General features: G+C 38.6%; 6 protein-coding genes and 2 long non-coding RNA genes across 10 annotated transcripts in view; 3 read left to right on the top strand and 5 right to left on the bottom strand.

Annotated features, from left to right (window-relative positions):
- SYT9 (synaptotagmin 9) overlaps positions 1-2,907 on the top strand; it is a 67,338-nt gene extending 64,431 nt beyond the window's left edge. Inside the window, exons 7-8 of one of the 3 annotated variants that reach the window (XM_027651206.1) lie at positions 85-241; positions 1,280-1,391. In XM_027651206.1, the coding sequence (XP_027507007.1) occupies positions 85-192 (108 nt within the window). In that variant the 3' untranslated portion in view covers positions 193-241; positions 1,280-1,391. Of the gene's footprint in view, positions 1-84 lie in introns of all 3 variants that reach the window. The other 2 variants (XM_027651207.1, XM_027651205.1) reach the window with 2 other exon arrangements.
- The window catches only part of LOC113950867, a 227,975-nt gene extending 139,159 nt beyond the window's left edge, over positions 1-88,816 (bottom strand). Inside the window, exon 1 of the long non-coding RNA XR_003528920.1 lies at positions 88,763-88,816. This is a non-coding gene — a long non-coding RNA (uncharacterized LOC113950867). The remainder of the gene's footprint in view (positions 1-88,762) is intronic.
- On the top strand, positions 74,587-82,790 carry OLFML1 (olfactomedin like 1). The gene is made up of 3 exons (XM_027651209.1): positions 74,587-75,104; positions 77,120-77,408; positions 80,560-82,790. The coding sequence occupies exons 1-3, from the start codon at positions 74,979-74,981 to the stop codon at positions 81,336-81,338; spliced, it is 1,194 nt and encodes a 397-aa protein (XP_027507010.1). The 5' UTR covers positions 74,587-74,978; the 3' UTR covers positions 81,339-82,790.
- Positions 88,817-111,492: 22,676 nt separating the features above from the next.
- On the bottom strand, positions 111,493-129,161 carry LOC113950810. Its single transcript, XR_003528891.1, has 4 exons — positions 129,121-129,161; positions 117,034-117,104; positions 115,371-115,432; positions 111,493-111,625 (listed from the first exon to the last, which is right to left on the bottom strand). It is a non-coding gene; the product is annotated as an uncharacterized LOC113950810 (long non-coding RNA).
- PPFIBP2 (PPFIA binding protein 2) lies at positions 114,668-198,704 on the top strand. The gene is made up of 30 exons (XM_027651043.1): positions 114,668-114,696; positions 118,146-118,240; positions 131,158-131,372; positions 153,058-153,147; positions 157,432-157,545; positions 166,084-166,215; positions 171,825-172,004; positions 173,467-173,559; positions 176,060-176,168; positions 177,644-177,676; positions 179,365-179,426; positions 181,649-181,724; positions 183,161-183,258; positions 183,447-183,511; positions 183,770-183,838; positions 184,233-184,293; positions 185,970-186,011; positions 187,916-188,054; positions 189,670-189,702; positions 190,278-190,416; positions 191,061-191,189; positions 191,776-191,926; positions 192,111-192,222; positions 192,709-192,797; positions 193,694-193,816; positions 194,471-194,593; positions 195,383-195,571; positions 195,945-196,115; positions 197,701-197,766; positions 198,433-198,704. Exons 2-30 carry the CDS (start codon positions 118,174-118,176, stop codon positions 198,502-198,504), a joined length of 3,042 nt encoding a protein of 1,013 aa, XP_027506844.1. The 5' UTR covers positions 114,668-114,696; positions 118,146-118,173; the 3' UTR covers positions 198,505-198,704.
- LOC113950808 (NADH-cytochrome b5 reductase 2) lies at positions 190,135-209,765 on the bottom strand. Its single transcript, XM_027651042.1, has 10 exons — positions 209,706-209,765; positions 209,471-209,617; positions 208,886-208,958; positions 207,256-207,362; positions 206,123-206,252; positions 204,716-204,799; positions 204,108-204,193; positions 203,204-203,303; positions 201,285-201,482; positions 190,135-190,407 (listed from the first exon to the last, which is right to left on the bottom strand). Exons 1-9 carry the CDS (start codon positions 209,718-209,720, stop codon positions 201,310-201,312), a joined length of 915 nt encoding a protein of 304 aa, XP_027506843.1. The 5' UTR covers positions 209,721-209,765; the 3' UTR covers positions 190,135-190,407; positions 201,285-201,309.
- A 4,119-nt stretch (positions 209,766-213,884) lies between these two features.
- On the bottom strand, positions 213,885-241,170 carry OVCH2 (ovochymase 2). Its single transcript, XM_027651080.1, is given in 23 exon segments — positions 213,885-213,907; positions 214,339-214,507; positions 214,807-214,956; positions 215,256-215,453; positions 216,016-216,085; positions 216,328-216,470; positions 216,472-216,518; positions 217,163-217,220; positions 217,222-217,256; positions 217,673-217,804; positions 218,570-218,663; positions 219,062-219,182; positions 219,184-219,190; positions 219,996-220,136; positions 220,594-220,727; positions 220,837-220,927; positions 222,310-222,333; positions 223,840-224,035; positions 224,988-225,086; positions 225,088-225,140; positions 225,516-225,611; positions 225,839-225,891; positions 241,148-241,170. Coding segments are annotated over 23 exon segments (2,157 nt in total).
- A 5,611-nt stretch (positions 241,171-246,781) lies between these two features.
- FAR1 (fatty acyl-CoA reductase 1) lies at positions 246,782-272,188 on the bottom strand. The gene is made up of 11 exons (XM_027651112.1): positions 271,994-272,188; positions 268,078-268,253; positions 265,956-266,135; positions 264,113-264,290; positions 263,094-263,138; positions 262,856-262,974; positions 262,301-262,368; positions 260,681-260,852; positions 253,937-254,066; positions 251,768-251,895; positions 246,782-249,756 (listed from the first exon to the last, which is right to left on the bottom strand). The coding sequence occupies exons 1-11, from the start codon at positions 272,180-272,182 to the stop codon at positions 249,594-249,596; spliced, it is 1,548 nt and encodes a 515-aa protein (XP_027506913.1). The 5' UTR covers positions 272,183-272,188; the 3' UTR covers positions 246,782-249,593.
- Positions 272,189-283,188: the final 11,000 nt, after the last annotated feature.

The raw sequence follows: 283,188 nt of genomic DNA on the forward strand, positions 1-283,188 counted from the left end.
TGATAAGAAGCGACACAATCAGAAAAGCTTTTCAAGGTTCCTATGGTTTTTTTTGTTTTGTTTTGTTTTGTTTTTTGTCTTTAGGGCCCTATTCAGCAGGAATGTTATGCAGGTCTTCTGCGCTTGGATGGCTGCCGAAGAGGCTTCCTCACCCTTTTAACCTATTCAGCAGAAATTTGGCATTCCTGTTGAACTCTTTCTTAGCCATATCCTCAGGGGCTATTCCACAGAGTCCAGTGGGGTAAAGATGTCCTTTTAATCCCTCTGTCTAATCCTCTCCCCAATACAGGGAACACTAATCCTGATTCATGAGACACAAAAATTCATCAGAGATCTAACTAAATTGCTTCCTAAGAGTTACCATGACTTACTTCTATTGTTGTTCTCACTGCCTAAAGTCAGGCAGTAATCCCAGTCAAAAGAAACTATCATGTTGATGAACAGCCACAGTGTTATCCCCAATGCTGAAGGGCAGGAAAGACCGTAGTATCCCTATCAAGCCAAGAATGATGCTGTAAGCACCTCATACGTGGAGGCAGCCTCTCTGAGTGTACTTTATGCATCAGAGTGAGGCCGTGTTACCAGAGGTGCGACTGAAGATTTACCTGCCTGGTTGTGAGCGCTGACCCCAGGCGGTTCCATAAATGATTTTCAGGCAGTAGGAAGATGCTACAAACTGGGAAGAATGCCACAGTCTCGCCCTGTGTCCATAAGCAATTGCATTTACCGGTGCCTGGGGACCATGGCGGCACAGTTTCAGCAGAGTCACAGTGGGAAGGCACCGTCCCTTGGCACAGCACGGGGGCTGCCAACGTGCAACTGTCTGTGAAAGAAGATGGAGCAAAGTGGGGAAGCTCTGCCTGTGTGTTTGTGCCCTCAGTGACAAGCTAGATGTGAGCTGAAGTGCCATGCCTGAAATGCCAACCTGGGCATTTGGGAGCTGGGTTTGGAAAACACTTCACCAAGCTTCCAGCTGTAGCCAAGCATTGATAGGAATGGCTTGAAACAGCACACAAGGAGTAGTTACGCAGTAGTTCCTGCCCAGAATAGGAGAAGTGTCTCTTATCAAAAGCTGTGTACATCCTTATATCCAACGTTTCTTCCCTCTTTGATAAATTTCATTGCAGCCAGAGCCCACAATTAGGTTTTGACAGTTCTTCCCTTTTTACAGGCATCCTGTTCTTTTCATACATGCCTGGCTAACTTCTTTAGATTTCATTACTGTGGATTGCTTTTCATGTCACTGAGCTAAACAGAGACATATTTTTTTCCTTCCCAGGAATCAAGTGGGGGAGGGTGTCCAGCGCATCCAGGCTGTGCAGAGAAATATATACACAGCATATCATTTTGGTTCCTGAATCAGGATTAGACTCAGCGAGAGCTTCTGGAACCTCTGTGGCCACAGCCATAGGACCCTGAATATTTGCTGAATAGGACCCTCAGTCTTCTACTGTGTGAAGAGCTATTGGTTTCAAGTAGCGTAATGTTATCCACTTGTAGCATTAATTCTCCAGCTGACACTATTGCTACTGATAGATTATTTGTATGGTCGTAAGCATTACCCAAATTCAAGTCATCATTTCTGTTCATTAGAATAACCCAGGTTTTACAAGCAAAATGATAGCAATGGAAACCAACAAGTATGGGAAGCAGCAACAAACAGAGTCCTTGTAATTGCAAAAAAGGTGCAGTATTGTGAATGGATAGCTTTCTAAATAATTTTTTTCAAGAATGGTTGTCATCAGACATTTATTTGTTGATGACAAGTTGCGTCCTCAGTCTCAGTTGGTGCCTCCTTTCACCTACGTGAAAACAAATTAATATGGTTGCTTGAAGAAATCCTTCAAATCTGAAAAACTGTAAAAAAAGTTCTGTTGGGTGCGAACAAGATGCATATGGTATTTGTAATGACAGTATGTTCTTTCAGAAAGAAGATAACCATCTGTATAACATGGAGGTTGTTAGTGCTCAACCTTTGTAGATGATGTTCCAGTCAATGTTTCTTAGTTGTGTCCACAAAATGTTGGAAGCATGTCACAGGCAGCAATGCTTGATCATACAAACAAGCACACACACGTGTGTGCCTGGGCACAAACACACCCTATGTCGTTTTAAAATGCTGTTCCAAATACGTAGTGCCTGTGAAGACTTCCTTTACTATTTGTGGTAGAATTAGCAGGGCTATTTTACATGATGGTATATTGTAAATTCTGACCAATTCTGACCATTAAAAGAAAATAAATCAAAGCACTGGACTCTTTCACGCAATAAAATCTATGCCCCAAAACCAGAGACCCTGAGATAATTTTTTTCCACTTATTTAGCCATGCATGGAGTTCTCTCTTCCTCCAAATTTTTCTAGAGAGAATTTGATTCAAGTTTTTACATAAGATTTTCTGTTTAAAAAATGCAAATGCAAAGTATGGGTATTTTATATGATACAGTTGTCTGCTATTTACTTACAGATAGGGAGCCCTGGTCTTTAAATATAGTTCAGATAAGTTTATGTGCACACACATTGCCTCATGTCTTGTATGTGTTGAATGGTCACCAAGTGTTTTGGATTTGCAACTTTGCTGACAGAAATATGCATGCACAGATTGAAGAAATATTTAAAATTCTTCCCCCAAATCTGAAAAATTAGTTTTATAACCTATCAATGAGGATCTTTCAGAAAATAAGGATTGCTAGTGGGTAAAGCACAGCTTGGCACTTGCAGGAAATCTTGGATCTGTTGTGTGTGCTGCAGCTATAAAGCAGAAGCCCTGTAAATACAGTGGTTTTCAAAAAGTCTCGTGCCATCCTGTGGAGAATACCGTGGGCAAGGGTGCTTCTGGCAAACTGAACACTTCAAAACCTGCCCAAGCACAGTTTCAGATGAGTAACAACTGGGCATTTAAAAAAAAATAAAAATACAGACATGAAGTTGCCACAGCAAAATTATTTTACTGCGCTTTCAGCTGAAGCTTTGTATCAGCAGGCCAGTGGTGCGATCCATTGTGCATATCTGCTCCTGCATGATCCTCACCTCAGGCAAAATCGTGCACTCTTTACCCAGGCTCATGTGCCAGGAGTCAATATGGGGAGATGGGCATGAGCAAAGGAGGAAGAGCTCTTGCTTTGGGGTGGACAAATCTTTATACACACACCCCTGCCTGCAACGCAGAGCCGGCAGCTTTGCCACTGCAACATTAGCAAAAGAGAGTTCTATGAAAACACCTGCACAGCAGTGCAGGAGCCTTTCTAGGATTTGTCCCTAGCAATTCAAAGGGGCATCAACCAAAAAGTGGTATCATTATAGTTGCCAGTGGGTTGGGGTTCTTTTATTTTATTACCATACTCAGTTTATTTAATACTCAAGGGTCTGGCATCAAAAGAATTATTTTGAATGCAGTTCTACCAAAAAACAAGAAAGAAATCTCTGTGGCAGTGAGCATTTTAAGTGGAATCCAGCATACCTCAAAGGCTTAGGGATGAGGAAAGCCCCCTAAATTCATTATATTCTCCTAATTTTTGCTGTCTCATGACTTGCAAAGTGTTACTCAGGCTGTGGCATTACTATGTGCTTTTTACAAATATCTGCCTTATCATAGTAGTGCATCTATGGAATGATAGCTATTTTCTATATTTGGATACTTCACTATTCACCCTTATACTCAACCAATGATATTCTCTAGACCTGAAATATTTTCATGTTCTGGTCTGCCAGTAGACTGCTGCTGTCTTTAGAGTGTATTATAATAATACAACAGCCACTGGAAGAAATAGAGGATAGTTACACTGGAAACTCAGAGAAAACTATGGTCCCTATACTCTTCAGTCTTTCTTTTCTGAACTCTGATTCTCAGAGGTAAATTAGTAGTAGACTCGCAAGAATTATTTCAAAGCTAAAACCCTCATTTGTTTTCTTATTTGCTGTGAATGCATAATTAGGTTGTATGAAATGTATCTTAACCTTGAAACAGAAGAGGAAATCCCTTAGAAGTGCATCTCAGTGGGATTTTAATCCCATTTCACTCATTTTAACAACGTGCTATCAAATTTTAGTTTTTAACTTCTAGTTTTCCATAACAAGCCACCATGTCAGATGTTGTTTTATGAAAAAGCAGCAAGTGGCAATGGAAAAGCCTTCCAAGTTACTGACACTGAGGCCAAGTACAATGGGCAGTTGTGTGATATTCCCATGAAAAGACTCTCCCAGCACAACTTTTCTGCAGTTGAGTGCTGAAATATTTCTTTGTCTGTTTCCACTGAAATCACAAGACATTAAAAGCATTCCTGCTCTCTTTAGTTTTACGAAAAGTAATCCTGGCAGCGGTGGGGAGTACCAGAACAGAAAGCCAACATGTAGTATAAAAGACCCAGTGCTCAAACTGTTCTTACCAGCCATTGCACACCTCAGCTTTCTGTGCCAGCAGATCCACAAAACATCAAAGCAGTACATGTGAGCAACTTGTTTCTTAGAAGTCCAGTTTTACTACCGGTGTGGAAAACTCCTGGTTCAGTCCAAAATGAAACAGCAAAGGGCAACGCAAAAGCATGAAAAAGAAGAGGTTATTTTAGTCCACCCTTCTTGGTTTGAGAGGGTGGTTGTTAAGGGGGTTTTTGGTTGTTTTTGTTCTTTGGTTTGGCTTGGTTTCCTTTGTGTGTTTTTAAACAAGCACCCAAAGTCAGAGACATAAAGAGACATGTTTACATGCTTATCGCCTGGACACGTTCAAGCACTGTGGGGAAATATCTGCAATCAAAAAAAAAAAAGTTGCTGCAAACTCCCTTTCAGTTTAAAAGTAGCAAACGATAAACGGGGACTGGGAAATTTAGTTGAAAAATCTGGTTTACCCAGGTAGAAATCGATCTGAAATTACTGTTGATGCATTTTGTTTGAACAGAAGTAAAAACAATTAGATCAGGTGACTCCATCTGAAGTGTCATCAATTAAATGCTTTTTTCCCTGTAGAACAGTGCATTGTAATGTGATTACATCTCAGTATCAAGTGAGAAAACAATGGCTTTCTTATCTAGAAGAAAAAACCATGTAGAGAAAGTAATCCACAATACTGTAGAACTTAATAGAAGCCCCCTGTGCCGGGACAGACTTTGCAACAGCATCGCCTTGGATCTTGTTGCAGTTAGTGGCAAGCCTCTCTTGCAGCCATAATTCTGTCCTGAAGTGACAATCTTGCAGTAGGTGAACCCAGCTGTGCGAGGTGTGAGTTGTGTTTTCGTGGCACTGCACGTTCAAGGCTGAGTAGTTTCAACAGTCGTGTTTACAGCTTAATTTCTAATGGAGTGGGTTGGGCAAGGAACTACAGCTGGAAGTTCTCCAGGGTGCTCCAGTTCTCTGAGAGGACCTCCATCTCCTTGAAGGTCCGTAAGGTGCACTAATCCAGACGGCAGTGGAGGGCACCACCCAGGAAAGGTTTCGTCTGCGCGCCGAAGGCAGCACACGTGGCACAGAGGGGAAGATGACCCGAGGACTTGTAAGCATCTGGGCTGTTCATTTGTTCCTTTGTTTTGTCTGGGGTTTTTAGTTCCTCCTTCTTTTGCTCAGACGTAGACATTGTAAAACTGGAATGTTTGACTCAGTTGCATGCTGGCCAGCTGTCATTTTTAATACCCATTGCAAAGGTGCGTGAAGAGAGATGTGTTGTTTTGGTATACTTTTGGTTTTAATAACACATGAACATTGTACTATACTTTATTATTTCCTGTTCAATAAATAGTCCTGGTATCTCTATGTTTCATGTCTAATTTTGGAGAGTAGAGCCATACCTGTATCAAGGCTCTCTCAATTAGGTGGGCATTTTGTTTGTTTAGTAGAAATAATGCATGATTCCTTTCGCAGTGATGGTTTGAGGGACAAAAAAAAAAAAAATCTTAATTTTGTAATACGTATTACAATCTTCTCAACACAAGTAAAAATGTACTGTGATTTATTTATATAAATCTAGTCTGAACAAATAAGTTTTGATCTTAATAAAAACTCTGTAAGAAATTGTGCAATTGTAATTTATTACTATTTTGTATTTAATATATTAAAGTTCAGTTCATTATTGAGAAAACCAACAATCACTTTGGAAATGTTTTTGCTCAGTTTTTCTCAATAGCTGTTGTGTTTTGATAAAATAAATGAGGCCAGAGAGACAAAGCTGTTAGCATGGCAGTTACTTTACAGCACTTGAACACAATTGGGGGTTTGGATACTGAAACTTCCTCTTGTTTCATCCCATGTCCACAATTGTCATTACAGAAAGATTATTTGACATATCAAATATGAATGTCATATATGCTTAATATTAAGAAAAAAACCCAAGCAGCTACAGGAGTGCTTCTATCAAGTAACAGTGTGTTAAATTATCAAAATCACTATTTAGCATGGCATACTGACAAAATTAGCAGTCCTCCTGTCAACAGGTGACATGTAACTCCAGGATATTCCCAGAGGTCCCCTGGCAGAGCCCAGAAACAAATGGAAGAGAGCACAGATGTATCTGGTATGATTACACAAACTGCACCTAGAAAGGCAACACTCTTGTCTCCTCTTTCCTTGTCTTTTTTTTTTCACACCAACTGAAATTACATATCCATCAGCAAGGGTTCTACATGTGCCTGACTTCTAATTAAGTAAGAGTCTCTCTGTCTCTGTGGGGATAAGCTCATTCTTTCCTCATTTGGAAGATCTATCCTGCTTGCACATACCACAGTAATAAAGGGCTGCTGACATGTAACGTATGGCATAAAACAATATTTCATGCAACTAAGAAAGAATTTAATTTAGTTCTTTTCTCTTCTTGGGATTATTTGATATCACAGGCATGTGGTAAAAGAATGAGAACAGGCCTGTAGTTCTGAAGTTGGTGTTGTCGTTAATAATGGTAACACCTTTGGGGCCTGGGTAGACTCCTGCTTTTCCTTATTCCATACAGGTACCTGTGAATGATGCTCCATGCTGAGGTAACAAGAGAGACTGAAGATTAACTAAGCACACAACTGCTGGCATTTTGTCCCTGGCAATGAATGTAGTGCTAATTATGCCTCTCTGTCCCATAACCCACTATAAAATACACTCCAGAAGAAGAGGTGTATGAACTTCAAAATTGTTTTTAATGTCTTTCAAAAGTACTGGTTTGTGTGTCTCTATTTCTTTGTTAATAAGCAAGGAAAAGCCTCTTCCCCTGTCAAAACAGGCCCACACATCTCTCCTTTCAAGACATTTTTCCAGCAGAATCATCCTTTAAGTATTTATATGTAGCCTACAGACTTGAAAAAAGCTCCATTAAGACCGGGACAGGTGAAAGACTGATTGCAACAATCTGTTAATGACTGAAAGCCAGAAGCCAAAGGTTGAGAATCCTCACTGAAAAAGCCCGATCAATAGCAAATAAGACATCCCACGTAGCACTCAACCTAGAAGCCTAGTAATCCTGCCCAGCTAATCAGCTCTGAGATGAAAATAAAGGGAGATACCTTGTTAGTGACAAGCTTTACTAGCTGCTGACTGAGACTTTCCCAGGGGGAATGCCTAGTGAGGACATGCTACAAAGTCTAAAAAGCGCCTGGAGTGACAGGAGTGGGAGTGCAGAGTGATGTCCCTGAAGAGCTGAGGACATGGGCTGTTACAGTAAGAAATCAGTAACTCAGAAAGGAGCAGAGGCACAGAACAGGGCTGACTAAAGACAGGATCACGTTGGCAAACTTTGTGACTCCAAAAGTAACTTTTCCAAGACAAGAAATCACATAGTGGTTTGTACTGTGGACTAATTCCATTCACTTCTGACAATTTTGTCACTGACTGAGTGCTAACAGAGGTTTCTAATATAAGCAACATGTGTTTTTGTCTCCCTTTTTGGTATTCTAATATTACCATTTAAACAGCATCAAACAATTCTCTGGGTATACTTATGCATTTATCATTTCCATATTAATTAACCACACGCTTCAGTTTGGTCCACCACACCATCCAAAAGGTCATGGCCTTTAACCACTTAATAACTTGCCAAATAGCATTGAGTGAATTTATGTTGCAATACAAGCACACATGGGAAAATCTGTAAATGTTCCATAACACAAGTGCCTGAACAGTCTGGTTCGAAGAGCTTGACTAAATCTGCTTTAATATTAAAGAACCATTTGGATATGTCAGAAATGTCAGTAAGTTAACTAGTGTTAGATTCTTAGTCCAAAGGAAAAACTGTCAATAAAAACATATTTTTTAGGGAAACCATTCTTAATAATAAATTCTATACTGAACCTTTAAAAAGTTTTGTAATTTTAAGTTTAGCAGACAGTGTTCTGTTTTGAGAATGTTACTGTAATCATATCATTCATATCCTGGGAACTATAAAAATATAGTTTACTACATTAAAAAAAAACCTACTAAATAACATTTGATTAATAGTCACATATCTTAAAAAAAATTCCAAACTCATCAATCAGTTCTTATATCTTAGTGTAACTCAGTTCCAAATATTTACTGTTCCAGTAAAAATGCCTCTTCTATCTGCCAGAAAACAACCTTTGATACTGTTATTTCCTCCCTTCAAAACCTCAGCTCTCCAAACATGATGGCATTTTACTTTCAGTTCAAAGTTTTAATATAGACCATGTTTCGGGAAAAGGACATTAAGCACGCAAAAAGTCTTTGCTAAGCCTGGCCCTAGTCCCCTCTCTTCAGTTTTCCTTGAGGAATCTCACCAGCTTTTAACTTGGGCAGACCATGCAGCAACATACATAATTGTGAAGTTCAAATAACCCTTTAAAATATATTCTGCTTAATTTTGAATTCCATTACTGAACTCTTACAAAGAAATAAAATTTTAAATCTAATGGAAAAGGAACTTGGGAGCTACAGGAACAGCAAACATCTGTGAGTCGGCACCAATTAGAAATACAGGTACAATTTTGGTCAATTAATAAAATAAGGTTAGGCCATCATAAATGGTAAAAGAGTGCCTGAGTGGTGCTATGCATTAGAGGTAGCAGAAACCTACTGTACACCTGGAATGGTGATTATAATCTGCTCAGTACGACACAGTTCCAGCAATAATAATTAGGAACAAACATTTTACTCCATGAATGGATTTCTTGTTACTGGTAGCAGGAGTGAAAGGTTTTCTATCATATTTCCCCAAATGAATTAATTTCTTGCATCTTTATCCAGATGTTTGTAAATGTCCCCAGACTTCTCTTTCTACAGTACTTAAACTACTTGAAAAGTTAAAATGGATTGAACCAGAAGAAGGAATTCTCAGTATGACTGGAGCTGTATCTCCTCTCAGTAAAAAAAGGACAGGAAGCTACTTCCTCCTACTCTCACTTTAAAGCCACCTTAAATTAAAATTCATTGTTCCAAACACTGCCAAATAATAGGCTGAGCTTACTCAAAAACAATTCCTTCCTTTCATGGGGAGTATCTTTAAATTTGGGTGTGGGGCTCTGCTGAATTTTTTTTTCATTTCTTCCCATCTGCCTGGGAACTGGAGTGCCATTCTCTCCCACTCCCTTTTCTGCCCTCATCCTGCTAAGGCAAGACAGCACATTTGAGCTAAACCTCCGGAAGTTCTGCAGCTCTTCAGACAAAATCTAAGACATTTTGGTTTGGAAATTCCATTGCAAGTAGAAATAACATCTAAGTTGCATCTAGATATATGCCTGATAGATTTTCATTTTATTTGTCTCCTGGTTTTACTTTTCACTTCTGGTATCTGCCTTTTCTTCTCCTCCTCAAAACCTTTCCCTCATCATCTTTCCCTCAGTGATTTTTACTAGACAGATGTGTTCAACTGTTCCCATTCTTCATATATAAGAAAACTTTCACAAATATGTTGGTTTTTCCTGTGGTTTTCCCACTGAGCCCGGGTCCAATAGGCAAGGGTGGTAATGAGCTGTTTCAACCTTCACTCACATTTCATCTGTTATTCACCTCACAGCAATAACATTTGCATTAGAAAAATCATGTACTTTGTCTTCAGGTAGTAGACCAAAGGTGCAGGGACATAAGGGCTGCTGCAGAATGTCAGAACATGGTGGAATAAATATGCTCCCAGATTGCAATTTAATGGTTTAATAGTAATGGCCAGGCCTGAAACACTTTTGATGAACACTGCAAAATCCGAAGTGGCAGCAAATCACAAAATCAATGGCTACTCATGTCTGTTCCTAAAGACATCAAAGATTTGATGTCTTTAGAAGTTTGGATAAGCACCTTAATAAAATGTTTGAGGCCATAACACAGCCTGAGATGTCAACATTCTGACTCTTGTCCAAAATAATGTTCAGCAACACAGAAAACAAATGGACAAGCAAGAGAACTGTGTTTGCAAAAGGAGTTACCATAGAATTCAGGGCAACAGACACAATACACTATCCAACTGTCCAAATAACAACAATTAATTGAGAAACACCTTCTAGAAGTTTTATATAAACCAAAGGTAAAGCAAACTCTAATGTTACTGTCCTTAAGAGAAAGGACCTCTAAGGAAAGGAGATTTAGATTTATTGCTCTATATTAATTTCCTTTCCCCTTTGACACCTTTTAGGAACTGTTTCAAAAAGGATAATTACATGTGACAAAGCAAAAAAAAAAAAGTAAATCATTATTTGTTTTGGTTGCCTGAGTCAAAACCACATTTCAGGGTGTAGGACGAGTCAGCAGCACTTCAACGTGCAAGGAATGCAAAACATCCAGTGTTTAGTGGTGATGATTGCTCACTACTCACAGGAGTAAAATATTTCATGTTTCTCAGAGGCAGAGTATGACATTATCTTGTTCCAAAATTGCATTATGTGTCTTATCCAGACTCTCCTAACATCCTGTTACAGGAATGGCTTTCACAGTTTGTTAACAAGCCTCAATTTTTATCAGCATATTTGGTTTGCCTGTCAAGGTGCTGGCAGTGGAGTGGCAACAGGAGTGGCTTTTGTGAAAAGCTGTCAGAAGTTTCCCCCATGTCCCACAGAGCCAGTGCCAGCTGGCTCCGGGATGGACCCACCACTGCCCAAGGCTGAGCCAATCAGAGATGGTAGTAATGCCTCTGGGATAATAGATTGAAGAAGGGAAAAAAAGTTATTGTGCAGAAGTAATCATATCCAGGGAAGAGAGGTGTGGGAATATGGGAGAGGACCAGCCCTGTAGACACCCAGGTCAGTGAGGAAGGAAGGGGAGGAGGTGCTCCAGATGCCAGAGCTGAGGTTCCCCTGCAGCCCGTGGTGCAGCCCATGGTGAGGCAGCCGTGCCCCTGCACACCATGGAGATCCCACGGGGAGCAGAAAACCACCTGCAGCCCGTGGAAGAGCCAATGCTGGAGCAGGTGGATGCCCAAAGGAGGCTGTGACCCCATGGGAAGCCCACACTGGAGCAGGCTCATGGTAGGATTTGTGGAACTATGGAGATTGTGACCCCATGGGGGACCCACACTGGAGCAGTTGGTTCCTGAAGGACATCACCTGTGGAAAGAGACTCATGCAGGAGCAGTTCACAAAGAACTGTACCCTGTGGGAAGGCTTCACATTGCAGAAGTTCATAAGCTGTCTCCTGTGGGAGGATCACCATGCTGGAGTAGGAGAAGGACTCCTCTGCCCAAGGAGCAGCAGCGAAAACTTGAGATGAAGGGACTGTAACTTCCATTCCATCTCCCTGCACCGCTGGGTGGGGAACAGGTGGAGAACTGGGAATAAAGCTAAACCCAGGAAGGAGGAAAGAGTGGGGGGAAGGTGTTTTTAAAGCTTTGTTTTACTTCTCATTATCCTACTCTGATTTTGACTATGAATAAATTAAACTAATATCTTTAAGTTGGATCTGTTTTCCCTGTGACCATAATTGGCGAGTGACACCTCCCTGTCCTTGTCTCATGAACCTTTAGTTATATTTTCTCTCCCTTGCATAGTTGAGGAGGTGAGTGATAGAGTGGCTTTGGTGAGTGCCTGGCCTGCAGTCAGGGTCAAATCACCACAATCAGGAAACAATTCATCATAACTTTTCCAATGGCCCAACACTGACACTCTGTGATTTCTATGCAACACAGTCTGCAAATGAAATGTGAGATTTTTGACCCAGAAGGTTGAACACAAAACTTTAAAAAAAAAAAATTCCACCAAAACCAGTCATGCTCCATGACAGTGAACCCAGATAGAAAATGTTGTAATAATATATACAGTACTCATACAGCAATTCATGTGTGATACCACATTACCTCAATTTAATTCATCTTTCTGCCTTAAGTGTTCCAACAGTGGTTTTGTGTTTGTTTTGAATTTCAGAATAAGTACCAAGGGTGTGCTGTAGACTGTGCCTAAAATAGCATCTGGTTTGTAATTACTGTCTGGGACCTGAATTACAAAAATCTGCCGCTCCATGAAGAGACATAATTATTGAAAAGATCTTTTATGCGTGGTTTGTCGGCATGCTCAACCATCAATTAAATCATTACCACCTAATCCTGCTCATAAATAGAATTTCACAGTTTCCCAAATTCCTGAACCTACAAAAAATTTTTTTCCAAGTGAAAAATTACCACATTTGTTGAATGACTAAAGAAAAGCATACTTCTATGGAGATCAGGGCTGCAAGCAGAGCCTTTTATCTCTTTTCTTAATGAAAGGATATACAATTGCCAAATTGTTAATTGATGGGTAAAATCATCTTGTTTATCCACTGCAGGTAGGTGGGATAAAGGCCAATTCATCCCAAACTATGTGCAATGTTGTTTTTTAGGGTTCCAGCCAAATCCCAGCTGCATCTACCTTCACAACTTCAGTGTGGCAGCACAGCCTTTATACTCCAGAATTTTGCCTAGACTTTGCAATTTCTACCTTCACTAATTTCTACAACCAGACACGCACATCTGACACTCATAAAACTTTTGAGCCCAATCCTTCCTTCTGATATGCTTAACAAGGCAACAGGACAGTAGAGGGGTAGCAGAAATACACATTATCTTAGTGCTGCTAAGGGCTGTGAGTCAGGCAAACTTGAAGGACTCGTATATATTTCAAGAACCCAAAAAATATGCTTGATGTCTCCATGATCTTCTTCCACCTACTGACACAATTTCTTTGCCAAGTATGACAGCTCTAAAACAGCATTTTGCCAGGGATGCTCTACAGGGAGCCAGTGGAGAACTGAATGTTCTGTGTTGGGGAACTTGTGGAAAGAAAACAGCAGAGTAGAGTGATGTGCCTTTAAAATCTTCATAACGTTATCAGTGCCTTGAAGATGATGGACAAGCTGTGTGATACCTCTTTTTTCCAGTGTTTTCCCTTATGCTGCAATGTCTCTGACACAAAGATTTCTTTTTCTCCAATGGAATGACTTCTTCAGCTCTCTACTGATGGCTGAAGGAAGATATCTATTACCCAACTTCCCTCAGTGTCAATGACTCCAAATTTGCTTCAATTCAATGGTGGCAAGAAAGCTGTCAAAAAACTCAACTATGCAGACATTTTATTAATTCAATTAACATAAACTTAGCTTCTTTGTTTGCTTATCAACAGCCTGAAAAAGAGCCTGGGAAGTCAGCTGGCCAGATAGTCTGAGTTTTCAGCTGTACAACCCCTGTTGTATAGCTCAGGGAGAAGAATAAAAAGGACAGCATTGCTCAAGTCACTAAATTTCTGTTGTCTGTGACCTGGGGAAACTGCTTTATTGTCACAAAGCTTCCTCAACAGAAACCAGGGCCTACATATCTATCTTTAAAAAAATGTTATTCTGATCCATTCTACAGCTTACATCAAATGCTCTCCTGCAACCTGCAGAGACACTTGAAAAACAACAGCAATGTGAACAGAAATCAGGCAGAGATTTACTTCAAAAAGCAGCATCTAACTAATGCTCACTTACTATGTATAGCCTGGCCCATGCTAAAAAGCATTGACAATTCCATTTACAGCTGTGTCCTCTATTAGTAAGAGATCAAAAAGCTTCAGGACCATTTCAAACTTCCTGTTAGCATTATTATTATTATTATTATTCCATGCTTGTGGCAGGGTATTTCTGAGAGGCCTACCACGTTAGGCATGGATAAAAAACAATGCCCCATTTCCAGTAAGTACCAACAATAGAGACCTCAGGGCTTTGCAGTATTTCCTTTGGTCTATCTTAACTATTAATCACAACCTTTATTTGCTAGATAATCCTATAAATAAATTCTCTTTAATGTTATATTTTTTAATCAAGTTGGCCATTAATACATTTCCAACATCTTGCTGTCGTGAGTGATGGACATCACTCCTGATTATGTAAAGGATACTGAACAAATCCAGTCAAGGAAGGTGACCTTCTTCCATCATGAATTCTCATGTCATTCACTGTGTCTCTGAAAAAAAAAGCCCTGTAGTACATCTCAGAAAGATAAAGGTTTGTGTTTCACTGAACTGGATGAATGAAGTCCAGCATCACTTTAGATAAATGAATGCAATCTGATATGAGTATTGTGCCTTCAGTCCCTGACATTTTCTTTTGTACTACCTACTCTGGGCATTCTTTTTCTATGCCATGATTTCTGTTCTGGAAATACAAGCATTTCCTTTAAGCTGATAAAATGAAAAGCACAGGACATATCCTGGGAAATATTAAGAAAAATACTGTGTAGATCTATTTCTCATCTCCAAAATAATCTTACTTCATTCATCCTTTTACAAGTAATTTCCTCCTTCCTCTGCCTCTCTGCAATTCCTTTGGCTGCACATACTTAGGAGGTTTTCCCTGGGTATTTGTATTTTTCATTAGAGGCGTATTTCTCCTACAGACACACATAATTTATTCAAAATGTCTTCTCTAGAAAAATGTATTTCAAAGGATTAACAATTTTTTTTATCTTCTCAGCAAGAAGTATAACTGTCCTTGTTCCTGCCTAATGCATCAGAAAAGCTGCTCCAGAATAGCACCTTTACAGGATGAATTTTGCATGCCTCATTCATACAAATGTAAATATTCATACAAATTCATATGAACGTGTTTGAAGCTCTAAGCCTTAAACATAACCAGGGAAATGAAGATCAATGAGAGATCATTTCCAAGTGGCACAGCTGTGAGTCCGTTTTTAGTGTTTCCTATCACTGAAACTGGACATTAGCTGTAATTCTATAAGTTTAGCTCCAGATCCAAGCCTATCCATAAAAGTTCTTAGGTATTTATACCAAACCCAGAGCCTTTGCTGCCTCACAGGTGTGAGCTGACATCCACAGCTTCAACTGGAATCCCATAAGATGGTTTTGCTTCTGTCAGGATGATGGAGTGGAGAGGGCACCAGCAATGGAACAAAAATACTGGCTTTTATTCCTTCATTTATGATATCAGTATCCACAAGTCTTAGGCATCAACCTATGTCTCAATTTCCCTGTTTGTAAATCAGGGATAAATATTTATGTCTATAAAAGGTGTGTAAATGGCAAGGGCCAGAGTATTTGAATTGCAGTTTATTTTATAATTAATAAAATGCTATTTTTGCTTTATTAATCTAAATTACTCCTGAAACAAATTCAGAGAAAATTGAGATAGATTCTTAATAACCCATCATTATGCGTTCCCAATTGTAAATCAGCCACCATTAAATTTCAAAAAAAAACCTTTTGAAAAGGGAACATTTACAAAACACAATAAACATCACTTAAGAAGTTCTAGACTTCAAAACTTTGTACAAGTGTGATCATCCAAATTACTGACAATGTCAAAGAACGGTACTAAAAGAAATCTTAAAAGTACTTGTAAATTTATAAAATTAAATGTAAGGTTTTATTAAAGAATTTTTGTCATTTTGTATTATTTCCTACATTATCTCTTAAGATTTGATAAAAGAACTGCCAGTGCACAGTCAGGAACCTCCTAGACTGTTTCCTCTCTGCTGTGTTTCTAGCAGACATCTGGTAAGTTGAAGTCCCTCACAAGAACAAGGGCCAACAGTGAAGAGCTTCTCCCAGATGCTTACAGAGTATTTTGTCTGCCCCTTCATCCTGCTTGGGTGACTCCCACCATGGGATCTGTCTTTTCGGCCTTCCCCCGATTCTTACCCATAAACACCCAACCCTGTCATCACCATCATTAAGATCTAGACAATCAAAACACTCTCTACTGACTTCAAACCTATCAGCTGCCACCTCCCAAAAGAGTACAAAGTCATTAACTAACATGCTGGTTCTGTATTTGGTTCATTGTTTTCTTCATATAAAATATAACTGGATATCCAGGTCTTCTTCAGGCACTGATACTCCACATAAAGTTTTGGTAAGTCACTTAAAACCTCGACATCTCACAGATCTAATTCTTTTGCAAATCTCACAGGAATGTATTAATAGAGAAAAAATATTCAAAACTGCAGCTTTGGATTTAGGCACCTAAATTCCACCCAAATGCCTATTTCATGCCTTTAAATCCATTCTGATTATTCATGACACAAAATATCACATTTTTTTCATCACTCTTACACGTTCAGAATTTTTCCTCAAAACCAAGGTAGAATCAAGACACTGGATGAGTATCTCAGCTTTCACTTAGTTTCTGAGAAGCTATCTAATGAAATACGAGTGTTCCCCATGAGAGAGTAAATTAACCCTTCCATATTAGTTACTTTTAGACTTCAAAAGATTTTCATGTGATCTTCAAGTAACCTGTGATTTTTGAATTTGTGTCTGTCTAGTAAACTTTTTTTTCTGTTTGCATAGTTTCTGGTGGGTGTGGAGCTCACATGGCAGATTCCATGGGGCTCTTGGGCTGTGCTGTAACCAACAACTGTTGCTGTTTCCCAATTGTAGTGAACAATTCCTGTTATAGATTTACACTGTTTCAGAGCACTGAGCTTGCATGATACAGTCCTTCATTTTACATATAATTCAACATATGAAGGCATTAGTATTGTCCCTTGGTGACTCATTAAAATATTTTAGTCAAGTTTTAGTGCCTTCGTCATGTAAACAATGACTGCACAATGCTATTTCATTTAAAAAACCAAACCAAACCAAAAACAAAACAAACAAACAAAAACCCAACAAAAAACCCAAACAAAAACCCAAAAACACTCCCCCAAAACAGTAAACAAAAAACCAAACCCAAACAACAAAAATCCAAATAACACATCCTTTAAAATAGGCTCTAAATTCTTGAAAGAATAACCTGTTTTACCCTCTTTAAACTCAGGCACAACCAGCTTTCTGGCCTATTCTTGCACTTAACAGCGCTACTGGGAGTGTTGCCTTTGACTACAGTGAGGAAAAACAATACCTAGCTTAACATATGCTTCACTTTATAAGATACTAAGTCAACAAGTTGCTTAACATGGTGTATAACTGTTCATTTGTTTTTATACATAAAATACAAGGACCAGAACACATGGGGCAGACAGAGCTATGACATTAACAAAAGACCGCAGTGCTTCTTTTTTGTTCAGTATTAAAAAACCTAAATCCTTGTTTAAGGATATTCTTAACTTGTGTAAGACATCCTTTTTGGAGGATATGTTATGCTCATGGGTGCCAGAATAGAAGTCAAATGACAGGATGGTAGCAAAGGAAAATATTAATAATCTCTGTCAGATCCATTTTGAACAACAGGCAATTCCTGCTACCACACAACTTTCATCATTCAACATATATGTTAGAATGAGAGATGGTTTGGGTTGGAAGGGTCATCTAGATTGTCTATTCCCAACCCCCTGCCATGGGCAGGGACACCTCCCACTGGACCAGGTTGTTCAGAGCCCTATCCAGAGTCTGGCCTTGAAACACTTTCAGGGATGGGGCAGCCACAGCTTCTCTGGGCATCCTGTTCCAGTGCCTCACCACCCTCACAGCAAAGAATTCCTTCCTAATATCCAATCTATTCCTACCTTCTTACAGTTTAAAGACATGCCCCCTTGTCCTATCATTACATGTCCTTCTAAAAAGTCCCTCTCCATTTTTCTTGTAGCCCCTTTAGGCTGTTCAAAGCTCTCCCTGGAGCTTTCTCTTCTCCAGGCTGAACAGCCCCAAGTCTCTCTATTCTGTTACCTCAGCCCATCCGAGACTGGAATGACAGTGTTCGACAAGGAATTATTAACTTTCCAAGGAGTTTAGCAAATGTGCAATCTAATGAAAACAGCTCTGTTATTAATGAGAAGTCATTTTACAATTAACTCTGCAGTCCTATGCAAGTTGTACTACAGAACCTTCTTGTCCATTTATCCAGTGATAACATATTATTTTGCCCATATCCTGCCAAGCCAGTACACAGACACCACTGAAGGAACAGTAATTAATACTGTTAATGACTCCCCTTACTAGCCCTGTTCTCTCATTACAAAACCCCTTATCTTGACCTTTCTGCATCAGAAGTCCCCAGGTGAGGACGCTGAGAATTTTCTCTATCAGAATTTTTTTTAGAGCAAAATTAACAGGTTTTACTGATTCAGCATGCTTCCCTTTTTGGTGCCTAGCTGGGAATACATTTAGGGAAAGAGATTAATGTCATTTACAGCAAGGGCTTAGAACAAGTCCCTTTGTGACAGCAGAATGTAGACATTCAAGTTTACTCATTACTTCTGAAAATCTCATCCCATCTGAGTGCAACAAATTCAGGGGCGTGATTCTAAACAGCTCCCATTGCTCTAGACATTATACATCTATCGATCTGTCTGCCTATATTATTTATACACAGTATTTATTTGATATATTTCCCAGTATTCCAGAGATCATGAGTAAAAATATACAAGTGTTGAACTCCTGCAACACGCCGTAATAAATACACCCCCAGCTTTTAGCCTTGTTTATTTTTACAAGGTTTTGCTATTAAGGGATTTTATTTTGTTCCCGTGTGCTTTCTCCTCACATCAAATTCAGAATGGTCTTCTCGCTTATCTTATCTTTTCCACATAACTGACAGTCTTTTTAAGTTTGAATAACATTATCAGAGTAGTAATCAGTGTTCTGCTGAAACTACAGGGATTCAATAGATACTCTTAAATCACATTACTCAGAAGCTCCTGCCCACAATTTGGGATAAATGGCTGTGTTTGAGGAAAGAATATATCATGTTAATCATGGCTGTGATTCTTCATCAGAAAAGTTTTACTTCAAATAATAAATCAGAAAGCAAAGCAGCAAGAGAGCCGGAAAGAAAAAAAAGGAGACAACACTAAGAGAGTTGGAGAAGAGAGGAGAATGTGATGGGAAAAAATGAGACAGGACTAGAATTAAAGGCAATGATGTAGAAAAAAATCCTGACAGCTTTAATGGGTTGTCAAAGAAGATTTGCAAAGGCTCCAAAACAAATTAAACAAAAGAAGGAGAGCCATATAAATATATATAGAAATGAAAATGGAGCAAAGTATCTCATCTCTTATTTCAGGATGTCAAAATTAAGCCACTCTACCTAATAAACTAAAATTGGCGTTCATGAAATTCTGCTTTAGTTTATGACATCTGCAGCCTGTATTATTTCTAAAGATTAACCTGCACCAAAATCTCCAATCTGTTTCTCCCTTAGCTTCTGTAGTCCCTGATGCTAAGAAACGATAATAATGTTACCCTTTCCATCCTTCTTGGATTCAATCAAGTTGATCAACTACTCAGTTTAACTACACTACAAACAATAAATGTGTGTGCACGTGAGTGCACAGGCACGTGTGGCTTCTTCTTATGCTGGTGAACAGGAGTAGATTTTCTTAATATTCTCAGTTTAATCAATATATCTACAATACCAAAGAAGAACGTTTCAGAAGTGAAAAATTCAAGTTGTGAATTAAGGACTGTACTTGGTCCTTAAACCCTGACCTACATTGGGATATTGTGGCGCCATTAAAGGGATGTGGGATCTTCTGATACTCTCATCCTCAGGCATATTAGGTGAAATATGCTTTTTACTAAAGAGAAGAAAGGATAATATCTACTTTTGTGTGCCTCTGTGGTACAGAGTAACCAACCCCAGGTGGGTTTAAATGAGCAGATATTTGTAACTAACAAAAAAACAGTACAAGTTATTTTTCATTACCTTTCTAGGGAAACTTAGACTCAAAAGACATGATCAGATGAAGTTTAAATGGGAATTAATATATGTACTCAGTGACTGATGTCGTGCTAAAAATCTTTCAATATTAGCCCTGTATGTATATATGTACTCACACACACACTCAAAATTGGGAAAAAATGTACCAGCATAACTCTTTTTCCACTGTAATTGTCACCTGTGAAAAGTCCTAAAAATACATCCATGAAAAGCAATCTGTTTCTCTGTGTTCTGTGTTTTCTTCCCTCTCTCTTTTTTTTCATTGATGTCTTTTTATGTAAATTAGATTTTTTTCTTACGAATTAATCTCTTGCTACTGCTCCTTCCCCATCTTTGGTTGAGACCCCTGTGTTACCTGGTACTTCTGCACCCATGAATTGTATGGGATAGTGGCAACAATACAGAAGGTCCATCAGGGTTTCTGTTTCCAAGCTGACATCCAGATGTTACCACATAACTACATTTCTTCCATAAACTTCCCCTTATGCCTCATCGTGACAAGTCTTTTTACTTTGAGGTTATTAATGGCAATCATACAAATTATCATTTTAATACATGGACAAAAGTAATGGAAAACTAATAAAATTACGAAGAAAAGAAACTGTGACCCTTTGCTCTCCATTCTTTGCCTTTTTCTGTTCACATCTTTCACAACTCTCCCACAATTACTGCCTGAAATTTTAGTGTGGCATTGATAATGCAATATAGCACCAGTCAATACAGTTAGGTAAATACTGCATGTGAGATCTAGTATTTGTATATTTTTGGCAGAAAAAATGTCTTTGCTTGTGTTCAAGCTCTGTAAAAAAAGTGAAAGAGTACCTACTAATGTTAGACATTACTGACACCATGCTTTTGTGTTTTGTTTCTTTTTTAAGCTGACTTTGAGACCTTTAACTGTTAAGGCCACCTTGGGCTCTGGGCAAGTTATAGAAAGACCTCTAGACCATAAATATTATCAAATGAGCATTAATTAACTGTTTCTTTGAATAAGTTTTGGCTTAGGAAAAAAAGGAGATTATATTCATATTTAGGAAAATTTGGATTTATTCGGTATCTCTAATTCAAATCCCATCACTTTATATTTAGGTTACTGGTCAATGGTCATTCCTCCTAGTGCACTGCATACCTACATTTTAGTTGGTATCTAAATTAATTTGAAACATCCTACCTGATACAAATATTACTTAAGAAAAATAGATTTCCATCAATTATTCAATTTCTATTCATTTCAAATTCAAGCTAGAGGGCTCAACACAAGGTAAGAGCCATGCTTGAAATGCTTACTGAATTCAGTATTTCTGTTTCTGAGACAGGACTTTCACCAGAGGAGTCAAAATTGCTATTAGAAGAGGATTATACATTCTTGCATGCTTCTCATTTTCACTTCTTTTTTATACAGTTTCTTTTTTTTTTCTTTTTGGAAATATCCTCTGGAATATAAGGGACAAACCCCTGCACCTCTATACATGTAGAATCCATTAGGGTTGCTAAAAGTGTCTAAAATGGATATTACTATTAGTTCTGAAAGCAGATTCTCTATTGTCATCTTGTACCATAGAAGTACTGAGAACACCCCAGAAAGCAGAGAGATTTTTTCTGCCAGGTTTCCTGTCTGCAGAGATGAGTCTTTTGGAGGTATGTATTTAGTATTATGGCTTTTGCAGTTACACATCTGACAAAGAGTGTGCAACTCCCGTGTTCTTTTTGGGCTGCTTTAGGAGGCACAAAAGCCCCTAAAGCAGATCATGCTTTATATTTTTGATAAAAACAAAAGCTGAAGCCTTGGCTCTGAATGCTCCTCATCTAAAGGCAGACTTCAGAGATGTAGATGTCAAATATAAGAAATGTCTTTTGTAATAAGTAAGGCATATGAACAAATCACTATTAGATTAAATAAATCATCCAAGAGTCTCGAGTAGGGACTGTTATTATATATTTGTAATATTTCTAGAACATTAGAGCTCTTGTCTTCGGTGATATTCAATGTAAACAGCAAGTAAATACCACCAAGGCTGCTGCTACTAGGTTTTGGAGACAGCAATGCCTTTATGAAGGGTATGCTTTCACTCTACAGCATGTTCTTGCTTATTACTGCTATTGGGAAAAACAAATCAAAAAGACTACAATAAACATGTTTCAAGCCAATACTTTTCTCTCCTACCAACTGTTAACAACCAGTTTGTGTTCAGATTCACGGCAATGTACACGTTTATAACCGTGCTATTTGTGCAAATAAAAACCACAAGCAAGTTGTTTACCTGCTTTAATGGAAGGAACTAAATGCCTGAATCAATTGGCATTTAGGCATACACAATGCATGTCTAGTTCTGCTTTCCAATATAATTCTCTGGGACTAGAACAGGAGGCTGGAATTTCTCATTAGTACAAGCTAGAATATAGACTGGCAGTTTGTTATTATCAAGCTGCCACTGGTAAATGAATTATTACTATTGCACAGTAGGGGCAAGAGTGTTGTTCGTATATTTTCCATAAAAACCAATTACAGATTCTTTATAGATGTGATCATTACTGGATGATTGCTCTGGTCCAACAATTTATACTTTCTAAACTGCCTGGGAACTGATTTTTCTATATACGTAGCTGAAGTGTGTTATTTTTGGTCAAGGTCATACAGCAGTTTTGCTCTTGCTTGACTTATTAAAGATTAATTGAAACAATAGAAAATGTTTTAAAAATATTCCTTACTGATGCATCTAAACACACCACAATAGCTTCAGGATTAGTCATCATCATGCAGGTCTCATATTTCTCAAGGAGAGGGTGAAGAACCAGAATGGGACACTGAGAGGACAAACTTCAATTCCATAAATCATCTAAATAAGTGCTTACTTTTAAGTCTGTCATTAAGTGGAATTTTACTCACACAAGCTTCAAACTCCAATGTTTGAAGGTAAATAAACCCTCTCAGTAAAGTAAGAATTTTGTAAAAATAAATTTCTACCTGATTGAAAAGTATCATAAATCTGTAGAAATGGGTTTGGAGGGGACCCCAACAGATTAAATAGATCTGTTAACCATCCTCAACAGATGGTTAACCACAAGATGTTAACCACAAGAGAACCAACCATATCCAAAACATCCTTGATAGATATTTGCCCAGAACTGCTCACAGGTCTCACTATCACTGTTTCCCCAGACTCAGTGGAATCCTGCTGTGAGCTCCAGCACCTTTACAAGACTAGGAGTCACTCAGTTAACCCTCTTCATTCAGTTCACTCTCCTTTCCAGAAGACCATACACAGAAGAGAAAATCCTTTCCAGTCACTTTAAGTTCACACAGTATGAGCTACGCTGGCACAGATTTTAGCTGTAAGGTAAAAGTACAGGTAGTAACAGCTGGCCAAAAGCTCTCCAACCAGGTCTTTGTCACATATGAAGAAACAAAACTAGGTAGCCCTAGCAGAAATACTGTGCTGACAAAAACAAGCAGGAAGCCAGAAGTGAAACTGCTGAGTAGGTCTCTGGAATGATTGCAAGTACAAGAGCTGTGCAGGGGACTGAAATGGCCACAAAGTCTTGGTATCATTAACATAAATAAACACTAATGGGCAAGAACTGATGATGGTAAAATTTTTCCAGAAAGCACATTGGTTAATATTCACTATGAGTGAAAAGCTTTGAGCTATAATTCATCTCTTTTCGAAAAAATGCAGATGTTGCAGTGTTTGAGAAAAGCAAATCATTAATACTACCTGTAGATGCAGGAGCAGAGTTACAGAGGTGAAATGAGTTGTTTGCAGTCATCTGGAGAGTTCATTTGAAAGGCAAATACACACCCTAGGTGTTTGTCTCCTGGATATGCCAGTCTGAGCATCAGAGAGAGCTTTTGCAGGCTCCTATTCAGTCCCAGTAACTTGGGTTCAGTTTCAGTGTATTCATCCTAATTCTGCATCCATTTATAGTCAGTGAAATATCCGAGTACCAATCATATGATATGGACTGAGAAAAAACCAAAAAAATCCGGTTTGTCATGCTCAGATTTGGTATCCATGTCAATCAATATCACAGCTGTGACACCTCTGCTAAATTAACACCAAACTTGCACACCAACTAAGGGCAGTTAGACTCTGCTGAATTGCCACTGCAGTAATGTAAGAGAAGGAGACTTCACTTTCTTTGTTATCAAAGAAGTATTTTGCAATGCAAAAATAAAATTTAATGACCACTTGATCATAAAAATCTAGTTGAGATTAGAAATCAAAACTGTAATATCCATGGTAGGGAAAACACTGCAAAAGGAAAAGCTGCTGACTATTAAAATTCTACAGCATTAGGTTTTCCTTATACCTGACAACATGTGAAGTATGATGCATAAACACCTTCCTAAATAAAAAAGTAAAGAACAGTTGCCATGGAGACATCATGCATTCCCTTGGGGCTCAAGGAAACACAATTAGCCTACAGGGTGGTTTTCAAACACTTTAATTTGAACCTTTTGGATTTTCAGCAATGTAGTGATCCGATGAAATAATTTCTTGTGCTGCTTGTATTTTTTCAGTCAATATATATTACTGTGTGTCCAAAATAATGATTATGGAGGAATAGCTTTCATTCTTTGCTTTATAGAAGGGAAACCTTCAGCTTTGACTTTTAACACTAGAATAAAAAATAAAACTAATCATCTAATTGGCACAGGAATCTCCTTTTTTCTCTTTAAACCTTTCTGGTTTTGCAATCATACAAATTAATTTTTGTTTTACATAGAGAGGAAAGAAAAAGTAGCCAAAAAAAAATTATTTCCAGTCTGTGAATCACAGTTCACAATCCTTGTTCAACAGGATGCAACAAAGGGCAACAGAAAAACATGAGTTCTGTAAAAGTGTCATAGAATCATAGAACCAACTGGATTGGAAAAGACCTCTGAAATCATCAAGTCCAGCCCTTGTCTGTAAATTCCATGTGCTAAAGACTTTAATCTTTGGAAATGTGATCAACTTTCACTGTTCTAAAACTTACTGACTTTGGTTCTTTTAAAATCAGATAGGAGTAGATGATTTCCAACCTCTATGACCCTGTGATTTTATTCATGTAAATAATTTGATACCATGTCACCTGCACCCAAATTCAGTAAGTTCACAAGAACACATACACATAAGAGGAAGCAAATAATAGAAAGTGAGTTTAAACCAGTACTCATTAAGAAGTTGCATTGTCAGACTAACCTGGAAAGCTGCGGATGTGCTTTTCTCAGGTCTTCTCACAACTGCAAATCTAACACACCTGTGCTAAAATCCTGTGCAGTTTTCAACATCTGACACAATTCTCCCCTCCACCATCTTGATTGTGTCACATCTTCTGTTAAATTCTTGTCCCTTACTCTGGCCAATGTAAGGTGTATAAAAGGACTATAATTCTCGGAGCTCAGGATCTGACTGGAGAGGACTGTGTCAGCACAAGGGCTAAGAATATTTCTGAGGTGCACAGGAGGGCTGGCACCTTGCAGGGCCTTCACACATGAAGGTGCAGTTGAGTAAGAGGAGGATAAAGGTGCTATAGAGATAACAGCACTAGCTCTAGGACTGCTGAAGAGAGTTACCTTAACTTATACCACAAACTGAGCAAATGTCCTAAGGACACTGGGAAATTGTACATGGAGACCAGTGGGCCAGATTGTCAGGCATCACATTATTTGAAACTGAGTCAGGGAGAGAGAGTTTATAGTCTCTGGGACTTTGGAGAATGCCAGACTGGTCTTGTCAAGGTTGTTTTGTTTTGGCTGTGGGCTGGCAATGAAAAGCTGTCCCTGGTCCCATCCCCTCACAGCTCTGCCATTCATAATTTACTGCTTTAGAAGAAGGGGATTTTTTAAGCACAGGACATTTGGTCTGAATAGCATTAATAAGGCACAAGAGAAGCAGCTCTGTAGAGCAAAGGCTGCTGCCAAGGACCTGACACCTATAATCTTTGACAGCCATTTGAATTTTGTTTTCATAACATGTTTAGTAGATATATGCAGGGTTTAGACTCCCTTTGCACCCAAATATCATCATGTAAACAGTAACATATCCCATTCTTGTCATAAAGTGATATAACGTGTAGAATTATATTCAAATGTATTCCCATCTATTTCCCATTTTTGCAGAGGTTTCTGACATAGACAGCAACTTAAACACCAGCTAACAAACTAGTAATTAATTTTAAAGTCTGATCAATTAAACTATCTGTAAAATATTAGGTACAAAAGAACTGCACAACTGGCAAAGCATTAATAGGATTTGAGAAAGCAGCACTATACTGAATATAAGTGAAAGATTTGATGGTATAAACTAACAAAAGTTAGAGCAGAAAAATATAAACAGCAGTAATGCTCCTGTGTTGAAAGGGCAATAGAATTAAACATCCTGCTCTATTATTTTATTAATACTATGTTCATTTAAAGCATCTTATAAATGGTCTTCTTTAGGATAGATTTTGTCAGTTTTGCAGAAAACCATTTGAAAAATACACATTAAAAGTGACTGAACACTGGTACCCATTGAAACACAAAACTATCCTAGACTACCTTTGTATTTTCATTATAGGAAAGTAAACAGGTGCAAAACAAGCACTAAAATCTTAGGTGAATCTCACATGATTTTAAATTACATCTTTAAATATGGCAGCTCAGCCTTGATTGTTGTCTTACAGTGGCTCTCTGAGTGCTGATTTCAGCCTTCCACAGATGATGCCTATGAACTTAGCTCTTGCTAAGTGTCCAGCACCAGAGAGCAGATATTCATATCTGCACTGAGGTCACAGCAGAATCATATTCTCCACTTGCAAGTGAAAGGCGTGCAATCAAAAAGGACCACCATAAATGGATTTGAATTAAGACATTTGCTTCTATTTAAACTTCCAGTGAAGAAAACAGTAGTTTTTCTTGGCTATAATCCCAAGTCAGCTCTCATTAGAAAAGAGTAATCAATGACTTGTGGAGAGGAGTATATTTCCATCAGATAAACACACTGTTTCTGATCTGACACCATTCTCTGCTTGATTATAGAGACTGAAGCTGAATTTTGAATTTCTGAAGTCTTCTATGCCTTCTATCTGTGCATCTTTCCTTCATTAACAGGTGCATGGAAGTAATTCTAATAACTTTTTAACCTACATCTCTGTGTCGAGGGGTAGATCTAATGACATATTATTATTAGCAAGGTCTTTGGAAAGAATATATGCTTCCAAATAGAAACCTCAAGAGATTAATCACTCAGGCTAAAAGCTGCTATGTGCTTTTAACACTCCAGATGAAATGAGCCGTACCTGATTGTTAGATCTACCAAAATAATCTTTGTATTTCTAATAATTTACACCTTCCTTTAATCCTCTGAACCTATTTCTCAAAGGAAGCCAATTAACTTCAATACATTTTTGCCTCTCATTTCATATAAATAAAAGAAACACATATTTCTTGGTAAGTTTTCAATGTAATAGCAACTCCATCTCGTTTTCCTCCTTCTTTTCTTTAAAACAAGCTAGTAGGTCATACTGGAGACTAAAGCTCCGTTTTGAATATGCAAAGAACAGGTCTCCAGAAGTAATCCTGATTAGGAGGAATACAGATAAAATTTCTATTTGTGCATTGGAAAAATGCCACGTAAAAAAAAATGTTTTGAGGTCCTTTGCAGAAAAACAGCACTAATTTTACTATAATTAATTTTGAAGCACAACTATAATCTCAGAAGATGAATAGTAGTGGCGCCACACATTTTGTTTGTTTAGGAGTAAAAATTATTAAAAAAATAGAAAATAATTAACCACATACTTTAGGGTGTGTGTTACTTAATGATAAAACAATCTGTCTTTACTCTGTGCTGCTGTGACTAACTCATTTCTGGCACCTCAAATAGCTGCTTATAATTGCACTGAATTGTAGCATTCAATGCTGACAATCCCAATCATGCCAAAGTCTGCAATGTAAAGATTATTCTACTCATTAACAGAAGCTGAAAAAAGTCTCAGTAAGGTAGAAAATAGTTAATAAATAGCTCAGGAATCCAAAAGAGTAGAGGTTTACGAAAAATTCACTAAAGAGTAAAAATATGCCTCATTATGATCACTACTTGCTTATTCCCTGTCCTACCAGATATTTCACTCTTTGGGAGGAAAGCTCTGATCAAAACAAATTTTCTCAGTGAAAGCCCAGTACCTTGACACCGAAGCTATAAACCAGCACATTTGCCATCATAAAGGAAACACATTTCTTGAATTATAATTCATGAAAGATACTAAACAGATATGCTGGAACAAAACTGTGACTTTAACATCGTGAGCAGCAATTTGGATGTCCTCTTTAGCAGAAGTGTCATCTTGTCTAAACTGTGTTCCAAGAAAAATTTTATCCAACATTTTAAAATACACTTTTTCATCTCTTAGCAGTTAGACAAGAGAGCTGTCTTCCTCCTTGGTCTGTTGGACTCATAAGATTTTTTTTTGCTCTACAAGAGAATTTCAAGTGCAGGACATTTTAAAAAAGACTTCCTGAAAACATTGCAGTGGTCCTATAAGAAGGTTTCATGAGGTGGAATGTGGAAAGATAAGGTCTTTCTTATATTAATCATTTCACTGCCACACCTACAACCACTCAACCACGTAGTTCTGTAACATATGAAAGCATATTAACATATTAGCATATTAACATATATTAAATATGTATTCAAGTTATTTTCTACTCTTTAGAAAAATCAACAAAGGCATAACAAGAGGAGAAAGAGGAAGTTAACTGGAAAATATTAAGAGTTCTATATTAAGACTGTAATTTCAGTGGGTGATCCAGTCATATTGTACGATTTAAAAACCATATTTTCTACTTTTATATCAACATTTTTCTTCAGAGAAAGAAAACTGTCCTTCCCAGTTTAAAAGACATTCTCTAACTCTACCAAAATTTCACATATGCGTGAAAATTTGACTCTGAGACAGATTATTTGCTACATTCAAACCATAGAATATTAAATTCTGGAATATGACAATACATGAGTTTTACGTTATCAGTTAAAGCAATTTTTAAAGAATATAATTAAAATTCTTTTACATTTACAATTTACTACTACTTGACCATATTTTTGATAAAACAGAACACTGTGTGTCTGATAGTACTAGAATGTGAATTTAAATGTATTTTGAATCCTTTTTAAGATGATCCCAAATTTACATCTGTGAAATTTTGAAATGACGATTTGTGAGTCCAAACAGAAAATAAAGGGCAAAGAGAACATAGAAAGCAAGTATTAAATAAAATTAATTTCACAAAATGACATTCTGATTGAAATGAAATAAAAACCAAACCCTGCAATTTCTAGCAGTAATTAATTTTTGAGTACAGGCAAGTTCCTACAATATAGCAATAATAACCATATAAAGAGCAGTCCTTTTTCACCTATCAAATGTGTTCCTTGTTAATAAATTAAGCATATGGCACTTCTTGATTTTTTTTAATGATTCTTTGATTCTCTTAAGCTATTCTTTCAGTAGGATCACATGGAATTTTTTAAACAGAACCTAAATTTCAAGGACGATGCTGAATCATGGGATGTAGGAGAACCTGTTCTCTGTATAAGCATCTGTATGTGCAAGTAACAATATTATCAAAGAATAGGCAGAGTTGGGAGGCAAATATTCAGGTTTTTCCTCTTCTACAGACTGGCTAATAACCAGTAACCTTGAGCAATGTGTCTTTACTGAGCAAGACATCACACAGCACAGAAAGCCCACGAGTAACTACGTCCCGCATCCATCAGGCCTCTCGCTGTTCTCAGTGCTACGGACACACAGTTTATTCCTGTGCTGCAAATCTTCACTGCAGCATCTCAGCCAAAAATAGAAGCACTAATAATGGTGTGAACAAAGTGCAAAACAGCACAGGAGGACTTTTGTGAGTCTGTGAAAGATCTGAAACAGAAAGTGTAATAGGTGTGTCCTAATCAGTTCAGTAATCCCTACTGAAGAAAACCAACAGCCTAAAAGAACTACCACGAATTTCCTCTAAGGTGACTGCTTAGGAAATACCAGGTGTAGTTCCCTGACCTTAAACTGAACTAGGCATTCTGACCACATACTGTGGGGATTGTTAAAAATGTGCTGAGATGAATGAGAGTCTTGCAGCACTTGGAAGTTCCAGTTTAACATGTCAAGTGGCAAACAGCTAAGCATGGACAAAAAGCTGAATTATTTAAGCGCTGTGCCTATCAAACAACATATGTACAAAGAGTTTCCTTTGCATACAAAGATCTGTAGAATATTACCTTGTCATAGGGTTGCCCTGACCATGACAAAGCAGGTCTCTATGATTTTAACATGCCAGGACTGCTTGGGTAGGAACAAACTGGCAGCATACACTACCATAAGTGTCTGTCCTGTGGGAGCATTGTCATCAGCTGCAGATGCTTTTGAAATTTATGTTTCTATACTCTTTCAAAAAAATATGTTCTATTAACAGACAATGCTAATGGAATGAATTAAAGGTAAAGCCTCAAAATACACTTAAACCCAAGATATTGTGTATAATGAGTTGCAAAGAATTGCAAGTAAAAATTTCATGGAAAAATAACATAGATAAGAAACAAAACCTGCTGCATTTTTTGAAACAAGCACACACTGTGATTCAGGGAGTTCAATGGTACCTCCAGCTCTTCCATAGTCCCCAGGTTGAGCACCTGCTTATCAGAAACCTAAAATTGGCATGTGAAAGCACGTTGGATATGTACTAACATTCCTTCAATTTAATTTATTTTACATTGTCAGACAAGTGAAACCTGAGAACAGATTTTAGAATATAACAAGCCACAGTTTTGAGTGACAGTCTTTAGAACAAGAAAAAAAATTGTGTTCTCTCCTAAAGGTTACCCATTGTTTGACTGTCACCAACAGAAGTTTAACAACAGAGAAATTTCCTGAACTAGGGCACCAGCTATGCCACTATCCTAATTTGGCTAAGCAATGATTGTCAGAGAAGTACAAACAAAAAACGCACCAAACTGAATCTTCAAAATAAGTTTGTTAATTAAAAAACGGTGCAAGAAATAGACAAAAGCATAAAAAAATTACTGTATAGCCTGCTGACTTACCAACAGGCCTGATCTTAAATCATCCAAAGCTGATTGCTAGCCTTGGTGATAGATAATGCAAAAGATGAGAAGGTTGCTAAGAAATTGCTCCATAGCATGTAGATAAAGAGCTCTGTTTACTAATTCTTCATTAGAGGCCTCCTCAAAAAAATTATTCCTGTGTGTTCCTGCTGAAGTTCAAGTTGCTTGATGATGCATCGACCATGGTCCCTGGAAGAAACACGGGAATTTGCATGCTCTGTGGGAACTTAGCACATCAGTGAGAAAATCCTGTTCTGAAAACGTTAATCTTTCGCCTTGAATGACAGTCATACTTCTAAGCTATCGTCTGCAAACCAGCTTACTGGCATTCATAGTTCTCTTTAGGTTTGTCACAACAGGCTGCCAGCTGTGAAGGGCTTGCACATCCCTCTTCTGATTGATTCTTCACACACTCACTGTCTCTTCATAGAACAACGTATTTGTAACAGATTTAGCTGACCCCAGGTTCCAGCTCCATCCCAGGGTATTCTCTGAAGGACACACACACCATCACAGAGCTTGCTTGCTGCTTCTATTATTATTATATTATTAGTCACATTATATAAAATCTTCTTGAAGTATATCAAATATACAAGTCAGAAAAAAAAAGAAAAAACTTGCAACAGGATAGAAATCTTGTTGGTTTGGGCTTTTTCCCTGAAATATGTAATGGTATTATACTGGTAATCATTAGAACTCTTCTGAAAGTGGATTCAACATTCTAAATAATGAATAGAGGCATCTCAGCCACTATACCTAAGATTGATTTGTTAGCTCAGACCTTTTTAAAAATACTCCTTTACCTACAAGAATTACCATTCTAGTAAATATTTTTATATATTTTATTGAAATGTTATGCTTTGAATAAAAAGCATTGGAGAAAGTTGCAATCTAAGTTATCGCTTTTATGTGATGTCAAGGTACTTTATTTCAATAATATACTTTCTTCAGAAAGAGTAAAAAGGCTTGACTTTATTTTGTTCCTGTAATAATCTATTCAAAAGATTTTCTGAGTGCAATAAAAGTATACAACTGTAATTATGTTGCCATATTCTAAACAATATTATAACATCTGGTGTGAAACACAAAATACTTGTATAAGAGAGGACCAAGAACAGTGGAGGGAGAGCTTTGTGCTTTTCCAGTGTGTATGTTGACTTCACACTATGGTAATTGTAGTTATATACAAGTACTGGAGGAAGTAACAAAGACACAGTGGGTCATAGCCATAAAATTATAGTTTTTCCAGACCACAGACAGACAGAAATATGTGATGAATCATTAGGGATTTGATCTATAGCCTCCTTTACTGTTTCAGACATGAACCTTCCTTCTGCATGTAGTTCAGTCAGAGAGAAGGCAACAGCAGGACATGACAAGTTTTGCTGTGTGAGGCAAACATTTCTGAATTAAAAGAAAGCTCTCAAACCTGTCTGAGAACAATGGGATTCTCCCAGCCCAAAGAAACCCTCAAAGGATACAAAAATGGCAGGAGAAAGTTCATTGCAATAATTTCTACCCTCCTAGTACAGTAAGAATTTAAGAACAGAGTAAAGTACTTGGAGCCAGGAATTCAGCAAACACTGATGGTTCTCTCTAAACCAATACTTTGGAGATTGTGGTTAAGGACACCTTTAATTCCAGCTCATGTTAACCAGGTGCTGCTGATTTCAGTCTTCAAAAAAGTTCTGAGATCTCCTCAGAAAAACACAGATAATCCCAAAGCCTACTTCCTTTTCTTCCAGATGCAGTTTAAGTTGTCTTAAGCTTTGCCGCAGATTAAGTACTTATATATACGATTAGACCTTTCAATCTCTCCTCAAATTTCTTTGTCCTTAATACTTTCCTTGCAAGTTATATTGCTATTCTCTCAGTGTGATTGTGCAGTCTTATTGAAATGTGTGCCTCAAAGAGCAATTTAGCCCAATCTACCTTTTTACACTGCTATATTAAAAAGTTTTAGTCCCTCATCTGCAATTTAATCATACCCATACCATTTAAAAAGACAGGAATTCTATGCCTCTGCTATGCCAGTCTTTTTTATGCTGTAATCCCTGCTGATATTTTAGAAATTAATCTCCCCTGGGCTGATGGAATGTGAAAGAAAAACACAGTTATCTCCAACTATCTGTGCAGAAAATATTAACGTTATTACTCTTCCATACATTCATTTGTCTTGCAAACAAAAGACAACAAGACTTTATCTCGGTACTGCAATATTAATCATACTTCAGTTATTTGATTCAATTTAATGCAAAGCATTCCAAATCATCTCTGGATACTGAGATTTAACATGACATTAAATTACTGCTAATCATGACTGCTTTGAAGCAGAAGCTTTCTCCTTCCATCATTTAGTGTGGTTCTAAGAGAAGAAGGACATATATAGTCCAATTTTTCTAGCACAGACTAAGTCCAGTTAATAGATTTCTCCTCACATTCAGCAGAGCAGGCAGGGAAGACTGACAAATTTCCAGTTATACAGAAAGTCCACTATATGATGAGGATTTCAGTCAGCATTGCCATGTCTTGGGCTGGACAACCCTTTCTCTCCATCTGTTCCCTGAAGGAAGGAATGCTCAAGCCATGGATGTCTGCACAAGGAGGTTTTCCTCATCCCTTTCCCCCTTCTAACTCATTTTGAAGGATAAGGAGCCTAACGAGACTGCCAAGCCACACGTCACTTTTTCTTCATTTGAAAGGAGGTATCAGGCAAAGGAACAGCAAAAAACATTGTGTCCCAAGTACTACAGGCAAACTGAACATAACTGGGGAAAGACAAAACCAAAACCCCTAAACCCCTACAAGCTAATGTAAAGATAATCAGAATCCCTGGGTGTAACATTCTGAAGTGTTTGATTTAAAACCATGCTTATGAAATAACTCAGTCTCTCTCCCGAACATGGATTTCCTCTCCTGGTTAAAAATTTAGGAAAAGTAATGCATTTTTTTTCTTAAATCAAATATGATCTTTTAAATCTAAAACACATAATTTCTACATTAAATAACTTTTATATCCCAAAGAACATGAACAAGACGTTATGAGTAATGAAATGGCCTAAAGCAACCAGATAAAGGATGCATGAGAAATGTATTGCTTCCCTCAAAAATGCTGCAAATTTTATTTGTATCTAGAGCTCTTTCACAGAGAAAATTTATTCCCTGCAGTGATATTTTTTTCCCCATCAGAAGTTATCAACTGAATTTTAAGTGCTTCATGTAATGGATATTCCATCACTTTCCATGAGAAGTTGCTCCACAATCTAATAGCTGAAGATCCAGAAAATCCACCCAAGAATGCTCTCTACTTAGTGCTTGTTCATATAACCTAGTAATTATCCTTTTTCTGAAGTTTAATCCTCAAATGAACTTATATCTGGCCTCAGTCCTGCTAGGGGGTGGAAACAAACCTTAAAAAGATGACAGGATGTGACAGGCAACATATTTCTTTTCACAGAGAAATATTGTATGAATTATTAATCTGACCCAGAAAAGATCATAATCAAAGACTAACAGGGGCCCCTTGAGCGCTGTTAGTGAATAATTCCACCCTCTGAACCTTGAAAGCGTAGGGAATTGATATATGACTGAGCAGAGCAATAAAGCCAAAGTGTATGTCACTGATAGAAATTTTAAAGGAGAGTTGTAACCATCTACTGTAGAGTTACTTATAAATCAGAGTGTATTTTCAATTATTCCTCTATTAGCATTTCTTTGAAAAAACAAAGGGAGATACTTATACTCACTTAAAAAAAACTAGTGAGCAATTCCATAATTTTGAGGAGTAGGGAACTCAAAGAAAGTGTACCAGCAGAATGTAAAATTTATTTCTGAATTACACAATAAGTCCTTTAGAAGGCAGTTACAGCCATGTAAAAGAAAGACACCAAGAGGATCTTAACTTTATTCAGTGCTGAATACCATCAACACTGTGGACACCGTCAGGGTGGAAACTGCTGAGTCATGGCTTTGAGTGAGTTAAAAACTAAGAAGAAAGGTAACCAAAGATTTTCAAGCATATTCAGCAGCTGTAGTAAATTTACCTCTACATATGTCTGCTACAAAAATAAAATATGAAAATACGAGTTACTATCATATTTCTATTGCTCCTGGAAAACAGATATCTTTGATTACTATCTTTATGAAATAGTCAGAGAAATTACCTAAACTAATCCTGAGTTTTTGGTCTCGCTCAGCTGACCTTAACATGGCAGATCCTGCTAATACAGGACAATGAAAAATGTATGAAGTTCTACTGATTGCATGTACAAGTAGGTAAAAGAAAGGAAAAGCAGGACACCAGATTCTAGGCCTTACAATGCTTGGTAGATTTTCAGCACATGTATTAAAGGAATTATTTCATCAGCTGCCTAAATGCAGGACATACTATCTAAAGCACCTCGGACAGAGAGAAACAAACAAAACAAAAAACCTCTTTATCTACTTTCTTCAGACTATTACCATTATTACACCTGACCTATATCAGTACAGAGCAGGGCTGATGATGCCTTGAAGTGCATTTGCTCAAAGCATACACGAGTTGCCAGCTGCCTGCTCATCCGAACATGAACAGCCAGTATCATGGAAAACATTTTGAAAACTGTTGCCAAAGGAACGTGTTTACACTACATCTCATCTGAGAAAGTCATGTAAGGCCAATGTCTTATCCCAGCAGGCCTAAGATCTACGAAATTGTCTAAAGTTCTAATGAAATGGAAAACCTCTGCTGGTTTCTCCTGCTCCCATGGGATACACACAGAGCATAACACTTACAGAACCCCCAGGCTAGCTCAGTCTGATACACATTACTATTATTACTTATACAACAGATATAGGATTAATTATTTACAATACATATTTAGTCAGGTACACATTCTCTTATCTTTAAAATAACTTTCCCATTTAATTAGTTTCTCATTGTTTTCAACCACAGGCTTCCTCATAACCAGATTTTGAAGAGCAAATTTTGCTCTGTAAGTTCAACAACAAAAAGCAGAGGTATGTATGTAACAAGCCTGAAGCCCTCATTGTCCAGAGGATGGAAAAATCTTATGAGCCTTTAGGTGAATAAAACACAAATTACTAGTGAAAATTTCAGAGCAGACAGCAGTTTCGAGTCAGCCAAAACTTAGGCACTTCAGTATGTGTTGCGTTAATATGAAACTTTTTTTTTGTGTATCTAAATCGTCCCCATATTACATATGGTTTCAATCTGGAATGTATCAGAGGGTATACTTAAATAATCCTTATTACAGTAGTTTCTGAGCACTTCACAACCCTTTATGGTTCTCATTTTCTAACTTTCACAGAGGGGAAGGGGCTCAAAGGTACAGAAACTTAGTAGACTGCAAGTACCTCACTGTCTTCTTGAAAGGGGTTTTTCCACTGCAATTCAGACCTATAGCACTAAAAATTTGCAGCACACCAGGTGTGAAGCATACATATGAGCACGGCTTTTATTTCCTTGTCCTAATCACTTTTTCATTAATTGTATCAGAAATCTTTAGAGGACAGGATACATGAACAGATGTACATGGTGACTGCTTTTTGGATATTTTTAATTTACTTGCCTCAGGCTGTCACCAACGTTTTTGTTGTTTTGATTGCTCAGGAATGCTCTGTGCAAACACAAAGACTGAATCTGGAAGGTGCTGACTGGTCCTCATCCAACCCATCACAAAAGTGCCAGCAGGTCTTCATACAGTCTGCTGTTACAACATGTTTGCTCAGCTGGCACAAAAATGTTTAGCATCTTACAAGATTCATCCCCCATGTTTAACATTTCTGTATGGCTACTCATTTCTGGTGCAGAAGTCTCTATCTGGTAGGAAGTGAAAACTAACCTAGATGAGACACCAACCTGAACATACCTGGCACACTGTTCCTGTGCAAACTCCCCTTCCCAGGCCCTGCACGGTCTCTCTGACAGTCACTGCTGTTTACTAGAGTTATTTTTAAATGCTGAAAATTAGAGTTCCAGTCCCAGGCACTGATTTTCTAAACACAAAGCTTCTGAAAGAGTTCTGTGTAGAACTAACTCTCAACCATGTTATGAGATTTATACCCCAAAATCTTTCTAACGTGAAAGGAAATAATTTTTAAAGGATTCTGCAGCAGATTATATATAGACAGAGACAACACAGTAACAAATGCAAATTAAACATTTGGAGGAATATTCTTTGCAGAGGTTTTGAAATTCTAATATAACTGTCCTTCTAGCACATTTAGACAGGGGCAACAATCACCAAGCTAAAAATCATTGCTTTTGATTGCAACAGCTTCAATAGCAGTTGTAAAGCTGAATGTCCCAGCATCTTTATAGTCTCCAAAATACTCAGAGGCCATATGAATTCCATGATTATGTAAACCATTCTTTACACTGGGAATCAAAATCATCTGGGCACTTGTCCCTGAGGTATCTAAGTTCCAGTTGAATACAAGAAGCATTACAGGCAAGGCAAGGGAATTGGCTACGTTGGCTTCATAATCCAAGTGTTAAACACTTTTGGATCCTACTTTATTATTCCAGATATTAAACATTACTTTGTAACACAGGCTCCCCTCAGCTACTTCTACAGCTCTGGTGGAGCTTAACCTGGCTCTGGGAGAGGTCTGCAATCACAGTTACAGCTGCCTCGGGCCTCACAGGCACATGTGGAACAAGATCCTCAGTATTCTCTGAAGGTGCACAGGCTCAAACTCCCAAAAGGCCGTCTGTCATGCCTCCCTAATCAAGGCTGTCACGTTCCATCTCATCTCAAGAAGGTCTTTAGAAGCCACTATTTGTTAGCTTTTCTGCAAAATACTCAGAAACCACATTGAACCCCAGACCTCGTTTCCTGTACCCAATTCCAAATTCAATTTCCCTTAGCTTTGCCCAGATGGACACCTGCAGAAACATAGCTGTTCCTAAGCTTTTTCCTTCCACAACCTTTGGGAGAAAAGGCTTACATTCTCTTACTATCACTTTCAGTGATCAGCTAATTGATTTTAGGAGCAGTTCCTCTAATAGCAATCTGCTACCAATCTCTTCCAGGGCATCAAAGAAACCCAGAGTGACTGAATAGTCCCATAATTTAATTACCTGTTTTCTGCAGCACAGAGCCAAACACAAGCAGAGGTAATACTGCTGTTCACTTTCCTCCAGTCACCCACAAAAACAACCTTATCAGTTTTTAAGTGTTTGCAGCAGCACACCTGCTCTTGCACTCATTGCCCCAGAAGGCCCCATATGGCCAGAACAGTTTGTCAGCAATGCCAACCTCTGCTCTGGTCGTGTTCTGCACAGGCTCCTGCCGAGCCACTGTGAACTTTACAGAGATTGACACAAAATTTGCCAACACACACCTTTTCCTTGTGAGATAATGTGAAAACAAATACACTGACACATGGAGCATGGCAAAGATCTGCGGTTAGAGAGGCAGGTGAATGTTGGGTAAGTCAGCTGGAAAAGTGGGTTTGAGGTAAAAAGCCCATGGGAAGAAGCTTGTTAGCTTGTCTGTCAGTTTTTGCTCTTAATCTACATGTTCTTTGGTTTCCTCTTTATCTCACCAGAACAGAGATAACAGAGTTATGCAGGGGAAGACAACGAATTAACAGTTCTGAAAATGCTGAGATCATCATCTTGCAGAATATTATTCTGATATCTCAATTTTCCACAGAAACTCATTACTGAGAACATATTTACAAGATAATTACTCATCATCGAGACATATTATAATGAATGGGGTAAATAGCTGTGGCCACTAAAGAAGCAAAATAATGTGGACTGCTCATTTCTAATAGATCTTCAGTGAACAAAATTCAGCCAGCAAAAAAAGATAAATAATCACTAAATTAGCAAGAGTTTATAAAAATTACCTGATTATGCAATATTCTATTATTTTCTGCTGATGAATTTTTAAATGGAAAACATTTTCTCACATCCCTGCCACAAATGCAGATATTTTTTTTGTGCCCAGAGGCAGGTTATCTCAAGGGATGTAGAGAGGAAGAGACTAACTCACATGGGTACATGCTCATTGATTTTTCACAGAACCCTTTAATTTTGGCCTCTTTCTTTTGGTGCTCTCAGTAACAGTAGAATGCAGCCTGCAATTGTTCCAAATTTTCTGTTTATTGCAAACATGAGCTTTAATGCAGTCTCCCCAATTACTTCATAGCACCATCCTTGGCATTAAAATTAGTTGAATTTAACTCCTGAATACAAACCTGTGTGGTTGGTTTTGGTTTGCATGCTGAAAAACAATGCACAGAAAGAAGGTGCATGGATATATGAATACTGTGAGGTCATCAAGAATTTCAGAGATGAAGCTGCTCAGCTCTAATTTTTATACAGCTGATGTGACAACACCTTGGCCTTCAACCTATTCATTAGTCCCCCAAAATCTGTGAATTTCTAACTCAAATATTTGGTCAGACTCTGCTGTCACGGCCTCTCTGACTCTGAAATCCCTGGGATTTTCTGTGCCAAGATTTTTACAGCTAGCAGCATTTCTGGTCCTTGACCTGTATAATCTCTTCTGTCTTTTTTTATAATATACACTTAAGACCCAAAAAGCACCTCATCACTTACGACAGTGTTGAGAACAGCTAGAACAGGAAATCATTAAATACATTTCTGTACTTACTGGTGAACAGAACTTAAGACATTCATTTCTGCCTCAGATGAAAGTCATTAAGAACCTTTCTAACTTTTTAATTTACATTCATTTCAATTAATTTTATTTTGAATTCTTAGTGCTCTTCTGTTGTTCAGGTTTTTTTATGACAGAAGTGAAATAATGCTGTGGTGGAATCTAGTGGTGATGGAAGGCATATTAACTGCAGTTGATACTGGACACTCTACAAGAAAGAAAAACCAGTGGCAGATTATGCCACATGGGACAAGGCAGTGCCTTGATAATACACCTCAAGGTACATGCTGTATGCATATTTGATAGCAGTTTATTTATCTAATTATGTTTTAGTTTTAACATTTAAAACATTCAATCTAATGGTTCAAGTTCAGTAGTATGATCAGGTGGAAGAAATTTTATATTGGTAAGTGGTAGAAAAAGATTCTTCCAGACTGTTAGAAAGCCTCTCTGCTTCATATCTGAGCAGATGTGCCAAATTGTATCATACGGACAAAACATAGGATCATATCCTGCTGTAGGAATTCTCAATATATACTAAGTCACCAAAATTATTCTTTTTGGGTCTATCAGTCACAAAATGAGAGCAGTAACTCTTCAGACCCAAAGAAAGAGCATTTGACTGCTATTTTCTGATCACATGTCTCAGGAAGCCAGGAGCCATTTTAGTCTTTCCCACTGAAACTCAGTCCCACAGAAAAACACTTGTCCTGCCTCACAGAAATCCAGATCTATCCAAACTGCATGTGTTCATCAGAACTTCTGACACTGGCACTCAGGCACACATTCCTTTCTCCATGGTCCTCAAGGATGATGCCCTTTCAAAAAAAGAAAAAAAGAAAGGAAGACAACTCTGGCTTTTGTGACAGAAAACAGGCTCTAGTACAAAGACTTCTAATGAATCAACCTCCCTGACTGGGGAAGAAATATATTCTCTTCTGCTGCTAAACTGTGCCCTCCTGGAGCCATTACAGACTGTGAATGGCACAGTTAACACATGACACTTCCATACAACTGCACAACATGTACTTTCCAGAATGAGAATGAGTAAACCATTGCTCAGAAAAAATAATGAATGTAGCACACAGAACTTTCTCTGCAACTACCCAATTGTTATGGGACTTTTTATTGAAAAAAACAAAAACAAAAACAAAAACAAAACCAAAAACAAACAACAAAAAAAACAAACCCCAAAAAAACCAAACAAACAAAAAAACAACCAAAAAATCAAGGCACTGCTGCACCTCAGGATGTTAGCAATGAACCTTTCCAAAGTCAAATGTACAAAGAGAGCAAATGAGAAATTAAAAGAAAAAAAAAGGGGAAATCAGGGGTGCTCAGCCCTTGTTGAGTTGTACTTAAAACACTACAAAATCAGTTGACTACAACACAGTGCTAACACAAATACAGTCTTAAGAGACATAAATATAGATAATTATATAAATTTGCAATTGCCATAAATTGGATGGGGGGAAAAAACTGATGTGGGAAGGAATCATAATGTGATTTATTAAGATTCATTAAAAAAAAAGGAGAAGTAGAGTTTAATGCCTTTGTGGAATAGTTCTCCTAAAAGCTCACAGAAAAATTATTCGCTAAAGAGACTGTGGAGTTTATGTGGGAGAGGAATTAAATTAGGGAAGTCACTTGCAGAAACTTGCAGAAGTGCACTAAATTGCTGCACTTTAAAATAAATATCTCAAATACCATTTTAGCTACATCATTCAGACTCATGATTCTAACTTACTCTGGAAGTCTCAGTGGGATGTTGGAAGTACATAAGACCATAGATGCTCAGAGCTGTGAAATTCTCTATGTATTTTTAGAGGAAGTACTGAAAACCATAAAAGAATTCATGGCACCATATATTTTAGTCTGCCTCGATCTCTGCTTACTGAATAACACTAAAGTTTTTACTGGTTCTATCCTGAAAAAACATCGACATCCTACTAGCTGTAATACCATCTTTAATGACTGAAACAATGACACAAACTTCACCACTGCAAAAAAGACATAATTACATTCACTCAGTTCAAAATCCAAAAAGCAGAATCCTCATACTTTTCATCTAAAAGTATTTTGAGTTGTTTTGGCATTACAGTGTGTCATGGTTTAACCCCAGCCAAGGACCACAGAGCTGCTGTTCACTTCCCGCCACTGGGACGGGGGAGAGGATCAGAAGAGTAAAAGTGAGTTAATTCATGGATTGGGATAATGACAGTTTCACAGATAAAGCAAAAGAAGGAGTTCATTCCCCACTTCCCATGGGCAGGCACGTGTTCAGCCATCTCCAGGGGAGAAAGGCCTCATCATGTGTAACAGCCACTTGGGAAGACAAACACCATCATTCCAAATGTCTCCCCTTTCCTTCTCTTCTCCTCCTTCCCCCAGCTTTGCATGTTGAGGATGCTGCCATCTGGTACGGAACATACCTTGGATCAGCTGGGATCAACTGTCCTAGCCATGTCTCTTCCCAGCAGTTCTCAGTACAGCTGGGTTTAATTATTTTGTAGAATCATAGAATGGTTTGGGTTGGAAGGGACCTTAAAGATTCCAACACCCCTGGCATTGGCAAGGACACCTTCTGTTAGACCAGGATGCTCAAAGCCCCATCCAGCCTGGCCTTGAAGGCCTTCCAGGCATGGAGCATCCACAAGTGGATGCCATAAAGACACGAGCAAAAAAGTAGGTTTGGTAAAGGACTTTGAAAGTAGGTTTTAGTCAGCCTGGTGGGTTATTTTCCAAGAACTACCATAAACACAAAATAATTATGAACATCTCTAAAAATGCTGAAAGTACTGCTCACCAGCACTGTACACAGCTATTTTAAGCAGAGTCAAATGCAAAAGCAATCTCTGTATTAGAGTCAATGAGAAATCTGAACCTAGGTCTCAGAAATTAGTTTTGAATCAGCAGCTTTTTTAAAAAAAGCCAGAAGCTGACAAGTACTTAATGCTTTACACTGATAAAAAAAAAAAAAAAGAAAAAGACAATGGGAATCCCTTGCACGAAATTCTAGCTTCAGCCATGAGAATGTGAAGTGTGTTTGACAGTATTTCACAAAGGATTTGTCAAAAAACCCCAAAACTTGCCTTTCACTCCAAACAAACCTTTTCTCAAAATCAGTCAACACGTTCTAATGAGACAAAGTAGAATTGCAAGGATTACTAGGACAGGACCATAACTCAAGATAATACAGATAAATTGGATAAATCATATGAAATCAGTAACGTGACATTCTGTGAAGATAACTACAAATGATTGTGGAATTGTTAACACTTGATGCTCCAAAGTTGAGCTAAAATCTCACTCAGCTGTCTCAAGTTTTACTTTTGAAAAATCAAGATATAATTATTTTGCTACTCTTTCAGAAAATTAAAGTTCACAGTCAGCTACAAATGCTTCCAGCTAGAACTAGAACTGTGGAAAGAAACCTTGAAGGTCCATTTATTTTACCCCCAAAGAAACTTTACAACCTGCATGTTTTATGTTTGTTCAGTGTTTATTTCTGGAATATGCCCTAGTTTGTCTCAGCAAGTCATAGTCTGAAAAACTAATTTCTCTTCTTTTTCAACAATAAGCACAAAGCATGTCCTGATCTAGTTTCTATTCTGTCTAAATACATGGATTTTTTCATCTGGGTTCAATAGTGTCAACCTACAACTCCCTTGCCTTTTCTTAAAATCATTAAGATTTGGTGGATACTCAAACATTTTTTTGATGAATGAGCTATAAAATGTAATGTATGTTAATCAAACACAAAATCAAATAAAAATTCATTATTTACTCAGCAGCATATAAGAGACTGTAAATGAGTGAAACATACTGAAAGATTCAGCACACGAATTTTTCCGTTGTGACAAATGCTCTCTCTGAACTTGATGATGATTTTACCTTATATAAAGTCTTTTTATTTCCCCCATTCAAGTCCCTTTTATTCAACACTACAGAAGGAATTATGTTCTGCTTGGTTTTCAGTCAGCCTGAGGGATTTTTGAAGATCATAACTGCTGAGATTATTAATCGGACAACACTATTTACAACATGAACACTGAACTGTTCCACTGCTGTGGCACAACAATTACTGGAAATCTGAAGCAGTGTGACAGATTTCTATTGCACTGCAAAGCCTTACTTAGTAATGCTTCTATGGAGATTGCTTCTTAGACAGAGAATATTGCAAAACTATGTTTTCCCTCTGCAAAATTGAATAATCGCATTCCAAAATCCACACACAGGCTCAGCCACACCCAGTTACTCTTCCTATATATTATTGGGCTAAAGAATACAGTGGCATGCACACAGTAATGTGTTGTATGGTATAAAACAGGATAGTGTCTGTGTAATCTTCTCTGCTACCTGTTCTCTTTCGACCAGCAGTGAAATTGTGCATTTTCCAGTTTAAGCAAAATTAATCCCATCATGTACCTTCAAAACTCTCATTGAAACTTTCTCTTACTGCAATGCTTACAACAGCATGGCTGAGCTTAGACCTGTTTTGGCCAGTACTTATCAAATAATTCAGAGCTACCCTATCAGGACTTTGTGCCTCCTGTCTGTTTACCTGAGCTTTAACTATCCCAGAAGCTCCACAAAAACAAGGGCTACAATACTGTACCATTTAGAGAGAACCATATGCATCATTTCATGACTGCAATTGCAAAACATTCATGGGTCCACACGTCCTGCCAGGACCCTGCTCCAGCACAGGCTTCCCATGGGGTGACAGCCTCCATTGAGCATCCACCTGCTCTGGTGTGGGATCCTCCATGGGCTGCAGGTGGGTCTCTGATACCCCTTGTACCTCTGTGGACTTCAGGGGCACAGCTGCCTCACCATGGTCTGCACGGGAATCTCAGCTCCTGAGCATGGAACACCTCTTCCTCCTCCTCCTCCTCCTGCACTGACCAGGGTGTCTGCAGGGCTGCTCCTCTCTTATTCTCACTCCTCCCTTTGGCTACAACTGTACAGGTTTTTTTCCCCTTTCTTAAATCTGTTGCCTTGGGGGTGCTACCACCATCACTGATGGGCTCAGCCTTGGCCAGTGGTGAGTCCGCCTCAGAGCAGCCTAGCATTGGCTCCATCAGGGGGAAGCTTCTGGCAGGTTGTCTAAGTTTTACTTGGCTCCCTGCCAAGTCCCAAACCCAACACCAAAAAGCCTCCAGCACAGTGCTAAGGAAAAAAAAACATGAAAGGCCCAAACTAGCCAAACTTATATGAAAATAAATGTATTTATGTTATATACAGCTATATACAGTTGAAATGCCATGCACAACTCTAAGGAAAAAGGGAAAGGGAAGGGGGAAGGAAAAGGGAACAAAAAAACGATATAAAATGTACACGACCAATAACCCAAGATCTAGCAACTAAAGAATTAGCAGAAGAATATCTTACTACTCTCCTTGGGACAACAGAAATCACGCTGGAATGACCGCTGGCACCCTCCGCCTCCCAAGGTCGACAAGGCCTCAGCAGGCCTCACTCCCCAACACGGCAGATCTGACAGCAGGGAACCCGCTCCTCTAGAGCCACCAGAAGAGAAGACTGAAGGCCTCTTCTCCTTTCTTCTTATACCCCTGGCTTACATAAAAATTGTAGGGAACACCAGGTAAATCTGGCCACTTCCTCCGTTACAAACTGGTCACCAAGGAAAGCCTAGACTAAAATTACCACACAGGTGCTCACAGTTGCCACACCTGTAGCCCTTCTGCTACCAAAACCTTGCCATATAAACACAATACGACTTGAAAAATAATCTCAAAATGTTGGTACCTTGAGCATTCGCATCTTGCTTTATTTCTTGTGGTAGCTTAGGCTTTGACTTGCTATTTCTGTCTTGAACGTACTATTTGGTAATACAAAGCCACGGAAAAAAATTTTGTTCCCTAATACGAAGTTTCCTTGCCTCCTTGTTTCTATATTTCTTCCTTACAATAACTTAAGATTTCAGAAGTGGCAATAGCAGGAACAGGTGATTATTATTTCGAGTAGGGACTTAGGACCAGGAAGAGACAAATTCCAAAGAATCCAAAAAAAGTTGATAGCTTTGCAATTGAATGAAAAGACTGGCTCCTTTCAGTGAAATCAGTGTTCCTTCTGGTACCAACAACTGTCCTTTACTTCATGCACAATACCATTAGAGGGCAATTTGGAACTTCTGGAAGTGTGATGGTGAACAATTTTATTAGAACTTGTTGCCTACAGAGTAGCACAGTCATAAGAACACCCCCCACCCCCAAATTACCCTCATTATCCTTCAGTGTTCATTCAAACTGTTACCTCCTAGAGAAGACACTGGGCTTGCATGTGAGCTCTAAGCAATTCTAAGAAAATATTGATGCCAGAGATTTTATGACCAACAAGACTAAAAAGAGTAATTTACATAAGTAGTTTAATAATGTTGAAAACTCTGCTGATGTCATTCTAGCTTCAAAGAAAATGAACTGTGACCACTGGAGGTATTGAGCAGATCTAACTACTAAGAGTTTCGTGGGTCTTGGGCTCTAAGTTGGTCAAGATTCAAACCAGGGTGAATTCAGAGGCTGTGGCAGTCATCATGAAAACATCACAGGCACAGACAAAGTGTGGAAAGTCCAAAAGCACAAAGATGAGGCCACAGTGTTTATAATGTGCATGAAGCCCTGACCTGGAGGAACCAAAATAGCACTGCTAATATGTAGCTTACAAAAAAGCTAGAATCACTAATTAGAAGAGAGTTGCAGAGCATATTTGAAGTAATAACCTGAAAGAGAATAGCCAATATGGATTTCAAAGGGAAAATTTTTCTCCACAAAGATGGTTATAAAAGGTTATGAAGCTGATTATGGCAGCTCATTCAAACCGTTTGATATTCAAAAGGCATTTGATGACACATCTCCTGCTGAAAGCCATAGAAAAAATAAATTTGGGTCACTTAGAAGGAAATATCCTATGGTGAGCACTAATTGCATTCATCTTTTATTTATACATGGAAACCTCATAAAACATTCCCTACCCCAGTGACATCCAACTACTTTCCAGACTGAGCTATATTTAGGACTCTGCTCCACTCCCTGGAGAGGGAGGTTCTGCCACACTCTAGGATCTGGCTCACTAAAAAGCCTAAAATTCTAAGAGCAGAGGGACTCACTGGTTGTTGCTATAAAATTGTAAATTAGTGGAGTTTCACCTTACCTAACCCACTGCATCTTTCTATCAACTCTTGCCTGACAGAAAATAACATTTTTTGTGATGACACAGACTTTTTATTCTGACTTCACAAGAGCAGGGTCACGTTTCAGAACCTGGAAGTCTGCACATAGTTGTGTACATGCTGATAATGTGCTTCAAGTCACGAGTTATCATCATCAATTACCATTCCAATGACTCCATCCTTGTGCAGTGTGCACCCTACCTAAGCAGTATTGGCACAATTCCAGTCATTCCCACGTCATTCCCCCTCACAGACATTGGTTTAAGCAGATGCAACCTCTGTTTCTGTCTTGTTCTTTCAAAAGTCCAGCTTTTGCTGCTTCCCTGCAATGTCTGTTTTTTTCATCAGACCATTAATATCTTTCTGGATTTGTCATTTTACTAAAGATCAATGCAACAGAAAATCATAGAAAAATTTTCTTCTTTTTTTTTTTCAGCAAATTATAAGCAGGAAAGATTGTTTCTGATCTGTCTAGTTACAGGCACTCACATATTGTAGCTATATACATAAGTACCTTAATTTATGGAGATTATAATAAGGTCTGCAATCCCAACTGTCTTCACTGTGAGTTCTGGATAATAAGCAATTTTTCTTAGCAATAAAAGAGAGTTAAGGAGATTGTGGAAATCTCAGGAACACAGATATCTTAGCCCAAGTCTGTTTTACATTTACCATCCTCATACTCTGGTATGAGGAAATACTCTGGAAATAGAGAAATGTCATTAGTTTATTCAAGAAAAAAAGTTTAAAGATAAGTGTATGAAAATTTATTATGTAAATCCATTAACTAAAACTGTATTCCCTTCTCAAGTTAATGCATTTTTTTCACAGATAGTTAAATTAGAAAGAGGAAAACTGAGTAAATTGCACTTAAAAAAGCCTAATACAAAACATGTGTACGTTCTCTCAACTGCAACTAATATTCTATCTCTTATAAATGAAAATCTATGATTTTTTCCTCATCTATTATTACACTTACTGGTAAAGCCAAAGATGTAAAAAAAAAAAAAAAAGAAAAGAAGAAAGGGGGAGTTAGTAACATTTTTAAAAATTCACAGTATTGAAAAAGATCACACACACACACACATCTAACTACCTAACTAGCTGTCATTGAAATCAACAGGGGAATATTGTATGTTTGTACTGGCAGATACTGTACTTCCTGTCTGCATAACTGTGTTTGTCTAGGTCATTTCTTACAAATATAAATATATATACCTATTATTACCACGTCTCTTAATAGAGCACTCCAGTTCAGGGCTGAGCACTCAAGTCCTATCTGGCTACTGTGGGAGTCAAGGGTAATCCACACTTTGAAAGAACTTTAGACACTAAAACTTGAGGACTTTTTCTAAGCAATTTCAGAGAAAATGAGTTTTTATTTGCACACAAATGAATTTTTGAGTGGTTTCAGCAAAGACCATACAGCTGCTGTATGTTAACACTGAAACATTTAATTTTGGCGTTTTTAAACCAAAGGCCTTGACTTTTCGTTTTGAAATGAAAATTTGAAACTGAATTCCATCACACTTAATTTTAAAAAGAAAAAGAGACTGCAAACCCTTTAAGTAGGTCTTTGTTTTGCTAGTAAGTTCATGTGCATAAGCCTGTTGGTTTTCCCTCAGGCCACCTGGCACAGAATGGTTCATGACACACTATTAAAGTCTCTTCCCTGCCAACACAGGCTGCTTTCAGATGGCATATTGGGAAGGCTTCTCACCACACTGACACCTGCATCATGCCTAGGCTCCTGTTTGTGAAAGTGGCAGTGAGTTCAGGCCAAAATTGGGCAGGAGACCTTTTTAAAAGTGTGTCAATACAGATAGTAATGCTCTGATAACACCAATGTCCCCTGGCACTGTTTAGTTTGCAAGAATCAACATATCCTGAATGTTCTTGAGCTGAAAAACTAGTTCTTTGTAGAAAAATAACCTGTACCTTGCACGCCAAGACCAGGTATTCTATACATATTTAAGTACTGCTAACATGAAACAGCAGTTGCACAGGAAACAAAAGCTTTAGTCAGTTTTGGACTTAAGTGGCCTAGTAGCTTCATTTTAAACATCCTGTCTCATGATGAAGGCTTGAAAAAGGGAGAATGGCAACACAGCAGTTCTCCTACCTCATTTCCTCACCTGCTATTCCTAACAGGTTTATTACAGTACTTTTTAAAAAAATGAAAAAGCAATCAGAATAGAGCATCAAAATTGTTGTACCAACTCTGTTAGTGCTAATCATTGTATTTTTATATCTTTTCAATGGAGTCAAAGACAAGGCATGAATGGCTCTGATGGCAGTGCTAGTGATCTTGAGCCTCAGGTCTGATAGCCTAGGAATGATGTCCTAAAGCTGAGCTAAGCCTGGTTTTAAACTGTAGAAACATTTTCTTGCTCACTGAAGGTCAGAAATATTGTAGCTAGCATTTAGCCCCCCCCCCCCCCCAAAAGCTGAGAATGTTGCTCGTGCCTGCTCTAAGAAAGAATGGCTGCTGCTTCTTAATTTTGGCTACCTATAAACCTGGCTGTGAAGGTGGGATCCAGCTGCACACTTTTAGGTATTTCAGCATTAACACCAATGCACTGAGCTCTATGAAATATCATCACAACTGATGAAATGCTAGTTTACTTCTACCTTTGCAAAAGGCAAATACAAGATCTCCAAACAATACTTAGGTCTGACTGTTATAGCCACTTGTGGTAGCAGATAAAACAGCTCATTAAAGGGCTGAATCAAGACCATTCAACAAATTTCAGCTTAGACACTTTGATTTTCCATGCTCGTGGACTAGAAGGCTGTCCAGTAAGACGCTGTACCATGATCAGTAAGTGATGAAGTTCCTCATGTGACTTCAACATATAAATGCTTTAGAGGCCTTGTTGTTCTATTAAACATCTAAGACTTTTGAAACAAAATATTTGAGCACCATGCAACCTTGATAATTTTTTTCCCAACACAGTGCTATGAAATGTAAAAGTCATCTTACCTTCTACACCACAGAATCCCAAAATAACTAGAGTCAATGAAAGAGGGGTTCTTCCAGAAGGTGACTGAGAGCAGCTAAGCAAGGCTTTTGCTGTGAAATTACCACTGGAGAAGCCTCTCTCTTTACAAAAATTGCAGGCCTCCAGAGACTGCTAAAGTTAAATTCTTTAGTCAAAATTAGCCTTTCTGAATACCCTCAAGTCTGTCTTCTCCTCTAAAATGTATAAAGAGTACTTTGCTATTTCACAGCAGTGCTTCAAGGATGAACAGATTATAAAGATTACACCAAGGGAGGGTTCAAAGGCAGGATCCTCTATCAGAGTGAAAAAAAAAGTTGTGCTCAAATATTACAGTTCTGTGGATACAGCTAATCAGATGTCTCCCGGATTTGTCTAATTCCCACAAGAGGTCAGTGACAGTGTTCTCCAGTCTTGTCCAAAACTCCAATTACTGGACTATTCTTTCTTGTTCCACGTGAAGGAAAGGTTCTGCACAGTAGCAGCACAGAAACTGGGGTGCCTAATGTGCAGCACTTCAACAAAACAGCTGGTAATCCAACTGCAACCTGCAATACATAACAACTCACAAATTGTGTATGACTTGAAACTGGAAATAAAACATAAGAAAGTTCATGGGGTAAATAACAGAAAAGATAATAGAGAGATTTTTGCCTTCATAAATACCCAAGCAACCCATTGATATTATTTAACCTTCAGTTGAATTTTACTCTCAACAATTAAATCTTAGTGGTTTTTTTTAATTAAGCTTTCTCTTTGCTCATTAAATGAGGTAAAAAATTATTTAATTTAACGAAGTTCATCTTGGCATAGCAAAGGATTTTTTCCATGCTAATAGCCCTAATCTTCCATCTCTTTAGAAATGATTTTTGCTTTTTACTGTTTTCTGTTGAGCTTTTTAAAAGCACCAATTTCAAACCCTTGCCTTCTGCAATCATCTTTATGCATATATTACACACTGCATATACACAGTAGGATCACCTCATCCACAAACTCTGAACATTTTGAAAGGTTTCAGTATCATAATTGGAGCCCTAAGGGCCTGCAGGATAAAGTCAGCCTGCCCCTCAATGGGACAGGTAGAGAAAAGAATCTCCTGGCTCAATGTGGTGCATTCAGGATTTGGTGAATGGTCTTGATCCCAGGATCCTCATTCAGTAAGCAGGCAATTATTGCTGTGCTATGTGGACTGCATCAAGGAATTAGGTGAATCAGGCATCACTGGGTTAGAAGCTTCCTGGGAAACCTGCCAACAATCACTTCCTGAAAGACTTTTTCTTACCCAGTTCTTTCACTCTGACATGTCTTGTAATTGCTGTTCTATGACCCTGTTCAGTTTTCTGCATCAACTGGGATGATATTACCATAACAACAAGCCTCTATCTAATGAGACCAATTATTCAAAGGTTATTTCTTGCCTTGTGACAAATCATAGGCCGTCACTGCTTCCTTTTTCTCCAGTGACAGAATATCGAGAGTGACTTCAAAGTTTCCTCATCTTGGGAAGTTTCCTGTAAACACTAAAGTGTGTCCATAAAAGGCAGAGGCACAGTGCTCTGTTCCAGCAGAGAACAAAGGAAGAACTTCTGCTTGCCCTACTGAAAAAGTCAACTACAACTCATTATGATACAGAACCAAATGACAGAACCAACAGAGTAAGCCAAGTGAAACCTCATTTAATTCTGAAACAATTTACAGCCTTGTCAATACTAGATATCAAAGATTTTAAAGAGATGTGCCATAACAAAGCATCCCCAGCCCTGATGTGTTTCCTGCTTTAGTATCTGACTGCGATGCACACAAGGATTTGTGAAAGGTGACGAAAGGTTAAAATAAAATGATATGCCAAAATCATGAGAAAGCCAGTGTCCAAACTGAGATGACAATGTAAATTCCTTGGGTTTATACTGACTCCTGTCTCTTGCAGCCTGTTTCTTCCTGCTGGAAAGGATGTGCATGCTCTCTGGGGTACAAAGCTCACATCTAATGACAAAGGAAGATATTTAAGATTTATTAGCTGGCTTGCTAGATATGTCAATATACTGGTAGTGATTTGACTGATATGACTGTGCCTGAGAGAAGGACCCTAGAGAAAATGTGGCTTTGGGCTGTTCCCATCTCAGTCTCCCAGCACCCTCCAAACTGCTGTGCTTGTCTCTTCATGCTCAATACACCCTGTAAAGACCAACTACAGTGTCATGTGCTGCATTAACTTGCTTCAACTGTAGCAAAGCTGAGAAGGGATGTGAAATAACAAAAGACAAATAATAAATTGTGTAAATGGTGTCATCACAGAAAATGAATTAAATGAAACTTCATGTAACTAAATTTCATTTCCATTTATACTGAAGTAAGGGCTCTGAAAAGAGACACACAAAAATATCTGCAGAAGAACGGAAGAGGCTTACTGAAAGAGGATTAGTAAATAGCAGTAGAGTAATTTTGGCTTGGTTGTCTCAATCTTTAATCATAAAACAGATTTTTTTTTTTTATGCTCATGCTGAAATTCACAAAAAGCTTTTATCCCGAACAATTTCACTGCCAGAATCACTCAGCATTCAACTATGCATTTCATTGGGCTTTCCTGAAGTCACACTTCCCTTCACATTTCCACAAAAGTAACAATGCAGGTATTTCTGGGTTAGTAAATTGGTCCTATGTTGTTGTAGATGGACACCTGAACAATCTCACCCCATACAGCCAAAAGACAGACAGATAAGCTCCTTGATACACTCTGTCCCCTGGGCTTTACCTGTCCTCTGATCTTTATATATGTTTCCTTCCCATGGAAAGCAAGAAATGGAGGAAAGGGAAAGCTGGTTTGTGCTTGAGTCTTGTCTTAACAGGGAGTCATGTAAATACCTAGACCCAAAAATCAAAAACAGCATTAGAAAGTCTATTACCTACACAAATTAATTAACACTCTGTTGGGTCTTGGCTAAAGAAAACACTTATGGATCTGTCTAAATCCTATTCAGATGGAACAAAGTATATATTTAAACACGTGATCCAACTTTATAAATTCAGTGAGTCCTAGGTATATATACCCATATGTTTTCCTGGAGAGAGATGCTTTCTTGCATCAGATTTTTTTGTGTGTTTAAGTGCATTTTGTAATAGCTGTGTACATCTAAAATACACAAACATTTCATATTGTGAGGATAAGGGGGACAAGCTTACTATTCTCATAGCAAAATAAATTAATTTAACTGGACTGTACAGGAATTTAAAGTCAAGTGTGTTCCATAAATCATTAGGGTACCAAAGACAAGAGAACGCAGAAACTCATGTGATCAGGGTGGTATAGCATTTTTGGCAAAGAAAGAGTATGAAAATGCATAATATTCAGTTACTAATAATGTTCCTAGAACTTTGCATGAAATTTTGGTCCCAATCATGTAATTGAAAGTTTTGCTGCAAAATTTAGTGAGTCCAGATTTGGCTTTCCTTGTTTCCTTTCTTCTCCTCTTTAATCTCACCAGTTAAGCAGAAAGATAAATATTAATATCTATAATACCTTGGTCCTATGGACTTCAAAGAAATAACTATATGTATTGAAGTTTTGCTGCAGGGTTTATTATTTTTTAAAATAATAATGAATAAATTTCTGAAGTGTAAAAATAAAACTATTTAAGCATACAACAATATTGCCCATTTAGCCTGATAAATATTCCAGAGTAGAGATTATATATATTCCAGTGACATAGATTTTAATTTAAAAAAAAAATTTAAAAAGTAAACCCTTTGGTATGAAATAATGAAAACTGTAGCTTCATACAGTATATTTTATCTAAGATTGAACTTCATCACAAGCATGTAACATGTTTGACCTTTAAAAAATCAACCTATAAATACTAATTGGAGTAAGCTGTATAGACAGGTGTGTCAGGCTATGATTAAAGTTATCTTCCCCACCATATCCTGATCTCTCATTTCAGATTTTGATATTCTGGGTGATATGCTCTAATCCATCCTCAAATGTGACAGTGGCATGTTTCTAAGTTTGAAATACTGCAGACCCAGATGATAAATAAATCAACATTATTTAATCAGAATGATGAGCATGAAACGATCTGCCCTGTCCTGTCCTATCAACTATCAGACTTATACAGCATTTGTCAAAGAGATTCTGTGATTTATATGAGAAAAAAATGCTAGAAACCTGAAACCATTAAATATTAAACAGAGTAGGGGTAGGATTAGTTCTTTCTGCATAAAAAATGCCTTTTTATTGTGTCCTAACAAACTCTAACAACCCTGCTATAACCAGGTCATGATTTGAGTTGGTTCATGAATATTAGTGTCCAAAGTCCTAGTCACATATCAAAACTGACTTCATGTCATTTCTGTTTTGTTCAGTTGTTAGATGTTGTGATTTAAGGTCTACTTGTGGCGGAAAAAACCAAACTAAACCAAAAACAAACAAAATACCCAAAACCAACACACCCCCCCAAAAAAAAACCCAATGAAAAAACTACAAAAAAAACCAAAAAAAAAAAACAAACCACAACAGAATATATTTTTCTTTTTACCCTCATTCTACTGTTAGCAAGTTACTCAGTAAAAGTAACAGAGCAACCATGGCACTCATTTTGTTAAGCTTTTAGAAAGATAATGAAAAAAAATATGAAAAAAGTTTACACTAGAACACGGGAATCTGGAGGAAAATGGTTATGGTTTGTGGTCTAAAAAACACTATTATATGTTTTCCTGGTTACATTAGCTTTGCATAAATATAATGCTATATTCTGGCCAAATATTTGCACTTCTAATTTCTTCCAGTACTTCATTCAGTGTATCTTCTTTCCCTTTGGAGATTTAAGACATTATTTTTCCTTTTTCTCATTTTCTCTGTGCCTTGCTGCTGCACTGCAATTAGGTACAACAGTTCATACCAGTTTTATACCTCCTTTTACACTGCCTTAGACATGGAATCTCTACAAAAGATACGGTGGTGTCACCATTCCAGTGAACTACATTTCTGCTCCTTGGTGAAAAACAATTAAGAAAAATCAAAACAATTTCTTCTTATCACAGTTATGTTGTCACTGGTACCCAAATGACACACTTTTGCTTGCAGTTTATTGTATTCCCTAGAAGTCCACACACAGAAGATCCTAAAAGAGAACACCCTGAAGAAAAAATTAGATTTTCACAACTCCACGTTTGAAAATGCTAAGAATAATTTCACATTTTCGTCAAATGGCAACGCAGGTGATGCAATGTTGTTGATACTCAGTGATTCCTAAAAAAAAAAAATTGCCAAATATCCCACCTTAGTGTCTAAGTGAAAATCAATGCAAATTTCTTGAAGTTTTTCAATAACCCATACAAGTTTTTTCCTCACAGGTATTTGTGTACATCTATATCTGCTTTTTTTTACACTTTCTTGTTCTTTTCTGAACAAAAATCAGTGTTGATGGGGTTTTATTCCATGAGAAAAAAAATAGGTGCTATAAATAACTATAACAGCTACAACTAAAGAGCCACTTTTTTTTTTCAAGTGGTAATGTTTGCTTCATGATAATCTAACAATGGAATAAAGATAAAGTTTGTGGGAAGAGATAATATCTTTTATTAGACCTATTAGAACAGTTATAAAAATGGGTGAGCATTGCATGATAGCTTGTTTATTTTTCCAAATGTATCAGCTACTGTAATACCTTCCCCTGCAAGATTTCCATCTCAATTAATGGTTTCGTTAGCAGTGATGATTTCATCAGTTTGGCACCTGTCTGTTCTATCCATTGCCAATGAACTCTCTCTAGACTGTAAGGAAAGACTCTGGGCCCTGAAGCAACCATTTAAACAGATCTGTCATTTTTGTTTCTATGGAAACATACATCTGGCAGCTTTCCCAAGCTAATAGCCAAGTTAGCCACTCAGTCATGTTCTTTTATTTTGATATCTTCCTCTTAACCATCATAAGATATTTTGCTCTCATGTTTGTCTGTTTTGGAGAAATTATGTTAAAGCCACTATTTGTCCATTAGTTGTGATTGGCATCGGTTTAACACTGATTGAGTTAGCAGATTTCTTTCTGGTTGACAGCCACAGTTCATCACATAAACCCCACACAATACAGTTCCTGCCCTCTTATCTCACTCAGCCTGTTAAAACCCCATTCATTTTGCTACCTTAGTTGTCAAAGTTCCTCTATGACATTGAAACTTTGTAATTTTTAATTTTTAATAACTGCAGGCTCTCCATTTTCAATTTTAAGTGCTCCAGATCTTTTTGATTAATGAACATTTTATCTACCTTCTACACAAGCGTATTCTCCAGACAACACCTATCCCAACAGTCAGAGCAGTTTCTGAATGTGCTTCAAGGAACAAAGTACATCCATTTATGTACTGTTTGTCTGAAAATTTACAACAATATTTCTCTAATTTTCCTGCAGTCTACGGTTGATAATGTGTCAAAAGAGATATTTTATTACTTATTTTCAGACCCAATGTTTCCATTTCTTAAACACAGCCTTCAAATCATCTGATCTTCTAATTCCAATTACTTTATTTTCTGCATGACTGACCATAGGAGGCTTACCATGAATTTACCTGTCCAGACCCTTCAGACAACACATTGACGAACAGGAGTTCTAAAATTAGAGCTGGTTTGAAACTCTTTCAAATAAAATTCAGCTAACAGAACAGTCCTTGTTACCTTCAGTAACAGATGAATGCTGCTCTCCTGCTTTTATCAACCTGAAGAACCTCCTATCAACCTGGCTTTATAATAGGGCGAAGTGGGAAGAGACTCTCATCATACAAATCCTCTGATCCTATTGTCACTCAGCAGAGGAATCTAAGAAAGGCTTTTCCTTCAAGATAGTTCTACCTTTCTACTGCTCTGGTTTTTATCTTTTTTTCAGAATCTTTTGCAGTTTTAAAATTCTGTCAGCAACACAGAAATATTTCCTTCATCAGAAAGTGTACAGTGCCCATAAGAAACAACCTTCATCCTATGGATCTTAGATTCTTCTGCATGAAACATTAAAAATAATGAGCATAATCCCTTATATAGCTCTTCCTAACCATATATTCTTTCCACACTTCCCCAAAATGAATAATTAAAACAGTAGCCTGGATTCACCTCTAAAATTCAAAGTATTTTTCTTCTGTTTCAGCAGAGAGAAAGACGGGCTTCCTTGACTCACTCACCTGCAGCTCATTACAAAGGCCTTTGTGTCTACAAAAAATCCATTCATATAACATTGATATGATGGAACAAATTCCATCATATCAGCAGTGATGAGAGTGCAAAAGGAGTGTCTTAAATATTTTAGATCTTCTGTGCAATACCTACAGCTTCTCTCTCTGATGTACATCAGAAAGTGCTTCAGAGCTCCTTAAACAAAATCTTCTAACTTGGTTTGATTAATTAGTGCAGTCAGAATGCTCCTACAAGTCTAGTATTATAACTTAATTGATTGCCTAATGTTTCTTTTGCCTTGGGAAATTTGATTAATGGTCTTCAAGTCAAACATCTGGTCATATACAGAAGCAACCACTCCTCTAATGGAGTATACAGATCATAAGGTGCCAGGATCAGTGCAGATAATGTACACACAGCACACCCTGCTGCTGTTGTGCCTGTTGTTCCAGCACACAGTACCCATTTTAGGTGATTTTCAGACGAATATCTTTCTGTGCTTGACGCAGGCAATCAATCCTGTTCTTGGTTGCACATGTAAATTAGTGTAACATCCAACTGGTATCAGACAAAATATCGAGACATTCAATTTTGCCTTTTCAGAGCTTGTACTAACTGTTCCTTCAAACGACCACAAGAAACAAACAACAGAACCACATTCTTCAAGCTTGGCTGATCCTAGCCTTCTCTTAAGGATTTTCTGTCTCTACCATCCTGGTTTCTTTTTCTTCAGCCAGCCATGCCACCTCTATTATTTTTGTATAGGGGGAAAAAATAGTGAATTATCACAGTACGTCAGCAAAAATCCCTCTGCAACATTATACGAGGCCCTACTGCTTCTGCAGAGAATGATTTGGATGACCCTGAGTGCCCACACAGGGCAATTCCACCCAACCATCTGTTACCAAAGGCACAGCCCACTCACACAGGTGCACCTGGGAGCCAGCCCATTTTACAGCTCCAGCTAAACAAGAGCCATTTCTATTTGGTGCATGCCCAAGGTAAGCAGTAGGTTACTCAGCTCAGCCTGAAAAATCACACAGAAAATTCCTCGGCAATATTCTGGTAGAACATTGTTAAGGGTGTGCAGAAAGATTTCCCCAAAAGAGTTAGCACCACTCACCATGGGAAAGTCTTGCTCAAGACAGCGTCCAGAACACTTTCAGTCTCTCAAAAGCAGTTTCCACCACCAGGTCTAATTCCTATGATTTTGAAACACTTCCAGAAGGCCACTTAAATGCTCAGCCTTTTTGCCAAGGAAGTACATTACTGGAAACCCAGATACTAGAAATCTAAGAAAATAAAATTTTAAAATTTTGTGGGTTTATTTGAACTCTGGCATCTTTGACAACGTGCCTTAAATTAGGAATTCGGGTTTTATATTCTAGTTGTTCAAATGGGATTTGAAGGTCAAGTTGAGCCAGCAAGTTGAGGGTGGGGATTCTGCCCTACTCCCCTCTGGTGAGACCCCACCTGCAGTGCTGCATCCAGCTCTAGAGTCCCCAGTACAGGAAGGAACATCAGCCTGTTGGAGTCCAGAGGAGGCCACCAAGGTGATCAGAGGGATGGAGCACCTCTCCTGTGAGGAAAGGCTGAGAGAACTGGGATTGTTCAGCCTGGAAAAGAGAAGGCTTTGAAGCCTCCCAGTACCTGGAGGGAGCCCACAAAAAGATGAAGAGGGACTTTTTAGTGTATTGACAGGACAAGGAGGAATGGATTCAAACCAAGAGTACATTAAACATGAGGGAAAAAAATTCCTTTTTGTGAGGGTGGTGAGAGACCGGACCAGGTTGCCCAGAGAAGTTGTGAATGCCCCATCCCTGAGAGTGTTCGAGGCCAGGTTCGATGGGGCTTTGACCAACCTGGTCCAGTGGAAGGTGTCCCTAACCATGGCAGGGGGGTTGGAACGAGATGATTAAGGTCACTTCCAACAAAGGCCACTCTATGATTCTTTTTGCCAAGGAATTGTAGTACTAAAAAAATCCGAGAATATAAGATTATAAAATTTTGTTTTATTATTTGAACTCTGGCATCTTTGACAAAGTGCCTTAAATTAGGATTTTGGTTTTTATAATCTAGTTTTTAAAATGAGATTTGAGGGTAAAGTCCTGGGCACTGAGTTCCACTTTAAAACCCAAGGTGATTTTAATAAATATCTCAGTCACTACAACTTGCTCCTAATACCTCGAGATTCTTGCGAAAAAATGAAAGACTTTTCAAACTCAGAGAAAGATGAATTAAAACCAAAATAAATTCTCCCCCTACATGTAATTGTATATTGTTCACCATTAATGTTCATAAAATATTTTGAGATCCCTGGCTATAAGCAAGACACGTGGTGCACTTATGTACAGTCTATTGTGCTTATTAAATACCATGTGAGATTCTGAGAAAACAATCTGCTTTGAAGCACATTGTTATGCATTTACCTTCTGAAGGAATTGGTTGCATTTGCAAACATATAATAGTGAAAAGAATAGAAACCAAAGATCAGTACTTCACTTAGTAGCATCAATATGTTTGTATCTTTTCCAGGCCAGACACTGAAAAGAGGTATTGTTTGCTTAATGAGTGGTTACTTATGCCCCCTTGGTACAAACATTTAATGATTTATAGTAATGCATTTCTAAAACACTCCTTCAGACAGATTTGTGGGAGCTATTCTGGGTACAGGAAGGCACCTTCATCTTCTGAGACTGCAAATCTCAAAAGGTAGTCAACAAATGATAAAGATAAGGTCATATTTTGGAATCAAGACAAAATGAAGAGTAAAAGGTATTGCCTAAGGTAATGGCTGTTGAGCTATTTAGAGTGCTTTCAATTGACAGTACCCATTTTTTATCCTCCTAACTTGAAGAAGCCAAATGACAAAATACCCATTTGAGGTAGTCAGTGAGAAATCATGTCTGAAGCACTCACGACAGAAAATTTCAGTGTTTACTTGTGTCCAAATTAGTTTGAAGGACATCTGAGAGGTAAATGATCATCAAGATCTATCCCATAATGTATATTGTACTCCGATTTATCAGTGGCATTCCCTGAACAATGAAAGAAAAGAGAAAATAGTTTGGAGATATGTGGTAACCCTTTAAAAAGCAAGAGAAGAAAGTTGCTGTTCCTTCTGGCTTAAGAGCAGAAGGATATTTGTTTAGCAATCTAAATTCCTGTGTGGGACCACTTTGATATAGCAGGTCAGTCAAACTGACAGCCAAAAGAGCCCTTAGGACAACCCAGCTTGGCTCATCCCTGTCCCAAAGGAGGAAAGGTAGCAGCAAGGCCAGGCAGAAGGTGTAGTGGCAGCCCATGAACGAGCAGTCAGACCCAGGAGGTCACAGTGCTGCACGTGCCCTGAGCCCAGAGCAAGGTCCAGCACCACAATTAGGATGGGCCATGCTGGAGGATGGCACAAAGATTGCTGCAACAACCAGCTGTGCAGCAAAGCCAAAGCAAAGCCATGACAAAGAAAAGCAATTAGGCATTCAGCCCCGAGAAAGCAAATATGGTCTTATATCCATCTTCCCCAATAATACATTAACACGAGAGGCTGAAAAATAGTGCAAAAAATTATTGCATTTCTATAACTCTGGTAACTTCCTGCCAAAGTCCTTCACTATTTGGTTATTGTATCACTGATTCCATTCCGTACATTCCATCCAGTGCCGTTAACTACATTTAAATTCATGTGATATAAAAATCTTGGTATTCCTCATTTCAGCCATTAATGGACTAATGTTATAAATATTGTGATAAATGAAAGCAAATAATTAAATTCTCTCTCTGTCTTCAGGGACATCACACCTAATACCTTGATAGACTTCTATGTTATTTCACTGTAAAGGCCATTACTAAAACAACAAACTGTACATAATATAAAACTGGAGCTACTGAATGCCTTTTCAATTTCCTGCTGGTAATTTTTATTGTCAAAACACCACATAATACAGCCTTCACTGAACAGCAGCAGAATGTAGCTTTTAGCTGGAGTTGTTGAAATTGTGTTTAGCAAAGGGTGAGTAGTAAATTATTCTGCTTATTTATTATTCAGATTAAGCCTTCCAGAAACATTTCCTATTCTATCAATTAATAATTTGAAAAGTACTCAATGCAGAAAGCTGTGAAGAGACAGCTTTTTTGAATTTGATTATTTTGTGTGCAGAATGCAAAAATAAATTTGCAAAAGTACACATTTATTTGCTAAGAAGTAAACAAGTAGCCTTCCTACTCATCACTTCTGCTGTGCAGCTTCTCCAGCTATTCCTGCTTTGTCCTGTCTACCAACTCTTCACAGAAGCCAGACTAAAAATAATCTAAATACTAACATGTAGTGGATTGCCTAATGTATCAAATTCTGTCCATCTTACTTTATACTTCTCCACAATCTGGCTGCAATATTTGTGCAAAAGCTGACAAATTAACTAACGTTGTTGCAACTACAGCAGCCTAAGGACATAAGTCAGGCAAGATTTAGTGGGACACCTGATACCTTTTATTAAATCAAGTGGTGCAGGTAGAAAAAAAGACAAGTAAGCTTTCAAAGACAAGTAAGCTTACTTCTAATTTGGTTAGTGTGCCTGCACATATATGCACACAGGCCAAGGACACAGAGTTTAAAATCCACAGAACACAGATCTAGTCCTTGTGTTCGAATTGTACAGTAAAATTCATGTATTTCACAAATCTCTGAGATGGCAGGGCTACATCAGATGGATAATAATCGGTTCTGGGAGAACTGAGATTCTTTAGCCCCCATAGGCAGCACTGAGAATTAAAAGCCACAATCTGTCCAGCTCGCTTTGTTTGCCAGTTGCAATTAAATAGACCTTTGCAATTTATATTTTCTCCACAATATTTTGCATACAATTAAGGCTCTTTTAAAATGAATTTATCAAAACATGTTTATCTTCTATTTATACTAAGGCAGGTTTTCCATTTATTTTAATACCCAAGAGTTCACGCTCAAGACTGATGTTCGAGATTATAACAAACTGTTTGAAAATTGTAAACTGGCAGACATTCCTGACATTAAGACAGATGCACCAGGAGTACACTCTGCTCACTATTTTCTGACAGTATAAAAGGTACATTAACTTATAAATAAAAGATTTAACCATGCTTGCAATTGCAAAATTTATGACTGCTCCTGCAAGCATGTGTGGTCCAGTGGTATTCAACTCCCTGAACCAATCTTTTACAAAAGCACAATAAGCTTCCTTCAGGCAAGAGATCTGGAATTTTTTTTTTTTATTTATGAGCATATACTTAATATTACAAACAGCTCTGAAAGTGAAGAAAAAGGAAATCAGAACATGACAAGCATCAGGATATTCCAAAATAGATAAGTGTAAATTTAAAGAAGAGGCTTTTAAAATTCAATTGGAAAATCGCTCTGCAGTAGATACTATGCAGAAAATGTGCTGCTTTTGGATAAAAAAAATACACTTTAGTAGGTTGGCATAATGATACAGTTTATAGCCATCAACACACTTTCCCATAGCATTTCTAGGTCCATTGTCATGAGCCTGTTATGTGAATACACAAGCAAGTGAATGATGTAAACTTGGGCACGTTTGCACAGGTTCCTTAACTTGGTTCTCAAGATACTACAGGACTGGGGAAAGTGCAACAGGGGAGCAGCACACACATCAAAGCAGTCCCAGCTGAACTGCATCACCTAAAAAGGTTGAACACAAGCCAAAAGGAAAATAAAACGGGAAAAAAAGTGCCAGATGGGAATGTTTGCAAACTTTAGACAGTTCTTTACTTAAAAATACAATTCCATGCAAAGATTGCTTACCCTAAGGCTCTAAATCCAGCACAAACTCTCTGCTTGCTGTTCTATATTAAACCACTTTGTGACATTTTTTTCCACATCCATGGAAACTGTTCAAACCAGAGATCGATCACTTTGTACGTATATTTATGATATAGAACCATATTTTATGAATAACTAATCCCCAATTAACTCTTGCAATCTGCAATGTTATGCTTAAAACAGAAGAATTCCATTGTCACGTCATGCTTGGCTATGACCTCAGCTATGAGGCTGCAGAAGTTGCCCCCTCCCACAACGCTGCTCTAAGCGAATCCCGTCTGATACGAGCAAGAGCAGCTCTACAGCAGCCAACCATCATCACCCATATGTCAAAATCTGGAAAAAAAGAGTCATTTACAGCTACAGTATCAAGGATACTGGTGCAGAGAATGGAAGTATATCATAATAATCATTTAGTTGTGGAAACTGTGTTTCTCATTGAGCATAAATTAGCGCTTGCTACCTGGAGGAATCGATCACTCCAGTTGTTTCGGAGTAAATTAAGATTTCTGTCTAAGAATAAGTCTGTGCAAAAGTCCTTCTGGGCAAACTGATTTTTTCCACGTGCGTTTTCCGTTTTGCCTATATTCAGTTAGATTACAGAGGACTGGAAATTTCTCATGGGATGGTGTTCACTGAAAAAAGGTAATTGGAGTAGCACAGCTTGTGAAGCTTCGGAGCAGCAAGAATAAAGGCAAATGTTCTGCTTGTATCGCTAGCGTTGTAAAATCCTTGCATGGCCTTTAAAGTTTATTAGCCCAGTTGTAGACAGAAAAACTGGGTAATTAGGTAGGTAAAAAAGACTCTCAAGCGTACAATTGCATTCCCAGTAACTACTATGGAAACGAGTCCTGTAATAGCACTCTGTGGTCTGTGGCATCTTTCATCCAAGGTGTATTTCAACTACCATGTTTATGGCTGAAATGCACTAACTGTGAAAAACACAACTGCCTAATAATCTCAAGAAACCACGTAATGTTTAGAGGGAGAAAGGGAAATGGGTTTAAACTCATTTCAGTCAATGGCAACTTCAAGAAGAAAGAAATTATCAAGAGCTCATTTTTACCAGACCATCCAGCTGGAGCCACTCTCCATGCTACAAAGCATGGAGTAGGATCTGTAATTATCACTTATTAGTCAACTAGTGCTATCCAAGAGCTCTCTCTTTCGATGTCATACCATCCCCTAATATGAGTCATACAATCCCCTGCCACAAACAATTCAAGATGGTTTATGGATGTGTATATCCCCATTTAAAGTAACTGTGGTCATCCACAGTCTTAGTTAGCCTGGATTTTAGACCAGGTTTCTACCCTAACTCACAGCCACCTTGGTAGATATGTTTAGTGCACTGAATGGCTTCACAACAGTTTACTCAGGAGAGAGGCAGCATGACAAACTCAACAAAAGTCCAAGTTTCTATGCAATAAATGGGATTTAAGAGGCAGGGCTTTTAGTTCCTGCCCCTAGGTGATCTCAGAAACTGTTCCTGTTTACATTTCAGTCAGGTTAGCTTAATTTGTGGATGGTTTCAATCCCTTTGTATGGTGGAGTAGAACAAAAATGAAACAATGAAATCCATTACCAGTAGCAACTGAGGCCAGGATACGAGAGGTCCGGTGCCTCTTACCTCCCTCCTGAGAAAAATACTTGCCCATCCTAAACTGAAACAGCTGCTGAAGGTCAGGACCATTGCTGGGCCAAAGCTTAGATCTCACAGTTGGGTCACACATGAAACACAGGCAATCACTAACAACTTGTCCTGTGGCTGTATATTCAAGAATTTGCTGTAATCCTGTTTAACTGCTGACAGCCGCTGGATCACATTCCTATTTCTCTACACTTGGCAGAATTATCTGCATGCATTACAATATACAGAGGGCACAGGTTTGACCATCTGGCCGTAGATGTCAAACTGAGACATTTTCCAGTGGCAGCATCTGGTTATTCCACAAAAAGCAGTGTGTTTGCAGCTTTGGGCCTGTTATATGGTAGGGCTACAGATGCATTATGTAGGCTGACATCTTCTTGCATTTCTTTCTTTTGAGTCACCTTTAACTCTCTAGTGTTTTCTTTGTTTGTAAGACTGTGGACATCTTATTTGTTTCATAAAGGTTTAATAAGGAGCTAAAGCTTATCCCATATATTTCTCCATCTGTGCTATATCACATTCATCCACCTGATACTTGAGCCAAAACTATTATATAGAGATGGTTTCTGAAGCACTTAGCACTAGAAGGAAGGGCTTGTTAGCTTCCAACAGGTTTTTATGGCAACAATTCCCATACCAACATCGCTTTCTGGTTGGTCCAAGGGGTGTCCTGTCTGGATAATAGGTATAAATACTTCAGACACATGGAGAAAACTGGGGTCAAACATGATTCAGTTGTTTTGAAAGGGAAAGCTGTTCACAGAACTTTCATTACGTGAAAAAAAAAAAGAGTAAAGAAGAGAAAGAATAACAAATTAGGGAGAGAAGCCAGCTAAAGATGATGATTCCTGTTCCCTACACAAAACATACACAAGCAGGAAATGTGCATGAAGGCAGGAAAAGGCAGCCTGAGAGGCTAATCTATAATTAACGTCCTCAGCTGTGTGACAGCAATGGCCCTTAGGAGCTAAGAACAATCCATGTAGCAAATGGTAGTAACACACAAGGATATCATTCAGACAGATTACAAAGCTGTCTGTACCTTCTAATACCTGGAACATGTCAGACATGGAGCTGTAACGTTTCCTTAGGAGAAAGTTCCAATAAAAGAATGAAGCCTAGAATTAAAGATTGAAGTCTCTTTCTGTGAAGCCTCCTTCTGTAAATTCTCTGCAGAAACATGCCATAGGATTTTTTTCCTACACCCTGGGCCATTTCATCTGGTGTGACAATAATAAATGACAGATGTACTTTAGAGTTTGAAGGACTAGGAACTAGATTGTAATGAAAACCAGGAAGAAAGTCATAAAAAATAAGCTAGTGGTCAAATTTGATGTGTCACTTTTATGCCATGTGAGGGAGCATCATCTTTTTAAATCACCTTTCAGGCAGACATACGTAGATAACTTTGTCAAAGGATCTGAGAGAATGTACGGAACACCTGTACATGTATTAACACTAATACAGCCCATAATTCATGTATTAACACTAACAGACACAAATCCTCTGCCTAACTCTGCCAAGGCAGCAGAGCATTTAAGAATGACTGCACTGATTGCTTACATGGGACTATTCTCAAATTCAACCCAACTGTGTTCATGGGCCCGGTACAACAACAATTCCACAGAGACTGTACAATATTTCTGCCAGAGGCAGAAGTGCACAGAGCAGAGAGTGAGTCTGTGGTAGAACATCTGAATGTGGTACTCACGTGTCATGTGTAGGAAAAGGGAATAATATCTCACTATTATACCAGCAGGCCTAAAAGATGCAGTAGTGTGCTGGCTCCCAAGTGTCAGGGATAAATATCTCCCATTGGAGGACTACGCTGATTTAAGTGCAGAAAAGATATCCCTTATGTACAGATGCTGCTTGTCCTCTGTTGCAGAGAATCACAGCAGGAATTTTATGTTTGAACATATGGACGAGTTAGTCATGCCCTATCTACTCAGAGAAACAAACACAGCCAGGTTGGATAGCTTGCAGGGCAGAACAGCTTTTCCTTTTTTTTTTCTCCTGTAACCCAGTAAAAGGCCACAATGGTGGCACTGACTTTCTATTTTAATCAGTTAACAGAAACAGTTTCTGATTGTCTGGCCAACTGAGGGCTAGAGAGATGGAAAATTTTACCACCTATTCTGTATTACTCAATGGATTCCATCCTTTTCAGCTTTCCTCCTAAGAGAAGTGTTCTGTTTTCTTCCTAAGAAAGGACTCTATAGGTTACATATTTTTACAACAAGGCTGAAATGTTTTCAGCAGAAACGCACATATCAAACCATACAAATTCAGTGTGCATTGAGCCCTGACAGGTCAAAGGGAACAGATTGAATCCACTTGATACAGTACTGCAGAATGTACACTGAGCACAGAAATGTGACTTTTTTCCTGAACTGAGATAATTAATTTTGGTGATGCAACAAAGCTTGAGGAATGGATTCAGTATAACAGTGATAGCACTGCTAAACAACAGGCTGACTTCTAAAGAATTAAAGTAATATTTATCTATTATTCATGACAGCTTAACATGTTTATGTCCTTTCCAGTCAGCATAGTGCATCTGCTTTATTATTCATTATAAACCAGCATTAGGACCACTTCATCTGATGCACTGACTTTCAAATCTGATAGCTCTAACCTTAAAGAGAGCATACAGGCCACAAAATCCATTTCTTGCATATGTGTCATGCTTAGAGTTCACTCTCTGTTGGTTTGGAAGATACTCTTTCTAATCTAAAGTCTTTCGTGAATGTCTTATTTTTTATTCACTTTCAGAGATTGGGTGCAGCATAATATAAAGCATATATTAAATGAAAATTTGAAAATGTCTTGACGTGATGGAGCTTTGAAAAGTGTCAATTTGAAAAGCTGTACAGCTGACTGCTCTGCAGATCCAGTGGATAGACCCTCTCCTGACCTGGAGCTTGTTTGTTAAAAGATTTCTGTGAATTAATGCCTCAAAAAAACATGCTCTCTTGTTATGTGCTTATTCTGTACTCATTAGCTCATATCCCCCTGCTTTGCACTGTAATTACTAAGTTTATTATGCTTAGATTCGCTGGCATGCATCGAAGATAATTTTGAGATCATAAATTGGTTGGCAGAAGTAAAAGTTAGAAATAAAAAAGACTGAAGTGATGAAATTCATTTTTCAGGCCAGACTAGAGAGAAACAGAAATCTATACCTGTGGATCTACATTTAAAGTCAGAGTATGTCTCTTTGGCTCAATTCCTGAATGCAGCTGTTAATTTTGAATTCATCCAGAGAAGTATTCTCGAAGAGTGTAAAAATTTAACCAATTTTTCCAGAAGTAGAAATCTCAAGAGTCCTCTGTAGAAACCTGAGAACACAGCAGGCCTCATTAATCTTACCTTCAGACCAGGATTCAGCTGATAGCAAGTAGATATAAATAGCAAGAAACATAATAACAGATATTTTCTTCTTTAATCATATTCTGATCTTTCTTTAAAAATTTATTAAAAAGTACCCCTTGTTTTTCAGCATGTCTCTTGAGTTCAGGCTGAGCCCCCTTCCTTTACAGGACTCATTTTTATTGGTAATGTGAAAAAAACAGCACAACGAATTTCAACCATCCTCATCAACTCCTGCATAGCCCCTTCAGGGCCTTTTCTGTCCTAGTTCCCCCAGTTCACAGACATTTTCCTATCTTTTAGGGTTTGGGTAGATTTAATTAGACACTTGCTAGCACAACTCCATTCTATTCAGCTCAAGTTTCTGTTATCGTAACTATCACCATAATCTCTGAACATGTCATCAGCAACCACTTCGAAATTTAATGCAAGATCAGAGTTTTAGTTTTAAACAACAGAACTGCAGAGTCCTGAATTCACTGCTTTAGTCTCAGAGCACATCACCCTGTTACAAACTCTCTTCATGTGTGTCAATGTCCTGTAAACAAATGTGTTATTCATAATCACTAAATGTATTTCTTCCATCAGTTAGTAGCATTTAGTCATCTCAAAGGGAAAGTCACTTGGTAAGTTTTAACAGCTTTCCTAGGTATATACAGATCCCTTCTTGGTTCTTTGCAACATGTAGTACACAGGTTATGAACCTGTCTCTTCATTGCAGCATTAAACGAAATAGTACTGAAATATGATGAAATGTTATCACATCAGTGTCTACTATCCCAAAAGATAAAAAGAAACAGAACACAAAACCAACACAAATTAACAATTTAAAAAAGGGAAAATATATCATCCTAGGCATTTAAAACATAAAAAATCTCAGGTTTTCAGAAGTCATGCCTCACAACTAAAACGCCCGTTTCAAAAGTCAACATAACCAAAATACTGCAACTGGCATTCTCAACTGAACTGAGTTGGGCAATTGTCACAATCATTTCCTGTAAATACTCTGCATTTAAAATGATATCACTTTTACTACTGTACTCCTGTGACCAGGTTTAACGAACATGAACATTCAAGCAAAACAAATTTTAGTGACAATATTCATGAGCAGATCTCACACTTGAAAACAAGCCAAAAGCAGCAAAAATTTTAATGCTGGCTTATATTGAATTGTGCAATTCAAAGTTTGTTTAGTGTTAGGGTTATACAAATTTAAGCTTCAAGGTACAGGGAATTGTCTTTGATCAACAGAACGTGATTCTGAGCTTGGCAACAAACAGACCATTCAAAATTGATTTTTATGACAGACTATTTCATGATCTGTGTCCAGATGAAGTGCAGTGGATTATTTCAATACTTAAAGGAGGGCTTACAAGAAAGATGGGAACAGGCTTATTAGTAGGGCCTGTTGCAATAGGACAAGGGGTAATGGTTTTAAACTAAAAGAGGATAGATTCAGACCAGATATATGAAAGAAACTTTCTACAAAGGGTGTGACGGAACCCTGCAATAGGTTGCCCAGAGAGGTGGTAGATGTCCTATCCCTGGAAATATTCAAGGCTAGGCTGGATGGGGCTCTGAGCAACCTGCTCTGTCTGAAGATGCCCCTGCTCACTGCAAGGGGGTTGTATTAGGTGACTTCTAAAGGTTCCTTCCAAACCAAACCATTCTATGATTCTATGATTTAACTATCTCCATCTGTAAATCTGCACAAAAAAAATGCGGATTTATTTTGCCTTTATGGTTATTAGAGCCAGACCTGATGAGATGATTCATTTTTCCTGCAGGTACCGGGCATTCCGAGCTCTTACTGATTCCCAGTGTGCAGTTTTGGTCACCACAATATTAGAAAGGTATTAAGCTCTTAGAGAGTGTCCAGAGGAGGGCAATGAAGACGGTGAAGGGCCTTGAGGGGAAGCCATATGAGGAGTGGTTGAGGGCACTCGGTGTGTTCAGCCTGGAGGAGGCTGAGGGGAGACCTCACTGCAGTTACAACTTCCCCGTGAGGGGAAGAGGAGGGGCAGGCGCTGATCTCTGCTCTGTGGTGACCTGTGTCTGGACCTGATGGAACGGCTTGAAGTTGTGTCAGGGGAGGTTTAGGTCGGATATTAGAAACAGGTTATTCCCCCAGAGGGTGGCTGGGCACTGAACAGGCTCCCCAGGGAAGTGGGCACAACACCAAGCCTGAAAAAGTTCAAGAAGCATTTAGACAAGAGTCTCAGGCACATGGTGTGACTCCTGTGCAGGACATGATCCTTATGGGTTCCTATGTGCATGATCCTTGTGGGTCCCTTCCCACTCTGATATTCTGTGATTCTGTGGTGTTTTGGGTCACGCAGACCCCCAATGCTTGTGAGCTTGGCCCTGCAGCAGCACAGTGCCAAAGCCTGCAAACAGCTGGCCTACCAACAGTTTTCCATTCATCCCTCTCCCTGTCATTTTGCACCACCTGAACCATCCTTCCTTTTGCATTACTTCTCGTACAGAGGGTTTGGAAATGGTGTGTTTCAGTCAAACTTGCCTCTCAATTCTAAGAACTTGAGAGCCGCCTAGTGGAGGCCTCCGCCCGGATGCCAGAATTCAGCCCAAACTTCTTACCACAGTGCATTTTATTCCTTATTGGTATCACTCCCAACTCTGTCACTACATAAGGACTTCAACTGGATTTCGTATGTTTGTCTTTTTTACAGAAATGTGAATCACTTTCTAAGATAAAGCACTGGAAGTGGTTTAAAAAAAAGCAGAATTGGAATTAAGTGCTTATTTCCTGCTATGACAAAAATCTTTTCTAACCTCACAGATCTCAGCATCAGACTAGTGGCCAGTACTAACAAGGAACTTAATTCTGTAGATGCAAGTGTGAAAAAAATTAGAATATACACAACTAGACAATGATACATTCCATATTATTAATATAAAACAGTCTGATTCCCCAGCATCAAAAGCTACGAAAGTAGGCAACCGTAAACTAAACAAAACTGCAATCACAAACAAAATCTCATTCTTTCAGATAGATATCTTTTTCCTCTTCTTTGCCTATAACACATTTCATTAATGACCATGAGATGCAAAACTGCAAGGCACACACGCACTGGTGTATCACTGATGCATCAGGCTGAGCAGCAATTATTCTAATGCAGGTGTGTATAAAATCAGTAATGTAGAAAGTTCTAAATCAGACCATGACTCTGATGTTCCCTTTTCATCTATTATTGCTTTGCATGTAATTAAAGTTGAAAAACATAATTAACCTTGTTTTAAGCCAATCTGGAATTCAGGAGCAAAATCTGATGTATATGTATATGCGTATTACCTGGATCTAAGCAACAGGAGTGGGGATTTCCTACCTTCTTTTAGGGTTGTAATAACACAGGGCACAGTATCAGAACAGCATCCATTGCCCAGTAAAAGCCAAAGAAGAAAGGTGAGGGTGCTTGGTAGTCAGGGATGTTCCCAAAGCTCAGAAAGAAGTGTCCATGTGGGTTTACAGAGCACACTGGGAATCTATTACAGCCACGGAGAGAACCAGCAGTGACACAGTGGGGTTTACGTGTTATGGCTTTGATGGTACAACACTCACAGCTCATGATTCCTGCGAGGAACTCAGATATGCCTACAAGAAACCAGAGTGGGACTGGAGGCAAGTCAAAGAACTGAGGAAAACCTGGAACAAGAAGCTCTGGTAGTAATGTGGAAGAGCTGGAGATCTGTGACAAATCAGAGAGGCCCATCTCAGACAAGGCAAGGAAGTGCCTTGAACAGTACTCTTGACATCTCCATGGCTGAGGCTCTTATCTCATGATAGATGAGATTTCTCCATCATTAGTGTGATGGAGAAGTAGTTTCTGTGAAGAGGTAAAAACTTACAGCTTACACACATTCTACTTGACAGTAACATGTTTTGCAGGCATCATAGAGGGCCACATATTGCTGCAAAGAGCCTGATTTATTGTGGCACTGCTCTAGTTTTACCAACTGAAATACCAGAAAGGAACTGACTTTAAAAAAAAACACAAACAAGAAGACATAGAATGCAATCATATGAGTGAAATAATATCTTAAAGAAATACTGTTTTTTTACCCAAATCTAGTATTCACTCTGAACTGATTTCAATATCACTTTTAAAGCACAGAAAACTCCATTCAGCATCTGAAATCAAAACCACAAACACAGATGAGGAGCTGAAAATGCCTAATTTTCCATTTGGAAATCTCTAACACCTGTCAAAATAGACACCAAATGGTAAAAAGGTGGAATAAGAGCACAAAAGAAGCAACACGGTCAAGAAAAGAATACCATCTTACCCAGAGAGAAGACAAGAGCAGTGAAAAGGCATATGCACTTACATCAACACACTTGTTTTCTTTTAGAGGTTTGAGAGGTCTGTCAAATGGAGCTAGCAGTGGTCACAAGGAGAAGTGTTCCTTGAGTTAAGAACAAACTTTCTTTAATGCTAGTGTGCAACATACTGTGCACTGAGACCAATGTCTTCCCAGGCATGCCAAGAAATCCTGCTTTAAATCAGTATCAAATATATATGTATACACACACACATCACACAAATATATATATCATATATATACATAATATGTGGCTGGAAAAAAAAAGTCACATTTCTGTACATATCTAGGCAGAACAGAACTGGAATAACAAACAAAGAAAAATAAAAAGAGAAAAAACAAACAAACAAAACAAAACCCCAACAAACAAAACTGAAAGAAAAAAAACACACAAAAGGAAAATCCCCCAAAAAGCTCAGTTCTGTACCAGATGCTATAACATGCCTTCCTGGAATGGTGCATTTTTCATGGAACGTCATTACCATTTACCGTGAGATCATGGTTTAATAAGCATGGGAATCCCTCATTAAGAGAAATGCTTGGAAGCTTCTGGTCTTTGAACTGCTGGCAATTCTAAGCAATGATTGAGCAACTTTACAAAATCCAGTTCCATATACAGCACGCTTAAGCTTATCCAGGGTGTTTAGCATTTCAAGATATTTTGCCTTGTAGGTAATTTTCTCTGTCTTAAGATGAAGGAAAGAAATTACAGATCTATACCTTGACTTTTAAGCATGCTTTCTTGAAAGTAAGTTTGAAATATTTTGCTTAGAGTATGTTATTTGTTTGGGTGTCTGGAATCAAACAGAAATAAGGTTGTCCTGAAACTCATAAATGGTATTGTTCATCTAGTCAAGTCTTTAATTATAAAAAATTCACACAAACCTCTAATACCCTTTCTAAGGAAAAACTTTCAGTATGGAGCTCTGCTATGACTAATACTCTGACCTACTCTAATAAATTCTCCAAAGAGACTACTGTCTTATTTTAGATGTCAATCTAGACCACAGAGTGCAATTAAAAAGAATATTAAAAGCCATGGAGTTGCTACCTCGTATTACCTTCAGATAGGGCTTGCAGTCACAGCTTAAATCAAGCATGTTCCTAAGCGCAGGCAAACTGTGACAGATTTTGTTTTACACAGGTATGATTCTTTCCTCCACTAAATGAAGACATTAACCTATTAAATTCTACAGTCTTCATCTCCTCATCACTGCCTTAGATTGTTGGGATAAACACACTAACCTCAGAGAACACTGAAGGATTTCAGGTTCACCTATGAGGTTAGGAAAGGGATCCTTTTTCTGTGTCGTTCTTCCCCAGTGTCGTAGCTGATTATCTTGTGGAAAAGCAGCACATGAGGTCAAGATGTTCCACAGTACATAATCAAGGAAGACTACACACTTCCTAGGGTGTCTGTTTTCAGCACAAGGATCCAAGCAGGCAAGCTTTCTGCCCTCCCAGGCAGGAGCTCTGAAGTAAAGGGAAATGACACTGGAGCAGAGGACCAAGTATTAGCCTCTCTGTGCACCACTGACTTTGCCTGTAAACAGGAACTGGCAAATTGTGAACACCTCTGAGGATAAAAGAAAACTAAAACACCAAATACTTATCTGTGCACTTTTGTGAAACTTGCCTGCAAAGCACAAACAAGCACCGTGCAACGATCAAGCACGTGGAGGTGAAAATCTGCCTGCTGTGACACACTTGCCTGAATTCTGCCATGAAACAAAGGTTTGCACACAAGGCAGCCAGAAAGAAAAAGAAAACTCTGTAAATGTGAGGAGAGAAAAAAAACGTAGAAAAAGAAAAATGGGGGGGAGGGAAATTGAAGAGGTGGAGAATTCTGAGAAATGGAAATGTCCAGTTTGGCTTCAGATACAAAGGGAGCTTTCTAACCTCCTAACACATGGTTTCCTAGCAAATACAGTGTTAGCATAGCCATGGATATTTCCAGACAAGGAATTCAGTCATAAAAATTATGAAGTCAAATAAATAAGTATTGTCTGAAATGCAATAGACTCATGTAAGTCAATTATAATTCAGTTTTAAGCCATCCTAAGAAGAATTATTGTTCGAAAAGGAGAGCTCTATCATGGATTTAACTAAATTGATACAGAACTCTGTTAAGGATATTGATTGTAGCTGGAAAAGTACTGGCAAGTGAAGAGAAAAATGAGGGGTTTTTTAAATAATTTTATCTACGGTTTTCAGTCCTGTTGTAAGTAGGCTGGAAGTGAAAACAATTGCTACAGACATTAAGCATCAGATCTCCCTGTGAAAGGATGACCCGTGCTCTGCTGACTATGAATCTATGCTGACTTACACCAAGCACACACTGCACAGTGCTGGTCACACGGGAAAGCAGATGGGAGGAGAAAAGAGGAAAAATAAATTACTTTTATTTGTATTTAATAAAATTTGGCCCACAGGTTTTCTGTGACTCAGTACTGAACATCTGGGATTGATCACAGGATCACAGACCGAGAAGCAGTCATCTGGCTTCTAGAAATAAACACATTCAGTCCCTCTTCCACAACATTATTTTCTTAATGATAAAATGCAACGGCCATTTTAAGTCTTTTCAATACTTGCAGCCACAATGCTTTTAACTTTTTAGGATTTTTTAGTGTTATTTTTTCACATTAGGGCATCAGAACGTTAAATTTCATTTGATCTTAGACTGGCAGCATTTGGGACTGCCCTCCACACACACACGCAATTAATTCACTGCTATTCTGCTTCAAAATTTTATGGTACAATGGGAGTCTCGCAAGTCCAACTTTTGTTAGTTCCCTTCCTCACGAGCACCCTGGGAGCAGCGCAGTACCTGGTGCAGGATGCGGCGCTGATGAACTACATGGACCGGCGTTTCCTCTCCCTGGAGGTATGTGCTGCTACCTGCATCCTTCTGCAACTCTGCCTGCCTGCAAAGAGCTTTGAACACGTGTGAATGCTCTCCTGTGTGTGTGGACACAGAACAGTCTGTATGATATACAATACCAGGATGATACATTTCCAGCTTTTTCAAATAAATAAGTAAAACTGTAGCTAAACCTTGAACTATAATGATTCCTACTTGCCATGTCATTTATTGCAGGATATAATTTCATAATGTTGTATTTTCATTCTGTTATCATGTGTATGTTTTGTTTTACAACACCAATGAATTTAGCTAAAAATGAAAATGTTTATATAGTACTGCCACAGTTCATCCTAGGGAATAGTATAAACATATTGTCAGCAGTAGAAGTGCTGTCAAGTGTTAACGAGGAGTTAGAAGTTTATCAGGTATTTTTTCTATGTACAGATAAACTACTGTTCCAGGTGGGTTTAAGACACATTTATGTAAACTAGAAGTGTATCTTGACTTTAAATAATCCCCTTACAGTTAGGAGACTGAAATAAGTACTTCCTTTCAATTAATTATATATATGTACCAGTTCTTGCTTCTTTTTCTGCAGTAAAAATACTACCAGTACTGCAAAATACCTCTTCAGTATTGGTGTGCTATAATCATGTATTATTTATCTTAAATGATTAACATGTTCTTGGCTCCTGGCCTGCACTGGCAGACTTTTAGAGAAGTTCTAACTTGCCTTGTCTCATGTCCCTTTTTGTGCAAAACTCTCACTGGTCTAAACTTCACAACACAGAAAGAACTGAAGGATTATTCTGACATTCTGTTCCCATTGTGCAGAGTGAGATTTAAATTTTCTTAGCCATTATAGAGATAACTTCACATGGTAATTCCTGTTCTTTTTGGCACCTACTAAATATTATGCAACTCCACCTGTGGCATTTGGTGCAAGGGGCACCAAACAAAGAACAGCACAAAGGGTGAGGCAGGCACTGAAGGCAGCACTTGAAAACATTTAAAATAAAGTCCTTGTAGAAAGTCATTAAAGAGCTTCCTGGGGACTTACAGTCATGTATAAACGGGGGAGGGAGGGAGGCACTAAGCAAACAAACCACCACCACCAAGTTTGCATGGAACATGTGCAAACTACACTAATCATTTGGGAAACTCGGATATACCCTACTCAAACACCACCTTAAAACCAAAATACCTGAAATCTGTGTGTGAAGCACCAAACCAGAACACAAAATCTAGCAGTTAGATCTGCTATGGTTGTGTGTTTGGGCTCAAAGATTGGCTCAAATTCCTCATTTTCCGAAAGTGGCAGCTGGGCTACTGTTTTCAGGACACCTATGATCTTTATAGAAGCAGCTGCATTGCAACAGAGAAATCACATTCCTCACCACCGAAAACATTACTAATTTGAATTTAGGTGAAAAGAAATATGTTAAGGTTTGGTTTTGGTTTTTAAATATAACCAATTATTTGACACAGAGAAGAACCCCAAACAAACGAAAAACAAAACAAAAAAAAATCAACTAAAACTTCCTCAAATATAGCACACCGGTATTTTCATTTTCCCTTTTAAATGGATGTAAAATAGCTCCACTAGATTCTGCCTTGGTCAGAAGAGGTGTATTTTTGTGAAACGTTCCTGTTGATAGATCTGCAGAAAACTTTGAGACTGCTTCACCAGTGGTCCTACAGGAGGAATTCCAAAGATTCTGGAAAGCAAGTCATGATAGGTTATGTACCATTAAGTACCTCTGGCTGTTTCCACCGGAGAACTTTCCCTTCTTTAAGCAGCAAAACAAAGTATCTGGCTGTCAGTAGACACATCAAGGCAAAAAATGTGGCTTTTTGTCCAGACCTTGTACCAGTCTCACATGTCCTCTTCACACAGATAGCCACTGGTTTGAAACAGATGGGGGGGGCAGGACTGCACAGGAGAGAACAGCATGGGTTTTTTTTAAAGTGATCATGAATGATGTTGTAATGTATACAGAATATCCATGTATTTTCTTCCTGTGTTCCAACTTAAGAAGAGGCTGGAAAAATGCAACCAAGACATACTGGATTACGTGGACGAATTCCGAGACTTTTCAAAGATGGCACTGTCGCGCCTGGCGGGACTGAACTCTTATAAGGCTGAGGTTAAAAGTGAAGTACAGAATTTGCTCACAAGAATTGAACGAGCACAAAGGGACATTGACTATTTTGGATCTGTCACAGATTCTAACCCATGCATAGAAGTGCACGAAGACCTGGTGAAACAGCAGCTGCTTGAAGAGGCAGAAGGAAAAAAGAAACTTAAACTCATGCTTAATGCAAGTAAGAACAGTTTGCTTTTCAGAATGAGCCAGTACCTTAACCAATGTGTGAATGCTGATAGAGGGATAACAGATTTCCATTACCTATGTGGATACCACAGATAATTGCAAGGGGGTTTGGCTGTGAAAATATTACACTTATAAAAACTATGTATATGCAAAAAAGGTATGGGAGAGGGAGGGAAGAAAGGACAAGTCAAACATTTATTTTGCAGATATCCTAACTGCATATCAAATTAATTCTTTGGATATCAAATTAATTCTTTGGAAGCTGCTTTTTATTATAAAGTAATGTAAAATCCTCTGAAGATATGCATTTCTGAGTACTGCAGCTATAATAAGGAATTAATGGTGGCCTTTGTTTTCTGGAGTGGGCAAGGGTCAAAACCTCAACTCAAAAGTGAGTTAATAAACACTTCATTCACAATTTGCATCTGGTTTACTGTCTTCCTCTGTTACTCTTTCTCTCTCTCTCCCCTCCTAGGTACTTTATCAGGAGAGCACTCTGGCTTAGCCATAAGCAAAGCTCAGTTCTGATTTGAAAATTAAATGTTAGGGTACTTAGCATGAAGCATATATATACATATATATATATATATACATACATATATACGCATACACACACACACATACAATATATACTTTAAAAAAATTAAATTTATAAGTATTTTTACCTTAAAAAGTTGAGTTATAAATGTAAATTATGTATTGTAGACATGTTTAAAAGTAGTCTGTTTTCTTTTCATAGAAGTAAGAAATGAAAAATAAACAATAAGACATATTAACTGTTATTTTTTTAAAAAGACAGGTGAAAGACCTCTAGCATCATCAATTATATAATTCCACTAAGTTCAATAGAATTAGACTGACTGAATTTTACGAATAAATTTACAATTTCTTCCTTGAACTTTTCTAGCAAAACAGTATTAAGGCAGATGGTTACAAAAGCAATCACCTATTCTGTTTCTAAGCTCTAATCATACACCACAACTGAGTGCTTTGACTATCAATATTTGTTTTCCATATACAGAACTTTTCAACACTAAGTATTTTTTTAGAGAGGCAAAAAAACTGGGGAATTTTTAAACTGACTGTGTTTTTAGGACACTTTGAAAATTATAGCTTTCTGAGGGTTTAAGGGGGAGAAAATTACTTTCCATTTTCCCTTGCTGGAAATTGTTGTGGTAGTTCTTAGTGACTTTACTTTCAACTTTTATTTTACTGTCAATACTAGTCAGAAGCTTTTCCCATTGAAGTCGATGGCAAAACTAATCCCTGTCTAGATTTTACAGCGCTTGGAAAAAGTAGGAAGACCCTCAACTCTTAGCAAATAGCATCTCTGCTTCTATGCCACCATATCTTATCCAGAATCTATGATTATTTTTGCTGAGTCACTCCAAAACTCAGGCAGAAAAGTGCTTTTTAAGTCCAGCTATGCTACTGGTTTTTGTTCAAGTTCACACAGCCTTGAAAACAACGATGTAGAATCACAGTTTTTACATGCAATAGCCAATATCTCATCCTGCTTTGGGTGGGAAATGCAAAATTATCTTCTGCAGATTTTGGGGTGTGATAATAGTGGGCTTTGAAGGTATCATTACCAAAATTTTTCCACATTCTCTGCAAACTTCTTGCTTACTGTGAATGTCTCGATTTCTCCGTCTCCCTCCAAGCTGTTATAAAAACCAAGAGGGAGTTAAAAATTTTCTCTCGAGAGACACTCCATAGATTTGTGATAGTAACCTGGTTATTTCTCCTGCAGAGGAAGATGCTGCTGATGCTGGTTAGGTATTTTGATTCAGCAGCTTTAAGTTTCTACAATCTGTCTAATCAAGAAACGTTACTTTTGAGAAAGCTATTATGTCTTGTTCAGAGATGGTGCTTCTAGAGTGAGAACTTCCAAAAACACAGCCCCCTCCCCCCAAAAAAACTCCATGCTGTAGCAGTAACATCCAAATTCTTTGATTAGAGGGTATCAGTACACACAAATGACATAAAGATTGCTTTCTACAGGCAACTGGAATCTTGCCACTGACTTCAATAGGTTCATATCAGGCCAAATAAGGGAGGCTGGTTTTGCTTTCTCTATTTCATCTGCTGCCAGAACTTCCTGCCTTAGAGCTTTGTTTGTTCTGTTTACTGAAATGGCTGCACTTCACTGAGAGCAATTCTTTAAACTTCAAATACTGTGCCTTGTAATTTATGGGTGCCTTTGGTAAACAAGCTTGTTAATATGTTTTGCAATAGAGTTTTTGCTGAAAAGGATGGTGCTTGATAAAGATCTTAGCGTCTAAATGCCTGAGTCTTCACAAGCTTGATGCTTTTTGGTTTTAAACTTCTATGCAGAGTGCATACAAAATGCAATGAAGCCAAAATTATGACTGGATCTCTGTGATGCCAATTTTAACCCTATAGTGAGGTAAACAACTATGCAATCCCACCAGCCATGCCCCTGGCATAAGAATTGATAACACAGACACCATACCAGTTCTTTAAAGAATGTATGCACATTCCTGGTTTTGTGATCTATGCATTTGTTCTAGTTCTTTTGTGCTGCAGGTGTTGGGAAGGGGAATGGGAAGATAGCCCAGTGTTTTGGATTCCTGTTATGCTGATCTATTTTTATTTGTCTTTATATTACAAATGCATAAAAAGTGGCTAAGTGAGGATAAGAGAAGTCCTGAAAGAAAAATACTATACATGTGGCATATTAGGAAAATGGATTTTGATTTATACGCCTTCAATAGGACATAAATTTGATTATTTTTACTGCGTTAACCGAGATCAGAAGTCAGTTCTCTGAAGTAAAAAATTATAACCCTGTAAAAGAACTGACAAGAATAATCACAGAATTAGTAACTGTGCTCTTGTCTCCTCTCAGGTACACAAATGGAATCCCTTTTGGATAACACTGGTCCAATAGAACAAAGCCCAACACACTATGGGTAGCTGAAGACACAGTTTTCTTAGCAGGAATATCTCATATAAAACTATCTTCAGCACTATTTATCATAGCCACACTGCTGGCATCTACTGATACATCGACCCTCATCTTAGAGTAGAATTGAAAGGAAATTAAGGATTTCAAAGAAAGGCAACTAGAAAATTCACAGATATCCTAATTTTCTTCTCCTTTGGGTGTTTCCTTGCAGGTTGTGACCACATGCTTGCAGGTATAAAGTCCCTAAAGGTAGTTAAGAAGACTGGAGATAAGCATGGCTCTTGGATGAAAGATCCTGGCAAAAAGCATACGAAGATTTATTTATTAAATGGTTCTGTAAATAATGTTATTTTTGAATTTGCAAATATAATGACATTCATGGAAAACAATCAGACACTGAGTGCTCGCAGAGTCACATTGCCATTTCCCTGGGAAGGAACTGGCCACGTCATATATCGGGGTTTCCTGTTCTATCATAGATATGGTTCCTTAAATGAGATTATTAAATTCAATATACAGAGCAGAAAAGTAGCTGACCAAATGCTGCTGCCAGGGGCTGGAAGGATTCCTGCCTATCAGCTTTCCCCACACACAAAAATAGATCTTGCCATTGATGAGCAAGGGCTCTGGGCAATCCATGCAGAGCCAGAGACTGGAGGAAATATTGTCATTACTAAAATCAACCACATAACCATGGCAGTGGAGCACACCTGGGACACACCCTGCAACAGCAAGGATGCTGAAGCAGCTTTCATGGCATGCAACACACTCTACGTTGTCTACAACTCTCGTAGCGGAGGTACCTCTCGCATACGATGTGTTTATGATGTTTTGGATGCTGTAAACACCTATGAAATCCCAGTACTGCATTTCCCAAGACGTCAGGGGAGCCATTCCACTATACATTACAACCCCAAAGAAAAGCAACTCTTCGCTTGGGGTGATGGATCCCAGATCATTTACAAGCTTCGCACACAGCAGAAAGTTTAGAATCTTTAGCAACTTTTCAAATAGACTTAAAAGCTGCCAGTCCCACATCCACATGATCATTAACATGTATTAAAATTACATTATGCCCATCTCTTACAACTTTCACCTCTTTCACATAACTTTAGGCTTATATACCCCAGTGATCTTAAACTAATGTCCAATGACGAATATGTAAAGTCCCCATTATTATAAATTACATGATGACTAAATACTACATGTGGACAACCCATACACAGACGTGCTAGTCCTAAAGAGTAAGGAATAACAATCCATCTCTGACATGTTCTCTTCCTCTCAAAATTATGTATTCTGCTTCAGTGTTATGGAAATCAAATCAGAAGTCCTTCCTGCCCAATACACACTATCTGACAATCTCCACCACTCTGAAGGTCGGTTTAGAAAGCCTTCTGGTAAGCAATATAAAATCACATGCTTCCAGAGAAATTATCTGTAAGTTTTAACTGCAGAGGTTTATTACATCACAAAGTATAAGAGTACAGACCCTCACAAACATGGTTTATATTTAACATTTAACTCTCGTATATCACATCAAGTTTATTCTTAATCATCAAACTTCTAGAGTTTTTCCATTACATTTCCACATTTTTCTTATCCATATAGCTGTACAGTCCACATTTGAACCTGACCATACATTAGCTGCAGCTAAATATTCACTCTTATCAGCTTCAAGTTGCCACTTTTCAATATTTTTTTAGTGCATAACTGCTTGTGTGTCAGAAGGAATGTTCCTAGATTATCCTGTTCTGTATCAAACACTATTTTTTTAAATGTTCTACATGTCACTCTTTGTTTCCCTTCTCATTAGTCCCTTTCAGCATCTAGTTGTGAGGCATTTCCCAATGCTTCAAATCTCTTCCACTGGTCATAGCAGAATCTTTCTCATCCTGTCCTCCAGCTCCAGGAAAATACCTGTTCAAAAAGGTGGCCCTGATGAGCACAATGGTGCAAGAGAGGGTATGTCATTGTTCAGTCCTGCATTAGTGAGTAACAGATAAACTCCAGGTAAATACAAATACACTTTTGTTTCAAAACCCAAACTGACTTTTAGTGTGAAATACAGGTACTGGCTGTAGTTTTGAGTTGTTGTGTTTTTTTAATTTTAATGACATCTGTATTTCTGTTTAATAACAAACAAGCAAAAAAAAAACCCTAGAGAAAAAATAAACACAAAAAATAAAGTCTCCCCCAAAACCCACAAAAAGTGGTGCTTGAATAGCAATCCACAGCTGTTCCTACAGAAAGCCCATTTTGTTCTTTACACTGAAAGAGCTGTTGTTCTGCCTAAAAATAGCCACAACAGAACAGCCAAACATCAGAGAATAATTTTGAAAAGGACTTCCAGAATTCAACTAAGAGTATATAGACTCCTGAGCTGCAATAATGATACTCTGCTTTTAGAAAAAAAAACTGTAACATTCTAAGCAGCCTTAATGATTAGAGCATTACTTCTGTGTTACAGAAGCCATAGGAAAGCACAATTAAAGACATCTCAGGCTGAAAGTAAGGTGAGTTGGCACTGGTTTCCTGTGTGACCATGGGCTAAAGGCAGGCTTGACTATTTGGCCTTTTATTCCTCATCTGTAAAAATAAAAACACCTAAATACAAAATGGTATTAGCCACCTTTGGAAGGCTTTGAGATCCTTTACTGCAAGAAGATGTGCAATTTGCTTTATTTAAGAAATAAAAGCTTTTGATGCAAACGTGGATTGAGTCTGTTCTTTAGAAAAGGCATTCTTGGGATGTGCCATGTGCCACGTGCCACACTATTACACAACAGAGAAAGCCTATCTTACTGTTTTACATAGAGCTTTCAATGAGCCATCCTCAAAAGTTCAAACAGGATCTTCTCTGAACCTTGCTGCCTGGGAAATCCAAGCTTCATAATAAATTTAAAGCACCCTGTGCCTGACAGTGGCCAAGACTTCCCACTGGTAGGAGATGGAGACACAGCCACCTTGCACAAGGTCTCCCAGCACTCCATAAAAGAATTGCTCATTGCCAAGGCCCTCCTTCCCCATCACCTGGTCCTGTCCCTGGAGTGTGAGGAGATTCCATCTCCTCTGCATGGAGCCCCAAGGAAGAGGGGAGCAGAGGGGTTAGAATCCTTAGAGCCACTGTGCCAGACTACACAAGGAGTCGGTTGCAGGCCACTGAAGGAGTTCCTTGGGACCTGGAGGTGGGGGCGGTTCTTTTGAGTCTGAGGCTCACTCTGGCTCTGTTTTATAGTTTTGAGGATGAACTTTCACATTGATTTTGTTTTTCTAAATCCCCATGGATATTTTTAGTATTCTTCTCTAACTCAAAATATGATCCAATCTCCACACTCATCTGTGAGTCTCCACCACGTGCATTTCACCATGGCTATGACAAAGAACAACTTATAACACTTCAGTCTTGCTCACACTCTTCCTGGAGCACAACACAGATTAGGTTACTGGTCCTACAGCATGAAATAAGCTGGGAAATGGGCTGTGGGTTGTGGTAGCAACTGAATTTTGCAGACTGGAGTGACAACAGTATCTTGGGCTTACAGCAGCAATGACACAGTTGAGAGAGTCATGTGTGTGAATACACTCTGTGCTGCTGATCAATTCACATTCAGGTAAGAAAAAGACAGCATGCTTTCTCCTCCAACTTTTTGATAATCTCATAAATATATATGATCTCATTAATTTTCATAACTGATAGCACACAAGCAGATATTTTTGAGGAAGGCAGAAGAGGCATTTGGTTAACTCCTGGATGAAAAAGGGTAAAAATGAGGACTGCCTGTTCAGAAATGGAAAAGAAAGAGTCACGAATATCTGAACTGAATAATCTTCTCCAGCATAGCAGTCTCCAAAAAGCAAGGACAAAGCACTGTTGCAAAGCAGTACTAAGCCGTGACAAGACTGCATGAAAGAGGGCACTGACTCCCAGTTCAGGTAGATGATATGATTGTTACCATGGGAATGAAATTGGTACAAGGAGATGAACACAAAGAAGTCTTCATCAGGAACAAAAAACACAAATGAGTTTATGACCTCTAACTTCACCATCTAGATAACATCCATTACTGCCCTTGTCCTCTCACAGTGTGCCTTCTCCATGTGCTCATTTCATCTGAACCACTGGCTTTTTGCTTTTTCAGAGCTGCATTTTCATGTTCTGACTCGACAGACAGGTCCCTCTTGTGTTGGCTCTTTTGCTTTGCTGCAGCTCTCAGGGCAGAATCCAGTGCTCTGCGCTATGACAGCGGGATCATCATCCTCCTAACAACAGCAGCACTCCTCGATGCTTTGGTTGCAATAAAGGTCCCTCACCTCTTCACTGATACCAAAGTCACCTTGTCCTTTCCAGCATTAAATCATGACTGACTCCTCCGCAGAAAGCTGGTTCACGTCAGATAATCTACAAGGATTATGTCCTGTTTGCACTTGAAACAATCAGAATTATCACAGACAGAAAGGTTTGCAGCCTTCTCTGATTTGTTGACACCTGTGTGATGAATTTAAGCTTTCTAAAAACACTGTGCTTGCTTAGTTTTTTGTGGATGCCAAGGATCTGTGGACTGTATGTTAAAAGCAACTTGCCAGTACAGCAGAGCTTGATGCTGGGAGCATGGTGTAAATTATGTCAGTGTAACTGGGTTTATTTCTACAGTGCCCATCAAAGATAAGCTTGATCCTCAGAAAATATTCTTCCTTTCTCTTCTTTTCTATCTGCCTGGATCTGGAGGACATGAGCCTGTTTTAGCATTCATGCAAGCAGACATCATATAAGAAAACCCCCACACTAAATATTTATTACAGATGGGTTTACCACTAAGCAGTGCAAATATTACATGCCTACTGTCATCCTGCTCTGTAGCAGTGCATTTTTTTCCCCACATGCTGTCTCCCACCCCTTGTGCCAGAGTCACCAGTCAGAGGACACAGTTGCAGAGACAGTGCATGGAAGCTCAGCAAAGAAACTGCAGAACCGAAATCATTAAGATGCAGCTCCCCTAATACTGAAGAAATAGCTCCTCCTGAAGGCAAAAATCTAGACCTGTGACTTTTTAAGTTATTTGAACTTTTTGTGGTTTTGCATTGCATATAAGAAAATAATATTTTATTATACTTGCACCGTATTGAGCCCTAAGCCCAGAAATAAAGAACGTACAGAATCACAGAGTTGATTAAGATGGAGAAGACCTCTGACATCAAGTCCAACCTTTGAGTGAACACTGCCTTGTCAACTAGACCATGGCACTAGGTGCCACATCCAGCCTTTCCTTAAACACCTTCAGGGTTGGTGACTCCACCACTTCCCTGGGCAGCTTGATAACCCTTTCTGTGAAAAAATTCCCCCTGATGTCCAGTCTGAACCTCCCCTGGTGCAGTTTCTCTGTCCCTTCTCTGGACACACTCCAGCACCTCAATGTCCTTCCTGAACTGAGGGGCTCAGAACTGGACATGGGACTCGAGGTGTGGCCTCACCAGTGCCAAGTACAGAAGGACAATCACTTCCCTGGTCCTGATGGACACGCTATTCCTGATACAAGCCATGTGCCATTGGCCTTCTTGGACACCTGGGGACACTGCTGGCTCATGTTCAGCTGCTGTCAACCAGCATCTCTGTGTCCTTTTCCATCACACAACTTTCCAGTCACTCATCCCCAAGCCTGTAGCAAACGCATGATCCCAGTGCAGGAACCAGCACTTCTCCTTAGAGACCTTTCCTATTAAACATGCCATAAGTTCTGTGACATCATTACTGTAACTACACAGGGTATTTAGAAAAACAAACTATTGCTAATAGTAGCTGATATTTTAAGGGATAAGACTAAACAACTGACTATGCACAAGAATTAGCAAATCATACGGGGAGTTTCCCTAAAAAACAAGATCAATTTAGAAACATACCTCTCACCGTGGGTTATGGTAAAACAGGTATAAAAAAGACAATATTGAAGTTTTTTTCCATTCTGTTCATATCTTATAAGTATAAAAATTTTCTCTTGTGATTGAAATGAACAGTTAATTTCAATTAAAAAATCTTGTGCTCACTGACATGAGAATAAAGTCATCTGGAGGTTGCATACAAAGCATAAAGGGGATGTGCACACACACCCATTATGGTAGGATTCTCAGTATTAGGAGGAGGTTTAATTTATGACTCAACATTTTCCAATGTTATATGTGCAAATATACATGTTGTGCACACACACACACACACATATATATGTATTTATAAAGCCTTAAAAGTTTTCTGTTGGTGATATCTGGGTGTTACTCAGTTTTTTCAGCTGTTCACACTGACAGCATAAACCCCGGGTTTAATTTGTCTTGGAATTTATTATTGCAAAAAAAAAAATCTCTGAAATGCTCCCTATGTGAGTGTCGTATTTATTACAGATAACCATCTGCCTTTTCTTTTTATTTTGAGCTGACTTCTCAGTGGGACTGACCCCATGCAGTGAGTCAGTGCCCACTCCATGATTACAAGACTGAGGCTTTTCTTTTTGCTCTTTGAACTGTTTCTTAAGAGTAGAGGAACAAGGGAAAAAAATATCTGTAGAAAATGTTTTGTTATTTGATAGACCTTTAGGAATATCTCAAAAAGTAAATACTTCTAAAATGGCTAATTTTTGGGAGTTCTAAGTAGTCTCTGAACTGATTTTGTATTTCCCAATACTGCCTTCATCCAACTAATGACAGTCTGAAAGATCCAGCATTTGGGAGCAGTGGTAGAAATACCCACTTTAGGACATGTTGGGCCTGTAAAGGAAAATACATCTTCGTTTCTGACTAGTTTACTTAAACTTCTAGAAGTAGAAAATGTGTTACATTAGTGTTTCTGTCCCAATAAAATGAAAAACAATTTAGTTCAGGTTAGTTTTTTATTCCCAGAGCAAACATTCTAAATCATTACTTTGCTTTTATATAATAAATCCATTATATACATCAGAATTTGGGGATGTTATGGCCTAGATTTCCTTTAAATTAGATGAGAAGAAGAAAATATCAAAATTGACAAAAAATGTCTTAATCTTGAGAGTTGGTCTTTTTTTTTTTCATAATGCCTGTGATAAGTTATGTTTGTCTGTACACAGGACTCTCTTGACCTGTCTGGAGTAGTCAGATATCTTATTTCTATTCAGACCTATATGGAAGTTTATCTAAACTTGCAAGAATGTGAGTATATAAAGTAATTTTTTAAAACAAATCTTTGGCATTCTGGAGTAAACACATTTATTTACTAGTATGTGCAACAACGAATTTCTGTATTTTCAAGATTTACACTGTGTATGCCACAGCGGTTCCAGTGGTTGTCATAAAGAATATACAGAAATATTAAACTTAATTTGTTTGAAGCAACTGTGATTTTCCCTACACAAAGTAATACCTACACAGAGTACGGAGGTTATTTAACATAAGGAGTTTCCAATGTTGTTTTAACTGTATTTTTACCTTAAACACTAATATGATTTCCAAACAAAACCATAGCCACAGAAAGTGACACTATCAATCCTAACTTTACTAGACCTGTCGTCATTTTTAGCCTGTAAGTTTTCACAAACTGTGAGCTCAAAGACTTGGAATTGCTACACTCTGAGGAACTTACTCACTCTCATGAAGAGGACAGTGAAATCTCTAATGAACACAGGCTATGCAGAGGCCCAGTTTGCTGCCTTTGGTCCCTACTATCAAAGCATTATATCCAATTCCTGCTACCTCAGTGCTGTTTTCTGTGTGCTAAACCAATTCTTTAGAAGTTTAGCTGTCATCAAAGACTCAACTTTTGGCCTACCCCTTTCTAACAAAATTCATCTGAAAAACGGTCAGAAAAAAATACAATAAAATTCCATAAGGACAAGAGCAAAGACTACCCTTGGGCAGGAATGGTTTTCACAATTACAAAAAAGTTCCCAAGTTTCAAATATGTAAAAAGCTCTTATCACTGATGCTGAGAAATAATTCAAACTGCAGTCAGGTTAGACATCACAAAGTTCTCTCACTACAAGGCTACTGAGCCTTGGTACAGACCTTTTCATCTCAGAAATTTTCAGTGACAGGAGACTCGCAATATCCACTGTCAGGAACAATATTGGTTTGAGCAACCTTGAATTTTGGCAGGCGATAGATCACAAGAGCAGTTACCTGCAGAGAGGAGGAGTGGTCTCTGGGGCCCTATCTAAGCCATCCTGGTAAGTTAACTGAGAAAAATGAACATATTGTCAGGTGTCTATTTTTTCTCTAGGAATCAGTGGCCCTCCAGAAAATTGGTGAAGCTCCAAAGCTGACAAAAATCACTTGAATAGACCAGCTTTTCTGTATTTGCATATGGGACACTCAGTCTGCGTGGGCTGATGTTGCATTCATTTGATTTGAAATATGATTGGCAATCGTTGAAAAATAGATCATTTTATTATCCTTACCTGGGTTCTCTTGTCCCATGTTTGTGATAAATGAGGTTAAAAACAGTATTTTAATTAGGATGTCCAAGTAAAGATCATTTAAATAGAGAACTGTTGCACCTGATTGTTCTGTGACCTCAAAGTTAATCATTATTTTCTTATTCTTAATTGGCTGAAAAAGGAAAGAATCAAAGATATGAACACTAGCTGCTAATGTAATGAATTAGATCCTAAACTTCTTACACATTTATCTGTTATCCAAATACTATTTTATAAGTAATCATCTTACAGTATTTTTAGGAGCAGCACTGATCTTATATTTTGTACTTTTTTCTCTGATCCCATGTAATACCTGCAACTTTCTGTAGTCATTAACACCCAGAAAGAATTAAGTGCTTTGGGGAGTTTTTAAATATAGGGGTTTTGTCAGACTATTTAGTTTAAACAACACATATAACCAATTATTTTTTCTTTTAAATGCCCAGTCTTAAACTACTTGCATTATTACTGTCGATTTACTTCAACTGAGGATTAGAAGATAGTGCCAACATAATTTCCTGTGTATATACTCAATTTAAAATCAATACTGTCCCATACAGAAGGATGGCTCTCCCTGTAAGAACTGCAAAGATTTAGTTTGGCTTTATGCTCACACTGTATTTTTCCAAAAGCAATTTTAATGTGTCTGCAAGATGCATACTGCTTTAATGCCAGCTTTCCAGTGCCACATGTACAGTTGGTAAAAACAGCTTTGACAGAAAAGATTCAAAACCTGGTTTAAACCCTTAGCTCTTCTTTATACAAAAGCAAAAAAAAAAAAAAATAAATCTGAAATCAGGTATTTCGGTCCCAGAGGCAATCACCTCTGAAGTCTGTGCAGAACATGTATCACCATGGAAAATGTTATGTCCTATCAGTATCTCAAAAAAAATTTATTTCAGTAATCTTTCTAGCAAAAGCAATTTTGGTGAATGCTATGAATTTTTTGTCTGCTCCCCCATTTCAGAAGCTAGCAAGTACATCCAGAAAAAATGCATTTCCTATTCAACTGTTTGGCCATAAAATGCAAACATAAACTTTCAGGATTAATAACAGTAGTAAAGTCAATATGTATTGTTTTAAGTTTACAGAACTTGCATGCAGACAAACTGGAAAAACCTCCAGGCTACTCCGAATCCTTTCCCCCTCCCCATAGTATTGGTATCATAAGCAAAATAACATATTCCCATTCTTGCTGCACATTTGGTACCACTACATTTCTAGTCAGTCTTGTCAACAAATATTTTCTTACTAAATTTCAAAGAAATATCATTAATTCCCCAACCATAAATTGTATGATATAGAATTACAGAATCATTAAAGTTGCAAAAGGCCTCCAAGATCAAGTCCAATCGTCAACTGAACACCATCCTGTCAACTAAAATATAGCATTAAGTGCCACATCTACTCATTTCTTGAACACCCCCAGGGATGGTGGCTCCACAACTGTCTTGGACAGCCCATTCCAATGCTTAACGACTCTTTTGGTGAGGCAATGTTTCCTAATATCCAAACTGAACCTCCCCTGGTGCAACCTGAGGCCACTGCCCCTTGTCCTGTCGATAGCTGCCTGGTAGAGAGTTGTAGAGGTCTCTCTGAGCACCCTCTTCTCCAGGCTAAACAACCTCAGCTCCCTCAGCTGCTCCTCATTGTGGTCCAGACCCTTCACCATCTCCGTGCCTCCCCTCAATGTCTTTCTCACAGTGAGCAGCCCAGAACTTTAAATACACACTTTGAATAAATCTATTTTCCTTATCAAACTTATACCAAAAGGTGAAATGTTTGTTATACTAACTAATAGGTACGAAGGATGTACATTTTTTTTTCTAAGAAATTCAAAATATGTTGGTAATGGTCAGAAACTTGTATGTTTATGTTTTGACAAGCACAAGTGCATATACATAAGCAGGAATAAAAAAAGGTACACAAGTGTACAAATACAAACCAATCCATATGAGCCTTTATAGTTTTCTAGGTGAAATCAAAACCCTATAACCATGTATCTTAAGCTTATTTCATAACAGCACCATCTTTTTTTTGAAGAGCAGAAGAGATGTAATTTTTTAAAATGAAAACATTTGAGTTCTCGCCACCCACCACCATCCAGCTACTTCTGCAACATAAACCTCCAAAGATTTATCAGTCAGAGCACAGCACTGAAATCCAGGTGGCACAATTAAGTTGCAGTTTATCTTACTATACATGATTTTATTGGCTCCCTCTAATGGAATTATAGGGCAAGGAAGGTGCTGATTATCATATCCATAAGCAAAATTTTGGTGAATTATTTATATTAACATTTGCTGTCATTATATTTGTCTGATACTACTCACAACATTAAATTAACTTCAACACTGTAAGTATTCATATCCATAAACATCACTTCCAATTTCACCCTTGTTTGTGTCTATGCTAAAAGAATTTGTTTGGCTGTTTGGTGAGGAAATACAACATCACATGACCGACTAACCAGAAAAACAATAAGGAATGCTCATAAACAAGGTATGAATACTTTTTGAAAAGGAATGTGCTATGTACACAGAAAGAGAATCCTGGTATCTGACAATGTGCAAGCACGACAAAGAACTAAATTCATATCCTTATTCGTTCCATTCCTTCAGGGAAACAAATATTTAATCTGTGTACAGTTGCACTGAATAAAGTCAGTGTTCTAGTTTCTCTGTGAGTGGTGAACTAGGCTTTAAGACCAAAGGAGTTTTTTAAAGGAGCCTGAAAGAAGTGAACCTTTTCCTGAATATATCAGCTAAAAAGAGATCTTAACAGCAGGAATAAATAATTTACAATATCAAAAAGTGAAACATTTCTCAGGCTGAATCTACGAGATACAATTCAGGTCTGGATGCAGAAAGCTACTGTCTTAAGCTACAGTAATGACAGAAATGCAGCCATTATCACACCAGCAGGTTTTTTATACTGGGGTGCTTCTTTTAACTTGACATAAATTCACATTTAGGAAAACAATTAGGACCATAAATTATAAATATGTAAAAAAAAAAAATCTAGTTCCATATCAAGATAGAGCACTTCTAAAACAAATCAGAGTCACAATAAAGATGACTGACCATAGTTCTTTCCTATTCAGAGAGGATTTTTTGGGAGATAGAATCTCCTAACTATTTATTAACATAGCAAGTCAAAGACAGTTCACATTAAGGAGACATAGAGAACAAAACAGTGTTATGATAACACACAGTAACATATACATTTTAAATATAAGTTTGAATCTGTATGACATAATTAAACCACAAATTACCTGAAAGGGCTTGCTAACTCCCCAGGTGTCAAAATTCAGTGTTCATAAACAACTTCTTCTATGACTAATCCTCTTTTTGTTTGAACTAACAGAAACTACAGCAAGGCACAGAAGGTAAGTTTTAGTTTTCAAACAGAGACAAGTTCATTTAGAGGCTTATATAGCTGCAATCAGTGTGAAATCACAACAGGATTCTGAGGTCATTGGCAGGTTTTTCTCAGAATCAACCAAAACTCCTGCAGCTGTGGCACTGTGATCAAGCTAAAAACCACCTTTCTCATGCTGGTACTTAACTTGATTCCCTACCAGCTCCAGTCCCAAGGTGCATGAAGGCTGTATACCTTCTACCCACGAGTTTTAGACCAGTTCACCTCCCGTTACGGGATGGGGGCAGAATGCATGATTCATAAGGAACACGTCTCTGATTTCCTAACTGGAAATGTGTTCATAGGGAGCTCACAGAGAAGACTTTGGTTTTGATTTGTCTGCTTCCAACCAACAGAAACATATGCTGAGACTTTCATTTGTGATAAGATCCATTCATCTATGCAGAGACCATAAAGTGCACAAGACATGTATCTAAATTTAAGCGAAGAGGGTAAGGTGGTCTGTTTTGGCCATGCCAGAGAAAGAAGAATTTTAAAGTGGCTGACATTATTTATAGTCCCTCACTAATGCTTTCAAATTTACATAAAATCTGCCATAAATTCCAATCTTCATCATCTTAAATTGACTCTCTTTCTCGATAATGAGCTTTAAATTTATAGGCCATACACTGGAAAACTAACACTTCTGTAGTCAGGTTTTGTGGTATGAGACTTTAGATCACTACGCTGGTTAATTTAAAAAATAAAAACACGTTAGGATATATTTCTCTGGTTACTTCTGAAATCTAATGAAAGTACAGTGACCAGTATGTGGGCAGTCATCTGCAAAACAGGCTTAGACCTCAAAGGTAGGGTAGAGAAAGGAGACATTTTAGCCTCTAAAAAAAGCAAACAATCAAAAACAAAACAAAAAACTTTAAGAGTGGAGAAAAGTTGAAAACCAGCAGTCTGCTGAATTAACAAAATAAGTCTTACATGCTAGATCAAGTTTCAGAAAAACACAAAGTTTATCTCTGAAGGTAGAGAGGGGAAAAAAGGAAATGGGGAAATAGATAAAATTTAGATTACAGAAAGAGTCAAGAAGGATTCTTTGACAGGAAACCTGTATTGTGTAAAAACAAGCTACATGTCCCCAGGGAACCTGTAAACCTGGGAGCTCCTGTTGATTTGTCAATCACAGTCAATTACTCATAATTTCCAGGCCATGTATGCTACAGTACACTCATGTAGGTGATCAGCTACTGGGTCCAAGGTAAGCATTAGAGATAGGGACCTGCTGCTTTATCTCTTGTTGGGTTGGCTTTATGGGCTGGGTTTTTTGGTTGGTTGGTTTTTTTTCTAACAGACCTTTGTGACTGCTTGCAGACTGACCTTAAGATAATTTTAAGATGTGTATCAGCAGAGACTCAGCTACGCAGTTGCCCACTCTTCTTTAATCTCCACAGAAGGTATCATTTATCCTCTATGAAGTCACATCTCAGCAGACATCAGAAAACACCAAAAGACAGCTGATCAGTAAACAAATCAAGAGCTCAGGCATGTGACCGAGTTCCTGCGTATCAGCTGAGTCACAGTGACTGACCTTGTCTGCTCTGGCTAATGTCAAGCTCAGATGAAAGTGGCTTAAGCTAATCTTCCCTGCCTGAGAGCTGTGACAAGTCACACACCACAGCTCATTTCTGCAGCTAAGCAAGTACAGTGTGTTTTGTTCATCAGACTAACTGAATTGTAACACCAAACCACATCATCCAGAGCTGCCCAAGGTCTGCCTCTAGAGTAGAGGTGAAGGCATGACTTACTGTGTCTATATGTATGATTGTGAGAAAAAGAACTGTGTGACAGCAACCGTCCCAATCACAGACAGAAGTAACCAAGAACACTGTCTGGAAAAAAGAGTGGACAGAGACCCCTGCCTCCTGCCTCAAAGCTTGCAGGTAAGATGAACTTGGAATTTTTCTGCTGCTACATTCTTTCCTATGTTTGAAGGTACGGGATTTCATGTGGTTTTTTTTTAAATAAGACCTATCTTATCAAAAAAAGAAAAAGTCTTAGTTGAATCAAACCCAAATGCTGGCCGGAAGAGTTCATGAAGAGATAATAGAACAATGGATATCTTCTCAGTCAAGAAATTGCTTAATAACATCTTATATAATTCACAATACTTTCTAGCATGTTTTTCTTTTTTTAACCCCATAACTTCTTAATGCAAAAAATTAGACAACTGTCAAATCCCCTAAAGTCGTGAGTTCAGTCTAACTGAAACAAGTCCCACGACTCCACATTGCCTCACCAAAGTAGGTGGAATAGCAGCTTATATGGGACTGCATTCTCTACATACATTCATGCAGTGATGTACAGTATAAGCTCTATTTTCCAAGCTACAATTAGAAGGCCTTTGCCTGATGGTGAGAGCAAATGAAACATTATAAACAGCTGTGTCTGCCTGAGGAGATATCAGCTGTCCTCCATTAGCTTTTAATTTATGGTAGGCTTGCTACCCCCAAAATTTATAAAATGCCTCAACACATGGAGGTAGTGTTTCCCTGGGGGCCAAAAAAGGCTCATTCTAAAAACTCTTAGATCTCTTGTGTGTGATTTAAAATCTGAACACGAGATGGCGCTAAGTCCTTGTAGCACCACCGCCTAAATTTGGATCGTTACACCTGGCTCAGGTGTAATTCCCATCGGTTACACGCAAATGTAACCAGATCAATGGCTTGCTTAAATGTCTTTTAAAACGCTGAACAAAAGTAACAATGCGTTCCTGAAAACCTTTTTAAAGAATTGCATGTGCTCATGAAAGCTTCTGGGATACAAAGAGAAGACTGGGGGTGGGGGGGAACCGCTCAACAAATATAGTGCGCTCTAACAAAACTATCTATATGTTAAGGATTTTTTTTTTTAAGTGTGTTTCATCTGTCCTGGTAAGAAATACCAGAAAAGAAGACTCTTACATCATGTGTTCTACTGCAGAACAGACAATGCTTTAAACGGTGACAGAGGAAAAGAAAAAGTAGTAAGTTCCATTTTAGTGTCACGTAGCTGTAGCTATCCAACCAGATTTCAAAAAAATTTCAATTGCACTTTTATAGAGAGGCCAAATTTCTTTATTTAAACTCTCATCTTGAATATTTCAAATTAACTCTACCAAATAACAACAGGTGGGGAAAAAAATAACACACACAAAAAAAAAACACACTAAAAAAAGAGCACATCACGTATGCTAGAAAAAGTTTTGAAGGGTGAGAGAAGGTTGTGCACCTTACCAGAGGAAATTGGTGACATGACTGGCCACAAATCTCTATTAAAGATAAGGCAGGCTATGCTTTCTAACGAGACATAATGGATTAGCTGTACTGAGTTAATGGGGGAGGATTCTTCAATACATTATTTCCTATCTACAGCTGATTTAACCACGTTTACATGATAAGCAATCTCTGAGCATTTAAGTGGATTGCTTTTTTTTCCCCACAAACAAGAGATCACACAGTACTGCAGCTTTCACAGTCCTGCATCAAAGTATTTATTCATTGTTTTAATGCTGGTGCTTCAAAGCCTGCACAGACTATGAGGACTGTGATTTGAGGAAAGCAATGAAACCATACTCTGACTAATCTTTGTTGTAGTCTTTTTGAAACAAAGCTTTTGATAAAGAAGGAAGTGAGGTCTCAGGTATCTCTTATGAGAATTTTTGAATGAATTGATAGTAAAATATCAGAGTGGTTGGGACTGAATTTAGACTACATTAGTTGCAGCTAATTTACTCTGTTTTATAAACAGGGAAATTAAAGCTTTATAAAAACCTTTCAGCAAATAAACCAGCAATTTGGAACGTACTGCAAACTGATGTATCAAAACATAGATGTTTTTTCCTGCCTTATAGCCACAAGTTTCTATCTAGGGAGCACAGTCACTTAGAGCCCTCATCTAAGTGTCTGTTTTGGCCCTTACCCTTCAGGGACTATGAGCCATTTTGCCACTTTTCTGCATAATCCAGTAATGGCCCAAATAGCACTAGGAAAGAACCACCAAATGCATAAGTCTAAGCACCAATCAGGCACACTTGCAGGATCAGGAATATGCCCTGAACTGAAACACAGGATTTCCCAGCATTGTCAAAATGACCATAACGTGACACTGAGGAAGAGAAACTCAGACAGTTCTGCTCAGTAAGTTTTAACAACATAAAATTAACCCTGGTCTTTATATCTAGTTAAGATAAACTGCTATAGAGCAACACGTGGGATCTTACAGACAGCTTTGCACCGTCTTTTGAGATGGAAGAAATGAAGATGGTCAATAAAGCAATGTCCAGCAGCGTTCTCTTTTGGGGTTCCTGACTTCTTTTTTTTTCTTAGGTCTTTTCCGAGAAGGATGATTCTGTTCTCACTGAATAAACTTCATTGTTATATAAGGGAGGCAAAGACTTAACACAATGCCAGCTTTGTGACAGTCATGAGTCTGCACCACTGCAACAGGGAAACAAACCACTCTTATTGAAGGGGGGACTTCTGGAATGGTAATTAGCCAAGAGGGCAGGACAGCTGAGGGAGTGCTTCTGAAACCCGCTACACTGAGAGAGAGATGCAGAATTAATTAACTTTTTACAATGATATTAAACAGGATAGACAGGAACAAAAAGCTTAAGGGAGCCCAAAATTAGGATTCTCTCTGCTTTCCAGTGATGCAATAATATAATGTCAAGAAATACAAAAACAGAACTGTAAAATGATGGCACATGAACAATGAAGCAGTAGCAGGACAGTGTTTTGTGTTCTGTGTTTGGCTTGTGCTGTTCAGCCTCTCTCTGCTTCTGCCTGTGCTTCCCAAGGGAGTGGTAGTAATTGCAGAGCCTCTCCATTCCAGGCCCTTCCCCTTCACAGCACCAGGGCAAGGCCATGCTCACCTTCCCGTGCACTGGCTGACGCTGCTTCTCCCAGCCCAGCACTGGGGTACAGCATGTACCAGCAGGGTTTTGGCTATTCCAGGTCAGGAATAAACAAGAAAGGAGGTAACAACCCTACATGATCATAACAGAGAAAATTAATGTCCTAGATACTGCTTCTATCACATGGAAAGTTGCCCAGACATCTGTCCTAGACCTCCAGTGAGGTGAGGAAAAGGAGGGGAAACCAGGCTGGTGTTGAAAAGATGCTCAGCTTTGCCTAGATTTTTCTAAATTCCACTGACTCTTTCCTAAATGGTTTATGGATACTGCAACAAGCAGTGCTATATCATTTTTGGTATATAATTTTTGGTATCAGCATTATCAGATGCAAATGTTATCAACCACTGTAATTTGCACCACTCCTCTTCAAGACCCATGTAAAATGACTACCTCAAAGCTGGGAGGAAAGACAAGAAAAATTCAAAAGCTGAATTAATACACAGCCTGTGGATTCTTGCCAGTTTTTAATTATTCTTCGGCATGTTCAGAGATGTTTCAAAGGCGTTCACTTCCCATTCTCTCCCTCTTACACCTTGGGCATGTTTTCTCTGTACGTGAGGTCCAGTTCCTTATCTGGAATATCTGGTGTGTGATTCACAGTTTTGGTGTTGCGTGGAAGTTTAAAACACAACTGAAATAATAGATAATTCTTCCCAAGGTCAGAGAGTGCATCAGTTGGTAACAGGGAACGAGATGTTTCAACATTCCAGAGACACTGGAAGCTTATGTCAGGCAAAAAGAGATTCTAAAGTTCAGGTGGATTGTTATAAGTAATAAAATTACATTAAAACATCGTGCATACTAAACATGCTTAGACTATTTAGGTGAAAGCATCATCATAGAAGGAAGACAGCAAACTGTGCTTATTAAATACAACCACTCCACACACAGTGAAAAGTGTGTGCTAATTACATTGTGACTCCCAACTCTTTGCCTCACTTTCTGCTAAATGGTTAAATTTGTTTTGCCAACTCACTGGAAAAATGACATCATCAGAAGTACTTGGCACACACATATGCTGTGAAAGAGCTGTGTCAGTGTTGCACAGGTGGGATGACCTGTTTGGTCACCAGAAACCCTTATCAGATGTTGGATCAGTAAAGCACTCAGTGACCAGCAAACTCCCAAGGACTAAAACTTGCAGCACTTTCCACATTTCTAGAAGTAATCCCGGAATCTCTAGAGGCACAAGAAAATCCTACACTTTTTGAGCGTGAGTTTTTGTTTAATGTTTGCTTCCTTGGAGACTTCCTCTACCAGAGATTTTTGCCATCATAAACAGAACACCGGAGAATGTTTTTTAAACAGGAGTCAACAGGAATATGATATGAAACGCTTTTACTAATATAAATGACCAATGCTATTGTTTTATTAGTAGAATTAAAGTAGATAAGAAGTGCTTTAAGTATAGAAATACTTGATTTTTAAATCTCTGAAGAAAGAGTGTATTGTTTTTCTCTTTTAAAATATAATGTTTTTGTTAACCTAGACAATCCCTGGTATGCAGGAATGCGGGAATACGTGTCGAAAAACGGGCCGGGTAGCGTGTTTTAGTTAATAAACTAAATGTACTTTTAGTCAATAGTTCTTCTTCCAGCAATAACGACACGAAGAATAAAACTCAGAAACCGATGGCAAATTTTCCAAACCCTCGGTTGGGTCCGCGCAGAAATTCCCTGGAGCACCTGCCCGCGAGGGGGGGCGGGAGCGCCGGGCGCTGTCACGTGGGGGCGGCCCCGAGCGGAGCCGGGTCGGGATCAGGACCAGGGTCGGGAGGGATCGAGAGGGGTTGCGAGGGAGGGTTCGGGCGCTCCCCGGGCGTCCCCTGGCGCGAGGAGGCGGTGGCGAGCGATCCCGGCTGTCCCAGCTCTCCCGGCTATCCCGGCTCCCGGCGGTCCCGGCGCGGCGCTGCGGAGGCGGCGGAGGCACCGTCGGGCAGGAGCAGGAGCAGGTCAGCGGGGCGCTTTGCTCGGTGTGTAAACGGGGGGACCGGACCTGTTGCTTCTCCCTCCTCTGCCCTGCCGCGGGAGTTCAGCGCTCCCCACCGCCGGGAGGGGTTTTTAAACAGACGCGGCTCCTGTAAGTGAAATATTTATTCTCGCAGCTCCGAAACTTGAGTTCGGCTGGCGGTTCAGTAAAATACACCGCTCTGCTGGCATGGAACGGTCGGTTCGGTGCTGTCGGTAATGACATCCAGCTGCGGCCAAGTTCTCTGAAGTGGAAGCGAGGTGTTCTCCGCCCCCGCCGCCCCCAGTCTGTATTTGACAATTGACTGAAAAAAAAAAAAAGAGGTATGTGGGTCGTCTGGGTCGTTGCAGTGGGGAAATAAGATCGTTCAAAGGATATTCGGAAAAGAACAGCTGGAAGATGAAAGTGGCTGTTTTAAACTTTAGTGGGTGTTTTAGCACTGCAGAGATAAGGGAGGTAGGAGTGTGAGGAGATGTCAAAGGATCTCCCGTCCCATCGGCCAGCACTCATGTTATCGTGCTGCTATGATAAAAATACTTCCCCCTTAAACATTTGCAAGAAGGATAAGGAATTACACCCATTTGTGTATCATCAGTTGCTCAGTTTTGCATGGGGCAGAATAAGATGCTAAGTAACAATTTGGCATGTCAGTAACTGCACTGTACATAAGTGCAGTGCAACATGTGCTTTTGAAGATTTGCATGTACAGCACACTGTATTTCCACAGTCATCAAGGTCCTTTGCAATTTCAGATTTTTAATTTTAAGGTTTCGGCAGGAGGGGGGATACTGAGGAGCACTTTGCTCTTGTTTCTTGTTGTTTTGGGATTTTTCAAACAGGAATATGTGACCAGGTGCATGAAGGACTTCATTCTGAAACTTGTGTGGAAATGTGGAAAGAGTAGATGGGAGAGTAAAGAAAGCAGAATTTCAGCTTTCCAAGTTTATTGATTTACTTTGCTTGTGTTCCTGATTTTTACTTGGGTCTGCTGTATGAACCTGTCTAAAACCAATGAATCTTTATGCTTCTTTCTGTCTTCCTAATGGGAAAATGCTGGGAGTAGAACTCAGTGTACTAGGAGAGTGAAAGGACAAATTGGGACAAAACAAAGTATATATGTGTTGGACTTAAATGGTATGGATTTTCTGTCCACTTGCTCATAGTTCCAGCTGGAAGCAATTATAAGGGCCTCTTGAACCTGAAGGAAACCCAGTGTCAATTAGAGCAGAGACAGAACTCAAAAGAACCTTAGCTTCATCTTGAGAACAAGTATAGCTTGATACCAGAATGTGAGAAAAAAAAAATATGTAAAAAAAATGCAATTTGTAATATATAAAATAATCTCAAGTCCCCAGTAACAAGACTTGAGCTGAGGGATAGTTCAAGACTAGTCTTACCACTGAGTGCTGAGGTATCTGCTGTAGAGACATATGACACACCTGTAACTGTTTCAAACTAATCTTAGCATCACTTTAGAAAACTTAAATGCTTTATTTACCTAAGCCAGCTAGTAATCAAGTGTCTTGGCAAAACATATAGCAGTTTATCTGTCATTCATCTGGGACTCTGCCCTATGGAAGGCCCAAATTAAAGGGAGGGGGCAGAAACTTTTTAATCTGTGTGACTGAAGTGTGGTAGGAATTGGGCTGGGAGCATTGTTCCCTGATTCCATGTTCCCTTGCTGCTTTCATCTGCTGTCCCAGAAAGTAGAGGAATTAGAGGAATGGTGGCAGAGGGCACTGCTGCTACCATCTTGATTTCACTCCAGCAACCTTATCCATGTGAGGACTCTGCTATAAGCAGGCAGGACAGGAAGGAAATAGGGAAGAAATAAGATGAGATAATAAGCGCTGTCCTCCCCTCGCCCCTGCTGTATCTGATCTCACTTCTTCTGTCTTCACATGGGACCAGCAGTGTGGACAAGTGATCAGGGTGGGTGTGTATGTAAACAGAGGGAGAATATATTGGTGTAGGCATAGACTAGAGAAGTGCTTTCTGGGCTCTTGAATCAATTCTCCCAGTTTCCTGTCCTGCCTGTTACACCGAGTCTCTTGGTTTCTCTGGACTGACTGTTCAGGCTCTAAGGCAGCATAATGTGACTTCATGTGGAAGAGTGTGTTTGAGTAGAGGATGGAAAGAGAACAGATGGAAGAGAGTAAGTGGAGACCTTAAGAATCACCTCCCCTGAACACTTTGATAGGGTCAGCAGACAGGCAGGAAAGGCAGGGGGACAATGTCCTCTGAGTGCAAAAGATGGGAAAATGAAACAGAACAGAAGTTACTGAGCCACCTCTTTGTTTTTCCATGTGCAGCCCTGCTTCTAGCCCTCATTTACCTAACTTGTTTCCTGTTTGCCTCTTTCTGGTCTCTCTCTTCAAAACAAACAAACTCCCACAAAACCTTATAAAGCACTTGCACACTGCTTTCACTCTTATTAGGCTACTCAGAGGCAGACAAGAAACTTAGCTCATTTTCCCCACAGCTAAGGATTTGTTTAAGCTCAAACAGCCTTGACCTGGTAAGATTAGCAAAAGATTACCTCATGTAGGTAAAACAGAGCCTCAGCGGGGCTTTGCTTATTAGCAAAAAATCCACTGTCCTCCAGTTCCCCTCCCCCCAAAAAAGATACTTACAGGAATAGGATGAAACCATCTCCTTGCTTTAGAAGTCTATAATATGATGATTTAGTGTTTATCAAAGCAGAGAATTATGGATAAGGAAATGTGTTTTGTGATAATGATCACTCAGTATAGGTGCAAACATGTCAGCATTGAACAAGCAGTACAAAGAAAGGCTTTTCTGTGTTTTCCAGAAATATCCAGTAGTGTAGAAATAGTAATACAACAGATGACATCGTTTAGGGCAGTAGTTTAGAACCTTCAGAAGTCACTTTTCTGTCAGTCAAGTGGCATCATTCAGTCTTTGGAGATGTTTATTGTCTATTTGCCACCTCATCATCAGAGATCCTTTCAACTTCTTGAAATTTTCTTAAGCTGCTGAAAAAAGTTTAGCAGCAATGGCTGCCCCAGGAGGCACACTTGATCACTTACCAGACTTCAGTTCATAGCTATGAAATAACTTTGCTTCAGTAACTTGACCCCTGGAAAACTAAGAAAGTTTGAGCCCTGAATTATTTTGAGTTCTCTAAATTTTCCCCAGTTTGCTTTTGTCTGTTCAGTACCATCAACTCACCTGCTACTTTGTAGATCTGAAGAAACTGAGACTCCCACCCTTGGACAATCTCTTCTTTATCTTTGTCTAAGCACCAGCTCTGAGGTGATAACGTCTTTGATAAACTCTGACAGCTTGAATTTCTTCCTGTCACACCTTTACAGTTTTTACATAGCTCTCTTTTAAATAGATACACATTAAGTAACAAAGTAAAGGTGCTTTTTATTTTTTTTTAGCTAGATGCCTCTGCCTATAAGTTTTAGCATGATGTTTTTATTTCAAGTCTCTGTGACCTTCAACATTACTTTTGTTTCCCTACATCTTCGTGTGTTTATTTGCTATAAAACCATTTCCCAATAGCTCTTAATTGGTAATTCACTGATGTAGAGAACAAAGTTAAATTGCAAAGATAATTTCTTTCTGAAATAAATATAAAAAGTAAACCCTGATGGCACTGTTGCCAGTTTAGGTCAGTTTGTGTTTATACTGTGCAGCTACCGAGTTACAGTGTAGGCATTTAAAGGACTGTAAGCACGACCTGGATTTTAAACTCTAATTTGATAACCTGTAAAGCAAGATTTTTATGAATATTCTGTAGCTTGCTAGTATTTCTGGAAGACCTGTGACCCAAAGTTGCTGAGGGCAAAAAGCTGTATATTTTCATACTGATCAAAAAGGAAAATTTATCTTCGCATCCATAAGACAGGACATTATTCCTCTGTCAGATTACCACCAAACAAATGGGTAACCATTAGTGGTTTTCTCAACTTCGTGAATGTGATGCATAAAATATATTCTTATATTTATTTCATGTCCACATAAAAATGTATGTTTATCGATTTAGCCGAGCTTTCCAGGTAAAACCTGAAGTAACTGAAGATAAAAGTTGAGAACTGAATACAGGGAAAACCAGAGCATTTTTTAGAGGGGGAAAAAGATAAGAAAGCTGATGGTGACCAGATAGCATGTGGCAGACAGCATTCCTTGAATGCTAAAAGATGTATCTGACTTCCAAAAAGTTGCAATGGCAGATTGTGAACTGGTGATTGTATGGGAAGTCTTTTGCGTATCACCAAAGAACATGGTACTAAGCTGATGATGGTTTCCTGAAGCAGATATGAATTTGGACAGAACAGATCAGCAGGCCTGATTGTCCTTCAGCAAAATCTTGAATTAAAGTAGAGGGATGAAATAAGACTGAATGACCAAAGTCAGTTCATACTGATGGAAGACAAAGGTCCAAAGCCTGCCTCTGCTGACTGTGCGTCTTGTTTTCATTAGAGCAACATAACATGAATGAATATTCATAGAGAATGATTCACTTGTTGGTTAGGTCCTCATACTCCTTGAGATCAACAGATTGTGTGCCAGTTAAAGTAATTACTGAAGATAAATCTAAGCTGTTGCATTCTAATCTGGATTTTCAGCATTTACAGTATGGGAACTGCTGTTTTCCTTTATCTTCTTCTGGAAACAGGTTTGGTTAGTCTCCCCATTCAGAGGTGACTTAGCTGGTGATTGCCTTCTTATTTCTGTCTCTACTGCTCATGCAAAAAAGTAATTTTGTTTCCAGTTTGCCCTATTTTCGACCCAAAGTTTATTTCAGAAGTCTTAGTTGGACAGGGGAACATATTCAAGTGTTTCTTGAATATAGTGAATCATATTTTTATTCCACAGTACAGTGCAGATGGAAGCATCTGCTGTAATAACACACAATCAGAACATCTTATTCTAATGACATTGCAGTAAGATTTATGAATGTGTTTCTGTGATGGCGGTAAACTAATGCACATAATCCAGTCAGCTCTTAAACAGAAGTATTCTGATGTTTCACTGCAGAGGAAAAACATTCTCTAGCAATGACCTTGAGGAGGAAAATTTGATATTTTAGATAGGAAACAAGCACAAACCATCCCAGGGAGCAAAGGTTTTGCCTTTCTCCTGGTGTTTGCTGTTTGCAGTATTAGACAGGGAATGTATTAAGATCTTCTTGAAAAAGACTTTTTCGTATTTTACTTACAATGTTCTATCATTCTGTAGCTCATATGAAATTTCTGTTAGATCATCTTTGATGTCAATGCCTTGGTGACATTCTGGCCAATGTTAACCCAAGAATGGAATGGTGATTTCCTAGGAATGGAAGTAGATGATCTGAAGACGTGCCTTCCAACCGCAACTATTCTGTGACTCAATTATTCTGTGATAACATTCCCTGCATAAAAAAAAAACTGTTTCAAATAGGTTTAAGTCCAGGCCTCTTACCTAAAGTTTAGTATTAATTCTGTTTCTTTCCTTCTTGTGGAAAACCTCTTTTTTCAATTTTTTATGCCCAAGGTAAGGTATGAAGTTGTGCTTTGGTTTATTTGTGATTGTAACCTCCTATGTGCTTTGCAGTGAGGGTACAAGTGCTGTAAACTCTTTTGCAGAACATTCTTGAATAACTGTTTCAAGAATGCAAGAAGAACAAATCTTAAAATTCGGAGGTTACTTACATGGACCAGAAACACAGACTGGTTGTAAAATAAGAATGAAAGTAAGATATGTGACTCTCTTAAAAATGTACTCATTACATCTGAAAAAAAAAGTCAAAATTAGTGAGTATTTTCTTTTCTCGAGAGTAGTCTTCTGTAACTAAAAGTGTATGTACAAAATACTTTGGTGTTAGTACAGATAATGCTAACCTGGAAATCTCAGTCATAAACATTATAAATGATTAGTTAACTATTTCTTGAATTAAAATGTTCTTCAATTTAGAAAGCTGAATGAATCCAAAGTAGTAATTTTACCTGAAACTCTGAAGTGCAGTTTGTAGTCTGATCTAGCAAACTTCACATATAGAAAAGCAAAATCATATTAGAAACTTTTGTTACTAGAAGAAAGGAGAGTTGTTAAAAAAAGCTTTTGTACAAGGAAAAGATCTGGTCTGGCCTGCTTTTGCAGAGCATACAGTAGTGCTGTGAGAAGTACTTAATAGCCCACAGTAGTTACTCAACCATACTTTGTCCAGTGCATGCAACATTTCATAATAGTTGTAAATTAGGCTAAGGATTAAGAAACTGTTTCAGGAAGTGTGGTCCAAATCTCTTTTGCTTTGATTGCCTTCTCCATTTTAATTGGGAAATTTGGTAGAATCTTCAGTTTCCTTTGTAGATTGTGAAGTGCAGCTGGTTCTCATTTCACATAAACCACTGGCTAAAGAGGGACTTCGGAAGACTGCATTTTTATATATATATTTTTTTTTAACATGGGGAGAGGAGTTTGTGTTCAGAGTAAATGATTTGTTATAAATACTCCAGAGTGAATTTAGCTTGGATTCACCAGTCATTTGTAGTTTTTATTTAATCAGAGCTGCTGATTATCCAGGTCTAATTACGAATGGGACTAGCAGCTGCTCATTTCCTTTGGAAACCCAGATTTGGGTACTTAGAAGAAGAGCTTCCAAATTAGTTGAGACTGATAAAAGTGCCATGCTAGGCAGCTTGCCGAGGCAGTATGCTCATAAATATAATTTTACTGTAAATGTGTTTTATTTGCTTTCCTTAACTAACAGAGTAAACAGTACTGTTTGCAGCACAGTACAGTCATGAAGCAGAACAATCCCTTATCAGTAAGGACTAATAGAGAAGAAGAAATTTCTTCATGACAGAACAGTCTTTTAGTGTTTGTCAATATGGCCATATTTTTCTTTTCAAGTAGGAAAGGACTGGATCTTTATTATTTTGGAATTAGTAAAACTGTCTTGTATATTTCCACTTGGAGTTTTGGAAAACCGCTGAAACACAGGGGACTAAATGTCTTATATAATAAGTAGCAAATCAAATTTTCCTTACAAATTTAGTATGAAAGGATAAAGAGGTCATGATTACTGGTATGGAAGCAGATTTTAGTCCATTTTCTGGAAAATTAAATAAACTAAAAAAACTGATAATAAATTCTGAAGAGAAAATCAACTTCCTGCAATGGATAGTAATTTGGATAGTCTTTTTTCTAATTTTTTTAAAATTTTGATTTTGATGCAGTGTCACTTGGCCCCAAATTGCAAGAAACTTGTGAGATGCTTTTCATCCAGACAAATCAGCTGGTAGCTGTTAGGGATTAAAGGACTTTGCAAGTCACTAGCCTGAAATAATTCCATGTTGTGGTTGTTTTACTAAAAGGTCCAATAAAGGCGTTGTTATCAAACAGTAAAATACATGATTAAGTTACCTCAGGAAACTCCATAGGTTTGGTCACAATCAGACCAAATATGAGTAGGAGGACTTTCAAACAGTTCCAAGACTCAGTTGCTCTGAGTCTTAACATGAAATACTCTGAAGTAAAACAGGATGTGTAAAAGCCTGACACTCAGTATGCCCTCAGGTGTCATTGCTGGTTTTGACAGTGTGTTTTACAGCTTCTGGCCTTGCTATAATGACATTTGGGCCCCTTAAAGTAATATAAGAATTCTGTTTCTATCCCAGTACAAAGGTCCATTTATTTCAGAACCAGTAAAAATCTGACTAACTTTATAACAATATACTGCTTCAGGTGCTTCTATACTGTAGCACTTGCAGTAACAACTTCAATTTTTCTTTTTATTTCAATAATATGAAAGAGTTTTACTTTGGACTGGAAGTAACACATAGTAGCATCAATTTTAGGCTACAGTTTTATTTTTTGGCAGATACTTTTGGGTCATTGCTTATGTTCAAGTAGTCAAAATACTTATCTAGAAAGGAATCTAAAGAAATCCTATGTATGTTCATTATGATAGCTTAACTTTTCTGTTTTTCATGCCATAATGGGGATTCACTATTAAAAGAAACAAAAGGGATCCTTTATATATACCCCAGTGATGAATTATGCTGACAGCATCCTGAACTTCAAATTATAAATATGTATATAAAACCTAGAAGAATACCGAGGTTATGAATAAGTCTGCTTCTAGGTTCAATTCTTGCATTCAGTTCATGTTGAGAAAGGCATTTTTTAATTTGGAAAACTTCCAAAAGCTTTCTGCATCAAGTGTGGAAAAACTGTAAGCTAAACTGACTGAACTGGAATATGGTAGCTTTAGAGACTCATATGGGGAACCAGTTTTACTGAGCAATTAGTCTCTATCTGGAAATGACACATAATTTTAAAGTTTTGCAAATTCAAATAGGCATTCTGAGGTGTGGAACTGTGGCTGTGATTTTTTCTTATCTCTTTCCCAGTCCTTCATATCATGTATAATTTATAAGGAGAAATATATATATATGTTGATTTTGCTTACCCTTGATAACGTGATTTGACATGGAAACTTACTCATTTTACATTTTTATAGAACTGATAATAAATGCCTTGAAATGGTTGGCAGAAATGGCATGATGGGCTTTGTGGGTGGTAAGAACTTGAGAACACCTACCATGGTTGGTACTAAAAGGTGCTATATATAACAGTAGAGTTTGAGGATCTCTTTTGCATCCTTTGCCATTGGATGTATCTACTATATGGAAGCAGCATGCTGAGCACTTCAGAACTCTTTTAAGTGTATGAAAAGTTTTTACCAGATACTCAAAACTGGGTATACAATTACCTTATTTTTTTTAATTACCTAACCTGCTTGTTTCAGTTGTGGTGATGGAACCAAAACAATAACAGTGCACATAGATGAATGTGAAATAAAAAAACTGAGCCCTTGAGTGGGTTTTCAGTGAGGTGATTCTGTTTAAGATCCTTTGCTAGGTAAACATGTGTTTCAGTGAGCAAATACAGCTCCTCTATAGAATAGGTCATTGAGGAGACCTATATATCTTGTCACACATTCATTGTGGGCTGCATTCATTGTGTGTTCCCTCTAAAGTCAGCTTCTGGTTTCAGTGCATGCTTGATCTGTCTCTAGGCATCTTGGTATTCGTTTTTCTTCTAGGATCCACTGGAAGAACAAGGATGAAGGACAGTGAATTATTCTTGCCACCTGTAATAATGTTTCTTCAACTGGGAGATATTACAAGTTTCTCTCACTTATTGGAATCTTAAAAGTATTAAATGTTGCTCTTGGATATCGAGTTACTGTTCTGTCTGTCTTGCAGCATTACCTCTCTGTATAACGCTTTTTTAAAAAGTTATGAAATTATGTAACTCCACTAACTATGGAAAGTAAGTATGGGAGGAGACTATATCATCCTCTGATTTAGAATTTGGCTGTGGCACAGTATTTGGTACAGCTACTTCCTTAGTGTTGGCTAGTTCTGCAAGTAGTTCTGAATAATGGAGGAGCAAAATCAATAAGATTTATCATTTTAGATCAAGTTTTAACTTGACATGAAGAATTGTTGCCTTTTGGTTATGATGTCCAGATGTTAAAAAGATAAATTATTCATCAGTAGAATTGTCTTGTTAAAATTTAGGGCTTGCCATGGTTCAGTGATCTCAGGCCTAGGGATCTGAGCTTGGGAAGAAGGATGTGCTACTGATAGTGGACACAAAAAATACAGAATTTACAAGCCACAAAGACTTTCATCAGAACTCCCAAGATAAGGAAGAAACTTACAAAGCCAACCCAGCAATTGTGCTGAAATCAGCTCCGGCTGGGTAAAAGGTAATTTTGGCAGGGAGAGATCAGGACCACCGGTTCACAGACCATGACCCAAGAAACCCAGTGACTCAAAAGAAGAGAAGGAATGTGGAATCATTAACCAATAGAAGATAGAACCCTCATTATTAAAAGGACTAGGTGACTTGTAGCCCATGAACATTAATGCCTCTGTTTGCTAAGATGTATGAATAGTGAAAAGTTTTGGTACTCGTTGTGCTGGCTTTGTGGATTTGGCACCCAACATCCCTTTCTACACAGAACTGTGAATAAATCAGATGTCTCAACTCTGTGTGTAGATTGGCCTCTTGCACACAGGGTGAAAGAACCTATTTCGGCACAACAGTTATACCTATTCCTTAGGCAGAGAAAGAGGAAAACCTTGAAGATGGCCTTTTAGAAAGACATTTTCATTAATCTTCAGAAAGCAATCAGTATAAGAATGTTTTGTTTATAAGCCCATGCGTTAAACTGACACAGCTGTTAAAATTTATATTTTCATTGATATGTTGAGTAATGTGGTGCTTTCACAGTGATCCACTTGTTGTTCCTAGTTTAATGCTTTTAATCCAAGCAGATTGAATTTTGTTGAATTTGCTGTTTCTAGAAGAAGTATATTTTTCTTCTCTTTGTTTCCCACAGACACTTTCCTCAAAATAGCTACTGAAGCTTCCAGTTTATACAGAAGTACTTGATATTGTCAGTTCCTGTTAGTATGAATTCAGCATATTTGTATTCACAATGCAGGATGGGTAATATTAAACCAGTCTAGTGATGTTTCCAGTTATTTATAAATTGCTGCATAGAATGTTTCAAAGAGGGAAAAATACTGATATAAAAATATACTTTACAAAGTCAAAAAGTTGTCTTTACAGTATTCATTTTTAAGCCTTATGTCTGAAGCTGAGTTTAGACTTTACAAAAGCCTTCACATCGTATTTGTAAAGTTGATACTGAACTTTATAATCTGAGTAACCCAAGAGCAGACCATTTCATAATAAGAAATAATTACAAGAAATGTCTCTCTTCATTGTGTCTAGGTGGAATTGTTTCTCTGTGCAGTCTAACCTAGAATGCAGTTTTGTGGTTTTGTTTGTCTTTTTTTTTTTGTAATGTCATAGCATTCACTGAAAAATTATAGAAAAATTCTTTGAAGAGAAATGAGATAAATCTTCAACACCTGTGAAACATTGTAGTTCCTATCCAGTCTGTGTTTCATAAAGTCTTGGGCTTACTGGTTATTGGAAAAGAGCAGGAGACTGATCACTGTGTAGCTTGTGTTGCACTGAACATCACTGGAGACAAAGCACTAGGCCAGACAGGCTTTTGGTCTGAACGAGCATGACTGTTCTTATGGTGTTGTAAGAGTTCCAAAAATACAGAGCTGTTTCTGCCTCTGAGTCATGTGAAGTTGATGGATACCTGTCTTGATTACATTGCAGGCAATAATAAATGAGAGGTCGAGGCACTAGGACCAAGGACAGCATGGGCTCTGTAGACCATGCCAACTGGCTGAGGAGTGTTTGCTCTTTGTTGGCAAAGCAGCTGATTTTTACAGTGATCCTCTGTGTACATCAAGGAACTGAAGAAATGGAGAAGATTTGAAAATTGGACCTCCTTACATTTCTTTGAGATATCAGATCTTCTGACCTTACGTTGGCACTGGCTTCCTTCAATGAAGCATCTTGCCTTTTCAGACTAATATTCCAAAAGGTACTTGCAGAATTTAGTGCAAAATCTGTTTCACAGAGCTTATGTACACTTCTATATCCCTAGTGGGATTTATACATGTGTACTTAGATTAATAAACTAAGTTAGTAGTAGTGCTTGTTCTGCTGAGTTGTTTCTGAATCATAGAAGTTGGAAGGGACCTCAAAAATAATCTAGTTCCAGTTCCCTGCCAGGGTCAGGGACACTTTTCATTAGACCAGGTTGCTCAGAGCCCTATGCATCCTGGCCTTGAACACTTCCAGGGTTGGGACATCCACTACTTCTCTGGTCAACCCATTCCAGTGCCTCACCACCCTCACAGTAAAGAATTTCTTCCTAGTATCTAATATAAACCTACTGTCTTTCAGTCTGAATCCATTCCCCCTTGTCCTGTCACTACATGCTCTTGTAAAATGTCTCTCCCCATCTTCCTTGTCAGCTCCCTTCATGTACTGGAAGGCTGCAATTAGGTCTCCCCAAAGCTTCTCTTTCCCAGGCTGACCAACCCCAATTCTCTCAGCCTTTCCTCATAGGAGAGGTGCTCCTTCCCTCTAATCAACTTATTTCCATTTACACAACTTACTGAAATGCACAAAGCCAAATAAAAATTGGACAGTAGGATTTTCCATAAGGAACTGACCTGATCCAGTTGTCCTGGCCAGACTTTACCTCAGAGAGTTTTGAAAAAAGCCCAAGAACAATTTATGAACCATAAGAAATATTATTCCTAATTCTCAAGGTTTAGAGTGTTCTTTCCAGCAGTATAGCTTGTCTAATTTTGTATGATTTCGATAGAGGATAGCTTTGAAAACTTCTGCTAATAATTTATATCTGATGTCTCTTAATTTCTGTCAAGGGGTTTGTCCTCTGCTTTACTGCAGGGCAAAGAGTTAATTTGTGCATGAATTCTGTGTTTACTTTTATTATAACTTCTCACCTTTCAATTTTCTAGAGCATGAATTTACTTTCATGGGGCGAGGGTGGGGGGAAGGTGTGGTGTGTGCAGCTTCCCAGGCATTGGATCTGGAGTTAAGTAGCTTCAAAGATCTAGTTGAAATGCTGACCTTCATGGAAGAAAATTTGAAGCTGTGACCTTGAGACCGGTGAATACCTGAGACTGGAAAAAAAAAGAGATAAACATAGTTTATTTTAAATGTCAGAATTTTGAGGATCCAACTCTTTCTAATTCTAAAACTCTTAGAACTAAATGCAAACTGTAATACAAAATCTGACTTTTGTTTACCATTCACATTTGTGTTTATTTTAAAAGCAGAAATGTTCACATTTTGCTTCAGAAACTTTCATGTATTTTACCAGGTAATGCTTTGTTCAGCAGAAGTTTAAATCCAAAGCATTTATTCATTGTGGGGTTGTTGTTTTTTTTTTTTTTTTTAATTTGAACTAGTTAGCACTTGGAAGTAGTTAGATGAGTATTGAACTAAAATAATTAGGGTATTTTTTCACCTAATACAGTAACAAATAATGAATGAAGATTTGCAAAGTTGGAAGCTGTAACATTTTCCTTTATATCATGTATAACACCGAAAACTTAAAATATCTGATCATTTAAAATTAAATTAAGAAGGATTTTATTAAGCTTTTATGAACAATGCTTAAAACAACACTGAAGGAATGCAGGGTTCTCAGTTACTAGAACTGTTATAGAGAGGAGCTGAAGGAAGCTCACTTTGCACATGCCATTCTGTCAATGTCAGCTTTTATATGTAAGGATGAGACTTTGTACAAACATGAGTAATGAAATTTGGGTATGGTACCAATAGTAACTGTAACTCAATATCCATGAGTCCTGTGGAGGAGCTGCTGTGAGGTGATTTGTGTTCTTAAAAGCATCATAAAGTATCAGTCAGATTTAGCATTTTTTAAAGGGTGCTTTCTCTTTTCCTTCTCCCGAATTTCAGACTTGTATTAGCAAACTTAATGGGTTTATTTTTGAAAAGAAATGTTCAGCTTTGCCTTTGGTACTTCATAGTGCAGTAAATTTAACTACATTCAGTTCCCTTTGTATCTTAAATCAAATTATTTAGCATAATATGTTTAGAAGCATCATAGTTCTTAGTGCTTGTCACTAACTTTTATCAGTAGCGCACAAAGGTGGTGGTTTTACAGTGCCAGGGTAATACCCAGCTGCCTGTATAAGCCACTTTAGCTTATTAAGTTAACTGGTTTTCATCATGGAGGTATTGCACTGTGCTTCACCTAAGGATGTCCCTTCATGTAAGGACTCCCAGCAATACACTGACCAGAGAGTTTAGCAGTTCTACCTGAAATAGTTCAGTATCAGGTCTTTGTTCAACTTTGGCTAATCTGTATTTCTCTATGAAACTTTCCCCTCTGCCTTAGTGTGGACACTTCATACTTTCTTGCTGAAAATAAAAATAGTCTTCTTTTTACTTATTACGTAATGGGTAATCAGTGAAAGAATTTTGTTACCCTTCTGCCTATTCCAGTGAAGCATATGAAGGGGAAATAGAGCAAGTAGTGCCTGTATTAAGAAATAAAATGAATTTGAACCATAATCAGAGAATTATAGAATGGTTGGGATTGGAAGGGATGTTAAAGATCGTCTAATTCCAATCCCCCTACCGTGGGCAGGGACACCTTCCACTAGACCAAGTCCCATCCAGCTTGGCCTTGAACACTTCCAGGGATGGGGCATCCACAGCATCTCTGGGTGACCTGTTCCAGTGCCACACCACCCTCACAATTAAAGTATTTCTTCCTAATATCTAATCTAAACCTACTCTTCTTTAGATTAAGGCCATTACCCCTTGTCCTGTCATTACATGCCTTTGCAAAAAGTCCCTCTCCAGCTCTTTTGTAGCCCCCCCTTTAAGTACTGGAAGGCTGCTGGAGGGTCTCCCTGAAGCCTTTTCTTCTCCAGGCTGAACAGCTCCAACTCTCTCAGCCTGTCAGAGAAATAGGATTTCTGACTGGGTAGCCCTGGAGCATCCTGTATAAGTAGTGTTCCTTAGGCAGTCATTCTAGTGATCATCAGGAATTCTTCTGCTCCCAGCAGCTGTGTATGGTTATTTAGGACTAAGGATTATCTTAATTAGAGAGTTATGGCAGGTTCTAAAAGGCCAGGATGCAAATATGCATTTATAGCTTTTGTAGTTGACGGTGTCCTGAGTCCTGCGGAGCCAGTGGGAGACATGAATCAGCAGTTGTGCTCCTGTGGGGTGTCTGGATACAACAGAGCATGTGGCTGGGGGAGAAGCAAGGTGGGAAATAGCGAGGGTGGAAATTGTGCACATTTCTTCCTTCCAGGGCAGGAGTCGTCTTGCAGTTGAAGAAGGGCGTGGGGGACTTCTGAAGCTTACCCGAGGCACTCGTTATTTCATTATACCATTAGGTACAAAGCAGTGTAATGCTTGAATTTGAGTATTTAAACAGTTTACAAACATGTATTTATTCATCCCAGGGAAAAAAAATACTGGTGGTAGTTAATTGTTAGCTATGTCTGCTAAACGGCAGAGGAATTTGTAGGCCACAGACGAGATCCAAAGATCTGGATTTCTGGAGTTCTTGTCAAAAAACACATCCCTCTCCATAACTGATAGTATTGGCAACCTTATTTTTAGGAGCAACCTTGGGAAAACATCTGAGTTGCCTAAATGTTAACATTCTTACCTCTGGATAGCTGCTGGTTCAAGCCAGCCGTAAAAGATTCAAATTTAATTAAAGCTTTCCATAATTCTGAAGAACATCTTGTTCATAGTCAATACGTCTGTTAAATATTATGGTTTTTTTGGACACAGTAAGCTGTAGTTTTACATACAGAATGTAGGTTAAGAAATTTGCAAGGGATGTTGACTCTAAGCACAATAGTTCTGCCAGAGCTTTTTCATTTTATTTGAAATGCAAATCTCAGACTGAGACTTATAGGGTAAAACTAGCTTAACAAAATAAATTTAAGAGATTCAGACCAGTTTGCTCTGTCTGCACTTCCTGGAAGATCTCATTACTTAGGTAATTATAACAAACAGGGTTGCAATATCTCTGTGGGCTGGGCTCTAAATTAGTATGAGCGTGTGGCTTAGAAGGGTTGGTAATAATTTAGACTTGTGTCTGCTTAATAGTAAAACTTTGGCTATTAATAGTGAGGAATTTTAACTGATCAGGCAAAAAAGTAAATTCTTTTCTTCTTAGGGACCTCAAAAGGTGAGTGGATTGGTTCTTGTATTTTGCTGGCATATAAATTAATCTACTAAGTCCTGAAGGTTAGAATTTGCTAATATTAAAGCTTGTACTATAATATTAGGGATAGGTTTTGTTCAGTCCTTAGCAAAGCTGAAAAAACCTTTTTTTCCGAAATATATGTATATTTTTACATAATTAAGTAAGTCTTCATGTTCTGCATCTGTTGATGTCATTCAGGAATGAAAACTGTAAAAGGAACTGTGATTAAAATACCAGCAAATAGATGAATCCTATTTGAGGGATTGATACAGGTGTCTTATTATTTAATAGTATTAGAAAAAGAATCCATAATTACAGGTATTTGTATAGAACTAGATGAGAAATGGTAACTGAAAACACAGGAGATCTAGTGAGCTGTTTTCACAGTATTGCTCAGAACAGTCCGGCTGTAAGAAGGGAGTGTCTGGGAAAGTAAGACTTGCCTGAAGCACAAGCAACAGGTCTGTCTAGAAAAAGATGTCAAGCAAGTAATATTACATTATCGCTATGGAGCAAAGAACATTGCTTTTATTAATAAATCGTTGTTTGGTAAGCAGGTTTTACTTTACCTTAGTGCAGTTAAGCAGCAAATACACTGTGGGTACAGGTGAGAAAACAGGCTGAGTGTGGAGGCTGGGAGGAGATAGAAGACTTACTTCTGGTGGTGTTTTTCAGCAAAACATCCTGGATTTTGCCAAGGTCTTGATGGAAGGTTTTTCTATAAGTAAATTTTCACATTTGTGATGGAGTGTATCAGCATTTTCTGTACCTTTGTCACTACAGGTGGTCAAATAGTAGATATAAAAATATTAGATGTTCAGAAAAATGGTAGTTCTGCATTTATTGTTGTAACAACAGCTGTGTTTTAGCTGCTTTAAGCCCGTGGAGAAGTAGCCTACAGCGCAAAGAAGGGTATGGACTGCAATCTAGAAATAGAAACTCTATGCTATTTTTAGTATTTTTCACTCTTTTTCCTCCTTCTGATTTTGAGCCAGTCTGCTGTCCTGATTTACCAGCACAGCTGGTGGCCATACATTTCTGGGGGAGTGGCTGGTGGCCACATCCGCCAAAGGCACAGGGTATCCTTGGTGCCTCTCTGGCAGCTGCTCATGTGGGTGGATTTCCTTTCACTAAGGTGATTATTACTGATGTTATGGCTGCTTTGAACTAGAGGAAATACTGCAAGCAAGGAAGCTCTCTGCAGTGGAGAATCGGGGATCTCTCAAGTCTTTAGTGGCATGTAAATGTGGTAACAGAAGATGGAAATCTCCCCGAACCAACTAACTGGAGAAACAGAATCAGAGGGAGTGTCTGTAAAGTTCATGTGTGCAAGGGATCTGAAATTTTAAGTTTATATCAGCTGACTTTCCAGTTATTCTGTGCACAATTTTTGTTATTTCCAGTACCATTAAATGAAATATTTGTGTGACATGTATTTTGGTAAAGTTTAGTTACATTTAGCATTGTTCTTACTTAAAAGATTATTTTGACAAAAAAGGGAAAGTCCATAAACAACCATTCATTTACATTAATCTTTGCCTTGGGTGACACTAAAGATAACACATTCTCACATTGCTCTTCAGATCAATGTGATCTGAAGTTAGATAATGGCTTACCCATTATGACAAGCTATAAATGGCAGAGTTCAAATTAGAACGTTGTAGTTTATGACTCATTCCTGCATCTGTCTCTCTAGATAGTGGGGTTATATACATTGACTGGCATGGACATAGGGCACTGATAATACAGAGGTTACTAATAAATTAGCTTTCTTTGTGTATAATTCACCAGGACTATGGAGAAAAGTCTGTGTCTCAGGATTCTTAGTTTGCAAGAGAAGAAAATAATTTTGACTTGATAGTACAAATTTTCATTGAATCAGGCTTATTACTGAGACTGAATATCAGTTGTGATGCAGTAATTTGGAGTCAGTCATAAGTGTACTTTTAGAGATTGTTTTTTTTGCCCCGACAGTCCCACTGAAAGAAAAAATTATTAAGATTTTATTTTAAAGCTAACTATCCTGGGTGCTGATTCTACATTCCAGTGTTTAGTCAGGCTGCAGCTGAGAGAATAAATGTGAGTGGTTTAGCTACCAGTCATGCAATTGGCCTTGGTGGCCAGTGCCTGAACTGTCACTGAATGAACACAGTGCAAGTCTATGTGAATTGCCATTAAAGATTATTGTAATATTTATTTAAATTCAAAATACTTGATTTCTTAGTGTAAGTAATGACACAATAAATACAGATTAATGGCATTTCAGTAGCACTGGACAAATAGGCCCCACAAACATAGGGCCATTGCCTATGCACTTACCTACAACCTGAGTCATTTGAAGGACATGTCTATCCATTGTCAGACAGATGTCTTTTGTGAGGCTTAGAAAGCTGTCAAAATTGAACAGTTTTTAAATACAGATCTTAAAACTTGCTGTGTCAGAAGACTGAATGTCAAAAGGCTGAATTGCACCCTTCATGGAAGAGAAATGAAAATACTGTGACCCTTTGTAGGCTTTGTCAGTATTTTGAGTTGTGTGTTAGAGCACTGTGAAAGTCATGCATAAGTATGTTCCTCACTGTGTGGGCACTGGTCTCATGCTTCAACAATGAAATGACGTGCAAAAGGGCCTTATTTCACAGGGAATTTTCTCACTGGCAGTGAAATGGGCTGCATAAATTATTTTCCCCTTTGAAATGTCATATGTTGACAACAGTGACTGCTACTTGTCTAAGAGTCCAGCAACACCAACTCACAAGTAGAGACTCATTTTGGAAGATTTTGTTTGTTATCCTTAATGTCAGACGGTAACATGAATGTATTTAATCCTGTTTTAAAGAGACAGCAGTAACTTCAGACAATTCATACCTGGGGCATCTTTGTTATTTGAACAGAAAGAATTGTATTTTCAGTGTCATGAAAGAAGTGGTGGAAAGATTGAATAGGGATATAGAAAGGAGGAGTAAAAACTTTCAGAATTGTCTTTACTCTTAAGGCAGCAATCAAAAAGGGGGAGTTTTGTTTATAGTTTTGTTTATGTCTCCATTCCTTTATTGAACCCTAGTCAATCTACTTTTTTTCCCCACAGAGCAAAAGGTTGAGATGCACTGAATTTGAATCTAGGAAGCCATAGTTAAGGATGAGGAGTAGGGGCATCTCAAGCTTCCAGTATTTGAGGTTGTTTAGTTTTCTTTTCCTTGTTTTAGTAAAGTCTCTTCAAAAAATGAATCAATGATTAATTAAAACCTCAGAAATCCCAAATCATCTATCAAGAATAGGAACAGGTTTATTGTTAGTTTTCTTCTTACTAGGCTTTATTTTTGCTAGCATGGACTTGTGTTTCTGTGGCTTGATTTATAACGTAACAGTGACATATTTTTCTGTCAGGTTATTTCGTGTAATACACATGGTTTCATCTGTCTTTTCAGTAGAAAGAGTAGAGATCTGAAGAAATCCCAGATGATGGCTTCTGACGCGAGTCATATGCTGGAGGCAGCTTTGGAGCAGATGGATGACATCATTGCAGGTATAATAATGCTTTATTTTACACCATATTATTTTGAGATTAAGTATGTTTCTCTTTTTTTTACTTTTTAATAATTATTCTGAATTTATCAAGTTCTCTGACACACAGATTTCACTATTGACACTCTGGTTCAATAGTTAAGTGAAGAAAATTGAAAGTAAAATAAAGGAAGAAAGCCTGCAATTCCCCCTCAGACACGTGAATATTGAAGTAAGAGAGATTTATTTTGCTTTAATGCTGTATGGTAACTTAAACACATCTTCAGCCATGTGGTAACATTCCATACTGTATATGTTAGTTTTTTATTTCAGTGTGCTTTAAAAACAGTTTTCACCGAGCCTTCTGGTTAGCTGGGTAGTATATATCTGTATTTTACACACACAAGCCCACATAGGTATATAAAAATGTGTGTGTATATATAAAAATATACATAATTTTCTTTATGATGTATATATTCAAAATAGTTTGCCTAACAATTATCTTCACAGCCTAATGAGTTAGAATGTGTATCTTTTTGTCGACATTTATATCCAGAAGTGGAGCTAAGAACTGTGTTTTACCCAGCTGTCCACTGGAAAGGCTTATGATGCAAGACAGGATTTGCTGTCTTTTGGTGCTCTCATGGTAAGGCAATTAAAAGATCTTCTCTCAACATTACAGCATTCAAGAAGAGAAGTTAATTTCTGTGGTTAGGCCTCGGTAGCCTTGGGGTTTGTGCTCACACACGTTCAGTGTCAGCTCCTAAAAGGAGTGTCTGGGTAGGGCCATGTTCTCACCTGTGCACAATGGGAAAGAATTCAGCAAAGCTTTAGAAATCTAAATAGTGACACCCATGCTGTGCCTTCTTCCCTAATGATGATGATGATGACATCAGCCTCTTGTTGCTGCAGTTTTGCTTCTTCCTCATCTTCTTCCTGCTCTTCCACTGGAGCTTTCTATCCAGAGACTAATGTGGAGCTTCAAACCTCACCACCTGGCCAGCTGTGATTAGTCTGGAAGTCGTTATCCAGGATTTTTAGTTTAAAGAATCTCCAAGGTTTTGGGTTTTTTTCTCACCCACATATGAGTCTTCGCTTCATTCTAAATGTGTAAGCTTTAACAGACTGCTAATTGTGAATGTCAATACATGATAGATGTAACTACACAAATAACTTTTCACATCAATGGAACAAGCCCTAGACAAATAGGGAAAAAATTAGATATATATTTCCTTCTCCCTTCTGTTTATGAATGCAAAACCTTATTCAAACAAGATTTTAACCAACAGAGGATAATTGGGATTTTATTTTTTCACTCCTCACATAACATATAAACAGGGAAGCATTGAACTCCCCTTACATGTCTAAGGAGAGAACAAGTAAAACAAGTCCCAAACCATAACTCATAAACTAGGAAACTATAATGTTTTTTTAGCCACTGCAAACATTGGATTATGATTCTGGCTAGTGCTATAAAGTAACCAAAGTAGCATAGAAGGCCATGTCTGTTTAATGAGGATATGGAACCTCTGTCCACAAATTACCTGCATACATGTGGAACTCAGTGTCTCTCTTCTGTGATGATTTATACCCAGCTCAGCACACACTGATGATATCATGGATGCACTGATTGATTCCATTTTTCAGAAAACTCAAGAAAGAAAAAAGAGTTTTTATATTTAAATTGATTTTCAAATTAGACACTTATTTTTTTCCAGGAACCGTCAGAGTTGTGAGAAAGACAATAGATGTTTAGTGTTGGGTGTTGTTTCCATGTTATGGAAAGATAGCCTCATAATATGTGGCATAACTGATTAAATGGCAATATATGACTGCCTAAGAAATACACTTTTTTTTTCTAGGTTTCATGCTAGGAAAATAATTGAGGTCAGCAGACAGATTTTATGTTGTTTGTTTGTTTCTCATATTCTTTTCCTTTTCCACACACCCTTTTCAGAGTGTTTGTGCCATTACATTTTAGCATTTAATTATGATAAATTGTTCCAGGTTTCCAAACAACATCACTTTTAACTCCCTCACTGAGTTATCATGATACAGAGAAGCAAAGCAAATGCTGGAAGAGCTGTTCTGTGTGAACCAGCTGCATGCAGGTCCTGTTCACAGTTGTTCTGTAGAGGTGTTGGTGACCAAGCTCTAAAACAAAAAGGCATGCCAGTGGTATGTGGAGTTTGTTTCCAAAGTGCATGGGCAGGTCATGAGCAGATTGGCAACCTCTTCAAGAGAGTTGACTTTGTGGCTTTACATTACCTACTTTTTTAGTCTAATGTTCACTGATAATCAGTGTAACATTGAAAATGGGCTTATATAAATAAATCTAATGGGAGGAGAACCAAGATATTTCCCAGACAGTGCATCTGTCAAGTCTCATCAATGTTAATTGAATACTTCCCTATGATTCAGAATTGTGTCTACCTGTACCAATAAAGAATCATATTGTTTTAGTCCTTTACTTAGTAAAAGCTCAATTAGTTGGGAAGGTTGTTTTACCTTATTCATTTATTTATTATTCTTCATAACTAGAAATAGATAAGATGTTTTAAGACAGGTTAAGTCTGCTGTGGTCATTCTCCTCTAGCTGATGTTCTTTGTGTTCCAGAACTATTTCTTGAATATTCTGGTATGATTTAAGGACCAAATGCATCTGCTGGAGTCTATACTTGGATACAGTTATTATCCCAATTTGTCTCAAATTGAGGACCATAATGATTATTCAAGTTTGATTCTCTCTAATTCAATCCAGTAAGCTTCTGTCTGCAATTTGGGCAGGGACTGGAAAACAGGAATGTTCTCTTGTCCTGTATGCTGAGAGAACAAATAAGGTAGAAAACTCCTTCAGAAGGATAACTGGATGAGTGTCATGAAACAAACCAGGACTGAGATTCTTCTAACTGCAGATTTACATATGCCATAGTTTGCAAATGTTGGAAAAATAATCTGTACAAATGTAGCCACTCCTAGAGTCAACTGGAAACAGCAAAAAATCAACTGCTAAGAGCTTGTGCTATTTCAGTTCACTGAAACATGGACATCTCTGGGTAGTACTGGATTCAAAGACCAAGGCTAAACTTCATGACTGAGGTAAACTTAGGTAGGTGATGGAAAAGATGTTTCCTTTGGGTGGGTACTAGGAGAGCTATGCTCTTCTCTTGACCTCAGAAACCTTGGCTTTAGGCACAAAATTAGTATTAATCCCTATTTTAGAGAAGTGAGAAGTCCAGAGCTGAATATCTGGCCCTGGTTAATTTTTGAAGCTTGAGTATGTATGTATATATATACACTCAAAACCAGCATCCTCTCTGTTTAATGAGAAAACGTTCCTGATTTCTTTTATTTTCTGCAGTTACTATTAAAGTATTACATTGTTGTCTTGCACTCTAAGGTAAGAGCTGGGCATGCAAATACATATTACCAATATTTACAGATTTTCAGTCCTACTTTTAGCCTTCTAATTCTAAAAGTCATATCCCTTGCTCCAACTGTTAACATCACTCATACGTGAGTCTGATTAGTCCAACTAAATCTCACTGTAGACTGTGTTCCTCAGTGCAATACAAAATGTTTTAGTGTTTAGAGTGCATGAGGGTAGGATTGTGAAGCAAGATTAACAAATTGAATTTCACTGGGCTTGATCAAATTTGACAGATAGGTCAGTGTTCCCAAGTCTTTTATGCTTCAGTACATCTGTGCTGATAACCCACCCTCATGGCTATATAAATTAGGCACGCTAAATGATTAGCCTTATTTGACTAAAATAGCAAAAAGGGCTAATGTGATTGTCAATGGACAAGACTTACCCATTAGCTGGAATGACTTGCACTCCAAACAGAGGCTTCCTCTAAAGAAAGCACCCATATGTCAGGTCCATCTACCCATTCTTTGTTTGAGGTGCCTGACTTTGGCATTGCTTCCCTCTGAGGTTTAACCAAGTCATTACTCTTCCTTTTATTCAGCTTGTACCCATTTATTAAAATTTGTTGCTTTGTAGGGCTGTAGATTTTGGTTATTTTTCTTTGTAATATATCCCAATGAATTAAAATAATTTTTATTTTATGTTTATTTTATGTCAAACTGCTTCTCTTTGTCAACGGTTTGGGAATCCATTGTTTCCCTTTGTGAATAATGACCATAACTGTAAGACTGAAAAGCTCCTGTCACAATATTAGAGTGTACTGCAGCTCCAGAGTCTCTTCAAATCCACCAAGTAATCAGTGTAATTATTGAGTTTGCTTTTAACCAGAGCTCCTTCAATTATTACTTACTGGAAAATAATGAGAAAGTTAAATGTGTTATCACATGGATGCTTACTAATATTACAGTATTAGCACTGCAAGATTACAAAGTAAATATAATTAAAAAGTTGTCCAAGAAGTATGCTTGTTTTAATTCCCTTCTCTTGAGGTGGCAGAATGTTCAGTTCATGGCTTTGGCTTATGTGCTACAAACCCAACCACTTCCCACACCCTTGTTGAAAAAGAGACCTTTAGAGGTAATTGTACTTGAGAGATGAACAAGTTTTTAATTCAAGTTTAATGTGTTTTCCTCATGGGATATACTTGCCAGACTTTGGAGGAGGACCTGTTTGTGGAGTGTTTTTTTCTTCTTTTTTTTTTCTTTTATTGTCTGCCCCATCATAATTTTACTAAGAAAACAACAGAGTTTAAGTTTCAGAGCTACACTATGACCCTGGATGTGTTAGATTACTAAATCACTGCTAGTTAAGTGATTTGAACCTGGATTCTAAATGCAAGAGTGGACAAAAATTACTGACATTCATTTGAACCTCTTTGGATGAATTTCAGGTTTTGTGAAATAAGTTCCTGTATCAGTAATAGGAAATCAAAATATTTCCTAGTGACCTCATCCTTTACCATGAATAGTCACAGGTCATCACAGGATTCATTCAGTCTCCCAGCACTTTAACTGAAGGAGATAGACACCTCTGTTCTGCTTCAGAAGGGATTGAAATTGTCCAGACCAGACAGAAAGCACTTAATCCTATTTTTTTGTGGTGTGTGTTGGGGGGGTGCTAGTGGGTCTTATTTGAAATACACGCTGGGTGACATGCAGCTGATGGGCAGTAAAAGCCTGGGTAGGATGACTGGAGAATAGCTTTTATTTTTTCTTTTCAATTTGTACACTTCCAGGTGGCTTTATTTCTTTATCACTTATGTCCCACTCAAGGTTCACGATATTTTCAAATTAAAAATTTTGTTTCTATGGTAAAGGTGTATAACTTTTTAATAATTTTAATAGGAATCTTTGTAGAATTCCATTTTAGAGCACTGAACTGACTGTAGTTAAAATAATGATGAGAGAAACAGAAGAATTTAAATAATGACCAATTTCTTTCCTTGTAGATCAGAATAATTGAGCAGCTACAGCTGCAGTGGTTTTCTTGTATTTTCCAGATAAATCATAATTGTGTTAAAAGGCTGTGCTTCAGTTGTGATTAGTGTATTTCCCTTTCATTTTCTGTTCTTTTTCAGTCAGTAACTCAGGAGTTTTTTTCTGAACAAAAAAATAATGTATCTACAGCACTTGTTTATCTTGTTACTGCTCTGCATTAGGTAAGGTGAGGATTTGTGAAGTTACAATATTGTGGCTTTTTTGAACCCTTAGTTACAGTGTGTTTTTGCTTAGATCTTATGGCAATAGAGAGATGAAAAAGGAACTTAAACAGTACATTACTTGAAATGAGATCTTTGATAGAGAAATTTATTACTTCCTGTCGTAACAGTTACAAAAAACTATGTATCAAGAATATTGTGAGGGGGAAGGAAAGATAAAAATCTAGTATATTAAAGGGGAAAATATAACAACTTAGCACAAATATTTAGGGTCTATAATTTGTACTTCTTTATTTTATAACACTTCTTAGAACTTGTTTTAGATGCTGACACGTATCTTCAGATACTTGACTTCAGAAAAGCTAATTAGGTCATTCCTTAGATGTCAACTATAACAGATGCATAAAAACTAAAAATATTTTAAAACTTTAAAAACGTAGTTCACTGTCTATGTATTTAATGCATAACTTTTCAGGTCAGCTGTCTGTGGTCTAGCTTTTAGGTTTGTTAAAGGCATTTTAAGGCATGACCTCTCAGACTGTGCACACACTCAAATAACCATTACAGCCATTTGTTACCGTGTTTTGTAGGGCCTTTACACGTGCTGCAGCCCTCAGGTTAAGGCCTTGCATAACTGTTCAGGTGCTGTTTTCATCTGTGTTTCAAAAGCACGTGAAAATCATGGCAACTCACGTGTTGATTTGTGCATGAGCAGAGTTGGCTACTCATTCCTCAGTCAGGGTTGCCAGAGCAACCTGAACTTTGGAATTTCCTCAGTTTTGAGTGCTTAACCTCGCCAGAGGTCATTGGAGCTATTTGGGCTACTGTTCCAAAATACGCTCTCACTATCCTAAGCATACTTTCTCACAGATAGTGGGGCTCTGAGCGCGGGATAGAGTGAAGACTCTGAATCCTGTTTGTAGGACTGATGGATTCCTTCTGTAAACAGGACAGTACTACAGAATCTTATGAAGCTGAGAGCACTGAGAACTTGTTTCCTAAACACTTGATGATCTTCTACAAAAAATAAGCCTTTCAAATTGTTTTGCCTAAGACAAAGTTTCCCTTTCAATGTCCAAGTCAAACTGATTTACTGACCAATTTGGTCTTTGACTTCCCTTGCCTTTCCAGAAAAACAACAAAATTAGAAGATTTCTTGAAAGTGAGAGTTTAAACTCGTTTGAAATGGATGAATATTTACAGTTTAACTATGCTACTTTAAATTCTTCATCTCTGACTGCAGATAAACAGTTCTGTGAGTTTAAAACAGCAAAAATACTGTCGTGTCCTCGACACCCACATCAGTTTACCAGAACTGCAGCACTGGATTGCACCTGTGCAAACCAAAATCCACCTATCATAGCTGTTTGTATTAGGTTTTGAGGAAGGATTGAAAAGAAACAAACATAAATAGCTGCAGATACAATATGTAGCAAAGAAAGGCAGTTAAATCATGATGGCCATAACCCCATGGGATTGAAAATCTGAAGCACAAAGCTTCTTTTGTGGTTTGTATGATGTGATCTGTTTTTCAGTACATGAGAGAGTCAGTTGTTTAACAGGCGAGCGAACCAATTTCTAAGACTTAAATTTAAACAAGTTTGAGATCTTCAAATTCAAGATTGTCTTGTCCACTATTTTAAGGCAATGAAATTGATTTGAGAGTCTTTTTAAAAGTCAAAATACTGTAATCTTTATAAAACAAATTGCCTTTATATCCTCACAAAATGAATGGTCTTTTTTCCCCTATGCTTACAGAGACTAATTTTTTTTCATGAAATAGTATTCATGTTACCAGTACTTTACTACTGCTTACTACAAGCAGTTATGAATTTTGTACTAAAAAGACGTATTTGTTGTACTTAGTACACTTAGTACTTAGTACTTAGACTACTGGTTACACTGGCCCTAAATACCTTCCTTTTTTATTTGTAATTTAAAAAAGTAAAGAGAGAAAGTTGATGCAGGTATTTTTTATTCTTTGTCTTTAATAAATGTGTTGACCCTGTTTTTCCTTTGCAACAGAGACTCAGCCTCAAAGCTCCATCATAACTGCATAATCCCTCTTACTTTTCTCACCAGCAGTAAGGCTGCTTAGCTTGTGTTTCTGGACAGGAGAGATCTTTTTGTTGTAGCTGTGTACGCAGTACCTAAATGTGCTGCACATCACAGCTCAGCGTCTGTAAGCATTTGGAAGGGAAAAGTTTGAGTAATTATGTACATCATTTACATGAGAAATTATAGGCAGTTCTTGAAAATTGTCTCAAAGATTCCACGTGTGATTGTACGTAGAGCTCAGTGGAAAAATCATCTGAGCTGCATGAAACTTGCATCTGAATGTGGTCATTAACGTTTCTAGGCTTGGAAATTTTTTCCTAGGGCTTCCTGCTAATCCAGCTTAATAGTTACTGTTCCCTGTAGTTAAAGATCTAAAAGCAGAGATTTGAGGAGAAGTTAATGTAAGCTATGATTCAAAACATACCATTTGTGATGTATTTTGCATTACAGTATTAGAAGAAAGGATTGTGTGAGCTACCTCTTCACTCATTTGACAGAAGGCTTAGGAACGAGGACGCTGAAATATGTCCCATCTAGACCTTACTACTAGTTTACATAAATTCACATTTTCAAGGCTATCTTCATGAGAAAAAGAAAATTGTGCTTCAAAGAAAATTACACTTTGTAGTCTTGGAGGAGAGAGGAAGAACTTGGACAACCTATTTGCTCACTGAGTAAAAATTCAGGTAAAAAAGTGTTCTCTAGCAGTGTAATGATTAACTGAAAGGCCAGATAAAATATATGTTTATAACTTTAATCTAACCACTGTTGTTCAGATATCAAAATTGTTACTCTTGAGTATTTCAGCTTTATAGAAAGTTGTCCTGACCCAGCATAGATGTAGTGTTTGGTTTTTGCTGTGGGGCTTTTGTTGTTTTTTGCTGGTTTCTGATCTAGAGGAGCCAGCAGTTTTAAGAAAATCTCTTTTTAACCACTGATTGTTGAGCTGTGCATTACCAGGATTTTTTCTTTAAAACTCAGCCAGTTTTAGAGCAAAAAGACTGAGGTGACAAGGATAAATGCAGGGGATCAGAAGCTAAGGTGCAAGGGAAAGTGAGAGATCAGACACAGTATCTACTGCTAAGAGAGATGAAAGTTGTATGAGGGACAAATGTGTAGAAAATAAGCTCAGGAGAGTAGATTTTCAAACTGGCAAGCCTTTCTGCTTCTTTCATTACTTCTGCTTAGTAACTTATTTTTGCAGGCTACCGGGAGTGCTGTTTTCTGAATAGGTTATGTATTTGCCCAAAAGGAATGTTTCTTTGAAGCCATTCAGCTAATTGCAAGGAACTTTGAAATAAAAATGTGCTTTAATGGTCAGGGTGTAAGAAATGTGTAACTTAAAAGTTGTTTTCCTTTTTGTACTGCTTATTTTACTTTTTTCCTCCATATAATGTGCAACTACATTTAACCTCCTGCATCCACTGGCTGTCTGGGGAAGCCAGAAGTGAGATACTTGGAATGTCGTAGTTTCAACACTTTTTTTCCCCTTTCTCTCCTACTCCTCTAAAGTGGACATTTATGGTGATTAATTGTGTTCCAGTAGTACACTAGGAAACCATGGTGTTGAGTATTATATAAACATCATGACAGAAGATTCCCCTGTGTCCTGTTTATCCCTGGAAAAAAGTGAGGCACAGGAAGACTGTGACTTGCTCAAGAAAAAAATGAGTCTCTTTCCAAGAGTTCAAAACTGCACTCATCTTTCCTGAGCATTTTTTTTTTTTTTTTTTTTTTTTTAATGAGTCTGGAAGGACATCCAAGTTCTTCCTGTCTGGTGCTAAAACTAATGCAAAGAAATGTAATTATTTACTCCTACACACTTCTGTTTTTCAGGGTGTGTTCTTGTCCTGTTTAATATGAAACTACATGGAAAACAAATAAGAGAATCAAGCCTGTGATTCATTTGAATTTTAGCAGTAAACCAGGAAGCTTTCTGAATTAAAATGCTGAGTTGAACTCTGTATTTCTGCATTTCCTTACCTAGTATAAAGTGCATTAATTGTTGCATTCAGGGGAGTTCATTTTCCATTTCATCTAGGGGAATAAAAGGTACTACATTAACAACCTATAGCAAACCAGTTTTAAAGCAATTTCAAATTTTGCAAAATGTGAAGCTGCTTAGAATTCTACCACTCTGAACAGTCAGTTGAAGAGCCTGGGATAGCTCAAGCATGCATATGGAGTATGCCCAGTCTCAGGGAATCACATAATTCCTGACTGGCTCTGCCTGTGCTCCAGCACTTAAGGATATTTACCTTTAGAGAACTGAGTTTCTTAAGGGTGACCATTCTTTCACTTACCAAGATTAAAGAGTGTGAGTATATGTTGTTTTTCCTGGTGTTTTGATAGAGGCAAACCAAATAAAGGCATGCTAAAATGTCACTGAATCTTCCTATGGAGTTTAAAGTTATTTTCTTTAGAAGGTAGATGTTGCCAGGAATGTTATAGTCATGATATTCTAAGGATGGAGGCAAGATATGATACATAGTGAGACATTTAGACTGGTGAACAAAGATGTCACATTGGCATGTATGGTATGGCTGTGTGTTTGTATAAACTACCTACCAACTCTAATTAACTGGACTCCTGCACAGTTTTTTTTACACTGTATTTAGCTTAAATGCAATGGCTTTTATTTCATACCTGAAGTATTGGTTGTGGGCCTGAAAGTTTGTGTGGTTTTGTTTGGACTGTGTGGAGTTTTGCTTGTTTGTTCCTCTCTTGTCTATAAGTAAAAAGTACTCACATAAATAACATGAAGAGCTCCATAGCAGAATGCTCCTTTCAGTTTTTCCCATTCTATATCTATTTTAAAACCTCTGTTCACTGAAGGGGTAACTACCAAAGCTGGTTATGAAATAACTTTGAATCCTGTCCGCTTTTCTAGTGTTAAAGGTACTTGCTAAGCAGAAGATAGTAAAAAAGTAATGTGGAGTTTTCCAAAAGAAAGAGTGAGAAAACTATTTTATAAGTCCTATATCCACAGTAACCAAGGAGGCCACATCTTTCCAAGTGGCATCAATGCCACTTCAGCAGTCAGTGCCATATTTCAATTTGTGTGCACATCTCTCAGAAAGTAAGTAGTGAGCCACCCTGGCTGAATGAATGTTATATGATCCAGACAGCTCCTACACAATTTGGAAATCTGCTATTTTTAGTTGCTAGAGTTTAATATTAATCTGCATTAGGAACTACATAAACATAAACAAGCTGTCATGAGTGGCTGAGAGTATAGAAATATGTAAGAAAATACCTTTTAGCGAGCAAGTCCAGCAAAACAGTCAGTTGATCCTGAGCTCAAAAGGAAGTAATTCAGGAAGACAAGGTTGATTTACGAGGTGAGGTTATCTCATACAGCAGTCTTTGTAGCACCGGATATTGAAGAAACTTTATCTTGGACATGGCCTTAGCCAGAAATTAAGATGAGATCTTGCACTTGGGGCATTAAAATAAACTTGTAAGTAGCGGAAGTCAGCAGGATCAAAAGGAATATTTTGAGTCTGAAAAGAGGTTAAGATAATATGAAATACTTTGGTAGTGAAAATTAGCGTTGCTTTAAAAAAAAAAGTTTAAAACCCTACTAATGAACCTTGCAAAACTTCAGAAATTTCTAGGGATGGTTGGTTTTACATTGTTTAAAACAGTCAAACAAAAAACCACGCTCATTGTTCAGCAGAATTCAAGCCACACAATTTTTTGCAAAGATCTGACAGAACACTTTGTGTCATTAAATCAGTGGTTGAAGATAACCTGGTTAATATTATTTAAATTTTCCCCAAACTTTGCGCAGAGTTAAGCATTCACAAAATGAGAGACAAAATATTGCCTTTGTTCAAAAACTGAGTGACATGGGGAATAACATTAGTATTAAATGATCAGTTGGTATTTTGGTTAAAAGCTAATGTGGGTGCAGAAGGTATTTCAGGGTACTAGGACCCAGAGTGTCAGTGTATTCATGAGTTGTGTTTCAGGCTACGTGTAAAATGAAACATTGGGTCCAAACATAGTTTGTAGTGTCTGAATCATGGTAGGTAAATGACTGTAGCAGGCAAACTAACATTGATTAATGCAAAGTACTGTGCGTTCGAGAAGAAAACTTGAATTCCTTACACATTTATGCATCCCCTTGGATCTGTCAGCTCAGGGGGAAAAAAAAAAGTTAGCAAATAATTTTCAAAGGCCCAGTGAAGATTTTTTGTTCCTTTCATAACTAAGATGTAAATTATGTTAAACACAGAGGTAAAATGAAGAATAGTAAGGAGATTATTACAATACCCTTGTGTTCATCAATTATGTAGTCTTCTAATGAACACTATATGGATCCAGTGAAGTATGAATGATCAAAAACCTAAAAAACCCTCCATTAAGGTAAATAAAAGGGGGAAATGGAATGGCTTATGCCAGAGAGAACGTGAAGACATCTGTACAACCTATTACGTACATGAGGCAATGAATTGTAAATAAAAACTTTAAAAAGTAAAGCAGATAGTTTTCCACCTGACTAGTTCTTAAAGAAACAAAGGGATATTAAATGATACCAAGGTCTGAAATTCAGGACTGAGAAAAGAGAGTTTACTTTAGTGTGCATCTCATTGAAACACAAGGTATTAAGACAAAAAGATTTAGAGATATTAGAATTTGTATTATTTATAATCCTTCCATAAGTGAGATATGTTTTTAACTGTGCTTAATGTTGTTGAGAAAATAATATTGGTGCTGGAGGGCTGGCAGGAGGGAGGTGTTGTAATTTAGAGATCTTTTTGTAATTTAGAGAGCTAGCAAAGTTTTATGTGCCATTTTTATTGCTAACTTCTGGTGGGTTGTTCTTTGTGGGAGTTTTAAACCTGCCCACAGTCATATATTTTTCTAGATCTGGTAACATGATCTATTTTGATCTAAGTTTCTTCTCAAAGGACTGCATCAGTTGTTCTTACATTGCTTCACACTGCTCTGTGTAGGGACTTCTGTGTAGCTGAGAAGTTAGTGACATCTCATGGCAACCGTGGAAAATTACAGGTGACTTGAGAGAAAGGTTTTGGCCTTAACAGGCGTTGCAAATGTTTTCTAGGTCAAATTTCTTTTTTAATATTTCTGTACATCCCTTTCACATTTAATTCTCCAGTGCTTGTGATTTATCTAGAGACTAATGCAACTGTTTCTAAGCCTGAAATACTGGTATTTGTCAGTGAGCATCTGAAGCCCAAAAGTTGTAGTGTGTAGTATCTGTATATTTGTCACCTACGAAACAATTATATAATGTTATTGTCTCTCCTGTTTTTATTTGTTTTAGGTACAAAGTCAGTTACAGAGTATGCTAATGGTGGTTACGATATTGTGTCACCTGCTCCATCAGTGTACTTGGGCACATTTCAAATTCTGCATCTCCTGGAAGATCTAAAGATGGCTTTGGAAATGCTGGAGGATCCTCAGGAGAAAGAGGCATTGAGAAATCAAATTCCAGGGGCCACAGCAGTGTGTCTGCGGGCGTGGTTTGAAGAGAATCTGGTGAGTAGCTATTTGAGCTTTTCCCTTTTGTTTGCAATGGAAACAATGGATTGGTTCAAGTATTTTCATATTACTGCTTTATGTGCTGATTACCAGAGCAATGCAGATGAGAAGTTGATAAAATACCTTATTTTGTCCCTGGTGAGAGAAAGGATGGTAAAAATTAACTACAACAAAGGTTGCCTTTTTCGTGGATTGTTTTTGGTTTGGTTTACTTTGGTTCATTCTTTGCTGGAGATAACAAATTTATAAATAGTTAGAAAACTTTAAATTTTTAAAGTATCAATTTGGAATGCAGTGTCATTGTCTGTTGAAGGAACAAATTCAGACTGGATGATTCTTCTGTCCTTTCCTTTCACTATCCATATTACAAACCTCCAGAGTATCTTGTACACCAGGCAGAGGTAGTAAATCCAGGAAAACTCTTGATTCTGCAGGTGAGACACTCATATTGGGATAGATGGGCAATAAACCTTTGGCTGTACTGGGAAAGACTGCCACAACACCAAGCCTGACACTGCTAGTGAATGGTGGTGTTCCTCAGGTGTAAAAGCTACTTGTCACTGTCTCAAAATGAGAAAAGTTTTCTAGGTGAATGGATTTTCTTCTGATTTTGTCAATGGATGTGACCTTTTATGTAATTTGTCCTCTGGCTTATGTTTTAGTGTTTACCTTCTGCTGTAGCTACCGTGTGTCAGTTGTAACCTGATGTTGTTGGAAATGTAGTTGCTTTTGTTTGGACTTGTCAGCTGCTGGTTTGTTGGCATTCTTCACAGAGTGCAGGTCTGTGGCTGGAAAATCCTGTTTGGGTCCATATGAGAGAAAGGAATGAGAATTTGGTACCAGGTTTGAAAACAAAAGGTGTAGGCAATGTTTGATTTGGATTTATAGTATTAGCTTTTGTATTTAGATATCCCTAGGCCAGCTCTTACTGAATTCCTGCCTTAGCAGAAATGTTTATGTGTATTCAAGTTATTGCAATGTTTTAGTGCATAAAAAACATAAATTTTCAGAGTTGTTCACAATAAAGTTAGCCCTAGACCACCAAGTTGAAGAGTTTGAATCTGGTAATCTGGCTTTTGGTCTTCTGGTGCAGAAATATTGAGCTCACTTTGCAGTCCTGCAACATAAGTACCCTTTGATGCTTTGACTTCTCATATTAACTATATATGTGTGTCTCTTCTATTTCATGGATAACCAACCAAAACAGAAGCCACACACTTCTGCCTTTTAGACTTGCAGTTTACTGATGTCCTAAAAGCCTTTCCTACTGCATCAAGAGCAGTATTTGTTTGGTAAAGCAACTGGGGAGTCTGGATTCAGAGCCAACAGAACAGGGGAAGTTGATGGCATAAAGTATATCTAGTGCACTATGTTGAGATCACTGTTTTTAAAATATTTTGCCATGTTCCCTGTCAAGGGAGGGTAGGGCACAGCTGCTGTGTCTGCTATTTGAAAATGGATAGTAATCTGTGTATTTGTAGAGCTTTCTCATATTTTTTTAAGTGCAAATAATTTGTAAGCGTGCACATAACTTCCGTGACCTTTGAATTTGGGAGAACTTTCTCCACTGACAAGCTGCAGTTCCACTTGGAAATTGGGAAGAAATCTGATAAAATTTAAGTCAGTTCAGTGAAATGGAATATGTATTTCGTAGTTATGTCCCATGCTGAAATTTCTTTCATTCCAGCCCAGAGCTATGAAACATGACACTTAAATATGTGGATAAGGACTGTTGAGGTACTAAGCTATAGAGAATGAGAACTCTGTCTCCATGAATCCATTCACATTGGAAGCCTCCAATGAAGTTTGGTAATCATTACTCTGTGAAATGCAGAAGTGGCATTAAGTAAACCTCACTCAATTGCCATGGTTTAAACACATCAGGATGGAAACAGTTTGCTGAGTTATTAAAACATAATTAATTAGAGATCAGGAAACTATATCTTTAGAACCAACATCAGCAATACATTAGATAAACCATGATACTAGATGCTTAAGAAATGTTAAGGAACACCTACAAATTTCTAAATGAAGCCCTAAAACTAATTCCAAAAAGTTAAAATGCCACAGACATGTGCACACACATTCACAGTTACACGTTTCCTCTCTCACAGCTGGTGTTGGTTACAAGCCTAAACAGCCTCTTCTGTGGATGTGGGTTCCCCTGTTTTACACACATCCCCTCACACACGTGGTTGCTTTAGCTTTTGTGTGTTCCCGTGGAGTACTGATGCCTTTGAGCTTTTTTTTTTTAGAGCTATTGCAGGTTGGAGAGGGACTTTTTTTTTTTTGTGGATGATTAATTCCACGTCTGTTTTCTTTGGAGGTCCATGCACCTTCCTTTGAAGCTGGAGGGCTGCTCTAGCATGTAACTGAATAGCTTTAGAGACTACAGCAATTGCTTTGTTTCTAACATTTTGCATAAATAGGTGTCAAAAATATTTCCAGCTCATACTGGTTAGGCATGCAGTGGAAACTAAAGAGAAAAAAAGCAATCCGATGTTTATTTTTAAAAGCAGATAAGCATGCTTCATTCAAGAAGAGAGTGTTATTTTATGATTCTTCTTCACTTAAATGTGTAATTAAATATAGTATTAAAAAAATTGTTGCAACTGCCATTGTTAATGAAGAATACAAACGATGTGCCTTATGGAAATAATTTGAGTATGTGTTTTGCTACTGCCCCATATTGCTTTTATGGGAAACCACAGAAAGGGAAGTCAGAAAGATGAACTGAGACTCATTCCTGCTGGATAGTATCAAACAGCATTTAACAGCACTTGAGTTTGAGCAGAATATGGAATTACTGATCAGTCAGGAAGTTTCTGTGATGATTATGGATGCTAGAGCTGATCTCACCTTCGTTCAGTTCCATAGCAGCAAGCTATGGAATTTATCAGACATGAAATATCACCAAGTTATGTTTGGTGGTTTGATCAATTGGATTATTTTTTTTTTTTTTAACTCATGGTAACTGTTATGCTCTTTGGTCTGCCTGCTCTAGGTGTGAATACCAAATCTGTGGGAAAATTCAGATATTTGACATCATGTTTCATACCTGATACTGCCTTGTTTACTTGCCCTTTTGAGAACATCTCCTTTATTCTTTTTCTTGAACCATTAGTGATTTATTTTTCTCTAAGGAAGAGGCACACCATTTGTGGAACTGGAGGTGTGCTTTTTGGAAAGGCTCCTTTGGATCTATGAACATATCAGGTTCCTGAGTTTGCAGTATAACTGGGCACAGTAATTGTGCTGTCGCTGCTCTGAGAGAGATGAAACAGGTTTGACAAAGTTAACACTGAATTTAGAAAGGTTATTACTGTGTACCATAGAATGAGGATTTTATAGATGCTGCGGTTGCACAAATCTTTTGACAAACCTAAATAAAAAATTATTAATGATAGACTTTTAACTACTTAAGAATTGTATTAAAAAATTCTGCCTCAAAGAATGTGTCTAAAGTGTTTTACATGGCTTTAAGATTGTAAATTTTTTGGCCTTAAAAAGAGAACAAAAAGACCTGGGGATTAGCATGCACAGTTCGTCTAAAACAAACTTGTGGATGGTATCAATGCTTCTTGTTAAATATTTTAGTATTGCCAGTGACCACGTGACATATCACAAAGCAGATAGTCATTTCAGCATTAAAAATTAATTGCTGCAGTAACAACTGACTGTGTTTGGCTCTGTGAGCTACGAGAGAATATATTTGTTTACAGTTTCATAACTCTAACTGAACTTCTACGCTGTTTAATTCTGGTTTTTTATTCCAAACATCTTTATGGAACTCTTTTCTGAGTAAAGAGGAACACTACTGTTCTTATAATGGTCCTTGAGCATGAGTGAAGGCCTCATTTTCAGGATTACAGAACACAATCTTCCTCCTAGTGGAATGTCTGTGTTTAAAGTACCACTTCATGATGTAGTTTTATTTACTGACCCTTAAAGTGTTGATTTTTGAAAACCCATTAGTATTTTCCTCGTTACAGGGTTAGTGGTTTTTTTCTGTTTCTTGGAAGCCTAAGTCTGAAAATCTTTCTAAATATTCTAAATTTGAGGAAACAGAAAGGGGAGAAGAGCATAGGAAATAGTAGAGGAATGTCTGTTAGAGGCATTTTAAAATATAATTTGATTTACCTTATGATATATGTTGTGCCTTGTTTATTTTCATGATCTGTTTTATTGGTAAAACCAGAGGCTTTTTAGCAGAAACAGGATGAATTCCTTAGAGTCTTGACTGCTATTTGGTCATGATTAAAGTTCAAAAGACATTGTTTACACTTTGTGTTAAAATCAAGGAATTTTTTGTCTCCAGTGTCTTCACAGGGACTTGGATTAAAAGAGTAAACCCCAGTTCAGAATTCTGACTTGGTGGAGTTTGTGAAGTTTTGAACTTACTTCAAAGTTTTATTTTAAGCATGTGTTGAAGTGCTCTGCTGAAACATAATCACTGGTCTCTCTATTTCACTTTTGTCTGAGATTCATTTCACAGAGTTATCTGTCCAGAGCAAGAGACAGAAAACGACTGCACTTCAGGGCACTTCCATGTACTTGAAAACGTGCTTTTATAAAAGTATCAATAGCATTTTTCAGCAACAGCTGAGTGGGAATCTTAGCAGTGCCAATTAAAGCCAGTATATTTGTCTGCTGGTAGATTTGGCTGTGGAACTCAACTGTTGAGAGCCATGATGGAACTATATATAGCTGAATCTTCCCGTTGCCAAGTGGTATTAACACATGTTAAATTGAAAATGGAGCAGTAGAGCCTGCTTGGGATAGTGTAGAAAAGCCGTCATTCTGAAAGCATTCGTGTTTATTTTTGCCAGCTCGAAACATTAGATGGGTTATGTTTTCTGAGGAGGAGTCAGAGTTCAAAGTTGTATGACCCAGTCTTCCAGTTCCTTTTCAATGAGTTGATGATGCAAGGAAGCCCTGAACTGGAAGATTTGGTTGCCTCAGAGTTCCCCAAGCATGTTAGAGCAATTCATGGTACACGAGAAACAGCAGAGAAACGTCCTTCCTATGAGCAGCTATTTCTGAATACCAGAGAGTGCCCTGGAGCTGGTGGAACAGGGCTGTACAGAGCTTGCATGGAATTTTTCTAAACCAGGCCTAACATTTTTAGTGTTCTGTAGCTGTTTTGTCTGGGAGCCAACCAGACAAACCAGACACCTCTCCCTGTGCCTGCTCACTGCAGTAGCTCTCAGCAGAGGAGTCTTCTCTGTGTGAAGAACTGATAAAAGCTTAAAATAGCTGTGCAGTGAGTAGGGCTGATTTACATCTCTTTCTTAAAATGAGATTAGGTTTTGGCTGCTTCTTTCACCTTTGTAACGATCAGTAATGTTTAACAGAGCCACCTTAAACTACAATGACCAGAAGTGCTCAAACAGAATTGTGTTATGGCCTTAGGCTTAGAGTACTCATGGAAGAAAGGTCGTATTCCTGTTCATCTTTCCTTTTGTGTCTGATGTAATATATGGTGTCCCTTTTTCATTTCACGTTATGATCTGTCACTAGAATTTCTAGTTGTTTTGGCTTTTCACAGATTTAAATATTATGCACTGCATTAATTTAACAAACATTAATGCATAAATGTAAATAGTATTAAGTATCTGCCTTTTGAAGTGGAGATAGAGGAAACATAGGAAAATGTTTTCCATAAAGTAATTAACAGAGGGACTGGTAAGAGAAATTATTTAATTAAACAATGGTGCTGACAGATACAATGGAAAGGTAATGGTCACATAAAGAAGATGGGGACAAAGTTTTCTTTTAAAAAGTCCTGTACTGATTCAGGTATTACCTGAATGTTAGAGAAACAGCATAAAATTTCCATATATATTTCTATATATAAACTCTATTCAGATTACACAGAATCTGGGTAGGTTGATTTACCTCATTTGCTAAATTTTATGAGTTATGACAAACATAGCAATAATGTATCGACAACAAAATTATTTCATTCTCTCTTGGATTAGTGTGCTAATAACAGCAGTAAACAGACCTGTATTTAGTTAAAGTGCAGCTAAATATATTTTCAGGTTTTGTGATCTTTCAAACACAGAAGCAAATTATACTTATTTTAGACACATTGTACATACATGTTAGAATGCTACTCTTCTTCATGAGTAGATCAGCAATGTGCTTTATTTTCCTAAATAATGAAATACTTAAGAAGAAATTTATGAATATTTGTACATTCCTTATCAGAAATAAGGACTTGTAAAGGTGTGTCTGCAGGTTATTCTGGTTTGAATCTTGTTACAATTTTTTTCTGTTCTGAAATTTAGAAGAGAAAATCTGATGTGTGTCATAGTGAGGAGAGGCAAAATGTTACCTGCAATGTTGTTGATATATGTGCAAGTATTTGGTAAATATCCTGTTTCAAATGTTTCATATACTGACTTACTGCATGTTTAGTAGTTTCAGCAGTGCTTTGAAACCTTTCAGACTGGAAACTAAACTTGAATTATTGTAATGTGTTGTATGGTAGGATGTAAATATATATCTTTAATTATTTTCTCTACGTATCAGTGCACTCTTGCATATAACAACTGGGGGAAGTGTTCACAGGGGTTTTGATGTTCTGCTAAGTAGAAAATATCTTTTGCTTTTCATGTAAAAATATAGTACTCAAGTTTCTTACAATCTACATTCTCTTCTAAATAAGCTTCATCCAAAAAGTCATATTTTCTTGTAGAACTTGGACTGAGAAAAGCATTTCAGCATATGGCAAGGAATGTTTGAAACTGCCAAGAATGTGCAAATGTCTGTGAATGAATTAATAAACAGTAACTTCATCTAAGCATCAGTAATACATTCTTAGTGCAAGCCAAGGGAAGAGAGCTACTTATTGCTTGAGCAGTAACCTGAAAGGACATGGTAGTGCTGGAGATATGTGATATCATACAGCCTGCAGATGGGAATGGCTCCAGAGATGTCAGCACCTGTTTGAAGCATTACCTCCCCCCTCCCCCAAATATGGAATGAGAATAAGGGTTAACCATGCTGGCATGGAACTAATGGCCATCTAAATCTGTTTAATTCTGAAATACAGATTTTAATCGAAGAATTAAGCCATTACGATTGAGTGTATTTTATGCTGGGAAAGGATTATTTGTTCATGTATCTACATAATGTTATTTGTTGTCTGTTTCCCAGGACATGGTTTTTTTGGTTTTTTTTAATTATCACAAGTAAAGCAAATTTGCTCTTCCACAGAATGCAGTATTTTTTTTTCCTTTTGTTCCAAGAATTTCTTATTTCTCTTGTCACTTAGGCATTATTGTTAGTGATGATTAAGACTCTTAAGACACATTTTCTTTCTGGAAATAATTCATCTAGATTCCTGAAGCCATTGCTCACCATGAAAAAGGAATTTCTTCCTCCATTGTTTTCTGCACAAATGGCCTGAATTTCTTTATACACAAGTTGTCTCATATTTTCTCTCTCTTTCTTCAGTCTGAAGCTCTCACATATTTCTGCAGCATGAGAATGACATCTGTGAATTGGCATGCTGAAAAAAATTTTCCCTTTTAAAATCTGGTCCTAATGCCTTTGTTTCCAAACCAGCCCAAACACTAGGACTGGAAAAAACATGTAGGCAAAGTTGATGCTAATTCTTGAGAATGGGCAAATTTTTGTTGCATGTCCATCCTCAGCTGGACTCCCCTGATGAGGCCAGAAAGATTCATAGCTGGACGTTTCATTTCTTGGCCTAAGAGAGCAAGTTTGTTTTCTTTTAGTGTTTTCAGATGCTGATGGGTTTTGAAACCAAAGTGATCTGTAAGTTACTGCTGAAAAGGCAGTAAGGTGCTATGGTCCAGGGACTTGGACCTCTTGGAGGCTAAAGAACTGCTCTGATTCCTATTCCTTTGTCCTCTGATTTTCCAGGAAATTCAATGGCAGTAGAACTCTATTGACCGTTTGCATTTGTGCTGCTCTGAGAGACCACAAAAGCATGTATTTTATCACAAACTTAACTGAATAAAAAGTAAAATTGCTAAAACGACAATAATAAATACATTTTTATAATGTTCATCAAGCCACAGTTGGGTGGAAGAAAGAGGGACAAACAACTCTGTGCTTTCTCAGCTCAGTGTTGGTGGAGGAGGGAATACACTAGACAGTCAGATTGCCTTTTCCTCCACAGTTCTAAGAGGATTTGTGGATAATTTCTTCCCTCCTCATAGACCTGAAATGGAGGGACATGAGAAGCCTAACTGAATGTTTAAAGCATTCTGATACTTCCAGTTTCAAAGCTCTTGCAGCATGTTTATTTACTATTTGAAACATTTAAAATCTCGTTTGAAGTATTTGACATGCTGACTAACAGAGTACTGGGTCATTTAGCTGGGTGTTTTTTATGGGTTGTGTATCAGCAGACCTTCTTGTGACTAGCACCTTTGGTGTTCTGCAAACTGAGTTTTTGCTTTTATCAACACTGGCAGGAGTCAGCAGTTTTCTGTGGAAGTAGAGAATTGGCAAAGAAATCCTAATGGGTTTTCATAAAGGTTGTAGGGTATATAAACTTCTTTAACTTTAAACATTTTAGTGCTCAAAATTGCATTTGTATTGGAGACAACACTAAGAAAAATAATTTGTTGGGGAAGGGAGCAATAGCTGGATCACTCTCTGTGGGGTAAAACTTGAAGGTGGTGGTTTTTCAGTAGTAGTGTGGCATTTTTGTTTGTTTGAATTTTTAACTCTCCACTGAACCAGAAGTTGGTGCTCAGTGAGGAACTGCACACAGACATGGATTTCCTGAAAATAAGAAAAACATGCAGTGGTAACCTGATGAAGCAATCCTCAGGTTTCAACATATTTTCCTTATTTTCACACTGCTCAGGGAGACTAACCTGCTTTTCTAGTGAGATGGAAAAGCATTCTAAGCAAATCTGGGGCAATTGATTTGCATTCAGTTGGTATCTGAAACTTGCAGGCCAAAGCTCAAGCAGGACGTAAAGTTCAGCATGCAGGTGACAGGCTCAGAGTGAGCATGTGACTGTCTGGAATGTATGCTGTCAACATTCGTGGCTGATAAGATGCAGAAAATTCAGACACTTACCTTTTAATCAGGAAGAATGACTAGCAGAAATCCTTTGCATGAAATCCAGCAGAAATGACAGGGCAGAAATAAGGTATGTTTGTCATTTTTAATGCTTTTGAAAGAAGAAATGGATACTAACCTAACTGCAGATGGTACACTGAGGCACTAATAAGTGGAGTAATATAGGTTTTTGTAGTTTTTATATGAAAAACAAAATCATTAGCTGATAATGCGTGGTGGAGTGTTTTAAGAAAGGCGTTTCCTTCTTCCCTGAAATGAGAGTCTTAGAGCCCATGTTTTGAAACAGGTGAAATGTGGAACTTGAGGCACCATAGTGGTGGTGCTATGGGATACACAATACTGTGAGATAAAGTTTGATTTGTTCTTCATAATTAGATAACAAGTTTTCAGGGGAAAAAATGCCTTAAGCTGTTGGAAGTTCATTATTTAATGTCAAGGGAACCTCTGTTCAGTCTTCAGTTTATCAGCCATGACAGAGGCTGTAGTGCATAGAGAAGTGTGCTATATTAAGTATGAATTTATTTTTTTTAAAAAGGACCATTGACAGTGTACTGAGACTTTTGCCAGACAGTGTAAACTATTCAAGAAATAGTTGCCCTCATCAGCTTTAAGATAGCATAAAAACAACCACATTCTATGCACACAGTAAGCCAAGTCCCCTTCTGATCTGCTTTTTGGAACTGACAGTTCTTTTATCTTATCACATTTACTGGTGATTTTAGATATCCTAGCACCTCTAGAAAACTCTTAGCACTAACTTTCTAAAAATTGTAATGTTTTCCTTGTCATGTGACTTTAAATAAGAACAGATAATAAATACACAAAGGAAACCAAAAGTCTATGTTTATATTCTTCCCTCTTTGTGTTATGGAAGGTTCTCAAAGAGCTCCATCAGGTCCAAAGGATCAAGAATGGCTGAAACAATAAAAACCCACGTCTCTTGCAGAAACTTCATCACATGTCTGTTACTTCCCCAGCTTGGAATGTGGGTAGATGCCTAAGTGAGGCAGGTCTCAGTAAGAACAGCTTTTCAGGGTATTATACAGCCTCAGACTTCAAGTCCTCTGTATGTCATTGGTGTCGTGGGCTACTTTGACACTGGCTCTTCCAAACTGCTGTGTTACTGCTTCTTAAATGCAGGAGTCACTTTGGCTGTAGAATCTGAAGAAAATGAGGAAATAACTAAACATTCTGAGATCATCACAAAAATTCCATGGGGACAGCTGTGTTTAGGTCTTAACAGGCATTGCCCAAGCAGTTGTCCTTGTGTGTGTAACAATCAGTTTCCCAGTTCAAGTCCAAAGCCACTTTTAAGTAGGGGGAGATGCAACATTGAAAACTGGAGTTTACTGGGAAAAAATTATGAGTTATGAATAAACTACTCTGTGGAGGCACTAGAGGACACCGCAGTAACAGGCAACACTTTTAAACTTCCCTTCTTGCCAGAGCATTGCGTTGCATATGCATTTATCTTGGTGTTGCAAGTTTGAAAAGTTGCCATGCTATGAGATTTCAGCTTCAGCAGGAACAGACAAATATCTTGGAAGGGTATCATCATCTTCTGTTAAGATGGAAAATCGCCTCTTTGGCAATAGCAGTATTTATGGGATCATTAACTTATTCACAGGATCGTCCTTGAATTCCTCCTCTTTTATAATGTCTTTTGAGAGGACAGGCAAGTAATTCAAAGAGCAGAGCTTATTTTTAGGTTTAGTCTGAGCCTGAAATAAATTGAGAAAGCTGAGTAGTGTTACAATAAACAGGGAGTAAAACAGAGACAGGAAATAGGGGGTCTTTGGTAATGAGTTCCAGCCACTCTTGAAACAGAAAGCCAGAGAAAGCATTACTTGAAAAATAGTTTCTCAGTGACAGCTTAATAATTTTTAGCTTGTTATTCAACATTAAAGGGGAACAGTTTTTGCAGATTTCTACTGTTCTTGAAAGATCCTTTTTTAAAGATCATTTAGCAAGTTATATTTTTGATGATTTCAGAGTCGCATTGTTCTTGTTGCTAACTGATCTGCTGTTTAAAAAAACCAGATGTTTGGGGGAGAGCCTGAAGTTTATACAGTTGTGTGTTATATATACATCTGTGAGAAGCCTTTGGGATAAGACCGTGGGACAGGGGCAGGAGATTTAGCTTAAAATATGAACAGGCACTGAAGGTTTCAGAAGTTGAGGGTTGAAAGGGGAAGAAATCACAGCTATATCCTGTAGAACAAAGCAGTGCGCTCGCTTCCAAAAGTTTCTTTTTAACCCTGGGAATGTAACTGCTGAGATGGGCCCAAAGCATGGATGGTGAGATTGATATTTACAAGCACTTCACGTGGCTAAAGAGGGTAAGTGATTTGCTGGGCTTTTGTTTTCTCTTTCTAAATGCACATTAGCAAAATCTTAGTCAGAATATTCAGCTTTGTGAAAGGAAATGTGTTCAGTGTCTGAGACATAAAATAGTGTAAGTTTCTTCATGAGAAATGAATTAAAGACGTTTCTTGATGTAGGAGGAGAAGGCTTAGGGAAGGGGGGGGGGAGAGAATCAGCTGTCTTTGTCTTTAAAAATGAAACTCTAGGATCAAACTTTGAGCAAATGGCAATAGATTCTGACAAGTGCTCGTGCTTTCCTGAGGTTGCAGTACAACAAAGCAAGTCCTGCATGGGAATGTATGGCAGAAAAAAGAGAGTATGTTTATCATGTTGTGCTTTAAAGTGAAAAATTATTTGCAGTAGCTCTTCACTTAATTGATTCTTCATCGGGGTAACTGTATGAGACCTTTCTGGATGCCTTTGTTTCAGATAAAAATGGTGGTACTTTTTTCTGTGCATGTTACTCTGATAAAATTACTTTTTTTTTTTTAAAAAAGACAGTGCTATTTATTTTGTGATGAACTGCCTGAACATAAATTAACTGCATGAGATTGTTTTTGTCTTCCTATAAAAACAAAGTAGATTTGTGTAGTAGTTTTGTCATCTTGGAAAAATCACTTTGTTTTTGTTAGATTTTAGAATTTTTTTATGTTCTAATTATTTATTTTTCAGTGTTAGATATTATGATTGGGATGTGAATAGATCCCTCACAGTAGGCTGGTTTTTAAATTACTGTATGAATTTAATTGTGTGTCATGAAAGCAGCACATGTTCTCATACTCTTAAAATCTGTTTTAACCTGTGTGTACTTTTTTTGCAAATTCTTGTATGTGTGTATGTATACACACATGTATACATATGCACATGCAGTCTGTTTTTTTACTAACTGTATAAACATAAAATATAGGTCAATACTTATGTGAAATATGATTAGGAAGTTTAATTTGGGTAGTTTCTTGAATTAAATATAAAATATTAATGATGTGTAAGTCTTTAATAAAAGCTTGAGAATCTTGAAGTTAATTTACAAAATATTTACATCAAGTTCTGGAAACTTTTACATTTCTGGAGTGTGTCTGAGTGGGGATTAAATGGGAAGCGAGTGGGATAGTGAAGGAGAAGAGGCAACAGGAAGTAGCTGTCGGTAGCATTATATATTAGTTAACCTGTGCTCTGTGCAGTTAAAGCTAAAAACCTATAAAAAAGGTGTATTTTGAGCTCACATGTTAATTTGTTAATTGAACAAGGTCATGAATACAGTGTGCCTGCCTGAAATTTCCTGGTGCAAATTTCAATTCTGTGAAGAGAGGTTTGCTAACAAAAAGCTAATAAGGTGTGCTGCTATCAGGTTCTGTGTATTCAGAAAGGATACTGCATTCAAAGGTAGCACAGAATTTTACAGAAATTAATAATACCCTTGCTGCTGTTGCATGTAATTCCTTTAATGTCAGGTATATAAAGGAGAATATCAGTACTGCTGCTTTTCCTTGCAAGGTCTTTAAAGGGGTGTGCACATGTGGGGGAAGGGAAGAGTACTGAAAATGAGCTTGTGTTGTTGCCAGGAGAACTTAAGCAGTTTGCTCCCAAATTCCTCTGACAAGTGATTTAGAAATAAAATTTTTTGTTTTCCTTTTTTTTTTTTTTTTAAAGTTGAAACAACAGAAGTTGCGTATTTAATTCTCGCCTTCGAGAATCCCAACATAACATCTGGCACTGACTGTTACAACATATAAAGATTTCAGTTCCTGCAATCATAAACTGTTTTTCTTTGGCTGATAATAAAAGTAAGAGTTGCTTTCAGAGTAACAAATGGCATTTAACAGAGAATAACTGCAGCAGACTTCCATAAAGCCTTGGTGAAGTAGGCCAGGGCTGGCTCAAATTTCATCATTAGCAGAACTCACTTCAGAGACCAGGATTGGTTTTGCTGTTGCAGTGGTTTGCTAAGACAGACTTGTGTGGTATCTGCGGCCTGGACTGGGTTAGGGCAGTAAACAAATACAAAAATCATGGGATCCAGGCAGGCAAAATGACAGATACAACTGCTATTTTCAGATGCTTAGAAGAGAGGGTCTGGTTTTAAGCAGAGGTCTTGTAACAGTCTGTATAGTAGCATCAGCTGCTGTTGTTTCCGTGCAACAGCAGCAGGGAAAAAGCATTATTTAGATCAAATTGAGATAAGGTGTCACCACACTTCAGTGCTTTCCATTGGACTTCACTGTGTTAATTCACCTGTGGAAATGCTGTGCCAAGAATGGCCAAAGGTATGGACAGAGTGGGTAGTAAAATGTAAGAGCAGATGGACAGAGCAAAGAAACAATTTAGCCTTGTCTCAGTTCTATGTGAGGCACAGTTCATGTGCTTTCCTTTGTTTGCTGTTTTTTTCTCGTCTTTGCTTTTTTTCTGCCTTTTGCCAATAATAAAAATTCCAAGTCTGTGGTAGTACCTCTCACAAGAGAAAGAACTTCCTCTGATAATATCTTGCCTAATATCAGAAAGACAAAACTCTGTAGTGGGTACTGGACTTCACGGCATGTCATACTTCGATGGCAATTTCAGAATCGTCCCAGTTAGCTTATTTTGCCTGACACAGGCACACAGTCACCCTGGTTTCATACCATGTTGTAAGAGTTTGTGACAGTGCAGGTATTTGAGGATACCTTGTTAGTAAGACTGAAAGCCCAGATAAGGAAGTCATGGGAATTATTAAGGGAGACGTGTCTCTCCGCAGTCTGTTTATGGAAGGATATGGAAAAGTCCTTGTGTATGTACAGTGTGCTTTTAACATTACAGCTTGGGCAACAGCACAGTTCCCATAAAGTAGCTGGTGGGCAGTTTGTGGGCAGCATTTTGCAGATAACTAACGTTGGGTTCTTTCACAAGGCGTAAGCGTGAACCTGTCAATGTTCAAAGTTTCTCCTGCAAACTGAGGAACCTGAGATACCTCCACTACCTGAAGCTGAAAGTGAGCCATTTTTAGCAAATGTTCTTTGGTTCTCCCAAGGGATTTGGGTCAGAGGGTTCACGTGCAATTTTATGTTGTCCTGTTGCTTTATTCTTAATCTTTCCCTCTGACCTTAATTGGAATGCACCATTCCAAATAAAAACAGCACAACTCCCATTTTGGTATGTAGACATGTAGGCATAACCACGAATTATTAATACAAATGCTAATATTTACTACAAAAAGTGTTATGGGCTCTCTAAGGATATGTTAAATTAACTGAGCTATTTGAACAGGGGTGGATGGAGTCCGAATGGAAGGTCTCCAACATCTGGAAAACTTTGTGCAATGGTCAGATGTCTTATTTGGGAAGAGAGATGCCTTCATGGCAAGTGGAGGCATCTGATAACTGTTGTAGGTTGCTTAGACTTACCTTTTGAAGTGCTTGCAGCACAAAGCTGATGGTTGACCTGAAATAGGTGTACATGGTTCTTAAACTTTCCTTTCTTCTGAAGCAGATTCATAACCTGTACTAAAAGAGGTGGAGTGATCAAACCCATGATATAGCAATTAAGTTCAAGGTACTGAAGGTGAATCTTATGACTTCTGTAAGGATATCTTCCTTTAAATGATGTAACTATCTGGAGGAAAAAAACAGGTATTAGTTTTCAGAAAAATTATCCAGGTAAAATATAAGTATCTGTTCAAAATTCTTTATTTTAATGACTACCAAAATTTACCTGCCTCTGTCTTTGCTTAATTTCAGACTATGCACTGTTAGCTTTTTCAAAGTGACTGCCACTTTCATTTAACCAACAAGTCACAATGGCAAATAAAAAATCCTGCTGTTGGTTTACTAATTACTTCCAGATGAAAGGCAAGAATTATAGATCCAAAAATGTTCCAGCCTTCTCCTCCTCCTCTCAGGTACACTGAGGGAATGTACATATATTCAGATGGGTGTGTATCTGAGGTAGCATTAACATGGCAAGAGATTAAATTTGTATTGCATCCACAGTCAGAAGCAAATAAAAATGTTTACTGCGTAGGCTGTTCAATCATCACTTCATAATACTACTGTGACTCATAACATAATTCTACTGACCAAAAAGACTATGACAGAGATGGAAAGACCATAGTCATGTAAATATTATCAGCTCCAAATAGGCTGGAAGAAGTCCGTAGTCTACATTTTCTTGTGTTGAAATGTAATACTGCTGTTTGTGTGCTGCTGGTAGTTTGTGGTAAAGCTGACTGGTTGAACTCTGCTGGCTCTACTCCTTGTTTTCAGCTTCTAAACTATAACAAAAAGCAATATGTGAAGCATGTCCCTAATCTTCCCCATTAATACGAGTATTATTGTTGCCACAGTCATCCTATTCAATTATCAGTGGAACTGGAGGTGATTCATGTGACTGAATAAGAAGAGAGGAGGGTTATGACATAATCTGTCTTCTCAAAGAGGCGGGTGACTTGTTGAAAAAGCTTACAAATCACCACTTTAACTGACTGCCAGGTTTCTTTTCCCAGCTCCTCCCCGCTCCACAGCCCAGTATGAGATCCATGGTATTCGTGACAAATTTCTGGGTAACAACTTGCTGATCAACTGCAGAAGTTGGTGGGGTTTGTGTTAAAATTAGCTGTGTTGGAGACTCTTTGTGCTGAAACATCACACACGCTAGGAAAACATAAACTGGCCTGTATTGAGCTTCATTACCTTGCACATGTGCTTGCTTTCAGGGTCTTACTTTTGTAGTCCATCAGCTAGAAGTTCCCTTACAAAGGCTTCCCGACAGAACCTCTGTAGAGAAACACCATACAACAGTTGTCACTCTGTTCTGACAATAAACTTCATTCTGAATTGTTTCCTATTAAAATAACATGCAAGAAAAAATAACATTCTATGCATAACAGACTCTGAGGAAAGTACTGAAAATTAAGATAGCTGAACTGATCAAACATTTCATCCCTTTCTTGCCATATTCTTTTGTACTTTTGCTGATTACCACCATTTTAAATTAAACCTACAGAATCATTCTCCGAAGTCTGATTTTTTGTGTCATGTATTCTGAAGGAAAATTTAAGCCCTTTTCTTGGAAAAGGACTCTGTAATGACTGGATCATGTAAGTGATACTTAGACACTTAGAAGTTTCCAGCAGCTACCAATATTGTGTTCAGATTAAAGAAAGGAGCGTGTTCCAAAGAGACATTTGGAAACTAAAAATGAACAAGAAGCTAAAGCAGGTGATGGAAAGCAAAAACTTTGTTTTGGTTTTTTTTTTTTTTACTTGCTTTTCTTTTTCTAGAACTGGGCAAATCAGTTGATTTGGAATTGTTTCAGGAAACTTTTCATGCTAATGCGTTTTGCAGTATGATGCGCATTAAAGTGTACCCAAAATCTCTAAGGAGACCATAATGCAGGTGCTTCAAGAAATTGTTTTGCAACTCCTGGCTTCCCATGGTGTGGACAGGTATACTTTTCACTGGGTAAAAACTGGCTGGATGGCCGGGCCCGGAGAGTGGTGGTGAATGGAGTTACATCCAGATGGTAGCCAGCCACTGATCCCCAGGGATCAGTGTTGGGTCCAGCCCTATTGAACATCTTCGTGGACAGCCTGGGCATTTAGTGCACCCTCAGCATGTTTGAAGGTAACACCACGTTGGATGGGAGTGTTGGTCTGCTCGTAGGGTAGGAGGGCTCTGTGGAGGGATCTGGTCAGGCTGGATCAGTGGGCTGAGACCAGTTGTATGAGGGTCAACAAGGCCAAGTGCTGAGTCCTGCACTTTGGTCACAACAACCCCAGGCAGCACTACAGGCTGGGGGTAGAGTGGCTGGAAAGCTGCCTGGCAGCAAAGGACATGGGTGTGGCTGAACATGAGCCAGTGTGTGCCCTGGTGGCCAGTGGAATCCTGGCTTGGATTGGGAATAGTGTGGCCACCAGGACCGGAGCAGTGATTGTCTTCCTGTACTCAGCACTGGTGAGGCCACACCTTGAGTGCTGTGTCCAGTTCTGGGCCCCTCAGGACAAGGAAGGAATTGAGGTGCTGGAACAAGTCCAGAGAAGGGCGACAAAGCTGCTGAAGTGTCTAGAGGTTAAGTCCTAGGAGAAGCAGCAGAGGGAGCTGGGACTGTTTAGCCTGGAGAAAGGGAGGCTCAGGGGAGACCTTATTGCTCTCTACAACTGCCTGAAAGGAGGTTGTAGTGAGGTGAGGGTCAGTTTCTTCTGCCAGATAACAAGTGACAGGACAAGAGGAAATGGTCTCAAGTTGTGTCATGGGAGGTTTAGATTAGACATTAGGAAAAATTTCTTCACATAAAGGATTGTAAAACATGGGAACAGACTGCCCAGGGAAATGGTGGAGATGCCATCCCTGGAAGCGTTCAGCAAATGTGTAGATATGGCACTTGAGGACGTGGTTTAATGGTGCAAATGGAGGAAGTGCTGGTTGCTGGTTAAGGACTCTAGGATTCCCATAGGCAAAGTATTTATGGTATGCAGTTGATTTTTCATCTGCAGTGGTACTACCATCAACGTATTTTCAGCTACCTTGCCTTAGCATATCTTTCCTTCAACTTTGCTATCATGTGTTATCATGAACTTCTTTACATGTTTTATTCAATTTCTCTCATTCTTTCATTATAAGAAACATAATATTAACGTTAACTTATAATTTGTCAAGCCCAGGTAACAATTTTTGGTCTTTAATGCTACATCTTCTGAAATATTAGCTTTGTAGAAAATCTTGTTGATTCAGCCTTTTAGACTTGTGCAACCACATGGCCTGTGTTTATTGTTTGTGAGCTCTTACACCAGCTGGAATTCATCCATAGCCTTATGTCTTTAGTGTTACAAGTCCTTTATTCAGTTGCTGCTGATACGTGTGACACGTAACTACACTTGCTGTTTCCTCTCAGTGCTAACTTTCACAACTGCAGAATGCACTCCAACCATCCACAGATGGCCTTGGTTCATGTTACATTGTTTTATCTTGTCTTTATACATGCCACGAAGAATTACCAAGTCTGAAACAACTGCTGGGTGTCAATCAGACACTTTTATCTAGCAGGTCATTTTTCTGTCTACTGTACTTTCCTGTACTTATCTGAGCCCTGTCTCACTGACCTATGGGCAGGGTGGATATTTTGGTGTAGTGTTGTTCCCCCTTTTCTGTTCCCATGGGTGATTCACTAGGCTTTATATTGGTATGTAGTGAAATATCTATTGATTCTATGTTGAACTAATTCTTAATTATGGATTATAAAAAATGTTGAACTCCATTTTGCATTCACGGCAGATTCTTTATGTAACAGTGCATTGGCAATAATGCTTGCACAAGTGGTTACAGGTATGTTTCTTAAATCTAGCCTAGAAAAAATAGCACATGATGACAGGAGAAAGGGTGCAAAATCTACTTGATTAGGTTCTGTCATTAGGAGACTCTTTTCCTGCCTAGCAACATGCAGTTCTTCCCTGAATACTTGATGTTCTAGGTGCAGGAAAGCCTCTCCAACCACTGGGTGTGAAACAGAGATATACTGGGGAAGGCTGGTGGGCTCTCTACTGAGAAAACTCATTTAATGGCATGTAATGAAGTCTTAACCCTAATGGAAACACAGCTGCTAAGGCTAAAGATTTTGGATTCTTAAGTGCAGTGTAAGACTTTGCTCTCTCTGTGGAGTAAGGACCCAGACGGGATGTCTGGCAGGATGATTGAGGATGCAGAGCTGAGGTCAAAGGATTGTCTAGGCAGACATACAGAAATGCATATTGTTTACTTGTAAAGAATCTTTAGTTTCATTACAGTACCACAGGAATTAATAAGGAATGAACTTTAATACCATAGAGAATAACTGACTGACTGACTGACTGAAGGGCCTAAGTTAAACATGTTTCATGAAAACTGGGAGGGGAGATTAAGGGGTGGGGGTTTTCTTTAATAACAGGACAAGGCTTGAAAAAATTACACTGAGATGTGAGGACAGAAATTCTAAAAAGTTAAAACTAGTTAGGAGAGAAATAGTGAGTGAGGTCATCACTCCTTTAATGCATGGGCCATCTCCCTACAGGTGCCATGGTAAAACTTTATCCAAGACTTCTGTTTGTGTATATTGTGCACTCACATCTGCATGTTTAGAGCCATTTCTCTGAGGTCTTGAATCTTAGCTGTACTTGCTATAAACTGGTCAAAACCTTGTGACAAAGGTGTATTTGGGTAGAGTTAACATATTCTTCTTTTGACAATGAATAATAAGTGAGGTGTGGAGCGAGATTCTGCACATCCTGCTTTTTAATGTTCCTGTTGACCCTCTAAACAGGGATGAAGGACAAAGCTTAGTGAATTTTTAGGTGATTATAGTTAGGGGCCTTGCAGCCATGATTAAAACATAAGAGCCTGATGTGTAGGAAAAGATTATAAATAATAGGATGCAATTCAGTGTAGACTAGCTCAAAGTTACACATTCAAGCAGAAACAGCGAGTAAACACTGAGTGAAGAACAGAATGGCAGCTAAATAAGAGCACTAAAAAGGATCTGGAAGTTATGGGTCCTAGGCTGAAAATATGTGAGTTTTACTATATGGTTAATATGAAAAGAAATACGGCCCAAGGGTCTGTGAAAAGGTTTTTCCACTGAAGCCAATTGCAGCTGGAGTGCTGTGTCTCCTCTTAGGCACTTAATTTCAAAAGAAGTCAAGGAACAATTGGTGAAAAGGAACCAAAAGAAAGCAACAAAACAGCTGTTGAGAAATTAACATGAGTACAAGGCAGGAGAAACTTGTGTTTGTTTAACCAAAGGGAAACGTGCTAGTTAGAGATCCACAGACAGTCTTCCAATAACTAAAAAAAAAAATTCTGAAGTGAAGAACCTCTCTTTAATCCATGGTGGTATGATAAGCACCAGTAGGTTGAAGTTGAAGAGATGATGATTCAGGTTGGACATTAAGGAAAATGTTCTAGTGATGGGCACCTAAGAAGACGATGGAAAGTCTCTGTAATCCAAACAAGAGTATTGGTCCTAGGATAGAACAGTGAACCAGATGATCTCTTCAGACATCTCTCAGCATTGTTTGTTGGTGTTTTTGTAATTCTCTCAATTTCTTTCAACATAATCAGAGACAAGGGTGCTTGGTTTCTGTCAGCTTGTAAAGATTCCATACTTATATCTAGTTTAGCACTTTATGGCTTGAAAAGTCTCTTCTGATTGAATAAAAATTTGATTTCTTGGTTTGCTTTAATTAGCACCACGTGTATTTTCATCATTTATATTACATTTGGACCTGTAGACCTCAGTGTAGATCAAGAAGCTATGTATATAGCTAATATTTTTTAAAAATCCTGTTCACAAGTGTTCAGTTGAAAAAGAAAGGACAGTTGGGGAGGAGGATTATCATTACATTGATGCCATTATGCAAGTAACTATAAATGAGGAGTCAGCTGCAGATGAGTGCAGTTGAAGGGAACTCATTGAAGTTGGATTCTTGTGTTAGCTGACAAGCCAGGCACAGTGTTACATTCCCTGGTAGAAATGCATTGCCTGCAACAGAGCTGGGAAATGAACCTCTGAGGGCTCAGGTTACTTTTGATGCTCTGAGCAAACATTCCCACAGTTACACAATGGTTTGATACGGAGGATAAGGCTACGAGACTCTTCCAAACTTTTTAAAATAAATCTGCAGATTTTTTTTTTTAATTGTGGTGTTTCTATCTGAAGTATTAAAATTCATAGGAAATGGGACCTAACAGTTAGAAGCAGGCCATGTTTTAGAAGGTTTTGCTCCCTAGAGCCGTTTAGCAATCCATAAGTGATTACGTGGCTAGAGTAATTCCCAATGAGAATTTGATAATTTAAATAATTTTTTAATTGCTAAAAAAAAAATTCTACTTTTCTTTCAGTAATTTCAAGGAATAGTATAATACCTATGGCAGTTTTTACCACTGAAACACCAAGATTCCTTTACTTTGGCAAAAGACTGTCAACACCAGATATTTCAAATTAAAGGGGTTTTGTTTCAGTAAAATGGTATTTTTTGTTGAAATTATAATTTGATAGAAAATATCATTCTATTCCTATACCATTCTTGATTGCTGCAAATGATAGAGTATTTAAAATCCAGCTTAGAAAAGGTGCATTCAAATGTTCAAAGGTACATTTAATGGACATGAAATGAACAGTTTTGGTCTGTAGACAGGTTTTTTTCATATTTTTGGTATCATAAAACTCACTTAATATATCTAATTTTTGTTAAATATTGCTTGACACTTTAACTGTAAAAATTCTCACAGCACTTTTTTTCCCCAGTCACAGGTGAATCATCATTCATCCAATAATGAAACTTATCAAGAAAGGTTGGCACGATTAGAAGGTGATAAAGAGTCGCTCATACTGCAGGTATGTCCTAAAGAGAGAACATTGTCTACAGAGTTGCTATTCAGTGAATAAATGATGAAGTGAAAGAGTATTTTCTGTTATACAGATGTGAGCAGATCACCAAATGTAACTGATATTTGATCAGGAATTAATTTAGAATTTGTATAATCCCTCTGATTGATTTCATGGTGGGGTAGGGGGAGTCACAGCAGTAAGAGGAGGGAGACTAAAAGAGAGATGAAAAATAATGCTGTGGAGTCCCAAGACACTGCTGTGATAGTGGTTCTCATTCTGGTTTTGCTTAGCTGTACCAGTTTTCTAGGTTCTGTGTGTCACCATTTTTAGTGAACTGGAAGACTGTTGTGTAGAGAGAACAGCTATTTTTCCTGCTTGTATGCTGTACCAAAATTGCTTACATCATCAAAAACTTTAAGGGGGAGATAAAGGGGGAAAAAAATCACACTTTTAAAATTCGTGCCTGAGCTCCTCCAGGTTTCCTGTTTCTCAGTTTACCAACCCTTTGTCAAACAGATCCTCCGTCCCATATAAATTTTCCTCCTGGAGAAAACACATGTTCTACAACTTAAAAAAAAAACTTAATTATTTTTTCTGCATATTTTTGCTATTACTGAACTGTATATTCCATGTTTTTCAAAACTGAAGCTGGAGATTCTTTAAATGGTCTTTACCTACTCTTTCTCTTCTCGCTTACAAAAACATATTATAAGCATATGTATTAATATCAAACAAAACTTAAGTGTGTTGGGTAGCTGTTTTAGTCACCAGTTTCTTTAAGCATGTCTTATCCTGTATGTTCTGTTCACACTTGTGTTCATTTACTGAGCAGAAGTCTCACTGCTGTTGTTAAATAAACAATAAATATTTTGTGAGACACAAGCTTTTTCTTGGTTGGATTTTCTTCATTACTCTTAAACTAAAATTGCTATTGCCAAATTTAGGAAAAAAAAAAAAACAATCCTGAACGAAAAATGAACTTCTGGTTGGAATTTAGGTGTTTAAGTGCGTGCTACAGATTCCCCTTTTTCTGAGGGAGACAACATCACAACTGATATCTGTGAGAACACCTTTCATTAATCGAGTGGTTAACTCTGGCATCCTGATTCCATCAGTAACAGCAAACAACTTTTCACACAACACGTTCACATCTTGTACAGTTCACTCGCACACACGAGCAGCTCGTAACTGGAGCAGCAATTAGGAGGCCGAACCCAGCTGTTTACTCCAAAGCAGAGGGTTGCACTGGTGCACCTGTGGCTTTGCTTGTGAGACCCTCCTTTGTTTCTCACGTGTCTGTTTAGCCCTGTGATCTTTCTGTAGACCTGTTCGTGCTACCTGGTGGTCGATGGTCGTGGGTGCTGGTGGGCTTGAACAGGTTTGTCAGAATCTTGGTGTTCAAAGTGCATCAGCTTGTGTGGATTTAACAGGACCACAACTCTCCAGTGCTTACAGGTTCCTGAAGATTGCTCCAGGCTACTGCTCAGTGTGTGCTTTCCCTGTCTTTGTCATGCAGATTTTTAGTAACTATTTCTTCATCCGCACAAATAGGTACCCAAGGATGGTGCAAGCCAAATGCACAAAGAAGGTATTCTTATTACATGGTTTGGAGACCTGCCTAGAGTTTTTCTTAAAAGGAATATAGTAAAATCAGGTGTAGAAATTGTCCTTCTCTTGCCTTTTACTCCCATCACCCTCCCATAAAATCAAAAGGCTTAGTCAATATTTATGAATTTTTCTGTTCCCGCTGCACAGCACTGCAGTAGAATTGCAAAAACCCCAGGCAAATAAGATAGACAAAACCCTCAGTCTGGTAGATGAACATCAACAACAACAACAACAAAGGTGCCATGATGGTGCTGGGTTTAGAACCTGGTTTGCACCAGCTGTGCATGCTCAGTCTAGGCAGTTGAATATGAGGAGCACAGGCAAGTCCCATGGTGAGGTTACACTGGCCTGAGGGAGTCTGCTGGTACAAACCTGGCTCCTGGGTGTGACCATTGGCATGAAGGATGAGAAAGGAATGGGAAACAGAGCACCTCTATTCTATGGCTCATGTTGAATTGTGCTAATGACTGTGGCCTGTAGCTGTAAAATCTGTGGGGAATATGAGGCTGGGAGCACTCCAGTCTTGCATCAGACTTGCTGCATGAGCAGCAGTACAAGGCACTTTGTACTGGACACAGGCAGTGCCCACTATTCCTGTCCACCAAGGCTGAGTCAAACAGTGCACCTGGAAACCTACTTCCACTGTTCAGTCTGAAGTGGAGGCTGGAAATGAATGCTACAGCATCTGGGATACCTCCTTACTGCTCACTGCCTATGTGAAGCAGCTAATGTTCTCCTCTAGGCATTTTTTGGGGGGGATATTTTTGTTTTGGTTTGGTTTTTTTCTCACAAAGAAGTTTTTAACCTTTATACCACTTGGTTTTTAGCTAATTGTTCAGTATGCCTCACTTTTATAGATACTCACAGAAAATATGTTACCTACAGGCTGAGTGTTGCAGGTGTTGCCCTCCTAAGGCAAGATAGACTTGCCAGGGTAGCATAAACTGGGATTATGTTCTGTGTGCAGCCTTCTGATTCCCTGAAGAGTCTGGCAGATGTGCTCCTGAGCAGAGGGGAAAATATGAGCTCAAAGTGGCTAATGTGCCTCTTAGCCTAACTACTGGAACAGCTAACACATGCTTTTAAAGCTAGTAAGGTTTTACTGAATTCCTTTGCAGGTCACATTTAACATACAGAGTTTTGCTTCTCAGTTGCAGTGGTGGTTGGAACCTAACCTGACACTCTAAACAGAGCTGGTTTTCTTTCTCTGGAACCTGCATCAGGCTGAAGGAGAAGATTCAGTTTGTTTCTTCCTGCTTTCTGACCTCATGGGGGGGTGGGTTGTGTGACATCCCTGTTTTAATGAGAGCAAAACAAAAGCAGACAAGCAGAAGACTTCTGAGCAGGGAGTTCTCCTCCTGCCCCAGCTTGGATGTGTCCCCCTGCCATCTGCCTCCACCCACTCCTTCCTATCTTCTCTCATGCTGAGTTCATCTGTACTCTGTGCTGCAGCCAGCTACTTTAAAGGGGGAAGAAATAGTCTTTTTTGGTTTATTTCTTTTTTTTCTGCGTTCCTTTCCCAGGCATGCTTGTCATTATGTTTGCAGGTAAAACAGATCATTCAGTCTCTCCCTCTGCAGCTTCCCTGAAATGAACTCTAAAACCCAGTTGTTGTTCACTGGGTTTTAGAAATACCACTTAGTGGGTACATCTCAAAAGTTTCACTTAGATATACTGTACCTTTGTTTTTTCCTTTTTTTTCTATTAAAGGTGTTGCAGGGTTGGATATGAGAGCATGGATAAGTTTTTGTTAATGCATTCCCCTCAAAATGGAGTTTAAACACCTTAGGCTCCTTTTCTTTGTTTGTTTGAGATAACATTTTTCTGGTATAATCAAGGCTTTTATATAAATAAATAGTGAAAATGAACATACAGAGAGTATGTGCTGCTTAACACAGGAATTAACACCGGGGTTTTTTCCACATCTTTCCAGTGTTATCCTGGGCATAGTTTTTTCTGCTTTGCAAGCTTTGAATTCGGCAACTGGGCTTTTCTTATTACACACTGGTCTGTACCACCATTCCCACAGTTCTTTACCAGTATTGCTTATTGTTTCTTTTCCTGGGATTCATTGTCTGTATCTCACTTCTTTTGGTTTCATGTTTTGGCTTGCCAAAGCCTGGGAATTTTTCTTGGAATAGAACTTTGTCACTGCTAAAACATGCCTTTTACTCATTACATTCTTTATAACTTCAGAAGGCTTTATTGATAGGTAAGCTGGCTTTCTGTTCTTGTAAGAAGTAAAGTAATTGGTTGGTTTTGGAATGAACAGTTTTCCTATTTATCTGTTTTAGGGAGTGAAATACCAACAGAACTTGAAATGGCAATGTGTGCTCCAAAACCACATAAAATATTTCCAGCATCCTACGTTCTTGTTTGCTGCTTTCTAATTTTTCAGACTTTTGCATGAAATGCCTACCTATGGGTAGCATTCCATCTCTTCTAGAAACGCTCTTTCTTTTTTATATCAAAACAAAATAATTGTGGGGGAGGGGGGATGAGAGGGCGTGGTTGAAGCGAAGTAGAGGTAAGACTGAAAAATCTTGGTAGAGCAGGTTGCTGCAGTGCACAAGAATATTAAACTTGCTGTTAAAACGTGCCTTTGGATGTTATGTGTGTAAGGTAATTGAAACTTATTTACAGTCAGTTCAGTAGCATTGTACTTCTCTGCTCAAATTACAGGTGAGTGTTCTTACAGACCAGGTGGAAGCTCAAGGAGAGAAAATCCGGGACTTGGAAATCTGTCTTGAGGGGCATCAGTTGAAGCTGAATGCTACAGAAGAAATGCTTCAACAGGTAAAAATCTGGATTGCAAACCATCTTGCATAATCTTCTCCAGCGGAGGGGTGAACATACATGGTCAGCTTGTCTGCATGTGTGAGTGCCTTTGGCAACGAGATAAAACAGGCATAAAAAAAATGTCTCTTTTATTGTTCTCTTGCTGCTTTGCACTTTTTTTCCCCCCCAATGAATGTTTCTTTGTTTTCCTGTTGCAGAAAAGTTTTACTGGCTGGTTGCATAATACTGTACGTGGCAGCATGTAAAATGAAACTATTGTGTCTTATTTGTACTGTGCTCATTTGGACATGGCTGAGTAACTGGTTAGACAGGTTAAATGTATCTAATATATGTAGGAGTTATAGAATTAAGAAGTTTTATTTAAATGTCTTCTGTTTTCCTCTGGCTTTGAAGTTGAACAAGTAGCTGGTTGAAATGAATTACTCTAACTTCTGTTCTAGAACTATTTTTGCTTAACTTAGGAACTTTCTCTTTATTTTTATATAGGAAAATTAGTATATAGTGACATATTTTTCTTTATTTCAGTTGACACTTTCAGGCTCTTTGATGGTCTATGTTGAGGGAGCAGAACAAATGATAAATATGTTTAATTTCATATGTTACTACAGAGCTTGCAGGTCTGTTGATGCGAAAGAGCTTTCACGTTTTTACAGATGCAGATCTTCTGTTAATACAGTATATAGATACAAAAATAGGTCTGAAACTGTAAATAACCCTCAAAATCTATGCCAGAAATTTGCAGGGTAGATACTGTTCTTGATGAACTTAGTTCTCCCCACATGAAATTTTTATTAAAAATTTACTATTTTATGTGAAATATAAAAGTCTTTCTATGAACTGATCATAGCTTGAAATTATTATGAGCATTCTTGTACATATATATGTGGACAACAGCAGTTTCTGTAAGATAAATTTGTATCCTAAACCTTTGAAATTACTACTCTCAAAGATTCTTGGGTAAAAAACCTTCCATCTCTCACAACTCTTGCAGCCCGAAATGCTTCCGACTGGAAAAGGTTTTATTCTGAGGGGACATTTTTAAAAATGCAAATAACGAGTGCGTTTAGTTTTCCAGTGAGATCTGAAGTGAAATTCAAAGAACAGTAACTGTTTAAATTATGAAAATCTGTTTTCAGACTTCAGGAAGGCATTCACAATAGAATGTAGAAGCTTCCTGTTTCAACCTAAAAACTAGATAGTTGTTCTGTGGCTTCTGCTAAAACTGTTTCATTGTTTCTCTGACTTCAGTTTTTTTGCCCTGGTAGTCTTCTGAGGAAACTGTGAATTTAAAGCCTTATTTAACATAAAACTGAGGCATCTGAAAATAGAATATAATGGTGCACCTACTTTGCTGTTTCAGTGAAAACATTTGCATCTACTCGTCTGGCATTATGCACGTGCACAAACTGCTTACAAAGCTGATCCTAAAGGGATAAGCTACAAAGGACTGTACTGAAGCTAAAGGAGTCAGAGAATCTCCAGATATGTTTAAACATAAACCTTAAATCTAAATTTTGAGATAACTCTGAACGGCTGTAGTTGTTGTTTCTCACACAGATTACATCTCCCAGTAGAGGGTGGGTTATGGGAAACCCAGGTTGGGTCTCTCAACATCTCAATAGTCAGAGAAGTTGTACATTCGTTAGAGCTCAGCAGAGGGTCCTATTTATTACAGTTTATTTTGAAGGTTCTTTTCTCAGTTCATCTTGTTGAAAAGATTAGCCTCTACAGGGAGTGAGCTGAGATTTAGAGAGGAGAGAATGATCTAATCGTGTAGTGATTAGGACATTCGTGTAAGATATGTGGCCAATAGACCTTCCTGCAGACCATTTGTCAAAAGTTGAGTGAGTATGTGGCCTCAGGGGCTTCAACAGATGGATTTGGGGGAGAATTGGGTTCAAATCTTCTCAGCCAGCAGTTGCTAGTGTCCTGCTTTTCAGAATGACTTCTGTTACCTTCCTGAGGTGTGTGTAAATTCAGTTTTATTTCATGGTTCTGCTTGTTTATTTACGATATACTTAATTCCACCCATTTTTGTCTTTGTGAACTTAAGTCAACTGCTTCTTCTAAATGGAAAATGGAGTGATAAAGATAATTGCTCCAGCTTGAAAAATCTTTTATGTATATTAGTAGAACTAAGCTAACTGCAGTATAGATAAGCATATTATTGACTTAATATACCTGAGTTCAGGATTAGCCCCATTTTTTTTTTAATTTTGGGAACTGTAAGTGACTCTTAATTAGTTCTGTGCCCAAAATGCTACAATAAAAACAAAAATAATAAACTTTAGGACAATTTAATGATGATACATGGCAGTTCCACAACAGAAAGGGTATGCAATGCTACCCTGAAAAATACTTTTTGCTGAATCTATGCTAGCAGAGACTTGTTCTCTTTGTCAGGGTGGGGTTACTGGCTAAAATCCTTCTGGCTTATGATTTATGCACAGTTGTTTTGAACCTTGCTACAAAGTGATCGTGGAACCACTTCTGAGACAGCAGCTAAAATAAAATTTACACAAATAACATAAAATGGCTGTTCAGCATTTTGGGTGGGCATCTTGAACGTGGAATAGTAGCAACAGATACTGCTGCTTCTTTGAAGAAAATCACGATTCTTCGTTGCTCTGAGAGGATGGTGCAACATCCCTTAGTCAAATCTGAACTTTCAAGAAATGAGCTGAGCCAATCTAAAGGTTGCTGCAACAAAAAGAAGGTCTCATTCTCCTTTCATCCTTCTCCCTCTTCCTTACCATGTGCTTCTGCAACTGATTTGATGCTGTCATGCTCATCAAACTTTTTCCTCAGTGACTGGGAGAAAACTAACTCGGGGTTTAAAAGGAAGGGGATGTTTTTTTCTGCTGGTTGAGTTGAAACAGCTCACAGAAAAGGTCAAAGTGTGGCACAGGGGCAATGGAGAGATGTGGGTTTGACCTACCTGTTTACGGAACCACAGCCAAAGAAAATATGGCTCAGCAGCGTTTGAGGAGCAAGAGAATCCTGTGTAAGAGAGGCACAGATGCCCTGGTGTGCACAGTTACAGATAATGCAGGCATGTGATGCTTATGGTGTCAAACTCAACATTCTACCTTTGTAAGGACACTTTTTCCTCTACAGGCTATAATCAAGAAAAGCCATTTTCACCTTGAAGGTGTTTGCATTTTCTTGCTTCAAAAACAAAGCAGGTCTTTCGAAAACTCAAGAAAGTCAATGACAAAACTTCAGATCACTCTTTAAGTATGATTCTTGTTTGGGCCAGGAAACAAGGTCGTCCTTCATAGTAAATGGTAAGAGAAAATTTCCTGGAGCGTGACTGGGAGCAACACACAAGTTTGATCTCATTGAGTTGCCTTCCAGTGGTGTCTCTGTCTTGCCATTAAATGTGTAAATGATCTGGAAAAGCTGGCCTGTGTGAATAGTTACCTGCATTTTGCCTTAGCACATTGTAATGAATATGTCAAAAATAAAAGAAAAAAACTGCCTAGAATTATCCTGTGAAAACAGTATATGCTGTGACATAGTCCATTTCCAGTATATCAACAGCTTTAAAATGTAAAGTTACAGCCAATTTTAGGAAGCAATGATGCATGTGTCTTGTTCTAGGTTACTTTGTGGCGTCACTTAAGTGCTTTCTTGCAGTCGATTTTAAGAAAGAAATATATTTTTTTCTAAGAGAAAAGAGGATGTTGAACATTGCTATGTTAGCCTTGGGGGAATCTCCTATCAACTTGCTATAGAATTGGAAAGCAGAAGTAAATTTTGCTCTGTAAAGCTGCCTAAACTGTCCCATAGCAGAAAGTACCAGCCATGCCTAATGTAAACTCATCAGTGCTCTGGAATCTGTGCTGTCAGGCTTGACAGCTGAGTTAAGTCAGTTTGAATAGTGAATTTTCTGCACATACAGATTTCACCTCCACTGTTCTTTCACATGTATTTTTTGGTAATTATTGTAAGATTAGTAAGTTACCTCTTTGCTATTCCAGAGCTGCATTTGATTTATTTAGCAGATACTAATTCCCATTGAAGCTCTCTGGCATAAAGTATAGCAGTTTGTTTTGCCAATGAAAATACTGGTGTGTGTGGCAATGTCTGTGCTGTAGCTGATCTGTACCAAATCCTGGATGTGGTTTGACCATGTCCTTCTGCCTTCCACATTATTTCTGACACATAATTGCAAGATGCAATCCAAGGGACTCTTGTTGCGTGGTTGTGTTGTGTAAACTCAGTTTTGTCTTCAGTGAAGTAAATTATCTTGCAATGTAGAAAGCACTTGGTTTTAGGATTCTTTCTATCTTGAAAAATAAACAGAGAAACTGAAATGTTTGAATGCTTGCAGGGGTGGATTTCTTTTGTCCTGTGAGTTTATGTCCTGCTTCTGCCTGAGTGCAAGGGCCAGGGGAAGGTGTGGCAGACAGTGCCCTGTGTGGGGCACAGCGGAGGATCTTTTAAAAAACAGTGGATTAGAAGAACGCAGGGAGGAGTTGTGTGAGGTAGGAACTTGAATCCAATGCTGTTTTGTGTATACCTGCTCTGGTTTTGCAGTTGTCTTATACTCAGGGGAGCCAGAATCCTGTCTTGGTTGCAGGATATAAATCTGGTGTGTATCTGTTTGCTTCTCAGGAACATTGCTGGCTGGCAAAGATCATTCCTTCAACTTTCAGTTGCCTGAGTTATCTGATCTTAGATGAATTTCAGCACTTGTTTATAGCATGCAGTAACTTCTTGCCAGCAGCTGGCTTAGCGTTTCAGATTTTCAAGTGTGCTCTGTGCTGCTCTGGTGTGAGCCATAAGGTTTTCAGAGTGTTTCTCTCAAGTTGTCCAGCTTATCTGTACAGGTGAGGATTCCACTGCTTTGTTATTTTGCAGCTAACGTGGGCAGGAGTCCTGCTGGTCAGGCGGATTCGAATTGGCAGTGCAGTGGGAAGTTCTGTCCTTTCCCGTGCTTAGCTATATAATGGGCAGATGATGAATTGGAGGGCTGTAATTCACTGACTGCTACTGACTTGCACCATTTCATGGTGATTACAGATGTACATTGCTCTCAGCTGTGTTTTCAGCTAAGCAAATATCTTATTTCTACCACAGCTGACACACAGCACTTGAGAAGTGCAGTCCTCATTAGTGGTGGCTCTGGCTGGATGTTGCTTACCAGGTAGGTCGGTTGGTCTGTCTGTCTCTCTCAACTCTTTTAATAAGCGTGAAAAGTAAGGAATTTTTTGAATGTTTGTATTTTGTATGGTGTACAAGTGCAAAATGGGATCCTTGGGGGGGTTTCTTCCCCGCCTCCCCACTCGACTAAAATCTTGCCTGTGGTTTCTCAATCAGTGTATGGCATGATTGTTTCTTCTGTTTTATGAAGAGCTAAATATCCTGGAATTTTCTGTGCTTGAGGCTGACGCCCGAGAAAAGTGTAGGGTCCTCTTTTCAAGCTGTTTTCTGTCATGTTAAATTTTATAAGCTGCTTTATAAGAATTATGTATTTCCAAGACAATAAAATGTGAATGTGAGATATAGAGCATGTGCTCCAGTTTCATTGGGAATATTGGAAAAGTCAGTTAAATGTTTTAGAAGTATACAATGTGAATTTTAAAAATACGTTTGTATTTGGAAATAGTTTGCTGTTCCTTGATCTGTCTGGTACATACATATTGTAGCTTCTGCATGACCATCTTTGTAATTATTCTACTCAAAAATAAGTTTTTTCCCTTAATTTTTAAAGTTAAAGGTTGAGTTTCAAATAAAGAACTTTAAGAAATTAAATTATACTTATAGTACATTTTAAAATTAAAAATAAAAAGAAGTATCTTGTTTCTAAAGCAGATTCCCTATGATATGTTCTATTTCTGTTCTGTATTTCAGCTCTTTAGGATCCTCCTAAAGCTGCTACAGCCCAAATTACCACTTTGCCTGTCTTGTATTATGTTTTTTTTTGCTTTAAAATCAATAACATAAATTTGTGTTTTCTTTTCTTACAATTGCATATTTATTCTGGCCGAATTGAAGTTGCATCATACCACTGAAATACACTATAATTTCTCTGTAACAAAATGGGTCACATTCTTAATGAGCTGTTCACTGTGAGCATCTGCTTGAAGATGAAAATAATTGCTTCCAGATGTTACCATTTCAAGAGGGGACATTTACTTTAAACGGCACTTGCTTTTAAAGCAAAAGTTAGATTCTGTAGATGCAAGAGAAGTTTTCAGCTGTTTTAAATCAGTGTAGCTCCATTGAAAACAAACTAGGGATAGTTAGCTGTTTTGTCTATTTTAAGTCAAGAGTTTTGTGCCAGTTTACTCTAGCTGGGAATCTGATTCTCCAGCTTGAGAGCAAACTGTAAAATTTTGTTAGAGCTGATTAAAAAAAAAAAAAAAAGAAAATCAGCTGCCTTCATACTCACTTATACCAGGTGGTGCCTTCGTGTTCACACAGAGCTACTGAACTTGGAAGGAGAGCAGTGAGTGTGTATTGCTCTGCATTGCATAACTTAGTGTAATTTAGGAGTCTATAGAAAAAAAAAAAAAAGGAATAATGCCAGATAGTGCATTCAAAGGATAGATCTTTTGTTAAAAATCTCCAGAGGGATGCTGTGTCTCCTTGCCTTATTAAGAAATCCTCCTCTCATATCATGGAACATCATGTCAGTGTCCAAAACAAAGTCTAAGTGTTGTTTTAGTTCAACATTGAATAGAGTCTGTCCACAGGGCCAGAGTTGCCTCATCCTGCTACCCTTTCTGATGTTCAGTGGCCTTTTTTCATATCAAAATTGTCATTTATAGCTATGTCTTAAGCTGCAGTAGTCTGCTATGTCAACAGCTGTACAGAGCCTGTTCCAGTCTGGACTGAAATGTGCCTCTGAAATTCATGCAAGTTAGTGTTATTCTGGAAGATAGAGGAGGTATTTGTAATTATAATTGTAATTTGCAATCACCTTTGTAGAAAGCAGCTACTCTTGGGATTTCATTAGGTGACTGCCTCTTGTAGTTTCTCAGTAATAAAAGTCAGTGCAATATCTTTTCCTGATTAGTGCTTGATTTATTTCATTTAGAGAAGAAGGAAAAAAAAAAAAGCCCAAACCATGGGGCTACATTTTTGTTTATTTTCCTATCCATACACAAATATCATTGCTGATGTCAGCAGGAATGGGCATGGCACTGGGAATAGTGGTGACTTAGATAATTGGTGTTGCAATGCCAATGCAAGTTTAGTACTGTTTTTAATTTGGGCACTATTCCCCACCAGACTAAACCAATTCACATGTAGGGCAGATTGGGCTTCAAAACAAACCTTAGCTGTATGATTTTTAAAATAACCTTTGTGGCTTCCTTGGTTCCAACCCCTGGTCTACAACACACTGTACAGTTTATGGGAGAGAAAGAGGTGAGAAAAGGGTGATGGACAAGGCGATTCTGATCACTCAGTAACATCAGCATAGACACAGATTAACTGTGGCAGCTTCAGTTAAGTCACTTCCATGTAATTCAAAGCAGAATCAGCTGTGATTCCTCAGTGTGTTTCATGTGATCAAAACACTAATGTGATTTATGAATTACTGCAAACACTTGTAACCATTTAGAAAGGAGCATCCTTTTGAAAAAATTAATTGGGCACTTGGAAAGTTTAGGTATGAATTTTTCAGTGAGGCTTAAACTCCAGAATGGACTTTTGGAAAATGGAGGCCAACATGAGCATTTTATATATATATATGTGTATATGGATATATATATATATGTGTATATATATATATATAAAATAAACACTGTTGAATTTTTGATGTTTTTTGGCATTGGCTTTCTTGAAAACTGAAAGGTGCAATGAAGGTGTGAATATTGAATGATTTCCAAACACAGTGAGATGACTCCATCCAAATTATGTCTACCCTGCAATCTGAAAAACAAGCCTGGGGGACAAAAGCAAAAGTCAAGGCTGGTTGTTTCTCCTTTTCACTGTTACTCACTTTAGAGATTGCCTTTTAGTTCCAGTCAGGACATACCACTTTCATTCACTGCTGTTCCCTCCACAGTGTGTAGCCTTCAAAAGTTACCAAGTACTACATGGTGTAAGCTCTCAAGTACTATTAGTGTGACTGCAGAAGCATTGCTTGTCTTTGTCCATTTGATATTTTTGTTAGGGTTCTCATTTTGTAACATGTCCTGTATTGAATAACAAATGACAAGAAGGTCTACAATGTAATACTAAAGCATAGCTTTGTCTGATGGGTATTTTAGGAAGACGCCAACTATTTTGTAATGTGTCATTATATAGGTTTGTATTTGTTCAGCCTTGGTATTGTTCTCGATTTCATGTCTTGCCCAGGGATTAACTTTGCCACACATTTTCTTGAAATAAGGAGTGGGGCACAGTGGTTTAGTGATTAACACAGAAGAACATTTAGATGAAAATAACTGCAGCACTTGAGAAACATACAGTTCAGCTGTGGGGTAAGGACTTTAGTGTGGGCCTGCCAATAAATTACATTGCAGTCTGTCAGTGTTCAAATAAATAACTGGAGAAAATACTCTGCTTTGCATTCAGGAATTGCTGAGTCGCACATCGCTGGAGACACAGAAATTAGATCTAATGGCTGAAGTTTCAGACCTGAAGATTAAGCTGGTTGGTATGGAAAAGGAACAGAGTGAATATGAAGAGAAACAGAACAAAGCTGAGGTGAGTTTTGTTTTTTTTCATTACCTTGTTTTTAGGTTTTTTCTATCCCGTGTCTATGATGTGGTGTCATACACCTGAGCTTTTGAGCTGGTCATCGTGCAATGGGATTTTCCATGCTTACAGCACAGCCTGTATCACTGATCCTGTGAATTCAGTGAGGAGTGTGATCATGCATTTTTGGGATGTGGTTTCCTTTTCCCCTCTGTCATTATACTTCAGAGTTTGCTTGTTTGACTTTAACCAAGGCACAGTCCCTTCCAGAAGCATATATTACAGTTGGTGTTCATTTAACCCTTTCCTTTCCACAGGAGCTGGCCTGGCATTCCTACCAGAGCTCTTTCCTTGTTTATGTGGCAGAAAAGACTGTTGGCTCAATAGTATCAGTGGTGCTACAAGCACTGAGATGATCAAACTTGGGGATTTTAATGCATTTGTGGCATTTGGTAGGGAAAGACATGGGGCAGGGCATTTGTCTCAAATGAGTGTTTTGCCATGTGGTTACATGATAAATAATGCAAAAAAAAAAAAAAAAAAAACAAAAACAAAATGTCATGGACTGAAGGCAATTCCCTTCAGATGTGGAGAGTTCTGGACATCAAAGGAGATTTGCTTTTTGTTGTGTTGGTTAAGAAAGACAGTATGAAACATGCTGAATGAACATGTGAAACATCATCTGAACAACACCCATTTCATGGTAGTGGGCAGCAGGTGGGAGCCAAGGAAGGAAAGCCATCCTGGAAGAGAGTAATTCATACAAATTGCCATGTGTTGCCTGACTCAGTGGTCCTATAATGGGACCAACTAGCAGGAGAGGATTACCTGGAAAAGAAGGATTACACTGTCTGAGATTTATACATTGCTAACTGAAAAAAAACCCAAAACTTTGTTCCGTATTGGCTCAGGAGAATTTGAAATCCAGGCAGACTGTTTGCTCTCCATAATGTTGCTGGTGAAATATTTGATAACTGTGCATCGGTCATTTAACTGCACCAACATAACACATTTGGGGTGTGTTTGTTTTCCCGCTTATTTATTCTCTGAAGTTTTCTTTAGAGATCAAAAGATAACTTAAAGAGAGCAATTCCTGGCAGAGCTTGCAAGCCAGAGAGGCACCAGCTGCTGCTTTTACCATCTGTGGCCCTTCTCATGCTCTTTCACGCTTAATTGTCAGTGCCTTGTGTACAGAAGGCCTGAGCACCTTCATAGTACCTGAAAACCTGAACAGGTCTGAGCAGCTCCTAATTGCTGCAGATGGGAGCCTGCTCCCAGCAGCCGCCCTCTGGAGAGGCATTCAGCTCTTCTCATGACGTGTGGAATACCGGGATGAGAATGCCCAAATTATTGTGGGACGCGCACAGTCAGCCTGACTCCTGGAAAGCAGCAAAGCTTTTGGGTGCATTTTTATTGACAGGACTTTTTGAGTAGCCCATCGGTCTGGTTCTGTGGTGAGGGTGACCTGTGGAATCCTTCTGCCGCTGCAGGAAGGTGTGTGTTCCCCCTTGGGTGGAAAAGTTGAGCTTTGTTCGCCTGGAAGGCTTTGTTGTATTGCTGAGTGATAGGACACGTTCCTGCTGAGATGGAAAAGGATTCTAATCTGATGGAAAAGCTGAGAATCGTTGTGTTAAGTATGCGCTGAATTATTAACTACCCCAGGATGTGATTAGATTTCTGGCCTGTTGAAAGTCAAAAATGTGTATATGCAAAGCAAGGAAAATGGGTGTCGTAGGTGAAGCTGTGGGAAATAAACAGCATTTTTGGTTTGCTTGTTGAGATACTTGTATCATTATTTCAGATTATCCTGAATAAGCAGTAATCCAATATATCAAGACAAACAGGGGTTGTTTCCAATCAAATAGGATCCTTATTTGAATTCTAATGCTTTAACCCTATTTCAGCTTTGCTTCCTGTAAGTTATACTAATTTTTCGATACAGACACAATTTCAGACATCAGAATGAAATTTATTAATACATTTTCTTTGTTAAACCACAGCTGCTTAAATTTGGTAATAGTTTGTTCTCCTAAACTTCTTGCCTCCTCTTTCTAGTGAGTAAACCACTTTGACATGCACAAACAGCCTACCTGTGGTTTGCTCTTGTTTGTGCACACACAGGTGTGTTCTGGTCACCTCATTGCTTCAGAGTGAGACAGTTTTCCAAACTGACAAGTGCTCAAATGAAATTAATCTTGCTGTAACTGTATCTCTGCACATCGTGGCCACTGCAGCATGCCCTTACAGTGTGTAATGCCTCAAATGAAATTGCAGTTAGTTTGTTTTTTTTTTTTTACATGAGTGGAGCAAAGCTGTGGTTGGCAGAGCAAAACCCTTTCTCATGGACTGCAGCTGGCCAGTTGCTGCTTCCAAAACTGAGTTTAGGATTGATAAAGGTGGTCAGAATAGTGATTTGATGGATTTGCTACTATCAGTTTTTTCACGTGGATGCATGTGTTACAAAGGCATCCAGTAGTTAAACCATTTTAAACAGCTTGTTAATTATACTTCATGGCTGACCCTGCTATTTCTAAATATAATAATGGGTTTTCAGAAGTTTAAAATTAAATGTGGCATTGCAGAATAATGCAGCTACACTGTATTTTCTCTGTATTCTAATTTTGTGCTGGCTTATTTCACAACACCTGTTTCCAGTCACATAGGCTTTATCTATAGAATTATTTTTCTGGTTGGGTTGGGAGGAAACAAAGCAAATTAAGATACCCTTCTAAATATGAGCAAGTTTTAATGTGTCAGATTCATTTCACTTTATCTTGTGCAGCTGTCATTTGGGTTTGGTTTTAGTTAGCAGCAAAGTTTATCAAGCATCTCTAACCTCCTCTCAAAGGTATTGATTTCACACTGAATGCCACTTGTCTCTGGCTCTCCAAAAGCACATACTAAATTTAAATGCCATTTATTTATATATATTACACAGGGGCCAGGAGAATAGCTGCTTGTAAATGGACTGTCTCACTCTTGGATTTGTCATTTTAATTCCTTTGCTGTTATACTTTTGCCACAGTAATGCTTTGAAGGTTTCTGAAGTCTCACCTGAGGGGTTTGTGCAACTTTTCTCTTACCTGAGAAGCCTCAGAAATGTTGAAAATACGGGGGTTTTAACGTAGCAAGGTATGAGTGAGGGGCATTATCAAGTGATTAAAGGCAGCCCAGATCCCTGCTCTACCTAAACATGGACAAAAGAGACTGTGTCACTGTGCAGAGACTGCAGTAGCAATTGTCCATTTCAACTTGCCTCACAGCCCTTCTTCTATCCTAGTGCTTTCTTTTTTAGCATGGGATGAGTGCTGTGGTTTTGGCTAGAAACTGTTGGCAAGTATTTTGTGGCTCTTGTAACTTCTGAGTTAAATGTCTAGTGCAAACTTACTTGCAATTCCAAAGAAACTTGAGTCAGTGAGCCACTGACTCTCTCTGGGGAGTTTGGTGTGTTGTCCCATCTGAATCAACATGTCATAAGTGTTAATAAATGTTCATGCTGTGAAAAAATCTCAAAAATGAGAAGCCTGTCCTACCTTGAAAATAGAAACAACTGTAAAGGTACATATTGCAGCTGGAGTTCATCTGTACTGTCAAGTTTGCCCTGAGGACAGTCTGTGTGGACACAGTGTTTCCCATTCCCACTTTTAATGTGAGGCAAAAGAGAAAAGAATTGCAAGTTGACAGCAGAAGTGCTTCTGAACTCCCCCATGTTGCCACAGCTGGAGCAGCTCTCACTTTGTGCTCAGAAGTCTGCATCCTGTTTGAGCAGGAACACAACCTCGTGTGGGTTAACAGTGTCTGTGTCACAGACAAGCACAGACCAAGCTTTGGTGCTTAAAAGAAAGCGAGGGAGATGGATGTGTGTCCTGACAGTCCCAATTCCCAGCTGGTACTGCTCAGTGGGGTACCTGATTGTGGAGATGAGGGTAAAAAAGGAAACAAAAGCCAAGTATGGAAGATGTTGTGGATAGTGTCTGAATTGTACAGACAGTTGGTAGTGTAGAGGATGAGTTAGCTGGGGGGATGTTCCCCTTGCTAGTGTCTTATTGTGTGGCTGTAAAGTGGCTCTTGTGTCCTTTGAATGAATGATATGTTTTCACCTCGGGGAGCTGTCCTTAACATGTGCAGCCCTGGCAAAACATGCCAGCCTAAGGCTGGATATTGCAGAGTTGGTCTGCTAGGGACTGGTATTCTTCCTAATTTTTTTGATTGTTTATGGAACTGCTCCTCATTTATGTGAGTTAAATGTTTGTTGGATGACAGAGGATTAGCATCAGACGTTGTGATCCAGATTGACAATAATACGCATAAAAGTGAAATATATGTAACTGCTTTTCTGACTTTCGTCTTAAGCCCACATCTTAAGCCCCTAGAAAAATACTTAAACATGTGAAGTTCTCATACCTAACTTCTGTACACACGTTTTGTACGTCTTTGTGAATGTTCCAAGTTGGCTGCAGATGCTGATGCAGTATGAGATTGGTTGTGTTAATACTTACCTGGTCAGAATAGTGTCCTGTCCATGCAGTAGCTGTTCCCTAGGTTTGAGACTGTTGATTCACCAGAGAGCTGAGGTTACAGGATAACTGTTGTGCACTGTAATGAAAAAAAAAAATTAAAAAAAAAAATCCTGCCATTTTATCTGTTGTTCTGTCCACTAAAATCTCTTCCGCTCCTTTGGGAGATGGATTAAATTCATCAAATTTGTTCCACTTGAGAAGGCTGAGAAATCACAAAACATATGTTATTAAATGTACATGAAAGCCAAGAGAGAGTAACTCCCAACTTGTAATACCTGAGAAAATACCTAACTCTATTTGCTACAGAGTTTGGGGGCTTAGGTGCAATGTTATGTAGATTTTAATACTTGACTTTATTTTGCTTTCTGAGCTGGCTATATTTTTGTGTGTGTCACTGATACACACAAGTCCAAGAAGCTGACCAGCAAATTGGCACACATTAAAGTAATTACTTTTTCTTCTGTGGTATCCTTTGATTTCTCCTAAGTATGTTTCTTAACTCCTTCTCCATGTCAAGATCCAGCCCAGACAGCAGGAGAGGGAATGGAGTTATTTTTCTGCCCCACACTACACATGGAAACAGAATTACTTTACTAGTAAATTCTGTGTATAAATTGTGAAAAAGTAGGTTATGGCCCCAACTGAGCACTTTGCAGTTTCTTCCTAGTGGATGATTTGGCAGTGAAAATAAATGTAATCAAGTCCCATTTCAACAAAAGTATGCCTCTGAGCCAGCATATCAAAACATGTTCCAAGTTTTCCTTTATTTGACTTCATGTGACTGTAAAAGTTTCCAAAAATGAGGAACCAAATTCTGATCTTAACTTTAGAATCAGAATCATGAAATTGTCTGGAATGTAGATTCTGTTCCATTTAAACTGTAGCTTTGTGCAGTATTTCAGTTTTATACTTGTTTGCTTATGCTTTGTCAGAAGGGAAACACATAATCTGTCTTTTTTTAGTTTGCCTTTGATGTGCTTCATGTATTTCTTTGTGCTGCAACTACAAAGATATCTTCTTTGCATCATTTTCTTTCTCACCTGTCTTTTTTTCTTTTTTTGTCTTTGTTTTTTTTTTCCTTTCCTCCCATGTTTTCAGTCAGTAGTGAACCTGATCAGTGACCTACAGGAGCAGATGTGTAGACTTCAGCTGGAAATTAATAGTAGAATCCAAGAAAGAAAGTCTCAAGATAGGAAACCAGACTTGACACCTAATGGTCCTCAATCTGGCCCAAGATCAGTAGAGACTCTGAGCCAGAAGAATTGTTCTCGGTGTGATGTACGAGAAGTACCCCTTGGCAGAAGCCTGTGTATTGCCTCTTCTCTTCTCTTGCACAAACTAAATCCCACTAACCAGAGCTATGCTGTGAATGTTTGGCATTAATCTTTGCGACTTTCATTAGCAAAGAGTGAGAGTGTCATAAAAATTACCAGAAAAAAAAGTCCCCACCCCTGATTATCAGGACAAATTTGGTCACTGTTGATGGCTGTCTGCTAAAACACAGATACCTGTAAGACCCAATCACCCCTTTCAGGTTTTTCTTTAGTTTCCATTTTACTTGTAAGTCTGTAGTGCTTGTGTGGGTTGGGTTTGTTTTTTGGTTTTTTTTGATTTTCAGGTTGGGATTTGTCTGATTTGCAGCATGCCAGCATGGTTTGGTAGTTTGCTACTTTTCCTCATGGTGATGTCACCCCAGCTGTGCTTGATGGTGCACCCTCACCAGTCCTCTGAACACAGATTATTGAATCCTGAATATCTTAAAAGCTTAACACAAGTATAAAATGGCTTCAGCTAAGACTATCTGACACGTATCCTTTCTTTTCCTAATGATAAAGTGAGTTAAAAGAACCATAGTAAAAATAATCTGCTTGTACTTTTAAAATAGCGAATCCAACACCTTTTTTTTTTTTTTTTAAACCCCTGACATTAGCAGTTACCAGAAAAGCATTGTTGAATTTACATGACAGATTCTGGTTGTATTTGATCAAAATATGTCACATGTCAAAACAAAAGCTACTTTGCGTATACAATCCTTAAATTCACTGAAGGTGGAATGACACTGGTATGCCTGGAAAAGACCATTTTAATATTTATTTTTAAATCAGATTGCTTTAGTTGCCTTTAAAATTTAGTTACTTAAAATTTGAATCACCAGAACTCATTTTATAAGTAATCTGCTTGTATTGTGAGGCAGTTTTTCACTAATTTCTCTTATAGGTTTATATTACAAAAATAACTATTTTCAGTATGACACCTATTTTGAAAATAGGGCTGTTGTTTCTGAGCTTGCCTTTGTGCAGACCTGCTGAATGGACTAACAGACTACAGGATAAACTGCAGATTGGAGAAATAATCTGAGAGTCAAATCTGGGAGTCATTCAAAATAAATTTTATTGTACTCCAATATATTAATGTGTATGTTTAATATGTGTGCTACACAGGAATTCCAAAATTGGGTTGCCTCCAAATTTTTCTTTTCCTCAGTTCATTCTAAGACTTTTTGTCTTGTCAGAGCTCCATCAAGGATTTAATAATATTGTCCTTCAGAATGAACAATAAGATATAAAGGAAAGGGAGAAGGGACATTTAAGGGACAACTTCTTAGACTGGTCACAGTTTTTAGTGTGGTGGTTCAGTGTCCATTTACTGTGTGTTTCATGCATGATCTTTAATTCAGGACTATGAAGAATTAATATCTGCCAGAGAAACCTTACTTTTAGCTGCTGTTCTTCCTTTGCAGGGTTTGCTACAGGAACTTAGGCACCTCAAAATTAAAGTGGAAGAGCTGGAAAATGAAAGAAATCAATACGAGTGGAAATTAAAAGCAACTAAAGTAAGCAGAATAAGCATTTTCTAACAACAGACTTATTTTAGCTGGAAAAGGAATGTGCTCTACTTCTGTCAGTATTTACTGTCCTTACATTTACATTGTGTCAGGGTCTACTAGACAGTCAAATTTTCTCTAACCATCTTTGGAATAAGTATTTTGGGTTGAAGGTTTTGTAGGGGGGTTTTTTGTGCCTTTTGCTCCCTCCAGTGCAATTTCGAGTCTCCTACCTTTTTGTAATTCTTATTTTAAGAAACCAAGAAAGGCATTTTGACTTACAAAGATCTGGTCTGAGTAAAAGCCTCTTTGAAGGTTTTCTTTCTTTTATTTGTGTAGTGGTGACAAGGCTCTGTGGAATATACTTTCCAGCCTGAAGGGAAGAGACATGCAAAGTTTGTTGGGTGTTTGCTTACTATGGAATTTATTTTCATAGACATTAAGCCCAAAATACACCATTAGATCATCTGCTTTGACTCTGTGTATATCAAAGTGCATGGCTGCCTTACCCTTCTGTTGACCTTAAATCCTGGAAAGCTTTTGGATCGTAATCTGGAGAAGCTCAACATTTGAAACATTTCATCATTTTCCCCTAGTAATTAATTTTTCTAGTTGAAATTCTCACCGTTATTTCTAGTTTGAATTTTTAAGCCCTTTTCCACTAGATTAAAAAACACCTTAGTATTTTTCCTCATTGAGGTGCACTTTGGTGCTATAATCTCATCTCTTTTCACTCCTATAATCCTATAATCCCTGTTCATATGAATTGAGTTGTGGTTGGATCTTGGAGAAACATTTCAAATTATTAAACTGAGTTTTCTTTTTAATACTTGATAGCTTGATCCAGACATGACAAACAGCTACTATTTGTATAAGCATTTCTTTCTTTTGAGAATTCTTGGATGAATAATGAAATGTTGCTATCGTGACTTTTTTTCCTATTAAAATAATAGCTCTTCTATCCATGAAAATGTTTTCTCTGACGTGGTGGATATGAACAGGCTTTGGGAAAATATTTTCTCAAGCAGTGTGTGGCCAGCTGCCAAGACAGATAAAGATTATGGAAAGTGTAGGAGCGGATTGAAAATAAGAAAGAAGAATCAAAAAACTCATTGAGTGAGAGAAGATGCAGGACTGGAAAGGAAGAAAAGTACAAGGAAAGAGAAAGGAAACAGAAAAATAATCAGAGAGAGGACAGGAATGAGACATTAAAGGAAAAGAGGGCATTTAAAAGATCAAATAGACTGGGGAGGCACATCCAAATCTGGTATTAGGAGGTCTGCAAACTTTTGTCTTCCTGTTCCAGCTTCTTAGATGAGAAATTGGAATATTTCCATTGCTAGATATAAAAAGCATATTAGTCACTGGGAAGTGTAGGAACCCTTCAGAGATGTAACAAGGCAGATTCTTCTACTCCACGTGGAATTTTAGGCAGAGTGGTGATGTTGTCCTGCAATCCAGACACTTGCTTCCTGGTGAAAATAAGTTTGTCTGTTAATTAGTCCATGTTTTTCCCTATTTAAATAATGTTGATTGGTGTTTTGCATTTTTTCCTGCTTTATTGTAGTATTTTGAGAAACTAGTCACATTAGTGATTTCTTTTTTTTCAACATTGTTCTTTCCTTTTTTTCTTCCTTTTCCCCCCTTTTTTATTTAACTGCAAGGAGGTTTGGTATGCTTTTGCTGGGTAAATTCAAAATGTTGATAAATGGAGGGTTTAAGGCCTCTGAAGAAAATCTTAACAAACTGCTGACTTAGTAAAGTATGCTGTTGGCAGTTTCTCTCACAAATAGGAAAAAGAGATGAGAGTTGCTGTATTTCAAGCTGGACAATCACAGAATTCTTCTCCCTCTGTATTGTTGAGGTCTTTAATGTGTGATTTTTCTATCCCAGTCTAATGGTAGCACAAATTGCAGTAAATGTAAATGAACTCTGGTATTTTGTTGCATGTATGCGGTTGTTTTCCAGGCTGTGCTTTCCTTCTAGCCTGTTTGCTGTTGTGAGGAAGAACAGTTTTGTTATCCTGCTGAGAAGGCAGCTCAGCATTAATAGATTCTCAGTTATCCTAATAAGTAGTAACTAGGATTAAAAAAACCACAACAGTATCTGTTTAAAAATGCTTTTTTATCTTTTAGTAGTCTTAATGCAAAGCTCAGGAGTTGGCCTATAATGGTCATTATTATTATTATTATTATATGACCAGGATTGTAGCATTGAGAACTTTCTAGAGTTTCTTTACCTACACGAATCCTTGAAAATGGTACCTTTTCCTAAGTCTGTCTTCTCCAAGAGCTAATTGCAAAGGAGTTTCTGTAATAGGAACAGGATAATGCTCCATAAATAAACTATACATAAGTATGTATAGTTGTTACAGTGTTTATGTAACAATGTCCTGAGTTGGTAACAGATATCAATCGAAGAGCTATACTTGGATATCTTCTAACTCATAGGAAAGAGTCACAGAGGATTGGTGCTGATGTTATTCTGAATTTGTTGTGCTCTCTTTCAGGCCGAGATAGCCCAGCTTCAAGAGCAATTGGCTCTCAAAGATGCAGAGATAGAACGCCTGCAAAGTCAGCTCTCTAGGACCTCATCATACAGCGAAGTGGCAGAAAGAGGTAAGAGCAGAGGAAACAATATTAAAAATCCAAAACCGTACTTTAGCTTCACTTCAGTAGCAGCTTGGCTGAGGATTTATTCCAAGGAATACAAGGAGATACAAGAATGGACTTAGAGATTTTATTTTGTGAGGGAAAATGGTGTAAATTCATTGTGTGTTCTGATACAGTTGAGGCCTTTAATGTGTGAAATTCTATCCAATATAGAAGGAGCACAAATTGAAATAAGTATCCTCAAGGCACTGCAACTTTTTCTGTTGGTATTTTATTTGCAATTGTAAAGCGTCGCTGTAGTTCAATAGGAATTTATTTCTTGTGTATGCCTGGAAAATTTCTTTGAGAAATCTTACAGTTTCTATTTTTTAAGGAAAAAAAAATTCACAGTAGTAGCTAAGCATAATGTTTAAATGTCCAAAGATCCCAAAACAGTCATTGATTCCTTTCTTCAGAAGTATGTCTCTTTTAGGGTCCCTGTCCCATGAAAGGTTGGACCAGATGGATTTTAAGTGTCCCTTCCAGCCTGGGCTGTTCTAGGATTCTATGATATTGCAGGTTTCTGTTTTAAGACTGCACTGTTCATACAGGACAATGGCAAATAAACCAGTTTGTTTAGCCTTTGGTCTCAACCAGTCATGTCATAGTTCTCTGAAATATCGACTCCCTGGGGCCTCTGTCCCTTGCTGGGCCATGAGAATGTGGTTTTAGTGACCTTGTTCTTCTGCAGCACTGACACTTTTCCAGGCAGGAATGTTTGTGTGTAGTTTACCACAGTGCATCAGCTGAACTGCACTAACTTCTTCTGTGGGTGTTAACTAATGCTTCTGAAGGCTGCCCTGGTTGAGATGTGAATTTTCAGGTGCTGTGCTACGTCTTTCTCAGGGCTTACCCAGAGTCTCCTGTGGTTTATTCCAAGGAGGGGACTTAACATATACTTGTGCTGATTTCACTCAACTGCAGAGCTTGTGCATGTAGAGAACTGCATGTCTGACTAGAAAGTTCATTTGTCTAACAGCAGTGGTTTGTAGAGGAACTCTTCTACTAATAGAATGTTGTTTCCCAAGAGGCTCCCAAATAATTTATGGTATTTCAAAGGAAAGGTAGTGGTCTGACAATAAATCAAGAGCTCAGCACCATTCAACTTCTAGTAGTGTGTCTGTTCTGTTCACACTGAAGGTGGGTGAAACTGTCCTTGATTTCAGTGACAGAAGAACCAAACCCTGTGGATTCTTTGGACTGTGTTCAAGGAAAGCACTTAGATTGTATTTGGATGGAAACAGTAATAATTTTTCTTCAAAAAAAAAATTACTTTTATCAGTAAAAATTTATCAGATTTTTAGGTGGTCTTCTCAAAGTTGTAAAATAATGTCAATGTACTTGTAGTATGCTAGAATGCATATTCTAAGTAAATTGCAAAATTTATCTAATATGTGCTTTTTCTACATACTTTATTTGACTCTCACCATTTCCCATCGTAGAGGAAGTTTATAGGAGAAGGCTAAAAGAAAAACGTAAGCCTTGCAATTCCCTTCTCTGGCTTTACCTCACTGTTCTTTTCACACCAATTATAACTCGGATGCATTCTGCAGCAGTAATTCAATGTTTGTTTAGATTTGGCTGTCTAATTGTAATATACATGAGGCACTGCTTCCATTGCTTGCAGCAAGCAGACAGCTACTTGCCCTGTTCAGTGAGATTTCACTTCAGAAGTAAAAGTCAGAGGTTCACAAATCAGATCGTTGGACTTCAAAGGGAAGATGTCAAGGTTAACAGAGCCAAAGCTTAACCTTTACCTCTTTCTGTTTGCACATGTGTAAAGCCCACATAATATCTGGGAAGATGGCTCTAATTGAAGGTCTTCTTCCTTGGAGGGGAAGGATTTTTGTCTTAAATCAGTGCAGTAAATTAAAAAAAAAAAAGTCTGAATAAGTGTTTCCATACTTGATGTTGTTAAAAAATATTGTAAGTAAAGTTTGCTTTAGTGTGCCTCAAACTGCCTTGACACCAGTCCTCTTTGAAGTCCAATATTTATAATGAGAAATTAGCAGGACTGTGATTTTTTAAAAGTCTTTCGATTGCTTGCCCACTGCCTGCTGACTTTAGTTTTTGATTTGGCTGTGCCTGTGCATGCCCTGTGTAATTAAGTCTGCAAGGTTCATTTACATGTCCTAAAACTTAATCATTGAGAGGTGTGCATTTTCCAGAATCACTGCAATAAAAACTAATTACAGCTTTTGCAAGTAGTTTAGCCATGGCATTGTATGTTCAACATTTACTTGTAAAACTTTTTTTTTTACAGATGCTCTTTAGCAATATTGATTTTCATTCCCCTTTCTCACATCTGACACATCTGTTTTCATAGCCTTTTGTGAACAAGTGGGTCTGGTTTAATGTCAAAGCATGAATCCCTGGAGTGGTAGTTACAACAGAAAAAATATTTCAGGTTCTGTCTCCATCACTTACACTTGATTCTGTATAGGTTGGTACTGGAGGACTTGCTAGGAATAGTGCCTAGAAAAGAAATGAAAGATTTGGTTCAGCAAAGTTAGGATTTGGTTCAGCTTTTACAACCTCATACATTTTCAGAGGGTGTGTTTTGATTGATTTGACTATAGCATTCCTGAATTGCCTTTATCATGTAACACTAAATTGTGTGAGGCAACTGTTTAGTTCATGAGGTAGATTTTAACCTAGTTATTCATACTGAAATGTTTAAGAAAAAATATTCTACAGATTTTCCTTGTATCAAACCAATTTTTTGTTATTTTTCATTTCCAAGTTCCATGAATGTCCTTGAACTACTTCTCATAAACTGCCAAATATTTTTCTCAGATGCAACATAACTCATTTTCAATCCCACTTAAAATTATTTCCTTAAGTACATAACAGCAAACACGCTCTAATCTTTTGCAAAATGAGCTTCAGTGTTTCCTTTTTTTCCCAGTGCTTTACTTTCATAGTTTAAAATAGTATTATGGAGCCTTTTATAAGCAAAACCAGGATGTTTGTGTTGTGCAATGCTTTAAATAGTTCAGCTTTTGAAAAATTCTAAGTTAAATGTAGTTTAATAGTGCATTGGCCCTGCCACTGATATGGTTTTGGTTAGTTATAAGAACATAGGGAGAGTATCACAAAATATATATTTACACTAAATATAGCAAGTGGGTTTTTTCTTATAACATTTTAAAAACATTTTTAGATCAAGAAGTTCAGCGACTGAAGATAGGAATGGAATCGTTATTGGCTGCAAATGAAGAAAAGGTGAGAAAAAAAATCCTCACTCTACACAGTAAGAATGAAGTTGTGGGTTTGAATCTCTGAAACGTTCTGAAAACACACTTTCTGTAAGAGTGGTGTTGTTAGGATGTTTGTATTATCCTGTGAGGTTGTGACAGAAGACTGATGTTTAAAGAGAAAGTGTGGCTGATTTGCTTACCTGGCTGAAGAATTTGGGAGGGTCATTACATTCCAGAGGAGAGGACAAAGACAAGGCTGTAATGAGCAAAATCTCCTGTTTTCTGCTACTGAAAAGATCCCTAAGGTTTGCTCATCTCTGGCAGCTCTTTGTCTTTCAACCTAACCCAAAATGCATCTAAACCCAATTTAGATTGTGATATTAAAAGGAAGTCAAAGTGGCCTCTGATGCAGACTCAGATTTGGGGAGAAAGGGAACAGGATGTAAATAAATAAGAGGAAGTAAAAAAAAAAGAGCACTAAAGGAGAAGGAGTGGAATTAAATCTATTTAAATGGGGGATTCATTCTTCAGCAGATTGTGGTTTTTATGATAATAAATCAAGCCATAAGATTTTCCTTTATGGTGACACTCTCCTCTACAATCAAATAAACAATGACATGCATCCCTAAAATCTTCCTTTAGTAAGTGGGTAATCCGAACAGGACAACATTAATTCTGGAGAACATTAATGTGGTTCATAACAATATTTAGTTCTCAAAAACGCTTAAAAAGCCAAAATTTACATCTGGAAAATAAAAGATGTGTCATTATCTCTTGACAAAATTATTCCAAGTCTGCATGGGGTGTTTTTGTATATGAAGGGAACACAAAATATTGTTGTTTATGTCCTAATATCTGGATGTACTCACAGAAGAAGGCAGGTTATTTCCTTGAAAACTGTAGTATTTAAACTAGTGGACTGATGGTTGACCCACGGCTTCTGAAGTGTTTCATGCAGAACTGTTACCTTCAATAATATTGCAAAATGAAGTATTCTTCCTGAGGGAAAGGACCTCAGAATAAATATTCCCTGTGTCACTTAGGACAGAAAGGGCTGAACTAAGTTCGCAGTAAGTGGTGCATGTATTTCTGTTTTTTAAAAACTAGGTATGTTAGTCTCAGGTCTTTGCTATGAATGGGAACCTGCTGCTTCCATCCATGGCTGGGATAACGGGGTATCTGGTTTAGGCCTCCTCTTCCTCATGTTATACTTTGCTGAGGGTGAAGGGAGGATCAGCATCATCTGCTGTTTTGTAAAGTGGTAAAGATCTGGTTTCTGTGCAGTTACTCCTCCACCTTGGTGGGTATCTGCTGTGGCTGTAATATAGCACACGTGTGCCAGAGCAGATTTTAATTGAAATACCTCTGACATTGACACAGCTGTGGCAGGGCAGCAGCTCGGTGTCAGATAATTCCTTAAATACTTGTCAACTTCCTTGGAAAATTTTTCTTTTTCCAGTGCCCACCTCTTTGTTTCTGTGGCTGACACCTGCTTGTGAAAACTAGTTCTTTATTCTTGCTTGGGTTTGTATTCAGTGCTCTGTAGTCACAGCACTGGGCAGGATTATCGCAGAGGAATGGTTTAGAACTGGGGTTAAAGAAAAACAGGACAAACTGTGAGAGTGGAAAAGGCAAGTGCCCTCCCTGAATACGTGGATCACGATGCTTTCTGCATGTAATAGGAAAGCATTAGGTACTGGAGAAGGAGTGGAGTCAGAAAATGCATCAGACATTCACAAGGCCTCATTTCTTTGGTCCTATGTGGGTTTGACTGCCTGGGCTTCAAACAGGTGTGTTCAAAACTGGAGTAAGTGCAGCTGTCAGAATGGAGAACATCCTACACACAGGATTAAAGAGCATGACTAGATTGTTAAACTATACAAAACATAAACATGATTCACTTTATGATGACAGGTATGGTAAAACACTGCCCACTTCAGGCAATTGAGGTTCAACTCCAGAATATTACCATCACTCTTAGAAGTGAAAGCAGATTTCCAAATTATGCTTCTCTAAATAACTAATTTACTAGTAACATAAGGCTCCTCCTGTTTCCTTACATCCATAATTTCACACCGTCTAGCAAATACTATGTACAATGACGAATAAAAGCCAAGAAGCATTCCTTACAAGGCATGGGACAGACTTGATCCTACTTGCATGAAAATCACAGAAATGTAGTCCAGCATTTCTGCAGGTTAAAAATGTAGGAATTTAACTGTGATCTTGTTTAATGTTTTTTTGCAGGACCGTCGAATAGAGGAGCTGACACTGTTGCTAAGCCAATACAGGAGGGTCAAAGACATCATGATTGCAGCTCATGGTAAAACATTTTGTGAATTATTTCCTGATATCAGGTCTTTTAAAAACTGCATGCGCTACAACTGCTATTTACTGTCCTTTTAAATACATGTGTATAGTAATATATATTTTATTATGCATGCCTTTGTGTCACGTTGGAGTGCTATGAGAGTAAATATATACTTTTTCAGACACAGAGAGAACCACAGTATGTCTTGACCAGACTTGTGCTATTGCCTGTAGTTTGAAAAGGCATTATATCACTCTCAAAAAATCTATTACTCAAATTAAAATGACATTATATGATTTAAACTAATTCATCTGTAGGAGATGAATAAGGTATACAGATAGGTATTAAGTTTATGTGGTGTTTCCTGTGATCATTATGTTATGAGTAGCCAGTTTTTACAGTGTGAAATGATACCAGGAGACCTTTATGAACATTAATTGATTAAATACATCCTATATTCAGATTTCCTACACTGCAGTTCAGTTCAGGAATGGCAGTAATGCTCAGCTGCCAGGGAGCTAGTGGTAATGTTTTATGTCATGTTTTTTATATGGCATTCATAAAAGGAAAGCTGATCTCAGGTGCAATTCGATACTGTTAGGAGGGAGGACTTTTATTCTTTTTTGCTAAAAGGACTTACAATAAATCTAGTAAGTTCTGTTGTCCTTCCCTTCCACTAAAAAAAAAATCCTGACAGCTGACTAGGCAAGTTCTTTTTGGAAGGAACAACTGAAAACCCACGGTTGCTTTGGTGCACACAATATTTATATATTTTACTTTAAAATCTACGGAAAGATCTTTGTCCCATTTCTCAGTTACGCTGCAGGAAGCAGAGTGGGGGTTAGGACAATCTCATTTTAAGCTGCCACCATACTTTCCAGTACTGAATCTAGTCTGGGAAACTTGACCTTCTGAAAGGACAGTTTTGTTCAGCACACATCATCACATTAACAAACATATTTTCAGGCCTTCTATAGCAGAATGGAAACTTGTATTTAACACACAAGAGTCAAGTACACGAACAATCCATGGTGCTCTGGATTATTGAGTTGGTACCACAAGCCTGTGTAGGACCTACAGTGCACAGTGAGATTGTCCACACTGTGATCCATGGCGAGTAAGAAAATGGTACCAACTTCAACTTGGCCCAGAACATCAAAATCTGAATTACAAATGGTTCAGAAGCTGCCTGATGAGCAGCTCAGCTGCTCACAGTAGAGCAAAGCATGCAACTGAAAGTGATAAATTTGCTGCTCTAATATAAATCATTTTTCTGGTAAATCAGAGCCCAGAGGAGGGGTGGGGAGCAGAGAGGGTGGTGTAAATTACAAAGAAAGACTGAAGGGGAATTTGGAGACTGAAGAATTTAGACTGTCTGATATGGGCCTAAATGTCTTTTTTTTTGCCTGTTTCTCTCCCTTTCTACCTCTACTCTTTAATGCTCACAGGCTCTTCTGTCTCTGGTGGCAGTGAAGAGGAACTTGAGATAACTTTAAGGAAATGGAACCTTTTGAATAATTCTCAAGGAGAATTACTGAAAACAGAGGTACTTAGTAAAGATGTTTTTAGAAGCGAGTTCTGCCGTATATATGATTTTTTTGGTGTTGGCTTCTCTGTAGTAATGTAGATGAGGGTTTGACCCTGGCTGAATTTTTGTACTTCCTGATATTGGGCATGGTAGATTCAGCATCAGACACCAGAATTACAGGCTTGAAACTCTTGTCTTTTACAAAGGCCTCTTCAGGAGAATTGTCACAAGCTGTGCTCCCTCCAGTGCCACACAAAGCTATGGAAATCAGGCAAGACCTTTCATTCTCGTGTTTCGTGTGGGTTGTCCTAAATCTGTATTATTTAGGCTGTTTAACTGTTGGTATCTTGTCTTGACTGTTCTTGGCTTTGCTGTACTTTTGGGTACTTGTGAAAGCAGTGTTTGCCAGGGAGGTTTGCGATGCTTAGTTCTGTAAGGTTTGAATTACATGAATAAATCAGCACTTTTGTATATCAGAAGATATATGTACTGCAGTACTTAAAGCTATGACATTTATTTGTATTTAAAGTGGAAGCATTCCAGTATCTTCGACTAATATGACCTCTCCACAAGAAGAATCTTTGGAAATCATAAATAGGTAAGAACAAGTAACTTTGAAATGTGAAACATTTTTCCTTTTTAAAATCCCTTAATGTGTCCACATTGCTCACAGGGAGTTATTGCCCTGTACTTTTGCTTGTTAAGAGCTTCCAAAAAGTCATGTGTAGGTACAAGGTTTAAAGCTGCACACTGGGCCTTGTTGCCTTTCATTGCTGATCAGAGGATGTCTTGTTGCTGTTCCTGACTTCATCTACTGCAGTTTCTAATACTATGATTTTTAGACTAAAAATAATCTCTCAATTCTGAATTATTTGTTACATGCAAATGTAACAAAGTGTGATCTGTACAGCTGTCATAGGAGGCACCTGCGGCATATATAAATATACTATGTGGTATTAACTGCTGCTTTTTTCCCCTGTCACTTTTTTAAGGGTTCCACAAAAAAAAAAGTCAAGTAGTTTAGAAGACTTGCAGAGTGAATCCCTGGAAAAGGTTGGTTTATTTGTAATCACAGTTTCTGGTCTTTAATATCACAACTAAAAGACAAAGGTCAAGTATAAATATTTGTTTTATTTCACATTAAGTAACTTTAACCACTGCTGACATTGTATATGGGGAAAAAGCCCTGATGATAAAACTGCAGTATTATTTTTTTATAGGTGTGTTTAAAATAATTTTTACTTCCAAATCACTAAAAGTGTTAAGGCAACAAATCCTGAAAGTAGTCAAATGTGGAAACGGGCACTTCCACGTAGGATTCCTTTTTAAGTGTTTGCGTGTAACTATGAGTGTTGCTCCCTTAGACTTCTGATATAAATGGCATTTCTGAAGATGGCAGTGATGCTGCCTTAGTTAAAACAGCAGGAGCACTGTTATTACTTCAAAGACTTTAATTCCATTCCAGAATAAAGACTTCCCAATTTGCAAAGTCTCGTTACATTGTGGTCCAGAGTCTTGTTTTGTCATTATGTACTGGCATTGTTCTGCACTTGTAATTATGCTTTGTGAGACTGTTGTTGATGCTTTCTGTACTCAAATTAGGCTTAATACTAGGTTACTTACACCCAGTAATGTAATTTAAAACAGATTCTGGTAATGTGATTGCTCCAGTGCTTAAATTTTTTAAAAATTTTTCTTAAATCACTGAAGATGACAGTGAACAATTGGAATATGTGAAATTTGTGTTGCACTCATTCGATTGTGATCATATACACACGTGACAAATCAGAACTAACGTTTCATTCCACAAAGAGCTTATGAAGGTCTGTTTTCTTTTCATAACTTCAATTCAAAAATCTTAATTTTTCTCTGTGTTATGCTGTGAATAGGCTGCACCTACACGTTTATGCTGTAAATTTGCTCTGTCCGTGAAATCAGAGCCCATGGAGAAAGGAAAACCCACCAAGGATATGAGAGAGTTGTAGCAAGCCAGCCCCATGTTCAGCAAGGCATTTAAATTGTGTGCCCTAATTTAGGCACGAGGCCTCTTGGTGACAAGAGACCTCCCTGTGCATATGAGTGAGTGGCTAAATGTTAATGTTACAAGAAACTTGTTTTGCTCACCCAGCACGACAGACTGCTTTTTGCATTAATTCCAAGAGAACCTGTGCTAGCAGTATTGTTTACTGGAGCTCTTCTGCTTTGCATAAAGCTCAAATTCCATTTCCTTCCAGCAACAATAATAATAAAAAAATAGCAAGCCACACTGGTGTCCCTGACCTAGCCATGCTGGTATTTTTATCACTTCACTTCTTACCACAGCTCTTTATGATTTCAGCTGGGTACATACAGTATTGTGTATGTTATTTTATGTCAGTCATTTTCATACTGCTCTAACTTTAAAACAGCTGTTATGTTCCCAGCTTAAAGTAAGTCTAAAGGGACCACCCAGAAGCCTGAAAACAGCAAAATTCCTTTGATCACAGCAGAACCTAGACAGGGCCCAAATTTTGTAGAGTGGAGAATGAGCAAACACAATTGGTATTGAATATTGGATTGAAATTAAATGAAAAGATAACAGTCCTTGTAATATATTGTCCATACATTAAGCACCATCACTATAGTGATAAGACTACAATTGATGTTCTACGTATGTATGTTAATACTAACATTTGTCTGTTGCTTTTTTTCCATAAAACTTTGAAATTGCCCTCCCTGAAACTCCGTAGTATGTAGATGGAAAACCAGCACAGCCTGTTGTAGAACAAGAGGTATATTAACTGCAACCTTTCCTAACAATTCTCTGTTGTGATGTGCTGTGATAGTATGGCTGGGTTTTCTTTTTATGTTCATTCTCATTTTTTAAAATGTTTGCATAGTTCCAGTGCTGACAAACTCTGAGAACAAGGGTAAAAATTTGAGAAGGAATTTTTTATTTTTTTTTTTTAATCTAAAATTTGTTACATGAGGTTAGAAGCTAAAGTCAGTCGGTTTCAGGAAATACAGTGCTGATGTAAGAAGCAATTTTTCTACTCATACAAATTTTGGTACAAGTTGGGATGTACTCCTGCAGCTGCCAAAAAAGGAGCAGGAGTTGAGGAACTGAGCAATCTGGCCTGCAGTTGCAGTATCCAAAGATCCCTCTAGGCCTTGAAATAAGAATAGATTAAAGCAGTGCTTATCTCATTAAATATTTAATGCCTCATCCTGTCCCAGACAGTGTTTTAAAACAATTTTGTTAGAATGGGTTACTAAATAGTAGCATACTGTATGTTCCTGTATACTAAATATGGTTTGCATGTTTTCAGTATAAAGTTTTCCTACAAAACCTCCGTTCTGTGATTGAAACATTGACCAGTTTATTCCAAAACACATGTTTAATGTACACCACTCCCACTAATGTCAATTGGAGTTGCAGATTTTCTCAAAAAGCATCTCTGTTTCCCTGTTTTGACAGTTTTGGGATATACATTTTTCCCAGAGTGGTGGCTCATCCATCTTTTCATATGGAGCCTCAAGAAGTCTCAACACTGTATTTCCAAAACACATGTTCTTTGCCTGGAGAAGTATCTTCTTAGGCTCAAAACTATCAGATTTATTTAGGCACCTTCTCATCTACCCTTGTACAAGGAGCAAGATCCCCAAGTGAGATGATCACTTGACTGCAAGGAAAATTAAGAGATATTCTATTTTTAGCAAAGCCTAGGTACCACTTCCCTTTCAGTACAATACAGTGAGATTTTGGGGACCACTGCTTGGGGGCTGTGATGCCTCTGACACTGAATGTGTGCAGGAGAGCAAAGCTTAGACCCTTATTTTAGCTTGATGTGGACAAAACTTGTGGGGTCAGCCCTAAAATACAGTTCAGTCTATGCTTTTTTTTTTCCCAGCATCTATCAAAAGTATACCTTGTGCTTAGGTTCTGTAACAGAATGGCAATGATACTATATTTGTATATTTGGCAACTATATGTTTAGCTGTAATTATTTTTTTTAAAAAAAACCTTGCATTTGTAATTTTGTCTGTGAAAGGGATCTCAGTCCTTGCAAACGTTAAATTTCTGTACCCTGACTTTGCTGTTGATTCCTTTACTGTTATTAATGGTGGTGGGAAATATGTTTGAGAAAATTTGAGGTGTATAAATACTTTTGGTTCAAATTCCAGCAAGATAAAATTGTGAGGCAGAAACAGAGACAGTCTGGTGAAAAATAAGGGGGGAAAAATTGGCAGAATAATAAAACAGTCTGAGAAGTAACCAAATGCATTTTTGGCACTATCAAAGTTGACCTTTGTAAGGACCAAGTAATTATATAGTGCTGAGGTCTAAAGGAGAAGACAGTTAGAAAAGTTCTTACAACAAAAACAGGTAATATTCAACATGAATTTTAATGTAATATAGAGTCTGGCCAGAGTGGGCAGAGCAGATGAGGGAAGACAAGACTGTGTCTTAGCTAGAAAACTGTCAGCTGACTGTTGGGTTTAGATTGAGTTATCTGTAAGCAGGAACAGGGAGGGAGTGGAGCCATTTTGAACCGTGAACTTCAAGCACTTTTCCCCAGCTTTGAAATCGTTGTGCACTGGGTTGCAAATGCTGCAAGTGATACGATTTTTTTATTTTATTATTTTACTTATTTTATTTATTTGTTTTATTTTTTCCTCTTTTGAAAAAACAAAGAGTAAGCCAGTTGTGAAGGGCAGCAAGTACCAAACTTTGCCAGGAAAGATGCCCCGACCCTTGCAGAATGGAGAGCAGGGAACGTATCACTCTCCGGATGGATGTGGGATGAGCGAGGAAAACGGCGTCCCGGGCCTGAGTATGTACCCACAGCTCTCTGAGAGGGTTATGGGGAGGGGAGAAAGCAAACTGTTTGAGGGATTGGGACAGAGCATGGGATATAATCTGCTATGCCAGAACAATGGTGTTGTTCACATGATTCAGTTAGAGCGCTGGGGTTTTTTTAAGCAACGTACCAAAAATTAGCTCACTGGGGAGTAAAGGATGGCTTTAAGTTGGAGAGTTCTGTTGCACTTGACAGCACAGTTTGCTGAAATCATTGACAGCTTAAGTAATGAAGAGACAGAGTTTTGGACACTGGATGGAGCCTTCTGAAAGTCAACAAATCTCTGATTAAAAATCACAACTTTTAGAGAAACAGACATATATATTCACAGTATGAACAAGAAGTATTTTTTCCAAACATGCTTCCAGTGCTTGAGCTTGTTTATCTGTTCTCTTAAAAAAAAAAAAAAAGGCAAGCAAACAAAAATGCACAGCCAAGTACATCATCAATGCTTTTAAAAATGCACACTAGTTTGGGGTGTTAAAAAAAACAAACAAACCCTTTCCTCGCCATCCCCACTGCATTTTAGTGGGTGAAACTTCACAGTACAACTAGCACTAACATGCACATTTCAAAGAAAAATCCTTGTATCCAGCACTGTCAGTTGCTGTAGCTTGTGGGGACCCACAAGTGAAAATTTAACTTGCTAAATGCAGAAAAACACCCATGGATTTTGGTACTACAAATGTATTGTTATTCCACAACCACAGTCCTGTGGAAGCCTGTAATAATTTTTTTTCAGTGACACCTTAGGCACAGATTTATTGACAAGAAGTGTTACAGTGAGGCACAGAACCAGGTATTTCCCAAGGACTAAAGGGCTTGGGAAGCTCAGGCATGAGAGTATCCCTTGTGATTCTGAGGTGTTTCTACAGTTTAAAAGTCATGTGGGTTTTTTTTGTTTGGCTGGCTTTTTTTAATTTGGTGGGGGTTGGTTTATTTTAAGGCCTTATGGTCCTAAAAGCTTCCAGGGTACTGTAGTTTGCCATAGGATGTGGTAGTTTAGGGGTTTTTTTAAAGAGTTTTTCTGTGATTGCAACATTGTAGGCAATGGCATGAGCCATGCTGTTATGTGTTTAACTGCAGGATTATCCAAGGATGGGTGAGCTTGTAAAGGAAAATGTTCTTTTTCTAGAAACAAGCAATGGCTTCTTAAATACACTGAGTTAAGAGAATTTTTTGTGCAGGTTGGTTTGTTTCTTGTGCAGTAAACTCAGTACACCTCCAATTCCGAGGAATTCAATGTAATCTTAGACATTGCTTCATTTCAGATACTCTGCAGACTTTGTGGAGCTCTGTAGTATATGCTTAATGTGTTTAAACTGGCAAAGAATAATTAAAAAAACAAAACAAAACCCAAAACAGATAATTGATCATCCCTATCCAGGATGATCTGTATTCAGAATTCTTGGGGCTTGTGCACACCATAGCATATTCACTTTCATGTCAAGCATAACTGCTTCTTTTCTTTTTGTTCCTGCTTTTAATGCTTAGCTTACTACTTTGCTCTTCTGTAACTTTATTTTGCTGGTGTTTTATATCTTCTTTGCTTCTTCATCTGGCTTTCTGCTTCTTGGGATGACTGAAGATCGCATCAGGAGTGTCAGTGCACCAGTGCTAGGTACTGTATCCAAAAAAGATGCAACTTTAACACCAGTTTTGCTGCTTACTTTTTTTTCTTTCTTTTTTCCCCCCTCCCTTTCTCTATGAAATGCTAACACCCAGTGGGTCATCCAGTCTGAATTCCTTATGTGCAGTACTGAAATGAAGTAACAGCTTTTGCTGTATTGGCATTCAGATGGGATTTCTTTTTAAGACACTTTTTCCTGGTTTCATTCTGTTTTCACTGAAGTCAGAAAACTTCCCACTGACTGTGATGGAGGAGTTGTGGTATTAAGCATCAGGCAAGGCAAAAGTCTGAAGAACTTAAATGAATTAAAATAATGGAGTTAAATACAAATGACCAAAATAACAATACTATTTTACCCATGTTTTATTATTTTCTTTTTTTGTATCAAATTTACAACTACTGTTTTTTTCACCTTCTGAGCATGTTTTGGGTTTTTTTGATACAAGAACAATTTTACAGGTATCTGTACTTTTTTATTATGGTCTGCATTAAAATATCAGTCTCCCAGACAAAAACTTTACCAATAATTAGTATAAAATGTGACTGTAATGCTGCTCTTAACCCAGGAGAAACAGAGAACATGGATGGTACAGTAGTCTCAGATGACCTTTCACCTCTTTCTTCGGGAACGGATCCAAGTCCGCAGTCTCCATGGTCTCCAGAAAACAGAAAGAGTCCAAAAGGGATCAAGAAAATCTGGGGAAAGTAAGGTCATTTTTTTAATTCACTCTCAAAGCATTTCAGCTGAGAATTAATCCAATTCTGAGCAAAAGCTACAATTATCTATATCAAGAATAAACTAAAATTCAGGAAAAGGAGAGGAAGCAGCTCTGGGATTGCACGGGTGTGTCTCTGTGTACACAGGGGTGTAGAAAAATGGATGGGAGTGTTCCCAGCGTCATGCTGGTGAAAGAAATATGACACTGCTGTCATCTTAATGCTATTAATTTAGCATGCCAGCAGTTTCATTAGCCATGAAAAATTAAATGATAGCAGGTTGTTCATTACAGAAGGCATCAGGTAAAAAAATGAGAGAAAACAGGAGGAACAAAAAGCAGGGGGACTGAGTTGTGCTGTGCTCACTTGAGCCACTTCAGAAACATCAGCCATTTCCAAGTCTGGATTATTAATTGGACTGAAGTGTTATGGCTGCTCTGTGGAGCTCTTTTTTTCCCCCAGGATTAAGTCTAGACTGCATTTGCTAGAAATTTCTCAGCTACCACTGGAATTCGGCATTTGTGGTTTACAGGAAGGTTAATACAGCCTCTAGTTGTCACTGTAGTTTCCACAGAAACCCATGTCCTCTGTCACAAGCTAATAGTACTGTCATGGCACTCTTGTCTTGCAAGAATAAGAAGAACTCAGTCAGGTAACTTCCCTGCAGACGACCTGGGGTTGGCAGAGTTCCGAAGAGGTGGCCTTCGTGCTACGGCTGGGCCTCGGTTATCCCGCTCCAAGGACACCAAAGGCCAGAAGAGGTAATGGCTCCTTCTTCACCTTACACAGCACATCGTGGGGTTGTGTTATAAATGTGCTGAACAGCCAAACCCTCCTCTTGTGAAATGCGTTTTTCACTACACGTGGAATTTCACAAGTGGCAAGAATTTCTCTGGTAGCAAATGTATCCCGAGAAGCTCCCCTGTCCACACTCCTGCCAGCTGCAGGTTGCAGCACTCACTCCTTGGTGGAGCGTCCAAAATTTCACCTTGTTACAGAACAAGGAGACTTTTATCCTGTGAGAACATCTGCATAATGATGAGGATTCAGCAATTCCCCTATTTCCTCTTTTCAAATAGAAAATGGGAAATTCCTGTCCACACCCTCAACTCCTCACCGGTTGTGGCTGGGCAGGCAAATTAACAGGACACTGGTACCACAGCCAGAGGGGCTGTTGGCTTTTCTTGCTGCATAGGGCACAGCACACTGACAGATTTGCTGCTGTGCTGCCTCTGGCACATGATGAGCTTTCCAATGCAAAAATTCATTCTTTTCTTTAAGATTTTTCCAATGCAAAACATTCATTCTTTTCTTTAAGATTTTCCCAATGTTTTTTGTACTTTTCAGTGACTACAACGCTCCGTTTGCTCAGTGGAGCACTGAGAGAGTTTGTAACTGGCTTGAGGACTTTGGTCTCGGCCAGTACGTCATTTTTGCACGGCAGTGGGTGACGTCGGGCCACACGCTGTTAACTGCCACACCCCAGGACATGGAAAAGGTACGTTTCCTGTCCCTGTTTCTCTCAAACAGCCACACCTGTTGGTTCTGTATAACCAGGCCCCTTCAAACCCTTGGCAGTTCTGCCTTTCTGAAGTGCATAGTATCAATTTTTGTAGCTGCCTCAGCGATCAAAAGAGCCAGAGGTGAGGCAAAATCTTTGATATAATGGTTAATTTTTGCAGGAAATGGGAATAAAGCATCCACTGCACAGGAAGAAATTAGTTTTGGCCATTAAGTCAATAAATGCAAAACAGGATGAGAAGTCTGCACAACTTGATCATATCTGGGTGACACGTAAGTGTTTGAACTCTCCTGGAATTGTTTGGAAAGGAATTTTCCCCACCGCTATGAACGGGATGCCTGATACGTGTTTAAGCAGTTACCAAATATCTTTTAAAAACACTTAAGTTTCACCATAGTAGAATTGAGGATTTTTTTATGTTTTTCTTGACATCCAAATATACAGCTCACAGTACGATCTCCCACGGGGAAGTCTGTCAGATTGCTGGGAAGTAAATGGGGATGCTCAATCCAGCAAGAGCTACATTAAGCTGCAGAAGGCATGTGCTCCATCACATGCTGTATGTCAAGTACCACAGGGGTAGTATGGACAAAGTTGTTTGGTGGGAATTGCTTTCAGGTTACTAGCAAGAGGCTGTCGTTTGGAAAGGGGAATAGGTTGGATGAGCTGCCTGAATGCCTTGAAAGGAGCCAGGCCAGACAAAAGGGGAGAGAAGGGTTTTGTTCTCACTGATCTGGATATTGCTCTCATACCTGCAGGATGGCTCGATGACATTGGCTTACCTCAGTACAAAGACCAGTTTCATGAATCCAGAGTTGATGGGAGGATGTTGCAGTACTTAACTGTGGTAAGCTACAATCCTTTTTTCCTCAGTTAAACCAAATTTAACTTCATAATGAGCGAAAAATTGTACAATTTCCCTTTGAATGTGAGCACCTAAAGAATTTTTGTGAGTCAGAAATTTGTGCTGCCTAGTGCATGTTTACTACTGCTAAGGTACATAAGTCATATGTTACAGCCAGCTTCTTTCACTATCACACCATGATTAAAGGCAAAATGAGCTGTTTCACATGTAACTTCTGGAGCACATTGTTCTCCACACCAAATTAGAAACAACATTCAGTAAACTAAAAGCAGCAAATGCAGTGATCTGTACAACTCCAACCACATTCACAGCACACCATGTACCACGTACAGCCACAGTGCTTTCTTCCCACTGCCCTGCCCAGGTCTGCATAGTTAAGTTTTTGTGGTTTGGGGTTTTTTTGTTAACTGTGCTATGAAAGGAATGCCTAAAATAGCTGTTATCAAAAGTACAGCTGCTTAAGGAGCCCTTATTATAGGAGCACAGTCCCTACTGCTCCATGGTTAGGTGTGTGTTGGTAGCTGTGATGATCCTACCCACAGCAGGATGTTAGCCAGGTCAGAAGCAGTCCAAATATTTTAAAACTATCTTTGAACCTGGATTTGACTTAATAGGCTACATTACCAGTCTTCATTTTTTTAGCCAGGTCTTGTTATAGTGCAGTGTGTTAAAAAAATCAACAATGGAACATCCCCCCCCCCCCAAAAAAAAACCTTCACCCTAAATCCCTTCTTTAGAGTCCAAACTTTCATTTTACCTAATCCACACTTTCTGTGATTTATTTCAAACTACGCAGCAAGTTTAAAATCTTTCTTCATGGGGAAAGTACCTGTTTTGATGTGTTTTCTGTGCCACATAAAAGGCTCTCTCTTTCACAGAACGACCTTCTCTTTCTGAAAGTCACCAGTCAGCTGCATCATCTGAGCATTAAATGTGCCATTCACGTGCTGCATGTCAACAATTTTAACCCCCACTGCCTACGCAGGAGACCGGTTGAGGAGGTAAAAGAATGTCCAAATAAATTAATTTAAGCAAGCCCTAAGTACCTGATTCCAGCCAAAAGGGATAGAAAGTTAGCAGTGTACAATGCTAACAGAATCATTGCTACTAGGGAATTGCCCCTAAAGCAGCAGTCATGCTGCCTTCCAGCTCTGGCATGTAATATGTACTCACTGATAGTAAAAATCTATGCACTCCTTAGGAGTTTGAGCTACTTATTAGTTGAACCTCATGCATTTTTCTTTAGAAGTTATTTGCATAGTTTAAAGGTTAATTCAACTTCCGAGGAAATAATCGTTTTTTCTTTGCCTGTCCTAATTTTTAACTCTCAAAATCTGTAAGATTTTTGCCTTACCTGATCAGCATATCTTATTCTCTTAGAATTAAGTGTCAATAACACTGTTCACAAAACGGTCCCTTTTTATACCTATAATCTGTACTGTTACACTACTTGATGCAATTGATGGGGTTTCATCTGTACTAAATTAGACCTGCCAACCTGCTGAAAGAGGCCTTGAACAACAACAATACCTCAGTCAGGGAAGAACTGCAGGGAAGAGGAGGAAGGGTGTTTTTATCTGAACTGAGGATGCGCATCGTGCACATTCAGACAACACAGGCTGTTGTGTCATCACCTTTCCTGGTTCCTTCAACAGAACGTGTCACCTTCTGATGTGGTTCAGTGGTCCAACCACCGAGTGATGGAATGGCTCAGATCAGTGGATCTGGCAGAATATGCACCAAACCTTCGAGGGAGCGGAGTGCACGGGGGCCTGATTGTAAGAATTTAGCATTTTACTACCTATCTACTAAAAACTGACAGGCTGGAATATAAAACATCTTTTATCTGATATTTGTCAAGCAGGAGGAAACAAATGCATCTGTGATCAGGCCTTCTAAGGAGCCTCTTTATCTGATCCATGCATCTTAATTTTTCAAAGGAAAACTAAAATATTAAAGGCACTGCTAGAACATTTTTTATAGTCAAAGCTGAGTGTGCACAAGTGTTTGACAGCCGTACATAAAAAAACCTGAACTGTACCTTGAGAAAGTTACTTATTATTGATAAGGCATCATGGAGTGTTTATTTGAGTGGTTTTACCAGAATTCTGAGCCATGGTAAATAACCATCCTGAACTCACAGCAGTCTTGCCAGCATCTGGGAATGACATTTTTTTCAATTCAAATAATTTAGAACTATTTGCAGCTAAGTAAAGTCAGAGTTCTGAAATACCATGATTTACTGCTATAGAATTTTTGCCAAAATGAAACAGAAGAAACTGTACTAGGATTAAGTTTATACTCTGACTAGGGCAGAAAATTCTGAAAACAAACAAAAAATTATAAATACAAATGCATATTTGCCTGATCACGTTCAGCATTTCTTATTGCTCCTTTCATGTATTTCCCATTCAAACCCTTGGTATCATATCATGAGTGAGCTATAAAAGTTCTAATGTGGACAGATGGCTTAGTAAGAGTGAGAAATCCTCTGATAAGCACTGGAATGGTTTACTACTGCAAATATTTAACCATATAAAAAAATAAACATGCTGCCTTTTTAATAGATTCTCGAACCTCGCTTCAACGGGGACGCGCTGGCCATGCTCCTGAACATCCCACCTCAAAAGACCCTCCTGCGCCGCCACCTCACCACCAATTTTAATGTGTTAATTGGACCAGAGGCACAGCAAGAAAAAAGAGAAATAATGGAGTCAGCAGCATACACACCTCTGACCACCACTGCCAAAGTTCGGGTATGTACTGCTGTCAAAATGAGAAATCTCAGACTTCTCTACCCTGTCTGATAAGGAAAATAAGGGACAAACGTGGACAGAGGGAGGTCAGTTCTAGAAGGAGTGTTACATTTTCCTTAACTCGAGATACCAAAGCTTTTCATTTGTGTCTGTTTAAATGGGCTTCTGAAATAAGCATGCAATCTGTTCTGTCTTTTCTTAGAAGGAATGCAGTGTAAATGCATTTAATGTCAGCTGTAATTCCCAATTTGAAAAGAAATGTATTTAGTGCAGAATCTACATACTTCAATGACCAGGGTACAGCAGTAAATGCAAAAGGAGAACAACCTTATTTCTCTCATTCAAAACTACTTGTGTTGTCTTCTTATTCTAGCCAAAGAAACTTGGATTTTCCCATTTTGGAAACTTAAGAAAAAAGAAGTTTGATGAATCAACAGACTACATTTGCCCTATGGATACAAACCCAGCTGCTACGAATGGTACTCCAAAAAACTATGGTGGATACAAAGGACTTAGTCCTTTCACTGATAGGGAACTGGATCAGGTGGGACAGACAGACTGATGCCATTCTCATCTCATCCTCTCCATGCATTCCAAAGCTTGCAAATAACCAAACATTGGCCTGTTTGCTACATCCGCATGAACTTACTGAGAAAGTGTTGGCTGTGGACACTGGAGAGAGTTCTCTACTAAGAATGCCGGGGTTTGGTTTTTTTTAATCAGCATCATAATAAACTCCTCCATCTTCAAGCCCTTTTTCAGGACTATGACACCTTTACACTATGAAGATCAATGTGTTTTAACAGTTAAGGGGGTGGCTGCAGGAAACACAAGACTTTTGTACTTCCAGCTTTCGTAACCTCAGTATGGCACACTATTTTTTTCATTATCTTTATGGGTGGTTTTTAATGTGATAAATTCATTTGGACAAATTTGTACAAGGCTACCGAGTTATATCGAAGTACAACTGGATTGTATTTTTTAACAGACGTTAATCAGAGAAGCCAACTGAATTTTTCTTTAATTGTGTACAGTGGGGAGTAGTTTTGCTTAGACAGTATATGTGAAAGCAATGCATCAGTAATGAACAAGATTATTAATAAACCAATACTTAAATAATTCCCTTTTGTTATGTAGTAGTGAACCTGTGAATGAAACTGTCTAGACATCGTAAAGACAAATGATGAAGACTAAAAACCATCAAATTTTATTTCAATTTTGCTGTTGTGTAAAGGGATATAAACCCTGAAAAATGGAGCTCCTGGAGCCTTGTGTGAACGTTGGCAACACACAAGAGCCAGAGAGAGGCACCTGGGGTAAACTGCCTTTTCTCCAGTAAGATAAGAACATTTTAAGCCTGTTAAGAGAATGGTCACAACATTGAAAAGACTAACTGTGAAGGTATTTTTTTTCATTTGCATGGTTTAGTGCATCTAACATCTCATTTGTATTCATTATCTAACCATTGTCTTTTTCAAAGTACACCTTAGTAAAATAAGGTACTGTTCCTAAATAGGGAGAATACCAAATCCTGTGATTTAGTATTGATGTCCACTTGTTCAGCTGGGAGTTGTGACAGAATGCATTAACTGTGAGCCAAAAACTTGCACTATGCAGTTGTTCAAGCATCACAGAAATACTGGATTTTTCTCTAGGAGCATGGTCTTTCACTTAAGCATGGTTCTGAGCACATGGTCATGCTGTGAAATCACAACACCTTGGAACTGGTCATGCTTTTATGTAAAAAAAAAAAGTAGGACTGTATCATCAAGGACTTTTACTACTTGCCTGTGAAAGAAGCCTACCAGAAGTATAAGCAGTGTTAGACCACCTGGAAAATACTGCTTCTCTTTGATAATATCAGTTGAGCTTTTTTTTTTTCTTCTGTGAAACAGAGTCCAAGTTTCATGGAATCAATCTTTCCTAACCAGGATTCACCCTTCCCATTGTTAAGTGCGTTTTCGTGTACCTCATATCATGGAGGCAGTTTTGTTAATGTGCAGAAATCACCCCTTTAAACTTACCACAACTTCATTTGTCCAGGCACAGATACCTCCCAAAGATGCATGTAGAGTGAATAAAATTGCACATGCTGTCTGATTTGAACTAGTTCCTGAATGCTTTTACAGATGGAACACTCGGAAGGCACAGTAATGCAAATAGGGGCTCTTTCTCAAGGCATAAGCCAGCTCACGGTAGGTACTCATTTCACTCTTGTTCTGAAGTCACAAATGTGTTCTCTCTGCTAAAATTCAGTGAAAGTTTGTCATTGGTGGTGGTAGTTAAGAGTAAGTGGGTCACTATTCTTGTTAAATACCTCCTTATAGCCTGGTTGGGCATTTGGTAAAGAAACCACTCTGCTTTTAAATTGCTCTAGAAATTAGGCCTATTTTAAGTTTTGGTGAACTCTGCTAGCTCTTTAACACAATGACAGGTATTCATCCCCTTAAATGAAAACAAGTCTTCAAAGATTTTGCACCACCAAATGCCTCGGTCCCAGCAAGGACCAGGAATGAGGTACAGACTTGAAAATGTACATGAGCTAAAACTCCATGGAAAAAAACCACCACCACCACCCCCATTATTAATTCCTCACTCCACAGAGGCTAATTTATTAAAAAATAAAAATAAGGGACTGAATGATATAATGAAGAATTATATAAGGTAGTTGAGTCGCATGCCACACACGAAATCTCTAAGGATTTCCTCAAGCAAAAAAGTGTATTTTAGCACTATATTCAAGAAATTCCTTTTAACTGTATGCAGCTCTAACCCCCCCTGTTGTGAGCCTGATCTCATTACAGCTGGGTTTCTGTGACTGAACACTTTTTCACTCCTTCCCTCCCATCTTGCCTTTTCAGACGCTGTTAAGCCAGGATGAAATGCTGAATGACAGCAAGTTTTTAGCACCTACCTTTGAAGACTGGAGATGATGTTCCAGCGTGACCAAGAACACTACTCATACCTCATGCCTGTCAGGAGTGGCCAGGAGCAGCTGGAGGCCCTGGTGCAGAATGGCTTTACCTCTCTTCTACTACTGTGACTTAGCACGTAGCATTTAATGTAGCCACACCTTACAGGTAACTCTCCTCTGTGCTGTTTTTCCATATAGTGTCATATGAAATAGGTGTTGGGAGAAGAATGGGACTCAGATCCAGAGTCTGGAAAGCCAAGACTGGCACCATGTTTTACCCTTTCATTCAGTCCTCTTTTACATGCTGTGTTACACGAAAGACCTTTTGTAATTTTTTTATTTTTATAATTAACTTGTAACGCAGGAATCATTAATAAACTATTGTACCGTGTGGGCTTCCAGCAGAGCTACCTGGAAATTCAGATGGATGCTGGTGAGTGCAGCAGTGATGGCTCACTCAGTACTACTCTGGTCTTGCCAGACTGGTTCCCATAAAGGATTTTAATCTCTCATCCCTTTCACTAGCACACATCCTACCCTCAGTGCAGTGTCTGGGAAGAATAGAACATAATGCTGTCCATCAAGCCCTTGAATTTATCAGGAGGACAACAACCTAGCACATTCACAAATCTTTGTGTGATGCAAAAAGATGCTGAACTACAGCAGGATTGTAACTCCAAGACTACCAGAAAAGTATCATAATAAAATAAATATTTATTTCTTTAAAACACCTGGCAAAACAGATCTGTTGCTATTCTGCTGAGCTAGGCATGACTGCAGCAGAGGGAATTATGGCCTCTCACTACTTACTTGAGGGGCTGCTTGAGGGTGAAACTGTCTCCTTTACAGCAGCAATTACTTGTGGCATCTGTTTACGTGTGCCTCTCCTGTATTAATGAGCTATTAACAAGCTATGTTAGTAAATAGGGAAATGCCAGACAGAAATCTGCTTAGCTGTAAGGAAAAGACTTTGTATCTGGCTGGTTTGCCTTACTCTCTGACTCTTGCAACACTCACTGACTGCAGAGTACATACTAATAGAGCCTGAGGGCAGGTCCCTCCCAGCCACAACCCTCCCAAATAAAGGGGAAATCTCCAGTATTGTCCAGAGCATGCAGCAAGGGCTCTTTGAGAACTACCCGTGGCACTTTTTGAAGGTGACCTATCCTACTCCTCTCTCCATGAGTTTCTCATGGCAGACCTTGGAGTGTACGCTCAGATTTAAGAAGCCAAACACATGATTTTTATGGTTCAAAATGGTAAAGCTGAGGCAAATTCTTTTCAAGTTGCTGAAAAATTAAATGATAATGGAAAATCCAGACGCATGAGATGTCAGTCTGCACATCAGCCAACTACAAATGTTTAATAAAAGGTATTAAATGTACCAGTCTGGCAACGCAGTCAGTACTAGTGACCAGATCAGGCATCATGGGCATTTGAAATACCTTTCCAGGTTAATTAGCCAGCAGACTGCAAATGGGATAAACTGCTCCAGCAGAGGCAGCCTTAGTATCACTGGGATATTCCAAACACATTTTCCCATTTCTTTCAAAGCTGTGTTTATAACTCAGTGTGTTGTTGGCTGTGAATAGTCAATCTACAAAATTATTGATTTTTTTTTTTTTAAGTATAAGTAGTAAGAAATCCTAATTAGCATAACACTGGTATAAATGCTTATTTTTTGACTGTTACCAATAAATTCTGGATGTTCCTTTATCTCTTCCTGACTGTGGAATGATTTAACACAAATACAAGTAGCTGACCTCTCATCAGAATCCCAGTCTGAATCCCCACGTCTTTCCTTGCATTATTGCTACAAATGTAGCTGATAAAGTACAAAACCCCTATGTCAATTTTAAACAAGTAGATTCCTTTAGGTTTGCTTTAGATGAATAAAAATATTTAGTAAACTCCTATATTAACTGCTGAAGAAGCAAGTCTGCTGGCCCAGGGATTTGTCAAATATAGTGTGAACTAATTCCTGGAAATGACCATGAAGGACTTCAGGCACTGAAGACTAAAAATTCAGTGCTAAGTGGTAAAAACTCTAAGATGAGGCACTAGCTGAGTATGATCAGCTCAGCATAGTTTACACCAGGCAAAAAGAAGCCATGATATCTCTTAAGCAAAGGAAATTTCTTAGCAAGCTCCAAGAGAATGACATGCAAATGATGCAACATCCCTTGGCAGTGCTTCTTTAGCTAAGGCTGTTAGAAGACAGCATGAAGGCATGTTATCCTCCCAGATAAATTTCACACTAATGAGAATTTCTGTTACAATTTTCACGTTACCCAAATTCTGCTCACTTTTTCAGTAGCAGACTGTGACTTCTTTCTTAGGCCCTGATAGAAGGGCTGTAAAACAGCATTAAAAAAAAAAGGAACAAAAAACCAAAACACAAAAACCCCCCTGTGCTTTGTACTCTCCTTCCCCAGGATTCACTAAATGAATTACCTATGGAGCAGTCAAGTGATCCTACACCAGTTTTATAACCCATGTTGAGAAACACATGGGTTATAAAACATACATTTTATCTCTCTCTCCTACCTCTCTGATTACACTTAATTTTTTTTCCCCTCAGAATTCATTTTCATACTAACTCTTAAGAGGTTAGACTAAGTTGCTGCCACACAACTCAAGATGATTTCTCAGCTTCTTAGTATCAAAACACAGAAAGGTAACTATGAAGTTATAAGCCACTTTTAGGGGTTAAAAACAATCACGCACACAAACACCCCCCAAAAAAATGCTGCACAGTTACATATCAGTTGTTCCTGTAGGAAAATACACAGTACTTACAAAAAGGTATCAGATGGCATCTGTGTTAATAAGCAAATGTGCTGCTCTTGGGATAGCCAAGCTTGTCCAGGTTGGGCTGACAGGCAAACTGAATCATTGGAGGTGGCCCACACATGAGAATGAGGGTCTCACTGCCCGGGGGAGGGAGGTGAGCTTTCATCATGTCTGCAGTGACAAAGCCAGAACTGTACTTCCAGTCTGAAACAAAGAAATTAAACTATTAGTTTGAAAAATCTATACAGCCTGAAGCTTTTTTAAACTGTGTATGTTGCACTCACAAAGCAGCTGAAGAATCAGCAGTCATGCCACCACCACTGTGAGCCAGGAGAGGGTTAAATTTCTCACTGAGTTTAAACCTAGTGGTCCCCTTCCATAGGGACAACAAGCACGTGGATAACAAGGACCTGGTTGATAAGTCTGTGAATAAATGTTAGATTTAAAAGAAATGAGCAGGCAAGAATAAAAAGGAAGAGTGAATCAGCTTTTCCAGTGAAGAGAGCCCACCCAGTGGCAGTTGTGCAGGGAGAGGTGGTCAGACCTGTGCCATCCAACCCATTTTTGCATTTTTTTTTTTTTTTTTAGAGATCAAGGTGACAAAGTTTGATGATGACAAAAGTTCCACCATATATTTAAGAAAGAGGAAAAAAAAAATTAAAAGAGGAAAAAAATGCTAAATTATTTCAAGCAGTAATATTGAATGTACCTGCCACTTGAAGTGAGCAGTAGGAAAACTGCCTTTATAAATAGAAGTATGTGCTTTAAGCTCATTTCTCATGAGCAAGATATGAAAAAAGCAGCAGTCAAAAGGCATATGAAATGTCAAGAAGGGTCAGGAAAGGAAAAGGGAGAACCACATCAAAGCAAAAATACAGTTTGCCTACACCTTGATTGCTGCTGTTCAGTTCTGATCTGCTCAGCTCAAGAAGGGACACAGCAGAGCTGGAAAAGGTTGAGAGGACACAGATGAGCAAAGGTATGTAATCACAGCAATCTTCAGCCTAGAAGAGATGTGGCAGCTGGGGTGATTGACAGAGGTCTGTAAAATTAGTAACGTGAAGACTTAGTCACACTCTGCCAACACAAGGATTAAGAGGCAAATGGAAACCAGAGGAAGTTGTTCTCCACAGAAATGTGCTATTCCTATGGAACCACTCACAGACTGTCAAAACACACAGGAGAGACACTTTGTTTTGACAAATGTAGCCCACTGAGAGTGACTGTATCTCTAGAGACACATTTGGCTTCAAACTGAGAAATATTAAAGGCTGGAAGAGTATCAAGGCCTGCTGATGACTATTCTCTGGCTATTTAACTCATGGCTGTTGCTGACAACAGGTACAGAACTTCGATGTGACTCTGTTTGGCTCTTATGACTGTTCAGGAGGTGCTCAGATCCCTTACATCAGCAAGCATGAATACCCAGTTTCAAAGGAAATACAGAGAGTTCAACCCCTACACCAGCCCACAGGTAACACACTAGTCTATAATGGCAGCCTAGAACCTAATCTAGAGCTGCTGCAAAATAAAGATGTGCATGTTTACAGGTATTAGGCAATTTGATGCCAACAAAATGCCAACATAAACTGGTCTGGGAGACAGCCCAAAACAGAGATGAACTTTTGCTGAAAAGTCCCAAAAACAGGCACATCCTGAAATACATGGAAAGATCCACTGAGTAACATGTCTGACCCAACAGGAGTTAACTACTAGTTCACACTTTCTAAAGGCCCAACTGGTTTAGATCACTTTTTAACACAAGGGTTGTGGTAAGGGTTTTTTTTTCCTGAGGAGCTGGGGAATGTCTTCGCTGTTTAAAAATGTAAAACAAGAAGACTTGATCTGATGTTCACCTGAACAAGAGTGGAGCTCTGCCTGTTGCACAGCAACAAGCAAAGGCATTCCTGTGTGTCCCAGCCTACCTTGAGGAGGTCTGTCCAGTGTGTACCACAGCACAAACTGCTCAGGATGCCTCTTTGCAATATCTTCCAGCTCAGTTCTCAGCAATATATCACTTTCTGTCTGCAAAATGAGACTGCTGGTTAGCTCCAAACCATCCCAAGGGCCCTCTGATGTGAGCTCATCTGGCATTCAAGACAAATGCAGTGATAATGCAAACCAAGAAAGTGATTTGGATTTTCCCCCCTTCCGTGATATCTGTTATCATTACAGGCTTCTGTGAATTCAGATTAAGAAAAACAGACTATGAGGCTTATTAGACACCTAAACACAGTCTTAAAGATGGCAATCTGAACAGCTTTTTAATCCAGGCTAAAGTCACAATGACCTGGATTTGTCTCTGTTGCTGGCAAGTATGGCCCTGGACCAGCATGGTGAAGGTTAACTGTACAAACAGATTAGCAGAGACAAATCCTTTTTCCTTGAAATCAGTGAAGGAGTAAGATGAGTAGAGGGATCAGGATCTGGTAATGGAATTTGTTCCCTAATACAGGAATTAAGTGAAACTATGAAGAGACACCTTCAAAACAAATGAAATAAGATCATAGAAATCCATGACAGCACCAGACAAGTATTTATAAAGGGTCCTAAGGATAATTTTTAAATTCAGTTTCTTGTTCTTAAATAATTTTAACCCAAGACAATATATTAATAACTTATATAATAACCATTTCCTGCTCTTCCCTATACTGATCATTTTTAAATGTGTATCTCAGATGGTATTTTCTCATAAATGGCTGTGTGAAAATGCAAACCCAAAGACACTGGAAGAGTACGAAACGTGTGCCATAAGTTTAAAAAGCCCAGAGACCAGCAAACAAAAGCAGGCTAATAAAGAGGAACAAACAGGTGGATCAGAATACTCACCTGATTGGCAAAAATAAGGTAACATTTTGTAGAGTCCTTGGGATCATTTGTGATCTGACGAATCAGCTGCAACATTGGAGTTATTCCTGTTAAAAAACACAGTGGTTATAAAATGGGTATTTCTTTCTATGGCTACAGTTTCAGTATTAATGCTGCCTTTCTTCAGTCTTCACTGGGAGCTTGGTTTGCACAGGGCTACATATCTCTGAATTTCTAATCCACATCAAATGTGGGGTTGGGGGTTTCTATTATTACAAATAGTTTCAAAACAAACCCGCAGTACTTGTGTACAGGGCTTTCCTCTTCATCATTCTGCCACATACAGTAACTTTACCCTCATGACATTCTCCTAAAACACCCTTTGTCACTGAGAGATGAAGTGACTTCTCTGAGGCCTCAGGGTAAACCAATATTCAAACTGAAGTTGCTATCCCCCAGGACTGAGCTCAAGCCACTGGAGCCACTGCTCAAGCAACTCTGTGTTGCCAAATGCTCATGAGAAGAAATACAGGTGTAAGTACTCTGCTAAGGTACAGTGATACTTCTCACACATATCCATAAAGACATTTTCATTCTCTAGACATTCCATAAGATGAGAATAGTTTTACCTGTTCCTCCAGCTATCATCCCAACATGCTTTGCAAACTTTTTCTCTGCTTCAGACTTCTTATTAGGCTTGATAAGAAATGTACCTGGAAGAAATATTCAAAACCTATAGCTACATTAACTTCCAAACAAACATGGATACAAATTCCATGGCAATAAATTACTACAGCCTACCAATTAATTAAGAGAAATGTTGTGGAAACGCTCAATGGACTCAGCACAGCACTGAGCACAAGTGTGGAAACCTCTTTGTCACTGTAAACTCCAATCCTTGCTTTGAACAACAGATTTACTCCTTTCCTGCTACCCAGCATTGTTTATAATAAACTCCAGGATTCTCACCTCACTGCCTATGACACAGCTCACAACAGTGAATGTCAGTGGTAGCTGAAGGTAACCACAGCTCCTTCTACAGAGAAACAGGTTTCCTAGGCCACCTTCATCATCCTCACTTGCACTATGGATGTGGCCATTTGTGTATGCCTACAATTAATGGAGTTGTTATTAAACCAGCATCAAGCAAGAATCCCTGCAAAGATTAGATTTAAGAATGTTGGAGCCTTAGTTTTGTCAAGTTTTTCATTATTGTAATTAATTTCCAGTTAATGAGATGCCCATTACACTCACAGCCAGCTAGGTGACTGCCTTCAAGTAGCTTGTGATGAGAAGACCTTTGCCAATTCCTTCAGAACTATCACAAAACCAGGCAGTTTGTAATTAAATTAATCTCCAAGGACCAAGCCAAATGAAAAGCCTGTGAAAAGAATTCTATATGAAAAGCACTTGACATGTTCCAATCTTAAAAGATCCATAAGCAGCAACAAGCTTCCCTAGCTACTACTTTTTATAGCTGCCAAAGCAGAGCAGACAGGAACATCTATAAAACACACATCCATCACCTCCTCTGAGATATAAAGGACTCATCAGTTGATGACCACAGGAGGTCACAGCCCAGAGAAGCACTGAGCACTTATCCCCCAGAGATAAGCCTTAAGTGCACAACTCCTCTCAGTCAAGATCAATGCAAAATCTTTCAGCTGTATCTTACAAGAGGATTACTCCTCTGAGCTTATTTCCTCACAGTCAACTCAGAGCAGGTTTAATTATGCAATGGAGCTGGCTCTCAGTCAGTGGGTTATTCAGTAACAACGCTGAGATTCTCAGGGGGCCTTTAATTATATAATCCCAGGAGTGTAACAATCGTCAGTTATTTCTTACACAAAGTAAACACAAAGTACTCTTTTCTGTCATAACAACTCTTGGTCAAGTCTACAAAAGGTGGATTTTCTCTTTTCCGCTTCACAAAAAAAAAAAGGTTCTCTGCAAAGTTGTCAAGTTTTATAGAACACTTCTAAAAATAACCAGTTCAAGTTCCTCCCTTTTGCTCTCCCACCTTCGTGTCACAGTACCTGCCCCCTTATACACCAGGAGTCCATTTGGCCCTCTGAAATCAATAGTATCTCCAATCTTCATGCTATCTAGGTACTGGGACATCTTCCCACCTTCTGGAAACTTGGGATTCACATTTTTGTGGTAGACCTGTAAAAAAACCAATAACTTGTACGATATCAACCACTAACTTTCCTGTAGACATTATTACAAACTGTAGAACACAATACTACAGATCTGAAATGGAGCACCTGAGAAAGAAATTGAGACAATTCTTTCCTCTTATTTTGGCTGCTTCCTGTTGCAAGGTTTAATAGATAACTAAGTTAAATGTGCTGTCATGCACTTGTCCCTGTGCCCTGCAGCCAGGTCAACAGGAATGGGTGGCAGGCAGATTATCTGCTGGTGCCCTCATTTCACTGTCGCTTCAGCAAGAACCTTGTGTCACCCCATTTTTGTAACCACTCCTTCTGAAAATAGCATTGCTGCATCTTTGTAAGACTTTCCCAGAGACTCAGCCACACGACAAGCTTTTTCAGCTCTCAAAGCATATAGGAAGTATTAAGTAGCTAATAACAATTCACCACACTTGTAGCATGAAGAACAGAGCATGCAAAAAAAAAAAAAAAGCCCAGACTGCCTAAGGACAAACTCTGTTGTAGAAAAGGATTAGAAAATCCAGAAGTCCTGGGATCAGATCATCCTGCATTCCCTGGCTTAAATGATTTCCCTTGTTTGACTTGTTTTCTACTTAGAGCTGTTAGTAGTAAGCATTAGCAGCAGCACAGGTATCTTGAGGGAGAGGGATCAGTTTTCAGGCATTGCCAAATAAAAGACACTGGGGAAGTTCCTGCACTACTGCCAAGGAAGTGATTCCCTTCTCCATCTACTCTACCTCTGCTATCTCTAAGTGCCACACAGCAGATACACAGGATACAACTTACTATTCAAGGGTAATGTGAAATGAGTTGTTTGCCATGCATTCACCCTATTTGAAAGAAGATGAAACCTGATGAAAATGAAATTTAACAAGATTTGAATGAAAGAAAATGAAATTTGATGACTAAAACAAAACAAACCATATCATTAAAATGAAGTATTTGCCTTCCTTCCAGTTAGCAACTTATCTATACTAAAGCAAAACAAAATTTACCTTTATAATTAAATCAACGTAACCTTTTGTCTCGTCACTGGAAACTGGGGTATAGGCTCGAATCACCAGATTGCCATCGATTTTTGCAGAAAGGTAAACATGTTGGCCTGGGGAGAAAGAATTACAATATGATTATTTTTTCACCCCTGGAGGACAAGAGAGAAAGGCAGGTAGTGTAACCTGTTATACACATGCAATGACAGCGAAAGTCTTTGCCGTATAAACACTGTACGAGACATCTGGTTTCTTCCCTTTTTTTAGCAACAGTTTCTGGAGCATGGAGTGGAGAGCTGGTAAATACAGAAACAAGGATAAGGTACAGAGAAAGTAGAAATTGATGGTAAAACAGCAATATGGAAAGTTTGCTGGTCATTTCTGAAGTGATCTCTGTATTTTGGGTTCTGCTGTTCTCATATTCATTGATGAGGAGGATGTATGGGTACCCCAGTTCACACAGGCACAGAAATATGCACTGTTTAACAGCAGCAACCTCTCAGAGCAAACTTCCCAGAGATCCTGCACCAAAACATCAAGAACAATGCCTTGGACTGTATTCCTTCTCTGTATCTTCTGCCTCCATAACCATAACGATCCTGGTAGAAAGCAGAAGGCAGGAATCTCCCAGAAAGTAACCTGGCCCATACAGTTTTAGGATCTTATTCCTACATTCTTAAGAAAGAAGTCTAGAGGAACACAATCACTGCAAGGCACATCTTGGTTGGTTTAGCATTTGTCTAGTCAATGCAGACAGTTAACTACTCTTTCCCATGCAAGCCAGAAGAGAATTTGGAGAAAGACAGCTGCCCTTGACAGGTAGCATGCAAGAAGGACGTGCTCACAGCATGGAATGGGAAAACCCTGACACTTGCCATCCAGCACAGGACACTGCGAAACAGCACAGAACAAACAGGGCTGCATCTGCCACATCTGCAGATCAGAGAGAGACAGAGACTTTCCCCTACAGAGATTATCATCAATTCAAGGTCCAAGGTTCAGTGCTATCGGTGTTCCAGGGTACAGGGAAGTAGAGTGTGCCAATCCCAGCCTGAAATTAACTTCATGCTACAGAACTCAAGACAGAGTTGCACAGAAACGTGTGTAAACCAAAGGTAAAGTGCATGCAGGTTCTGAATAGTTCAACATCTTCTATATACACTAGTTGTATTTCCCCCAGTAGTTACAAGCTTCCCAGGCAGAAGACTTGTTCTCTTTCTCATTTACAAGTGTAACTGTGTTTTCCAAAAGCATGAGGCCAGCTGGCAATAAACTGAGGGCACCAGATGGAAGTAGAATGCAAATAAGAGATATGAAAGAGCTTTGACAGCTACCATTCTTGCTTATATCCTGACTGGTGATGAATTCCATCAGACAGTTCAGTTTCACTGCTCTTGTTCTAAACCACGCCACACAACTGAACACAAGCAGAACAAAGCACACACAAAAGATCAGGAAGACAACCCTTTGGGAAACCTGACATTTCTCTCTTAGAACAGCAGCATTCAGATGCAGCTCTTAACTCCTCGCTTTGCTGAGCCTTAAGTTCCCAAACAGTCAGAAGTCCAAGGACTATGAGAACAGTTACAAGTCCTAAAAAAAGAAATATATGTAATTAAATGTTTCCAGTACTTACCTACAGGTAATCCTAATATATGATCAGTTGAAGGTAGCCCAAATCGGAATTTCTTAGTGTCATGACTGATTTCCTGGAAAGCAAAGTTAGAATAAGGTCGACATCACCACTGCTCTGAATTTCAAACTATGCTCAACACAGTAGGCTCCAGTAAGCCTGCTCTGTGTTAGCATGCAGGCAGAATGCTGGGAAAGGACACAGAAATGGCTTTGAAAAATAAAGTTTAAATAAATCAGAAGAAGTTTTAGAAGTGGTCTCTTCCTCTTTAATTCCACAAGGAGTGACATTTTGCCTGCCTGCGCAATCCCTACGGCACCTTTGCGTGCAGTAAAACCTGGAAACTCAATTGCCCAAGGCCAGTGAGCACAAGCCGTGACTGCGGCCGAAGATCAAGGCGAGACAGGGCGTGCAGAAACACGCGGGGTTGCATCTCACCGACGGCACACGGGGCAGAAATCCGGGGAGAAACGCAGCCGGGACTCTTAAAAAACACACGAAGCAACGAGTTTACCCTGCGGAAACCCACATTCCCCAGAGCCCCGACCGACGGCCCCGCAGCACCCCCCGGACCCCGCGCTCGGTCACCTCCTTGTCCAGCAACCGCAGCGGGTACTTGGCGAGCGGGTCCTGCAGGGTGACGGGGCCGCTCGTCCTCCGCCCGCTCCCCCGCAGCAGCAGCAGCAGCAGGGCCGAGGCCGCCACCACGGCCACGGCGACGGCCACAGGCGCTCCCTGTGGGGAGGAGAAGGGCAGGTGGTGAGGGCTCCCAGCCCGGGTCCCGCTCCCAGCCCGGCCCGGTCCCCCCCGCCCGGCTCCTCACCCCCAGCGCCTCCATGGCTGCCGCCTTCTCGCCCGCAGTTCCCGCCGGTCCTGCCCGCCCTCTGCCCGCCCTCTGCCCGCCCCGCCCCGGGTCCCGCCCGGTCCCGCCTCCGCTCCTGCCTCCCTAACCCGCCCTGCCGGTCCCGCCGCCGGGCGAGCCTGGGGAAGGGCTGGGGCAGGGCTGGGGTGGGACCCGGGAACGTGGGGAAGGGCTGGGGCAGGGCTGGGATGGGACACGGGAACCTGGGGAAGGGCTGGGGCAGGGCTGGGGTGGGACACGGGAACCAAGGCCTACTCGGAGCCCCGCTCCGCGCTCGGCCCGGCTGCCCCGGGAGCCGAATTACCGTGTGTGCAAGTGTCTGATTTCACGGAATCACAGAATCAATTAGGTTGGAAAAGACCTCTGAGATCACAGAGATTTACAGAGAGGGTAATCGGGCACTGGAATGGGCTGCTCAGGGAAGTGGTGGATTCTCCGTCCCTGGAGGTTTTTAAGATGAGGCGGGATGTGGCACTTAGTGCCATAGTCTGGTAACCACAGTGGTGTTGGATCAAGGGTTGGACTTGATGATCTCGAAGGTCCTTTCCAACCCGGCTGATTCTGTGATCCTATGGCTCTGTGATCATCAAGTCCAAGCTATGACTGAACGCCACCACGTCAGACCGTGGCACTAAATGTCACGTCCAGTCTTCCCTTACCTCCAGGAACAGTGACTGCACCACCTCCCTGGGCAGCCCATTCCAATGTTTAATCAGTCACCCTTTCTGTGAAGAAATTCTTCCCTGATGTCCAACCTGAACCTCCCTTGGTGCAGCTTGAGGCCAATTCCTTGTCCCATCTCTAGTTGCCTGGAAGAAGAGGCCAACCCTGCCGGGTTACAGCCTCCTTTTAGGAAGTTGTAGAGACCAATAAGATCTCCCTTAAGCCTCCTTTTCTGCAGGCTAAAAACTCTCTCAGCTACTTCTCACAGGACTTACCCTCCAGACCATTCATCAGCTCCGTTCCCTTCTCTGGACATGCTCCAGCACCTCAATATCCTTCCTGAACTGAGAAGCCCAGAACTGGACAGAGCACTCGAGGTGTGGCCTCACCAGCGCTGAGTACAGGGGAACAATCCCTTCCCCAGTCCTGCTGGCCACATTTGTAAATCTCAGGCACATTTCAGAATTCCAAGTGTTTTATCAGCACTTCACATGTCCCATGTGCAGAGCTCACCAACAAGGGGCTGCGGGGCAGTGTTGGAGTGGATGGAGCACACCATGGACACATGGCCACTGCAACCAACCAGACCACTCTGCACAGAACTGCAGGAGAGGAACAGCCACACAGTCCAGTCCGCTCTTCCTTCCCCTGCCTCAATTCTCATTGTGTTCACATTCAGCAGCAGAAACAGAGAAGCAGGAGCTCTGGTCCAGAGGCCCAGTTTGCCACGGTCTTTCCTGTAAAATAGCAAAGAAATAGCAATGCAACCTTAAAAGCTATCGATGCAATGGTCACAGATACAGTTGGCATGTTTCTTTTCTGTACCCAAACATCCTCCCTCAAGGCTCCAATATGTACAGCCCTAATTAAAGGCCATTTTGGCTGGGCCATTGTTACAGGCAAAGACTGTGTTACAATGCCAGTACTATTCCTAATGCTCCTTCAATTTTTGTTGATTATTTTCTTTTATGACAAAGGCAGGGCTTTGGTCTGTATAAAATAAAACTTTTTTTTCCCCCTCTTCAAAGCACCAAGCCTAATCCTTTCCTCTTGTTAACTTGTCTTACACAAACATAACACCCACAGTTTGTCTGGTGTTACTGTTAAATTCACTCTTTTGAAAGTATGCAAGGAACCAGGACTAGTCACTTCAGATGAAGAAATAACACTTTCTCTGTGCACCCAATGTATGATGATAAATGGATTTCTAAATGAGAAAAAAAACCCAGCCCTTGTGCCACTTCTCCTCATAATGTACAAGGGAAAAAAGGGTAGGGGAAAAAAAGAAAACTGGATCTTCTGAAATCTTCTGGAAGGTTCCATGAGAATGTAGTTGTACACTACCATGTAACTACTGCAATTGTCACATCCTTTTGGGCAGACCCACAGTGAGAGTCTGCCCAAAGGAGAATCAGGAAAGGCATGGCATGCTCCTCCAGGCAGAGGAGCACAGAGAGCAGGACACCATCAGAACACCATTTCACATCTAACCAGGGTGACTTATGGTCACAGATTCTCATGTTAACCAAAGGTCAGAACAAGATATTTTTGGACATAAACTTTTATTCTAAATATTTAGATATATAGGTATTTTTACCTACATGCCAATAGAAGAAGGTTTATATCCAGATTTTGAGCACACAGAGAACTTGAGCCTAAGTCACTACTCTGGTAGCCTACTAGTATCCTACCTTTTGACTGTAGGGTTTGGGAAAGCCTCATGTAAACTGTAAAGAATTAAAGGGGTCTCCATACAAACTGTAAAAACTAAAATAGAATTCCATTACATGAGCTCCATTGAAACTAATTTTTTACTTATTTATTTATTTTAATCAGATTTCATTTACATTACAAAAAAAGTTCACATTATTCCTAAAAGATACTGGCAGCTTACAGTAGACTAAAAAGATGCAACAAACAAAAGCCAAACTGCTTGTAAAACCATACTAGGAGAAACACAGAAGGTCAACATGAAGCAGTCAAGCAAAAAGTAAGTACCCAAACAAGCCAATCAAACACCAGTATTTTAAGATAGCATGCTGAATAGATAAAAGGAATTTTCATAAGATTTATCAGCATATAACCACTGCATTCAGTATCAGCACAGCTGACACCACCTGTAGATCTCCCTTCACCTTTTTATTTTTCTGAACACATCCATTTGAAATCCTTGTGTTAAATTAATAAACAGATAAAAACTTCACAGGTATTTTAAGGTCACCTTGTTCCTATTGAGCAAAACAGAATAGCAACTAGGTGATTATACAAATCTACTCCCAACATAAAGTGATAGAGCCAGTAATGGCAACTTCCACTATAACTAAACATTAACAGACTTCCGTAAAAAGAAATTACAAAGGATATTTTCCCTCCATTGCCCTTCAATGATCTCTTCAGAGAGCCTATCAAAGGTAGAACAAGCATACTCTATCGATAATGTAATACAGCTGTGAATCCGAATCACTTTATCTGAATTTGCTCATAGTCCTTCCACTACGAAGTATTTTCATGGCTTCACAGAAAATTCATTCTCAATATTTTGTGGGGTTTTGCCTCAAACTTTACACTAAGAGAAGAAAGTGGTGAATATGTTTACCTTACTCATTTAGGAATAAAGGCAGAGATTATTTTTTTCCCCAGCTACAAAATAAAATTATAGCTTTAAAAAAACCCAAAAACAAAACCAAAACCAGAAGTTCTAAATTAATATAGTCAAAAAAGTAGGATTACTGGCATCAAATGCTTGTATGGGAAACAACTCCCTAAAGATTTTATCAACAGAAACAAAATGAAATATCTTACTTTGTAGTTGTTATCTGGACCATTGAGTCAAAGGAGGATTGTACTTGTGCTATCAGTACTATCCTACTGATCTAGTTTCTATACACTGAGGCTGTGACCAGAACAGTCTGCAAAGCTACTTGGAGCCTGTCATCCTGTGGACATTTATCAAACTGCTATTTATAGGTTAATGCTTTGCAGTGTGTGGCTTACACAATAGCTCTGTAATTATATGTCTGGATTAATTAGGATAGCTGTCAGTTCTTGCATAATGTCAAAGGCCCTTGGCCTGTAACACCTGCCTTTTCAAACACTTCTATCTGTTTAAACAACATGTAATTCATTAAAACAGAGACTGTATTGAAAATATCCTGCACTATTTTTATAATCTTCAGTACCACATTCAAGGACAAGCTTGGCCCACATGGTTTGTTTTCCCTCTCCTTCCTTCTAAGACAGATTAACAGTATCAGAAGCCTGCAAGTCACTTGTGTCTCTCCCAGTACACTTGTGTAAAGCCAAAGTCTCAGTTCAGGTAAATCAGCAGTAAATTCACCAGGGTAAGTATCAGCTACTTTGAAATCTCTTTATCAATTATGAAACTACATGATCTCACCAAATTTTGGGTTCAGTTACATTTTGTGCTTTGGAAGTGTTTTACAACAGAATCCATCAGAACTGGGTTTTTTTTGACAGTCACAGCATGAAAATGGGGAGATCTGAAAAAAGAAGAAAAATAAATCAGGGTAAACTTTGCAAAGATTGTCAACAGAGGCAGGCTGTAAATTTGTCAAAGTGGACTCAGCTGCCATCACGTGTCAGTTCATGCCTCCCTACACCCACCCAACCCTGAGAAATGAAGCAGAAAAGCCGCAGTAAGGAAAACATTCATCCACACAAGAAGAGGGCTATAGGTAGAGAGGGGAATAATAATAGTCTTGCAGAAATAAGATTTTGAGAAGTTACTACTGATTTAGATTTGTCTGTTTCTGGGCATTTAGCTAGGGATAGTTTAAACAGCCAAGACCTCAGGAGGTGCTAGATACCCAAATATAAAAATGGCATCTTGGAAAAGACCTTGAATTAAACATGTAGCAATAGCAAAAAGATTGATTTAATTGTGGTGTTTCTTTTTTTTTTTCATACATACCACTACTATTAACATTCTTCTTGATCCAGTCAAGAAAAAACCCAACATTTGTGTATACTCCTGGGTAGTTCTTCCTTCCACATCTCAAGCTCCAGCAAGTAATTCCGTGGAGGGCGTAAAATCCCGAGTTGTCTTCTGAAGGACAAACTAATGGGCCACCAGAATCACTCTGCATGAGGACAAAGGAACCTTCTTATGAATTTTTGGGTTTATATCAGTTCAGCTAGGATTGGTCCCAGCTGCTTCCATGCTTGGGGGGTTCTGTTCTTAAAAGGCAGAGAAAGAAACCACCTTTGTTCGAGGGAAGTTACTCTTTTTTGCAATATGAGTAATTAAAATTCTGCTACTAAGGAGTCTTCTGCTGTAAATCATCACAGCCTGTTTGCAAGAAAACAGCTTTGGGAGGTTTCACACTTCCCTTTCCAGAGCCCATCTGGCCATACCCCAAAGCTGATGTGTGTTACTCACTGTGCATGAGTCCTTGCCTTCTTCCAGAGGGAATCCAGCACAGATCATCCTCTGGGTCACCTTACTGGGAAAGTTTATGTAATAGCTCTGACATGTATCAACCACATGGATGGGAACTTCCAGCTGCTACAGTTTTTTCCCCTTTTCTCTGTCTTGAAGTCAAACACATGTCAGAAACCAGTAGAGGCGTGAATTAGTGATTCCACAGAGAAGCTTTGCTCCTGCTCTTTTCATATGGTCTCAATTTAAATCATCTGATTTCCCTCTTCCCACCTATTTCCCTGCATGTCTAGCTGAGTTTACACCAGTGAAAACTTTTTAGCATGTATGTTCTCCTAAAACTAATGTATAGGCAGAATGAACATTCCGACACAGAACACAATGTTTAAAACACAGCCACAACACAATATTTAAAACACAGCCAACCTTTGAAAAGGCAAAGACTGCATATCTGCTTCATGTGCACCCCATCCTGTGACCATGCACATCTTTGAGGGCTGGACTTGCTCTTCCTTGGCAGGGAGGCACACGGGGTGCACGCAGTGGTTGAATTCCAAGGGCTCAGCCAGTTGCAGTAAGGCAATATCAGAGTCCATAGTGGCCTCATTAAAACTTGGATGTATAATAAACTACTTGACTGACCTTTTCTAGGAAAGCAAAGACAGCGACGTTTTTGGGATGACTTGGGAGTTTGAGTCTTTAAGTAATGTTGTTTTATAAATTTCCAGGCTGTATTGAAGATGCCTCACAAGGAGGACACATTTAAAAGCAGCTGCTGAAGCCACCAGATTTCTTACATTAACAAGTCACGATTATGCATCTGTGACATGGAACAGGGAACATGCCAGAAACTCCATCCAGCAAGGAAGGAGGTCTTGGAAAAACATTTGTCCAGTGTGAGTGAAGTAGCAAGTTGTGCCCCAATTATTTCTGTCTTACTGATAGTCACTAGTGAACATACAGACAATACTCCTCTTACTCCCACATCCTCCAGGATACTGAGCTTTAGAGCTCATTGCTGGTGAAGTTTCAGATCTATGTTGATACAATTGGTTGATACACACAGAAGTTTGTTGTGTAAATGCAGATTAACATCACCATGCAAGCTGTTAGATTGCTGCATCATCAACAATCTGAGAGATGCATTTACATTAAAAGCAATTTTGCAAGATAGATTTATATATTATTACTAAGCAGAACACATAGTACTTGTCTGTACTCTTGCTCTGTAAGATCATGAAGTCCTGTTACCACCATCCATAAATCTCTGTATAGTTCCCTGAGGGAAAAAAAAAAAAAATCATTGTCAGGCTGATAGAACATCATTCTTGACACCTGTGAGTCTTAAAACCTACTAAGTTCCTAGAACATGTGTGGAGCAAAAGAATCCAGTACCAGTGTAAGCTGTAGGGAGCTGGTAACAATAACTTCTCCAGCCACCCTGGACAGAACGACTGTCACTGGACAGAGACACACCATGCAATTACAGACATTCCCAGGGAAGGGTTCATCCCAGTGTACTTACTGGAATCAAGGCAGTGGGCAGCTGTGGCAACCCATTCTTTGGCAAGAACTGCTCCTCCACAGATAGGCTCGTGTGAAATTTGTACACTGACCTGCCAAGGCCATGAGTGTGGTACAGCTTCTTCACCTCCAGTTATCCTTGCTGAAGATGAGCCTGGACTGATTTGAAGGCATTCCACAAGTATCATGGGAAACAGAAGGAAAGCACTGATGTTTCAAGAAGTCTTTAGAGGTTAAGATTTGGAGAAGGAAAGAACATTCCATTTAAGGATTACCCCATAGCTTCTCAAGCCTCTGCTCCCCACACTTTTTTGTAAATCTTCCAACCTCCCTCATTACAAAAGATCCAAATGTTTAGAACTAGCAGGAGGAGATGGTCTTAGCAAAAAAAGAGCTGCACCAAGATGAAAGCTACTACTTCAAAAGTTTTAGCCTCAAACCTACAATGAGCATGGACTCATCCCATTCTCCGTAAAGTGCTGGAGGGGAAAAAGGGGAGCTCTAAAATGCTGGTTATTGTTTTCAATTAGCCTGTAGTCTTTGCAATTATTTTCACCAAAGGAAGTAGGTGTAAAATGACATACAAGCTAAATTGTCATTGCATTGCTGTACATGATTTAACAAGATGAAGGAAACGAGAAAAATTAAGTTGTTTTAAATTTGTTTAATTTTAAAAATTAACAAAGCATGTGTTACTGTTCATATTTTTATTTCCTTAAAATATCTTAATGAAGAAATCTGGGACAACAGCAATCATTAAGTAATTGTAGAATTTATAGTCCAAAAGTTACTCTCTATTCCCATGAAGAAAATATAACTCAGCTTGGCTTACCTCTTGTAACTTGTATTTCTTCTTCAGTCATATCCATATCCATATCCATATCTCCAGATTCTTCTTCAACTAGCTGAATTCAGTGTATCTAAATCTAGCAAACGAGAATGGCAAATATGTTAGTAGGCTGTCTTGAGTCATAGTTGTATTATAAAATCGCTTTTATTTCCTTAATTTTTTGGGAAATAAAGGCAGAGAGATTAGAAGGAATAGATTTCTGTTTTAGGGATCTGTGCTACTACATCTTCACATAGTAGTGAAGTGCCATTTAAAATGCACCAAAATACTCTTAACACAAGTAAATCTCTCAGATTTTGAGTAGGTTCACTATTTGTTCACCATTCAGTAGGCCTTTGTTTAATCCCTCAATAGGTTCACAGTATTTTTTTTTCCACTGAAACAATTTGCTAGATGAGAATCTCCTAGAGCAAAATAATTCTGAATAGCTGATTTACTGAAGAGCCCTCTGTGCTGCCGCAGAGGGGCATTTTCCCAAGTTACTTGTGTTACCTGCTACATGAACAAAAGAGGCTCTGGCTCTGAATCCTCCAAAGGTCTCTGTTTCATCAGAGTGAAAGACAACCAGCATCACAGCAGAGGAGCTTGGGACAGGTGCCAGTAGGGCAAATCCATGAGGCTTGGCTAAAGATGAGAAAGCAAAGGCTCACTTTGCAAATTAACAGGTACTTTTTAATCCTTGTCTCCTTCAACAGCAGGTATGCAATATTCTGTGTATTCTAGCTCTCACACAGGAGGGTAAAAAATAACCATATACAAGAGATAAGGAGACTGAGGCTGAAGGACTGTTCTATCATTACTGACATCCTGTCCTTGCTTAGCAATGACCTCATCAGCACATCTCTGGCAGGATTTCACAAGAGTCTATTGCAGCACCCACACCCACAGGTTGCCATTACATGTGAAACACACCAATTATCTGATTTCCCCTTATCAATGTTTCAGAAGTAGCCTCTGCTGGTGCCAATCTAAGTACCAGGTTCAAGCAAGTACTGAAATCAGTCGACTGGGACAGGCCTTTCTCTCATCCAGGTGGCAGGAACACTGCTCTGGAGTAAAGAATAGCAGATCTCTTAGGTGTTTTCTGTGTCTGATCATCACTATAAAACCAAATTATTGTGTTATGTTCTTTTCTTCATTTAAATGAATTCAGAGCTGCATTTCATATAGAATTTAAACACACAAAACCAATTCTGTTCGATGTGGTTTTGCCTCTGTAAGTGGAACAGAGGCAGCAATACCTGCAAGTATTTTTCAAGGTACTGAGACTAGTACCTATAATATCACCTGAGACTCTAGAGGTGAACTTGATTTTAGACTGGACAATAGGGCTAGTGAAAGTCATAAAAGAAATAGACCATCCCCAAAATTAAGAATCAAAAGCCAAACAGATTTCCTCCTCTTTTCCCACGTCTTCATACACAGTCACTGCATCACAGGAGCAATCTTCACTCTCTTCTACTTCTAAGGACTGGTAGGTAACCTTTAAATAAAAAATGAAAAACTGAACCTTGTTTTTAAAAGTCACATAGAAAAAATTCAAAGATCTGTAACAGGGTCTTTAGTATTCTGAACGATTCTTGTAAGGTTTGTTTTCTGTGACATTCAGACCTCCCACAGGTGATACATAATGCATTATATGTTCTAGAAGAATCTTGTCATGATAAAATCAAAACCAGGAAACCCTATTTTACTATAATCTATAGAACAAATCAAAACCTCTCTGTCTTTTGGGATTGAAAGTGATTTCTCTAAACTGCATCCAGCAGCATTATTCAAGCTCACGTTGCTTGATCTTCCTTGTCCTTAAGCTGTATAATTTCTTGTTAAACCAATGATGCTACTTCCACCCTGTAGACACAAGAAGGTTTCATGTAATACCTTGGTTCCATGGTCCTCTGGTGCATAAATAATCCATTGACAGTCTGCCATGTTGCTGTAGTGTTCTGGGTAGTGTGTACTCTGTAAGACTCCTTCTTCAAAAAGGACAGCTAGGGACTCAGCCAGAATCTGAAAGTCCAGGAAAACAAAAATGGAAGCACTGTGTAATAATTCACCAAAAAAAAAAAAAAAAAAAAAAAAAAATCCAGAAAAACTCTTGTGATGCTTTCTCACAGCTGAGGAAGAGTACAAGTCAAGAGCAGGTCTGAAGAATATTTGCCAACTTTGTTTGGAGAGGAAAGCAGAGACGAACAGAAACAGAGGATGTGTCTTTACAATGGGCTGTGCAGTGGCAAGGCCCTCAGAGGGGATTCCTCCTCACACTCTGCCCAGGAAAGAACCAGCTGGAAAAGCTGCAGAAATGGGAACAACAGGAGTCTGTTTGTAACTTAAGACCCAGCAGGTGGCCCTTGGGCCCGCTCCCTAGGGATGGTGAAATGCTCTGCACAGCATAACCAAAAGCAATTCTCTATGACACGAATTTTAGCATCAGCTGCCTCCCTCAGGGCCCCTCCATGAAAGCCAAGGACTAGCAAAGCAGCTTTAATCTGGAAATTCTGCTCCTTTGATTAATCTTATTAATTGAGTTTTAAAAACATTCTGGAAGCAGAGAAGGAAATGATATCTTATATAAAGTGGGTGGAGCAGATGCAAAGTTAAGGAGGACTTCTCTCAACAGCATCTATCCTATCTTGTTCTGGCATCCTAGTTTTTCCCACAATGTCACACGGCAGCCTAGCCACACTCACCTTGTTCATTACTTCATCCACATAGGAATACCACAGGAGATTCCTCTGATTTATTTTCTCCTGATTTTTTTTGTCAGGTCACCTCCCAAGAGTGCAGACAGGTATATTACTAAACTTAGACTTACCAGGAAGAATATCTGGTGTAAGAGCTTTGTAGGTCATGGAAAAACCAGTTCCATAATCCTCATTGTCAGAAACAAATTTCAGCCTTATACTGTTGGAGCCAAACAAAACTGGTAATGGAGGATCTCCTCCACAGAATTTCCCTGAAATATAATATTAGAGAATCACTGTTTAAAGTCTTTAGTCACTTGAGAAAACCTGCATGTGTCATTTCTAGTACTTAGCTATAAAAATTTTATGATTGAGAGGAAATTGCCTATTCATTCATTTCCTTTCCCTATTAAACCATTAGCCCAAATAGATTTGCACTATTAAAAAATTGAAAATCATTGATACCAGAAAGTCATATGCTGACATGTTTCCTTGCCAGGCATTTTCCAATCTCTTCTCTTCCCACACTCTTGGTCTTTTACTTTAGATCCTATGTCACAACTTATTAATCATGAAAAAGCAAGTAAAACAATCAACCTCCATGTCCTCTCATTGGGTGCCTTTGCTGTTAGAATCCAAGAGTACTCTGACATGTTATGGATCTTAAAGGTCTTTTCCAATCAGAATGATTCTATGATTATTTCAAAGAATAAAGGGACAACAACTCACCCACAAGACTGTCATCTTTTGAATAGACTGATAAAGAACCATAGTCACAGAATGTTTCTGGCTCTGCATCAAAGTGGGAAAACTGAAGCAATATGTAATTCCCTTCTGGCACAAATAGAGTCCATATACATAATCTGGAATAACAAATTGGTTCCTATTCTCAAAAATACAACAAAAAAACCCCAAAACCTACCCTGGTATGGGGAGTAGTTTCTGGGGAAAGGCTGTGTTTTGTCTACTTACTGGTGGTTTCCATAGGACTGTTTGGGACTTCCAGGAAAATGTAATTCCCCTTCCCTGTAATGGAGTTTACCATCCTGAACGCTACAAAATACTGTGTTGGAGAGTTAAAACAAAATATAAGGAATCAGGTTTAACACATGTGCCACCATCTGTTCCACCAAAAAGATCAAACATCTGGAGAATATTGTGAGATGCAAGATTGCTCAGCTGTACTTTGTTTCTCCTCACAGACTGATGCTGGGTCTTCTCTCTTATTTGGAATTATATAAGTCAGTGTTAAAACACATGATTTGGGAGCCAAAATGAAGCCCTGCCAATGGGCCATCATTTTATTGTAAAATGGCAGTGCTTGTTTTTTACCTTAACAAAAGTATTTTTTACGTGAAGATTTCAGTACAAATGATTTTCAGAGAGGAAAAATGCAAACTTCAGGACATAACAAAAGTGTTCATGGCAGCCCATTTGTAATAATGTCCTTAGTTATGTTACAGCAGGAGACTTTTGCAACAGTACAATATGCTGTCACTATAATAGAAGAAGCAGAAGCTTTTCTCTCCAGCCAAGCGTCACTAGAAATGCAATTAATTACAAAAATCATCTCCTCTTATCTTTCCTTCTCTTTGCAAGGTAACACAATAAGAGCAACATTTATCAACAACTATGTGTAAGAAAACAAATGTAAGGAGTCAAGTACTTATAAGATTATCTTACCTGCAGTGTCCTAGGAAGCCCAGTAAAAAATTTGAAAAAGACACATACAGCACTTAAATACCCAGTTCTCCCTGGCCACAGCAAGTCTACACAGACTGGCCACATGCCCAAGTGTGTTTATCATTTGAGAAGTCTCACTGTAGAGTACTAAAATTAAAGTTTTAAGATCTAGTTCAAAAGAGTTGTTTCTAGTATTTTTATGTGAACTGGTACCTAGATGAACAGTGTCCAAGAACAACATTACCAGGGCACAGCCAACATAAGCCTTCAGTTTTAAAACATGTTACATCTGGGGATGGCTTTCATGGGGCTTTTTTTGGTTTTATTCTCAGAAATAGACAAGTAGATCCATCACAGACTGTGCAAAAGCACTACTAATTCACCACATACTTTCTATTTAGAATGTACATTTTTATACAGTATCAAAATCACTAAGTTTCATGCATTGCTAGAGGTTCTGTTGTACATTTTCCCCATTAATTTTATTTGCACTTCAATAAAAATATGGCTTTATATATATAGCTGTTTTAAGGAAAATTCATTTTTTAGGTCATCAATGCATAAACACAACCCTCCAAATGTAATTTTTTTTTACAGAAGCAGAAGGAAAAAGTATCTATTTAAAGTATACCTTTAAAAGTGCTTTGATGAGTCGAACATTCTTTACATTTCTTCCTTCATAAATTATACATCCGACTATTTTAGGGGTCTTTTTATGCTCTATCACAGGTAGAAGATACTGAAAAAACCCACGGTACACACCTGTGGAGCTTCTCATTTTCAGATCTAATAAGGGGAGGATAGGGAAGGGGGTGGAAAAAGAAGAATAAATTACTGTAGTTTCATATCCACAATATGGGCTTTACTTTTATCTGTGTGAAATGGAAACGGCAATTTTATACAGCTAATACTGATGCAAATTCTAGTGCTTCCTGGGGATATAAAGTGCCTACAATAAACTAGGGCTTAGAACCAAAACAAAATTGCAAGTTCAGGCGATGCTGACTTTGGAATAAACAATTCTGGAGTAGTCACTACTAGAATTAATGACATATTGACAGGCCACTGCTCAGCCTGAGGAGCACAGCACTCGCTTTCTACTCACTTGCTGAGTAAATACCTGAAATACATTTCAGGGAAGGGCAGCAGAATCCAACTGGCACCATCACATCAGGGATATGGAGACATTCAGCCTGACAACAATTGCAGTTCACATCTTTTGCACCAGTGAGACAGTGCAAAGGGGTGAGCAAGCAAACCCTAGTGCAGTGCAACTGAGGGTTGTTTTCTCTTTACCTACTGAATCACTTCTGCTGCTCACTGGAGCCAACACATTTTAATTATTGCAATAGCTAATCCTATTATTTTCTCCTCATAATAAAATGAGCCAGCTAGTAAATATTTAAAAAGAAGACCCTATCTCTCTCTTCTAAACTGAAACCCCGAACTTTTTTTAGAAACTAAACCCTTTTCATTTTTCTCTGACATTGTGAGTGTTCCTTTTTTGAATCACCAGTTGGAGATGTTTTCTAATATGGAATTTTATTTTTCCCCTCCCATTTTTTTTTCATTCTTATTGACTAGCTAAACCTCTCAAGCAACCCTCCCTCAGTTTTTCAGGTCTCTGTGGAAGCTTTAACACAATCTCCAATACCTTTTAACAAAAATAGCCCAAAGTGGAAGAAAATATTAATTCCGTTTCTTAGTGCTCTCAGTAAAATTCACCCCTGTCATTTCTGTTCCAACTTCATGGCTTTGGAAGTAATGGCTAATTGTGACACTGTTCCTGTGATAGGGGGCACAGGCCTTTTGGGCAGAGTAAACAAAGAAACTTTTGAGCATGACTTGACCCCGTGTTGTCAAATGTCTGATCCAACATGTTTTAGCCAAGAAAAAGGACAAGTGACTTCAAAGAGGTGCATGTGGAATCTCAGACACTTTCAACTGGTGAATTTCCACTTTACAAAAAAAAAAAAAAATCAAAAAACCAGGCTAACAGGCTAGGTGAATAAAAGGACCATTCTTAAAGTTAAAAAAAAAAAAAAAGCGTCCATGTAGGAGGCAAAGTATAGTGGAAGGGTAGCAAACATTTACAATGCTTTCAATTTGGTTTTGGCAACTGCTAAATCAGTATCACACATTTAAAGGCATTGTGAAATGCTACAGTGTTTTACCAGGAAACAATGGGGGAAAATATAAGTGCTATATCCTGAAAAGACAAAAGTAAATAAAATGTTATGAGACAGAGGAGTTGTCACAAGTGAAAGACACATTACTGTGGACACTTAATACCAGCACTCATGTTCTCTTGAATCGAGGAGAGTACTGCACTGAGGCCTGTGAATATTCCAGGAGATCCTCTGTTGTAATATTTCTTCTTCTAATTACTTATCCAGCCACGGGTACATCCCATTCCCCAGGAGATCACACCAGCAAGAGCCCAGGCACCGTGCTTACATCTACACAAAAGGGGGCCTCCTGACTCTCCCTGTAAGAAAAACCCAAACATATAAAAGTCCGTGACCCACATCTTACAGAAGTACCACCGAGAAGCCTTAAGAAGTTTATTGAGTTCTCTTTTGTGCCGTACTAACAAACCTGCAACATATACACTCATTTTATACAGTCATTTTAAAAGGAGTTGTAAATACAAACACCTTTTTTTATTGTGTTTAGTCAGGATTGTGTTTTCTCTTTCTGCTGCTCACTGGAGCCAACACATTTTAATTACTGCAATAGCTAATCCTATTATTTTCTCCTCATAATAAAATGAGCCAGCTAGTAAATATTTAAAAAGAAGACCCTATCTCTCTCTTCTAAACTGAAACCCCAAACTTTTTTTAGAAACTAAACCCTTTTCGTTTTTCTCTGACATTGTGAGTGTTCCTTTTTTGAATCACCAGTTGGAGATGTTTTCTAATACAGAATTTTATTTTTCCCCTCCCATTTTTTTTCATTCTTATTGACTAGCTAAACCTCTTAAGTAATCCTCAGTGTATCTCTGATACATGAGATCATGAGTGTACCTCTGTCGTGTTTGAATACGTAAAAAAGGAGTGAGAAACAATCACTTAACCCTTATCTCACTTCCTTTCCTTCCTGTAATCCAAGGCAATACTTTCTGCTTTCGTCCTCAGGATCTTTGCAACCTTAATTAACTTATCAAGTGTCCTGAGGTCAGAAAGCCCTAAGCATCATTACACTTGGGATGCATTGCAAAATTGCTCTCAAGAACCTGTCATACAACTCATACAATAATTAAAATGGGATCATGTCATTAAGTGCATTGCCCCATACAGAACTTTTGAAAGAATTCATACATCAAAATAAATACACTCCAAATCTCACAGTTTACATCGTATTTATTTACTTTGGCACACAGAGCCTTCAGCTTCTGAGAAACACTCTTGAAAGGCACACAAGGTTTCTGTTCAGCTGACCTGGCAGGCATCTTTTCCTCCATCTGGAAATCCAGCACACATTACAGTGTCACCCTGGATGCGTTTCTTTAAAGTTGATAATGCTCTTCAACACTCTTTTGCTGTTTAGGATTGGTAGATCAACTTCATATAAGACCTGAGGGAGCAGTCCATCTGAAACACACAAAAAACATTCATAAGAAGTGCTAAAAGGTGAACTTGATGTCCTGCTAATACACCATAAAAATTGGTTGGACACTTGCCCCAAGATATTTTAGGGTTACAAGCATTTTTTTGTATATAAGCAGTTTTACTTGAATAAATTCCAACACGTTTCAAAATTGAGATTCAGATCTACCTTTTGTAGTGACCAGTTTTGAGGTAATTCACGGGTAGGCATAGAAGCAAAGACCCCATTTTAAGATTACAGTTCTTTAGACCAGTTGATAGTTTCTTCTGGTCTGGCTCTGACCTGTGCAATCAAGGTTTTAGCTTGACAAATATGACACTGAATAATCTGAATGTCACAGAACAGTGTGAGTGACTTAATTCCATCTAAACAGCCCCAACCACAAGCAGTGCAGACATATCCTGCTTCAAACTTTTCACCTGGATGAAGAAGACATGCTGGCAAAACTGTTTAACCTGCCACATGTGGACATGGATTTTATTGGTAAGTATTTGAAAGAACATTAAGAAAAAGCTTCCTTTATAAGTTTTCAGGTTTGGGTTTGGTTTTTTTAACCAAAAATTATTGTTATTTTTGTGGAATCTGAAAAATTAGTCTGGTATTGACGATTTATCCTCTGCATGCAAAGAGCAAAAGCTTTTTCTTCATGGGAGAAAAAAATCACAGATAATTATGTTCTTACAGAAGTTGAAGGCTCCATCCAGATTCAGAAGGGGAATGTCATGTCTCTCATGTCTAGGGAGCTCACAGGTCAAAAACTTAGAGGGTGAGACTAGTGCAGCTTCTTTAATTCAGCACTGACTCCCAAGCTTGTTACTGCCCAAGAGCAGAACCATCAGTACCTAGAAAACTGTTAAATCTGACATGAGTTTTCATCCTGCCTCCCTGAAGAGCAGCTGGCACAGCACGAAGCTCCCTAACACAGACTATTCCCACCAGAAGGAACTGCAGCTCACTGGGGGAAAGGCACATCCTGGGATGGTACAACTGAGTGAGGGAACACAGTTTGTACAAAGAAAAGGAGACCCAAATGCTACACTGCAGGGGAACAGCAACTAATTGAAGTTACTCATTAACCCAGCCATAAAGCTCCACAAAGAAATTTTCCAAATTTAACAGAGTGCAATTCTTTTGTGAACCATCGCTGAAGTCTTTTGCTGTAAAATAAATAAAATCCTCTGTAAAACTACGTTTTTCAGGCAAAATTATAAAATGAATTTACCTTTGTGTGCTTTGTCAGTAACACCCAGGCAGATCTACACATCGGAGTAGAACGCACATGAACAAAATGTCAGATGCTATTTGCCCCTACAACCTCTACAGCTTTTGAAGAGGCAACACTTTATATTTCCTACATGCTTTATATTTAGCCAGTTTTATGGACCTGAGAAACATACCAAAATTTTATAATTTTGTTGGCAGCATGCTCGGTGTTTTGTTATTTGGCCGAGGATTTCACAATAATAATCCCCCCAGTCCATCGTCAGTCAACATCCCATCATTTATGCATTGATTTGGTTCTAGATTTTCATTGTTCTGTGCCAATCAAAGGATAACAAAACCCAGCTTTTATTCTGAATATATAATTTCATAACAACTGAATATAAACTCTGTCCTAGAAACTTCGAGTTGCAGGTGTTTTTTTCTGTTATAAATACATGGAACTTCTTAAGAGTGTAGTTTTCCTACTAGTCCTGTGGAGTTCTCCAGTTCTGCAACTTCTGAAACCTGCATCACCAACATTATTCCAGTTCTAATTGAAAACTTTGAAGGCTGCTTTCCTTCATAGATTCATTTTTTATTTTGCAGGGACAAAACAAAACCCATGTACAGCAGAGCTCTCTGATTGCCCACTGCAATGCCGTCCTTTAGAATGATGCCATCCAACGGGATGGTATAAAACCAAGAATAAACAATCTCTGTGGTTTTAAGTGATGCTGCACAAACTCACAGTGAGAATCAGAAGCAGCTGGCCCACTGGCAAATGGAAAAACTATCAGCCCAATCTAAATTTCTGACACTTTCTGTTCAGCAGCCAGAGTTCAAACAGAAAAAGCACAGAAGAGCACTATCTGTACAATCTGCTCCTCACCTGGGGTGGCAAGGCAGAAGTGCAGGTTTTGTTGTTCTCCTCTTTTGCTACCTATTTATATATCTTCAGACAGTGTTTTCTTTTTCCTCTGTGCAGTCACAGGTACCACCAGAGAGCTGCCATTGCTCCTAAAACTGGCAGCCTTGGCAGGCAGCACTCATCACAGGCAGAGGTCAAATCTTATGACTTGATCTCCAGCCACACATTTGCCCTGAATCTCAACGCAGAGCTGGCTTTGTATCCTGAACCTTCACAGTAAGGAAAACAAAGCCATTAAATCAGGAACTCTCCAAAATGGCCTGATCCATGTTTCAGCAGGTGGAGCCAGCTCCTAGCCCCCAAGTAATGGTTCTAATCCATGCTAGTCAGTCTGGGATGCTTCTTCTTTTGCTGTGTACTCAGAGAATAAAATGCTTGTAAATCAAAGCATGCTCTGCGCTGTAGAAATGTATATAGCTGCTCCTTGCTATGAGGTTATTTAACAATTAATCATGCACACATACAAATAAGTTTAAGACCGAGAGAAAGGAAAGAATATAGATAATACTGATGATCAGAATCTTCCAGAAGAGTTGCTCTGTTTGTCTGGCTTTGAGATGTTTTTACAGGGGGTCAAGGGCTGGTGGGAGGGGAACACAGGCTGCTTTGGGTGCACTGAGGTGGCTGGAATGCAAGACACAGGAAGAGGGGGTTAATTCTTGCTAGAAAAGTTGCTTTGTGTTGCTGCCTCTGCCTGAGGTGGAAGGAAGGTGGAAAATGTGTTCACCTACTAACAACGTGAAGTTTAAGAGAAAAGGGAACAAGGAGGGAAGGACAGAGGGTGAGGAGGGTAAAATGAGCAGCAAATGTTGGTTAGTAACTAACCTGTTAGAAGATCAATCGGTAGAAAAGACAAGATTTAAATGGGATTGGGTTTTGTTGGGTTTGGTTGTGGATTGAGTTTAGAATTCTTTTTAATTGCAATGAGCTGTGCTTTCAAGGGTCACTGGTCACATCCTAACAGTTTGCAGGGTCACTGCTGGAAAACTGAAAAAGCTATTAGCTCAATAAAATTAATGATTTCATATTTTAAACAAGATATAATGTCTTGAAATATTAAACTTCATAAATCTTATCATTCATGTATTATATTTATGAATCCAATAGTTCTTAACTGAAAGAAGATTTAGTTTTGATATGGATTGAATGTATTTATGTTTGTATAGTTGGGCAGGAATTTTGATTTTCCAAACCACTTATTTTTCACGAATTTTAACTATTATAATTCCAGTGACTATTTTAACTGTTGTAATTCCAGCGACTCAATTTGAATTACACCTGAGTTTGATGTAACAAAAGAATCAAGTCTAATTCTCAAGATAAGCCCATTATTGCCTACCATTTCCCCAAAATGAAAGGCAACATTAAGATGCACATAAAAGATCCTGAATGGCACAAACACAAAACTCACTTTAATTTTTATATGCTTAAATAAACACCACCACGACTCACATACACATTGAGAGAGGGGAGCTTTGCATTCACTTTTTTCTACCAGAGCCTTTGTGTTACTTCAAAGATCAATGGATTGAAAAGCTGAGGGAACTACCTCAAGATTCTCAATTCCTAGAACCACAACGTGAAATAACTTCAGCTCACAACCGCGTTTTTCCCTCTCCCTCTGTACAAATAAAGTCACATCTCAGAGAAGAAAAACGCGATGCCTTCAGTTGGGATTCATGTACCTTTTTAGACCAGCAGAGGTCACTGATAAATTCACTTGCCTTGCCAAAGACAAACCGTATAATTCCATCTCAACATTCCCATATGAATCCTAATTAAGGTAGTCTTCTAGTTCAGGATTATAGCTGGGTTTGGGTAAACATTGCAAAAAAGGCGTGCAAACTAAAATTTTGCAGTAACAATGTTCGCCATGCTACCAATTCATTTTTCAGAAAGATTCATATCCATGATTTTTCAGTCACCCAAGTATTTTTTGGGGAGCAAAATGTTTGTCTGAAAACTAAGCAAATAAATATTTGTGAAAAGGTCAGAGACAAAAGTTTTAAGCCAATGCCATTTTGAACTCATTTAATTCCACCTGCTAATAAAAACTGTGCCGACAATTGATTGTTTCTATGCCGAGGACAAACAAACAGTTGAAAATAAGGCAGACGTTTCACAAGTGATCCAAAACAACTGATGTATGTTCTAACAGTGCTTGCAGGTTCATGATAGCTCTAAACCAGCCCAAGTTTAGGTTGCTCCCAAAGAGGGCAGTTGTGCCCCAACTCCCACGGAAGTGTCTGTTACTTTTCCAAGCTTTGTGACAACCTCCTGTCTAGCTTTGGTTAACAAACATGTCTCAGCCAAATGTTCTGCAATATTAAAACATCATTTATCACGCTCTGGGGATTCTGAAGTCCCTTTTGAGTGTGAAATCCCTGAAAGGGCAAAGTATTTTTATAAGACTTTTAGCAGCATAGCACAATTTAAAATATACAGTCACCTAATAACTCGGTAGTTCAAATAGGAAAGTTGCTACCACCCCTGCACAGCTTAGGTCTGCTCCATATCCTCCCAGGTTTTAGATGAGATTCCCCTGGATGCAGACTGCTTTCTGAGACTTCATGCCTTTAACATTTCCTCCCTCTCTCCCACCGTGTTCCCGTTACAGCCCACCCCAAAACTGAGTGTTCTTGCCTCAGAGACACATTTAGCTATGTTTTATTATTTCCAATTAACTCAAGTATTCAGAGGGAGCAGTAAAACTGAAAGGTTGCCTTTTGATAATATTTTTTCTTCAACTTGCTCCATCCTCCTAAATTCTTCAGTTGAACCGTCAGGGCACAGAACAAAGTGCACAATAGCAAGAATGTTCAAAAGAGCACTTGGTGGAATAAGAACCCACAAAAACCCCCCAAGATGCTGTTTCCCAGAACATTTGGCCTTTAATTCAGGATTTTGGATACACATCAAGATCTACTTGAGTCTCCTGTGCAAAAAGAAAAGGAGTGCAATTTTAGTGGAAAATCCACTAAGCTCTTTTTCATCCTGCAAAGCGCATTAATTGCTGTATGAGCCAAAAGTAATCAGTAACCAAGAACTAAAGGAAACAACACCTGCTTGCCTTTTCCCATTTTTCACTAAAGTTCCATTTTTCCTGCTTTGAGAGCTCACCAATATATGAGAATTATAGATACAGGCTCAGTTACATCTATGATGAGTAATGTTACGACATACATTATCCTTTTGTAACTAAGTCTTCTCCTGGACAGAGATTTTACCTTTCAAAATAAACGAGACCAAAACCAAACAAGATGAATAATGTCAACAAATGCAAAAATACTGCAGGCTATGAAGAGCACAGTGGATTAAGATATCAGTCAAAGCTTCCCTTGGATAGAGTCCAGTCTTATATCTATGGCATAACTGATTAATTGGGAAAGGACAAATGAAGGAAGAGAAAGGGAACAAAATTGTGCTTAGTTCAAGTATTTGGCCTGAAAATGCTCAAAATGCTTTGTAAGGATAGATTAATATTGACATTTTTCAGATACAGGAGATCTGGCATATGGATTAAACAAATCAGCAACAGTCAGAAGCAAGCTGGTCACTTAGTTCCCAAATGAGTAGCATCCTCTTGGGAATGTTTTGTTGCTAGTGAAACACATAGTCTGAATACCACAATGGTAGCTTCTCAATGTAAATGAAAAATAGAGGAGCACTAAAGCATTCATTTTGTGTAACTGCACTATTTTATACAGGTTAGCAATCACTGCAGGTATCCAGACTCTGTATTTAGCACCCTCTCACATCCACAATAGTAAAGGTGGAAATGCAATGAGCCTGAGCCCGTGAGGAATTGCACCACAGAGGAGTTATGATGAGCACAAAGGGTGTGAGCTCCTGGCTCTCCTCAGTTAGAAAAAGGTTCTTCACCCAGAGGGTGGCTGGGCAGTAGAACAGGCTCCCCAGGGGAGTGGTCACAGCACCAAGCCTGATGGAGCTCAAGGTGTGAGGCACTAGAGAAACAGGCTGCCAGTTGTCCTGCACAGAGTCCATCCATCCATCCACCCCTCCTTCAGTCTTCCCCCCACTGTAAGAACTGTGCACACAGAGATGTCTAGGGATGCCTCCCACAGCTCGTTGCTGCAGGACAAGCACATTTTTGTCTCAAACCATGCTCTGACAAGGACAGTTGAAATGATGCTGGTGAGACCTGGCATGATTTGGCTGAACAAACATTCACCAAGCAGGCTTTGGAGACCAGGAGACTGAATTGTTTTTCACAAGAATGTAATTTCTTCTCTCAGTATGCCCAATGATAAAGAATAGAATGTTTTCCAGTGTAACTAGGTAAGTTAGTTGAAAAAAAAATACACACCTATTAAGATGTATCATTTGAACTCCTCACCATCCTCTTGATAGGATATCATTCTGATGTAGACCAGCTTGTAGGAAAAAAATTTCAACTCACCTAAAGAAACACCAGCTCACACTTTGCTCACTGTCTCTCTCACATTTGGGCCTAATACCAGGAAAAAATAACTAGACACATTAGATTTTCCATGTCTAAACAATCCTTCTGATTAAGCATTTCTATGATGGCTTTAGCATTTTATCATGAAACACCAACATCAAATACAATTGAGACTACAGTCGTAACCTTTATCCCCTCTCCAGCTTCAGGTACTCATACCCCTGATTACAGACTATCTTCCAACAAGGGTCAAAACATCATAACAGAGCAAGTTATACAAGATTAATTTGTCTGCTACAACGCAGACATTCATAATAATTACATCAAATCAACTGCACATCTCTTAATACATCGATGCCTGACAGACACAGAGCCCAAAACAAATCAAAGAAATTACTCGATTCTTGGAGAGCACAGTGAATATATTTTAATGTCTTATTTTAACACAGGGAAGATTTACAGTGTTACAGTGCTTACAGAACATGTTCAAAATACACAAATACACCATCTCAGGCAAGCAGCAGCGAGAGGAATTCTTGCAGGATTTTCCAGAAACATACTGAAGGTAAAAATGTATTATATCAGCCTGGCACTGCTGTCAGTATAGTGACTGCACTTCACATCACACCAGGAGCAGGACATGGAAGGAGAGCACTCCAGGTAACTCCACACATCATTGCACAGCCTGTTTTACAGCAGGTACCGCTGCCTCACAAGGACATGGAACTGAGTCCAAACAGTAGGGAGAGGTGAATGATTCGTCAAACTGGCTTATAAGTCCAGGAGGAGGAAGTCCAAAAATAACCCATGTATTTTCTCTTGATCAGTCAAAAGAGACCAGCTTCCACTCTTACAGGAGACTGGCACATAACCACAGTCAGTTTGCTCTTGGCCAGGACTTTATCCATGGCTAAAGAACTTATTTGCAGGACCCAGGAGAAAATGCAATCAGAGAGCAGGCTCACAGCACCCAGCTACTGGTTTAGACTGAGAGATGAAGCCAGAAACCAGGGGAGAACAGTGATGAAGCAGCATGCTCATAAAGCTAACTTGTATTGTGCCAGAACTGTTGAAAGGTGGATTTAAAAATCTTAGGGGTCACTTTCCAGGATGAAGTCTGGGGAGAGGGTTTGGGTTTGTGAAAGATTGCAAGATATACATTCCCCACTTTTGCACGCGGAAACGGAGACATAGAGAACAAGAGAGACTGAAACTGTAACAAAGTTGAAATCAGAACTATGTCTTCTCTCTCCTGACACTACCAGAGTAATGTGGGAAGCACAAGCAAAGTCAGCCCAAGCACAGAAAACAAGCCAGTCTGGAGAGACGGGGAGAGCCAAGCCAAACAGAATTACTGAACGATGATGGAATATCCCCTTTTTATTTTTAATTAAAATACAGCCAACAGTAGGATCCACCGGACTCACATTTACACTTCTGGCTGCCCCCCAGCAACCTTGGTTGCTCTGTCTCAGCTCTGCCGTGAGATGGCAGAGCAGCACCATTCCTGCCGCGGAGGTGGGTGATCTACAGCCGGCAATTTGGTGTTGCCTGGTGTATAAACTTGCAGCCATGCAAGCAGCTGTACTAATCAAAATCAATCGCTTTCCCTCTGTACTGCAAGACAAAACTCGTTCAAATACAGTGAGATATCTAAAGTAATATCAAATAGTTCATGACCACTAACAGACTGTGTAGAAATGAATTTCGATCTGTTTTCACAGGTTGCAGTGAAGGCTTCAGGAAAAATGAGAAACCTGCAAAATTATTTAATCATAATGAGGAACCACGTGATGAGTAACAGTGACATGCAGTCAGCACAGATCTTGCTGCAGGGTTTTTGTGTGGCTTTGCCAGTTTTGTGTCTCATTCTCAATGCTGAGGGTACCAGGGACAGTTATTTGCAAACCCTTTCTGCCCCACAGCAAACCAAAGTAGGATTCATCCTAATACAAATAGATGCACTGACCCGAAGTCGTCTGGGTTTAAGCTTTATGTAGCTTAGAATCCTCAAGCTGAATTAATATTCCTATTTTTTTCACTTCCATAACTAACCCCCTGCTTGCAAGCAGCTTGTACCAATGCAACCACCAGCAATATCTGCTGCCACAAGGGACTCACAGCTTAGCTACTACCAGCAACAGAATATTAGTTCTTTCCTTTAGGGAAAATAGGTTGTGCCTCAGTAAATATCACACAGTAGGATGAAAGAGGGGAAGTAGAAAACTTTTCTCTTGAAATTAAGGGAATTCCCTGTCTCTGCAATGGTTGATGTAGCTATAAATACCTAGCAGGAAATGAGAACTCAGCCTTACAAAATATTCAGTACTTAGAGTGTGCAAACACAGCTGAAGTCTTTGGAGAAATAATTGTGACAGGGTGAAGAGACAGAAAGAGTAAAAGGAAAAAAACCTAAATAATGGAGCTACTAAAAAAACCACCCTTTTTTTATATGTATGTAATATGATCATGCTGTGAAGTAGAAACATGGATGTACAGCCATCTCATCACACATCTGTTTTGGAAGGGATAAATTACAACTGTCTCAGCAGTATTTGGCAAAGTTGACAGAGATTAAGGGTTTAGGTTACTACTATCAGGCCTGCAATGACAGGCCAGAGCAAGCTCCCAGCAGCACATTGCAACAAAACGACAACAGAAGAGCCTTAAAAGCTGAAGAAAATTCATTCAAAGGAGTTCCCAGGGCCAATGTGAAACCTCAACAGGTGGAACACTGAACTGTGCCCCTGGTCAGTTCTCTTGCAGCAATTCAGTCAAGAACTGGAGGCCTTTAATGAGCATCAGAGAACGCTACAGAAACCACATTATTCTCAAAGACAGGGAGGGGCTTTTGCCTTTCATCTGCAGATGTCAGATATTCACACAATGAGCAGGAGCTGAAGCCACTGAATTCTTTACAAAGCAACTCCAACACAGTCCACCTACAGTAAGCAGGCAAGTGTTAATGCCAGCCCTCTTTCTTTGAGACAGTTATTTCTGGCACTGGGAGACCGGGCACTACATTTATTCACGGCTCAAAGATGTGTAAATTCAACCAATGCAGACTTAGTGTTAAATTAAAATGAACAAGCTTTATTCTTAAGCTGATATAAACAGGAGACAGAACTAAACCACCTACAAATTCTGTTCATGCCTAAGACTTCATTGCCACGGGCTTTGGCCACAGAGTTATGAGCAGCACTGTGCTGATCACGCAAGATCTTTGGCCAGTTCTGAAAAAATAAAAAAGCCAAAAAAACCCAACCACACAACAAAGTAGACAGCAAATACTAACTCCCTACAGAAAAAAACAGCTGAAACACACTGAATAGCAGCATTTCTTTCACAACTTTGTGCACAATGCAACCCTTTTTATACAGGAAAGTGCCATGTCAAGCCCTCAGAATGCTGCAGTTCACAAATACTGCAGAATGCTGTAGTTTTGTGCCACTCTGTGCTAGTCTATATTGAATTAGCACACAGCATTTACTGCACTGTTTCTTGCTCTAATGCAATATGTATGGGGTTGCATCACTAATTAATGAATTAGGAACTCTCTTCCTTCTCTAGAGCAACAGTCAGGGGTAAACTGCAGTTTTTGATATCCTTTCATGCAAAAAAAAAGCCTCAATATATAAAGCTTGAGTGGTACATTTGTGTATGGACAGATGGATGTAAGGAAATGGGGTAAGATGGATAAATCTGCAGCCAGCTTCAGTGAGGCACATCTTTACTTCCAGACTAACCTGCCAGAAAAAGAAAAAAACCCAAAGCAACGAAAGAAAGAAAAAAAAAAAAACCCACACAAAAAAACCCCCAACAACAACAACAAAAAAAACCAACAACAAAACCAAAACAACAAAAAAGTGCAAAAAAACCAAAACAAACACTCCCAGAAAATAAACAAACACAACCCCCCCCCCCCAATATTTCTACCTGCAACATTAGAGGTCCCCTGTGGGCTTAGTATGGTCTTTGGAATACTGAACTGTTCCTAGGTAGCAAGAAAGCAAACTGAAAGGTTCCTGCAACTTCAGACCCTCTCTCAACTCGCAGGAAGGATGCCAGACTTAGGACTATGAAGAGTTAATAATTCAAGTAGTCTCCAATATTGTCATTGTTACAGGCAGGAAAGAATCATGCAAGAAAGGAGTGATTACTTAATAGGTGTGTTACAATGTGAGTCATTTTTCAAACACCAGATAGAGTTTAACACTGCAGTGCCCCAAAGCCTGTCCTACAGACCAGGATTCAGCACTGAGCACAAGAAACTTCTGGTTACAGCCCGATTTTCTGTGCTTTCACAGCCTTTGTCACTTGGCAGCTGTGTCCAGCCAAGGTTCTCCTACTGCCTAGATTAAATTAAAAACAAAGTTGACACACACAAAGCAACTGTCTACAAAAGTGGAGAAACCTGGACAACAGAATTTGGGTGCACTTTGCCTTAGAACTTCCTAAACCTGACATTTTATTTTTTCTTTAGTTACACTCATTCATTCCTCATTCTGAAATACCTGGTTCATGGTACAAAATTCTATTATTAAATGATACAAATAAGTTTTGTTTACATTGCACAAGTGGTCACTGCGAAGGACAGAATAGCAGAATGGTTAAAATAATTAAAAACAAGAGACAAGCAAAAAAACTCCGAATCAATTTAGAGACTCTGAACTGCCACTCTTCTGTTGCACATTTTACACATGTTTCTGACCTTTTAGACATCAGAAATTTCAATATGTAAAACTCCATTTGAGGAGCTATAGAGGAGTTACGAGAAGTCTAGCTGAGGTTGATAGCCTTGACTTTTTGGCCAAAAAACTGAGACCAGAGGAAGCTCCATTTTGCCATAGCTTGATTACTATTGGCACCACAATGTCCCAGCAAGCACTGCAACCTCCATTAGTGTAAAGTTCTCCACTAGAGAGAGCTTGTGATTCTTGAAGTATAAAAATGCCGCTTTTAGAATTGCTTGGTTATCAAATCATCTGCTGCTGTGTATTGGCTTTAATTGGCCAACCTCAAGTGGCATCTGAGCTGGGTTGTTTGCTTGTTTAGACATCTCTCCCTTTCAGGAAAATTCCCTTTACTCAGAACAACCCTCTTTCCCAACGAAGTGTTAAGAGTAATTTTGCACAAGAATAATAGAATGGCTTGGATTGGAAGGGACCTTAAAAGATCATCCAGTTCCACCAAGCCCCCTGCCATGGGCATGGACCCCCCCCACCAGACCAGGTTGCTCAAAGGCTCATCCAGCCTGACCTTGAATCATTGGAAATAGTTTGCTTAGCCATCCAAAGCACCCTTGATGCAATATCTGTTTCAACAGAAGACTCACTTTGCCCTTTCAGTTGCTCTCCTGCAGTTGGAATCAGCAGGAGCAGAATCAGGCCTGGCCTGTTTGCCAAGCTCCACCCCGAGAGGCTTTAGGCTGCTGAGTTTGCTGTGGAAACCCTGACAGACTCCTAACAACAGAGAGATGTTGCAGGAACGTGAGCACCATGGAGCCAGTGTTCAGTGTTCGGAATTTCCTGCATTCCCCATCTCCGCACGCAGAGCCATGTCAGCAGTGACAGGGTGCAGTATTGCAGTGGCACAGGAGAGATAAACAGGTGTGTGGAACCAGAGATTAGAGAGCTCTGTCTCGGGGCATCCCAGCACAGTGACATGGCCCAGTGCAGAGTCAGACAGCAGGAGAGCAGCAGCTGCCGCAGCAGCCGCGCCGCTCGTGTCACGCGGCCCAATTAAGTTTTCAGAAACAGAGCACGCAGTAATTACCATCAACATGCTCTCTGTCTGTTCATCACTGCTCACCCAAAGGTCTGTGTGTGACAACAGCCCATTGTACCAGCCCTGCTGTCAAACCTCCTCTTTTTGGCTTGCTCTCCCCTATTCAAATGGGGTTGTCACTCCATCAACACACTGAAGCAACAGCGTCTGCAGCATTGTTATTAACATTGTACCAGCGCTGTGCATTCAAGCTGGCTTTAAAAACTAACTCCACAACACAGCTCCTACAGAGCTGTAGAAAAAGGAAAGCTGAAATGATTTTTCTCCCCCCTTGAATGTGTGCAGTTACAAGCTCCCAGGTTGTTTTCATTAACTGGCAGGAGCAAAGTGCCTTTCCTGGAATGCAACTGAACCTACTGGTCTATACTTTCACCTTTCCACTTATTGCTACCTGCTCAAGCACGTGCAGAGAGTATTTTTAAGACTCTGATGCTGTCTCTCAGCAAGTTCCTTTACCAGCTGTCAACCCAAACAGTAAACAAACTACAGCCAACACATCTTAATGCAGCCACAAAAATAGCTCTTATGACATAGTTTTTCATTTTTCAGACTCTTTATTAAGCCTTTCTATTCAAAACTCAGTTGTCCTGCAGCAGAACTTATTGACTATACATGCACCAGCCCTCTGTGCCATAAGTAACAACTTAACAGAAACAGAACTGTAAGGCTCCAAACTGCACCGTGCATTCAATACATCTGTAGAGATAAAAGGGATATGATAAACCTTCCAGCTCTATAGAGCAGTGGAAACCCTCTTTCCCACTTTGCAGTGCAAGTATTTAAGCTTTTACTACGAAAGACAGACATTGGAAAGCCACTCATACATTTGTGTACACGTGTGTGTGTGTATACATACATATACTTATAGAGCTTATGCAAAAATAAGAAAATCGTGTAATTTAGAGGGGATTTTATTTGGAAATACTTAAGCTGGGGCTAGCACTTTTACCTGCTATTCAATAATGAGATGGAAAATGTTTAATTTTTTTACAATGTGGTCTGCCTAAATATCACAGTGTAGCAGGTATTGTCTGCAAAGTGTTAAACTTCAATTAATTCAAAGAGTATAGATTATTTACTCAAGTAGTTTGACAGCACCACTTACAAATAGACCCCCTAAGGCAAGACTCTGCTTAGGAAGTTAATTACCACGTAAGAGAGATTTGGGCTCTGTGCTTCTTAGTTCCCAAAAAACAACTAATCTTCAGTCATTCTTTTCTAAGAGAAAAGAAGTGAAAGAACGGCAGTGTCAGAAAATCTGCTATGATAACGTTGCAGACTCAGTACATAATGAGGGTAATTGCATGTCACTGCTTCAGAACACTGAATATTACATTTCTAGCGAGCTTACTAACACACAGGGTTCAAAATGTGAGCAGTTAAATCCACTGCAGAGCTTATCAATTCACATCACATGTTTTCAAAATTACTTTAGCTCCAAGACATCCCAGCTAGCAGCCAGGAGTCTGTTGTTCAAAACCTGCAATACAATCAACATTTCACTTACAGCCTTTGTACCCTTTATCCTTTCCTCAGATACTTCATTTTGGCAGAACAGAATTAAGCAGCCTGAGAGACATCACCCTACAGCAATTTTACCAAAAAAAACCCAAAACTAAAACCAATTCCTGCAGGAGCAAAAATCAGTGCTGGCAATAACCTAGTAAGGGTGTTTGCTTTACAGACACAGTCTCTATGGTAGTTATAACTTCCACCCTAAAGGAAAGGACAATAGTAGAAAGATTTTAAGAACAGTGATTCATCATCCACCTTCCTTTTCAACTCTCATTTTCCACCCCTCTTTCAGACAGGTGCAAACACTACCACATGCTCTGTAAGTTTTATTTAACCCAGTTGTACAAAATCGGACACTTTTTTACCATTTTCCCATTCCTTTTATGCACAGGTTCTTCTTGCTATCACAAGGTAGCAGGACAGAAGGCTTTAGACAAGTCTCAAGCAGTAATTTCTGCAATAAGGATGCAGAAATCCCATCTTCTGTGTCGAGACACTGATGGCAACCCATGCTCCCCCACTTCAGTTCTGATGCCCCCCCCCCCAGTAAATGATAAGCTTGGAAAATCTGTTAACATTTGAGCATCTACCACTTGTGCACACTTCAAAAGCCTCCTTTGGGAGCTCACCAGTGGACACAAACTTAAGAGCATTTTGTTCCACAGCACAGCATCAGTCAGCAGTCCCAAAGAACAGCAAATAATGCAATATCCACACTAGCTTTGTGTCCTCTCAGGCCAAGTAGGGCTCTTTCATACACTGTGGAGCCCATGGCATCCACTGAGCAGGACTTTAGTTTTGAGACAAGCCAGTCACCCAAGTGCTGGCACAGGTCAGCGCAGCCATCCTAAATTTAGCCTTCCTGTAAAGCAGCTATGCTTTGAAAATAGTAGTGGTCGAGTGTTTCTTCCCTCAGTTCCAAGAGGAACCACTAGTTATATCCATTGCTCCCTACACACATGTACACGGTTATGGAGATTATGAGACAGGTACACATGGTAATTTTTATGAATTATTATGCAATGCTTTCAAATTGCAAAGTTCCTAACGTGACTAACACAATTAATACTTCAAAGAAATGTGAGAACTCAAATCTGTTGTGAATATACCTGAATATTCTAAATAGAATTCTGTCAAAAAATACTATTTCCAGTGAATGCAAACCCAGCAATAAACCAGAAGGTTGGACACAGAAGTCATGTGCACTGTATATACAGTTTGAGAAGCCCTATACAACCCAATAATTAATAGACATAATAGTACAAACAGATGAAAGGAAAAAAAAAGTAAAACCAGTTGTTTTTCACTTCACACATTTTATATTTAAAAAAAAATTTAAAAATCATTTTTTTACAAGTTGGAGTGCTGGCTATGTGCACATGAACACACACTGATATTCTCCTGGCAGACCATGTCTAGGAATTCGTACTAGCCCCCCAGACTAACTAGGCTAAGGATACTGAAGGACTGAGGAGATGGAAAAGCAGGTATTGGCCATTTATTTAGTAGGACATTCAAGAAGTTCTGCAGAACCCAGCAGCTGTGAAACATTTTGAACACCCACAAAGATACTATCATCATAGAATCACAGAATGGTTTGAGTTGAAAGGGACTTTAAAGACCATCCAGTTCCAACCCCTCTGCCATGGGCAGGGTCACCTTTCACAAGGTTGCTCAGAGCCCCATCCAACCTGGCCTTGAACACTTCCTGGCATCCACAACTTCTCTGGGCAACCTGTGCCAGTGCCTCACCACCTTCAAAGCAAAGAACTTCCTCCCAGTCTAAACCTACTCTCTTTTTGTTTGAATCCATTCCCCCTTGTCCTGTCACAACTATACACACTCCAATTAAAAAAAGCCAGAAGAACTGCAATCAGAACTATGGCTGCAAGAGGCCTGAAGTTGAGGACAAATGCTTTATTTATATGCAGGGATGGGAAGGAAGCAGGCTGTCCTGTCCCTCTGGAAGCAAGTGTTTACAAGTCAGCACGGAGGGGCACATGGGTGATACAGGAAAGGTGAACAAGTAGAGGAGCAAGTTCACTCTAAGTCAGCTCAAGACACTATTCAAAGGAACCTGTGAGCCTTTTCTGCTCTCTCCTTAAGGAAACTGCCTATTTGCACATTTCTCTTACCTGCAGTCTGTGTCCACATCCATCTGTGACTGAATTCCTGAGGAATCCTATGAAACTGCTGCTGCTGAAGAGAACAAGCAACAGCTTCCAGGAGAGCGACTGAGAGGATGCAGCAGCAATCAACTCTGAAAACCCCATCAAAGGCACAGGAGACAAGTTGGGCAGGAAGATTAACAACAGGTGCCCTGAGTTTTAAGTGGTGGCAGCCCATCCTTTCAGCATCACTGGAGGCCCAGGTGAGCCTCATCTTCTGCTCTAAAGCCCCAAGCAGTTACTGTGCTACACCTGTGTCTTTTTGCAGCACCACATGCTAATAACTGCCTGCTCTAAACTCTCCCACCTGGGTTTCCAAGAATAAGAAGGTGATCTTGAGATAGGAGCCACTCAATGTTTCATAGAGTGGGAAGAGGAATTAAGAGAAAGATGACCTGCAAGATTTCATGATTTAAAGATCATAACCGTTCATCACGATTCAAGTCATCATCTTCACTTGTCATGTTTTAATAGCTTCATAACAGAAAAGGCAAAAAATATCTTGATGTGATGACAACATCTCAGGATTATGAAGGCTGTGACTTTCAGTGTGCAGGTGACATTGCCTTTCCACTTGTTTCTTCTAAATCTGAAGTGCCTGAAGAGATGGTTCCTTCAGGCAAGTTATCTTACCATGCCACCAACATACCCAACTTAACCCTAAAAGGTTAGGCATGATCTGACACAAGAAAGTTAATTACTTAACCTGCATGCCAGGCACTTGTAGGGCTACCACAAGTGAAAGGAGCATCTGTTTCCAAATTCCCCATTCAGCTTCTATGCCAGCAAAACTGATCACTGTAATGTAACATTTCACCAAGACAAGAAGCACAAAGGCCAAGAGTTTCTACCAGAAGGACTAAAGCAACAAGGCTGCATTTAAGCCTAAAACAACAAAGGAAGTGCCAAGAAGAGCTGGCTGATGTTTTTGCACCTGCTTTCTGGTCTTAGCATTTTTTTTGTTTACAAAAGTGAATTTCTAATTAGAAGCAAAGTTATTTGATAGGTATTAGAATAACCCTTAAAGAGAAAAGCACCAACTGCTTCTCTATTCTGTGGCTCCAAGTTTTCCCAGCACTTTGCTTTCTATCAAGTCTAATTAGAAATATTTTAACTCACTAATTCATATATAGCTAGTACTTACTATCAATGTTTTAACTCATATCAGTACTTTCCCTGCAGTAGTAGTGGAGACTGATAAAACAGTGAGATCACTTAACATTTGAAAACATGGAGCTGTTCTCTGTTCTCTGTCTAACCAGAGGACTGCTATAAAAAAAGCCTTCACAGAATACTACTAGAATGTAAGTTCCTAAAGTATCTTCAGCCACCTAATGTTCTGCAGAATTTCCAGTCATATTTCATGCTCTTTGAACTCCCATATAGGTGCTAAGCACCTACTGGCTCTGAAATGCAGAAACCATGTGGAATGCAGAAGCCAGCAAAGTAGCAGCTAACCTATCCAAAAGGTGACTTACTGGGCTAAGTGCAGCACATTCCTATTAAAAATGGATAGACTTGGTTTTAAATTGGAGTCACAAAGAGTGGAAGTTACCTTGCATGTTTTTCTTTCCAAATCAAATATTTAACAGAGGAAAACCACAGGTGTCACTGACAAGGAGAGATTAGCTGTGACTTAAAACCACACACCTGGATTGAGAAGTAGTGAGACATGCTCTCCCTACTAACCTTGTAGGTGCATAATTTAGACTGAAGTGTGTTATCACAGGCAAATTTAGAAGCCTTTCGTTTGCTTCCAAGAACTAGAATTTAATAGCGTTAAAAAACCAAAGTGGCATTTTCCCTGGTGTCTACAATGCCTGACACCAATGAATTGTTTACAACCAGCAGTGTACAATCTTTTGTCTCGACTCAGTTGGGTGGGTGGCAAGAGCAGAGGCACCAGTGGTGGCATCTGGGGTGTGGATGAAAACAAAGGTTTGCTCAGTGCAATCTAACGCTCCATAAAATACTCCAAACATACCAGAACTTACCGAAGCACACTTAAATCCAGAGCTCTGGTCTTCCTTTTTAAAAAACCTCTTCAGCAAGGGGAGATGAAACTCAAGACCTAAACATGGAAGCAGCCTACTGGAATGCCACTGATAGAGAGGAAAAAGGTGATTATTAGGGGTCCTACACTAGATTGTGCTAATGATTATAGGCAAACAAACAAATTATAGGTGATTATAGGCAAACAAACAAAACAGAATGCTGGGGGGAAATCCCTTTCTGGGTCCCTTACTGTTGTCTCTGGAAGAGAGCTCTTTTCCTTGCAGGCCTGGAGGAGGGTGAATGAACAGAATCACCTGTGCTGTTAGCTCACAGTCACTCAAGGGAAAGCCCAACAGCTTCAGCAGGGTTTTGCTGCTCTGGCCTGAAGCAGACTTGAATCTCTACCCCCATCACCAGGCACAAGACTCTGAAACTACGAGCTGTGTGCACCATGCAGCAAATAGCAGGTTTCTGACCTAAATTGGCAGAGCCCTTATGAAACAGGAAAGGTAAGATGGATTTGAAAGACAGAGGCAAACAAAAACCAACCAGTCTCTCTCAAAGGAAAAGTCACTTCACATATTGGACAATTACACTTAACTTAGTCAATAATACAACTTAAAACTTAAGCATATCAAATAAAAAGTCCTTGAAGGAACATGAAGCAAGAAATTGTACATCACAGCCAAGTGGATCACGAAGTTTCCATTCTTCCTGCTAAGAACTTACAGCAGCTATCAAGTCCTTTTGTTCTAGCCTAATTTGTTCAAAATTAATTACCTCTTTAAGGTACAAGCAATTTTTTGAAGCCTATTTGAACAGATTGTGAGTCTGTTCATGGGAGCGATTAACGTGTACTGCACTTCAGGCTGAGTAACTTTAATTGCAAGATTTTTATCCTGTAAGTGGCAGAAACCTCGTCTTCCACAGACTCCACAAACTTTCACACCATCAGCAATATTCCAAACAGCTCTTTAGCTGCTGTGCCTCTCCAAACTGAACCTGAATCTGTAAGCTGATTAAGCACTGCCCCAGAGTCAATTCCTCATACATAAGAACTAATATTAAGCATATTCACCCTGCTTCTCCCTTAATTTAACCATTTCCTCTTGCTTCCACAGGTCTCTCTCTCCCCCTCTCCCCCCACAATGTGACTGCTTTTGCAAAGTCTCTGCTTATTTTAAGCTTTTGCCTTATGATTCTGAATCATACTGAGAAAGCTGTATACTAAAGGAAATCAAGTCTCTTAGCTTTAGATTCTTGGATTCCACCCAAGTTAGGTGCCTAAAACAAGCAAGCATAACTATTTGTGTCCCTGGACATCCAGTTCTAGGATAATTTCATCAGGAACGAAGGAAAGGATGAGCTATTGAGTTTCATAAAGATAAAAATATTCAATTATGCCATCTTGAATCTGCATTAAGGCTGACATGATACATGAAAGTTAATAGTGGCTAAATACTGAATCATTTTCACTTAAATGGTGAATCAGATGGTTGTTGATTAAAACAAGAACACCATAACTACTTTCTGCTCATGGTGGACTGGATTGCTGTTTCTACAGAAGAGATGAGACACACAGAGGACATAGCACAACCTCTAACCATATGAGGCCGGGGCAATTTAAGATTTAATGTTCATTCTACATCCCAGAAAACTGTAACTAAGTGGTGGCTACAGTTTTTTTCATTTCAAAGAATCTACGGCAAGTTTATTTTTTTTCATATGCTCATTAAGAAGCAAAAGAGGCCTTGCTTCTCCATGTCAGGACATGAATTTTTCAGAAGTGGTAGTAACTACAGAATTACCATCCTGAAGGGTATAACAATTCAAACAGAATGAGATTAAAGGTTTCTGGTAATAACCACTACGCTTGCAGTTAATGGCTATAACCAAATCAAGAGTAAAAAGTCCCATTCGCCCTACCTAGGGCCCATGGCTCCAAACATTCCAGTAATAATCAGTGCATTAATGTGCTGGAACTTTTGCTTTCACCAATTAGTCATGGTTTCTCCTGCTTCCCAGAGTAAGAATAAAAGCTGCTCAAAGCTGTCATTGTTCCATATTCCAGAAAAGACAGTTGCATAATTACTAATTAACTATCAGTGAGTCATATTAGTTGCAGAGCAGGGAAAGCCAGAGCTTCTGCACTGAAGAAAAGTACTAAGGTAACACTGAGGAGGGAAGTGTTTATAAATATCTTGAAAGTGGAAGCAGGGTTAAATTTAGTTCGAGATGGCAGAGCAGCAGCTCACAGTTTGGTTACACAACCTTTAACTCAGGCATCTGCAGGCAGAAAGGAGGACAGAGTGGTCTGAAACTCTGAAGAATGCTCCAGAAGAGAGGAAGAAAACCTAGAATTTAAAGTGAAAAGTGAGACCTGTCAACCTTCCCTTCTAAGTTTCTGACGGTATGGCACATACTGAAAATAAGAGCAGATAATTCCTATCAGCTCCACTGGAGCTATTTCACATTTCCTGGAGATTTACTCAAACACACAGTGAATGCCTCCAGGCTACACAAAAACTGCACACGCGTCAGCAGAAAAAGATTGGCAAACAACAAGAATACACCTAAAGCAATTCACTTACATTTCTCCAGAGCAGCACTTCTTTGGTGACTTTTCCTCATTTCTGTTTTGACGTCTGCTCAGCACATCGGGAAACAAGTAAAAATAGTATCAAAGTTTCACTTCCCAGCTCGGTCCAGGGTGCTCCTCAGATCCAAGTTACCTTTATAAACCTGTTCTTTGTTTCTGAACAATGCAGGATGTAATACTGTGCTATGAAGAAAGGGCAAAATGTTCAAGAGCACAAGACATAAGGGACACAGCAGCTTAAAAAACATTTTTGTTCCTTGTTTCCACTTAGGAATCTTTGAGACCAACAAAAAACATCTATATCTGGTGGTTTTAGTCTTAAAAGAAAGGTTATGCTTGAAGCTGCCAGACCCCAAACCACTGCTTACAGATCATGCACGATCTCTAGAACTGTGTTCTCGATAAAAGGAGGAGGAATCTGTGAAATCTGGATATTCCAAAAAATTAAGGTAAAAATAAAAAAACCCCAAGGCATTTTGGTGATGCACTAACTCATTGCTACCTTTCCCTCCCTCACCACAAAATGCAGATGCCACAAATAACTGTAGTTGCTTGTGATTCCTTGAAATATTAATCCTAAAGCTTCTGCAAAACCACAGTACCCTTTTAAACCACATGAAAAAGCAGACAGTTTATGCTATTTAGGTAAATTTGAAACTAAGGCTACAAATGAACAAGCAGTGACAGCAAGGAGAAAAGTAGCTAACAGACAAAAAAGTCACCATGACTAGGCAAATCTCACCATGTGTTTTGATATCACCCCATAAAGGTTTGAACTGGGGAGGTGTAGGGGGTTGTGGTTTATTTTTTGTTTTGTGCTTGTGGAGGTTTTTCTGTTTTGTTGGGTTTTGTTTGTTGTTTTTTTTTTTTAAATGCAGAATCAGTCGTGAACTTCATATTTCTCACAAAGGGGAGGTTCATGTATATTAAGCTGGCATTTACATTATCCAATTATTTTCCACAAATTAGATTGAACACACAAAAAGATACAACCAACACTGTAACAACACTTTCAAGGGATTTATTTTTGGTTTACAAACAAAGGCACCCAATATTTCTGTTTATGTCTTATAAAAGCTCACAGATTAAGCATTTGTTTCCAAACATGTTCCTACAGCAGAGAAAAACATTACAGGAAAATGTAATTTTTTTTTTCCTGGTCCCAAATTTAAATACCAGTAACAGTTAAGTGATAATGTTGTTTCAGTCTGATCTTCTTCCTATTAACCAACTGATACCCCTCCTGTAACTTGCAAGTCAAAACAGTGAGTCGAGCTCCATGTAGCAAAATATAGTTCCAGTATATTTTTGACCAACATCCATTATGTGCAAACACTGTGTGAAGAACTGCAAGAGGACAAGGCTCTGATATGGGAAAAAAATCAAGAGCTTCAGATAGAATTTCACAGACTGACCACAGGAAGTGACAAAACCAGTGTAATAAATGTGACACTGAATCTACTGGCAGCTAAATAGGATGACTGATGAAATCGTGTAAGATACCAATAGGGCACAGAACAACAGTCTCCAAAAAGGGGAAAAAATGGGTTTCTAAATTGGCAAATATTTAAAGAGTAGAGGTTAAATATCCTTATGTTTAAAGTAATCCTTCTCTTTGTTACTTATTCAAAAGACTAGATTTCTAAGCAGTGTTTTAGACCAGAAATAAGCAGTTCATTGGCTTCATAGTTCTCAGTATTAACAAATCAACATTAAAAGTATCATATCATAATGTTTATAAACAACCAAAATTCATAAGTTTTCATAAGAATTGTTTCACAGAATAACTTCCAGAATATGATGTACTTGTCTTTTGCAAACTTCAGCCATGTGCCATCATGGGACAAGGGGTGTAATTGGACAGTAGGCACCTCTGAAAAAAGTCTACAATTCAGGAATGCTTAAGCATACTTCCAGGGCTAGTAAGATACTTGGGGAGGCAACTAAAACTGTAATACACCTAATGTATTTGTTAAAGTGTAACATCTTCAAGCACAGAAGCCTTACTTTATTTTCAGCCACAGTCAGAGGTCTCTCACACAAGGTGTGGTCCTAGACCATTTAGGCTTTTCACCACTAGCTTTATATATACACAGGTCATTTTAAAAAGGAATTACAGCTTAACTACTTACTACAGAATATTTAGCTTCAACAAGGAAGCCATCATCTTTTCAAAATGAGATATACACCTGCAGGAAAGGTGTTCTCTTTAAAGTAAGAGTTTTCAGAAAAATAGCAAAATAAGTTCTTTATATATTTAATTCAAATAGGACAAAAAGCTACCAAGGGCAAGCATAATGTAGTTCTTGTGTAATTAAGTCATTATTTGCCTTTCCAGGCAGATTCAAGAACAAATTCATCAGTATAAAGTGATTTTAATGAACAAATACTGGGCAAGGGTGCTGGTCAGTGCATCAATTAGAGGAACACTACAGTGCTCTCAAACCAAATGCTGTGCAACCAAAATTTAAAGGAAACTTCATGTATTGCCTTGGATTAAAGAAACAAGGATTCAATCTTTTCTTACAACTTGCCATTTTTACAGATGTTTTCCCTACCAAAACAAAGTAACATGCAGAAAAAAAACCCCAGATTTCTTCGGATTTAAACCTGATAATTTAAGTTAAAAGACGGATGGAAGAACTGTTAACATCTATTCATTTTGAAGCAAGGTGCATCTTACTCTGCTTGCCCAGTATGATGAGGTTTACTAGGGCAGGGATGGAAAGTGTGCTTGAGCATTGGTGTTGTCCATGCATCAAATTTCATAGCTCAAAGATTTAAAAAAATTGTTAATTCATAAAGTATTTGCTAACATTGCTTACGACTTAAAACCAGGTGTATCTCTTAATGAAAGTCTATAGTTTTCCAGCTACTATTACCAGTAATATAAATAGCAACTAAGCATAATAAATTGCTTTCCATTATATTTACCCTTTGAAGTCAGAAGTGTAACAATCAAGTGCTGGCTCTGTGTTCCCAATAAAAAAATCATTAAAAAGAGGACAGTCAATGACTTTATTTGCCCCCCTCGGGGTTACATTTCCTTTTATCTGCTCAATGATAGAATCAATTCTTGCTTTCAGAGAAGCAAACTGTTCATGCCAACATAAAGGCAAGTTGGACACAGCCAGTTTCAAGCACAGAACTGAACCACCAAGTGCATTCTGAGGCCCAGATTGTACAAAAGGCCCTTCAGTAAATAAAGAAGGTTGGTTCATTTTTTAATTTCTTTTTTCTTTTAAAGCAAAGGAGGCACCATTGTTGCATCCCTACTTTGAGGAGAAGGGAAGAAGTGGCAAAACGTAAAGACAAATTACGAAAGTCCTCAATTTTTATTTCAGGAGATCCACCATCATTTATACACTTTTTCAACTTGCAAAACCCTCTGTAATTTAGAAGAATTTCAAATAAATAGGTCTACAGCAGCTAGTATCTACTAAGTCAATATTTATCTTGCTCAATGCGGAGTAAAACTCAAAAGAAAAAAAAAAATCACGTTAAGGCAGATTTCAATCAAACACGTTCCAAATTGCACAGTTATGTTGGTCAGTGGTCTAATGTGTTTTCCCCAGGTCAAAGAGTTAAAGTTACCCAAATGCTTGTCTAATGCCAATTCAACCTGGCACTTGACCATTTTATTTCCTCTGTTTCCAGGAAGGTACACGACTAACATTACAGATACCATACCGTTTATTTCGCACTCCAATTAAAAGATGAAATTATGCTTTTACAAAAATGTGAGATGACTACATGTTACAGGTTTTGTGCAGTTAGACCACCATATGCATAGATGTCCTAATGCTAAATTTCTCTTTTTCAGTATCTCATAGTACTGGAGGCTCTGAAGTAGGAGAGGAACTTGTAACACAGACTAACCACGAAGTACCAGATGTTTCTCGCCATCTGCGACCTCGCGATGAAGATGCGCCAGATCAGGATCACCAGGATTGTGTTGAAGCCATAGCGGATGTTCCTTAACCTGGGGAAAAACAAAAGGAATAATCAAGAGCCAAGGTACCAGGACTCAGAGGGAAGAAAAGGACACTCTAAAAATTAACTGCTGGTGTAGAATTTGTTCACCTGTTCATCTCAAGATTCATCACTCACTTAACACAACTCGTAATGTAAGCAAGTGGATAAGTGAAGGGCCAAACAGAGAAGGTTTCTCACTGCTGAAAAGTGGAATGGAATGAAAAATAAGGAACAGAGCCAGCCCTGGAGCCAACCATATGTACTTCTGCTTTATAGCTGCTTGATAGAAACCTCTTCAAGCCAAGGTCACAGACATGGTAATTTACCCTGCCAAAAGCTAGGAAATATTTACACTACGAACTTCCCTCTTCCTCACCACATATTTAGAACTTCATATATATGTAGAAGTAACTCCAACCGCTGTTGTTGACAACAACAACAAAAAAAACGCCACCACACTCCACCAAACAAAACTCATCGGATTTTCCAGACACATTTCCAGCCACAGAATCTGGAATCTTCACTGCAATTTTAAACTCCTTAGTTCTCAGGGAACTATATTTAAAGATTAGGAGAAACTAAGTGACCTTCTAGGGCAACTGTGATTTTTAAGCAAGCTTCTCACATATAGAGATGGAAGCTTCAAGACAAACAGCAACCAGAATTTGCTCAGATTTCTTAGAAACAGAGCAATCTCTGTGGCTCAGCAGATCATGACAATTTGTGTTTTAAAGGCAGCTCTTTTTAAGGAAATACTGCTCTTGTTTTACAGGTAGGCTGTGTTTCTCTACATACTTTATTTACAGAAAAAAAAACCAGTTTAAATTTCTGTGTTACAAAAGCCAAGTCCCCTTTTCTATTTGAGGATCAAATCTACCCTAGAGAAACATTTTCCCTAGGCTGCCAAATCTGGTCAATACTAAAGTGGTGGACTCCTCAAATTCAGATTAGAGTTAAGACCTAGATGATAACAAGAGATCAAATTAATACTTCAGAGTAAACATATATTAGAATCTAAACCTCTTGCAAAAAAATCCACTTATAAACTGAGAGTTGGGGGCAACCAGATGCTGCTCCAGTACAAGATTATTTCTCATGTTATTTTCAATACGATCCTTTGTACAAAGAATGGGAACTATATGATAACTCCTATGCACTTTTTAACAGCACCTAAATTAATTTAAAGAAAAAGAAATCAGAAGAGGATACTTCTTGAACTGTTCCCACCATTATCACAGATACCATCTTTCAAAAGTGTATTTGTGATTTTAGCACACATCAAAACACTCTGCAACTGCAAATCCTTGTCTTTAGAATGACAACACAAGTCATGACCTAGATTGTTCCTCTTTGTGCTATCAGAGTAGCACACATGATGTAGTATTGCAGAACAAGATTAATTACTTTTATTCCACTCTTAAAAGAGACAAATCAGAAATTCTACAACTGCCTTTATGAATCAGCCAAGAACAAAACAAGGGTAACTGTGGTAGTAAAATTCTGGACAGTAGCAACCCACTCAAATTGGAGGAATTAAGCCACAGAGGAAAGGCTAAGGGAAGCTGTCTTAGAGCACCAACATCAGTGTCCTGCTCTAAGTGGAGAGTCCCTGCCTGTTTACTCAGCTTCAAAAGATCACATTCCCAGAAGAAATAACTATTGTTCTATTAAACCTCCTGAACAAGCTATTCTGATCTTATGTAACCGTGTACCTTTTTACCTTCCAAAAGATACTTGGGTAAAATCAGAAATTTGGATTACATTACACACACCAGTGATCAGAGCTACAACCATAATCCCAGACTAACACTGTAACTATTAATACTGAGAGCAATTCAGGAGTAACAAACAGAACTTCTTTAGAAAATGTTCCAGACCACTGGACTGGAACAGAAGAATTGTGGAGGACCAACAGGTGCTACAAAGAAAAATTAAGTTATAACATGGAAAAGTGAAACTGGATAAAGGCAGGAAGACACAGAGAATATAAATAGAGGAAAATAAAAAATTATACTTACTTATTCAAGTGTTTCCTAGCTGCAGGGATGCCTGACATTTCTTCATTCAGCACATATTTCTTTGTTCCCATGCAGTAATTTTCCATGTATTCTGCCCAGTGTAGTTGTCGAACATCAAAATTAAATGTCTGCACAAAATAAAAGATTTCACTGTTAGTTGCCTAAAATTTCACCTGTTATATAAAGGAAAATAAATGTCTTTATTCCAGATAATTCCAATTTGTCTTTGATGCAAGAAACTTATCCTATCCTTAATCCTAAGAATGATCCAGATTTAGATCTCATTTCTGACTTGACCACCAGCTTCTTAGATCATCTCTTCCAAATTTCAACCATTTCATGCTTTATTTTCCCTCCTCAGCAGTAACATTCTTCACTCCACTTCCAAGTGAACTGTTTTCCCATTTCGATTCTCCGTAAGGAATTCCACTCTAAAAACTGTTTTCTATTATATTGTTTACTTTTAGGCAACTAAATAATTCTATTATGCTCTGTGCCAGGTTCACTGTTTGATAAATACAGGGTTCTTTTAGCTGTGCTTAGAGTTGTACAGCTAAATTTTGAAGACAACCATACAAGTGTCTTCCTCAGCAGAGGAAGTTAATGTGATAAATTCACAACTCAAGTTTTCTCTTTGTAATAGGCATTGTTTGCAAGTTAAAGGTCAGGTGCACCTCTAGTCATATAAAATACATTCATGCTGAACAGCCTTTTAGTTCTGTTACCGGAATCTCTCAAACTTTATTTTTCATAACACATCATCAGAACAAGAATGTAAAAGTGACAACATGTTCAGTTATTATTTCCACTAATTCTTTCTTGCTGTATGCACATCTTACTGACAATTCAGTTATCTGAAAACACGAACAGTCCAAAGCTCTGGGGTGTTGTTTATGAAACTTTTCCTGAACTCAAGTTGCTGGGAAGAGACCAGAGGGCAGGAAGGGGTGGAAATACCTTCCACACACAAAAAAAAAAAAATCACCAAAAGGTATTATATTTCTTACTTTTAGGCAGTTTATCTAGAAATTTGGCAGCTTTTCTTCAAAATAACTACAGAACTGATTCTGAAAAACAGTTCAATAGGAAAGACATCTTAAGAATGACAAAACTGTTCCAATGTAAAATGGATTTGAGTGTTTAGAACCGTAAATGATAATTTTTATTCAGCTGAATATTAACCAACAAAGCCACAGACAAAGAGAAGTTTAAACTTAGCTGGGAGGGGCCTGAGACACTGTGTGGCAAGAAGGTAGAGAAAATTGGGAACAAAGTCAAGCCTGGGAAGAAGGAAGTGGTAGAGGAAGGTGTTTTAAGATTTGCGTTTATTTCTCATTATCCTACTCTGATTTGATTGGTAATAAATTAAACTAATTTCCCAAGCTGAGTCTGTTTTGCCCACGACAGTAACTGGTGAGGGATCTCTCCCTGCCCTTATCTCATTACGTTTTCTCTCCCCTGCTCAGCTGAGGAAGTGAAAGAGCAGCTTTGGTGAGCACCTGCCATCCAGCCGGGGACAACCCGCCACATAGCACTTAGTTTGAGACTGGTTTTCCTTCTAACAAACATCAGTTTTCCTTCTTCCTCAACAGATTGTCATTCCACTTGTTTCACTCCTGCCCCTGCATGGGGCAGTTGTAGTCACACAGCAAGAGTGTGCTTCAGAAAGAAATGAGAACTTAGATTTCTTTGAACACATGTGGCTCTGTGGCCAAAGCATGGAAAGGGTATATGAAATTTGTTACTGGTTTAAAAACAAGCAAAAAAGTCCCTCAAGACATACTTCCTGTTCCTCAGAAAAGAGGCAGTGGTCAAAAAGTAAAGCCTTGTTTTATTTTGTGAGGCAGGTAGAAAGGTAACAGCTTGGCCACTTGGCTGATATGATACCAGAGCACATGATCAGGCCACTCCAAAGACAGTCCACTCTTATATCAGGCCTCCTTCATAGGAGTCCTGCCTTTCCTCATCTCTGATCATGTCCCTGATCCAGCTTGTAACACAGCCCTGGCACAGCTGAAAGGATCACAATGGAATCTCCAGTGCCCAGTTTGTGCTAGGTTAGCTCCACACTACAGTGAGCAGCATTACTAGATCAAGTCCTTATTCAATCTTCGATTAATAAACTTATATTTCACTCAGTCTCCACGCCCACATCACACAGCTACTTGCCTTTTTGTCATCAGGGTTTAGCTGGTTCATTAGCATAGTCATATTTTCATTACTCCAGGTCCAAGAATGGCTTGTAAAGTATTCTAACAACATCATGGCCTTATGAAGACGTGTTATTGTTTTCATCATCCTACAATCCAAGGCATGGAATGGACAGATTACAGGGGTAAAGATTAGTTCAAACAAGTAAAACAGACAGGTAGATTATAAATTTTTTACCCTACAACCCCATACCTCCATGTTAACATATTCCATCTTGCTCTGTACCTAAAGCACATTATATAAGATCAACAGGATATTTCTGCATAGTATTGAAGTGGACTTTGGCTGTTGGATCTTTACACAAAATCAGAAATTATCAGACAGATCTCTTTTCCTAATCCTAATTCCCAGTGCAACAGTATGTTACCACCTCTTCTTTTCTATTAGGGGGAAAAAATATGTTGTCTTCTGTTGGTAACTCTTAGTTCAGGACACAGAGATGGAACACTTTTCCCTTCAGCACACTGGAATATCTAATTGTACTGAACAGTCTGACTTGAAGAAAGAGTCAAATTGCACAGTGCAGAACATCTGTGCAGGACAACTTTAAACAAGGTAGGAAGTTTCCCTGATCTTTCTGTATACTGTGCAAGACCAGAGCTTTGTAATAGAACAAAATTGTCACTGAGAGATCAAGGCTTAAAACCATCAGCAGCAAAGGGCAGGAAAATATTTAAGGGCACAGACAGATCATAGCAAATCCTGTTACATGACCATTCTGTGCTACTTCAAAACATGCAGAAATACCTTCCATCATCCCTTATTATGCAGAGAAAGCAACTCTACAAAACCATCACTTGGAGTACAGAGAAATTATGTTATAAGGATCAATTTGGGCAAGTTTCTCTTTGGGCAAGTTTCTCTATTCATACAACCTGAAGTGGACCCAAAAAATAATGTGAGTCGTCACTCAGATGCAAAGCTTCCACATTTATGACAAGAAAACTGTTTCAAGTATCTCAGTGCTAGAGACTCAATTTTAGTAAGTACTAACCAGTACCATGTGACCTAATGCTATTAAATTCCTGTTTCAGGTGCTCAAGGTATATCCATCTTGCAGAAATGGAAAACTGCTTCCAATTTGATCCTTATAGCAGGACACACTGAGCATTTTAAGCACAGAGCGATACGGGGGGGTGGCAAAGAAAGCAGAGTCCAGCAATAACAGGAAATTGCTTTCCAAAGGTAAATTTTGTTCAATAAAGTTCATAGAAGCAATAGAAATCAACTGATTTTTTTCCCTGAAAGCTGCCTTGATGCATTCCTACTTGTAGAAGGGATATAGTACATTGTCCCAGAAAATCTCCTAAAGAAAGTATTTTGCATCACATTAGTGTCCCCTACTGTCACTAGCAGCTGGTATCTCAGTATCTAAGGGTATATTAAAATTTCCTCTTTTTCTTCTCATGGAATAGAGCAATACAAATCACCAAGACCACTGAAAAATTATTGTATCTCTAAAACACAAAAAGCAAGTATTTTTCCTTAAACCCCATAGGAATCTATTTACAGAGTAATTCAGAACTGTATTCAAACTGTATTCAGCTGATTTTATTAACAGGCATCTCTAGATGCTTTCAAAAACCTGCTTATAATTTCACCAGTTGGGCAAGGTGGCAACAGTGGGGGCTGAGTTGGACCAGAGTTCCTCTGATGCAAAAATAATTAGGAATATAGAATCTGTATCCAAAACATATCCTGTGCTATCCAGACTAAGCTGAACTTTAAAAAAAAAAAAACCACATGTTAATTAAGTCAAAAAAAATAAGAAAACAACTTGAAACCTGGAAAGCAAAGATCTCACAGGTCAGAAAGACCTCGTAGCAAAAAGGCCTGGGTAAAAATAGTGCCAAATGGCATTTCAGACTTTTTGCAGAGGTCTGTCCACTGACAGTCTTAAGATTATTTAACTTAACTTGCCCTTTTGAACCTTCCCAGTTTGTGTTCTTATGCTAAAATACAGCTTCAGATTAAAGTGCTTCAACCACTGCAGTCTAAGAAAACTTGTGTCCCTGCAAAATATTAATAGAGCAGATGAATATCTGATTAGGTAAGTGTACATTAGGAGGTTGTTACTGGCACTGACATTAGTTTTCACTCTTTTCTATAAACAAAAACCAAACTGAATTTAAACCAATGCAAAGACTAACCTTTAGCTTAGCTGATAACAAAAAAAACCCAAACAAACAAACAAACAAAGTTCTACCTCAGCTGCATATTTTTAACTCATCAAGCAAAAAAACTGTTTTGCTTTGTAGGGTTAGTTTCTTTCTATATCAGCCAAAAGAATCAAATGTCTCCACATTCTCTCAGCTGCTCAATCAACTACAGAGTCGGCAGGAGAGGACTAACTTTCTCACTGACGGTTTGCACTAAATTCACATGAAACTACACTTTGAGGGGGGAAAAAAACCAGCAGGTTGTCACCAGCCTCTCATTCAGAGATGTCAGCAGTGGGTGTCATTTAGTGGCCACTTGTGTAGCTCTGGCAGACTAATTTTTCTAAGTTCAATAGCACCGTATTCCTCCTGCAAACGGGAACACGCACGACTCAAAACCGAGCATCAACACACACAATGGAACTTTATCCCTCAACCTGAAGTTCTGAAGGTCAGATATTCCAGAGACAGCCATTGGATACGAGTCATAAGTATCAATACCATACATAACCAGTCAGTATAACATCAAGCACTGCATTACACCTCCTTCATAAGCTGAAGACACGAAAAAGTCAGACCTGCTGACCGTCTCAAAGGTCTGAACACCAGCAGCAGGCAGCCAGCCAGGGTGACTTTCACCTCGGTTCTGAGTAGAATTTTGTCTCTACTAGGCAGCCCTTATTGCCATCAACACTAAATACATTACATCAGTTTGAGAAGCACATCACAGGAATTAAAAGTTTAAGCAAGTTAATTCCATCATCCATGAGTTAGGTGGGCTTGTTTCTACACCACACAACTGGAAGTGACCTGGCTTAAGGCTACAACTGTATTTTGAAGGGGTCTTACACACATCCTATTGCCTCCAGGCTAAAACCAGTCCTGAGGCTAAATACAGACTGATCCTTCTGTGGATCTACAGGCTGTCCATCTGCAAGTCTCTGCAGAAGCATTACAGATAGCCAACTATTTTACTTTTTTTTTTTAAAGACTTCTCTAAGAAACACAGAGTAAGCTTTTAGATTTGTCTTCTTCAGATTTTCATCTGGCTGTAAATTTTGAAGTGTAAGACATACTACTGAATTCTCATCTTTCCAGCAGCTCTGTGGTTCCTTTAAGTGAACAATTTAAGCTACTTCCAAGAGAAATAAAAGTATTGATCTATTCAAAAAGAGCATGCTCTTCACTCACTTCTGGTTTGTGAGACAGTAACTATGTGAAAGGTGCTTCGATTTAAAGGAGCTTTAAATTGAAACGAAAGATGTGAAATTATGTCCTTTACACCTCCCTACATACATCAGCCACACCTTCCCTTTAGCTTTCTAAGAAGCAGTGACAGAAGACGAATTGCTGGAGAAATCCCTGAATTACAACTTTAAATATTTCGTGCCACGTCTTGTTCTTTCAGAGTAACTGGAAAGACCTGCTGGGTGTGTATTTTTAAAGGCTTTCATATTTCAAATATACCAAATTGTTTTTAAATAACACGGTTCTTTTGTGCTAAGCACTATGTAAAGTTACATGAACGAACTATGCCTTAAATTAAAGATAATCAGACAACTAATAAGCTTTGCTATGCAACTAACTATATATGGCAAGCTACTGGCAACACTGTGTTTAAACTCAGATGCTAAGGATTATCACCACTATTTATGTAACTGCACAATCCTATAACAGATCTAAGTATTCAGTACAAAATATTAAATCTTCATTATGCCAATCCTTATTGTACATGTTCTTTCCATACAAATTTGGAAGAAATATTTTAGGCATTATTTCTTCCCTTACCTGTTAATATTATCAGTGAATCGTTAAAGTCAAGAACCTTCAACTAGATGCAAAAACAGCAAAAAAACGTCCATCTCATAAAAAACATTGCTTCCACAAGCGAGGTGCAAAAGAACTATTTCATATTTCAGAGAGATTACAACAGGTGTTTTGAAAACCCCAAACAGGAAGATTTTTTTTTTTAAATTATTATTACTAACATAATCGTGTAGTTCTGAAGGATCATAGGCCTGATCTATTTTTTCCACTTGTTAAAAATTAATTTGGTTGCAGTACAATATCCCGATTGTATGACAACAGGGCAGTTAAACCTACACAGTAATTTCATTGCTTATTTTTCTTACATTGTACACAATAGAGATCTCAGTGTACTCAGACTCAGCACAGAGAGGGCAGGCTACTGACCATGTGAAGTCAGGTTAGCAGAGTATTTGAATTTTCTTGTGCTATTTTACTAGATTTTTACTACACTGCTCAAGTTTTTCTGCTAAATCATGGTGGAAAAGGTCACATTTTAAATTAAGCCAGCCCTTCTCCACTCAGAACAGCATTATATTGAGCTTAAGAATATCCAATAATGTTTCCATGTCTTTAGAAGTTTCTGCTACCTGGTAATTAAAACCATTCTGTCAACTGACAGGATGACCACAGCAAGAGTAGCACAACCCTCCAGCCCATCAGTTAAAGCAGCCTTTAAAGTACTTTGAGGCAGAAGACTAGAAAAAAGTACAAGAGTAAAGATCTGCCTCAAATTTCCTTATTATTAAACAAGAGTTCCATTAGGATTTAATACTGCATGTCTTGCTTGCAATTACATTTATTTATTTGCTTCTACTGTTCCTATTGCAGGCTCCAATTTTTAAATGCTTTAAAAAAAGAGAGAAGAGCACTATATAATGAAAGCTGCCTTCCTGTAAGTGGGGCTGGGTATCCAACTTAAAAGCTGTGACTGAACAATAGCTTGTTTTAGTTCAATCTTCCATCTTTTCTCCAAACTGGAAATCTTGTGCATAATAGGAAACTGATCCACCCACTCTTACATTAAACTACTTAGGAATATTCATATCAGTAAAAATGTATTTTCTATTCTGGGAAGTATTAATGTCACCAATTGTACTACTAGTGATGAAAGTTCTAAATTCCATCTTTGGACATCAGGTAAGAACTTCGGGAAAAGCAACAACAAGGTTTAACATTCCCAGTGTTATAATATAAAACTGCTAGAGTGTCCTAAACAACATGATTATTCACAGCTTTATTCTATTCCCATTGGTCAAATACTTAAAAGACTTTCAAAGCCTGACAAGATTCTGGCAGCACTCCCTCACAACCATTTGAAAGCATTTATAGTATAAATATTTTAGGGAATTACTATCAATTTTTATTAAGTATAACTTAAAAAATGCGAAAAAACCTAGAAGCTAGGAACTTTTATGTACAATACCTTGTTTAGAGTTGAAGATCTCACAACTTTTTAATGTGGGAAGATTACTATGCAGGCACAGACACCTGCCACTACTGTTGCCCTAAGCATTACACTGTTGTGTAGGCTTGGAACAACAGAGCCCAAGGCAGTTTAGGAGTTTTCTCCTACAAACCACTTACACAGCTTCTTTCTACTGATCCAGTGTGTAAGTGTTTTACAGAGCTTTAGTCTCCTTGTAAGACAGACCTAGACTACAGGACAGCAAATGAATACTCACTTGTGTTAATACACTGTCACCACTGTGGAGATTTTATAGTCTGAAGACAAATACTTTTGAAAACATAACATAAGCACTGAGTTAAGATCTAACGGCTTGGCCAATCTGAAACAAATTGAAGTGACATCTTATATTCCTTCTACATAATTTAGTTTAGCCTATTTAGCAGAGATATGCCATTTTCACCACTTCAGTTAGGCAAATACTGGTGTAAATATTATAAACTAAACGGAATGTTGAGATGACACAAGCCAACATATCATATCAAGTCGTATCATCTACACGAATAATCCGCAATTAAAAACTCTGTCTCCCATTCCGTTTTCAGTTTATAAAAGCAACAACAATCCTAATGCAAGCACCTTCCTAGAGTTTAATGACTGGCTAAGATTCTGATCTGAGATGTATCTTGGACAGCACTTTTGGGGCAGTCATTAATCTCTTCAAAATGCAGCCACTGGATCGTTATTGCTCATACTTAGTAAATGGAGATAGTGCCCAGGCCATGTCTTCTTCACAAGTCTCCACCACCTTGCAGGGCAACATAGTTTCAGCCCTGTCCTTCTTACCCGGGTTCGTGACCCCTCAGTCTCAGCAAAACATCAAAGAAAAATGCAAACACTTTGTATTGTGCACGGTGCAACTGGCTTACAATGGGCCGATGTGTAAGCTTAAATGCAGGTATCATTACTGCACTCTCTAATGGATATATCCTGAAAAGCATACTCATGTGTTGGGCTGTAGGAAAAAATAAGGATCAACATATTTTTAGTATTTATTATTCAAGAATAAACATCACTTGCTATACATCCTTTAATTCTGTTTACTCAAATCCCCAAACTATCCAACAAAAACCATTCTCATTTTTGCTAGAAAGTTCAAAGTCACTTCGAATTCCAGGACCTGTTCTCGGGAAAAAAAAGGTTGAGTTTTAGTCACAAAACATTCACGGAAAAAAAAAAAATTTTTTGAAAACCAATATACATCATAGCCTAAGCATAGCTTTGTTTAAAAATCAGAGGAACAGAAAAGACAGAGCCAGTCACCATTACCTTGGGCTTCTTCCAGTAATCCTGAGGTAGGTATCATACAGGAATGCTGGGGCCTTATGGCTTACAGCAATCCAGTAATGATATAAAAGGTGATTGGAAGTTAGATTTACATTGGGCCGTCTGAAGGCCTGTTCGAGAGGATTCCTCTTGAAAGTAGAAATTACATGGTATTCTGAGAAGAAAAGTTGCATAACAGCTTTGGTAATAACCATGTAAAACGTAATGGTTTTCAAAGAACATTACAGCATACAATTCTACAATTCACAGAAAACAAAACAGTCATAAGCTCTTAACCCAAAATACTGTTGAACTGGTTCTTACTATAATCAAGAGGTCTTTTATGCCTTCATCTTCAGTATCATATTTTATTGTAGCAGTGTCATATTTTATGGTAGCTTCTCTCTTTCTCTTCCTCTTTCCCTACCTTAGAAGTTGTTGGTTTCGAACACTGACAGCAATTTCAGTTTACAAAGCACATAAAGCTATTTAAAAAGTCATCTGTATTTCATGAAGAAGGTTATTCCAATCTCTTGTGTGAAGAATTTAAAAACAGACTGAGGATTCTGCAAGCATCTCAAGTGAATTTTAAATGGCATTTTTAAACAACTTATCCAAATTTAAGCATTAAGAAAAAAGCAGTTAGGATGGGACTCCATGTGAAACTCCTGATGGCACCTGTAAATTCAGTACATGGCAGATATGCAGAATCTTTAAAAGTTAAGTGGAAATTAGCCTCTCTTTAAATCTTCTAACTTTATGCTGTTGCTATAGACAGTGTTTAAATACCCTGATTAAAATGAGGATATAAATCAGCAATTTTCCAAGTTTGGTTGAAGCAATAATGCTTGTAACTACACATACGTATAAAATGGGCAAAAGCAAGTCAAAAGTGTGAAAAAAGTAGTAAAGAGAAATAAAATAGATTATTGAAGTTTACTATGTCAGCCAGCTTATATTGCTATTTATAACAAAAACTATTACAAAGCTGTGGGTAACATTCTAATTAGGATATCCAGGAGTTGAAAATAGGTAGCCATACTTCCTTAAAAATTACTTTTCCCTATACATGAATAGTTGAAGTGTCACGCAGCTGTCTTAAGATTAAAAAAGCCACCTCAACCAAGAATTAACTTAGGGCAAAGAGCTACACAAGGGTAAAACTATTACCAAACCTCTCAATTATGCAGATGTACAAACCACTTAATTGTGGGCTGTTTATCCATATGTATTTAGTAAGGTTGGCATTACACCCAACATCACTACTGCTCCTCTGAGCAATGCTTTTCTCCACACACTACCCACATTCTGCAGATTAGGTCAGAGCAACATCAAACAGAAAAATCAGTTGTCCTATAGTTTAAGTTATAATGGAATAAGAATAATTAAAAAAAAACCCAGCACAAAATGAAATGGTAATAATGCTGCAGGGGGAGAGGGAGGAGAGAATTAACAATGGAAGATAATGAAAAAGCACCATACACTGCAAAATTGAGAGGTATGGCTACAATACCAGTTTCAACAATAAACATGCAATATGATCTACTGATTACGGCCTGTGCTTTGATTGTTTGACCTTATTTTTTCTATTAAGACTAATGAGAGAAAATAAACATGGCATACCAACTTCACTCCAGTGGAAAGCATTGGTGCCACCTGTTGTACAATTATACACCATGAGTTTTCTTGGTCTGGGGGGGGAAAAACGACAAAAAAGCAAGTTAGAAGAAAAACAAACTTTTAAAAACACAGACAACAAAAGACATGCCCAAAGTTATCCTTTCCCTCAACAGCATCCTATACATAAAGCAGAGAGCATCAATCTCACAGTAGATTTCTTTTGCTTTCTGTATCATCTTCCAGTATTTTTCTCCTTCTTTAAATATTGTATTTCTTTTATTTCAGAGAAGGCGTCACCTACACTACTGCAGGTTGTATTGATTACAAGACCCAGGAAAGAATTCTCAGACAGAGCTTGTACAACAGTATCAGTAGATGATATCTTCCTCTTTGGCATAAATAAGTTACACTTTGAGAGACGAATGCCATCAGAACCTTAGATTCCTTTGTCTTGAGGGAATAGCAGGACACTGACAAGGAGTTCAGTAGAAGACTGATTTATTAAACACACAATTTAATTTCAAAATATTTAGTACTCTCTTTTGTCATCTCTTATACCTATGAACTCCAGAATACCAGGCTGCAGCCAGTGTAGCATTGATAACAACATCTACTGGAATAAGATCTGCTACTGCATCGTTGGTAGCTCTCATTGTTCGAAGAATTCCTTTTCCTGCCTTAAAGAACAAAACAAAAACAAAAAAAAAAAAAGAGACAGAAGACCCACCAGTAAAATATATGAAGCTTTGTTGCCTTCTAAAAGGAGGGGGAAAAATTAAGTATATTCATTACTTACAGCAATGAAGATACCACTAGGTCCATTGAAGTTATCAATCCAACCCTATTATGAACAGGAGGAGGGAAACAACTTGGTTAGAGAATACTGAATTCAGCAGGTTCAAGTGAAAATCTGAAAAGTTTCTATAAGTGTAAGGGGTGGAGGTAAAAGAGAATAAAGAGGAGAAAGATATTAAATATCTCTAATTCTTCCATAGCAAAATCTGGTGATGTAGCAAGTTCCTGTGACTCAGATAAGAGATCTCCCTGTAGACTCAGTGGTCCTTCAAAGCGAGATGCCAGTTTATTTATTTCTTAGTGAATGAACTACAAGGCATTGTCCATAAAAATATGTTTATGTTGCAAGTATTCAAGTTTACAAGTATTTTTAAGATTAGCTTCTGGCAACTCATTTTTCTCATTTTTTCCAAGCAGAACACATTCTTGCTCAAATTTAATGACAGTATTTAGACACTATATACTCACTGGTTTGACGTGTACATTGGACATGCTTCAATATGTAGGCAAAGTCAATTATACGAATTTTAAGGGCTTGAGAAGCAGTCTGTCTTGAACTGGAGAAGCTAATCCAACACCAGTCTCTCATACAGGAGGAGGCATATACGCTACACATCAGCACAGCACACAGAACTTATGCCATCCCCCTGCAAAGCTTACACAGTTTGACTAAAAGTCAAAACATCTTTCTGTCCCACAGATCTGTTTTCTTAGTCACCCTTTGCAGCTCCTGATACAACCAGATGAAGATACACAGAATCACAAAGTAAAAAGTTGACTATTGATTTAATGTGTGAAATAGTATCTCCCATTGTGATACAAATGTATTACCATTCTATGATTGGAGTAATTTACGTCTGAATTTCACACACTGTCTTTGACAGCTTTTGTATCAGTTGTTATTCAGAAGCAACTAAGACACAACTTCATCATCTAAGAGATTTTCCCCTACATAAAGAGGCTGTCAGTGTGTCCTGCAGTTCACAGGCAAGATGGTCAGGTGAAAACTTGGTGACTTACAGGAAAAGGCTCCTTCCAGCTCGCACCAACGATGGACGGCCTCACAATGGCAATGTTTAACTTTGATGCTTCTTGCTGCACTACAGATTCAGCTAAGGCTTTTGTATAGATGTAAGTATTGGGTCTTTTGCCCAACAGTTTAGGAGTAATATCACTCACTATGTCGTCATCCATCCACCTAAAGAAACAAAACAAGAAGCAAGTGTAATTACTGCATGCTGCTTCGCTGGGGGTGTGGGGTGTGAATTCCTAAAGTTACTATGATTGTTTTCTTCTCCTTTAAAGAAAAAGGGACACACAACTAAATGAAGACAAGTTTCTCAGTAAAAGAGAAGATTGTGTGCTCAGTGTCCACTGAAAGAAGCATACTGACATTTACTTTTTTGCCCAAGTAATTCACTTGGTACACACCAACAACAGAACAAGCACTACATTCCTTTACAATAATCTGAATTCTATCAACTAAGTTCTCAAACACGAAATGCAGACACAGCAAGTTGGTCTTTGGAACAAAGGCTTGCTGCATCATGATCTAGGAGGTGTTGCCATTGCTAAGGAGTCCCAGCTGCATGGTGAGCATCACCTCCACCTTTGCAGTGAGCAATCACACACCACTGAAGCAAGCTGGTCACTGTGTTTCTCCCCTTAAATCAGTCAAGTCTTGCAACTTCATCTTGTTTCCCAGTTCATATTAAAACTGTGATAACCTTCAGTCATAGCACACAAACAAAACAGAGATGTACCTCTGGAACTATTGCTACTTTGGTGTTCTCAGTCACGTAGCCATATAAATGGTATATAAATTGTTATTCCCCAACATTCTGTTACAATCAAAGCAGACATGCACCGGATTCCCTTTGTAATATGAACTGGAGTGGGAAAAGGGGCAGGAAAGCCCAAAAAGGGACAAAAATCTGGTTTTTTGTGTCATGCTCAGCAAGAGATCACTAGGTTTACAAAAGCTTTCCCTCATGAGTTCATAGGACTATTTCAAAATATCTGATTGGTTCAATGTGAATTCTGGGTGGTACCTCATTTGGTTTTAATGTTACCACTCTTCCACCTATATTAACAAGTTAAAGTAGATGTTTTACTTTTTAATTCATTTTTTTCAGTTTCATACTTCTCTTCCAAGCAGATATTTTGTAGGACAAGAATAGACTGATTAAAGTTGAGACTACTATGTATTACATTACACTTATCCCATATTGCCACCTGCTTCACAGTTTGACAGCTACCTTAGGACAGGTAATATACACAGAAAATAAAGTACAGAACAAGTAATTTTTCTCCTCCCATAATGCCCAATTCAATACTAAAAGCCTACAGAAAACGGATGTTTAATGTTTGGGGCTCAGAATACCTAACAGAACTACTTCCACAGCTAAGTAATATTATTCCAGTATCTCAGTCTGATCTTGCAATGGCATTTAGGTGGATGTAGTGGCAATTGCTGTTCAAGGGGACTGTCTTAGAGTTTTATCCCCTTCCTTCAAATGCCAGTGGCAGCACACTTGCAACAGCACAACTTTTTTAATACCCTCTAATTCAGCTCATCATACAGCTGAAAGACTGGCACTCTCAGCACAGAGGAGGCACCATGAGTAGACAAGAGCATCCCTCTCCTTCAGTACCCCTCCACACCCAGCTCAGCCTAAAGCAACCATAAACCTTAATCCATCTCCTTTCCAGGAAAGGGAAGCATCAGCCATGCTGTCAGACTTACACGACAGCATAAGCTAACTCTTCATCTTTAGGGCTCTTAACCTTTTTTTGGCATTTCATTCCTAGGAAGAAAATGGTTACAGATTACCCAAGTAACTTCATCAAACATAACACGTACTCAAGAGAATCTATGAGTTTCTTGGGATCAACAGGAGGTGGGTAAACGACTTCCTCGATCACTTGCCGATTGCAATACGCGTAAGCAGTCGAAACGTGCACAAACACTTCCAGATTCTTCATTCGCTGTGCCAGGAAGAGGAGCTGTTGTGTGGCAATCACATTTAGCTGAACAGCATCTCTATTGATTAAACAGAAACGGGATTAGTAGAAAGCAAGGCAAAAAACACGCAAAAAGAAATTCATTCCTAAACGCCTCAGTGATGGATATATAAAGTATTCCTCAGTACTCTGCCTTACCCCAAAAAAAAGCAGCATGGACACTGTCCTAACTTCCTGCTTAAAACAATATACCACAGTCCCAATTCAGAACATCTTTCAATATTCAGAATAACTTTCCTTTCATCCTGTTCTTACCAACATCCTCATGCTCCATTACTAGAGTGTGAAAGTCAGGAGACCTCTGATCTCAGTCTAAATCCCAATCCTATGTGTTCCATAAAATGTGAAGGAAATAATGCAACACAACACTGAGCTGCCACATGATGCATCTCTGAACTTCTGAGTTCAAGCTGAGTTAGGTCAATGACTCAGAAGAGGGCTAATAAGTTGGAGACTGTCATGTTCTTGTAGGATAGCATGAGGCTCAATACAGGAAGGAAGGGGAAAAAAAGAGGAAAATCACCAAGATCCACATTTTCATGCTCTAACTTCACTGCTGCTCATCAGAGTGTTTAAGGACACTGTAGGGGAGTAGGTGTATCTCTACAATTCCCACCAGATAACAGCTTGCTGAGCAACTACTATGATTATTTTATACTATTTACACATTCTCTCCAGCCTACAGAACTTGCTATGGGCATCAGTTTTCTTGCACACAGTGTACTAATCAACTAAGTTTCAAGAGTGCAGCTAAGTAACACTTTATCAAAGTCCTTGCAATAAAGTGTTTCATTAACAACAAAAAAATTAGTTCCCCCAAACAATCACTAAGAAGTTCCAGACTGCATTATCACATGTTATTACTAAAGAGGGTGACAAGAAAGGGGGAACACTATCCCAAAGCAATTAACATCAATGGAAACTAATTAGTTTTGGGGATTTTTTTTAGATATTGTTCTCAGTCTTCACTGCCTCTTTCAACAAATCAAAGGAAGGAGTTCATAATCGGAGCCGTGAGCACCACTTTTTCCACTTCTTGTTCTTCTCTTTCTCCCTCTGCATCTACTTCTCCCTGTTCCCTTCAAGGCAAACCTCTACTGCTAATAAAGGACTTTTTAAAGACAGGGAGAACAGCTGAGCAGTATTTAATCTCCTGTTTTTCTCATTAGGTAGGAGAGCAAGTGCTTGAACTTCCCCCACCCAACTTTTCTGGCAAAACTGTATCCTCTGAAACACTTGCATTGCCCTGCTAACAAGGAAGTTTGAAGGAACAGTTTGTGTTGCCCTTCACACACCAGGAAAAAATGTTCTAACATTACTTAGGGAGCACAGTGCATAAAACTACAGCATGTGTGTATCCTCTCTGCCCATCCCTGAGAGCAGAGCAACACATGATGTTTGGAAGACTCAGAACAGCAATATGTTCTTAGTCTCTTCAACAGCTTCCCTTCCAAAAGGCTTCAAAATCCAGGCACAGGGATTTAGTAAAAAAAAAAAAAACCACAAAAAAACAACCAACCAACCAAAAAAAGAAACCAAACTCAAAAACCAACCAACCAAAAAAACCCCCACAACCAAACAAATCCCACAAACCACCCCCCCCCTCCCCATCAAAACCTCAGGGGCTAATTTATTTAGTTTCTCTGTTAATAATGGATGTCTTTTTGCCTAAAGCTTTAAAAAGGCACGAATTTTTCCATGTTGAATAGTGTAATTCTAACCTCTGGCAAAGCAGATCTAAATAATATTGCTTCCATCTTCTGAAGAAGAGCAAAGGAAAATCCAAAAGCTTTGGTGGACCTTATAAAACATCATGAAATTACCCAAGCACACAAATATCAGAGCACATGAGGTAGCCTGACAGGCTGAATATTTGCAAGGCTGTGCAGACACCTGATTCACCCCCTCCCTTGGAGTAGCACTGGTTTACTAGAGCAGAATAAACAGAATTTTAGACTCACCTTAGTGTTTCATTGAATCTGATTGTAGCAGCACAATGAAATACAATATTAATGCACTCTATAAGTTTTTCCTTGATTGGTTCACTAAGATCCAGGTCAGGCTGTGTAAGTTCACTCATAACTACAATTATTTTTGCTTTGAAGTCTGGTTGCTCCTCTCTCAACCTGTCAAAGAGCTGTCAAAAATAACAAGATTAAAAACCCAGAGAAGATAAGAGGTAAACATTTCACTTAAGTGAAGAAAAATCCCACATTTCCTGCTTATATCCCCTTAGTTCTCAAGATCATCAGTAAGTTAGAAAAGCTTGCTGGCAATATCATAGGAACATGTTACTGACTTCCCATGAACATACTCAGTGATGAAGTCGTGCACACTTTATCCCACACAGTGAAAGCAGTATTGCACGTGTTGTACAGAAGTAAGAGGACTTCAATTTGCACTAAATATTTTTTTAGTACTCTTCCCAATCCTTACAACCTGTCAACATCAGATAAAAGAAGGAATGGTCTCTATTAGACACCAGAACTCAAAGAAATTTTAAGTAGCAGTCTAAATACTGTAAACTCTTTTCTTTCAGGCGGAAAATGAACAGTCTGCCCACTTCCCAAGCTTGATAAAAGCTATTCAGGTTCTTATAGACTTGAAGAAGCCATGCTGGATTATAGTTCTAAAAAACTTTCATCAAGATTTAAAAATTTCCAGTGATTTAAGAAATGCTGTCCTCAAATTATGCCAGTTTTGGAGAACTTCCAGATTACTAAAAGATAAACCAAAAAAGAAATTGTTTCTCTGGCGAGTTAAAGGAAAAAAGGCATACAATGTTAGAACATCTGATCAAGTCCTATAAAATTGTTCAACTATTCTCACTGAAAAAAATCTCACCCATATTATATTCCATCATGTATTCCCCTCATAAATAACTAGGGTCTAACCATGTGGGTTAACACACAGATGACAATTCTTGCCTCATCATATTTACACTCGTTAGTATGCAAGTTTTCCTGAGCAACACAGTACTGTGGGAATAAAACACATTTGAAAGTTGTACCAAAGCAGATCCCTCTTCTCTAATTGCACAGGGGCCAATATCTTAGCAACTGCTTCAACACCAGTCAACTAAACTGTATTAAAATCAGAGTAGCACCTCCAACCACACAGTTACACCAAATGCAAATAGCCAAAAGACATTTCCTCACAGAAGGAAGCTAATTAATTTTAAACTATAAATTAAGCCACCTGAAGGTGCAGTTTCACAACATTTAGGGCAATATAAGTTTATACTGCTACCAAACTGACTGGTCCTTCCCTTAACTTCTTTACTTTTGCATTGCTTCTCCTGCACTGGCAATAGCAAGAAGTCCCATGAGGTCTGTGGTTCCAGCTCTTTTTCTGTGGATATATTTTCTGCCCCAACCATGGCTAGCGCAGCTCACTGTGTGGCCACCTGAAGTAGCAGAGGTAATGCTAGAGTGAGAACATGGGACATCTCCAGTCATAGACTGCAGTTATTGCCTGGACTTCCCAAACATGAAACTTCATATTATGGGACAAAGCTGCCAAGACTGCATTTAAAGCCTCAGGAATTCTTAGGAGTACAGCAAACAGTGCTTACCTAAGGGCAGGAAACTTTCTGTCATTTTGAAAAATAAGCCTGTTATGTTTTAAGTTGGAACGACAGTGCCTGCCTCCAGGGAACTGAAGTAACTGCCTGTTAACCATCTTAATGTGCTGATATGCATTATAATCAAAAAGCAGTCCCACAGATGAGCTCTTAAAGAGCCAGTTTGGTACTTTTCCTATGTCCATCACATCTGTTCTGCCCCTTTTCAGATACACAGTCATACATTATTCCTACACACCTCACACTAGCACTGACACCAGTACAAAGGAGAACCAGAAGAAACACCTAGAGCACATGTAATAGATATCTAAAATTAACAGATTAATTAGATTAAAAATTAATTAGGTGCCTGAAGTCCAAAGGAAGTAGAAACCCCAACATTTTTTGGCTATTTGTTGCCAAAACTTTATTTCAAATATCTTGTTCACCCCTTTAGATTTTAAACTCTTCAAGAAACAGAATCTTCAAGCATCTCTAGAACACTTAATGAGTCCAATCAAATTCTGAAAAATTACAGGTAGGGCCTTTGTGACAGGACAGCTCTTTCAGATAACAGATCTTACTAAAATTTCCACGGTCTTCTGTGAGCATCTTAATGACATTAATGGCACCTAAACTACAGACTTTTGACCTTATTTGTCTAATCATTTGATGAAGACAGAACCAACACGTGTAGGCCCTACCTACATCTCTGCATAGATGCAAAACACCCTCCCTTTATGTCCTTACTTGTGGGACTCAGATGCAGGACTACCTCAAGCAGTACTTCTTCTGCTGTGAACCTGCTCCAGCAGTAAGTGCTCACCAAGACTCAAACCTCATCACATTGTTATCTCAGCAGGAGCTGGTACAAACTACAAGCAGGCTTGGACTCAAATTTAAAAGCCTTTCACAAGGTACAGGTTTCCTAAAAGCTACAATGAGGATTAAGTCTTACTAAAGTTTAAGTCAGTCCACACTACTCCTACTCCTCTCCTTGCCCAGATACTCCCTAATTTGGGTAATAGTGTATACAAAGAGTGGATTGAGAAATTTTTCCTTTCTCATCTCAGTTTAGTCTGGAGATCTTTTCCTTGTTTCAGGACAGTGGCAAACCGAGAGATTTAAGTAGAGAGAATGTGTGACTGAATTTAGGACAGAACCCCCCTGTAACTCATTCTGTTGTATTCTGTAACATTGCACAGGACTGCAAGCAGATGCTTTTGAGCAATGAGCTACAGTTTTGACATAGCTACAGAAAATAATTTGCTAAGGGCACAGCCATCCCCATATCTGCTGCAATCCTACCTAGTCAGAGTTGTAGAAATTCATTGCCTTACTTTAAACAACTTACTCCTCCTAGTCTACGTGCAGTCATAATTTGTTACTGATTCCCTTTTAGCATCTTCTAAGCACACACTTTGTACAGGCTACATTGCATCTCAACATATTTCCTAAGCCTGAAAAATAAAACTGCTGACTCCCGTGTTCCACAAGAGAAAGACCTAGACAGAAATAAACAAACTCTGCTTTAGCAAAGTTCATGCTGGAAATCTCTTTCTGTTCACCTTTTTCATCATGAACAGGATACTCTCTAGTAGAAAGATGGGCAACAACAATGGGTGGTTCTGCATGTAGTAAGAATGCCCAGCCTGATATTAAGGTAATGAGTCTTTTCAGGATCAAAGTATTTGACCCAGACTGCACAGAAAATCGTTTAGACAGCCATTTTAATAGTGCCACAGCACAGCATTTCAGTGCCTTTCTAGTTGCCACAGGTTGACTAACAGAGATCCACAGATAGAATCTACTAAGACAAACATCCTTTTTCCATTTACAAACATAAGTTCCTGTTGAGATCATGTATTCTTGCTTACTGGTAGATCCAACATCACATTCCAGGAAAAAAAAATACTATGCCTCATCTTACAGAAAAGAAAACACAAAGAGTAAAAATGATTTGATTGATACCTGGAGGGTCTCAACCCCCTCTTACAACTCCCAGCCCATCGCCTCTTGTACTTTATATTTTCTTAACAAGCAATAACACAGTTTTTTACTTCTCAACTGAACATCCTCCTCCTGAATTAAATACAGGATAATTTTCAACTACTGGCTTTGCTAGAGACTAACAGCTCGAAAGTCAGCTATAGAAGTACTGCCAGGTCTTGGATTTTATATTTCTGTTAGAACAAAAAGAAAAACAACACTTAACAATAATAGTTTGCTTTAGACAAACTGAAGTTGTTCTCAAAATGAAATGGGAACATTATAATGAAGGACAAAAACATACTCTGTAAGCATATGACACATACCTTACAGCTGGTAATTTCTTCTATTCGTGCTTCAGGTGTCTGCCCTGCTTTGTTTCTTACCAGTACATACACTGCTTTCACTTTAGGACAGGATCTCAGTAGCTTTTCCAGAAGCACTTTTCCCATGAAGCCTGTAGCTCCTGTCAGGAGGACATTCTTTCCTTCATAGAATTCAGGAATGGAAACCATTATGACCTTTACAAAAGTTAAAAACAAAAGCATGTTAAAGAATTTACAGCAGTTCAGATTTGCAGAAGATCAAAATAAACAGCACAGATGTAACCATTCAGTCTCACACCTGAAAGAAATGCTTAACAGGCTTTTTTTTTTTTTTTAACCTATAACCAGTACTAAAAGCTGTCTTTTTTCATCACATTCCAAAATACTCCCACAGGGTCACTACAGTCATCCCAGATAGTCTTGCAAACTGCTCCTTTTAACAATGTTTTAAGGAATGAGACGCCCACTGAGTCAGGCAAATGGCTCAACTTCAGTCTATTTTTACCTCTAATGTGCAGGGTCCTTTACCACTGCAAGTGGCTGTTCCATGTAAACTAAAGGTCGTATCATTAAAACTCAATCACAAGTAGACACTTCAAATACGATGACAGAAGACAGGGAGCCAGGGATCTCAACTGCTGGCCCTGGAATTTTGACTGTGTCAGCAGAGTCCCCTGTCAGTGTTAGGCTGAGCCTTACTGCAAAATTATACTAGGCCAGAGAGAAGGTTGGTATGAAATCTGGTGGTTTTATACTGATTACAAAAACCCCCATACAGTTTCACAGGTAGAGTTTTCCAAATTTTTCATCAGTTAAGTCTGTCGGGTTTTCTTGTCCCCAAATAAGTCATTAGAATTCTCACACAAACTAAGATTTGAGTTAGCCACAAATACACCTTCTAATAAAACGAAGGGCAAGGGATTATTACTCAAATCCAGCATACAGCTCAAGAGTGTTTTAAGTTTTGCTTCAGTTAGGAAGTTAACTATGAGAATTATGATTTCTTTCCTGTCCCTTAATCAACCACTTGAAAATTATGTATTAATCTAGTTCTCACAATAATATGATCTTTGGGCCATGACCTTTGGGATCTCTAGGACTCACTCTGTGTCATTCCTTTAAGTTTGATACACTGACATCTTTACTGTAACTCTTTACCAGCTTATTTTTACTGTAGAAGACTGTAGCATATGGATACAATCCCACCATGTTTTACCCATCTTTCTAATTAGACTTATAAAAATACTAAGCTGGATGTCTAATTATAATCCTCCTCTATACAGCAGTTCCCCAAAGCGTTACGACCAAAACACCACCAAAAGGGACAGATCCAATAAAACCATGGTACTGAAAAAAAAAAGCAAACAACAAAAATGAGTCTCTTTGAACACAGATGGAGAGTTTCTTGAGCAAATAAGAATTACAACACCAAATACCTGAGCAGGATGAGAGCCTTTCTTCACCTACCACCCAAGAATAAAGGTGCAACTTCTAAATACACTCAGTTCTTTTGAAAACTGAAACAGCAGATTACTGCAAGCAGGGACTTATCAGGCAATACACAAGATGTATGTTAGGAGTGAATAACAGGCTTAATTTGTACTGTTTGCCCGAAAAAGTAAGTAAATACTTTTGGAACACCTGTCAGGGATCTGTCATATTAAAGCAACTGTGCTCTGCTTTTCATGTGCTTGTATCACAAGTGTCTGAACAAGTCTTAAATGATCACTTGCTAAAAATGAGTTACTACCTGCACAAGTCCTAGTTTCACCAGCCTGGATATAAAGTCTTAAGTCCAAATCTTATTTTGACCCTCTTCTTTGACAAGGTTACTAGTAATAACTGCTAAGGGGATACAGTAGCACGTTTAGAGCGGAACAAGCCCTATTATTTCCACTGGCCACAGTACATCATCCAAAACTGTTTCTTTGAAGGTTGAGGAGACTGAAAGAAGTGGGTGAAGGGAAAAAGTTATTTATATTAAACCACTTTTGCCACACGGTTAAGAGATTTTAATGCAAATTTAAAAGCACACCTCCTGCCACAAGCATGGAGAGCAAGTCACAGCAGGCTTGTGAGTCATTCTTTCCTGTTCTGGGTAAGATACAGGTCACAACTAATGCTCTCTACTATTCAGGTATGTCTTCCCCATAACTTTTGTTTTTCTGGTCTTTGCATACACCATTCAACTCCTAAAAATCTGCATGATTGTTCCCATATACAGGACATGATTTCAGTTCCCTCAAAGAGGGAAGAGAAAACTCAAGCAATCGCTACTGCAGCGATTTCATCACCAAGATTCAGCTTTATTATAGTTCCTCATAATCTTCTCACCAATTTACCTAACTAGCCATAATCGGTATTTTTTACCCTTTAAGACTCTAGGACAGTATCAAATGCCATCCATTCACTCACCCCTCCTCAAAAGAAGACTTAATCCTACTTCTGACATAATGCCATATCCTCAGTCTGCAGACCTGGTCACGTGGTCAGACAATCTTTGGCCACTTACACACAGGAACCTTGCTACAACACCCAGGACAAGGGCTGTGGTCCAACATCTGCCTCTAAAAGCTAAAGCAATGAAAAGTAATGCTGCCAGTGGAAGTATCTGTGTTGTTACAGTCCAGCTTTTTAGGTAACTGAAAAACTTGACAATATTTAGGGTCACATGATGTAAAGAAAACTGGAAGCTAGAATAGATCAGAAAGTTTCAGTTATTTCTGACCATACTCCTTTGAGTACGAAGCTGATATCAGATCAAAAATAATTCTATTATTCCCCTGAAACTCTTACAGAACACCAGACCAACAAAACTTTGACATACAGAGCTATGATGAAGCACAATGATGAAATGGGGTCAGTTAAAAAACCACAAGCATACATAAATACTCACATTCACACTTGAGAGGCAGCATCACTTCTACATTTGCAGGCTAATATTCTACCTTTTTGTTTTAAGGATTGAGAAATCCTTCCTTTGAGAAAGTCTCAACCCCCTTTCCCTTTACCCTGTTCTCTGACAACTAGACTCCGTGGAATGTGGGAAAATACCAATTTTCCACATTGAGTTTGTTTCCTATTTCCATTCCTCTAGAAGATTCTAGCTAGAAAACAGAATTGGTGACCTTTTCCAGAAGCACACATTGCTGCCAATGTTACAGCAATAAACACTGGGATGGTGAGGGAACTGCCTCGAAGCACCAAATTGGAATTAAGGTTAAATACCACACATGGAATCTAGGTGCAAACAATCAAAGTCTGAAACCAGCAGCCTATGTTTTGCTCTGTTAGAAAGAAAGTTTATCTCAACCACAGGGAAAGAAGAGAATGTTCCCATTCTCCACCTACCTTTCCCTGCCTTCTCCAAGAATGCATCTCCACGTGCCAGTTAGCATAGCATTGCTGGCAACTCCTCATTTCAAACTCAGGAGGGACTTACCCCACAGACAGAGTATATTACCTGCAATACCTCTTAAAGTTCTTTATGGCAGCAAATTACAGAAAAACTATATAATAATTCTGTTACTAAATAAAACATTCAAGAAACACATGTGGTTCCTATTGGAAATTTAGTTTGGCCTCTAACACCTTAACAAGCTGGAGTAGGTGCAGAAAAAAATAACTCTCTTGCAAGATAACATAGCAAAACCAAATTCAACATTGTAAGGTTGTTAAGTGTCAGCGATCACTGTATCTATTTTTGAGTATAATTTGGTTTATGTTTACAATAGCTGAATTATACTGTTAACCAGCAATACATATTGTCACCAGTTATCCAATCACTTGCTAACAGCTATCACCTCTTCAAACACAGACAGACAACTTCTACCGAAGACAAAATTGTTTAATGCACAGTTTGGAATATCTAAACTCCTCTGCCACAGATACTTCTTTGAGCTAATAGAAAATAAGAGTCAAGAAAAAAAAGAAATCTGACAGTTGGAAGGATTAATAAGAGATCTGTAAAGGACTCTTGCTCTAGAACAGAAATTATCAAAATTACCGGATTATTTGTAGGTATAAACAGCCTTCAGTAGATGAAATTTATGTTAAGCTGCTACAGAGCACCTGCTGCCAGGATTCTTCTGAATGCACAGGTTCAGGGCTAAACCCTCAGTGACACTTTGAAGATTATGCTTATGTGAAGGGTGCTGTCCTTTGATAAATCAAGAGCTCATAAGCACTTCAGCACAAAAAAAAAAAAAAAAAAGGAAAAAAAAAAAAGAAAACCAAACCAACACTCCAGGATCCTGGCCAACATTCCCCATCTTGTAAAAAATTCTCATGTCCAGGGCTGAGCAAGTGCTATTATGGGGCAAACAACAGCAGCTCTGTTTGTCTCCAGAGCTACTGCAGCAATATTTAACTCACAGCTTCAGAGGGCTCTGACTCTCAAAACAAGGACGATTCTGTTTTTAACAAGATAATGATCAATTCTCAGATTTGTCCCAACACAAATCAAGATGCTTAAAGATGTGCTTTCCAAGTGCCAGGAAGGCCTGCTGCAGTTCCACTGAATGTTTAAATGCTAAATCCAGCAACTAGAGTGTGTGCATGCGTGTCCTTGTTAGAGATTAAATGGTCTGTCTTCTACTTTATCACTGACAAACATTAGGTCAACAACATGCTCCCTCCAAATTCAATCCTATTGAGATTATCACTCACAGGAAATAGAAAATGTGCATTTCCCAACCTCTCAAATGTCAGCAACAAGCCACAAGGTCCTGCAAAAATACAGCCCAACAAACCAACTTCCCCCTTCCCTCTGACAGCTCGAACCCAGTAGTAGCAGCAGTACAGCAGAAAAGGGTCTAAAAGTAAAGTGGTAAAAGCATTTTGCTTATGTACATTCAGAAGATGAAATCCATCCAGACACCAAATCTGAATGCACCAAGTATTTTTAAACACCACATACACACACCACTGCATCCACATGAGACAAAAATCATTACAGAAGTCCCTCATATAGAGCTCCAATTGTCACATTGTAAGGACACTACAGCAAGCCAAAAAAAAATAAATCTGTAGGAACTGGAGAGATTCAGTCAACAAAGGAAGTAATATTTAACTCATCTAAACAAGGTTACTGCCAGAAAGACAAGTCTGGGTCATGTCATATCATATCATCATGTCTCATTACATTTGGTGCCTTGTTTCCACAAAAGTAAATCAATGAATGCTATCAGCAGAATGTCCACATTTTCTACCACCACAAGGCCCAATGACCTGCCCTATCTCACCAATACCTACCCAGCATATCACCAAAGGATCACAGTCTGTTTGTCTTCATGGTCCAAGGTTACATCCATTGGGAAACCTTATCTGTGAAAGATACTGATCTAAAAGTAGAGACTGAAATGATGAAACTGATTATTTCCTGTTGTAAACTGCTTTTGGTGCAAGATAACCTTACACCATACCTCTTTCAAACTCCACAATCACGTGGAAGACTTGGGATTCTTCCCATAGCTAGCAGAGAGACAAGCTTTATCCATAATTTAGACTTCACCAACATTCTTATCTGTACTCTGTAAGGTCACTTTCTTTCCTAGCTGTAAGCCACGGTGCCCTGTGGGACAAACCTGCCAAGAAAATTTAACATACCTCCAGGAGCTGGAAAACACATGTCCAGGTTTGGAAGCTAATTAGAACAACTAAGTTTTGAAGAACTATCAAAATGGGCCCACTAATTTAACATCAGCAAGCCAGTCTTTGGCTTACACCTGCTAGTATGCCAGACCTTAAGTGTCTCACTACACACTGTCCAGAAAACAGCATGGGTGGATCCAGGGTAATATTAAGTTCTCTATAAACAAGTGAAACACAACAAAACTAAATCAATCTGAAAAACTATACTATGTAATCACAACTGCAGTAAAAATCCCACCAGAAAACCCAAGGCTGTATGTAGAATACAGCAACCTTGAGGCTGACACTCTATACATGAAGAGAGTGTGTGAAAAATAACAAGGCATTTCAAAGCAGTTGAACATCTTTAAGACTGAAGACTATAAGGAGACTTGCCTACTAAGGATGAAGAGATTTGTCCACTGTAAATCATTTGTCTAATGAAACACAGTACCAGTTAGAGTAACCAAGCTAGTTAGGTCAAAGTTTACATAACTGAGTGTATGGACCTATGTTCAAAAATAAAGTAGACTTGCTTTTCTCAAAAGCAATTCTCCTGACTATTCTTAACCACAGAAATATGCTAGATAGTGAAAGTTTGTCCTAGAGTGTAAGCTCCTCAAGTTACATTCCTCCTAGATATATTACTACCTCTGGAAGCATAGGCATTCAAGGTAAGGAGCATTATTACATTGACTTAGGCAAGACTTAGCTAATACTGCATATGATCTATTTAACAGCACTACAGCATATTAATATCAAAATCCAGATGGATATCAGACACGGAAGAAGTTCTGTAACTCTCTTCTAGATGACAATTACAAAACTCAAGTACAGTATTCACTCAACTGTTTTGGGAAGATGGTGAATTTGGACCAACCAACCCATGGCCACCCAACAATTTATCAGCAGAATTCAGCCCAACTCACCACTATTTCACTTAGGACACCTTGTGAAAGACGCTTCTTTTAAGTCAGGGCTCTGCCCAAAATGATGAAGTCTTTAACTTCTTAATCCTTTAGTCTTACAGAGGTGAACCTAATCTCAGTGTGGGCCACTGCTGAGTTGATCTCAGCAGAACTCTGTCATCACAGGTATTCAATGCATGTGGTTACACAGATATTACTTAAACATGTGTTCACACACCTTCTTTCAGCCCAAACTCTGATTTTACTAAAAATTTCCATTCACTTATTCTTCTATTCAGAGGGATTCTGTACCAGATGACTAAGAAATTACTTCTTAGTAAGTAATCTGTTCACAAAGTACATACTACAGAAATCCCTTGTTTTGCTGTAACTGTATTTCTTTTACAGTAAGTCCCTCCTCTAAAAATGAATTAAAGTAAAAGGTTTTTACTATCCCTTTATAATTACATTATAAGTTGATGTTTTTCTGAATTGTTTCCTGTTTGAGCTTAGTCATCAAGTGCATGTCGAAGGAAAACAAAAATAAAAATCTCTCCTTTGGCATAATTAACCTCATTTCTCCAAACTGCACAGAAGGCACAGATCAGTTCAGAAATTAAGCTATTACAGGAAAGCACATACCACATAAGAACATTTACTATACTCCATCTCCAGTTCAGGTGAAAACATGTTTAACACATATGCAGAGAGACTTCAAGTTCTAGGAAACCAAGAGGCAAGCAGATTCAAGATCTGCTGGACAGAAGCTTAGTTCCAGAACATTTTATCTAAATTAATTAGAAATCTGCATTAGAAATCTCACTTGCACTTTTAGTTATGAAAGGATTACAAGATAAAGCCTCACTGCTTATGAGGGTAGTTGCATAAATCATGGCTCTTACTGCTTTGCATAAATCATTACTCTGAAAGGAGAACAGAGCCTGTCTGAAGGACCTACACACAACATAATTAACAGAGCAACACTCACAGCTGACCACATCACTCAATTCTTACTCACTGCGCTAGGAAAACAGGCCAAAGGCATCAGTTTAGTCTTCCTATGGGTATGCTCATATCCAGCCCTGGTTATCACTAGGAAAAGCCTCAGCAGCAGCAGGATTATTGCTCCAGTTGCTCCTGTGATACTGACATTTTGCTGGGAGGGGAAAGCAGAAAATCAAGTGGATGGAATGGGGCGGGGGAACAAACACCACTCCAGCTGCTCATCAGTTTGTCAAGTTTCAGTGTTAAGAGACAAATCTTGGTAATTAAAACCCAGATTCACCTTCCTCATATTGATCAGACAGGACAAAGATAACCAACCAAAACCTGCACCTGCAATTACATTCTGTTCAGAGTTACTGTTAACAAAGCAATTACAATCAAGGCTTTACCAAGAACAAAAAGCCCAACTCTTATCCCTCTCTTGTTTTAAATCACATAATACTGAGTTAGAAGGCTTGAATCACATTTTACAATAGGTATTACACAATGGATTTGAAGACCTAGTAATCAACGCTTTCAGACTCCTTCCACACCCTCCCACACCATTTACAGCAAAAAACCCCCCAAAAAATAAAACCCACAAATCCAACATGATCACCTGAAGACTTTCAGGTAGTTTAAGGAAGATCTATGGGACAGACATAAAACATTACACCCCCCTAACGCATTATTTGACAGACACATGTGAATGTTTAGCATTAATTCACTATTTTCTGTGAGAAAATCCTCAGATGCCCTTGATCATGCTTCACCAAATCCCAGCTTCCAGGAAAGGACACCCGTAGTAAGGACACTCACAGCTGGTGAGCTGATGGTTGGACAGCTGCAAAAAGAGTTCAGATTTTAGAACTCTTCATTAAAATTACTGCCAAGTCCTCCATAACTGTAACCAAGAACTCAATTCCTTAATGTTTAGGTGAGCCATTTCAAAATTCTTCATGCAAAACCACAGTCCAACAACATAACATCTTAACATGGTGCAATGTGATGGCTTTCCAAAGCAAGTCAATAAAGATATTTTTCTCTTCCATTATGTTCCTGAAAAAATTTACAATAATTCTTCTCAAACCTAAAAATAATTCATTCATCTGACAACAAGTTGTATTTGAAGCCTAATCACCTTTAAAAGAAAAAAAAAACCACACTAGTTTACCTTTTTTTTCCAACACACGTAGAACAAATCTCTACCAAAAGGGAGAAGCCCATTTTTACAATTTTGCTATGCCTAAAAATAGCTTAAACACATAGTTATGTATGAAGTTGTACATTGCCTACCTGTCCTCCAAAAGGACAAAAGCGACCACGGATCAAACAGGATGCAGGAAGCCTCCCTCCTCCTCCTCCTCCTCCTCGGGAGAATAGAGCTATTTACTCTGCTCCTGCAGATACTGATCATTTGGATGCTGAGGGCTCCTGTCTTAACTCCTGCTTATGCTGATGGATGTCTTCTTTTGGACCTATCAATTATGCCTGTTGCACAAGGAGTGTGCAAATTTACAAACGTCAAGCTGAACAATGACATGGAAAGGCTGGCGTGACGTAGTGAACACACAGCCACCAACACCAAGTGGCAGCTTAGCAACATCTACGGAGGACAGACTTTCTAACCACACCCAAAGGGAGAAAGTGGAGCCATCATGGCTTGAGATTCTTCAGAGAAAGCTTAAGAGGTGCAAGGAAAAGCAGTTTTATTGACAGGGTCTTACTATAAACCCTTGGTTGGAGACACTCGGAAGGAAGAAAAAAAAAAACAACAAATAGGAACACTTAGTCTACTCAGAGAGACAGTATTTGTTAGGACAGTTCACAGCTTCCAAATTTTGCAAGTGTTGAGGCTAAACGAAGCAGAGCTGGAAGACTGTATTATTGCAAGGCTTAGATTTGGCAACTGGGAGAAACATTATGGATGTCCATGATGGCACTGCCCATGCCCAGACACTAAATGTTTCCATAACACAACTCCTCCACCTACACACAAAGAACCAAACTAACCAAGCACAATTTCTGGTGACACTGGCTCCTTTTCAGAATCTGCTTCCTTCAGACAAGTAACAGGCAAACAATACTGAACACAGACCCTCCTCAAACACCGAATATTTCGTGACAAAAAAACCAAACACACACAAAGTCACACACACAGTTTCCGGCTGGAGAAGCCAGCCAAGCCCGCAGTCACTGTAACGATACAGCCGTGTCTTCAACAACATCCAGCACCTTCTCAGGCACCCTCCCGGACTTTCCAAATGGCTGCACAACCATTTCAGTTTGTTACACATCCCCTCCAAGCTCTGCAAGCACAGTGCTTGTGAGGAACTGGGAATTCCTCCAAGACTCAGGACTCAGAAACAGGAAGAAGACAGAGGACCCTTCACTTTGTAGTGGTCAGAAGGAGATTCAGCTTGGCCCCTCAGGAGCTAAGAGTTCCTGTGGATGAACTGATTCTCCATTTGAAGGAGAAATGTTAGCAGAGGTATTTCAAGACATCTATTACTCTAAAGACTATTATCCAAGGCAGAACCATGGCATACTGTCAGGAATTGCACTATAAACTGACACTCAGTGACACGCTCTGCTCACATCTGGCTGGTAACCATCCTCTACATTTTCAAAGCCTGAGGAACTCTAAGTATCAAAGGAGAAAACCCTTGCTACTACAAAAGCTAGTTTTGATTCAATGCCAAATTTTATTGACAATATCAGCTCCTAAGAATGGTTAAGATATCAACAGAATGAGTTATTTTTTAACCATAAAAAGGAAAAAGCATTTGTCATGTCCAAAACCTACAGCCACACTTCATTTAAAGCAACTGTCCCACTTGCTGTTAAAATTGTGCCTAATTGTGCTTTATTATATCTAAAGTCCATAAGGGAGATAAATAAAGACGAAGTACTCACAGTAACAAGTTTCCGATCTAGATTCCTGTATTACTTTACAGTTCTGCAAACAACTAGGAGGAAAAAAACAAACCCACAAGAACGTAACCTGCAAAGTCAATATATCCTATCCAGCTACAGGAGGTTTTGGGTGTGGAAATGGCCAAATTTTAAGCCACCTATATATGAGTGGAGGGTGAAAAAGAAAAGGTGAAGAGTAAAGAATTCCAATCCATAATTTCCAAATTGCTCAAATAACATATCTCGATTAGGAAGCACAGACACGACACACAAACTGGGGAAGTTGGACGTCAAGAAATTATAGCCTGCCACGTTATAGATGGATGTCACAGATAGGTAAACTCCTACACGCTCCACTTATTATGGAAAGAGCTATTAAAATATAAAGAAAGTTTCAGCTGCCCGAGCCACGAAGTAGGTTAAATGAAATTAAAGGCTTCTATTTTCATGGGATTCGAGCTGGTTTCAATTACAAGCCCGCTACCAACCAGCGCTATCTGCGATTAACCACACTTTAAACCTCACTCGGGAAAAAGTCTTTTCGCGGACCCACGGGGGCTCCGAGCCCGGGGGCTCTGGGCGGGCAAAGGGCTCTCCCGGCTCTGGATGTGCCGGGCCGGGGCTGCGGGCACGGCCCGGTTCGGTTCCCTCCCACGACACTAAAGAGAGGAGAACGCTCGCTCTTCCAAGCGGGAGAGGAGCGCGTGGCCTCTCCCTGCGAGCCCGTCCTCTGCACGGGCGCCCAAGGCCGGGGGG

This window comes from Corapipo altera, unplaced genomic scaffold, assembly GCF_003945725.1.
Source record: "Corapipo altera isolate COAL_440 unplaced genomic scaffold, ASM394572v1 78, whole genome shotgun sequence".
NCBI classification, from domain to species: Eukaryota; Metazoa; Chordata; class Aves; order Passeriformes; family Pipridae; genus Corapipo; species Corapipo altera.

Bases quoted from the DNA above. Each gene is read 5' to 3' on its own strand.
- OLFML1 (XM_027651209.1), top strand. From the start codon at position 74,979: ATGGGAGTCTCGCAAGTCCAACTTTTGTTAGTTCCCTTCCTCACGAGC. The intron at 75,105-77,119 runs GTATGTGCTGCT...TTCCAACTTAAG, and splicing joins GGCGTTTCCTCTCCCTGGAG to AAGAGGCTGGAAAAATGCAA. The intron at 77,409-80,559 runs GTAAGAACAGTT...GTTTCCTTGCAG, and splicing joins TAAACTCATGCTTAATGCAA to GTTGTGACCACATGCTTGCA.
- LOC113950808 (XM_027651042.1), bottom strand. The intron at 204,800-206,122 runs GTACTGTGACAC...TATTTCTTCCAG, and splicing joins CCTGGTGTATAAGGGGGCAG to GTACATTTCTTATCAAGCCT. The intron at 201,483-203,203 runs GTAGGCTGGGAC...TCTTTGTTTCAG, and splicing joins ACTGGACAGACCTCCTCAAG to ACTGGAAGTACAGTTCTGGC.
- PPFIBP2 (XM_027651043.1), top strand. From the start codon at position 118,174: ATGATGGCTTCTGACGCGAGTCATATGCTGGAGGCAGCTTTGGAGCAG. The intron at 157,546-166,083 runs GTAAAAATCTGG...CTTTGCATTCAG, and splicing joins CAGAAGAAATGCTTCAACAG to GAATTGCTGAGTCGCACATC. The intron at 172,005-173,466 runs GTACGAGAAGTA...CTTCCTTTGCAG, and splicing joins AGAATTGTTCTCGGTGTGAT to GGTTTGCTACAGGAACTTAG.
- FAR1 (XM_027651112.1), bottom strand. From the start codon at position 272,182: ATGGTTTCCATTCCTGAATTCTATGAAGGAAAGAATGTCCTCCTGACA. The intron at 260,853-262,300 runs GTATGCCATGTT...TTTTCTTCTCAG, and splicing joins TTTCCACTGGAGTGAAGTTG to AATACCATGTAATTTCTACT. The intron at 249,757-251,767 runs GTAAGTATAATT...GTTTTTCCCCAG, and splicing joins GCTAGGAAACACTTGAATAA to GTTAAGGAACATCCGCTATG.